This window comes from Tiliqua scincoides, chromosome 6, assembly GCF_035046505.1.
Source record: "Tiliqua scincoides isolate rTilSci1 chromosome 6, rTilSci1.hap2, whole genome shotgun sequence".
NCBI classification, from domain to species: domain Eukaryota; kingdom Metazoa; phylum Chordata; class Lepidosauria; order Squamata; family Scincidae; genus Tiliqua; species Tiliqua scincoides.
The window spans coordinates 63462810-63751167 of NC_089826.1; the positions used below are offsets into that span (position 1 = coordinate 63462810).

General features: G+C 42.3%; 6 protein-coding genes across 10 annotated transcripts; 2 read left to right on the forward strand and 4 right to left on the reverse strand.

Annotated features, from left to right (window-relative positions):
• Positions 1-8233: 8233 nt before the first annotated feature.
• On the reverse strand, positions 8234-70412 carry SLC7A2 (solute carrier family 7 member 2). 3 transcript variants are annotated; one of them, XM_066632989.1, is made up of 12 exons: positions 70309-70412; positions 29070-29460; positions 27073-27228; positions 24513-24678; positions 22670-22806; positions 22068-22290; positions 18772-18908; positions 16107-16209; positions 15054-15256; positions 14744-14910; positions 13920-14028; positions 8234-11214 (listed from the first exon to the last, which is right to left on the reverse strand). In XM_066632989.1, the coding sequence occupies exons 2-12, from the start codon at positions 29443-29445 to the stop codon at positions 11012-11014; spliced, it is 1980 nt and encodes a 659-aa protein (XP_066489086.1). In that variant the 5' UTR covers positions 29446-29460; positions 70309-70412; the 3' UTR covers positions 8234-11011. The 3 variants fall into 3 exon arrangements, with proteins under 3 accessions (XP_066489086.1, XP_066489084.1, XP_066489085.1); XM_066632987.1 differs by lacking the exon at positions 18772-18908 and adding an exon at positions 19215-19354; XM_066632988.1 differs by lacking the exons at positions 18772-18908; positions 70309-70412 and adding exons at positions 19215-19354; positions 39908-39926.
• An 18747-nt stretch (positions 70413-89159) lies between these two features.
• On the forward strand, positions 89160-140723 carry MTMR7 (myotubularin related protein 7). The gene is made up of 14 exons (XM_066632818.1): positions 89160-89209; positions 103592-103714; positions 105153-105315; positions 109962-110119; positions 111131-111259; positions 115016-115150; positions 119777-119909; positions 122192-122301; positions 123727-123852; positions 126009-126058; positions 128988-129188; positions 130650-130781; positions 134562-134688; positions 135866-140723. The coding sequence occupies exons 1-14, from the start codon at positions 89186-89188 to the stop codon at positions 136229-136231; spliced, it is 1977 nt and encodes a 658-aa protein (XP_066488915.1). The 5' UTR covers positions 89160-89185; the 3' UTR covers positions 136232-140723.
• Positions 140724-141389: 666 nt separating this feature from the next.
• Positions 141390-156640, reverse strand: VPS37A (VPS37A subunit of ESCRT-I). Of its 3 annotated transcripts, none has more exons than XM_066632820.1 (12): positions 156474-156640; positions 153872-153941; positions 152966-153080; positions 151616-151716; positions 150055-150268; positions 148390-148460; positions 147388-147515; positions 146599-146657; positions 146442-146510; positions 144943-145086; positions 143538-143618; positions 141390-143002 (listed from the first exon to the last, which is right to left on the reverse strand). In XM_066632820.1, the coding sequence occupies exons 3-11, from the start codon at positions 153008-153010 to the stop codon at positions 143538-143540; spliced, it is 912 nt and encodes a 303-aa protein (XP_066488917.1). In that variant the 5' UTR covers positions 153011-153080; positions 153872-153941; positions 156474-156640; the 3' UTR covers positions 141390-143002. The 3 variants fall into 3 exon arrangements, with proteins under 3 accessions (XP_066488917.1, XP_066488916.1, XP_066488918.1); XM_066632819.1 differs by having other exon boundaries at positions 153872-153946; positions 156445-156640; XM_066632821.1 differs by having other exon boundaries at positions 153872-153946; positions 156474-156568.
• Positions 156641-156856: 216 nt separating this feature from the next.
• On the forward strand, positions 156857-171576 carry CNOT7 (CCR4-NOT transcription complex subunit 7). Its single transcript, XM_066631986.1, has 7 exons — positions 156857-157042; positions 160358-160557; positions 161144-161337; positions 161992-162153; positions 166188-166332; positions 168268-168378; positions 169768-171576. Exons 2-7 carry the CDS (start codon positions 160441-160443, stop codon positions 169894-169896), a joined length of 858 nt encoding a protein of 285 aa, XP_066488083.1. The 5' UTR covers positions 156857-157042; positions 160358-160440; the 3' UTR covers positions 169897-171576.
• A 5451-nt stretch (positions 171577-177027) lies between these two features.
• ZDHHC2 (zinc finger DHHC-type palmitoyltransferase 2) lies at positions 177028-214342 on the reverse strand. Its single transcript, XM_066631758.1, has 13 exons — positions 214074-214342; positions 207709-207735; positions 205305-205399; positions 201637-201757; positions 198953-199022; positions 197666-197698; positions 195722-195842; positions 193286-193418; positions 193059-193185; positions 192735-192827; positions 188536-188648; positions 184477-184550; positions 177028-183045 (listed from the first exon to the last, which is right to left on the reverse strand). The coding sequence occupies exons 1-12, from the start codon at positions 214237-214239 to the stop codon at positions 184510-184512; spliced, it is 1140 nt and encodes a 379-aa protein (XP_066487855.1). The 5' UTR covers positions 214240-214342; the 3' UTR covers positions 177028-183045; positions 184477-184509.
• Positions 214343-232226: 17884 nt separating this feature from the next.
• On the reverse strand, positions 232227-277727 carry MICU3 (mitochondrial calcium uptake family member 3). The gene is made up of 13 exons (XM_066631759.1): positions 277579-277727; positions 274839-274870; positions 273449-273527; positions 268697-268744; positions 266340-266422; positions 260208-260279; positions 259057-259095; positions 247467-247567; positions 246655-246826; positions 241934-242042; positions 237722-237879; positions 234139-234213; positions 232227-232783 (listed from the first exon to the last, which is right to left on the reverse strand). Exons 1-12 carry the CDS (start codon positions 277661-277663, stop codon positions 234145-234147), a joined length of 1047 nt encoding a protein of 348 aa, XP_066487856.1. The 5' UTR covers positions 277664-277727; the 3' UTR covers positions 232227-232783; positions 234139-234144.
• Positions 277728-288358: the final 10631 nt, after the last annotated feature.

The following is a 288358-nucleotide window of genomic DNA, read 5'->3' on the forward strand; positions in this document are numbered from 1 at the left end:
TTTATTCAGAAGGCCTACTAGAAGCAGTGGAAGTTGACTTCTATGGGATTTAGGTTCTGTAGGATTTAAGACAACCCTTCACACCACTTTTTGATTTTTGTATTGACTTGCACCATGTGTGTCATAATACATATATTTGTTGGATATAATGTAAATGTGATACAGTCGCTTTGTTCGCAGTTTCACTCTGCTGCACACCAGGGAGTGGTCAGTGTTGCAGGCAGCACCATGATAACTGCGTGTGATCTTGATGCTGGGAAGACTGTATCACACGAAAAAGGAAGGAAGACCTCGCATTGATACCAGCAAGACCCGGGATCAGAGAAAAGTGTAGGAATTTGCACAAGCGCTTGAGGAATCTCTTCCAGGCCCGGCCGACGCAAATGCATCCAACAGATGGGAACATTTCAAGAATACCATTTACAACACCGCCTTGTCCATATTCGGCAAGAAGACCAACAAGGCGGCAGACTGGTTTGAAGCCCACTCTGAGGAGTTGACACCAGTCATTGAGGAAAAGAGGAGAGCTCAAGTAGCATACAAGGCCTGTCCCAGTGAGCGCAACCTGCAGGTCCTCCGAACTGCTCGCAGCAAAGTCCAACAGACTGCCAGGAGATGTGCTAACGACTACTGGCTCCAGCTCTGTTCCGAGATACAGATAGCAGCTGACACGGGCAACATCAAGGGGATGTATGACGGTATCAAGCTGGCCCTAGGTCCAACACAGAGGAAAATTGCCCCTCTGAAGTCTGCCGCAGGCGAGGTCATCCAGGATCGGGCGCAGCAGATGGAACGCTGGGTGCAGCACTACTCTGAGCTATATTCCAGAGAAAATGTAGTCACCGAAGAAGCACTGAACAACATTGAGTGCCTGCCTGTGCTGGAAGAGCTTGACAGTGAACCAACCCTAGAAGAACTTCACGTGGCCCTGGACTCCCTTGCCTTTGGCAAGGCACCTCGAAAAGACAGCATCCCTGCTGAAGTCCTAAAATGCTGCAAAGAGATCATCGTCACTGAGCTGCATGAGATCCTCTGTCTCTGCTGGAGAGAAGGTGAAGTACCTCAAGACATGAGGGATGCAAACATCATCACGCTGTACAAGAACAAAGGTGACAGGGGTGACTGCAACAACTACCGCGGCATCTCTTTCCTTAGCGTTGTAGGAAAGCTGTTTGCCCGAGTTGCACTAAAGAGGCTCCAGGTACTTGCAGAGAGCGTCTATCCAGAATCACAGTGTGGATTCCGAGCCAACAGGTCCACCACTGATATGGTATTCTCCCTTAGACAACTGCAGGAGAAATGCAGGGAACAACGACAGCCACTCTTTATAGCCTTCATAGATCTCACAAAGGCTTTCGACCTGGTCAGCAGAGACGGCCTCTTCAAGATTCTCCCCAAGATCGGATGTCCACCCAGGCTCCTCAGCATCATCAGATCTTTCCACAAGGACATGAAGGGCACTGTTGTCTTCGATGGCTCCACATCAGACCCTTTTGGCATCCGAAGCGGAGTGAAGCAGGGCTGTGTTCTTGCGCCAACCTTGTTTGGGATTTTCTTCACTGTCCTGCTGAAGCATGCCTTTGGAACTGCAACAGAAGGCATCTATCTCCGGACCAGATCAGACGGAAAGCTCTTCAACCTCTCCAGAGTGAGAGCAAAATCCAAAGTCCAGCTGAAATGTCTGCGTGACTTCCTCTTTGCCGACAATGCCGCTGTCACTACCTACTCTGCCAAAGATCTCCAGCAGCTCATGGATCGTTTTAGCAAGGCCTGCCAAGATTTTGGACTGACAATCAGCCTGAAGAAAACACAGGTCATGGTTCAGGATGTGGACTCACCTCCCTGCATTACAATCTCTGCGCATGAACTGGAGGTTGTCCATGACTTTGTGTACCTTGGCTCAACGATCTCCGACACTCTTTCTCTCGATACCGAGCTAAACAAGCGCATCGGTAAAGCAGCTACCACGTTTTCCAGACTCACAAAGAGAGTCTGGTCCAACAAGAAGCTGAGGGAACATACCAAGATCCAGGTCTACAGAGCTTGCGTCCTGAGTACACTTCTGTACTGCAGCGAGTCATGGACTCTTCGCTCACAACAGGAGAGGAAACTGAGCGCTTTCCACATGCGCTGCCTCCGACGCATCCTCGGCATCACCTGGCAGGACAAAGTTCCAAACAACACAGTCCTGGAACGTGCTGGAATCCCTAACATGTATTCACTGTTGAAACAGACGCCTGCGTTGGCTCGGTCATGTTGTAGAATGGATGATGGCCGGATCCCAAAGGATCTCCTCTATGGAGAACTCCTGCAAGGAAAGCGCCCTACAGGTAGACCACAGCTGCGATACAAGGACATCTGCAAGAGGGATCTGAAGGCCTTAGGAGTGGACCTCAACAAGTGGGAAACCCTGGCCTCTGAGGGGCCCGCTTGGAGGCAGGCTGTGCAGCATGGCCTTTCCCAGTTTGAAGAGACACTTTCCCAACAGTCTGAGGCAAAGAGGCAAAGAAGGAAGGCCCATAGCCAGGGAGACAGACCAGGGACAGACTGCACTTGCTCCCAGTGTGGAAGGGATTGTCACTCCCGGATTGGCCTTTTCAGCCACACTAGACGCTGTGCCAGAACCACCTTTCAGAGCGCGATACCATAGTCTTTCGAGACTGAAGGTTGCCAATACAAAAAAAATGTAAATGTTAAAAATATATGACAAATGAAGGAGCAGGTCCGCAGCTTGAGGGTCCACCTGGACTCGCAGCTGCTCCTGGATTTCCAGGTGGCAGCTGTGGCTAGGGGGGCCTTCGCTCGGCTTCAGCTTGGATCGTGCAGTACTTGGATCCAAGCCGTACTTGGATCGTGCAGACCTGGCCACGGTGATCCATGCCACGGTGACATCGAAGTTGGATTATTGTAACGCGCTCTGTGGGGCTGCCGTTGAAGACGGTTCGGAAACTGCAACTAGTGCAGAATGCGGCGGCCTGTGTAGTTACTGGAGGTAGGTGGGTTGACTCTGTCAGTCCGCTTCTCCGGCGGCTGCCCATTCGTTTCCAGGCCCAATTCAAAGTGCTGGTTTTGACCTTTAAAGCCCTATACTGCTCTGGGCCAGGGTATCTTAGAGATCGCCTACTCCCGTACAATCCGGCTTGTCCTCTTAGGTCATCAGAGAAGGTCTTTTTACAAGTGCCGCCGCCTAGGGAGGTACATGGGGCGGCGGCAAGAAATATGGCCTTCTCAGTAGTGGCAGCAACACTATGGAATTCCCTTCCCCTTGACTTAAGAATGGCTCCCTCTCTTGAGACTTTACAGCGAGGCCTGAAGACCCCTCTGTTTAGACAAGCCTTCTGAGTTCTTGACCTTTTTAAACATCTTTTCAAAATCTTTTAATATATTTTTAAGTACCTGGTTACAGGTCTGATTCTTTTATGATTTGCTGCCCTATGCTCTTTTTACCTGACTACCTTTTATCTGACTACTGTTTTTATTATATGTTGTAAATATGCTTTTATTTGTTTTTAAGTTGTTTTTAATTTGTTTTAACCTTGTTGTAAGCCACCTTGAGTCCCTTTGGGGAGAAAGGCAGGGTAGAAATAAAGTTAATAATAATAATAATAATAATAATAATACCAAGTTATACTACTGATAGTCAAACAAGCTGATAAGTGTAACTGAGCATAAAAAGATCCAAGTTATTTTAAAGTGCAGATAAGAATGGGCTGTTAATATAGTAAAACAAATCTGACATAACCTATGGGCAATTTACATTGCCGGAATGAGCATTCCAGCAGCATAAATAGCTTTACAGCTATCGCATATGCACCAACACCATTGGTTGCCTTCCGCCCCAGGAGGCCTCAAAATGCTAAAACCCCTTCCCCCATGGGATACAGCAGACACCATATTGGCACCACTGCATTGCTGCACACGGAATTAGGTAGGGCAATTGATCACTATGGCGTCTGTCAATCCTAACTTGTGTTGGAACAGGCAAGCCGAGTGGCCTGCACAGTATCTAGCACAAGGTAGGTGCTGGCTAGAGCGCAACTTGGAGTAAGAAGATATTTTTCACCTTACCCCATGTTATGCCTCAGTCACCTCTATGGGGCTACTCTGATCTGTGCCAGTGAAATTGCTGGTGCAAATCTGAGCAACACTTTGTAGCACTGGGTTGGATGGGAGGGGGGATGAAAAGGGGACAGTCTGTGATGCCATGGCCGGTTCTGCACCCCCCCAGGCCCAATCCACCCAGCATCCCACTCTCACCTGCATAAAAACATCCCCTTTGCACCTCCATTTACCCTACAGGAGGGTCTGGTCTAGAGGGTAGAGCCTCCATTTGCCTGAAGATTAACATCCACAAGGTCGCCAGTTCGAGGCCACCGGCACCGTGCGACCTTGAAGCAGCTGGCAAGCTGCAGTTGAGCTGTTCCATCTGCTCGGAGCGTGGGAGGATGGAGGCCAGAATGTTAAACCAGATCGGAGTGTAACACCTTGAATGTGGTGGTTCTTGAAAGAGAGAACCTTCTTTCAATTTGTAAAAATCCCTGCGTGGATTTAATAAGCCTGCCTGTGTAAACCACCTTGAATAAAGTCTTGAATAAAGACCAAGAAAGGCGGTATATAAATACTGTATATTATTACAGCCACCTCTTTTAGCCCCCTGCACTGGTCCACCTTGGTTGGCACAAACTCACTGGGTCTGGATCTGGTATGGAGAGGGCAGTGCATAACCTTGCGCCAGCTCAGCCGTCTCGTGAGGAGGTGTGAAAATGCTTTACGGCATGTTCGCAACACTCCTGGACCAGCACAGGGGATGTGCACCAGTCAAAGTCCAGGTCAGGATGGTACTGTGTGCATCCATCATGTTAAAATATGCAAAATTAAAACTATGCAGCATGTACAATTGTAAACTTTATTTTAAAAAATATAGAACAATGTATTGATTACTGTCTTAAGCAGCATTTCCTTTTTCAGTGAATAGCAGCCATCTTAATTTCTTCTAAAAGTAGTTACTTAGAACTACCGACATTGTCTTGTACAAGTGAAAAATCCAAAGCACCAGGAAGTATACTTTCACGCATTCTAAACACATTTTAGATCAATAAAAACTGATTTTTGTTTAAAAAATATTAAACATCTTGTACTGAAGCTAAATTATCTATATGTGCACAGCAGCAAGCAACATATACATGGCAATAATGACTACAGTGTACAATATGCACAGTGATACAGCGAAGTTAAACACTCTTTAATAACTTGTTAAACTTTCAACAATACGTGTAGTGAACTTCTGTGGCAGTTCTTCAGTCTGACTCACAGCCCAATTTAGTCAGTGCTGAGCAAAGTAGTCCCATGTCAGGCTGGGGGGGGGGGCTGACGCAGGGTTCTGATGGAGCTGAGTTCTGCCAGTCCTGCCCCCCTCCCTCTCCCACCATGCCTTCTCCATGCCCCGGAAATCTTCCCCCATGCCTCCACTCACCTCTCCACAATCCAGTGCTTATCTAGTACTCTGAGCAGCAGTCGCTCATCCTCGGCCCAGCGCTGGCTCGTGGCGAGCCAGCACCCACACTGGCTAGACAGTGTCACAGATGTGCACATTTGTGACACTGCACACTGGTGCTGAGCCGCCACAAAGCGTTCAGGATTAGGCCCTCGGCCAGTCTCCCACTAAGTTTCCTCAGAATTTTCCTAGAGACAAAACTAAAGGGGGATGGGAGACTAACTCAGTCCTATGCATGATTTTTTAGAAGTCCCACTATGTTTACTTCAGGATATATGCATAAGAACGTATGCATTTATTTCCTCTAACACAGCGAGGAAAAATGAAGCATGTGCTATTATTTCTAAATTTAAAAAAATATACAGGAAGAGAAAGTAGGCTGATAAAGAAAAGCAGTGCTACTAAGGACTTTGAGGGAAATGGGTAGTGTGGATATAGCTGCAAAACAGTACATTCTCTATGTAAGTACATGCTTGGGAGGATAGTTTGCAGAGATAAAACTGGTGTGAACCAACCCATAAATTTGCCATAAAGCTATGTATTCAGTAAACATATTAGAGTTAGAATGGTTGTGCAGTGCAATCCTGTGCACATCTCAAAAGCATATCCTACATAGTTCAACTGTGATTACTCCCAATCTGCATAGAATTGTAACCTAATCTTTGTATTTAACATTTAACAATTTCCATTGGACGTATTCCAACCAAAGTTAAGCATTTAGATCCATAAATTGCTACAGGAGAGATTTAAACATGTTTAATTCTAATATTAAAAAACAACTCTGAAGTGTTCAACTTTGGCTAGATCATCCATACTTTATCTTGTTACAGATATTTAATGTTTCTACTTTGATTGTACCAAAATAGATTATTCTAATGGCTCTTTATCAAATTCCCCATTGCTTGTCACAATTTGTTGGTGCTTTTTGTAAATTGTCCCTGAATTCAGTGGCCATTGGTGTAGGTCCTCACCATAGAAAAACTGGAGGGTAGGGAAGTTCAAATGCTTTGGTTTTCATTCTTTTCCATCTAAACTTCATAAAAGTACTGGGGTGGCTATCCAGTTCATACATGTGTGTGAATGTACGTATGTACTCATATGCATATGCGCAGAGAGAGAGAAAGAGAAAGAAAACAAATGGAAGTGGTGCTTCCACCAAAAAATGGTACTTGAATTTTCCACGCCTGAAAGGCAAAATAAAAGAGCCCCCTTGGTCAGAATGTATACTCAATTTAAAATTGGCTTTCTTTTTGCATTAAGCATTTTGGGCTGTGTTAAAACAATGGTAATAGAAATAAACTGGTCTCGGTAGCTCCAGTGGTGCTTCATCATGATGACTAACTGACTAGAATCCATTCAATGGCTTTTTGAGCTCTAAAAATAATCATTCATGAAGCCAGCTACAACTGTGCAATAATAGCCTATATGGAAGAAATTAGCTAAAACATTTTTGAAAGGGAGACAGTAAATGGGGAAAGGAAGAAACCAATCATATTCAATATTTAAACATTGGTTTGCAATGCTGTGGGTATTTGGAAAATTTACACAGGCATGCACAAAGGGCCATGGGTAGTTTGTCTATAGTCCTTTTACTTATATAGCTATACAAGAAGGCATATAGACAGTACATCATTGAAGTAATTCAATAAAATGTATTAGACTTTGTACTCTGGTGTTTGTTGCTTTGCACTGACTTGCGATACCTGACCTTCTTGCATACTATTAGACCACCCACAAAATTGTCATCTGTTGGCTAGATGCATCTACATGAAGGAATGTTTATGCAGTTTCCTCTTCCATTGGAGGAAGGAGAAAGCCACTGCATAGGCAGAAAACGCCATATATCAGAAACCCTACACCTGTAAGACAATTAAAATATGAATCAAAATCTGTAAGGGGCTTCTAATCAGAGAGACCTGTTTTAAGTCTTTCATTTAAAAAAATTCCTCCTTGCCTAGTAGAACAAACACTATAATTTTTGCAGTATTCAAAGAACATTTTCTGGAATATCTCCTTTTCCACTCAGTTTTTCACTATGGTTTTCAAGAAAGAAAACATATACATATATGGTTCAACTATATTTATATCATCATTGAAAGTTTCTCTGAATTTTTGTTCCGTCTCAAAGGTTTGGATAAGTAACTTAGGGCCAAATCCTATCCAATTTTTCAGCGCTGGTACAGCTGTGCAAACAGGGCATGTGCTGCATCCTGCTGTAGGGGGGCAGTCATGGAAGTATCCCCAAGGTAAGGGAATGTTTGTTCCCATTCCTCGGGGCTGCATTGCAGCTGCACAGGCATTGGAAAGTTGGATAGGATTGATCCCTTAAACCTCTAAAGTACACATTGAAATAAATGCATTGGACCAAAAAATCTGAGATTGTGCAGTAAACTTTAAAGGCAAGTATGAAGATAGAACAGTATTCGTTTTTCCTCTGGAAGAATGCCTTGTTTTTAAACCACATAGTAGTGAAGTTTTTCAAGCTGAAATAAAGAATTACACAGTTGATGGAAAGATGCTTATTTCTGGTGTGTATGTACTCCCTGCTACCCATAAACAAATTTGGATGAGGTTCACAGTGTGCCATGTAAATGTTGGAACTCTGTGTTCACTTTGGATTTTTTCCCATTTTTTAAATTTAATAAATTGGTTTACTTTACCAATATAAATCTTACAAAATTAGCAAGATACTATATTCTTTAGGTTTTTCAGCAATGCAAATAAAAACAATCAGCATAATATATTTTAGAAACTTCTATTTAACTATTTACATTCAATAATGGCAGCAATCAGGGCACCTTCTCTTTTCCTCTATGAAGCATATTAACATTTTACATTTAACACCACATTTTGTATATCTCCATAAATGTTGCTTTTCAGCTATTTACATAAGCCAATGCATAAAAAGCAAACACACACACACACATTTTAAAACCAAAGAATGCTGCTACTATGTTTACTCTTATCATTGAACATACTGATAGGGTGGTTTCAAAGATTATACAGAAGATAGGTGAAATGGGCAAGCAATTCATGCTTTTTTTGCTCCTGATGTAAGCTCCAAACTGGGATTTTCCACATCTCCCCGGTGGCAAGATGCATAAGCATGTACCTGTATTTGGAACTCTCATGTTAAGGACAAAGAATATGATATTGCTCTGGATATTTCCCACAGGAAACACAAAGAAGGAACACAACCCAAACTTACCACCACACCAGGAAAGGAGGGAGAATGAACTAGAAGTTATTAGACAATTTTGCTTCCTTTTTCTTTCCAGCTTGCTCACATACATACATAGGAATTCTGAAAACAGTCTAAATATGTGACCAGATCTAAGGCATCCATATACTATCTCATCACAGATGGTGTTCCAGAAACACAACCTGTCTACCAGTCAGTGTCAAATTATGACAATATACTCAAGTAAAAACACACAACCCACCTGTAATCCTTTGCACTGAAAAAGGCACCCAGAACTACCTCAATTTTTTGTACATTGTCACTTCAAAAGAACATCCCATCACCCCAGAAAATACCACTTTTCTAAGATTTGAAAAACTTTTGCCTGTCCTAAAAACACCTGTCTCTCTTTTAAAAAAGACAGAACACATTTCCTGGAAAAAAAAATAAATAAAACATTTCTGTTCATTATTTATATAATAAATATTAGATCGGTTATGTGGGCAGCAGATTCTACTGAAAGGCACAATATGATTCCATGACATGGCACAGAAAGCTTAGCTTATGTCTGAAAATTTCATGTTCCTCTGATGCAAAACTTTAGGAGGATGTTTGGTTGCCCAGAAACTTTTCACTTAGTAATATGTAAACACACTGGTGGGTACACAGCTTTTCAGTCGAGGAGCTACGACAGCTATTGACCACACATTCTGCAATATCACTAGACATTTCAGTACAGTGGACCTTCTTGTTACAATGGATTCACTTTACATGGACTCTCCACAGTAAAACACGGTTCATTATACCATAAGTTATTCATTTTATGATGGCGACATGCCTGCAGTCAACAGAACCATGTGGTTCTATATCAGCAAGTATTTGGTAGCATCCTAGCCAATAACAGCATTTCTAATATTGTGGCTGTGTGTATTAGAGGAACAATAAAGCCTTGTAATTTGAGTTTTATGATTACAACATTGTGTAACCTGAACTATGACCCCTATAGGCACCTTTTAAATAGCCTTCTAGAGAGGGAAACTGCTTAATTCTATAGCAGAAACTTCAACTGCCAAGATCTTGGAATGAATTACCAACACAACATGTTATTACAGCAATTATCAACCAGTGTGCCATGGCAAACTGGTGCACTAAGAGTGGTCTTCAGATATGCCATGGGAGTTCGAGGAGGGTCATTTATTAAAAAGGCCATTGGCAGCATGGGTATGTCTTATCAATTAGAAAAAAACTGATAGTGTGCCTTGACTATTTTAGCACCTTGTCAGTGTGCCGCAAGATAAAAAAGATTGAAAATCACTGTGTTATTGGGTTCACATTACAATTTTTTTACAATACAGTCGTTTCTCCTGAACTGATCACCACTGTAAAGCAAGGGTCTGCTGTATTTGCAACAGCATCTGAAAACGTTCCAATTCCATAAATATACAATAGACAGGTATGCTGTTGGCGAATGCTTAGACTGCAATCCTATACACACCTGAGAGTAAGCCCCACTGAATACAATGAGACTTCTCAGAAAACATGGATAGGATTGCACTGCCAGTTTCCTTAATAATCACATCTTGGCTTTTTAATTTTTACCAGTAAGGAAGAAGATTTTGGAACATTAACATATAATCAGTACTGGAATAACAATATGTGCTTGATGCAAGATTAATTAGAAATACTGTTCAATAGTATAACATTTCACAAGGATATTTGTGGTTTGCATTACTTGCAGATATAAAGGTAGCAGAGACAAGTTGACATGCATACTATTTTATAGCTACACACTACCCAGCATTGCAAAGATGTGGCAAATTTATGCATGAATCCCCTATCTACCCTCCTCTTTCAAGATATTCATTGTTAATGTAGAAAAGCTGAAAGTGTAGTTGTCTAGTTGTCTAAAAGCACTGTTACCATGTTTTTAACACAGAAACCCCAGTAACACAAACCAACATGTTCAGGTTTCCCACGTTTAAACGGTCATAAGGAATTGGTTACATGGCATCATTAGCAACTACAGTTGTACAATGTTGCTATGAAAGGCCTCCAAAATGTTTAGCATGACAGACAAGTCAGTAAGCCCAGTGGACACTTTTCTTCCCCTCCATTTCCTTGGTTGATAACTGAAGTAAAAAATGTCTACTGGATGAGATATCGTCTAGCCGCCAGTACAGATCAATATTCCCAATTTCTAATGGATGTTTTCAAAGAGCATGAGTAGATTACTGTTAAATCTTTCGGCACCAAATGATTGACAATTTTCTTTCAGAAATCAAATTCTGTTATAGTTCACTGTTTTGAGGCACATACAATATGGTGTTTTACAACTGTTAGCATTCACTTGTCCTTTCATCTGAAATAAACCGAGCACATTCACTTGCATTTTCATTCTCATTTGCATCTCCCACATGGTTCTTAATCTTTACTGGGGTCTCACTTTTTTCTGAGCAACTGTCTTCATCATCATCTTCTTCTTCCTTAGGATGGCCTTCCACACTGTGCCGTATACCATAAGCAAAGTAAATAAGGAATCCTATCAAAGAGAAAAAAGACTATAGTTTTGACAAGCTTGTCACACATTGTACATTTATTTCTAAAACTCTCTCAAAAGATTATCAGAGTATATCTGTCTTTGCACATGCTTAACCCCTTGAATCACTTGTGGCCATTCTTTTTATCAATCTTTATTAAGCTTCCATTTCAGTAGGACACAGAGAAGCTTAGAAGCATATTTAAGCTTGGGGGGCATTGGGCACATCAAGGCCCCCCCCATACCTGCTCCCTGATTGTACGCTGGGCGCTACCACTGCAATAGAGAGGAATCAAGGGTTACCATGGCCCTGATGGATCTTGTCTACACCTGGCCAAAACCTGATGCAGCCCGTCTGCTTCTCACCACACAGAAATGCTTGAAAAAGTGTGTTTGTCCCTTGTAACATGGAAAGCCACTCTGAAGTAAAGATTCAGGATCCACTCTTGTAGCTTCCTTCTTCTGTATTTCCTTTACAGCCCAATCCTAACATGCCTTGGAGCAGGCAGGCCAACTGGTCTGTACTGCATCCAGAGCAGGGCTGGACCCGGGGGACCCGGGAAACTATAGGGGGGACCCGGGAAACTATAGGGGGGACCCGGGAAACTATAGGGGGGACCCGGGAAACTATAGGGGGGACCCGGGAAACTATAGGCCGGTCAGCCTAACATCTATACCGGGTAAGATGGTGGAATGCCTCATCAAAGATAGGATCTCAAAACACATAGACGAACAGGCCTTGCTGAGGGAGAGTCAGCATGGCTTCTGTAAGGGTAAGTCTTGCCTCACGAACCTTATAGAATTCTTTGAAAAGGTCAACAGGCATGTGGATGCGGGAGAACCCGTGGACATTATATATCTGGACTTTCAGAAGGCGTTTGACACGGTCCCTCACCAAAGGCTGCTGAAAAAACTCCACAGTCAGGGAATTAGAGGACAGGTCCTCTCGTGGATTGAGAACTGGTTGGAGGCCAGGAAGCAGAGAGTGGGTGTCAATGGGCAATTTTCACAATGGAGAGAGGTGAAAAGCGGTGTGCCCCAAGGATCTGTCCTGGGACCGGTGCTTTTCAACCTCTTCATAAATGACCTGGAGACAGGGTTGAGCAGTGAAGTGGCTAAGTTTGCAGACGACACCAAACTTTTCCGAGTGGTAAAGACCAGAGGTGATTGTGAGGAGCTCCAGAGGGATCTCTCCAGACTGGCAGAATGGGCAGCAAAATGGCAGATGCGCTTCAATGTCAGTAAGTGTAAAGTCATGCACATTGGGGCAAAAAATCAAAACTTTAGATATAGGCTGATGGGTTCTGAGCTGTCTGTGACAGATCAGGAGAGAGATCTTGGGGTGGTGGTGGACAGGTCGATGAAAGTGTCGACCCAATGTGCGGTGGCAGTGAAGAAGGCCAATTCTATGCTTGGGATAATTAGGAAGGGTATTGAGAACAAAACGGTTAGTATTATAATGCCGTTGTACAAATCGATGGTAAGGCCACACCTGGAGTATTGTGTCCAGTTCTGGTCGCCGCATCTCAAAAAAGACATAGTGGAAATGGAAAAGGTGCAAAAGAGAGCGACTAAGATGATTACGGGGCTGGGGTACCTTCCTTATGAGGAAAGGCTACGGCGTTTGGGCCTCTTCAGCCTAGAAAAGAGACGCTTGAGGGGGGACATGATTGAGACATACAAAATTATGCAGGGGATGGACAGAGTGGATAGGGAGATGCTCTTTACACTCTCACATAATACCAGAACCAGGGGACATCCACTAAAATTGAGTGTTGGGCGGGTTAGGACAGACAAAAGAAAATATTTCTTTACTCAGCGCGTGGTCGGTCTGTGGAACTCCTTGCCACAGGATGTGGTGCTGGCGTCTAGCCTAGACGCCTTTAAAAGGGGATTGGACGAGTTTCTGGAGGAAAAATCCATTATGGGGTACAAGCCATGATGTGTATGCGCAACCTCCTGATTATAGGAATGGGTTAAGTCAGAATGCCAGATGTAGGGGAGGGCACCAGGATGAGGTCTCTTGTTATCTGGTGTGCTCCCTGGGGCATTTGGTGGGCCGCTGTGAGATACAGGAAGCTGGACTAGATGGGCCTATGGCCTGATCCAGTGGGGCTGTTCTTATGTTCTTATGTTCTTATGGACTGGGTTGCAGCACAACTTGTAGTAAATGCATTTCCCTTACCTTGTGCCGTGCTGCAGCTGCCCCATGGGGCAACTCTGATCTGTGCCATCTAAAGAGGTAGTGCAGATCTGAGAGGCCCAATGTAAGGTTGGGTCACCCGGGAAGGGGTTAGAATCTGGCATGTGCTGGATCCTGGCTCCACCCACCTCCCAAGCCCGGTCCTACCACTGGCCCACCCATCCTTCCCCTGCCCCGGAAGCACAGTGCATTTCTTCTTTAACTTCCAGCATTCACATGCATACATGGACAAATTACTAAATGCTAATGTAATAACCTGTGAAACTGCCAACAGCCATCACCAAACAATGGATCAACAGAGAGCACTCATTTTCCATATCAGGCAAATACCCCAAGACAAAGGCGAATCAGAGATGAACAGATACAATTAATCCACTGCAGTGTCTCACAGTGCCAGAAATCACATCTTAAATGTGTTTTTAAGTGGATTTAAAAAGTGAAGTAAGTATCTTTGACTAGTACCCAGAAAGAAGCTCATAATAGGATTCCTGCTAGAAATACTTACCAAGAGCCATCCAGATGCTAAAGCGGATCCAAGTCTCTCCACTTAGCTGTACCATCAAGTAAACATTCACTAAGATACTCAAAGATGGCAAAAATGGCAGGAGTGGAACCTAAGGACAAAATATTTTACAATTCAATATTTTTGTCAAATATCCATTACATTGACTCTGCTTTCTTTGATAAAATAAAATTTAAACATTTATATGCTCACTGGGGGACCAAAAAAAGAATTTCTGTATTATAGAAAAACAACATCTAAAGACTAGCATATTTATTGTAAAGAAATCTGTTGCTCTTTGATGAGCCACAAGACTATTTTGAGTTGTATCCTAACTGTGTTCATGTGGAGGTGTTCCGTAACCACAAGCTTTTTCCAAAAATGGAAAGAGAATTGCACTCATAGAATAACCTTTGTGTAAGCACAACTCTGCTGTCATACAGGAAAGAAGCTTGTAGTTACAGAGCGTCTCCATACAAACAATTAGGATACAATCTTTCATTGTTTTGGCTGCAACATATTAACAGGGCTACTGCTCTGAAGTGCTCACTCTGTAAAGTGGACTGAAAAGGTGGTTTATAAAGATATGTTGGTAATTAGGTGAATTGTCATGTTCATTCATTATCACATATACATTTATTTTCATTCTACCTCCCTTGATGCTTTAGTGGCGAGAACTGTCATGTTCGTTCATTAGTATGTATACATTTATTTAGCCACTAAAGCAACAAGGGAGGTAGAACAGTTTCATGAGACTTCTTCCAGAAGAACGACTAACTGCATACCCCACATTTTTTGAAAGTTTATATTCTGCATCCCACTCTTACCATAAATGCCACTTTCTGTTGACTCTGGGGTTGCCTCCAGATGACAAGAACGACAGCGACAAACAAGATGAAAAGAACTGCAAGAAGGCCGATACTCCAGAACTCCAGATTGGCAAGAAAGTGAATCCCATAGGTGGTCAGAATACTTATGCCACAAACCAGGAAAGCTAAGTAGAAATGATGAATGAAAAGACGCAGAGTATTTCAGTGTTTCAAAATATTCAACGTTTGTGAGATACACAAGAGCTTTAGCAATAGTGAGAGGTGTTTTCAAAAGATAAGGCAAGTATATGGATAACCTCTGACTTACCCAACAGACCCACAAGAAAGTTGACCATGGTAGCAGACTGTTCATTTGGCATACTTGATGGATTAATCAGCGCTTGTAGGCTGAAACTATGACCTGGTAGCATATTCATTTGAGAATCACTTGTACACTCTCCCTCTGATTTTGCAAGATCCTCTTTTTCTGTTGAATATTTTGGTTGCTCATAGTTTAAACTGGGTTGGTACCTGGGTGCAAAACAATACATTTTTGTAAAACCAGGCCAACTCCCCCCCCCCAACAGAAAACCAACATAAAATCAAACTCCAGAACACCCATACTGTAAGAATTCAGAGAGACTCTAACAGCAAATGCAAGGCATTCCTCTTACATAAGAACAGCCCACTGGATCAGGCCATAGGCCCATCTAGTCCAGCTTCCTGTATCTCACAGCGGCCCACCAAATGCTCCAGGGAGCACACCAGATAAGAGACCTGCATCCTGGCGCCCTCCCTTGCATCTGGCATTCTGACATAGCCCATTTCTAAAATCAGGAGGTTGCACATACACATCATGGCTTGTAACAGCCAGCTGGCCGGCTTGTACTAGCCCAGGATAGACTTGGGCTGTGCTCTTCTAAATAAGAGAAAGCGTCCTGGCAAAATATGACAAAACCACAGCAGGGGATAAGGAAACTTTAGTACTTTGTTCCCACCACAGTTTTGACACCAATTGTGTTCCCTCATACTATTATTAGGTAAAACAAAAATCAATTGCTCACACCTAGTTTTACTGACATTCATTGAGTAACTATGCTACATCGCCTCTCAGACACATATCTATGTTTCGTACAAGGTATCACAGATTTAAAACAAATGTTTAGTACCACCCTTCTTCTGTCCATATTGCTATAGTATTGTAATAGCAAACATTTATACAAGTATCAAGTTGCCTGATTTCATAAGGCACAGCAGCTATATTTAAATGGCAATTTTGTCTGTTATACATTTTTTACACTCCCAAAATACATGCGTACAATACATTATGTAATTTTAAATATCATCCTACAAATTATTTAACATAAAAATGGGAATTTACCTGAGAATAAGAACACAAGCTGCTACCAGTGAGTATGCAAGAAGTGTACCAATAGACATCATGTCTACTAAGGCTTTTAGGTCAAAAAGAAAAGCCATTAGGGCTAGAAAAATGAGAAAAACAAAATTTGTATTAAATTGTTGGATGAATTTACTATGATGTGGATATTAGCTGCCACCATGAACATTTAATTTTTGGCCTATGGAGCTTTGATCATGTTTGTATAATCTGAGTAAATCAACATCTTGGAAATTGTGAGAACAGTGGAACATTATGTTCTGTAGCCAATATCAAATGTCTGTATTATAGCATTATTTTATGATAAATAATTAATTCAGTAGAACTTAACACTGAGTTAAATTCCCTCTGAAATTTGGCAACACCAATGTTTATGCAGTTGTTTTCAATGGATGGTTTTAATAAGAGAAAAAGAAAAAAAAAAACACCTTATTTTGCATACTAAATACCATGAGTTTAAATTCATGCATAAAATAAAATCTAATAGGCAAACTGCAGTGGGAACATTTCCTGTGCAGTCAAGCTGTGTTCTGACTGAAATCCCATTTATTTTAATGGTGTTTGCGCAGGAAATGTTCCTGTTGCCTTGTACCCATATGAGATTGCATTCCTTTTTCTGAATAATGCCCATGCAAAGAATTAACATCACTGACTTCTCAAGCCACCATAAAAGACAATCCCTCTTTAAACAGTGTTAGACTGCGCAAAAATGTTTAGGGCGATTGAATGCACGCCTAAGGCTTAAGAGTACTGGGAAAGACTACAAAAATGAAAGGCTTCATTTATCGTATGAAAAAAAGCCTCCCAGCATTTAGGTAAAATGATGTCTAGGAAGAAGATAAGAGATGGAATGGGATTTGATAGAATTGTGTGGTACTATTACATCAACAAATTAACATAATTAAATAATTGGTCTTGTTCCTCAAACATTTTTGCTGGCTGAAATATCTCTCTTTCACCATGGCTGCGTGTCTATGCGCGGCATCTCAAGTATATTTTATATGTATTTTTCTGGACTTGCTCAGCTATTCAGGATTTTGGGTGGGAATTAATATTGTTGCAATGAAGGAAACACATTGTCAGCAGTCCCTAAAGTTATTCTATTGTGTTTTTTTAAAAGATATCATACCAGGTTTAGAATACCTAGCTAGAATCTGAACTGCAGTCAACAGCAAAAAAGTTGCTACAATATGGAGGACTAGTTTATGAAAATGTGGTTCACTGCTATTCTGTTTAAACTATTATAGTAGAAATGATTCTCAGTCACAAATAAAACATAAGTGGAGTTCATTTACATAATTTTGGTATAAAAAGGTTTAGGATATACTACCTTATGGTTTTTTCCTAGTTATAGTTACCTTACTGATTATTAAAATATTGTGTATTTAGACAGTTCCTTCATGCAGCTGAGAGGGTCTCTACGAAGTGATGCCTCAGGAGAGGCAGAGCTGCTAAAAAGGTAGCTCGCCTGATAACTGAGCTCTCCCAGTACCCTGGCAGTACCTCCCTCCACTCTCTCTCACCCCACTTGGTCTGCCCCTTCCCCTATACTGTTCCTCACCTTCTGAGGCCACCTTCCATTTCTCCCTCTGAGCACCTAGGCAGAAGTGGTGCTACAGAAGTGGCAGCCCATGTGATAATTAGGCTCTCCCAGCTCCTTGGCTGTGTCTCCCTCTCCCACCCCTCCCAATACTATTCCTTGCCTTCTGAAGCCTCTTTCAGTCTCTCTCCTCCCCCCCCCCCCCCCAGAATCTCAGCAGAAGCAGCCTGCTAAAAGTGTGGCACTGGGAGAACCCAATCATCACATTGGCCTGATAAAAAGATTCCACAGGCCATATCCAGCCTTATATTTGACACTCCTGATTTAGAGGAACATAACTGCATAACAAATGAAGTCACAGCAAACTGTATGCAAGAGTGAGGAATTTCTGTAGTTTTTTCCAGTTTTCCAGAAAATAGAACATTTTTCTCTAAATCAGCAATCTTGATACAATTTGCCTGTCCCGCTTCCCTTTCTGAAGAGTTTAACCTTTATATTTATTAACAAGTACAAATGACAATTGTCTGCAGTTATATATAACTGCATGTTGCCTCAAATGTTGAATTTTTATTGGGTATCATATTAAAAAGTCAATAGTGAGTCTTCTCAACACTGTTTAAAAATGGAAAAATGATCCATGCAGAGCTCGTATGGCATCACCATATTAAAAAATAAAGCAAAACTTTTATGTCATGTTCCATATGCAATTCTTAGACTGCTGAACTGAATATTCTGCTACAGAGGTTTATTTAGGAAAAACATACATGACATTACACAAGGGAAAAGAGTTCAATGGTAGAATGAAAAGAAGAGAAGTTTTACCAAGGTATATTTACTGATGCTTCCTTCTTGACACATGCATAGAACACCATATCATTGGTTACATGGAAAGAAAGCTCAAGATAAGACCTCCAATGAGCTTGTTTTTCTGCCACCAATACCACCACTCAGTATTTCCATGCCTTCTAATTACTGTAATTAGCATTCCCCCCCCCTCAATTTACATGCATGGGAAGTTAGCAAGCAGGTCCATCCCATCACAGGATTATGCACGTGAAGACAGAGTTCAGGTCCCAGTTAAGCGAAACCTGAGTTTACAGAGCTTACCAGCGATGAGCCCTGCTGTCATTGTGGCAGGAACTGGAGATTGCCTCTTGCTCACTTTGGCAAGAAATCTAAAGAGTAAACCATCCCGTGCCATGGCAAAGAGAATGCGGGGCAAAGGAAACATAGAGCCAAGAAGACTAGAACAAAAAAATTGGATTGTTCAAGTACCACAGTAACAAAATTATGCGCTAATGCTAAACCAAGTCACAGACATGGAGAGAAAAGGAATTTCATCTGTACAATGCATTATTGTGTCCAAAGAATTCCGAAGAATAAAAATAAGGTTTCTTATGAAGTGGCAGGTTTGCTAGTTTGACTTAAAGATGCACATTTTATATTCTGAGTCATAGCAGAGCCATAACTGCCTAACAGTATCTGATTTCTGTTTGGCTGTGACGGAAAGTGTCCATTTTCCTTACAATTATATTTGCTATCAGTCTCACCTGATACAGCCCCCGACGATAAAGTAGCAACAACTGGAGTCTTCGATTTGGGGCTGATTTGAGCTAGATATTTGAAAAGCAACCCATCCTCCGCCATAGCATAGATTATACGCGGCATTGGGAAAATGGATCCAAGGAGACTGAATAAAAAGCAAAGAACATGCAACACGGCCAGCATAACTTCATGCAAAATATTATGGAAAAGAGAAACATTGCTAATTAACAGCATGTGATACCAGAAATGTAACTGAGACATCGGGGAGGGGAGGTAGATATACTATACACCATAGAAACTACAGTCAAGATACAAGTTTTTCTTCAAAAACTGCTAAAAATGTAGCATTTTTAAAGATTGCAAACAACTTTGTATGCTATGGCCCAGTTCTGAAGGTTTCCGGCTCAAAGAAAGTCTTTGTGTGATGAAGGAACAGTTGCACACACACACACCCCCGCATTGCATTCATAACACAGCTCACATTACATTGACACAGCCTCCCTGCGTGCATTTCTTCTTTCTCAAAAAAAAAGAAGCAGAAGCACACAAACTGGGTGTCTCTGCAAACACCTGATCATAAAATCAGGCATCCACATGAACACGTGTATCACATGTGCTAATATGCTACTTCATCATACAAAGGCTATAACTGACCTAGTATGTTTGAACTGGAACTATGTTTATTTCACAAACAGCTCAAAAAGTTTGATCACTTCTAGTTTCATTTTATAGCTGTAGAAATTTAGTCATAGCGAACAAAGAGACTGAACATTATATAGACTTTTAAAATCTGAATGTATATGACAAATATAAAAACCAATTTAAGCCTCATATGATAAAATTCCCCAGTTCGCTTTGTTCAGAGCTACAACAATATTATCCCTTAGTAGCTAAGAAACTTGTATTTCTTCACTGTATTTCTTCAGGGATAGCACAGAACACATCTGGCAATACCAGCAATAGCACCTTGAAAAATTGTCAGGTAGCAAGATTAAAACATGCAATAGCCTTAAAATTAGCAAATGTTTACAAGGAGTGTCCAAAACCAAAGTATTAAATAATCTGACTGAAATTTCATTATTATTTTTACTGCAGTATTTATGCCTAATCTGAACTATAAGGAGCTACTTCATTCCAAGTCAGACCAGTTTTCAAACAAGCCCAATACACATATTCCCCACGTTACAGGACTGATTGATGGCTTCACTGGTGCTTTAGTGCAAATGCAATACATACTTTGCTGGTGCTTCAGCACAGACACGATAGCACCGAGCTAGCACAAGCCAGCTGTTCCAACCTATGTCAATTTCAAGTTAAGAACAGACCTCCAGAACCTCACCTCTTCCTTGGCCCTCATAATGCCTTTTAAAGGCATAAAATCATCACTTCTGGTTTTGCCGAAAAATCAGAGGTGACATTTTTTGGCCTAAATGGCATTTCTGAGGCCCACAGCGTCCACCAGCAGACATGTGCGGCCTCCAGGGCAGCGCATCCACACATAAGTGAAATACGGATATGGGATCTACAGATGAGGGGCCTCCCTATATACACAAATAGGATACGATGCTTGTGCAAACCTATCAGTTGTCAATGCTAGAACAGAGTTCCACAAATCATTTAAGCAAACATTTGGTGCAATTAAGCTATACCAACATAAAGGCATCTTTAAGATAGCACAACCAGCTTAAATTACACAGGTCAACACACATTTTGCTTCGTTAAACGTTATACCAATTCCTGGGTATATTTCGGGTGCCAATTCCAAAAATAAGATCCGTTTTGCCCTATCATGTCTAGTTTTGGAGATATAGTATAGCCTCTTTAGTGAATGGTTCAAGCAGCTTCCTCATTAGGAAGCCTACACCATGGCTTCCTCATGAGGAAGCTGCTTGAACCATTCACTAAAGAGGCTATACTATATCTCCAAACCTAGACGTGATAGGGCAAAACGGATCCCATTTTTGGAATCAGCACCCCAAATTCATATCAAACCACCAAAAAGTTTGGGAAAAACTTTTCTGACCCTCAATTTTGTAGGCCTGTGTTATTTATGGAGCACATTATAAAGATCAAAACTCATGTGCAGCTTCTCTATATTCATGCAAACATTCTCATTATGAATGAAGAATTTTGGATCAGACAAATTCAATATTTATATATCTCCAAAATTCCTCATTCATATATTCATTCTGCATTGTTAGGCTCTTTTCAATTGTGTACCAAAATTCAGTTAAATATGTGCATTCTCAATAAATGTTTTTCTTGAATTAGAAGTGTTCTGGCATGCATTTTTACAGTACTCAAGAGCACTGTGTTTGAATGCTCCCCTCACATAAAATATACAACCCTCACACTTAGAAAATTTGCATAGTAGAAAGAAAGCTAGGCTAACCAAGATGCTTTTACCACCTTAAAGGCTAGCTTTCAATAAACAGACAGTTTCGGGGGGAAAAAAAGTATTCAAATATGCAATCCGTTATCTGCCTCCTAAGGAGTAAAATACCAGAAGAGCTAAACTCCACAATTCTCTTGCTTACCAGAGCACAGGACTGTAGACTATCAGCCCAATCCTATGCATGACTACTCAGAAGTAAATCCCATTAGTGTCAATGAGGCTTACTCCCAGGAAAGTGTGGATAGGATTGGGCTGTATTACAGCCCTTAAAATCCCACTCCCTCAATCTACTGTCGTAACTTCATCACAATGCCCCAGAAAGGTAACAAGACTACTTAGCCTGAAATTATCTTACTTTGTATCCAAGAAATGACATATCTATCAAGCATATCAATACTTCTTTAATATATCAATTTCCTCAAGATAATTTCCTGACAATTAATTAAGTTTTATTTATTTTTACCTTGTTGATAAAGCACACAGAGATCCCACTGCAACAAGGTATTTTGCTGGACCCCATCCAACATATTCAAATGCTACAGGGAGAGGACTTTTCTCATCTATTAAGTAGTATGGCATCATAAGAGTTAAAGCAGCTGAAACCCCAAAATAGGCCATAAAACAGACGAGTAAGGAAGCTACAATTCCAATAGGTATAGCTTTCTGGGGATTCTTGACCTCTTCCCCTACAGAGAGAAAAAAGATTTTATTTTCAGCATAAATAAAAGTATGAGACATGAGATTCAATCTTTCAGATCTACGTACATGGGCAAAAAGGTTCAGTGAAGTATTTAGGAAAAAAACATTTCTTTCCACCTAGCAGTTTTGTTTAATTGACTTATAAATACAATCATAAAGTAAAACTTGTTCTAACTGAATGACTTATGATGTTTTCATCTAAATATAAAAACCAGTTTAAACTATCTTGAGATCCCTGGGATTGAACCAGGGGCCTTCTGCATGTGCTCTACCATTGTGCTATGGGCCTTCCTCTCACATATATAGGATCAGGCTGTAAGAGCTTGGCAGTCAGACACAACATCACACACAAAAAATAAGGCTTACCGGTTGTTGCAATGCAATCAAATCCTATAAAGGCATAAAAGCAGGTTGCAGCGCCAGCCAGAGTTCCTGTAAAGCCATATGGCATAAAACCACCAACTCCAAATGCACTTGTCACATTCTCGGAAGAAGAGAGGTTTCTAAAATACAATTTTAAAAACCCAAACTTTAAAATGATTTTTCTCATAGGAAAAAGTACCCGACCAATACTAAAAGTGGGTTGCTTTAGATTATTCTTTTATCACCCAATCAGCCCCACATGATAATGGTCATACACGTTCATGACGTGTGCACATTCTAGCACTTGCTTCCAAGTGAGTTCAGACAACTTTCCTTAACTGCATCTAAACCACATCTTTACAAGAAAGTAGGTTTATCAGTGCATACCCTCCAATCCAATATCCTCCAATTATCAGAATACCCTCCAATTTTTAAAAAGTGTCCCAAATTCATCTTAAGGGGGGAAGAGCTAGGACATATACACTGTGCGTGCATACTTCCATTACTACATGGGGCAGGTCAAGTGCTAAAAGTAGTCTGAACTGGCTCAATAATTTCCAATGTAATTTTATACAGAAATGGTTTTAAAATCCACATCTCAAGAGGAGTCAATGTAACAACAACAACTGCATGGCAATGCCCCTGCAGAAATACATTCCTTCTGAGTCACATGAACTCAAACTGTTATAAAGTGACAGTAAAGGCAAAATTCTCACATGGTATTTCCCATTTGCTTTTTAGTGACAGCACTACTCCTTGAGCACATTTAGTATCAATGTCATGACTGATCTTGTATGCAGAATAGGCAGATATGAGTCAAGCATACATGCCCAATGCACACTGGTTTGGACTAGAACAGTCTTGGCCTCATATACTATAGAGCAGCGTTTCTCAAACTGTGGGTCAGGACCCACTAGGTGGGTCACGAGCCAATTTCAGGTGGGTCCCCATTCATTTCAATATTTTATTTTTAATATACTAGACTTGATGCTAGCATGGTATCTGACTGCATTTGGGGAAATGTTATAGCTTTGTACTTTTAACAGTGATAGTCAATGGGACTGACTCCTGGGTAAGTGTGGGCAGGATTGCAGCCTAGGTTTGTTAAAAATGTTCCTGCTTAATGTCACTTCCAGTCATGACATCACTTCCGGTGGGTCCCAAGAGATCCTTATTCTAAAAAGTGGGTCCCAATGCTAAATGTGTGAGAACCACTGCTATAGAGACCAGCACATCCAGACCCACTTTGAGCTGGGGATACACATTATTGTTATCAGACAGATACTGGTAGCCCTATGGCAAGTTTTCCCATAGACACGTGACACATTAAGTAAGATTTACGAGTACTACATGTATCCTAGCCATAGCCATAACACAGCAGAAAATGGCTACCATAACACATAGTCCATAAGACTAAGCACAGGGGACAGTATAAAGGACATGGGTGAAGACATCTATATTCTAATCTGTCTGTATGAACCCATTCTGGTGACCCCTCTGGAAAGAAAAGGCGCAGGATTGAGATATTTTAAATAAGTTAAGGTTTATCAAATAAAACTAACAATGCATCATATCTCACCAACATATGGCTGAAAATGAAGGGTCCCCACCTCCTCCACCCCAAAAGAGACAATGTAAAGGCCACATCCTTCTTACCACATACATCTCTTCCTCCCACCCTCAACTGGCTGCAGAACAGTTTTAGTAGCACATCAAATCTTAATTTTACACTTATTTTTGCATTAACAACGAGGACGAATCTCAGCCTAGTTCATGGATTATTTCACACTTTAGTCTGCAAAATTAAAAACCATAGAATAAAAGAAGTAGAAAAAAACAATATTACTTTATATAAACTGTGTAGTTTATAAGGAATTCTTCTGATTTCTTCCAGTTATTAAGATCGCCTTTCACGAAACCAGAAATCATGACAAAGAGGAGGACCAAGATGTTAATAGCAGTGAAGATTTTATTCACCCATGCAGATTCTTTTACTCCAAATGACAAGAGGCCTATAAAACAAGGAGTTTTTAAAATAAGTTCCAATGTAATTAAGTTCTACATGTTAACAATTCTAATGTAATTGTTACTACTGATTTGCAATATTTTGTTAAGGGTGATTAATGCACTCGCTAAGCTTTACCTTCTGCAGACATAACAGAGTTCACGTCCATGGATATATCCACCTACCACCATGATGCAAGTCTGCACTAGGTATAGTATACGCAGGTCCTGCAATCCTGCCAGATGGTTTTTGAGGAGGAGAGGTTGTGCATGTTGCAGTATGCAAGTACCACCTTCTGCAGGTGTTGTGCATACACTTCAGAGGCATGTGCGAAAACTCCTGCCTTATTATGAATATGTGATGCCTGGGTTCTGGATTGAGGAAAGTGTGAACCACCTCAAACTCATTACAGGAAACAGATGGTCTTAGAAAGACATCAGATATTTAAAAACCAGCAATTATCAGGAGCTCTCTTTCTTACAGTAATCCATCTTGATAGCCCAATCCTAACTAACCTTTTAGCACTAATGCAGCCATGCCAATGGGGAGGGGCATGCTTTGGTTGGGGGGAGCAGTCCCAGAGGCCTCCTCAAGGTAAGGGGACATTTGTTCTCTTACCTTGGGACTGCATTAGCACTGGAAAGGATTGAAATGAGTTCAATTTACAGCACAATCCTATGCATGTCTATTTAGAGGCAAGTCCCATTTATTTCTACAAGACTTATTCCAGGTAAGTGTCTGAGGACTAGAGCCTCAAATACTTAAATGTACCCCTGCTAACTGGGCTGAGAGCAACTTTTATGTAGTGGTTCTTTTACACTTAGCAGGAGGACAGCAACTGTCTCTATTCACTCCAATATACAGTCACCTGGTGATGTCTCTTTTTCAAATTGAACACGCTCTGCAAGGAGGAACCATTTTTAAAATTTTGCTTTGTGAAATTTTTTTGTTCAAAATCAATACATAAAAATTTTAGAATATTTTACTGAAAAGAGCATTAAAGGGATATTAAACACAAATTAACTTTCACTGGAGCAGACTAATCTAAGTGCTTGAAAGAATAAAATAACTTTTTTAATCACTTTCCTGGATTTTAACAAAAATATGAATTTCCTTAATCAAATTGTATCTTAACATCTAATAATACTCAGCTTTTTTGCCATGATCTCTGAGCATGCAAAGCATTCAGATGCATTATGTTGAGGTAATCATTGCAAGAAGGTATTATTCCTATATTGCAAGCTAAAGAGTTGAAGTTGGGAGACCTGGTTGCCTAAGGCCACCTGGCAAGTTTGTAGCACAGGTAAGATTCAAATTGGGAAAGTTCTTGTTTGCAGTTCAGAGCACAATCCTGGAGTTAAACCTTCTGGATGTCATGAATATGCCGTAAAGCACATTCACACAACTGCAGGAGTCAGGGAGGCTAGCGCAAGAATGTGCACTGGCCTCCCCACACCAGACCAAACCCCAGCAGAGGTACATTTGTGCCATGGCAGGCCACCAGCATCGGGGTTCGGGGAGGACGGAACTGGGGTGTTCTGGGGTGGGGAGAGGGAGAGCCAGGTCTGGAAGGGGGGTGAGATCAGCCTCCGGCACTTAAGCCAGATCCTAATCCCTCTCCCAAGCAGTCCAGCCTTACGCCAGGCTGCTTGAATCCGCACCAACAATTTAGCTGGCACAGATCCAAGTAGTCCAGTTGAGGTGGCTGGGACATTACTTGGGGTAAGGGAACATAAGATCCACTTCCAACCCTGCACTGGATACAGCACAGACCAGCCAGCCTGCCTGTTCCAGTGCAGGTTAGGTTTAGGCTACCCTTCTCACAAACAATTCCACAATAAAAGACAGAGGAAATTATAATCATAGAATTGTAAGAGTTTTCCTGCAAGTGCTGTGATTATTGGAAATGACTAGGGTATCTTCAATAAAGCCCACTTAAGACAATGCTAAGAAATTTATTATTATTATTATTATTATTTATTATTATTATTTATATATTGCTTTTCAACAAAAAAGTTGAAAGCTTACAGACAAAATCAGGAAATTAAATATTAATAATTAAATGACATTCTGTCCCAAAAGGGATCATAATCTTAAAAAAATGCAGAAAAACACCAGCAAACAGTCACTAGAAAAGATATTGTGCTGGGGTGAAATGGGACAGTTACTCTCCTCCTGCTACTTATAAAAGGAACACTACTTGAAAAGTGCCTCCATGTCAGAGAAACTGTGCACAGCACAAAAATCAAAGCCAGATTTTTGGCATGCAGGTTAGTGCAATTCCCAACTACTGCAGACACACGTTATTTGAGGCAAAGTATAACTCGTTATTATCACAGAGGATTCTTCTTCATAAGATTACCCTGAAGATAATAAACAAGAAAAATTAAATTAATTTTACCTGCCAGGAGCAGTATAAGAAAAACTGCAAAGAAGTCTGGATATTCTGCTAGTCCAGGGTAACTCATTCTGAAGTAGGTTTTGAAAAAATAACCAATTTGTTTTCCTAGGAGTTCATCAAACGTTCCACTCCATGCCCTCGCTACACTTGATGTACCTTAATGAAACAGAACACACATTTTGCAAATTTTGTAGGTTACAAATAGTACAATTAGTAGTCTGTAAATGACCTACTTGTATTTTAAAGTCATTATTATTTAATGACATTGCTTCATAGGTTTATATAATCAAATTTTAAACTTCAGTTATCTAGACCCCTTAATCATATGGTTGCTTCTTTGTTCCAACTATGATTTTATGCTTTGTCTATTGTGTTTTTTCTATTAAAGACAAAATGTAGAGGACACCCTAAGCATCTGGATATGGTAGTGATAGGGGTCTAGTGTGAAATGCTACAGTGACATTGTAGGAACTTATGTTGGAAAGTGTTTATTTATTGGAAATTTACAATAAATGAGTGCAAGTTGAGATGTTTGAAGGTCTTTTCATGCAGAGCATCTCAAGGAATACAGCCATGTAGAAAATTATGTCCTTTGTTATGGCTGTCAATTTGCTGGCATGTGCTTCTGCCCTCATATGAATCAGTGTCCAGAATCTGTAGCTGTAAGTGGGGGAAATACTATCTCTGTGTAACTGTTTCCCAAGATCACATGTACTGCTCTTTATGGAGGAACTTTCAAGAATCTGGATGTGCCATAAGTGCAATCACAATTTTAGAATTTCCCAAGGCACAGTTATGGCTTTCTGGGCAAGACTGACAGCAATTTCCAAAAGGAGTTATTGTTGTTTTTCACAAGCCTGGATCAACCTTTTGTTACTCCATGTCTAATGCAAGATGCAACACTGCATCACTCTTATGTTCTTAAGTTATGTTCTTATGTTCTTACTCACTGTTAGATCACACAACAGTTAAAGACAATAGTTGCAGAATATTCCTCTAGGGCAGTTGTTCCCAGGCTGTGTACCATATTCCTCAGGCAGCCTTAGAAGGCCTTCTAAAGGCATAAAAACGCCACTTCCAGTTTTCCCCCGAAAACTGGAAGCGACGTTCTAAGGTCTCCCAAAGGCCTCAAAACACCCTCAGGATGCAACTGAAGCAGAGTTACGGTCACCTCTGGTGGGTACAGGTCGGTCCTACCCCATGAGTTTGGAACCCACAGATAGTCAAATTTGGAGATACAAATTCATGGATAAAGAGGACTGAACTGTATCATCGTTCAACAAAAACAGACCATGTTCTAAGCATTACCAGGCTTTCAGTCCAGCACTGAACGTATTACATCACTCCAATTACTCTGAGGAATGAGGCAGAATAAAAATGTAACTACCAACCAATACAAACTATTCCTACTTATCTCAATAAGTCCAAGTTAGAGGACATGAAGCAAACTTACTATCACTTTTTGGACAGGACAATAATCTAATTGGAACAAAAGTTTCAAGGGTACATGTCCATTGTACCCTTATAATACCGTACTCTGAACATTGACTATAAATCAAAAGATATTCTGCAATCTGATACTTTCATACATTCATATTCTTTTCCCATTATCAGTCCCTAAAAAGGCAAAATGTCATGTAGAACTTTTAAAAAATATATACAGAATTATTAGTTACACCTATTCAAGATGCTTAACATATTTGATTTCTACAGGATTCAAGAGCCTATGCTTGAGCTTGAAGAAATTTTTACCTAGCCTATCTCTCACCATCTTGCTCCATAGCAGGTCTATCATCCTCTCATATTTCAAGCTTCTGGATATTGTTCCACCTAGTCTACTGCCAATAGCCACTAAAAGGTCAGGCACATGTAGAGCACTCCCAGAAGATGTCACATACACAGGAAAAAGATTCCTCAAAGAAATTTTTCAACAGTAGCCTTGTCACAAAAGCTAGGTAGGCTGTACTTGGCAGTTTCACTTTCTTACTCAAACTCACCTATAACATAAGACAAAATGAGATTCCAGCCTGTGATAAAAGCCCAGAGTTCACCAACAGTTACATAAGTATACAGATAGGCAGAGCCAGTCTTTGGGACACGAGCACCAAATTCAGCATAACAAAGACCTGCCATCACAGAAGCTAATGCAGCTATGAGGAAAGAAACAACAATGCTAGGTCCAGAATCTGCTTTTGCAACTTCTCCAGCAAGGACATAAACACCAGCACCAAGGGTACTTCCTACTCCAAGGGCAATAAGGTCCACAGTGGATAAACAGCGGCATAATTTGGAATCTTCGAGACTATCTGGGGTGACAATTTTCCTCCGTAGCAGGCACCGAAAGAATGACAAGACTGGTCCACAGGTCATCATTTTGGATGATAAAGCCTGAAAAATAAAAGGGATTACTAAGCATATCATAATCTCCAAATTTGCTGTCACATAAGAGACCGTGAATTTAAGGGAAATTACTTAGTTTTGATCACCAGCAAATAAAAGTTGCACACTGTTATACAAATCTGACTTTCATCTAGGCCAGGGGTGCCCAAACCCCAGCCCATGGGCCATTTGCGGCCCTCAGGGACCACCAATCCAGCCCATAGGGTGCTCCTAGGCTCTAATGAGCCTCTGGCCCACTGGGCACTTGCTGGAGCCCATGCTGGCCCAACGCAACTGGTCTCAGTGTGAGGACCGACTGTCTGACCTCTCGCACGAGCTGCAGGCCCAGGGCACTGGTTGCTGTTTCACATCTGTGAAGCAGCAGCAGCAGCAGCGAAGGAAAGGCCGGCCTTGCTTTGCGCAAGACCTTTAGCTATCATGAGATCTTCATTAATTCATATAAGTTCCATCTCTAATATATTCATTTATGTAAATTTATTCAAATTTTAAATGTAAATTAATTATTTTTCCCCAGCCCCCAACAGAGTGTCAGAGAGATTATGTGGCACTCCCGCCAAAAAGTTTAGACACCCCTGATTTAGGTTAAGCACTGAGCCTTGCCTTCTTGATAGATAGCTAATCAGTTTTCAGTTTTATGAAAACAGAAACACTTGGTGAACTTTAATAGAGGAAACATGTAAGGGCATTGTAATTACTATAGCAGCACAGTGGTTAGGGCTATTTCTTACATTACATTTTCCCTAAATCTTCAACTTCTCAGAAGTAAGAAAACAGGGGAACCCTATAACAAGTCCCCTATAATTCAGGGTCAAGAATCAGTTCTAAAAAATAAATACAAAAAAATAAACTTCACTCAGCCCCTCCCTTCACCAATGCAAAGTGATCAACTTCCTGTGCTCAGGGGGAAGGGTGGGGTTGCCTGGAGAGAGAAGGATTGATGGATTGTCAGCCAGCTGCCCTCTTTCTCTCTCTCATTAAGGAGGCTATTGTTAAAGGATTATTCCGTTTTTTAAACTGATTTTAAAGGGATGCATTTTTCCCCTTCTCCAGGGATCAACACATTCCTTCTCATTTGCAGGGGCCGTTCATGTTGAGTCAAATCCGTGTATAAAAAATCCGTGTATAAATAGGCTGGACCTGTATACTTCTCCATCTTTATTTCAAGTACATATTTAAAAATAGCAACATGAAATCCAATTTCTAGCCTCACTACTACAAGGGCACATTCTACAACAAAACAAAACAAAGCTATTAAGGTGTATTTTCAATCAAATTCTCTGTGGACAGATTTTATTGAACCTATTTTTTACTTCACTAAGGGCTCCCAATGCAAACTGCATGAAGCCCTGACATTCTACCACAAGAGAGCTCTCTCTTCTCTTGCAATAAATTAAAACGCAGCCTAACCTATCCTGTCCTTATATTTGCCAATGCATGTTTTAAAGAGAGTTCAATCTTGCTCCAGTCTTTATAATCCTTCTCAAACTCAACCTTTAAATTCTAAAAAGGCAATTTGTATTCCATAATCCACACAGTCTTCCCTACAGTAGTCATCAAGAGTCACCCCCTCTCATAATACTGCTGTGGGATTTTCCTTTGTCCCATTGCAGACTGCGCCTAAACCTAAACCATCACAATAAAAACATAGTACTATATTATTCACTTGCATCTTGGATTCAGACTTCTGTTCTCAGTGTAGTATTCTATTTCAGAGATATCGCTTTTTCTAGCATCTGAACAGGATTGTTTTGGGGAAATTCACTTACAGAAAAGTGCAACTGCACACAGGCAAAACAAGTTTTGTTTTGATGTAGAACAGCAGAGACAATAGCATGTCATGGGTCCTTGTAAGACAATATATGAACCTACACTTGTTAAGTTCCCTTCTGCCCCCCTCCCCATGCCATAATTTCTCGATCTAAAAACATTTAAAACAAAACTAAACATTGTCCACCACCACCCCACCATCAGTTCAGAGTAGATGCCCATTATTGAGCCAGAGGAGAAAGCGAGTAAGTTAGTCCTGGAAATTACTAGCTAGACTCATCAAGCTATCTTCTGTCTTAAAGCAAGACTAGCTGGTTATGTGCTGATTTTCAATTAGATGTCACTAATTGATACCAAGTACAACTGTAAGATTCTACCAAAAACAGTTAAGTCAAAGTTTACAAACTATTGAAAGTACCCCAAGAAACTCATACTTTTCCAGCTTCAGTGTTCTTTGACAACTTACGCTATAATCTAAATTAAATTATTGTCTTCTTCCATGCAAGTATTTTTCTAGTTTTCCAAGAAACATCAGAATATAGACATTCTAAGTTTTATGTTGTGTCCTCTGTGCGGACTAAAATGTTCCTTAGGAACGCAGAACTGTCAAAGTTTCAGTCACTTCATATGAGAAAATGAAATTCACCAAGAAACATAAACATTTACATTCTTCTTCTATGCTAAATGTTTAAACATTGATTTCTATCAACAACCTTACTTCAAACATACATTTTCCAGGTCAGAAAACCATTTGTGGTAAAAGTAACTCCCAGATTTAATATGCACCATTCAAAACTTCTTTAGCAGGGAACAGGTTTCACAAAATTTCTGATAGAATACTACCTTATTTTTTAGCACAACCTCTACTCACCCAAGAATACTACTCAAGTTATGAAGTTCTGTATCTGTAAATGTAAACAGCAAACATTCAGTGCTATTTCACTTAAATATCTGCCTTATGGCTGCTTGATCTGAGGGGTGGAGGAAAAGCAGCCACAGGTGATTGGACGACACTGAGCTTACCCAGCCTTTCGCCAGACAAACAAAAAAAGTTTTGCTATTCATATATCATTCCCACCACACACACACACACACACACACACACACACACACACACAGCAAAATTCTATTTGCTCGCTTTTCTGTTCAAACAATTTGGAAACATGCCGTTTCCAAATTAAATATATGCCTATAGAGCCAGGTTAGTGATTGGACATATTTATAAGTGATGAAAACTTTGGTTTTCCCACAAAATTAAGGTTGCAATTCTATACATACACCTGGGAGTAGGTCCCATTGAAATCGATGAGACTTACCTTTGAGTAGATATGCATAGGACTGAGCTGTAAATCAAGCTCAAACTGCATGTAAAAATGTTATTTGCACATGGCATGTTACTCCAGAGGGTGGATAGAGATGCAGAGTGAAAGTAATGCTATGTGAGTAGAAAACATTCACACCAGATGTGCACTTTGGTTCTTGTTCCAGTCAGCAACATATATATGCAGAAGTCTTCAGCTGTGCGCAGTCTTCCTTATCTAAACTGGGGCATCCATTGATGATGGTGAATTTTAATCAGCAAGGCTAAGTGTTAAGGCTGTGCATTTATTTTTTGAGGCAGCTTTTATTTTTGTGTGGCACTATACTGTAAGCTCCTTCTGGCAGTGTCTTTTAACTCTTTGTAAGTTGCCATGCCCAATGATGGCACTATATAATTAATAATGTGCTGGAACTCTGGGGCAATCCATGATTCCACACATGCACCAGTGGGGCTCTCCAAGAATCTGTTTAGGAGTATAAAGTGCTCCAGAGACCAAAAAGTTTGAGAACTGCTGCATTAGAGTAATATAAAAGCAATATAGAAGCAACATATCACTGGGGGAAGGGTACTAATTAAGAATTTCTTTTTTAATTGTGTAAAAAATAATTCATATAAACTTACAATACATATCTTTCTGTATTCTGCTTCTTGAATCCATTCTGCATCAGTTGTATATCATTCAATGAATAAATTTAAGAAAGGCAGAGTGGGGATGGGGATAGGGAGAATAAATTATTTGACTTTAGACACAGATAGCATCCTTATATGGGAAGCTTTATACATTTTATACAGTTTTATACATCTTTTTCTCCCCAGCAATATTCAGTTTTACTCAAATCTCTTAACTATATATACTTGCTTTTAAGCAGTTCGAAGCAGATAGTAAGAACAGTCCTTAGAACTGCAAGGCTGCAAGTCACAAGGCTATATACTACACATGAACCAGAACAGTACATTTTTGAAAAATTGGTTTATAGAAAAAAGCAGCATGTGTGGTTTTTCCTCCTATATGGCAAGGCTAAGTACCTACATAATTACATAAACAGCTATTTTGCTTTAAACCTTAGTAATATCGTACCAATGGATTCTGGCATCTCCAAACACGCTTTTCAGGAACTTAGCACTACTGACTTCAATGGAACAGATGTGCTTATTGACTGCAATCTCAAGCTGCAATCAAAACATCATTCATTCTTGAGTAGTTCACTGACTTCAGTGGGTTAAAAGTTAGGATGCATGTTCTGCCAATACTAGCTGCTGAAAAGCAGCTGTAGAGTGCACTCCAGGAACATGCTGAGTAGTGTACTGCCTGAGCACCAGCAGGAAGGCTGGAGTTTTCCTGCGCCCGTTACTGGACCGCTGGTGCAAGTAAGCCAGCAGGGGAGGAAGTGGGGAAAGGTGGAAAAGGGGCCAGGAGGCTGCAGGAGGGGTTAGCACATGCCAGCAATATCTGGCAGCAATAGCACATGAAAAATCCTATCCCTTCCAGCAGCAGCCTCCCAACCCCTTTCTCTCCACAGTCTTGTGCCAGTGAAATTGCTGATGGAGGTCCAAGAAGACCCACTGTAGGGTGTGATGCTTACAGAAGGGGTTTAAATCACCTTTCTCCTCTGAAGCCTCCTTATCTGTGCCCTCCCACTGGATATAGCACACACCTTTTTGATGTAGCTTCACCAGTGGGGGGGGGAGGAATAGGATTGGGCTGTTACACAACTATTTGTTCCGCTATGTTATTCTGTGAACTTTTTTGTTTAAAAGAGGTATACAAATATTCCTTATTAAATAATAGTCACAGCAAGATGCCATGCTTCTTTTGAGAACAATAATTATGTGGCATACTAAAAAGACCAATGCTATGGCCAGGAAGTAACTTTATTTCTCATATTTATATTCCACCCTTCTTCCAAAGGAGCTCAGGGTGATTTACAGGAGGGCAACCCTATTTTATCCTCACAGTAAAACTGTGATTTAGGTTCAGCCAAGAAATGCAATCTGCCCAAGGTCACCCGATAGGCTTTCCCTGATCCAAGTCCAATAATTTAACTACTATCCATCAGGGAACCAGGACTAGAGCACTAGGTTACTCTGGTCATCATGATCCCTTTTATGTTGCTGAATGGCACCGTAACTGCAACTGTAAAACTTGCCAAAGTCTCTTGTAAGCTGCCAAATCAGATTTTGGCTTTTGCTTGTTTATCCATGTATGCTTAACAATGAAAGACTGTCTTTAATGAACTGCAACAATGCCTGCAAAACCCCCACTGTATTAAAAGCCCAATCCTAAAACTGGTGGTGACTCTGGGTGCAGCAATGCCAACGCAGCTACTCCTGCATCCTGCAGCCCTGCAGCAGGCACCGGAGGTCTCCTTGGGGGAAGGGGACTTCCATCCCCTTCTCCTGGGGAAAGCCCAAAGCCCCACAATGGAGCTTCTCAAGTCTGCACTGGCTATTTTGCCTTGTGGCCAACAAAGTTCATATCCCACTGGAGCATATCCCACTCCCCTCCCACCCTGGTTCCTCCTCCTGACCCACCCTCCCCAACTCGGAATGCCTTGCACCCAAGGCCCTCACTATCACCCAGAGCTCTCACATAGCTCCAGATGGTGTCCGGCTGGCACTGACTCAGCGCAGGGTGTCACGGGTGTGCCTTATGGCATATTTGCAACAACCAGTGCTGGAGGTACACTCATACCACCAGCATTGAAGAGCTCAGGATTGGGTTATAAAATTGCATGTAATTTAAACATTAGCTAAAGCAGAAAACTCAAACCCAACATTTTAACAATCATCCCCCCATATCCACGGACCCAGTGGCCATGGTTTCAATTATTTGTAGTTCAGAAGTGCCCAACACTGCACAAATCTTATCTGCTACTGTTTGTAGCCTTCCTGGGTCTTGTTGGCTAAAAAATGAAACACAGGCACTCACAGGAAGTGAGGCAGAGGACTGAATAAAATGCAATACTTATTATAGAGTTCAAAGAGCTTAGATCAAAAATGTGCATGATTAGGGTGCAAATGGGGGACATTTGTGAACCTTTTTGTAGGGTTCCCTTTTATCCACTGTTTCCATATCCATGGGGCGGGAAACGTATCCCACCCAGATATGGGCGGAATACCAGTGTAAATATATCTTTTGAAAATTTCACTCTCTGCAACATTGAGTCAAAGGCCTGTGGTACCTTATTTTCTTAGAATGCACATTTTCAAGACTGAAAACAGCAATCATCTAATCCAGTAGTTCCCAAACTGTGGGTTGAGACCCAATGGTGGGTCGCAACCTGGTTTGGTGGGTCACCAAAGGGTGATGCAAACATCAGATAACTAATTGCCTGAAGTCCTGAAGCCATTCAAAAATCAGATACGTAACTGTCCTGCAAGGAGCTAAGCTCCTGCAGTTTGCAAGCATGTGTAAATATAAAGAGATAAATATTTGAGGGTCTTTCTTTCTGGATATTATTACCTATAAATAAATAAATAATTCTTCCTAGATCGCCTTTTTTAAAAAGTCTGGTAAACCTAGGTGGGTGCTGATAGAGTGTTGTTTTAAAAAGTGAGTCCTGGAGCTGAAAGGTTTGGCAACCACTGATCTAATCAGCACACTACTTCAACTTCCCATTTTAAGACATGTCTTTGTTCAAAATGTATTTCAGGGTATTGAATTTAGCTAATCTGCACTTCGACCACTCCGGTATTTATATAGTTTGACTGTGAAGACCTAAATTCAGATTCTGCCAATGTTGACAGTTCTCGTCCCCTAGGGTCAGGTTTCTGGAAAACCTAGAGAATACTAAATTAGCAGATATCAAAACATTGAGCCTATGGGAAAAATGGTGGTAGGCTCCAGGGGACCTGCTTCACCATATACTCTATGAACTTTATGAATCTGAATCATAACTTGAAGTCTGGGGGGTTAGGTATAGCAAGGGCTCATCAACATCTCCAACATATGATGCTTCTTCCTTTGTGCTAGCCATTCCTCAATTCATTGAAGGTTGTAGGCCCAACAAAAAGACCTCAGACTTCAGCAGTGAAGAGGTGGTTGCTTCCCCTGTCCTCCTCCTCCGTCTCTTGGTTCCTACCCTGTGTTCTCCCCTGAGCAGCCCTCCGGTAGCCTTCTACAGAACTCTCACCATTGGTTTCTCATCACTGCCAGGGTTGTGAAAGTTCAGCTCGAATCCCTGACTTGTCCAAGATGGTGGGGCATGTCTGGAAGGGGACACAAATGTCCACTGTTGAGATGATTCTCAACACCAATGCATGTTTGATGCAGAAAATTGACTGAATTCAGATCACTTTCTACAAAAACGAGGAGTATAATTGGCTAGATGCAATTACTGCAACCCTCTCCCCCATCACCCATATATACAGGCATCTCTTCCTCTTCCCCCTCCATGGCACCAAACTACTGCTTCCTGCTCATGAGGAAGCCACTGTCTCTTCTCCTCCTTTCACAACCTCTGCTGCCCCCACCTGCCTAATCAAAGCTGCACTGAGCCCACCTCTGCCCCAAGTGCACCAGCACAGTATTTGCTGATAACAAGAACAAAGTTAGGTAATGAGAAGTAGGTAGCAATTCTGTCCCTCACAGATAAGCGAATATTCACATATAAAGAGAACTGACTCTATCTTATAAAAGTCTCCCTATATATCCTTGAATTGTGCAACCTTTTCATTCTCTCTGTGACAATCTTAAGCTTTTGCCTATGAGCATGTGTACTTTCCTAGACAGCAAACTCATTCACAAAATCCAAAATTATCCAAATTTCTTCTGGTTGAAAAGGAGATTGATGGGCATCCTCAGCTTCTGCTGAAACACAGAGAGAGTTTGACTATATTTGTTCCTTCTTTTCTATATGCCATCAAGAACCTCAGGATATGCTCATTCAATTCCTTCTAAAATTGAATATTTTACTAAAAATAGTAAAAATTTTACTAAAAATTTTATTTTTAGTAAAAATATTATTTTTACTAAATAATATTATTTAATTAGTACTAAATATAATTATTATTACTGGCATTAAATATATAAATAATATTTAATAATTTAAATATTATTAATTTAAATTTAAATTAATTAGTTATTTAAATTATAATTTAAATAACTAAATAATAATAATAATTATTATTATTATTATTATGGCACTAAAATATTATTATTATTACTGCACAGGAGATAGTTATGCACTCACAATCTGAAGATTTCCACTGTGCCATAAGACAAAGAGGGTATAGAGGCATAGTTTGAATTTTGCAAATCAGAACAGTGGTTCCCAAATGTACCACTGCTGCGACGCCCTCAGAACCCAGAAGTAAGCAGCAGTGAAGTGAAATGTGTCATGCAACGAAATCACCACCACTCACTTCCAGGTTCAGAGGCCAAATGGGAGCCTCAAAATAGCAGTTGGGTGGGAAGGCTTTTGCCAGCATGCTGTTTTTGCACACTGCAGCTCTGACCGCCGTGCTGAGCCTCTGGTCAACATTTGGAGGCTCATTCCTCTGTCCCGTTGCCAAGCAGTGGGGGTTCCACAATGCTCCACTGAATGCCTCATGACACCCCTGGGAACTTTGGGAACTGCTATCCTAGAATTTCACAAATGTTTTTAAATACTCTAACTCAAATGTTTCCTTAAATCCAACTGAAGTTTCTGTGGTACTTCAAAAAGTTTTAAATAACCAAGATCATCCAGGAACTTCATTGCATTGTTGCAGTTTTTTGTTTTTTTTAAATAAGCCTTGGGTCACTTGTTAAAATAATCCACAGTGATCAGGGTATTTTCATTGGCAGCCTCTGTCTCAGGCATGGATGGGCCCAAGCATGCAGCCTGCAACATGCTCTTTTGGTGTGCCCACAATATACTGCTGCAGTTCACTGGAAAGAAGAACAGAGGCTGCATAGACAAACTCCACTTGTGAAGCAATTCTTGCTGCTTGGCAAAGTTTATGTAGGCACATTGCCATAAAGATCACACAAAAGTTCCTAAACAGACAAATCCTCTTGATTCTCAGCCACTGACTGCAATACTTAACAGTCCAATTCCATCCGTTGTTCAACCACTTAAACTAGCCAGTCCCCACAGAGTAATTTGCAACTGGGCTTCCAGATCAGCTTTGACCATACATAGTTACTTGTAGACTTCCAACAAAGCCTGGAAAACCACCAAATGCAGCTGATGCAGAACCAGAAGTATTCATGTTAAGCCTTGCCTCTTTAAGCAGACACTCCAGGTACTGCATTAGCTGCATTTTGGAGGATTCCAGGTTGCCTAGCCTTGCTGCTGGGGCACTTTGATTTCTTTCTGAAGTTCTATTACTTGATTAATCTTGGCTCACTCAGCAGCTCAAAGTTTCTCTCCAAGGAAACAATAACCCACTTCTAACAATTTGCAGTGCTTCCCACCTCTCCAAGTGGCAAGAAGTCCATGGGCAACACGGACGGGTTCCTTTGAATGAGACTACACTGGAGATTTGAGTAGCCTTTTGTAATATTTGTTTAGCCTGGACCCTAAATTTAACAGCAGCAAAAGGTTCTTGGCTGTCTCAAGCCAAGCTCAACAAACAACTATTTGCCCCTTTCCCAAAGTTCCCATTCTGAAGGCTGGGGCCACCAAGGAACATGAAGCGTCTTTTCCCAATTCCCTAATGCCTGTCCCCAAATCAGATGACACTTTAAACAAAGTCACAATTATAGACTCATTCACAGTCAATCAACACAATCCAAGCTCATAACATAATACATCCAGGTTCTGGTCATGTTCTGGTCATGCTGAGAACCTACACTGCAAGTTTCAGCAGCATCATTTGCATTCCGTACAATGACCAATATTGTTCACTAAGGCAGTTCTGGCACAGTTATTAGGCCAAACAGTAAAGCATCTTCTGCACAAATTCTCATTACCAAAATGTCTGTGCTAACTTAATATATCAATTTATAACACAGTATCATTTTTTAATTAAAGTTTTTAAGAACTTTTATATTGAACCAAAAAAAAGGGATTCACAAAGCAAAATACAAACTTTTTTCAAAAATGAACAAATGAAAAAGAGTAGCTTCCTAAAATCTGTGGGAGTTTTGCTATCAGCTTCACTAGGAGGTTCATTGTCATCACAAAAGAGCTCTATTTCATATCCTGAAAATAAATACCTGCAAAGAAACAGCATTTGTAACAGTAATTATGGCATGATACCAACAGTAATACCAACTGAGCAATTAGCACAAATCAAACTAAAAATACACTTTTTCTCTTTATAGCCATCCTCATGTGTAATACAACTAATTTATGTTTCAGATTTTAAAATCTGCACTTTGGTACACACTATATGAAATATAACAAAACTATCACTCACCAATTTTCTCAAGAAGTTTTTAAATATTCAGATTTTCTTTGATTTTAGGTTATAAAAGATCTTGTAAGTACAGTACTGCCCAGATCTTTATGACGATTTTTTTCTAAAACAATCACAGCAGCATACTTATCTCTGTCGATGAATGCAAGTACGGCCAGCTTAAAGACAAGCTCACAGAAATATTTAACTGGAGGCAGTTTCAGGTCTACAGAGGAGAAGGATTAATCCTTTTCCGTAGCCAAAATACTAGGAGCTATATAACCACCAAGACTAGTAATTTAATCTGGCTTTCTACATATCCAAAACTGTTAAGAGACCTACTACTATATATCATCCTCCAAATTCCAGATGTTCTTAAGCAAGTTGAAGCAGCTACTTATAATTCTGTAGCTGTGCTGTCTAGCTCCACCTCACAACAGTAATTTTTTTTTAAGCAGTCTGTGGGAGGAACTATCCTTTTAAAGGCACAGGTCTTAAATAAACCCTTGCACAAGTTCAATAAGTCTATTTGAAAAGGGAAAAAATTCAAACACATAGAAAAGTTTCACAAGGAGAGGAATACGCAGGGGAGAACACTGAACTTTAAAGTTAAGTTAGTCTTACTAAAAACTGTAAGCTTTTAGTAAAAAGTTTTGAAAGCTGAAAGTTTTGAGTGATGTGAAGGAATAATAGTACATGGCAAGCAATTTATCCAACACAAAGAGGACAAAACACCACTCAGAGGCCAACAACCAGTAACAATTACCTGCCTTTTTTCTAACTGGTCCAGTGAATCCAACCTTTTGTATACTACTTGGATCAAGCACATTTTAGGATTATTTTGTTAACTACTTTCTCACTTCATGAAACTGGACTCTCAATAGGAAGGTTCATGAAGGCAAATTGCAAAACAGCTGAAACATGGCACAAGAGGACAACATGAATAGCAGAGGGCAAGTGGCTAAACTTACCATTCCTGTACAACACGAAACCGTCCTTGGGAGGACCCCAATGTGAATCCAGTTACAGAAGATGCATTTTTTAAATCACTATGAAATCACTAGTGAGTTTTCAAACTTTTTCAACTGGCGGCTCCCTTGACCTACTGGGCCATTGGCCACAGCTCCCCATTAGGGCTACAATCCTATACATTGCATAGGGTTGTTGGTTTTTATTTTTATTTTTGTGAAGATTCCATAGCTTCCCTGGCTGGTTTCCATGGCTCCCCAGGGAGCCACAGCTCACAATTTGGGAACCACTGTACTAAACTGATTTTCTCTTTTAAGACTTCCAACACTATACACTTCCCTGAAACCTAACCAGAAAGTAATGGCCACGTTTGTTATGCGGTATAGGCAGCCATTTTGCAATTACATTCTGGACATCCTTAAGTTTTACATATTTCACTAAAGCTACATTTACTTCCCATTACCAAAAAGACAGAGCCTGTGACAAGCACCCATATGAGCATCCAGCATTAGATGTCAGAGATTTTGGAATGTTAACATTGTGAGCTTCCTTAAATCAAGAACACTTAAGTTCTCATATGTGAAATGTACTTCCCTTCAACACAGCAGTGACATGAAGTTCCCATTGCAACCCTAGAGGACAGGATTTGGCAGAAAGCATTTCCTCTTGTGGCCCTGCAGACACAAATTGTCCCTGGGACCACACTAAGGCAAGAAATGGGATCAGTCCATTGTGCCTACGTAACTGCCTGTGCTTCAGTAGTGAAAAGAGCAGTTCTGTACTCCATGCCCCAGTTCTAGCAAAAACAGACATATATGAAAATTAATGGTAATGGGTGAGCACAGGCCCACCCACACTTCTGCCCATAGGGAGAACATCCTCACTCGTTTAGGGTTGTGGTCTAGCAACAGCAGATGATAATGCTGCTCCGTAAACAAAATCTCTGTAAGTCTGACGTAACTGGACAGAGAACTACAGCCCAAGCAAAAGTGATTTACATTTTTTCAATTCTGGTAGAAAAGTAACAATGATAATGTATGGTGCTGGCAACTATGAATGGTGCATATGCACTGAAATAGTCAATAGTCCTATGCCTTGCAGTCTATTCAAAAGACTCAGAATTAATTTTTATACCACCCTTCCTCTAAAAATCTCAAGGTGGTGTACAGTTCCTTCCCTCCTTATGTCCTTACAACAACCCTGTGAGGTAGGTGAGATTGAGAGATAATGACTGGCCCAAGGTCACCCAGGAAGCTTCATGGCTAATTTGCACTGGGATCTTCCAAATCTAAGTCCAACTCCCAAACCACTACATCATCCTGGCTCTCTCAGAATTGGCATCCTGATCCTTGCCCAATTGCCATTTATGCATTTATTAAAAGGAAAAGCTGTCATACACATGCTTTCCACAACAACTGGTTTTGCTGCTTAAAGCATTGTGCTTTTTGGACACCATTTAAAAACTAAAGCACAAAATAGCTCCACTAATAATTTTGTCTGAAACTTCTACAGATAAATATTAACCCATTCTGTCAAATGCCACCAGTTCCCACATAATGTTATGGATTTAACTTGTAAAAGGGAAACACAATTTTTCCAGAAATTAATCATACACACCCGTCCACCCACCCTGCTCAAAGTGGTATTGGTTTCACCAATCTTTTTTATATGTGACTATTTCACATATACAATATTTCAACGTTGTTTATAAATTTTGTTGCATGTAGATAAATGTACCTCTACCTTAAGTACGCCAAGATACCTCGTTGTAGTACAATCCAAATATTATGGAAGAGTTGTCTTAGACCAGCCACTGTATGTATTCCTGCACATACATGGGGAGGGTATTAGAACCATGTTATCTACATATATGAGTACCAACAAGGACACTATTTACAGAAAGTATTATTCCTTTGGAAATCCTTTATCATTGTTTCTCAAACTGAGGGTTGGGACCTACTAGGTGGGTCACGAGCCAATTTCAGGTCCCCATTCATTTCATTATTTTATTTTTAATATATTAGACTTGATGCTACCTTGGTATGTTACTGCATTTGAAGAAATGTTACAGATCTGTACTTTTAACAGCTTTGGTTAAAAGTACTTTTAACTGGCTACTATATATATGCTTTTAACAATGTTGAGTAAATGGGTAAGTTTGGGTAGGGTTGCAGCCTAGGATTGTTAAAAATTTTCCTGCTTGATGATGTCACTTCTGGTCATGACATCACTTCCGGTGGGCTCTGACAGATTCTCATTCTAAAAAGTGGGTCCCAGTGCTAAAAGTCTGAGAACCATTACTGTCATATTGCCAAAGTTTAAAAGGAAATAGTAGGCAATTTTTCTGCAGGTCTTCAGTTATGGTGAATGGACTAGTGAGCTGACCATTCAGGCCTAGTATAACTCTTAGGTTGTCCAATGTCTGCACTGGACAAAGAATATCATAATAGGGTCAAAGAAGATGAGAAGGTCATAGTTGGGATAAAGGAGATTTCCCAGGTTTACAAGCAGAGACTAGGCAAGGCAAGACAAAACCATGACCAATGGAGAACCACATCTTTAAAAGCCTGATTGTTCCTCCACTTATCTTGTTTCAGTCCATCTTACAACTAGCTTAGGAGAAAACATACACGTTTCTTAGCTATCACACGTCAGTTAACTAACACAGAGATCATTACCAGACCAGAAAAATTACTATTTAGAGGTGACAATGAGAATACTAGATTCTCTAGTTTTTAGAAAATACATGGTATTGTATATGAATGTAAATAGGCCAGGCTCCCATTAACGCACACTGAAGAGCTCAGAAAGAAACAAACCTGGACTTGTTACTGTTATGTATGCAAGTTTAATGTATAAGTTATGCAGGATTGAAATCCTGCATAACCGATTGGCCCAGTCTTATGGTTGGCCAATCAGAAGGTGGATCGAGATCCTACCCATCCAACTGGCCCTCTAGTTTGAGTCTGATTCAAAAGCACCAGTTGTGGGGAATCTGGGTGGAGCTAAGGTGTATAAAGCAAGGGCTGTTTGCCTTGTATTTTCATTGCTAGGTTCTAAAGATGAAATAAATGTGTTAACCTGTTATCTCTTGGCCTTCATTTATTCTCATGAATCCACTATTTAACTGTTATCAAGGTTGCAATCCTAAGTCTCATTATTTGGAAGTAAGCCCCTTTCAACTAAGTGCTGTGATCTTTGAAAGGATGCACACATGACTCACAACCAAATAGTACTGTGAATCACTGAAGTGATTCAACACTCACTTACATTAAGAAACAAGTTGTACAACTGAAATTTAAGCCCTTCTACTTACTTGCTGTGTCAAACTGCTTTTAATCAGTAACACTGTTTTACCTTTCACCTAGGGGTTACTGAGTTTCCACGTCAGTCTCTTATAAAAGTCACACAAATATGTTCTATTTCTACTTTAGCCTCATTTGCTTCCCCCCCCCCCATTTAAAGAAGTCCCTGACAAGTCAGAAGGCCATGATCTATTCTCCCAAACCACTTACACCACCATTAACTGATCATGAGGCAATCATGCACTTAATCTGCAAGTCTATTTTTATGTTCCTTCTGGTACAAAAGGTGAGGCAACCCCATGTATTCTTTAGCTTTCCACACTACCGTGTTACTTCTAATTTTTCCTTCATATCTTTTGTCACATGAGATAGGTACAGTGTCCTCTCTATCATACTATATAGTAAGAATATACAGGTGAGCGTTGCTTAGCAACATTCCAACCAGCAATGGCCTGCATATGCAACGGTCACCGCTGGTCCCTGTTCACCCCTCCCAGTGTCTGAAGCCAAGGGGAGCTATGCTCCCCTCATCTGCAGAGGCTTTTGTGAGCCCCGAAGAGGCAGTAAGGAGGCTTCGCTTACTGTCAAGGCTTGCTTGGCAACGGGAGTGCGTGATCCACATCCTTGTCACTAAGCGACACACAACTGTACAAAATAAAGCTTTGCTTCAGCAAAAGTCAAAGGAGAGTCATGCAGCATTTTAAAGATTATGATACTGTGCTCTATAATAAGACTTGAGTCCACTTTATCAGACACTATTTCACTATGGAATTGAGCATGTGTACATTACAAGAAGACTTTTATTAGCTATGACAAGTTCAACAGGGAGCCACACCAATCCTAACCTCCATCCTGTAGAGCAGTGTTTCTCAAACTGTGGGTTGGGACCCACTAGGTGGGTCGCGAGCCAATTTCAGTTGGGTCCCCATCCATTTCAATATTTTATTTTTAATATATTAGACTTGATGCTGCCATGATATGTGACAGCATTTGGTGAAATGTTACAGAACTATACTTTTAACAAGCTACTATGTATATTCTTTTAATAATGATAGTAAATGTACTGACTCCTGGGTAAGTGTGGGTAGGATTGCTAAAATTTTCCTGCTTGATGATGTAACTTCCAGTCATGACATCACTTCCGGTGGGTCCTGACAAATTCTCATTCTAAAAAAGTGGGTCCCGGTGCTAAACGTACAAAAACCACTGCTGTAGAGGGATGCAGCCGCGCAAGAATGGCTTCCACTGCATGCTATTTAGGAAAGGAGGCCACCAACAGGCACTTCAAGGTAAGGGAACATTTGTTTCCTTGCCTTGGATAAGCACCAGCACCTGCAATGGGGCTACTCAGGTTTGCACCAGCAAAATAACTGGCACAAATCTAAGTAGCCCCATGTTAGGAAATCAGACCCAGAAAGGAGGATAGGACATAGCGGAGGCCTCTACCACAGTTCCCACTCCCTCCTGGGACTGAGCCACTGCCCTTCCATCCCCTCCCCACCTCCATTCCATCCTCTCTTCACTGGCCCGCAGAGACCTTACCTTCTCTAGTGGGCGCAGGCCTTCATCGGGGCTGGCAGACCAGCACAGGCCTTTGCATCGGTTCAACAGGCCTCCGCACTGCCACAACATGCCTTACAGCATATCTGCAACAGCACGTGTGTCCGTCCCACTGGCAAAGATAGGCATAGGATTGTGCCATCAGGGGGCACAGGACTGCTTAGCCTTAGTATGATTTTAATTTTACTTTTTTAATTAATTGCAATTAAATTTAACCCCAATTGAAACAGACATTAATTGCAATTACAGTTCCTGGATTGTGTTTCTTATGTATGTCTTGACCATAAAATTACAGGCATTCATGTGTCTCCCAGTTGCTGCATACACATCTTTTTTTAAATCAAGATTTTGCAGCCTCTAGTGAATGAAAACCTACTACAGTGTTGAGGATTTATAACACACTGTTTTTAGTATCAGATCACAATTAATTCTGAAACTACCATAGATCCAGTGAAATAACTCTTTAGCAGAATGTTAATCTTTGACATTAAAAAGTTGACAGTCAACCTATCCCTGCACATTTAATGCATAATATCCCCCTTCAAGATAATATAAAATCCTCACTCAGAAGAAACACTTATTTATAACCGAGGCAACTAAAGCCAGAGAGTTCCATTTTCAAGAAGCATACTTTACTTTAAATAGCACTTAATGTATCAGTAACAGGGTATGAAATACTTGCCCCCACCTTCCCTCTTCTTCCCCCAACCCCAAAAAGCATATTTACTGAAAGTCCAAGTTTCTCAACAAGGATGTGAACGTGAAAATAAGAAGTTGATGAAGTTGTCACTCATTTTAACCAGCTTGCACAGTTATTTGTGGCCACAGTTTTAAAGTGTTGCACCTTGTGAAATACATTGGGAACTTGATCAGAGATTTTAAGACTGACCACGTAATGGCTGTGTCGGATGACCTTCTGTTAACCCAAGCATATGTTGCAACTTTCTCCACTGCTTGAAGTATGTACTATGCAGGGTATAGAGTGCCTGTCCAGGGCAGCGAGCACAGGGCCACGCACTTTGCATTCAACACAACAGTCTGTTCCACTACTGAACCAGTCTTACCATCAAGAATTTCTCCAACTGGAATCTCCTCTCTTGAGGTTTGTACCCATTTGATCTAGTTCCACCTCAGAGGCAGTTGAGAAGCAAATTTGTTTCTTCTTCCATATGACAGCCCTTCAGGTATTTGAAGAGCATATCATATCCCTTCTCAGCCTTCTCTTCTCCAGGCTAAACGTATCAAGTTCCCTCAACCTTTCCTCATAGGGTTTGTTCTCTAGCCCACTGATCGTCATCATCACTCTTCTCTTCAGGTGGCCCTTCCAAAAATGTTTTGTTGTTTTAAGGTTTATGCTGAAAGAATGTTTTTGTCTGAAAGAAAAGTGTAATTATACACCCAACAGAAATATATCTCTTAAGAGTGACACTGATTAGATCACGTTCCTTGCTATCTTGGTAATAACTTGGTAGGCTTGTTCTGTACTAAAGGAAGTGACTGTACTATTGAATTAAGCAAAACAGAAAGTGCATGCTCTGCCCCAACAAAACTCCTCAAAATAATAAAAAAATGTAATTGCAACCTACTTCCAGGTCATGATCGCAAAACCAGAAGCGGGTTGCAATTGCATTTTTTTTAATTATTTTGAGGTGCAGGGAGCCTTGCACAAGGCTCTGCAGGACTCCACATACTCCCAGGAGGCTGCTGTGGGCAGGGGTAAGTTTTAAAAAGCCCCTATGAGCCCAGCAGAGACATAATCCTGCAGATTGCTTTGTTGCCTTCCCCCTTCCCGGCCCCTTAAGGTGCCAGAGGCACTCATTCTCATGCTGGTGGGTCACGACCAACCAGTTTGAGGATCACTGCCTTAAACACATTTCCTTACTTCATTTGTACGTATATCAACTCTTGCTGATTCACAAAAATAACCCTCTATATACAGTCATTTAAATGTTGCAAGTGGGGATACGCTAATCAAGAATTCGCATCCCTCTCTATTTTTCTGTTCCAAGAAAACCAGAGGCAGCAACAGAATGTAATTGTTCTGCAATTGTTTCAAAAATTTTAATCCCATTAAATGATCCAAGCTCTAGTCACTTAGAATCTCTTGGCCATGATGATTAGACTTCTGTGAGATGCAGCCTGCTTTCTTCATAGTTTTTTTAATATATAAACAGAAAAGAAGCAACTCTTCCTGTTGCCTCCCCAGAGTTTAATGATGCAGACGTCTGCTGTTTTTTGAATGGCTAGCTAGCAACTGACTTTTTTTCCCTTAAAGGTAGCTATGCATATAGCCTAACCTGCTGGAGGCAAGTGATCCTAATGCCTCCCCAGAAACTGATGACACAAGCGTTGTCTTTTTTCTTACTGAACAAATGGAAGTAACTCTTCCTGGTGCCTTTCCTTGCCAGTGTTTAAGCACATAGGCATTCCCAACTATTTTGTCCCTTGAAAGCCACCATACTGACTGGGATGACCGGCAGCTCTCCTAATCCCTCCATATGTGTGTGTTGCTTTACAGACTGAGCTGAGAAGAGTGAAGCAACTTCAGAAAGGAAAAGGGTACATTTTAAAAACACATTGGGGTCCTTTCTCTTCTTCCTGGGTTAGGTGAGGATCTGCCTCCCTTGCCTACCCTGACTGCACATCACTGTTCTGTGCGGTTCTGAATGTTCCCCTGGCCCTCAAGCAGATTTGGTGGGGGCACAGTGGGCTACAAGGAAAGAATGGATTGGGAAAGCCCTGTTGCCCAAGTGGAATTATATTCATGCTTCTTTTGATCTAGCCTAGCAGTATTTACCTCCATGTAAATGTGCACAGAATTGCAGTCTTGGTCTTTATCCTATTCTATGTATATCCAATCCTAATTAGCTTCCTTGGCTCCCATCTTTAAAAAAAATCCTTGGAATGAAAAGCTTTGCTTTTACCTAAAAACAGTTACATTTAAAACTGCAAAAGATTGTAAACTTGTATCTCAACTCAACAAACCTTTATTAAGCATAAACTTGTATCCAACACTAGTGTTCTGTCCAGGGCAACCCTTTAACAACAAAGCTGGGGTTTTTTGTAGACTCTCTCTCTCTCTCTCTCTCACACACACACACACACACACACGCACACACACCTCTGATGAAAATAAAACAGTCTATCTAATAAATTGGCATGATTAGTCTTAGCACAAACCTACTACGCAGGAGACCAGGTAGGCAGTTTGTAAAGCCAATACTGTAAGGCAGTAGCCTTCAATCTTTTTTGTGCCACAACCCCAATAAATACATAAATAAAGTATGAGACTAGGGACCCACCATCAATCCCACCCCCTTTCCAGGACCCTATTTGCCCACCCTGTCCCCATTGCCACCTACTCCCCATCCCTGTTACACCCTTCACTGTAACCAAATATTCTTACTAGAGAGAGCAGAAAGAGTTACCATGAAGCCTGACACTAGCAAAATTTATTTTAGCATAATTACTAAGAACCTGAGAAGGACTGGGACACAATTCTGACACCTGGAGGGGTACACCAGATGTTTCCCCCTTTACCTGGTGGTACTCTAGTCCACCTTTTTCATTCCTATAAATTGCTGCAACCCCATAACAAAGGCTTCACAACCCCAGAGTGAAGAAGAAGAAGAAGAATAAATAATAAATAATAATAATAATAATAATTTTATTTTTATCCCGCCTTTCTCCCCAAAGGGACTCAAGGCGGCTTACAACATATAAAAACAGAATTTAAAAACAAATAAAAACATATTAACACTGCTGCAAGGTAGGGGGGTGTGTGTGTGTGTGTGTGTGTGCACACACACACCTATATATATATATATATATATATATATATATATATATATACACACACACACACACACATTCATAATATATATAGGTATATATATTCATAATTAATATAATAATATGCTAATTGGGTAAGAGGCACTTTTTCAAGTGGGTGCTCCTTTTTTTAGCAGGGGGAGAGTAACTGGCCCACCTCACCCCAGCACTGTCTGTTCTAGTGGCTGTCTGCTGGCATCTTTTCCTTGGCATCTTTTTAGATTGTGAGCCCTTTTGGGACAGGGAGCCATTTAGTTATTTGATTTTTCTCTGTAAACCGCTTTGTGAACTTTTAGTTGAAAAGCGGTATATAAATACTGTTAATAATAATATATATATATATATATATATATATATATATATATATATATATATATATATATATATATATATATATATAGTGTGTGTGTGTGTGTATATATATATATATATAGTGTGTGTGTGTGTATATATATATTGTATTGGCAACCTTCAGTCTCGAAAGACTATGGTATCGCGCTCTGAAAGGTGGTTCTGGCACAGCGTCTAGTGTGGCTGAAAAGGCCAATCCGGGAGTGACAATCCCTTCCACACCGGGAGCAAGTGCAGTCTGTCCCTGCTCTGTCTCCCTGGCTATGGGCCTTCCTTCTTTGCCTCTTAGCCTCAGACTGTTGGCAAAGTGTCTCTTCAAACTGGGAAAGGCCATGCTGCACAGCCTGCCTCCAAGCGGGCCGCTCAGAGGCCAGGGTTTCCCACTTGTTGAGGTCCATCCCTAAGGCCTTCAGATCCCTCTTGCAGATGTCCTTGTATCGCAGCTGTGGTCTACCTGTAGGGCGCTTTCCTTGCACGAGTTCTCCATAGAGGAGATCCTTTGGGATCCGTCCATCATCCATTCTCACGACATGACCAAGCCAACGCAGGCGTCTCTGTTTCAGCAGTGAATACATGCTAGGGATTCCAGCACGTTCCAGGACTGTGTTGTTTGGAACTTTGTCCTGCCAGGTGATGCCGAGGATGCGTCGGAGGCAGCGCATGTGGAAAGCGCTCAGTTTCCTCTCCTGTTGTGAGCGAAGAGTCCATGACTCGCTGCAGTACAGAAGTGTACTCAGGACGCAAGCTCTGTAGACCTGGATCTTGGTATGTTCCGTCAGCTTCTTGTTGGACCAGACTCTCTTTGTGAGTCTGGAAAACGTGGTAGCTGCTTTACCGATGCGCTTGTGTATACACACAAGTATACACTAGTGTATACACACACACACACTATATATATATATATATATATAGTGTGTGTGTGTGTATACACACACACACACACATAATATATATAGGTATATATATTCAATATATTCATAATTAAAAAAAGAAAACTGAAGGCCCTAGTAATGGGAAAGCAGCATAATTATGAAGGAAAGCACAAGACTTCAGGTGGAACTAGTTGTACAAAAGCTTGAGCCTTTGTAATCAGGTAGAAGATTGTGCATTAAAATACCAGGAAATGGAATGCAAACAGTGACACATACATGGAAGCACCACCCTTACACATACATGCACAGCTGATCCATGACAAGACTGTAAGGCTAAATTTACTTCAACTACCCCACCTACCCCAAGGAAATTCTAGAAAGAGTGCAATTTGATGCTAGGAAGGCTGGAGCGTCTGGTGAGAATCAGGTCGAGCTGGTGCCAGTGCTTTGATCTTGGGTGTCTCCAAGAGACTCTATGTTGGGGCTTCATGTTGAAGAACGTGTTGCTGACACAGAGACTGTGATGACAGCAAAACTCTAGCAGGCGTTGGCCATTTTTGTTCACCTTCCCAGTGCCAAACCGACCTAAGCATGTGGGCCACGAACTGTTATCAGTACCAACTCTAGCACTGAAATCGCCGAGGATGAACAATGGCTCTTTTACGAGGATCTTCTTGATAGTGGTGGCCAGGTCATCGTAGAATTTGTCTTTGGCTTCCGCTGGAGACGACAGAGTCAGTGCATAAGCACTGATGAGAGTGACAGGTCCTGCTGATGACAGGAGCTGCAGGGACAAAATTCTTTCACTTCCCACAGTAGGTGGGATGATGGATTCCAGCAGAGTATTTCTGACTGCAAAGCCAACGCCATGTTCCCTGGTTTCGTTTGGTGGTTTTCCCTGCCAGAAAAATGAGAAATTTCTCTCCTTGACAGATACGGAATCTGGCAGCCTCTTCTCTTGAAGGGCGACGATGTCCATCTGCAGTCTGCTCAGCTCCATGTCGATGACAGCTGTTTTGCGTGTGTCGTCTATTTCTTGCAGGTCATCAGCGAAGCCAGGTGTAATTGTAATTGCCATTGTCATTCCCTCAAAGTAAGGGAATATTTATTTCCTTACCTCGGAGCTGCATTGCCCTTATGTTGGTGCTGGAAAGTGGGTTTGGATTGCACCCTCAGTTACAGATGTACAGTTGAATATGAGCAAGCTGTTTACAGTTAGGTATAGAGGTTGAGCCTACTTATTCACAAATTAGGATTTGGCTCAAAGCGGGTTCCCTAGACCCTCACTGAACCAGATTAGGCCCAACCTAAATACCCTGAAGGCAGGCAGAGATGCGCTCCAGTCACCTTTGAGGGTGATCTGATGGCTGGGAGGCTGCATGCGGAAGCGATCCAGACAAATTAGTTCAATGAATATGAGTCTTGACAATAATCCAACTAGATAAGATTACCCAAGTCTCTTTTTAAGAGTAATGCTTGCAAGCGTAAAATTATAAGTGGTGCCTATTATCTGCAGGTATTCAGTTCCTGGAACCTCCACGGATTCCAAAAACCACAGATAACAAAATCTGTGGTCCAGGCACTCCTTAAGCCCTCTGAAGCCTTATAAGGCCTTTGGGAGGCAAATTGTCACTTCCGGTTTTGATGCAAAACCTTCCAAAGGCCTTAGAAAGCATTCTGAGTGCCAAGGAGGCCAGCCCACTCAGAACACCCTTTGGAGGGCTTAATGGGTACCTGAACTGCAGATTTCATTATCCATATTTTCCAGCATCCGCAAAGGTTCCGAGAACAGAACCCCCACAGATAACGAGGCCCCATCTGTAATTTTACACTTTCCAGCATTACTCTTAAAGTCAAGTCAAGTCAACCTTTATTAGGCATAAACATTTGGTAGGTGAAGACTCTGTACGGAAACTGTAGAGAGAATATAAACCTAAGTAGTACACAAATATATGTATATGTGCACACCTACGTGTACACACAAACATACAATACATTTTACATACAAACATGTATTATTTAAAAAACAAAACAATCAGTTACTCTGCAGATATTGCCAAAGATGTAATGTACTCAGTGATTACTTGCTACAGAAAGCTTGGCTCGATTCAAATTACTCAAATTTAGGAACTGTGCGACTAAGAGGGTTGTATGCTCTACGTCACCTGCTAGAAGGAATTGAATTATAGCTTTCTCAGAATGCCGTTTTAGCATGGAGCAAGGGAGAGAGAAATTGCTGTCTTAGTGCTTGACATCTGGGACAGTGCAACATAACATGTGTGGATGATTCTACTTCACCTAAATTGCAGCTACATAAACGATCTTCCCAGGAGGCGTTTCTAAATCTGCCATGTAAGTCATTAGAGGGGGTCACGTTACAACGTGCCAAGGTAAAGGCCCTTCTCTCCAGGGGGTGCACTAGGAGGGACAGATATTTTGGTTTTTGACCACTTGTAATTTTAAGATGAAAATTCAGAGGGGAACATTTTTTCTGTGCTGCACTTAGAATCTCTTGCCTTTCTATATCATATAGTCTGGTTTTCACAAGTCTGGTGATAACCTCTGGACATTACTCTTAAAAAAAGAGACTTGGGTAATCTTTATCTAGTTGGATTATTGTCAAGGCTCATATTCATGGAACTAATTTGTCTGGATACAAGTTTTAGAAAGATTTACAGTCTAGACATTTTCATGTGGGAAAAGATGGGGTGTCACTGATGCATATGCCATTGAGTCCTGCAAATCATCCTTTATCTCTTGCTCTGCTAAAATAAAGATAAGTCAAAGTGGTGCAAAAGTTACGGAATTTCAAAGAACCCAAATTTACTATAGAAGAACGGAATGTGTTCAGTTAAAAATGTTTCCAAACAGCTTCTAACCAATGCATGGTTACAAAATTATTAGACAACTGAAATTTATACTGTACGTTTGGTATAAAAGTTTTTGGTACAAAATTTATCCCAGAGAATGGAGAAAGAAAATTATACCAAATGCCTACAGAACAATTTCTGCTGGTGAAAGATTGAAACCCCTAATGTTCAAAGTTCACAATGTTTTTCAACAACAGAAGGTGGCCCTGGGAAAATGTAATGTTACATCACAGATTGATCTGCAATTTAGGTAAGGAATATTTTCAGACTTTTAACCTGAATTTACAACAAGGGTTCCAGTTTTAATTTTTTTAACCACATGTACAGGGTAGTTTTTCCATCTCCCTAAGTCTCAGAGCACATATATATTACAGAAATACTAGTTCATAAGTAATTTCTTCTCCTAAGGGAGCCCTAGGAATCATAGTTTTGTGAAAATATGTGGTGTAGAGAACTTTAGCAGAGTTCTTAGCAGAGTTCTTAGTAGCAACTCTAGCAGAGTTCTTAATAGCAACACTAAGCTGTAAAAATTCTTTAGACATACACTCAATATCACTTTTAATCACTTGTCAATTTCTCTTTACACACACACAAATACAACAAGCAAATACTGTACTGCAACACCACTGGTGCAATGCAAATCCATAATGAACTAGCTGAAAAACCAATGATGCAGGTGTGCACTGTCCCCATTTTAAAATCAGCTTGTGTGTAAGGGGTTCAATTTGAAAAACACATTTTCTCCCATATACCCACTAGCCAGACTACTTTATTTAATGTTATTTATAATGTTTATATCCTGAACTTCCCCTCCGCTAGGGACGTACTTGGAGCAGCTTACAAATAGAATTAGGAAACAGTAAGAACAATGCTAAAATAATAAAAAAATTAAACCAAATCAATAAATGATTGAAAACCCCAAGTAGCTCCTAGAGGCTTTTGTGGGCCATTCTGAGACCCAAAGAGGCCTCCGGGGCAGTGGTTCTCAAACTTTGAGGGAGCATTAGACCCTCAGTAAGTTCTTGTGAGGGAGGGACTAGGGCAGTGACGCAATCCCCAGGATTGCATTGCCCAGGTGGGTGAGGGGGATGCTTTGCACTTTTTACAGCAGGCTGCAGGAGGTGTGAGGAACCCTGCGCCGCCCTCTGCATCGCTCCCCAACACTTGGAATCTGCAACTGAAGCAAGTTGCAGTTGAACCGGAAGTGCTTTGTGCCCGCTTCTATTGCAGGTTCCAAGTATTGGGGAGTGCTGCGGAGGGCTGCGCAGGTCTCCCTCCACCTTCTGCAGCCTGCTGCAGCCCTACATTGTAAAAATGCAAAGCACCCCCCTCGCCCCACTTAGTGATGCGATCCTGGGGATCGTGTCACTGCCACCCTCTCCTTCCCCCACCCCTTAAAGGGACAGGGGAAGTGTTACACAAACTGGTGGGTCACGACCCACCAGTTTGAGAATCACTGCTCTAGGGTCTCCTGATGAGCACTGCCAGCACCATCAATGCAAAGGAGGTTAGCACTGTTCTGCCACACCAATGACAGAACAACATATATGCAGTCTGTCATTGAGCAGAATGTTGCTAAGTGATGTGTACCAGTAGTTCTTTTGATTCCAGACACTTCATTTTGCAACTGTGACAGGACTTGGGAACAGAAATTTGATTGGAAAGACAATTGATTTTAAATGTGACGATGACAGCAAAAGGAACACATAAGAAGAGCTCTTGTCCTTGCTCACACAGATGCAACCTGCTGCATCTTATTTTCTGTTGTGCTCACAGAAAAGAACAGAGTACAGTGCTGGAGATCATCAAGCAACTCAAAGTGAAATAAGGACATATTTATGCCCTCTCCTCAAGTTGCACAAAATAAAAAGTATTAAAAACACAAATTGAAGAGAATTCAACAAAAGTTCTCAATTTTCATACACATTTTCTTCACCAGTCAACAAAACTCCAAAATATGTTCCACCAGCCATAGCAAACCAGGGCATGCTCACATATGAACTGAGATAAATGTTGGAAATAAATGTAGAAGAATATTAACAGTTCTCTTAGTTTTCGGCAGGTTAGATCTGCACCACTTCTGTGCAGACAAAAAAGGTGCCATATCAACAATAAATTTAATGCAGGTTCTGCTCTTCTTTCATCTGGTTCACTGAACTAAGTGCAAACCCATCTGTCACTGGAGAGGATAAGAAAAATAGCCAAACTGATAGAAATCTCCTTTCAACCTTGCAGAAATTATATACTTTGGCAACTACTAAAGTAAACAACCAACACTGTAGGTAGGTCTAAAGTCAGTTCCAGAGCTGGTGACACCAGTAAGAGAGCCATGTAAGTAACATTTAACCAACTTGCATTTATGTTTAAAATCGCTTTGGGCCAAAGAAAAATGTAGCTATGTACCAAAGTATGTGGTATTTCCATTTCAAAGATTCAGCAATGCAAGATGGCTAAGATCTAAAAAAGAGAGTCTTCAGTGAACTTCAAAGGAATAAAATAACTGATCTGTGTGTTAAATTCCAAGCTTAGATGCCTTATTGAATACTTTTTAAATAATTTGTGGCATTCAGTAAACATCATCCTACACATTTACTCACTGGTATAAGACTCATACTATGTAGCACATGTTTCAGAAGGCATTTTACAAAACAATCTTTACAGCATTTCTTACATCGTGCTCCTAGGAGTCCTGGGGATCTATGAGACCCCTCCAGGGGCTTCATGAGCTCATCATGAGTGGCCGCCATCTGACTAGTACTGAGAGGCTCCCAATTGTTTAGGAGTATAAGGGGCTCCAGAGACTGAAAAGTTTGAGAACTGCTATTTTACAGTAATACAGTAAATAGCCTCCACAAAGTTCAAAATGACTGCCAATTTGGTAATTAATAGTTCTCAATGAAAATATCCAAGCACTCAAAAGATTACTGTTCCAAATCAAGGTTCAAATTTTTCTGTATGTTTTCACTGGCACCCCAGTTCACTACAGCACTACAGAGAAAAATAAGTTCAGTTTAGAGATGGGGAGGAGCCTTTCCAAAGGTATTTCTATGAGTACTTGGCCATGAAGAAGCTGAACCAAGTCTCCTGATCTATACTTTGCTATATACAAATCTGAGGAACTGCATTCTGTTAACTAACTAGAGTTAGAATAAATCAGGGTATAAGCCAGATATTCAACCAGAATCAATGGTGATACACTTTTGAGTGTCAAAGTAGCAACAGCTGAGTATATCAGTGTCATAATTTTTGCATAACCATTATACAAGTTGGCTAATCTGTATTGAAATTCAAGTTCAACTCCATTATAATTTGGTTATAATCCATTATAATATCACATATATATTTTGGTAGATTTTTGCAGTTGTGTCATTATCACTTTATAATAAAAAGTTTACAAAAAAATTAAAAGTTTATTATAACTGATTCACTGTCCTCTGTTTCTAATGCAATTGAGTTGCAATAACTATTCTACTTGAGGCATCCTGTATTAACTTGCATACAGTATGCTCCTTGCCATCCTGAAAGGGGAAATACCTTGAGGAGAGTAACTATAATAAACTTGCAGTGTCTACAGACATGGTACATTCCATACTAGGTATTCATTTCACTGCAAGCTTAAAAGCTAAAAGTGACAGTGTTTCCACAATGTCCAGTGCACCAATTCTACATTGTTGCCCATACCCTGTATATATACAGGCATTACATTGTATATTTACATATTTTTAATAAAAACTAAACTACATTGAATACAGTACATTCTTTTTAATGAAGAGGAATGAATAGTGCTGGGCATTCAGCACCATTTGCTGCCTGCCTTCCACTGAGTTCTGCACACCAGAAGAGCGAAGTGGCAGCAACAGAGCAAGAACTCCTCAAGTTCATCTCACAAAGAGATTGATGACAGCAAGTACTGCTGGACGAAGAGCATTCATATTCCTTTGCCCGGGGTCAGCTTCCCACAAACTCCCACCATCTCCTCTGTTCTTTCTCCCAAAGGTACTCTTTGTATATCTCCCACAGCAGTCTCTTAGCATGCTAGAATGAATCTGTTGCTCTTTCACAGCTTATTTTCTTCCTCTCAGCAGTATTTTATAGTTGTATTTGTTTCATGCAGAACATTATTTTGCCTTGTAAGAAGGATCGGGTGGAGTGGAAACTCTTTTGACTTTAAGAGAAAATCAGCATTGAAAGCCATTTTTCTCCTACACACTTGTGGGGGGAGACTATGCTTATAACCACAGGACCACGCAGTTTTCACTATTCAAGATAAAAATCTCTATGAAGTGGATAAGACCCAAAAACATAATAGTAAAATAGCTTGGAGCAATTACTGTCCTCTCCAAAGCCTGAATAGCTTTCTTTTAAATATAATTATAACTATCTTGCATTCCCTTTAATCCAATGTGATGAAGAGATCTAACAGGGTTAGGTACCCTTCACTGAGGGAGGGACTATTTTCAAGCCTCTGGTTATGGGAGAAATAATGATGTTGAAATTAGCATTCATTGGCTGAGGATTTGAAGCTTTTTGCATGAAGAGGGTGGCCAGAGTCCAGGAACAAATTTGGCTCTTGACAAGATGGAAGAATGTGAGTGACTGAAGAACAGGGTTAAAGAGCTAAATAATAAACCATAGCTGCAACGTCCTGAACAAAAACACATTTAAATAAAAATATGTATACAGGTGTGCCCCTGTATCTGCGGGGAGGGGTCCATTCCAGAATAATGACCACCACCACCCCCGCAGATACCTGAATCTGTGGATATGCGGGAATACCTATCCCCACATTCCAGAGGCAAGGGGAGCTCCTCTCGCCTTCAGAAGATCCTCTGAGCTCACCAAAAAGATCCTGCTCCTGGTGGATATACACCATACTTCGATCTGCAAGGGCACCTTCAAAATAGCCTTAAATGACTCTTAGAGCATATGGGGAGGAAAATATGAAAGAAAGCTATACTACAGGTAACCCAAGTACCAAAGCATGTACAGATTTAAAGTCAAAAACCAGCAACTTGAACTGCATCTGGAAAAACTGGAGTACCATGTTGCCAAGGAGCAATCCCAGTTAGCAATCAGGTTGCAGGATTTTCTACCAATTGTAGTCATGGATGTTTTCAAGAGCAACCACACATTAACAGTGCAATACTATGCATGACTACTCAGAAGTAAGTCACAGTCTCTTCCATGGGGCTTACTCCCAAGAAAGTGTGTATAGGATTGCAGCCTAAGTGCATATTTCAATACAGAAGGGACCAGAGCATGGACAACTAGGTCAAAACTATTTAGGAAAAGTTGCAGTTGGCATACAAGCCAAAGGTGCTCCTGGTCACCACTGACACTTGAGTTTTCCAAAGGTGCCCAGGATCAAGAACACTCTCAAACTGCAAACCTGTTCTTGTAAATGGATCATAACTCCTTCCAAAACCCATTCCTAGACCAGGTGTACACCCAACCAACAACATCTCCAGTTTGTCTGGATTACATTTAAGCTTGTTTTCCTCAATCCAGTCCTGTACTCCTATCAGAAACTAAAACAGTGCTTCCCAAACTTTTTAGCACTACAACCAACTTCATATAAATAAAAATTATATAAAGAAAAAATTTAAATAATACGATGCCAAGTCACTAGATTAGTATTTTTGTTTCACTTACCTGCATATATTCACATGCATTTGCTAGGACTCCAACATTTAGTAAATGTATTGTTAGATTCAATTAAATTACAAAATTTTGATCAATTTAAAAGGTGCAAGCAATTAAGGGCGCAATCCTAACTCCTTATGACAGTGCTTTCCAGCACAGGCAAAGCAGCGCCAATGGGACATGTGCTGCATCCTGCAGTTGGGTGTCACTCACGGAGGCCTCTTCAAAGTAAGGGAATGTTTGTTCCCTTACCTCAGAGCTGCATTGCCCTTATGACAGTGCTGGAAAGCACTGACATAAGGGGTTAGGATTGCGCCCTAAATTGGGCAGAATTATTTTAAGTTAAAAGACTTTTAATACAAGAATGTACAAAAGTCATGGGGAGTGAAGCGAACTTGAATGACCAGTATATTAACTTTGCAGAAATGTACGTAGTTTGGAGATCCAGCAAATGAAAATTGAAAGGCGGTAAAGAATTGCAAACTTCAGTTGTATCCTCAGGAATGACTGAAGCAAAAGAAGGACACAGACTGGATGGCAAGAGTTATTTTTAAGTTAAGCTCTGTTCAAGTTCACTAGAAATCAATAGGACTCCACCCCTTTATCAAAACAAGTGCTTCACAAAGGTTAGGTGTAAATGATTAAGTTATGCAATTTCTATACATGCCATGATCCTTGGCTGCAGAATTCACTTAAATTGTTTATTATGTATTCACCACTCTTTCCCACCCCCAACGTGGGAGCACCCAAAGCAGTGAATGATCAGTTTAAAAAATATATTAAAAAACCAAAACAAAACATCAATTACAAAAAAAACTCCAAAAAGCAGTAAAATAAAAGAATGCTCTTACCAAACACATCACCACTAAGATTAAAACATCTTTTAATCTTAAACACATTCTTAAATCTTAAATCTTAAAAACATTAAAACATTTTTAACCACTGGTAGACCATGGCATGGAGAAGGTCCATTTTACCTCCCATGGTAGGGTGTTCCACATTTTGGGGGAGGGGGTGCCACCACAGAAAAGGTCTTCTTGTGTATCACCACCAATCAGGCTTCTGGAGGCAGCAAAGCATGAAAGAGATCTTCACCAAGTGATTTCAGGGGTCAGGCAAATTCACTTGATCTCAGCCAAAAGGCTAAGAAGCAACCTATGCCTATGAAACCCTAAAGTTCAGTAATCTGAACTGGTACAGGTTAATAACTGTGGTCTCTGTGAATCATTTTACATATTTTACACATTTAATTACCCTTTTTTCATAGCATCCATCTGTAGTTGAGCTGCTTATTCAAACCTTCATCCTTTCATCCTGAACTGACTACTTTGCCAGTTCTTAATGTAGCTGCTGCTTTACATGGTTCCTGCATTATTCATTGTTTTATTATAGCTGTATATGATCACTACTTAACCTTAACAGTTTCAAATCATGAGGATTTATAAGGGTTTCTAAATTCATCTGGAAACTACCCAGGCCTTGCTTAACCTGAGTTTTCTTGGTAGTCAGCCATCTGCAATCAAAATGATTTCAAACTGATGTCCAAATGGAAATAGCTTTCCACTAGCATGAAATTTTGCACAGAGGAACATTCATATATGCACGTCCCCCACCTGCATTCTGAAGTGACACAGTCCCTGTATTTTTTTCTGCATATGTGCATTATCCCATAGCCAGCATGCATTTGGCAAAACAAAGAGAGATAACATACTCTAAGGCTCTCCTTATTCATAAGAATGTGGAGTGTATTCACATCATTAAAGTCCCTAGGAGACAGAATTCATGGGGGAAAAGAAGCCTATGAAAAGATGGGGATGGACATATTGTGAAAAGTAGACTGTAGTATTTGAAGATAAGCATTGCCAATTTTGTTCCTTGCAGAGTTTCTATGCTTTTAACAGGTATGTAACAAGCTGAAACTTAGACAATGGCAGTTTTCCAACATGCAGATGCAATAAGGGGGAACGCTTAACCTTATTAACGCTTAACAAGGGGGAATGGCTGCTTCTTGAATAGCTGTTAAAAGCACCCAAATCCTACCAGAAATAAAGCTAGCAAGTCTCCCTGAAAGAAAGAACCACCAGTTTCAATGGGTTTGCTTCCAAGTATGCATGCTCATTGCTTATGGCCAAAGCAGCAGGGGCCAATCCACAGCTCACTGAATTCACTGGCAAAACTCCCATATACTTTAACCCATCTGGAATACATCCACTGTAAGCATCTTACATAATGTGGTTAAAGACCCTTTCAAGAAAAACAAAATGAAAGAATTTTCACCATAGTTAAACCATAAGCAACATTCTGATCAGACCACTGTTTCTGAAGCACTGTCAAATCTATTGATTCTTTTACATCACTGTAGTAGGGAGACAGGGTAATGAGCCAGATCCGTTATCTGTTTGTTTCAATACACAGAAACACTATTCTTGCAGTTCTAAGAGACATGAAACACCTTCATCTGGCCTGGAAACACAAATCTTCCAGGAAAACATTGTGTTCAAAAGAGGTCCCACTAAGAGTGATGCCTGCCTTTTTCAGCTCACATTTCCACTGAAATGAGCTGTTTAAGGAGGCAGCACCAGCTGCTTGCTTTGTTGACACATAGCCAATTTGCGCAGCTTTGGGATTTTGCTCATATTTCTTGTCAAGTGACCAAAAATGCAAACATGGGAAAGAAGGGCCCCAACAAGAGGGTGCATACTGCTGTATGCCCTGAAGAAATGCACCCTGGGTGGTCATCCACAGCTACATAAAGATGTGATTGTTACATGATGTCCTACTACTTGCTGTAGTGTTACTCAGGAAAACACACACACACACACACACACACACACACACAAAGCATGCACAAGAAGTGGGCTTGAATTATGCATAGGCTGCAGCATACATAGCATACAACTGTGAGGCAGTTTCCTCCAGTTCAAAGCAGTATGTACCATCTGCTACCATGTTACTGTATATTTCCCCTCACCAACCAACCTGAAGAACAGAAGGAAAGTTCAACACAGAAACCCCAAGGATCTTATGCCCTTCTGCTTCTTACAATCTTCCAGTACATTACAGTCATTTCTTTAAAGCTCAATGCCAACATTATCAATTGTTTTCCATAAGGTGATTGGGTTACAAACAGGTCCAGATAATGCAGCACAGCCATGAGCCATATCTTTTCTCTTTGAAGAAATTTCTCCAGCTATTATTCCTCCTCTATCAACAACCTTGCACAGCAGGAATGGCTTCCATCTTCTCCTTCCATCTAAAGCCAAATTCCAATACCTCAAGATCAAGTGACTGTCTGGATAATAAACATGTTTGTGCCAATTGTGTTATACCCTTAGATATTATTAAGTTTGGAACACTAGTTGATTGCTTGTAGTCAAATACTCAAAGAACACCCATTGCAGGCTGTGGCCTGTCTCTTAAATGGCATCACTATTTGAGGTACTATAATAGCAAAGACTGGTGTGAGGGTTCCTTGCTTCCCAGCACATTAGTATGTTCCCAAGTACTCTGTTATAACAGGGTCGGTTTTGATTTTGTACACATAGTAGTTCCTGCTTAAAGTGACCACCCAGTACATATTTGAAATTTTATGTTGCTACTCAACCTTCACTGATATTTGCAATACAAATTACAGTGTTCCCAAACTGTATGCTGCACTCACAAGGGTGCTGTGGGATGTCCCCAGTAGCCTCTTCTTACTGGCTCTCCTCACCTTGGCTGGGAAAAGATCGCACATGATTGCTGCCAAGACAGGGCGCCGTGAAAGAAGAGCACCGTGACCATGATACATAAATACTGTTAATAATAATACATTTGGAAACCACTGCTGTATTTAATTCCCCCTCCTCCTTCCCATAACATGCAATGGAAGAATGCAACACAATGCAAACATCATGCATTACTCCTTACATATACACTCCAAAAGAAATCAATAACGTGGCATAAGAATGGCAATGATGTGATGACAGTGGCATGTTACACATTTCCTTCGTACATTTTGGGGGAGAGAATGAGAGGTAACATTGGGTAAACCCCACTCTTTACTACAAATTTGCCTGGACCAACTGACTCAAGTTTCTTTTTCTGGAACCTGAAAAGATTTCATTCACTTTCAGAAATGTCAAAATCCTTATGGCCCAGCAGGGCTTAGGAGAGGGAAGTAAAGGGGGTAATTTGTACCCGGGCCCAGGGTCAGAAAAGGGGCCCAGGAGTCAAAAAAAAAAGGGGGGGCCCAGAAAGTTCTTGGGATCTTACATTTTCCTATCTCGCCTGAACTTGCTGCCTGTGCATCATGCTGGGGGCACAACCAGGGGCATGGAGTGGCAACTGCTGCTGCAAGCTACACACTGAAAACACTGGAACCAGAAATGCATCCATGACCGTCCTTAACACAAATCTTGTCAAATCTGGGAGGAAACTGGCCTGCTACGGTAGCTCATTGGCTTGTGGATCCAGTAAGGAGTGGATCCATGAAGGAGTGTACAGGAGCTCAGGGACCCAGGTGCGAGGCTACAGCTGCTGCAGAAGTTCATTTTGGTGCACACAGCACACTGTCCATTCTAGTGTGAACCTAAATACAAAGATGCTAATTTTCTGCAATGGATTTTCTATATTTCAAAGGTTTTAGAGAGAGTCAGGAGTGTGTTTGGTTGTCCATATTACTTTATCTAGTTGCCATTGCCGCATGGTCAGGTAGACCTGGGCTTCAAAGATTATTCTGGCTGCCAGTATCCTCCCCCTGCCCTACTTTACCCCCGTGCTGCCATTGCCCCTCCCCTTTCGGGAGTGGGCCCAAAACAAACTTTGTACCCCCTGATAAAATTACTCTCAGAATACCCAGTTATTAGAGACCCTGTGGCCCAGTGCAAAACAAAAATTACATCTGTAGAAGGGTATGTGATTAAACCAAGAGTCTACAAAGTTTTGGCTGACCTTGATATGTAATTCAAGTTTGTGCTTGCCAAAGATCTGCTGACACCATGCTGAGCGTCTCCAAAGGGCCGGTGAGACAAGATCCCACCCTTCCTCTCCAACTCTTAGCTGGGAAAGAGGCTCATCCTTGTTGACTGGCTTCATGCTTGGAAACCAGTCAGCCAACTCCTTGCTTTCTCAGCATCTCCAGAGTCCAGGGAAAGCCTCTTCAGGTTATGGGGAAAAGTGAGGACTCTCATAGGACCAAGAGATGAACCTGCCCATGGCAAGTGCAGGTACGAGTGCTACATGAAGACTTACAATCAGTTTGCATGAATGTGATGAAACAGTTGTAGTTCATTTTGGAGGATTTTCCCTACAATTCTGAGGTGATTCAAATTCCAAGCTCCCTTGCTCAGCAATCAGAGCACTGGAGGGTGGTGCTAAAGGAAAGGTCCCCAGGCCTGAAAAGACTTTCTCTTTCCTGTGTGCTTCTGACTGAGCAAGTTAGGAAGGGTAATAGCCAGTGACCTTTAGGTTATGTTTATGTTGGTCAGTCCTCCCACTCCAGATGTTGGGAGCTCTTGGTTACCTCAGTTCTGGCCAGGCCAAGTGGTGATCCATGTTCTCAGCCTAGAGTCCAGCAGGGCCTGCACATGTGAAGTTTTCCTGCAGAGCCAGCACCATTTAGGTTTATCTGTGAGCAAACAAGTCTGCATACATTGTTTTTTCCCTTCTGTTGATGCAATTATCAATAAAACCTCTTTGTTTAAAGCCTCTGTCATGTTCTGGGATCAGTGGATTTGACAACCTCCCCGCTCTGCAGGTACTGCTGCCAGAATGAGGGCAATAACAACCCTGAATACTATTCTTGGGGAGGGGTTTTGCCTAGGGAACCCCTCTGAGAATCAGATCTCTTGGGTTGGTGGCAGCGGACTAGATCTACAAAGTCTTTTCCCACTAAGCTGCATGCCCATACCTAGTAGAAGAGTGGGGAATGAGAAGGGAGGGAGTGCCTGACAGTAGGTGCTACTGCCCTAGGTCAGCAGGCAGTTGCTGGAATCACCCCTTGTGATCCATGACAATGAACTGTCCAAAAATCAGATTTTGTCTGACCAGGTGTCTCCCAGTATCCGTGGATCTGGTATCCAAAATTCCAGTTCTCCACGGTTCCCATTATCTTCTTCTACCTTCATTACATTAGCACAAAGCTATTAACGTGTCTTGCTTTAACCAAATGATAAAAGCAGAAAGTTTATAGCAAGATAAGCAAGTAGGCAGCCTGCAAGCTAGAAGGGAGACTAAGAACAAACATTAATTTCCTGCTAACAGTCATTCTTAGCCAACCCTCTAACCCAGGGGTGCTCAATAAGTCAATCCCGATCTACCAGTCAATCGCCAGGCAAAATGAGTAGATAGCAGGCTTCTCTCCCATCCACACATTCCTGGGAGTGAGCCCCACCCTGGGAGTGAAGCATCCCTGGGAGTGAGCTCCGCCCTAGGAGTGAGCTCCTGTCCACGAATCCCTGGGAGTGAGCCCCGTTGACTCTCCTGGGGATTACTTACCTTTCCCCTGTTTTTACACTGGTATGTATGGAGATCTGCCCCCCCCAACTTCCATCTGTTGGTTCTGTGTGCAAGGGGTTTTGCACTGGTCTTGCTGTGATGTCTATACAGAGATCTTCCCTCCCCCACACCTTTCCCTTGTTTTTGCACTGGTATGTATGGAGATCTGCTCCCCCTCCCCACTTGTATTGGAATCAAGGAAGATCTGGTGAGGAGGTAGGCTGTGGTGTCAGCAGTGGCCCCTTTAAGGGTAAGGCCTGGGCATCCAGCAGAGCGTGCTGCACAGCTGCAGCCACTTGAAGGCAATAGGGCCCTCAGGGAGAGCACCTGAGGCAGGAAGGGCTCCACTTATTTATGCGAGTCAGCCTTTTCCTACATGAAGATCTTTAAGTCCAAGTACCGTTCCACCATGACTGATGAACATTTAGAAGTGTGCTTGAAGCTGGCTGTCAGCAGCTGCTGTCCGGGCTATGCATCCTTGGCTGATTCACTTCAGTGCAAGTCATCAAAGTAAACTCAAGTAATTACAAAAAATGTTTATAGTTAATTATGTTGTGTTGTGCAATATTGGCTCATGTGGTTATGCAAGGTACACCAACATACATTGTACACATAAATGTTATATGTTATGATGGCGTGAACATTGTAAAAAAACTCTGGTAGATCTTCGGGCCTCTCTGGGTTTCAAAGTAGCTCTCGAGCCAAAAAAGTGTGAGCACCCCTGCTCTAACCTGACTGCTAGTCTTGCTTCATTGGCAACCTTCAGTCTCGAAAGACTATGGTATCATGCTCTGAAAGGTGGTTCTGGAACAGCGTCTAGTGTGGCTGAAAAGGCCAATTCGGGAGTGACAATCCCTTCCACACTGGGAGCAAGTGCAGTCTGTCCTTGGTCTGTCTCCCTGGCTATGGGCCTTCCTTCTTTGCCTCTTAGCCTCAGACTGTTGGTCAAGTGTCTCTTCAAACTGGGAAAGGCCATGCTGCACAGCCTGCCTCCAAGCAGGCCGCTCAGAGGCCAGGGTTTCCCACTTGTTGCGGTCCACTCCTAAGGCCTTCAGATCCCTCTTGCAGATGTCCTTGTATCACAGCTGTGGTCTACCTGTAGGGCGCTTTCCTTGCATGAGTTCTCCATAGAGGAGATCCTTTGGGATCCGGCCATCATCCATTCTCACGACATGACCGAGCCAACGCAGGTGTCTCTGTTTCAGCAGTGCATACATGCTAGGGATTCCAGCACTGTGGAATCCAGTTCCAGTTCCAGGACTGTGTTGTTTAGAACTTTGTCCTGCCAGGTGATGCCAAGAATGCGTCGGAGGAAGCGCATGTGGAAAGCGTTCAGTTTCCTCTCCTGTTGTGAGCGAAGAGTCCATGACTCGCTGCAGTACAGAAGTGTACTCAGGACGCAAGCTCTGTAGACCTGGATCTTGGTATGTTCCGTCAGCTTAGCTTTCTGTTTATAGCATTTTGTTAAAGCGAGACACGACAATGCTTTAAGCGAATGTAATGAAAGTAATGCGCACAGGGAACCATGGAGTTAGGGTTCCTCCTTATCTGCAGTTTCCAGTATCCACATGGGACAGAAATGTATCCCCCATGGATACTGGGGTGTGTGTGTGCCTGTACAGCAGTGTATTCCAACTCTTCTTTAAAAAATTGAAAAAGCTTCTGACACAGATCTCAGCTGCTGCTAGCAGAATGAATTTTGATTATGGTATACACTACGTCTCATTCCCCACACACATTTCTATATTTAAATATGTATAGTGTGGTGAAAGGGTGGGAATAAAGAGAAGAGATACTCCAACAGCAGGAAACCTGCACATTTTGATTGTCCTTTACAATAACCCCATTAAGAAATGGATCTTCTCTTCTTCAATTCACACTTTCAATTAAGCTGAACGTTCCGGTGCAATACCTTGTCCACTTGAGTCGAGGCTGGAAAGCTTTCTTTCTGTGGTGTGTATGCCAACGAATTCCTAACACAGCCGCTGCATGAATGGCACATACTGTCATGGGCATAACTATAAATATACGTTATTACCAGCTTGAACCAGTTCAACCCAGAAAATATGACAGAATTACCTCCAAGCTGTCCTTTGCCACAGTCATAAGACTGATCAGAATCAACAAAGTAAACACCTATAAACAGATTTAAAAAGCAGCTCATTAAACACATTTTTTCAGTTGCATTGAAATTGACATGTCTTCCTTTTGCAATTGGAACTCTTCCTACACAAGAAAGGCCCCAAGCTTGGTTAAAATCCAGAAACCACCTACTCCAGCCTATTACTGTAAGCCTTCTTTGAAAGAAAGAACAAGTTGTATTTATTTGGAGGATTTCTACACCACTTTGAGAATTTTTAAATTGAAATGCAAATTAAAAATAAAACAAAAGCCCACAGTTTAGCAAAGTGTTGAGAAGGATGTGACACAAAAGTTGTCACTTTTCTTCCCAACAAGGCATCTTTACTTGCCACACAAGGCAGACATGTGACCACTGCAGCTTTCCCCCTTGCTTAGAGTAGCACTACAGAAGAAGCTGCACTGGTTGAATGCTTGTCTATAAGGCAGCAATTAACAGCATAAGAATTCTGCAAAAGTGGGGAGGGAAGAATGGCAACCCTATAAGGCAATGATTTTCAACCTTTTTCATTTCACAGCACACTGACAAGGCACTAAAATTTTCAGGGCACACCATCAGTTTTTTGACAGCTGACAAAACACACCATGCTGCTGGTGAGGGGCTCACACCCTCATTGGTCCTACTAATGAATGACTCTCCCCCAGTCTCCCACAGCATACCTGCACACCAATTTGTGGCACACACAAAAACCAATTTGTGGCACACTGTGACACATTGGTTGAAAATCGCTGCTATAAGGCATCCAACAGCAGGACAGAGAAGAGAAAATTCAGTAATTACTAGCATAAAGCTACAGCCAAACCAACCCAAACTACTGAGGGGGGGGGAAACAGGCTTACTTTCTATCCCACCACTTTTATACTGTATACTGCTTTGTGCACACCCAGAAATGTGTTAATGCTAAGCAAAAAAAAAAAAAAGTCCCCCAAAATGTCTCTAGATAGTGGAACCCTAACAGATCAAGTCTATGCAAATCCACTCAGAAGTCCCACCAAGTTCAATGGAACTTACTCCTAAGCAGGGTGACCAGATGTCATAACTGCAAAATGTAGGACATGACAAAATAAAAGCTAAGAACACTTGTACATGGATTTCATGTGGTTAATTTAAACACTATAATACAAACTGTTAAATTTAAAACTGTGTTACATATAATGTATCCATTACAAGAAGGTTATGTGCTGCCTGCTCACAGGGAAAAGGAGGACATTTAAGTGTTTTTTCCAGGAAGGACGCAAAGCTAAAAAGAGGACATGTCCTGGAAAAAGAAGACATCTGGTCACCCTGCGGACTCCTAGGTAAGTGTGTGTGTATAGGGCTGCAGTCTAACAAAGCAGCGTATCCTTAAGCACAGTCTTCCTATCTCCTGTCAGCTCATAAGAACATAAGAGGAGCCCCGCTGGATCAGGCCAAAGGCACATATAGGCCAGCTTCCTGTATTTCACAGTGGTCCACCAGATGCCTCAGGGAGCACACAAGACAACAAGACCATCCTGGTGCTCTTCCTTGCACCTGGCATTCTGAGGCAGCCCTCTTCTACAATCAGGAAGTTTTGTAATCTGTGATGGACTTTTCCTCCATGAATCTGTCTAATCCCTTTTTAAAGGCATCCAGGCCAGATGCCATCACCACACCGTGAGGAAAGGGGTTCCACAGGCTAATGTAAGGCTAATTACATGCCAGGTAAAGAAATATTTTCTTTTGTCTTTCCTAACTCTCCTGACACACAATTTCAGTGGATGCCACCCTGCTGCTGGTGTTGTGTGTGATGGCATCTACACCAGATACCATCTCCACGTCCTACGGCAAGGGGTTCCACAGACTAACCACACGCTAGGGAAAAGAACATTTTCTTTGGTCTGTCCTAAATATCCCAACACTTGGTTTCAGTGGATGCCCCCTTGGTGCAGGCATCTGGCCTAGATGCCATCACCACCCCCCTGTGGCAAGGAGTTCCACAGGCCATTTACATGCAGAGTAAAGAAACATTTTCTTTGGACTGTCCCAACTCTCCCAACACTCAATTTCAGTGGAAGCCCCCCTGGCGCTGGTGTTGAGTGTGTTGGCATCTATGCAAGTGGCAAGGAGTTCCACAGACACAAAGAAACATTTTTCCCCACCACTGTGTCCAATCCCCTTTGAAGGACATTCAGGGCAGAAGCCACCGCCACATCCAGTGGCAAGGAGTTCCACAGACCAACCAGAGGCTGGTGCAAGGACTTCCTTTGGTCTGTCCTGACTCTCCCAGACCGCTCCCTGGTGGCAGCTGGGGGTCTCTCTGGGGCGTGGGAGGAGCCTGCAGCCCCTCCGCCAGTCGCAGGCGGAGCGCCCACTGGGGGGAGCAGTAGGGCAAAGGCGGGAAGGGGAAAAGGGCGGCGGGCGAGGCAAGCAGGCAGACACTCACTGGAGCCGGGCCGAAGGTGGAGGTGGCTTGTGACGAGGAGGCGGGCGGGCGGACGAGCCTGTCGCTGGCTTGGCTGGCGCCTTGGCGCGCTCGGCAGCGAGACCAGAAAGGGCGCCGTGAGGGAATCTCCCGCGGAGGGCCCGCCCCCAGCTTCGTGAAGGCACGGCCCTTCCAGCCAATGGGGGCAGGAGGCGGTGGTCGGCTGGCGCGCCTCGCCGCCTCAGCTGCACTCGGGGCTGGGGGGGAGCCGGTCAGAGCCGGCCGCGGTGGGGGGTGTCAGTCCCGTCCCGTTCCGTCCCGTCCCCTCTCTCTCTCTCTCTCTCTCTCTCACACACACACACACACAGTTTGCCATAGGGGTAAATCAGTTTTGCACACACACACACACCCCCACACACACACAATTTGCCATGGAGTTAAATCAGACACACACAGTTTGCCATATGGGCAACTCAGTCTGAAGGGGACACACACACACACACACACACACACATACACACAATTTGCCATAGAGTTAAATCAGACACATACACACACAGTTTGCCATATGGGCAACTCAGTCTGAAGGGGACACACACACACACACACAATTTGCCATAGAGTTAAATCAGACACATACACACACAGTTTGCCATATGGGCAACTCAGTCTGAAGGGGACACACACACACACACACAATTTGCCATAGAGTTAAATCAGACACACACAGTTTGCCATATGGTCAACTCGATCTGAAGGACACACACACAAACACACACACACACACACACACGGTTTGCCATATGGGTAAATAAGTCACAAAGCACTAGAAATTGGACCATATGCATGCCAAATATTGAGCTGTTCTTTCTCATCTTCTCCTGAGATGCTGGGGATGTTCTTTTCCCTCTCACACAACAGCAGAGGCGGACATCCACTAAAATTTCAATGTTGGGAGGGTTAGCACAGAAAAAAGGAAGTATTTCTTTATCAGATGTGTGATTAGTTGGTGGAACTCCTTGCCACAGGATGTGGTGATGGCATCTGGCCTAGATGCCTTCAAATGGGGATTGGACAGTTTTCTGGAGGAAAAGTCCATCACAGATTACAAACCAGGATGGGTGGTATGTGCAACCTCCAAATTTTAGAAGTAGGCTACCTCCAAATGCCAGGTGCAAGGGAGGGGATCAGGTGTCTTGAGTGCTCCTGGAGGCATGTGGTGGGCCACTGTGAGATTCAGGAAGTTGGACTAGTTGGGCCTTTGGCCTGATCCAGTGGGGCTCTTCTTATGTTCTTATGAGATATGTGGAGCCCAGACGCATTGATTTGGAAGTAAATTCCATTGAATGCCATTGGACTCACTTCTGAACCAAGCTGCATAGAATCTGAGTGCCCTGAGGCACACCTACTTGGGAGTAATGCACTCTTGGACTCAGTTTGGGAGTAAGGAAAGCATAGTATTGCACTCCCATCCTATACTTTGGTAAAACACACACACACACCCCAAAGAAAAGTTTAATGGCACCTTAAAGTCTAGTCAATGCACTGTATTGAGGAAGAAGATGTGGTCTACTAGAGACCCATTCATCAGATACATGAGGTGTTATTTTCAATCAACAAGTATATAAACATGGGTATAGACTAGGAATATCCAATGAAATGCAAGAGGTGCAGTCTGACAATTCTGTATGAGTCATATCTATATATAGATATATAAAAGCACAATTGGATTCCTTGACATGTTAAATGACTGTGCCTTAGAGCAGCTAGCCCACCAGAGGACAGGTGACTCTGGATTTAATATTGTGCGGTACTCAGGACCTGGTTACAGATGTCAATGTTACGGAGCCATTGGGGAACAGTGATCATGCTGTGATCCATTTTGACATGCATGTCGGGGGAAGAATACCAGGCAAATCTCTCACAAAAACCCTTGACTTATATTATATTCTAACAGTGCAATGCTATACATATTTACTAAGAAGTAAGTCCTGCTATATTTGGTAGGACATACTCCCAGATAAATGATTGCAGCCAAAGCAATCTTATCCACAATCTTATAGACCTATCTGGGAGCCCAGGTCATAGGAAGGTGGAGAAACAAACAAATCAGTATACAGGAAGTGTGATTTTTAGCTCTTTTAACGATTAAAATTGTAGACCTAAAAGCAGTCTCTTTCCAAATGTTCCTCTCTACTTTTGTCCAGTCTGTAATGACAATCCTTACATGATTCTACAGTAGTGAGAAAACTAGTTGCATTATTTCATTGCTTGGAAAGCTTTCATTTATTGCCTTTTCCACATTCTGTAGAGCAATATCTGCAGAAGGGATAGCAAAAGACACACTGTCATATCTAATTGGTCTAAAAAGCATTGCTTCGATAGGACTTCAAAGGATCTTTCTAGAGGTACACACCAACTTACAAGGATTAAAGTGCTTACTCTCTCCGTTTAAATTCTTATTGTTAGAAGATCAGACATTAGCAGGTCTTGGGGTTAGGCTACATAGACGTCATACATAATATAGTATAATCCTTCTGAATAAATTTAGTACAATATCCTGAACCTTCAGGATACTTCGGCATACATATTTCAGCATAATTACTTTTACAACATGACCTCCTTCATTCTGTATGGTGAAAACACTTTAAAACAAAAATTCCTTGTAACTCTAATATTTTTACTAATATTTGTAGCTAAGGAAGGTGGTGCAGTAAGTTTTGCAGGAACCATAATGTGCCATGTAAGTGGCCCCTCCCACTCACCAATGGAGCCATTCTGGGCAGTGATGGCAACACTGTAGCTATGTTACTGGGTTGCAGGAACTAGTTGAGAGGTCCATTGGGTTGTTAGCATGCCTGCACAGTTTTTTAGATAAATGGAACTAAATATGTTGTAGGTGGGGTGGCAAAGTTGAGAGCCTATTTTTGAGAGAGATCAGGAGCTAGTGGTTTGCTTAAGGCCATGTAAAGAGTTCCTGGAACTCACCTTTAGCTGTTACACAACACTAGCTAGTTTACAGTTTTTAACCACATCCACGAGTTGTGGTTGTATGCTGAACCAACATGGCATGAGGAATATTTAGACATAACCTCATGTTGCAAGGTAAACTACTCCTTGCAACAACAGAAGGGTGCATCTATTTAGCTGAGCCTCCTCCACCCACTTCTCCGCCCCTGAAGGGAAATGTTATTCAGAATCAATAATGTCTGTGAGAGGAAAATAAATATCAACTAGCACATCTCTTTTGGAAAATTAGGCAATGCCCTTTGGGGCATAATACAAGTTTATTTGGCAGGACTGCAAGAGCGATGTTACATCGCACTGTTTGATACATACCTACCCACTAGATAAATATAAGATTTTATTCTCCAGGACAGTGTGTCCTTTAATTTCTGAATATATGCAGACTGGAGCAAAAAATTAACAAAGGGCAGCAAGGTGAGGAGTGAAACAGGTAAAATTAGCCTGTATATAGCTGCAGTCTTAACTGCATGATGTATGATGATGGGGCAGCCCCACTCTTTCTGCTAATGTTACTTTGAAAGAAATATATTTCAGATTACAGGCTGTGGATGGGAATTCTGACTTACTCCATTTCATGTATGGAGTTGCACCTACTGCAACTTATGCATACTTACTTGAAAGTAAATCCTGTGAACTTGGGGATTTCTTGAGTAAACTGTACATAGAATCAAGCTGTAAATTGAATGAGACATTGAAATTAATCAGAGGACTTCCATATATGTCCATCTGACTGGGCATTTACTATTTAATAATTTTCAGCATGAAAGTATTAGTGTTAGTCTATCTGAAAGCCATGTTGTTTTTCTCCAAGTGATGTTTATTATTATTTTTTTAGCCAAAGTAAAAGGCATACAAATCATTTCGTCTCAGAAAAAAAGGTGGACAGGATTCCAGATATGCATGGTTGTGGATAAACTTGCAATACATGGCAGGCTTTGCAGTTAAATATACCAAAGGGCTGTGTAAAAAGGAGATTTATGAGGAGGAGTAACAGGAAAGGTGTAATCATCTTCTCTCCAGAGACCAAACAAAACAACAGTAACAACCTGTGAAAAGCACACTCAGCAATGAGTTCTTTTAAAAAGTAGGTGGAATGGAAGCCCTTTCCCAGCAAAACTGCACATGTTCATCTAGGACGGTAGAAGATGAACTTCATTATTTATACATTTCAACCAATTACTTATATGTTAAATAAGTACTTATACATTAATCTTTGTTTATCCATCTGCTTGCTGTATGAATAAACTCAGCCTTAAACAGCCAAGTTGACAGTTTGCATAAAGAACAGAAAACTTGGGGTTATAATTATTATATTAAGAATATACAGGCCCAGCCTATTTATACACTGATTTTTTATACAGGGATTTGACTCAACATGAATAGTGCCTGCAAATGAGAAGGAATGTGCTGATCCCTGGAGAAGGGGAAAATGCATCCCTTTAAAATCATTTTAAAAAACTGAACATTCCTTTAACAATAGTCTCCTTAATGAGAGAGAGAGGGCAACTGGCTGAAGATCCATCAATCCTTCTCTCCCCAGTGGAACCCTCCCTTCCCCCTGAGCACTTGAAAGAAAGGTGATCTCTTTGCATTGGTGAAGGGAGGGACTGAGTGTAAGCTCTCAGCAATTTTTAAGCTCTTGGAGGAGGACTGATTGATGGATTGTCTTGTTAATGATTCTTATCTTACATCACAAAGGTCAGCAAGGCTGTTTTTAAATCACTGGAGCAAAGAAACTTTGCTTTTTAAATTGATTTGCTGTAGTGGGTTTTTTTGCCATCCCTGTGCATGCTTGGAATAGAACCCAGGCAAATAATTAGTCTCAACCTGTATACCACTTTTCAACAAAAAGTAGTTGACAAAGCAGTTTACATAGCAAAATAAATCAATAAATGGTTTGCAGTCCCCAAAGGGCTCACTTAAAAAAGAAAAGAAAAAAAAGCAGAAAAGACACCAGCAACAGCCACTGGGAAAGGAACTGTGCTGGGGTAAAGAGCTTATGATGAAGCTTGGGAGGGCAAGTGTATCAATGGCTCCTAGTCCTGACCAGCGATCCCTCTAAGGTGTGCAGCTGAGTGGCTGTGCACTCAGCACCAAGCTCAGTTTGGTAGCCCAGAAGTTCAGCAGTGTTGATGTCATTGCCAAAAATCCAGTTGTGATGATGCACATCTGCCGAGGGGGGGTCATCATACCAGCGCAGACCCCTTACAGGCAGCAGTTCCCAAACTGTGGGTTAGGACCCAATTTTTGGTGGGCCTCAGAGCCTCCAAGGAAAACATGGGTGATAGAAAGAACGGATTGCCTCAAGCTCTGAGGCTATTTAAAGATCAGATTCCTGCTAATTGCCCTGCAAAGAGCTGCGCTCCTGCAGTTTGCAAGCATGTGTAAATATATAGGAAGATAAATGTTTGAGTGTCTTTTCTGGTTATTTTTACTTGTAAATAATTAAATAAAAATACTGTTTCTTTCTAATAGCTTAATTTTTTAAAGTCTCATAAACCTAGGTGGGTCCCAGTAGAGTATCATTTTAAAAAGTGGGTCCTGGTGCTAAAATATTTGGAACCCACTGCTTTACAGGGAATGCTGGTCACAATCTCTACATACTGCCACCAGGTTCAAAGGTGGGATAGTTGGAGGGGACCAAAAGCAGGAATGGGGATATGCCTTCATCTCCTGCTGCCAGCACTGGAACTGGGTCCTAACTAACTTCCATGCTGCAACGTAGTGGTGCCAGAACAGCCTCAGCTGTATCCAGTGCAGGAAAAGAGGCCACTGGAGGTCTCCCTGACCTTGTCTCTTTGTCTCCTTGCCCTGAAGAAATCCCCAGCAACTGCTATGGGGCTACACAGGCCTGTGCCTGCAAAATCACTGACACAAGCATGAGCAACATGTGCCACTGTTCCTGCTCCGGGGCCTGTTCTGCCCCTTCCTGCCCTCCCCTGCCCTGTTACACCCCTCCCTGCCCCCAATCCACCCTCCTCCACCACTCTGCTGTCCAGGCACAGCTTACTTGCTCCAGTGTATGCTGGCCCTCCGTTGGTAGTGGCAGGTTGGTGCAGGCTTTCCTGCCAACACCATCTGTATTGCTGCAACATGCTTTCCTCACTCCACCAGCGCTAGTGTGGATAGGATAGCACAGTTAATCATTATAGGGTTGTGGGTTTCTTTTGCAGAGAATAGTTGATATTTCGTAGATACTACACAGCTCATATTCTTTGCATTTTCCCATTCTTGGAGATTTTAAAGAGTGATTCCCACAGGAAAAGATGGCCAGCTGGGGAAGCCTAAACTGCCTTAGTACCCTTAGAGAAGAGTGTATAAAAATATAAACTGCTGTGCATTTTTCAAATGAAGTTCAGCATCTGGTGAGAAAACTGTGAAGGAAACTGGCCAAGTCCACCCACCCAGCAGTAGGTCAGTGCAAGCAACTCATCTCCTTGCAAATGAGTAACATTCTTCTTCAAAATGCTCCCCAAGGAGAGTAATTTGAATGTTGAAGCCTTCTTAGGGCAATGGGAAAATGGCATCAGCAGTGATAAAGTGTTATATAAAATCCTTCCATTGGTAAATTCAGCAACAGTTCTAATGGCGACTATAAGTGGGAAGAAATGATTTCAACAATGGTAAGAGAAAGATACAGTTAGCTAGGTAGGGCCACAAGATCAAAGACAGTACAGCAAGCTAGCAAACCCCTGGCAGATGAACATGTTCAGAATGAGTGCTTAGGAGGCAGAGGCTCATGTCACCACCCCGAAGCACATTTGGAAGTGTGATATGCATTTATTTTTTAAGTACTTATGAGTTGTGCTTCACCCACCAGCTGGTTATGCCAGTGGGAGAACATGGTTGATTATAAGGCATGTGGTGTTGACATCATTGCCAGGCGCTGACCAGCTGGGCAACAGAAGAGGATGGAAAGATACTGCCAAGGCTCCAGCTTAGGTAAAGGGAGGGATCAGGACTTCTAGCTCAAAAGAAGGCTTGGGCAGGTAGGCAGGGAGGGGAGAGAGAGAGAGAGAGGAGTGTGGTGGTGAAAGAGAAAGGTGGCAGGAGCAGCAGAAAGAGGAGGGAGCAGAGGTAAAGGTGACACGCTACATCTTTAGAATGAGGGTATAGCGGAAAAGGGGGGGAGATGGAGGCGTCCACAAAGGAAGCACCAAGAGGGGAAAAATGCTGAGGACTAGAGGTGCTGACATATGTAGCTGGAGCAAAGACAAGCCCCAGGGGAGTTATGCCCTAAGGGAGATCCAGGGTGAAGTCCCTCCAGAGCCCCTGCCCCCCAACTGGATAGACCCTGTAGAGGCGAACCCAGCTCTTTTAATCCAACCCCAGATAGGCTGGGCTGTCCATCATTCACAAGGACATTTACCAAGAGGAAGATGGCAGGCCTCAGCCTAAACCCTCAAGACGCAAGTTAAATTGCTCTATGTAGGTGTGAAGAAATCTTCCTCAAGGATGACAACAACCTTTTGTTTCTATGTCTACAGGCCCAGGAGGGGAGAACTAAAAGAGTTGGTTCAGGATCAATAACCCCTTTGAGGCAGAGCTATCCCCCAGGGTGTGGGGGAAAGAGACCCCCATGATCACACTATTGAAAACAACAAACTGTTTGGGTACCCTTCAGGGAGAAAGGCGAAATACAAATCTAATAAATAAATAAATAATGGAGCCCATTTAATTCATGTTTACTTTGTTATGAAAGGTCGGATTAAGACCTTTAGAGGACCTAAGCGCTGAAAAGATTATGGTGCCCCCCATATGTAATTCAAAATAAAGACAATACTATAATATAAAATAAAACAAATTGTGGACAATGCACAATTTGCCTTTGAAATGAAAACAGCTAATCTTTAGTAATTTTGATGTGCTGCACACAAAAATGACAGTGAACTATGTCTATTGGTTCTAATTTAGGAGATATGCAGTACATTTACCAGTCTATTACAGAACGGATATCACAGATCTCTCACAAACTGTAGCCAATTTTGCTGTCATAGTCATGTTCAGCACCTCAAAATCTATAAGAAAAGACTACTTTAATGTGGGGGCATGACCTTCGTAAAAATTTGTTGTCCAGTGTTACACAATGTACACCATTTCTATGTTTATATGTAATGTATGTAAGAAAGAAAGAAAAAATGAATCAAGTACATTTAAGTCAAAAGAATATATTAATAATAAAACAAATTTATTGCAACACATGACAGCATCTGATTTCCTCACATTTTTTAAAATCTATGTTAGTAGGATAACCCACTTGTTTAGGTGGAGATGAGTAATAAAAAGAAAATATAAATATGGGGAAGAGTGTGTAGTGGAGTATAAGGAAGTCTAACAAAGTTCTGATTTTTCCCATGATGACTACTTCAGTGCTTTTTTATAAATATTAAAGATCAAATTATTTAAAAAAAAATCTAATTTCTGCTTTGCTGGTGCCCTCAGCAAGTTCTTGTTCTGCCTATTGGTTAATCCAGCCCTGCAATGATCTGAAGAACTTATGTATAGATATAAATGGGTCACCAAATACTCATATAACCCCAGGATACAGCACTGTCTTGGGGCAATGTGACTGGGGAAAAAATGGCAGTTACCACTGGGGCTTTAATGTTGTAGCTTCTGACTGATGAATATGCATGCATGAACATGCTGTTCCTGAGAAGAAAGGACCTGGGAGCAGGACTATCCTGTTCATCACATTTATTGAAGTGATAGGCTCAGGTGGCAGGCTGGAAGGAATGCCCACCAAACTCCTCCCACCTCCACTTGCTTCCTGGACTCAAACAGGAAGATGGGAATGGTGCTTAAGAAGAAGTCTGGAGGACAGGATAGAGTGTCCACTTTCTTTTCCAGTCTAGGGAGTGGAAGAGGATAGTCCAGTGGAGGTAGTGGATAGTTCACTGTGGGGGCTGCATTTGACACTGGGCACTGGGAGGTCTTTGACCAGCCCTGCTAGGGAGTTAAGCAAGGTTTCTGTTAATGGAGAAATCTGAGAAACCTCTCAAAATTCCACAGAGTGGAGATATAGCAAGCAATTATAAAAGATACTTCTTTTTAAATTTAGGATGATCAGCTTTCTTCTTGTGAATTACATGTTATCAATTATTACATTGTTCAGTTCTATGCACTACAAGTTGGGCATCCTTTATTTGGAATTCTGAAATCCAAAGTATTCCAAAAACTGCAACTTTTTTGAGTTGACACCACAAGTGGAAAATTCCACACCTGACCTCAGGTGATGGGTCATACAAAATGCACAAAATTATTAAAAATATTGTACAAAATTACCTACAGGATATGTATATGAAACATAAATAAATTACATGTTTAGATGTAGGCCACATCCCCAAGATCTCTCATTAAATATATACAACTTCTCCAAAATACAAAAAAATCCGACATCCAAAACGCTTCTGTCCCAAGCACTTCAGAAAAGGGATGCCCAACCTGTTCTTCCATTTCAACTGCTGGAATCTGTTCCTTTTTATAATAAAAACAAGAACACACAAGCAAAGATACTTAAAAGATTTTTTTTTTAAATTGGAAAAATGGAATAACATTCCACATAACATTCACACTAATCTTTTCTGTCATGCAAACTGACAGGTCAAACAGCACATTTAAAAAAAAATAACTACCATGTCACTGTGTCACATTGTGAGTACATGGGAAAAGACTTCATACAGAGTGAGGGAATAAAAATAGAAAACTCTTCATGTCACAGTGCAAAAGGACATATAGTACATGTATTTTTAACTTGCAGTTTATTCCTTATTGTTGTTTGCCCTCTTAACCTTAGAATGCTCCTGCTAAAATAAATAATTGGAACATTGTCCATATGCTATGTCTCCACGTGCCTATGGAACTTACAGACAATATATACACTCTTTCCAGCACATCATTTATAAAACCCCTTCTTGGGTCTTCTCTCCTTTCCTGAGACCAGCTGTAGTTGCTGCCACCGCCATCACTGATGCCCCAGCAGTAAAGTCGAAGAACTTGGATTTTGTTCTAAAAAGACCAAGGGGGAAGGAAAGTAGCATGAGTCACACTTTGCCTTGCTAAAAGCTCCAAGAATAGTCAGACTGTGTGATATCAGAGTAACCAGGTCATGCAAAAGAGTGTTGTGCTCTATGACCCTTAACGGCTGTAGGAAAGCAACAATTTGGGCAGGTGCAATTTTGTTCATCCCTGCATAAACACTTGCATATCTCTCTTCTATAAAAATATAAATGCTATATAAGAAAACTGTCTTCTTTGCAGCTGGTAATCTTTGGGAAAGTGGAACCAGGGATTTATCATGGGCCCATTTGGAGCAGTGGTTTAGCCAATCACATAAAGATAGCTATTATGGCTGGCCATATTAAAATTCACTATCTTAAAATGAATTGCTTAAAAGAAATGAATTATTCTTTGATTAATATATAACCCAATGAAAGAAATACACAATACATTTATTATTTTAACATTTTATAAAATTATTTTATAATGAATGAAATAAAAGTAATTGTAGAATTTTAACCGAAGTAATGAATTAGAGCCCAATCTTGGGCTCGGCGTGCAGGCTCATCACTGGTGCGCACTGTCGCAAATGTGCAATAAGGCATGTTTGCGGGCCCTACCACTGGGCGAGTGCCGGTGGTAGCCCAGCACTGGCCGGCACCGAGCTACCGCCGGGTGGGGTGCCTGACCTCCGCCGCTGCATCCTGCAGTTGGGGGGCAGTCACGGAGGCTTCCTCAAGGTAAGCCAATGTTTGTTCCCCTACCTTGGAGTTGCATTGCCCTTACCTTGATGCTGGAAAGTTGGTTAGGATTGTGCCCTAAATGGATGTGTATCAAATCAGAGATATACCTGATGTTCTATATCAGTAGTCTATTCTTTGGTAACACTGTCTATATGCCATATGTCGGGGTGCCCTCCTACCCGCCAGACCCAGATGTACCTTGCAAAGGGGCCAAGGAAATACAAGGGGAATGCAACTTGGCCAGGCAAGACGGAGAGCCGCCCGGTGCAGGCAAGTCTGCCCGACAACTTCCCACATCCCCAGCTCATGGGGAGAGACCTGCTGACAGGACACCTTTCCCTGACTCAAGCACCTGGCGTCGGAGAGAAGATGGGACGCCAGAAGGACCTGTAAGAGGTCAGGGAGGAGGGAGAGACAAGGGAGGTAACATCAGGAAGAGAGGCCCTGGGCGGGGTTCCTTTTATGCCATCTCCAGTAAAGAAGGGGCAGGGCTGGAGGAGGAAGCAGCCTATATGACTGGCAGGAGGCCCATGATGAGGGCAGAAAGCCAGGACTATGTCTCCAACAGCTCCTGCCTAGAAGTCAGTCTAAAGGGCTATGCCAGGGAGGAGGACCAGGGTGACTAACCCCCCTCCCCCTGAGCCATTGAGGCCTCCTGAAAGGCCCCAAACAGGGACCATCCCCAAGCAGAAGCTGCTTTCTCCCCCAGCCTGCCAGACACCCCTACATATATTTTGCAACCTTTATGTGATTCGTCTTCATCACTAAGTTGTGAAGAACCTGGCTCTAAATCCATGCTGCAGCTGAGATTTTAAACTAACTCTTTCTTCACTAATTTCAATGGCTGTCAGTAAATATATACCTATGAGGCTGGATTAACAATAAAGAAAAATTAATTGCACTCCAGCATCCAACAAACAGAGAACATTCAGTTATTTGTGATTTCCTCCCAGCGTTGTCCCAGAGCTTCGCAGCACCTTGAAGTGGTGTGCAAATGCTGCCCCTCCTTATCTGATGATGTGTCAGCTTCTGCTCCTTCCACTCCCTAATTAGAAAAGGAAGAGGAGATGGAGCAAAAAAGAACATATGGAAGAGAGGAAAGTGATGAGCCAGTGTGTCTCCAAGGCTCTACCACTCTCTTCTCCTCCGTACATCCTCTTTGGCTCCCTTTTCCAATCCCCCTTTTCCAATCCAGGGTGTAGAAGGAGCAGTGGAGCAGTTGAGCAGTGGAGGTGAGTAGGCTGAAAGAGATGAGCACCCCCCACCGATCTTCATAGATAGTCTGACCCTGTATCCACCTACTTCTTCCTCTTTGATTGACGAGACAGAACATTTTTGGGTAATAAAAATTTGAATGCACTCACTTGTTCTGACTGAATGCTTTTTGTCTATGATCTTAGATTAATCAGCTGTTTTCGTGGAAATCTGAAGTGCTTCTCTGTATTTAGAAGCTTAACACATTTCCACGAGTACACTTGATAAGACTTGGCTGCCAGAACTTTGAAGAAGTTAACTTAAGTCTCTAACCCCACACTGTGATGCCAAAACAAGCAATCCTAAAAGTCTGGGAGAATCACAAGGTTTCTTTAGTCAGCCAAGACTGATTCTAACCCGCTTATTATGGCAGTCATCACAGTAATTCCAAAATGTGATGTTTGGGCCTTATCCATAAACCAGTAACAAATGGATAACCATTTATAATAATGGTTTATTATAAAAAGATATGTCTGCTAGATTATAACAGCTGAAAAGGAAAATATTTTAATCAATTTTCTGAAATACTTCTGTCACCTTTTCCCCCCACAGTTTTCTAAAATATTCTGTTTACACAGAGCCACCATTCAGAGGCTTCTATAATGTAACAGGCTCTCATCTCATACACTCTTCCCATCGTATGGACAAGAATTTTCCTCGTTTTTAATAATTCCCACATTTATAGGAAATAATGCTGTAACAGAAACTATGGAAAATCTGGACTTTATCAGTTTTCCACTGTTAGTATTAGAAATACAGGCTGGGCATCCCTTATCTGGAATTCCAAAATACAGAATATTCCAAAATACAGACCTTTTTTGAATGCCAATGTGACTTTTTTAATTTTTTTTTGCCTAAAGAAATAAAATTATAAACTGTATTTCATTCACAAACCTTGTTTAATGCACAATATTATTTAAAATGTTATATGAGATTACCTTCATACTATGTGTATAAGGGGTATATGTAACATAAATGAATTTTGTGTTTAGATGCGGGTCCCATACCCAAGATCTCATTATGTATATGCAAGTATTCCAAAACACGGAAAAATCTGATATCCAAAATACTTCTGGTCCCAAGCACTTCAGATAAGGGATGCCTAACCTGTAGATTATTTTAATGCTGAGCAAATAATTCTTATCATTGTCACTCACACTGCCCGTTCAGTCTGGAGGGCCCGTTTTATTGAGAACTACCATACAATTTCCACTGAATTTATCAATATTGTTCAGAAACAACATTATGACATTATTGAAATGTTCATTTTTCCATTTCCGTGACAAATTCATTTCACATCTTCTTTCTTTGATTCATGGTGAAAACATCAATGAATAATTTTTAAAATCCATGTTAAAAGTTAAGCTAAATAACATTGAGCAGAGTTAAACGTTAAGTTAAAACTAGGCCATGTGAAAAGACTCACCTCGGGATCAGCGTCTCACGTGCCATCAGACAGATCCAGCTAGTGGAAAAGTTTCCGTGCTCAACGGTGCAAGCCTAGACATGTCTACTCAGAAGTAAGCCCCACTGCATGTGTAGGATTGCAGCCCAAGTGTTCTACGAGCTGACATGGAAACTTGATCTACAAAGCTTCCTGGAAGGACAAATACTGTAGAAAATGTAATCTTGCAGTATTGGTAGATCTTATTCTCCTTAAATCATCAGTCACTTTTTTCCTTTGGAATCACAACTGTCACATGCATTCTCTGGATTCACAGGTATGTACTGTTGGACCAGTGGCAATACTGGAGCCACTTTCACATCATGAGATAGGGAGCTCCACAGACTGGGTGAGAAGACCCAGTGCATTTGGTGCATTTGGTAGTGTATATGGTAGTGACTTACATGTTACCACCAAATGCACCTCAAATGCAGGACATGCAAGAAAACCTTCTCAACTGACCTCAGAGACTGCCATTTCAGACAGAGGATGGTCCTTCAGGTACTTTGGTTGTAAGCTGTTTCAGGTCAAAAGCAGCACCTTGATTACACTCAGAAACAGGCCAGCAGCCAATGCAGCTGAAAAAGCGGAAGCATGCTCACTACACCAGACAACAGTTGTGCAGCAACATTCTGCCCTAGCTGAAGTTTCTGAATGATCTTCAGGGACAGCCCCATGTAAAGCATGCTACAGTAATGCAAATGTGTGGTTACCAATGTATGGACAACCATAGCCTGGTTTTACTGGGCGGAACCAGAACCAGAACCAATACCAGAACCAGGGGACATCCACTAAAATTGAGTGTTGGGCGGGTTAGGACAGACAAAAGAAAATATTTCTTTACTCAGCGCGTGGTCAGTCTGTGGAACTCCTTGCCACAGGATGTGGTGCTGGCGTCTAGCCTAGATGCCTTTAAAAGGGGATTGGACGAGTTTCTGGAGGAAAAATCCATTATGGGGTACAAGCCATGATGTGTATGCGCAACCTCCTGATTTTAGGAATGGGTTAAGTCAGAATGCCAGATGTAGGGGAGAGCACCAGGACGAGGTCTCTTGTTATCTGGTGTGCTCCCTGGGGCATTTGGTGGGCCGCTGTGAGATACAGGAAGCTGGACTAGATGGGCCTATGGCCTGCTCCAGTGGGGCTGTTCTTATGTTCTTATGTTCTTATGTACTGACCCAAGAAAGGGCAAAGCTGGTGAACAAGTATGAATTATGCAAAGGAACTCTACATCATAATAGTCACCTGAACATATGGGTAATAGGGCCCAGAATCACCCCCAAACTGTGAACTGTGAATAAGAGTGCAACCTTTCTCAGTTCAGGCTGACACTCCATGGCCAGGATCATAGGTCTCCTTACCAAAAGTACTATTGTCTCATTTAGATTCAATTTTAATTTGTTTGCTCTCATCAAGTCCATCACTGACTGCGGTTCAAGACCTCTGCAGCCTCCCCAGTTCTAGATGGAATGGAGAATTAGACCTGAACATCATCAATTCTTTTTCAAGTACCGCTAAAGGTCCTGGCAAATATCCCTGGGGGTACACGGACCCCAGGTTGGGAACCACTGTACTAGAGTAGTAATGAGTGGAAGGAAAAGAAAACATTCTAATGATATGCGAAAGGAAAAAAAAAGGAATTATGAAATGAATACTGTACATCTGTTTTTTAAAATGGTTAAGATCCAGATACATTGTTGGCAACCTTCAGTCTCGAAAGACTATGGTATCAAGCTCTGAATGGTGGTTCTGGAACAGCGTCTAGTGTGGCTGAAAAGGCCGATTCAGGAGTGACAATCCCTTCCACACCGGGAGCAAGTGCAATCTGTCCCTGGTCTGTCTCCCTGGCTATGGGCCTTCCTTCTTTGCCTCTTAGCCTCAGACTGTTGGCCAAGTGTCTCATCAAACTGGGAAAGGCCATGCTGCACAGCCTGCCTCCAAACGGGCCGCTCAGAGGCCAGGGTTTCCCACCTGTTGAGGTCCTAAGGCCTTCAGATCCCTCTTGCAGATGTCCTTGTATCACAGCTGTGGTCTACCTGTAGGGCGCTTTCCTTGCACGAGTTCTCCATAGAGGAGATCCTTTGGGATCTGGCCATCATCCATTCTCACAACATGACCGAGCCAATGCAGGCGTCCAGATAAGATAACTCTAATTCAGATGCATCGTCATTAAGACTCCATTCCTTAGAAGTTGGAGAACTTGGGCCAGAAGCAGATCCAACAGGTTTAACCGCATGGTTAAATCCGTAGTTAAATCTGTCACGTTAAATTCACCTCATGGCCATCACCAAAACAAATGAACAATCTGGGCATAACTTCACTACAAACTTACATGAATTTTAGCTGACTTTAAATGGTCATGGCTCAAGAACATTGAGAATTCTATTAGAAATCATGTGTACATCATTTCATACAGTTATTACACTTTTCTTGTGTGAAAACCCACACAGAATCCTTCCTGAGTGGTCTCCTCAGGTCTGACCCAACCATGGTGGTCATCCCAGGCAGCAGATTGGTGTGCCCATCTCTGTCAGCCTACTTGCACCCACTTCTCTTTGCAGTCCCTGGATTAGAAAAAGAAGAGGAGTGCAGAGAGGAAAAGGAAACAAGTAGGAGAGCAGAGTGCTGATTTAGAACGTTGGGGAGTGGGAGAAGCAGAGACCGGCATTTCATGGGGCAATTTGGCATGCCACCTCAGGCATCAGGAGGTCATTCACACATTGACAAGACCCTGGTCACTGTATCATGCGCTTTCAAACCAGTCCTTAGCACGTGAGACACAAGCTCAGTCATTCATTCCTGCCAAAGTTTTAGTAATGATCACAAGAACCAGTAAACAATCACAGATGGCATGCGTAGAACATGACCAATAAAAACTTACTGTCTTCATAGAACAGACCTCTAGCACAGTGTCACAGCGGTCAAGGTGGATATACGGTCAATGGTAAGAAGATTGTATCATGCTTTTGTCCTCTGGCACACTCTCCTTGTAGCCCCGTTGGCATGTTGCCTTACAGTCCTCTGGCACACTTGGCAGCTTTGGGGGAAACTGCAGAATTCAGCCAGGTCAGTCCTCATGCTGACCTAACAGCTAATTAATCCCTTTTACCTCTGCAAAAGCTTCTAGGGTTCAACATTGTGATCAGATCGCCAAGTGCAATTTTTTTTGTAACAGTTCAGCAGTTTAAAAGGTTTGTAACCCTCCAAGACTGCAACTTGGTAGTTATAATTAACAACTTGATTTAAGAATTGCTTAAAAATCAAAGCAATACCTACTGTACTTTCTAGTAGAATTACAGTGCATGCCTATGTTTGTCTATTCAGAAGTAAGTCAATTGTGTTCAATGGGGCTTACTTCCAGGAAAGTGTGCATAGGATTGCAGCATTACAGCCCAATCCTATGCTGCCTTGGTGCTGGTGCTGTGGCCCCAGCACTGGCACTGGGTGTTGCAAACGTGCCTTAAGGCCAGGGTGAGGGGGCCTGTGCCACCCTGTCAACACTGCAGTTGGAGCCCTGGCTGCTGGCAGAGGCAAGATAAGCACCGAGCTGTGTGTGGGCATGGGAAGAGTGACAGAATATGGTGTTTCTGGGGGAGGGCAGAATGGGAGGTGGGACCTGCCAAATTCTATCCCCTCTCCTGGGCTCAAAAGCCTGACATGGGGCTTTATAAGTCAGTACTGGCTAAATAGCTGGCACAGCTTCAAGAAGCCCCATTTTGCAGGCTGGGGCTTTTCTCGGGGTAAGGGAACAAATGTCAATTACATGAACCTAAAGCTTGGTCACATTTGGGAATGAGGATTAGGGGGGCAAACTATAGGCCATGTGGAATAGGTGAGGTTTGAGGTGGCATCGAACTTAGTAGGATTTGCTTCAAAGAAAACACATATTCTGTTACTGTTTTGCAGTCATACCAAAATATTCATTATAATATTGGAATGTTTATTTTATATGGTTGTAGAAAATCCTTGCATCTTATCCAAAAATTATAAACAATCCAATGTGTATTAGGTCTTGAATTTAGCATGACTGTTATATGATTGTTATATGACCCCCAAGCTGGTAATTTGCTTTAACTGTGCTTCCACTTAAATCAGTTGTTTCTGCTAAAAGTTTTAATTTAATTGATTATAAAGTATGACAAAAAATGTTGGATAGTATTATTGGGGAAATTGAAAGTATCTTTCTAACTGTCAATTGGATATATTTTTGTTCACATTCACAGTGGTTTATACAAGTTATAATGTAAACAATGAAGATTACACAGTGACACAGGGAATATTTTATGCATCAGTGATAATAGGTTTAAACAAAAAGCGTGAGCCATATTTTTGAAAAATATGAGCTAACTGGAACAGGTTTGAACTGCTATGTAGTGAATTTGGGGTCATCCCTCCACATTTTGTCCTCCTCTTGACATCGTGAACATCTTGAACATTTGCAAATATTGAAATTATACCTGTAATTTTCATTCCAGCCACTTCAAGCTTGGGAACTTAATGCATGAAGTAGTGTGATCAGATGAAGAGACACTGCCTGGTCCAAGAACACCTACTGAGTTTGATATCTGAATGGAGATTTGAACCCACTGTCTGACATGCTAACCACCCCACCCCATACATTGTGGGCTACAAAGAATAGAAGTCTTGGCCTCCTTTGTATCTGGTAACCTTAGAATTGGTCAGGTTCTTTTGCTCTGGCTGGGCTTTTGTGCCTCCGTTTTGCACCCACTGCTTGCAATGGCTCCAAAGGGGAGGGGGTGGCTTGCTGCCTGAAAAATGTAGTGCTTTGCACCCCCTCTAGCTACGCCACTGGCATCACCTCCTTGGAGGCACCTCTTTGCTCTCTTCCCCCTAGAGCAGCCATTTTCAACCATTGTGCCATGGCACATTGGTGTGCCGCGCATGGTTCCTGGGTGTGCCATGGGAATTTGGGAGAAGGTCATTTATTAGTAGGGCCATTGGGGGATGTGAGCCCCCCACCAGCAGCACAGTGTGCTTTGTCACTTGTCCAAAAACAGATGGGGATGCCTTGACCATTTTAGTGCCTTGCCGGTGTGCTGTAAGATGGAAAAGGATGAAGATCACTGCCTTGGAGCCCAGGGCAAACCTAAACTCGTCAGTCTTTAGGGCCTCGCTGTTGATGAAGCCGGGCACCCTCGGGCTCTGCCTGCCTGCATCCGAAGCTAGAAGGAGAAGCATGGCAGCCGCTACAGGAGGCGGAGCCAGTCCCTGACCTGAGAGCATCCCAGCAGAGGCGCAGCATCCCCAGCCCTTGCTGAGCCTTCCCATTTGCCTCCCTCCTTCTGCGCATTTCCCCCGCGTGCGTTCTGCTTATGATCTGACAACACCCCTTCTTGTAGCTCTCTGTGTGCATCCATCTCTGTGGACAGTGCCAGGTGTATGAGATCACCCGCTGGGGAATCTGGTCGCCATGGAGTACATCAGGATGCCCAAGGTTAGTGCCCAGGAAACAGAGAGAGAAAGGGGGATGGAAGTTTGCAATGATGGGCAGCAGGCAGGAGAATGCTGTCTTTGGCATTTCTTTGCTGTGTTAATGAGGAGGTTTCAGGATTTTTGGGTGGGTGGGAACTGAAATTAATGCATTTTAAATTTGGATAAGGAAATGCTCATGAATCCATTTATTTCCCTTACTTTGATGCAACATGTTAAGGTATTTGCCTTAAACGGGGGCATTTTTCAGACTGTCAGAAATATAATTATGCTTACTCATCCATTACTGGTAATCGTGCAGCATCATCCATCCCTGACACCTGGAAGAAGGTGTTTCTCTTCACTTTTCATTCCACTGTGCTTTTTCACTGAGCTGAAATTCAGCCAGAAGGACACTCCCCCCCCCCCGTTTCAGTTTGGGGGGGGGGGAAATGTCATCATTATCTCTGACCAGCTGGAAAAAGGCATGCACCATCTCAAAATTCAGGAAATAGCATAATGAAATGTGAATAAAATCAAAATTTGAAAATCGGAAGGTGACAGTAAAATATGTGTGGGTGGCGATGATAATGCTTAAGTTCAGTTAGTTGTTTCTAGCTGAACAGTGTTACATATAAATGAAAGACAAAGTATGCGTTTGATAGAAAAAAATGGTTCTTTCCCCCTTTTTTGCAAATATGATGGTATATAATTAACCTTCAGGAGGACATGTGACTTGTTCTTTGGTCTTTCACTAGGCCTCTGGCTTCTGGCAAGGATATGATATGAGCATATTGTACAGTATAAGAAAACTATTCCAGTTTTAAAACCTTTTTACTTCATCATAATTTCTTAACCTTTTGTTGCAGATTAAGCAATGTTTGATTTTTTAAAAAGCTTATTCTAATTTTTCTGCATAAAACAGAATAAGAGTCATGTGCGTGCCTGTCCCCACCATAAGCAATCTAAAGAACACCAAGCATGTGGAGCAAGAAAACAAAATTGACATACACTATTCTTTTTAGGCAGGGCTGTGTGTGTTCTAGCACCTGCACTTTTATGGGACAAATGCATAAATCTACTACTTTGTGTTGATAGTAGTACTTTCATTTAACAGGACAATTTGCTAGCCTTCATGTTTGCTTACAAATGCTTAGAAAAATTTCCGTGGACTTCCTGTCTCTCATTAATTCCTTATTCTTGCTCAAAATTTCCAAGTTATGTGGCAAAGGGAACTGCACAGGCAAAATAAAAGTATAAGCATATTTGCTTTTCATTATTCTGGTTGCAGAAATTTGGTATCCTGTTTGGATTGCTTTTGATATACTACAAATCAATCAGTGACCCAATGTTCTGGAATTGTTGTAACATCTGTTTTTAAGGTTTATGTAGGCAAACTCAGGTTAAAGAGGCAGGGACAGTAGCATCTGTGCGCGGGGGGGGGGTGTGTGCATAAGGAATTTGAGCAGTAATGACAGGTTTGTGAGCTCAGCATTGAGTGCTTTGCTGATGTGTACCCTGAGTCAGGGCCAGGCTTACTGTTAAGACAACACTAACTGGCTACCTAAGACCACTCTTCTTAAAAGACAGCACTTCTGCTGTAGCAGCAGCAGGAGGAGGAGGCTTTTCATCACCACCATAATTCAAATGCCTCTTCTCATCAAGGGTACAAAGGGCCAAGCAACACAAAACCCCAGAAGCTGTAGAATGAACTGCATTAAGGAAACCAGGATCAAGATTTAAAGTATGGCTCTCTGCAGATGCTTGTTGGGACCAGGAGTCAGAATTCACCACGATGTGTGAAGGCAAGATGACAACCTAAGGATCCTAGAAAGGGGGGGGGGAGCTAGGAAAAGGCATTTATGGATGCTGAGAATACACGTGTGAGCTCATGGGGATGCAGCACAGTTACAATGGCTGTGGATCTGATCCAAAGAAGCTGTGGTTGCAGAACTAGGTGTGGAGCTATGTTTGCCATTTTTGCAAGTTTTCCACTGTCAAAGAGGCAAGCCACTTTTAAGAAGAAGAAGCTGTTGCAGCATTCAGGAGAGCAGTGGAGAAGGAAGCCAACATAAAACTGCAACATGAATTCAGTTTTAACCTCTCTCCCCACTGTGCTCTGGAGCTCTGAGTAGCAACAGAGGAGATGCTTCATGGACAATATGCAGTATTCTAGCAGAGTGAGGGACTGTTGGTCTAGATGTCCTGTTTCTTCTTCTCCTGCTTTTAGGCTCCTCTCACCTGCATTCCTTTCTAACTATAGTTTCTAACCTACCCTTTTTCTCTACTACCCACGAGCACACATGGAAATAGTTAGGAGTGGGTGTTGGGAAATGGGCCAGCCTGCTGGACCAGGGATGTTGATGACACACTATAGCAGGAGGAGGGATTCTGCACACTAAGTATATTTCATCCAGGTAATTGGTCCCTCTCCCTGCTTGGGTGGGTTTGCTTTGTTCATTTTCCTGACCACACTTGAACTGCTTTTTTGCTACTTCATAGTGCTTGGTTGGAGTGCTACCAAGCCCAACCTCAGGACTCTGAGCCATGATCTAGTAGTGGGCCTGTATTTAATGTTCTCTCTAGGGAAACATATAACTGCATAGTCATGTGTTATTTTATCCATGTGTCTGCCTGTTCACATTTAAAGTAGGGAGGAAGGTTGTTGAATTGAAGTGGATTTTCACTGATTATGTGAATCAGTGAAATGCAGCAAGGTATGTAGGTTGGGGAAATTACTTCACTCCCCATATTCTTTTTTTTCATGTAAGGAGTAGACACCCTCCTTAGTCCTGTTTCATATTATTTATATAGGGCCATAAATGTACATGGTGCTTTACAATAGAAGAAAAGAAAGGCCTCTGCCCTGAGGGGCTTACGGTTTAATAAACAAAGACACAAAGGATGCCTCAAAGGAAGTGATGGGGAGTAGTGCCAGGTTAAATGGTGAAGTATATTCAGTTGTTTCATTTATGTGTACTTAGGCTTGGGGCCCAATCCTTTGCATTCACCCCACCCCCACCCCACACATGCAGCAGTGCCCAAACGGCTCACATTGTATCCTGTGGAGGGGAACAGTCTCATCTAGGTAAGGGAACATTTTTACCTGACTTGAGGGTAAGCCTCTGTGGCATGGAGGGGTCTGTACTAGTGAAATAGCTGGTGCAGGTCTTTGTGAACCCAGGCCACGGGATCTGGTCTGGGTTGGGGTCTTGGATTCAGCGGCTGCTGCTGTTGAGCCCTCTCCCTTCCCAGAGTTGACGTGCCTTTTTCTGCCTCCATCGCTGACCTCCCCTCCCCTCATTGTTGCCTTGTTCCACCCCATCCATCCCAGCTCCCCTGCTAACTTACAGTTGTCAGTGGGTCCCAGCTGAGCCACTGTCACATGTATGTGGATGTGACCTTTCTGCTGGTGCTCCAACATACTGCCATAAGGCTGGTGGAACAACCATAGGATTGGTCTGTTAGTTGCAGTAGGGTAACAGGCCTAGGGGATAAAGGTGGAGTTTGAGGGGGAAACTGATGTAAGTTAAGAGAGGAGGTAACTGCAAGTGATCTAAGGCTCTGTTTCAAAACGTTTGTCTCCTGCTATACTACTTTGCATGGTCCACCTACTGGAAGTACCACCAGAACTTCCAAGCATCACCAGTTACTCCTGGATTGGGAGGCTAGGTGCAATGCAACAAACACTGGTAAGAGGCTCAGGGTGGATGAGAAGGCTTTTTTTTTTAGTGCACAAAAAGGTCACACTGGAGCCCACTGAGCCGGTGGAGCTCTGCCCATCCTACCACTGTTTGTTGCATTGCATTGATGGTCTCAGTGCCAGGTGGCAGGGTCTGGGGGTCCCACAAGTTCCACTAGACACCACCTCAAGTACCACTGGTTGAGAGATACTGATTTAAGGCATAAGAGGAAGCTACTGTCCCGTAACATCTGGTTTGGCCCTTAATTTGTGCATTAAGTCCTGAGAAACAAAATGTTTGTAAATGACTATGACTATGACTATGACTACATTGATTTGTGCATTAAGTCCTGAGAAACAAAATGTTTGTAAATGACTGTGATCCATTAATGTGGTATAGAGAGTAAAAGCTTTGGGGAACCTGCCAAAAACAAAACCATAGGCAGAGTCCAATAAATCAACCATTACAGGCTTCAAAATAAACAGCAAGGAGGGGGAGACACTAGGTCAGCCATTTTCAACCACTGTGCCGTGGCACACTGGTGTGCCGCGAGTGGTCCAGAGGTGTACCACTGGAATTTGGGGGAAGGTCATTTATTAGTAAGGCCAATGGGGATGTAAGCCCCCCACTGGCAGCATGGTGTGCTTTGTCAATTGCAAAAAACCTGATGGTGTGCCTTGACAATTTTAGTGCCTTGTCAGTGTGCCGTGAGATGAAAAAGGTTGAAAATCACTGCACTAGATCCCTGTCTGTCTTGAAAATGCATCATGTTAATTTCAAGGACAGGGAACAATTGGGGGTCAAAAGCAGAATAATACCAAAGATGTGAATGGGACATTTCATGGATTACAGTGTGTTAAGCTAAGTGATGTGTGGTTTATCTGCCACTTTTATCAGCATAGCTATCACCCAAGGGCCATGACTCACTCATGCAGAACAGTATAGGCTACACAGTATAAGTTCATAGTTTACAAATGTGGCAGGTTCAAATTAAAGAAACTCAGAAATTAATGACTGGAAAAGGCCACTGCTTAAGAACCTTCTGTCAAAAGAGACAAACCTGTTGCCTGAGAGATGCTGAATCAGCTCCATATCTTCCCATTATAATCCCTTGACCTCCTCCATTTGCATGGTATCTACCTGTTATCTCAGGAATGGAATTCCATGACACAGAAATGCCATGCTGCGTTCAAACTCAAACCCTCAAAATAGAAACCCACTAAGTTAGTAAGTGGAAGGTTTTTGCTAATGCAAGCGTAACGGGATGAGCTGACATCCGTGTGCCACTTGAAATGTTGCTCATGCAACATTTTAAATGTGGGCTTCTCTACAGATTTTGTGTGATATTGGTCCATTTTCATGTTAGTGCAATTTTATTTGATGCTGTGTTTCTTAGGACACAGGTGTATTGGTGCACTTGTGGCTGTTGTCAATGTGTTTGTATTATTTCCTGAGTTTATAAAATGATCCTTCTTTGATTAGTAGCTTTATTGTGGTTCTGCATTAATTTTCAAAGTTGCTTTTTTGGGACTGAGGAATGCTGCCCCTGTATTTTTCGGTCCTTCATTCTGGAGCCAATAGACAATTTTGATCAGCTTCTGAACAACTGCTTTTGCTCTGTAGATGGTTGTGCATTCTCACTGGCTCCTGTAGTTTCAGCCTGTGTTCCACAGACCCACAAGATCAGCTCCACCTGCTGGAATGTTATATTTACACGTTACTGCATAGGGAATTGGTTCCCATTAAACTCTGTGTGTGCATGAGAAAAGAAGGCCTGAAATCAGGGTGTGTATATTTGATTCCACACCATTTCTCTCAGAATCGAATCAGTATAGTAACATCTGCAGCAGTGATACAACTGGCTTTTCAATATGGATATGAGGAGAAAAGTGCTTTCCTCTTGAAGATGACTCATTGTGCGCTTCTTCTTTAGCGCTAATAATATCCTTTTCATATCCCTGTGGATACATGAGCTTTAACATGCTTGGAACTGGAGTGAGCAAACATTAGTGTCTTTGAAACAGCAGTTATAAATCTAAGGTGACAACAAAATTATGAAGATTTTATACATCAAACTGCCCCACAATATTTGCTATAAGTTCTCCTATACTTTCTAGATTTTTATAATTGTAGGCTTTGAGTTACAGGATTTGTGTCCTTTCTGTCCCCATTCTGCCCTCCTTCCCTTCTCACCGATTTACCTGCTCCAGCGGGCAGTGGAAAAACAGATGACATGGAAGGAAGGCGCCAGATTCCCTGCTGTTATCTTGGTAGCATGCTGCCAGAAAGCGCTTTCTGGCACTTTTCAGCAGTGGACAGCAGTGGAATGCACATTCTGCTGCTGGCTGAAGCCCATAGTATTGGGATGTAATAACCTAGGTTTAATTAGTCATGATGGGCAAACCCCATCCTATCCTCCCCAGCAGCACTGGACACAGCAGAACCAAAATGCTACCACTATATCCAGCAGGACCAGGGAGGCCACTGGAGGTCTCCTCAGGGAAAGGGAACTTTCATCCTGCACTGAGCAGGGGATTGGACTAGATAATTTCCAGTGTTCCTTCCAACTCTGACATTCTTTTTTCTTAAATTGGTACTAGAATGTGAAGCTACACAGGATTGTTAAATTTTCCTGGTTGTACTATGCATCATCGTGAGAGCCAAGGACACATTCTAGGATTCCTACTTTCCTTGTAAAGGAGGGAGGTTTTGGAAGAGGATCTAATCCCCTTGCCCAAGACTTGATCTTCTGCACACTATCCTTGCCCACGTCAGAACTAACTGTGTTATAGGCTATATACTATACCACAAGCCTACTGCAAGAGATTAGGAGTATACAAGAGTTTGTGCCTCCAAGTTCTTGTTGTGATTTGCCATGATGAAATCAGACTAGATATGGGTGTATGTATGTGTGTAGTTGTGTGTGCAAATGGCATAATTCCATACCTGCATGCATGCAGAAGGTACCAGGTTCAGATTTCTGTCTGAAACTCTGGAGAACCTGCTGCCAATCAATGTCAACGATACGAATCTAGATGAATTACCTATCTGACTTGGTATAAGGCAACTCCTATGTTCCTCATACTGCCAGTTATTTAACAGAAGTTTTCTATTGAGATGACACTGGAAACTGGAAAGTTAAAAGTTCACTGAAACCGTTTATCTGACAGTTTCAGATGTCTTGTATCAGCCCCAGAACTGTAGAGAAAGATGCCTTACACTTACAGTGCATTCTGATTGACACTGTTTTACAGAGCCCTCTTCGTCCTGTATAAGCAGTTTCAGCTAAAAGACTCTCATAATCTTTCCATTCCATTTCATAACTATTTGCTGTCCAGCAGATGAGTCTAACCATGTGAGTTTGAGGTCATTTGAGGAAAAAGATGGCAGGACTGGATTCCAGCTGCCTCCCAGCTGTGTTCTCATTTCTAATTTCTTGTCACACAGACTGTGTGCAATTACTTTTTTCTGCCTTTTAGAGTTGTAATCTTAACATTTAACAGGGGAATTTCTCCTGGTTTTGCTTGGAGAATATGTGAATTCAAGTAGCCAGTTCTATGCTTATTTTAATTCGGTGCATAAATCCTATTTACCAGATTATAATCTCATTTTCCAAAGTAGGAGGAGCAGCTGTAACTGATGTTGGCTACAAATACAACTAAGGGTGCAATCCTATCCCCTACTCAGGCCAATGCAAGTCCCTTGCACCAGCCCAGGAGTGTCGCAAAAGTGCCATAAAGCACTTTTGTGCCACTCTGAGGGGAGATAGACCAGCTCATGGATGTGCGCTGGCATCCCTGTGCCAACGCAGGCCCCAGAGAAAGGATGAGTCACGTCAGCTGAGTTTGGCTGATGCAGGGGTCTGGGGCTGTGTGGGAAGGGTGTGGAGGAGGCAGGAAGGAGACATTTCGGGGCGGGGGCAGACCGGGTGGGAGTGTGGGCAGGCGGGCGGGGGCAGGAGGCAGGGCCATGATCTGACAGTTATGCCAGTTATAATAATCTTAATGTTCACAATAGTCTAAATCAGGGGTGCCTAAACCCCGGCCCTTGGGGGCTCCCAATCCGGCCCTTGGGGAGCCTCCAGTCTCCTATGAGCCTCTGGCCCGCCGGAGTCTTGCTGGAGCCCATGCTGGCCCGACGCAACTGCTCAGCATGAGGACGACTGTTCTACCTCTACCTGTTCACATGAGATGTGGGACGAGGGCTCCCTCCACTTGCTGTTTCACGTCTGTAATGCAGCAGTGGCAGCGAAGGAAGGCTGGCCTTGCTATGTGCAAGGCCTTTTGTAGGCCTTGAGCTACTGCAAGACCTTCATTCATTCATATAAATTCATTTATGTAAATTTATTCAAATTTTAAATATAAATTAATTCTTTTTTCCCCAGCCCCCGACACAGTGTCAGAGAGATGATGTGGCCCTCCTGCCAAAGTGTTTGGACACCCCTGGTCTAAATCAGTGATTCTCACACATTTAGCACCGGGACCCACTTTTTAGAATGAGAATCTGTCAGGACCCACCAGAAGCGACATCATCAAGTAGGAAATTTTTTAACTATCCTAGGCTGCAATCCTATCCACGCTTACCCAGGAGTAAGTCCCATTTACTATCATTGTTAAAAGAATATACATACCAGCTTGTTAAAAGTACAGGTCTGTAACATTTCCCCAAATGCAGTCACATACCATGGTAGCATTAAGTCTAATATATTAAAAATAAAATATTGAAATGAATGGGGACACACCCGAAAGTGGCTCATGACCTGACCCACAGTTTGAGAAACACTGGCCTAAATAGTCATGAAAATAGTCTGGTTGTAGACCCTAGCAGTGAAATTTAGAACTATGTTGAATTTTTGCAAAGTTTTTTTTTTCTTTTGCCAAAAAGGTTGTATATCAAGAGCACATAAACTTAATCTAATTGAGTAGTCCTCCCCACCAGGGGTGAATGGTTTTTTTGCAGCAAAATAGCAATTGCTTACCCTCTTTCCTGGCAAAGCACTTGCTAAGAAAGGGAGATCAGCTACACTTAGTGCTTTGGATGGCCTGAACATATTTAGCCAGTTCACGCTTCTCCACTTCCCCTGAAAGATTGCCAAAATGGAGGCCCCAACAGTTCACTCAGGGCAAACTCCTTCATGGAAAGGGGGTGTGTATTTTGGCTCAGCCCTCATGTAATCATACAGACGACTAGTACTGAGATATGCTTAGTGGTAGAGCCCATGCTCTGCATGCAGAACATTCCAGATTCAGTTCGTGGCATCTCCAGAACGGCTGGGAAAGATCCCTCTCTGAATCCCGGAAGAGCTGTTGCAGAATATACTAGGTAGACCTTACTCTTTTAAGGGCAGCTTCAGTTGCACATGTGTGAAGAGCTAACATCAGAGAGAGGGAGGAAGGGGTGATATTTTGCATTGTTCCTTTTGTCCAGATTCAAGGAGCCACAAAGTTCTCTTTGCCATAGTATAGCCGGGGGTGTGAGTGAGTGACATGGTAAGTACAGCAGGTGCTGCAGCATGCTGTGTAAGCTGCCTCCCCACTCGCTCTCAGAGCCATTTGGGGCATGCGCAGGCAATGTTGCCGTTACTGCTCCAGATTACTCCAGTGGGGGACTGGGAGGGACCTCTCACACAGTGTGTTGCAGCACCTGCTGTTCTTTCCATGCCGCCCCTCCGGGCTATGCTACTGTTCTTTGCTGTGTTACTGATCTCTGTTAATAAAGGCCTGTTGAGAGTGTTGGATTCTTTTAATCTAGAGCAGGGGTGCTCAATAGGTAGATCGCGATCTACCGGTAGATCGCGAGGCAAAATGAGTAGATCGTGGAGCCCTGTCTCTCCAAACTGTTAATATGTCAGTTTCGTCTAGTGACTAGACGAAACTGACATATTTAGCTGACACTAAACTGACACTGAAACTGACACTTTAGCTGCTCTTCAGGCATGCAGCAACAAAACTGACTAAACTGACTAGACTCTAGTCAGTTTCATCAGTTTTGTGGTGCTGCATGCCAGAAAAGCAGGAGCTACAGTGGGCAGCGGCGGGAGGGGGAGCTGGGCTGCACTGGACTGAGGCGCTTCCTGGGGCTCCGTAGCGGAAGGGGGGAGGGGCAGGAGTTCGAGATGGAGTCACTCTGATGGAGATTGCCGCAGGAGGCCCCGAGTGACCCTCCCCTTCCCTTCCAGTCAGGTCCGGCCCAACCCAGCCCAGCCATGCCCAGCCCAGCCGCTCCCGTAGGAGCCCAGAGGTAAGTGCTGCGGCCGCTGCCACTCTCGGTCGGGGCTGACAGGTGAGACAACCCCCTGGCCCCTCCGCCGCTGCAGGAGGAGGGCCGGTGGGAGCAGTGTCTCCCCCGCCTGCTGCCTGCACACGCAGCCCCTCTCCATGGAAACGGGGAGCCCCCCGCCCCTTCTGAGGAGGACCTGCGACACCTCCCTCTCCCTGCTGGTCTTGGGGCACAGCCACAAAGAGTTTGGGGGGGCGGGGAGTGGGGAGCTCCTCCCCCCCGTAGTGCAGCAAGGCTGGGCATGTGCCTCTTGGGGGGACCTGTGGCTGCCCCCCGTATGTGGGGTGGGGAGAGAGGAGAGGCCTCCTGTGTGCTTCCTGAACACGGGGCACAGGAAGCTGGACACAGCTGTGGGGCACAGCTGTGGGGCACAGGAAGCTGGACTTGGTGGACCTCCTCTGACCTGGTCCAGCAGGGGCTCCATACATCAAAGGGGGTGTCTGTCAGACGCTTCCTTCCCCCCTGGTAGATCTCCGGGCCTTGCTGGGTTTCAAAGTAGCTCTCGAACCAAAAAAGTGTGAGCACCCCTGATCTAGAGCATTTCCCTTTTGTAAATATTTTTCCTTGCAAAAATCAAGGGAATAACCATCAATATTTTAATCAGGAAATCCTTCATTGTGCAAGCTGTAAATGGAGCAAAAGGCTGAGCTACTTGCACGAGTGGCAGTCTGCCATAGCACCAAAAATACAGGATTGGCACTCAATAGGCATTTTTTGGAATAAAACCCACTGTCAGTACTCATTCCTTGCTTAGCTGTGGAGATTGAAAGAAATTTACGGATTAAATGATATTGTAGAACATCAAACACAATCTAATTGTAGCCTGTACTTAACATAGCTCTTTCTGTGCAAAAGTTCCTTGGTTCTGAGGTCAGACTCAGTAAGGATGTGCCCATTCTTTTCCCAGATCTGACATACTTTTCTTGAATGACCTCCCAGCAACCTTTTTCAGAAGGTCAGTGCTAACATCTGTTTGTAATTTGCATTCCCTTTAACTTCTCTCTCACTCTTTGGTATTCTCCCCCCTCCACTCCTTTGCTATGTTGAAAATAGAATTTGGGGGCCACTTTCCTTATACCATGTAAGGGGTTGTAATAGTAGTCACAATAAATCCCTTGACTGTGTTTGCTTAATGCACAGTCCCAATGCTCTTTTTAGCCTGCAGCAACCAAGGTTCTTAGGAAAAAATAACTCCTGGTGGACATACATAGCTTTTAAAATAAATACTTCCTGTCACTTATCATTTTTGTGGACAGGCTATCTCTCCCAGGCCTTGGCACCCATCACTGTGATCTCTTTTATACTTCATAATCTCTCATAGTTTTACATTCCCAGTGTGTATGGAGACTTTTGCAGAAGGGAACTAGGTCACAGGCATATCTGTGGCATTTTCATCTCTCTCAAATGGTCCAAGATACTCATGGCCAATTTTCTGATGGCTTAAAGCACTTGGCTCCTGGTGAATGCGGAGTTGCTCTCCAGAGAGCCACGAGTAATTCCATGGCACTTCTTTTTCACATGCTTGATTTTTATTATCTTAATTCTAGGGTTGATACATTAGCTTGATTATTGGTGCATTCATCTGTGTGTCAAGAATAAGAACTCATATCCATGGATGCTAGCAACAGCTATAAAGGAACCATCGCACATAGCCCTGTTCAGATTGGAACTGGGCTTGACAAACAACAAAATTTGGGAAATAACCTAGTTAATTCCAAACACAATTCAGATTGCTTACTTCCAATGACATCAGGAGTGTAGTGGGATTGAATCTCTCCCCCTAACCCCATGAAACCAAGTGTTCTTCCCCAACTGTTGCCATTTGTAGCAGAATCTTCTGCTTCAGTGGCAAGGAGGGATGTCTCTGTTCCTTGATCCTTCTTCCCCTGCCCATCTCTTGCCTCCCACATTCTGCTGCACATGAAGCTGTGCTGCTATGTCAGCATTTCAGTATTCAAGAATGGTGGGAAATATAAAGTGGTCCAGGATAACTGCACTTCCCATCATCTCTGGCCATAACAATATTTCAAGTCCTTGGGAGTGGAGGAGAAAGACCTTCTTTCTCACAAGTCACAGCCAGGTAAGGGGGAAATATGGAGAATTCTTTCCTGCCTCCGGTTACAATCAAGTCCTGCCCTTGCACCTCTGGGACTAACTTACTGCCTATTGAAATCTTCCCCCCATGAGAATTATTTTTTTGTAAGTTATCTTCTATCTTTTTAAGTATCTCAGGAAGGTACAGTATATTATTGAAATTGTAGTTCCATACAAGTATATTTAACTGATTAGTTCAGTGTTTCTCAACCGGTGGTACGGGTTCCATCAGTGGTACTTGACGTGGTGTCTGGTGGTGCTCACTGCTGGCTGGCAGCAAGACCAGGAATACAATACAACTGATAGCAGTAGGAGGCTTGACTCAGTGGGCAGAGCTCCAGAGTAAGCTTTTTTGAACCTTGAACCTCTTACTGGTGTTTGTAGCTCTGCATCTGGCCTCCCAACCCAGTTATCTGGGTAACCCAGATATCTGATAATTCAGATATCATCACCAGTTACTTCCAGTGGTACTTCAAATAGGTGACCATGCGAAGTGGTATGACAGAGGACAAACGTTAAGGAACCTGGATTAGTTAACTGAAAATTCCAGGCTCCTAGTTAGTATATGTCTTGGATACTGTGGTTTGTCTTTTGAGCTAAGTTGTTATTTTTGAATGTGTTCTCTGGGACGAGACCTGTTCTTGTTAACACTACTGCTGTTGGCCTAGGTAGATGCCTGGCTGTAAGCCTTCTTAAGGGTGACTTTTTAGAGCTGGTATAGCATAGATCATTTCTCCACTGGGAGCAATGTGAGATGCACAAAAATAGCTCCCAGAGACAAGTTTGCTAGAAAATCTGTGTTTTAACAGTGGTGTAGCTTTCTTCTTAAGCAGCCAGCACTTAACATTGGTCATCTAAAAATAACCAAGAAATCAGTGGATCGCAGTAGCTTTTTTTTTTTTAACAGTACCAGGGTCCAAATTTTTACCTATCTTAACTAATTTAACTCTTATTTATAAGTGCGATGATGAATCTGAATGCAGATCTCAGAGTTTGGCTCTAGGCACTCTTAAGTTCAGAGCAACACACCAGATACCTCTTTTGTTAGCATGGCAAAAGGTAATCTTAGCTTTTTCAAATCCCCGCCTAATTTGAAGCTCTGGAAAAGCTTTTTCAAACATGTTAATCTTTTGAGCATCTTTGTAGGAAGGACACAAGGAATTGCTAACTTTGGAGCTAGTTTATCTTCTGTGAGGAGGGGGAAGAGGGAATAGAATTTACAGTTAGTTCTCTTTATACATTAATTCATGATTTGCGAATTTGCTTTTCTGTGAGGGGCAGAATTGCTACCTACCTTATCTGTGACTCTATTCTCATTTTTGCAAATCCAGCCAATTATACTCCTTGCTTTTTAGAAAGCTGCCTGGATTGAGTCAGTTTTCTGCATCAACTGGCATTGGTATTGGTCTGTGGAAAATTGTTGGGCACATTCCAGACTTGCCCCACCATCTTGGGCACCATCTCAGGGACTCCAGCTGAATCTTCATAACCCTGGCAATGAAGACACTGATGACGAGAAGTCTCTGGAAAGCTACTTGAGGGCTGCTCTGGGGCTCTGGCAAGCCCAGGGAAGGAGCCAACAGGCAGGTAGAGGCTAGATAAAGCAACCCCCTCCCCACTGCTGAACTCTGAGGCCTTGTTGTTGGACCAGCAACCTTCAATGAGTCAAGGGATAGCCAGCACAGAGAAATCGCCATTGTCACAGCCTTCAGTGCATTGAGGGATGCAAGCACAGAGGAGGAAGCATCAGATGTTGGAGATCTCATTGAGCCATCACTATAACTGAGCCTCATAGACCAAGTTAAGATTCAGGTCCATAAAATTCATAGAGTGTATGGTGAAGTGGGTTCCCTAGAATCTAACCTCATTTTCCCCATAGGCTCAATGATTTAGTATCCACTAATTTGGTATCCACTAGGTTTTCAAGGAGCCTAACCCTAGTGGATAACGAGAACTGACAGTACTTAATGTCTAATTTTATTTTATTTCTCATCTTCTAGTTAACTGTGCTGGTACATGGTGTATGTATAGGTGTAACTCATAATCTGTTTGCTTACCAAAAGCATTGCTTTTCAAAAAATGGGTATACCTATTATATAGCATCAGGGGGAATAAACATGTGAATTGTCTGTCACCCAATTGACTGCAAGCAGCCTCTACTTTGACAGAAACACAGTTCTGACCAATCAGGTGGTGCCTTTTTTGCTTCTGAATGAAGCAGTGGAAGAAGATTGGCCTGCTCAAATGAATATTGTATCTTTTAATATATAATCTGACATAATTGTTGATTGAAATTGGATTATAAAGAACAACTGAACAACATTGTTCTATCATTTCTCTTTATTTTTTAGGTGGAAAATGTACGCTTAATTGATGGAATATCTGCTAAAAGGGCTGCCTTAGGAACTTTGTATCTAACAGCTACTCATGTTATCTTTGTGGAAAATGAGTCAGATACTCGTAAAGAGACATGGGTATGACAATTTTCATATTACTGCCATGTAAATCTCTCCAAAGATAATCTGCACAGATCTTGATTTATTTTACCATCTATAAAAATGCTCTTCACATTTACTGAACAAATGTATTATTCATTGGGATAGATCAGACACCTGCACACACTTTAAAGAGACCAGATAATTCTGGGCATTCATCTCTTTGCTTGCAAATCTATTTGCTCCTTATGTTTCCTCTATTGATATTAAGGGGAGAAGTTAATTTCTGCGTACGGAATGAGAACCCCAGACCTTCCAAAAATCATTGGATCAGGTAAAATGAGTGATCAGATATGTGAGGGCCTAATCCTATCCAATTTTCCAGTGCTGATGCAGCTTCAACGCAGCCCCAGGTAAGGGAACACATATTCCCTTACCTTCAGGAGGCCTCAGTGGCTGCCCCTCCACCACAGGATACAGTGCAAGTCCCATTGGCATAGCTGCATCAGTGCTGGAAAGTTGCATAGGATTGGGCCCTATCTAGGGCAGGGCCTGAGGGGCACCTGCTCAGGTGCTGTGTCAAGGGGCAGCACATGACTGCCCTCAGATTCTGTCCCAGTTACAGGAGGCAAAGGCAGCTTTGCACCCCCATTCATTTCATGTGGGGGTTCCCCTTGAAGGAGAGCTTCCACAGCAGAAGGAACAGAAGGTGTGGAACTGCTACAATGAGTGCCCCTTCTCTGGGGAGAACCAGTAAGCGACTGCTTTGTGCCACAAGCAGCACAAGGCAGTCACTTCCAGGTTCTCCTCGAATGAGAAGGGCTGGCAGTTTCACACCCTCCCTGTTCCTTCTCCTGTAGAGGCTTCCTTTCAAGGGGAGTCTCCATAGGAGAAGGAAGGTGGGCACAAAGCCACTGCAGCAAACCCCTTTCTCTGGGGAGAAACCAGAAGTGGTGCCACATGACATGATGTCACATGACATCATGACGTTGCCGCCCTGGGTGCTGGGGTACTGCATTACACATCTGTGAGTGATGACTGAGTACTCCATTGTACATTCAGAACTACACTTTTAAGACTGGAAGTTTCCAAAAAGTTTATATTTCCCAGTACAGGTAGTCCCTGACTTAATGTCATCTGACCTATTGATGGCTCGATTTAAGGACAGCCTCGTTGGCACTTTTGCTCAGATGAGGTCTGCCCATCCTTGTGTTTTCATGCAGATGTGATAGCACTATTTCAAATTCTGAACAAACATCCAGAACAGAACCAGAACATAAGTAAGGGACTACCTGGAGATGGATGTTGATGTCCGGAGACTCAAGATCCTTTGTAATAAACCAGCTGCATTGTACTAATGCCTTGCTTTCTACAGGAACATTGCATCCACCAGCACACATGGTACAAACATTCTATTCTTTTATTGTGGCTTATCCTTTGTTGCCGTTCAGCCTGACTTCTTGTGTTCCCTTTTCAGGTCCTTCACAGTCAAATCTCCTCTATTGAAAAACAGGCTACAACTGCTACAGGTTGCCCTTTGCTGATCCGTTGCAAGAACTTCCAGAACATCCAATTTATCTTGCCTCAGGAAAGAGATTGCCATGATGTTTACATATCTTTAATACGCCTGGCACGCCCAGGTACAGATTGGACGTTTGGGAGAAACAGAAATATTAACTGGCAATTTAATTGATTGAATGTCTCACAGACATTGATGTTTGGTGGACTGATGCCCTGCCATTTGTAAAACTGGCTGAAAGAGACTGAGCAGTTGGGGTACTGTTTCACCATATACAGAAACAATGCTTAACAAAAGCATGTCTATTTGCTTATCAAAGTATGGGTATACCTGTGACTGTATATGGAACCACAGAGAATGTGCATTTGAATTGTCTATCATTCAGTTGGCTGCAAGCAGCCTCTACTTGGGCAGAAACACATTTTAATTGGCAGTGTGGAGACAAAACACACTAGTATTTGAATATCACTGCTGACTTTTGTCACTTTCGGGAGTGTAGCTAGTAGAAAGAAAATCACCTGGATGCAGGCCAGGGTTGGTGGCTAAGATTAAACAGGTTGCTTTGCAGGATCATACCAAAGGCTGTCAAATTAATCATTCTGTATCCTTGAGAGACAACCAAATATCTCTAGGCTCTTTTCAAACAGGACCTAGAGGTGATGGTCTACTCCTATTGTTTGTTTGGGTCTTTAGAGTTAGTTTTAGGGCTGAGAAACTTGGAAATAGTGCAGTTTTGCTGCATGAAGGTAGAAAACCCAATTTTCGTGCACTTTTTTTGTATTTATTTAAACCAGGACCCAGGTATTTGCAGATTTCAGTATCTGCGGGGAGTTCTGGAATGGAACCCCCACAGATATCAGGGGCAGACCTGAATACTAAAACTGTAAAGGAAATAGACAGTACAATTCTATGTCTGTCTACTCAGAAGTCAATCTTACAAAGCTCAGTGGGACCTACTCAAAGGTAAATGTGAATATGGTTGCACCCTAAGGGTATCATTGTGTACAACAAACTTTCAGAATATGAAATCATAAATTAAAATAAAAGGTGAGGAGAGTATTAAAACAGTCTCTGGAGTTCAGCCTTCTCTGTTTATTGTCATGACAAAGGTTTATGTACCCTAGTCCACGTTCCATTTGCTTAGGTACAATTGTTATAGTTAATGTGCAAAAAAATTTCTTAAGTAGAAAGATCTGGCTGAAATTCTGACATGTATTTGCTCACCAGTTTCCAAAACATGCATTAAACTTATCCATTACACCTGCCTGCATCACTGGTTGGAATTAAATTAGATCAAATTAGAACAAACATGTCCTGGTTTCAGCTTAAGTTTTATCAACATTTCAGTTGCAAAGTATGAAATACAAAGCTTGTTCAGGTTCACAGAGTGTCAAACATAAGTCCATGGCACAGTTAGCTTGGCTGAAGCATAGCAACTTTCTTTCATAACTATACAGAAGGGGTTGTCAGACTTCCAAATGATAGATGGGCAGCCCAATCCTAACCTGCACTGGAACAGGCAAACCAAATGGCTGTGGCACAACTAGGAATAAGGGAACATTTATCTCCTTATCCCATGTCATGCACCAGCCACCCCTATGAGGCTACTCAGATCTATGCCAGTAATTTCAATGATGCAAATCCGAGTGGCCCATTAAGGCCAATAGGGCCTGGCATGGGATTTAGGATCCGGCCTAAGTTGCCAAGGCCAGCCCCACCGACTGCCTGCCAGGCCTGGTCTGCCACTGTCCTGCTTTCCCCCCGCCCAAAAATGCCCCTGCTTATTTACCAACCAGGGAACTGGATCCAGTGCAAGGCAGCCAGCAAGTATCCTTGTGCTAGCCCAGCTTCCTCCTGAGTAGTCTCGAACATTTTATGTTTTATGGCACATTGGCAACACTCCTTGGCCAGTGCAAGGGACTGCACTCTCACAGCCCTTCGGTATGCTGTTGGCTACTCCAAAATTCCCCCACTCCACTTCAACATCTACATATGGCTCATCCAATCTATATTCCAGTAATACTTGGGAGTAGAATCCCCTACCTGATCATTTAGAAGAAGTGGCCATGGATAAGGTGGCAGTGGGGTGGGCTTGTGCACATGTCCCCCCCCCCCCCCAAAGAAGAAAATGGGGTCAGAAGTTGTGCTGCTTCAAGTGCCAGATTGACTTCGGGTGGACCTGGTACACCAAGCATTTTGTTTGATGTGACAGCTTTCAAGTACACGCTCATTACGGAACCTGATTGTTGCATCAACATCAGCCTTTTAAAGCCTGTTGGAAAAAATGCACAAAGCGTTAGTGTTTGTTGCAAGAGTTTGCTTATTGGGGGCTTAACTGTTGACAGAGCAATATTTGTTTTGGGTTTATAATTCACTTCAATCTTCTTGGCCATGATTTTATGGGACATAAATTCATAAACTATAATGAGGCAAGGGAGCTGAAGGTCATCTAGTACCCTTCTTTGAAGCAACACTCTTTTTCCCCCCTACCCCCAATACAAACATTCTTAACAGTTTAGCCCATAGAATCCAGAGAACAGTTTGCTACTACTGGTGAACAGGAGTGACCAGAATTGAATTCACTTTGTCAGATTGCCTCTAGTCTATGCCTGGATGTGCCTGAACTGTGACGGAATCCACAACTGACCAATGGTAGTTTGGAGTTACCATTTTTCCTGGAAGATTTAGCTGTTATGAAGCCATTTCTATCCAATGTTGCAAATATACAGCAGGGATTAAATGCGTACACCTGTGGACTGGGCAGAAATGGGTTAAGAGCCCAATCCTATGCATGTCTGCTCAGAAGTATGTCCCATTATAATCAATGGGGCATACTGTCTGGTAAGTGTGGATAGAATTGCAGCCTTACTATCTTTTGGGATGCTGGAAAGCAGCATCCCAAGGGTTCTAGAGTAGAACGTAACTGTGCAATACTCCTGGGCCTAAAGTATTGACTGGAGAGTGTCCTTTCTCCCCTTTTGTTCCTGAATGTGGGGTAGGCACTCACTTACTTTGCTTCTTCTTAATTGATAATAGCACTGGGAGCAATCGAGATAGGCACCGCTGTAGGGGCTAAATTCTGACGTTTCCTTACCCTTCCCCCCCACCTTGCAGTTTCACAGCTTTTCACATGCTACTCTATTTTTAAAAAGAAAAGAAAAAAACCAGGCAAACTGATTTGTTCTGCGTAAGAAAGAAAGTGGAGCAACAGTACTCTAATCCTTCACTGAACTGGCTGTACAAGTAGTGCAGAAATAAAGGACTTTCTGCCCAATCCTGTGCATGTCTACTCAGAAGTAAGTCCCATTAGAGTCACTGGGGCTTACTCCCAGGAAAGTGTGGTTAGGATTGGGCTGTTTGAAACCAGAAATTAACATGGAAATAAAGCACTGCTGTTTGGTCAATTTATTAACAATAAAATGTGGGTAATTGATCCTAGTGCCTTCAACAGATTATTTATTTAAAAAATTATATCCCACCTTTCCTTTGCTGCAACAAATGCCCCAGGTAGCTTACAGAGCTTCACCAAAAAGACAATAAAATCACAATATATCAAACAATGAATAAAACAAATTAAAAAACAATTGGGGGTGACTGTTTAACTGTGCAGATGTTAACTGCCCCAATAATCCATTGGGTGATGTCACAAAAATTCTCTTTCTCCAGTGGAAGGCGTTCACAAGGACTCCTTCTGTGGGACGAAGGAAACCTTTAGGATATAACCCGTAAACTTAACTGGCATTAGGAAATCTGCCAGTTGATGGGCAAATATTTTTTTAAACAGAAACGTGACTCAGGTGTTTTTGCAAGTAATAATTAACCTGTTGTGGTTTGACTGTGGTCAAATATTACATGAAGTTGAGAATGCCCTGTGACATCTAATAACAAAAGCAGGAATGATTATTTTTCTGTGACATTTGCCTGGTCCATTGCCAGGAGATTGCTTGTTGACTGGCCAAATATATTATTTATTTAGAATGCTTGAACACTACTTTTCATCAACAACAAAAGTTCACAGTGTGGTTTACAAGATAAAACAGTTTCTTTGCTATGCTGGGGTGAGTCGGGGCCATTGCTGTCCCCTTATCTGTATCTAGTTTACAGGGGAATTCTCCCCAGTTCCATTCTAGATTAGGTCCCAATTCTATTCGACTTCCCAGCGCCAATGCAGCTGCAATGTATCTCTGAGGAACGGAACAAAAGTTTCTTTGCTTTGAGGAGGTCACCGTGATGGCCCCCCCTTGCTACAGGATGCAGCACACACTCCATTGGCTCAACTGCATTGGTGCTAGAAAGTTGTATAGTATTTGGGCCCTTACTTAAGATCAAGCAAATGAGCCAAACTATATGTTACAGGGAAAGACAAAAATGACTAACAAGCAAACTGTATAACAGAAAGGAGCAAGAAGCATTACTCTTAACATTTATGCATGTGACCTGCCTACTCACAAACACAACCCACTCACTTTGTCTCCATAATACATACAGAATGGTCAAAAATAATCTCAATTGGGGAAATGGTTGCCTTTCCTCAGAGTTTGGTCATAAAGTGTCTGGGTAGACAGAATCCTGAACTTGTTTGAAATACCGTCAAGATGGGATTTGCAGTATATGCAGAAGGCAGCCTTTCCAACAAATTACTAGCATCAGTTTTGTAATCTGTGAAAAATGTGACAGCTGGCCTGACGAAGCAAAGAAAAGTTGATGTTTTGTGGTGCAATGATAATAATTCACATGGAGAAATGGCCTCTGTGTCCTTTCCTTCAGTGAAATATGAAGAGTTGTACTGTTTTTCCTTCAACCCCAAATTAAACAAAGAAGAGCGAGAAGAAGGGTGGAAGCTGGTGAACCTGAAGGATGAATACCATCGTATGGGGGTTCCAAATAATTACTGGCAGATCAGTGATGTCAACAGAGATTACCGAGTGAGTCCTTGCTACTTAAGGTGTGCAGTCTGTGACCCAAGCAGCATGTTATGAGGAACATCTAGTACTGTCCCAACATCCGTCTCCCCATGTCACCCTGGTCATGTTTTTATTCAGAATTTCCTGGTCCGTCCGTCCCCCCCATTTCATTGGCTACCTATTCTTGGTGGGCAGGGTGGCTCTGAGGGCAGTGACACCATGCATTTTCTTTAGGGGAACGTTACTGGGGAATGCAAGGAAGAGACGCATGGTTGTTGCATTTGATTGTTCACTGGAACGAGAAAACAGAACCCAGTTCTAAAATATTTTAGAACTGTGTCTGTTCTACATAGTTCTTCTGAATTGTTGATCTCAAAATGTGTGGATTTTGTATTTGTTGACAAGATGGTGAAAACTTTCAGCTAAATTCTATGCATGTCCACTTGAAAGTAAGCCCCACTGTGTAAGCATGCATTAGGGTGGCAATCTCAGATATTATTTGTTCAACCTCTCTTGTGCATGCTGAAGAGAAGTGTGGATACAGTACTTATCTGTGAAGTGTTTTGAAATAATGTACTGGAAAGAGAGCTTCAAAATATAACATAGGCCTACATACATTTTGCTGTCATAAATGTTAGACCTATTCTTAGGTAAATTTGGGGTGCTGAATCAAAAAATATCAGTTTTGCCTGATTTGTTCTAGTTTTGGGAGTACTGAATAGCCACTTTATATGTATTCTTTATATTCAAGCAGCTTCCTCTTGAGGAAGCCATGGCATCAGCTTTCTTATGAGGAAGCTGTTTGAATCTGCATACAAGGTGGCTACGCCGTACTTCCAAAATAGAGGCATTTGGGCAAATCCGATGCCATTTCTGGATTCAGCACCCCAAAAATATCCTAAATTTGTTCAAACATCCTTGGCAACTTAAAAAAGGTGTTATTTGTAGGCCTATGTAATCAAAGTTTTGCTTTAACAAACTAGTCAATAAAATTATGTTCATTTTATTTTTATTTTTTTTACTTCTGGACAGGTTTGTGACTCATATCCCACTGAAGTGTATGTACCCAAATCGGCCACTGCCCATATCATTGTGGGAAGCTCTAAATTCCGAAGCAGGAGACGTTTTCCAGCCCTTTCTTACTACTACAAGCAGAACAATGTGAGTGTTGGACTGGTATTTTGTATTCACTTGATTTGAATTTTATTTTCAAATAATTTTTAAAAATCAAAGGTAAATGATATTGCTCAAAACAACTCCCTGTGTGTAAATATTAATATAGAAATATTGGGTTTTTCTAGCTATATAATAGTAAAACTGTTATAGCATACTTATGTCCTAATTTTATGTAGGGCCTACGTCAGCAGATCTTGTGTGGTAAGTCCTGTTATGATGGTGCAAATGGCACACTGCCACCATTTGGACTGGAGCTGCTGGTGCAAATGGCTGGAGGCTCTGCACACTTACCAGCAGATCCCAGATACCACTCCAGAGCAAGTAAAGGGGGGGCAGTTCATGGTCTGTCAGGGGAGGATCAGAGTGTGGAGTAGGGTGGGCAGGGAGTGGCAGGGGTGGATCTCAGTGACACTAGCACATGCCAAGATTCTAGCCCCGTTTTCGTCTCCTGACATACCCCTTGAATCCTAAATACAAGGAGACCAATTGATGTCCAGGTGGCCTATGGAGAGGTAAGTTTTAAAAATTGGGGTTTTTTTTCTGATATTGTTCTGATTTCCCTGAGTTTACTGGAGAAATTAGAAGTGAATTTAGAGTTAACTGGTTTGTCCTTTTGGGTCTGGCTGGAAGTTGGTTACTGTGCTCAAGCTGAGTGCTGTACTTGTGGCAAAGAAGGGTGTCCCATGGTTTCACCCTGATCAGCCTGACCATCAGCCACCTCAGACCACTTCTAAAGGTTTTATAATAGTTGCCAGTCCCCATGGGTATGGGCTCACCCTCTCAGTTTCTCTTCTCCCCCTTGCCCCACTATCTGAGAAGGATGGTGTTTACAGTTAACTCTGTATTACACATCATTGCCTCTGTCTTCTGCTGTGCAGCCCTGCCTCTGGTCCATTCCATCAGCTTCCACAGCTTCCACAGCTTCCTCCTCAGCACCTCGCTAACTGGTCTCAAATAAAGCGCAGCAAGCTGCATGTGCTTCAGAGAGCTCAGGCTCTTGCAGGCTTTCCCCTCCTGAGGTCAGCCAATCAGCCATCCCTCTTGCTGTAGTAACAGGAGTGTTGCACCCAGCATCCCCACTGGGCTTGGGGTCCATTTATGGGCTCTGTCTCTGCCCTGGCTCTCTTTCCCCAGGCAGCATAGGAGCAGTTGTCACTATTGCACAGTACAAGCCATGTATTGAGAACAAAACGGCTAATATTATAATGCCGTTGTACAAATCTATGGTAAGGCTACACCTGGAGTATTGTGTCCAGTTCTGGTCGCCGCATCTCAAAAAGGATATAGTGGAAATGGAAAAGGTGCAAAAGAGGGCAACTAAGATGATTGCTGGGCTGAGGCACCTTCCTTATGAGGAAAGGCTACAGCATTTGGGCCTCTTCAGCCTACAAAAGAGACGCCTGAGGGGGAACATGATTGAGACATACAAAATTATGCAGGGGATGGACAGAGTGGATAGGGAGATGCTCTTTACACTCTTACAAAACACCAGAACCAGGGAACATCCACTAAAATTGAGTGTTGGGAGTGTTAGAACAGACAAAAGAAAATATTTCTTTACTCAGCGTGTGGTTGGACTGTGGAACTCTTTGCCACAGGATGTGGTGATGGCGACTGGCCTGGACGCCTTTAAAAGGGGATTGGACAAGTTTCTGGAGGAAAAATCCATTACGGGTTACAAGCCATGATGTGTATGTGCAACCTCCTGATTTTAGAAATGGATTATGTCAGAATGCCAGATGCAAGGGAGGGCACCAGGATGCAAGTCTCTTGTTATCTGGTGTGCTCCTTGGGACATTTGGTGGGCCACTGTGAGATACAGGAAGTTGGACTAGATGGGCCTATGGCCTGATCCAGTGGGGCTGTTCTTATGTTCTTAACTCATTTTCATGGCAAATGTATTGGATGACTGTTGGGCACCGACGTGCATCTATCTTGTCACACAAACTGATTTGGACAATTAGCTACATGTCCGCTATCTACCACTGGACCCCCATCTAGCCTTCCAACCACTACAAGTCTGAACACTGAGCTCATTAACTATTTCTTTGACTGACTTCTAGCACACCTGAGTGGCTTGGAAATCAGAAAGGTAAAGATATTTTTTACTTTTACCTGTAAACATGATATGTGAGAAATAATAGTCGTCTGTGATATTGGAATGGATCCAAACAAGAAGTTGAGGCAATTAATTGTGAACGAAGAACAAAGACTATTATCTTGAAACTGCTTAGTACAATGAGGCTGTAATCCGATACACACTTTCCTGGGAGCAAGCCCATTGAACTCAATGGGGAATTTACTTTTGAGAAGACATGCATAGGACTGGATTCCCAGTCTCAGTTTATGTAAGGAATCACCCTTGAAATTTACTTTCTTGCTCTCTGGAGATCTTCAAGCAGAGGCTTTCCAGGCACTTCCTGGAGATGCTATAGGACAGGGATGTCAAACTCGTTTCATGCAGAGGGCCAAAGCTAGCATTCGTGCTGCTGACTGAGGGCTGGAAGTGACATCACTAAGCACGAAGTGATGTCATTAAGCAGATGATGGACAGAAACAAGCACTTTATTCTCCCATAGAAGCTCATTGACTGCAAATGACAGAAGAGAAAATGTGCAAATCTTGAACAAGATTTTCATATTTTCAAGATATTTATTGGATTTATCCGACCTCCATTATAACTGGGCTCTCCCATCATGATAATTGGGCTCTCTCAAGATATGGAGAGCCCAATTATCATACTGGGAAAGCCCAATTATAATGGGGGTTGGATAAATTGCTTCTGGGGCCACATCTGGCCCACGGGCCTTATGTTTGACAGCCCTGCTCTAGAATTTCCTGCTACAGGCAGGGGGTTGGACTAGATGACCTTGTGGGCTCCTCCGACTCCAAGATTCTATGAAATTGTACAATTATTAATATTGTACCCCTTGTTTGATTATGGATCACTTTTGAAATTGTACAGTTATTCATATTGTACTCCTCATTTGCTTATGCCTCCATTTTGCTTTTTCTTTCCCTATCAAATAAATCCATGTTGCTATTGTCTCCTTGTTTTGCCTACCCTATCCTGCATAATCCTTACAGGAAACAAGGAGGAGGTGGGCTGGAGGCACTTCCCTCTCCCTTACCCAGTCTGCTACAGTTCCAAACAGAGCCCAGGTCCCACAGTTTTTTCCTCTACACTTAAAGTCTGAGGGGTTACTTGAATATTGACTTGCACATGGGAGTCAGAAGCTGGAGCACATATGGAGCAACTTCTGACAGTGCCTCTGGTAGCTGCTCTGGTAGTTAAACAGCCATTTGTTTAGGTTCACATGCGAGAATGCAGTGGAGGTGTATAAAAGGTACTTCCTTTGAAGGTGAGGGATATGACCCTGGGGGAGGGCCAGATGCAGTAGCAGAGCCAAAGGTGAGGTGGTGTTGTAAGTACTGCAAGTGCTCCTGTGCCTGCATGTTGCCTTCACTGCCTGGAATGGCTCCGATGGCGAATGGGAGGGGCCGCTTATATGGCGTGTTGTGCTGCCTACAGTACTTATCATGCCACCCCCCCCTTTCTGGCTGCACTACTGGCCGGATGAGAAGCCCCAGAGAGCCGTATTTTCCGAAGTGCTGGTTGCTTGGCCCAAATACAGGGTGTGCATAACCTCTCGAATCATAAACATTTGGCATGTTTAGCACATCCAAACGCTCTTACCCAATTATTCTAAACATTTCTGTCTCTGTTTTGATTTTTCGCAGGCTTCCATATGCAGGAGTAGTCAGCCTCTGTCAGGCTTCAGCGCACGATGTCTCGAGGATGAACAGATGCTGCAGTCTATCAGGAAGGCAAACCCAGGAAGTGATTTCATATATGTTGTTGATACGCGTCCAAAAGTAAGAAAATCTGTATTCTGTTGGGTGACTGTTATTGCTGAATATAGACTGATTTCTCACATGAAATCTCATTAAGAGCTGGTGTAGCGCAGGGGCAAAGAGGCTGAGCTGAAAATTGAGACTTTCCTGGTTCAGATCTGCCATGAACTCACTAAGTAACCTTACATAATATATACCCTCAGCTTTCCACCTTCAATATGGGAATAAGAGCAGCTTAACAAGAGTGCTATAAGCATCACTTCTCAAACTATCTGATGTGGTGGATCTACAATTTTTGTTTCCAGTGTGCCAGGGACCAGTACCATATTTGTGCCATAGTATCACTATTTTTTCTTTCTTTACTGGAAATTCACTACAGACCAGCAGCTGATCTTTGCAGACTGACACCGTTGTGCAGATCACCACTTTGAGTGGTGGTTGGCGGCACTGTCTCTGTTGGTAGTGGCTGTAAGAATTACATCAAGATAATATATGTGCTTTGCAAACTCAAAAAGCACTATACAAACACTAAGCATAACAATTATAATTAATTGCAATGGGCTAACTGCAAGAGGATGTTAAAGTTCATTAGTGTGAATTGGACAGCATTAAATTCCATTGAAGTGCCTTGCTAGGTCAGTACCTAAAATTGCAATAGGTGGAAATACTATTTCACTTAGTCCTTGTAATGTCATTGCCCACTTGGAAAACCTCTCTCCCCAACCTGAAATGAGGTTCCCAAAATCCAGGGGATTCTTACTTGCACAAAAGCCAAAACAAACAGTAGTAAGACTGGAGTGATTTGGTGAAGTATGGCAACCTGTACCCTTACCAGTAAACTGAGGCCAGACAGATAACCAGTAAAAATGAATCCCTAAACAAGGGAAAAATAAAAGAATGGGAAGGGGATGCAGGCGATCAACAAAGAAACCTTCTGTCAAAAATGAAAACCAGATTGACCAAGATGGGTGGCTGGCAAAAAGTTGGCTCAAAGCTTAAAAGACAAACAAAACAAAAACAAACTACCTGCACACACAAATTACTAGATACTTTCCTAACCTTAGCTACTCACACTGTTAAGGAGAAGGGCAATGGTGTAGCTCAGGGGTGCCCAAACCCCGGCCCTGGGGCCACTTGTGGCCCTCAAGGCCTCTCAATGTGGCCCTCAGGGAGCCCCCAGTCTCCAATGAGCCTCTGGCCCTCCGGAGATTTGTTGGAGCCTGCACTGGCCTGATGCAACTGCTCTCAGCGTGAGGGCGACTGTTTGATCTCTTGCGTGAGCTATGGGGTGAGAGCTTCCTCCACTGCTTGCTGTTTCACGTCTGTGATGCAGTAGTGGCAGCAAAGGAAAGGCCAGCTTTGCTTTGTGCAAGGCCTTTTATAGGCCTTGAGCTATTGCAAGACCTTCATTCATTCATATAAGTTCCACCTCTAGTATATTAATTTATGTAAACATATGTAAATTTATTCAAATTTTAAATGTAAATTAATTCTCCCCCCCCCCGCCCTGACACAGTGTCAGAGAGATGATGTGACCCTCCTGCCAAAACCTTTGGACACCCCTGGTGTAGCTAGTTGGCAGCCTTCAGTCTCAGAAGACCATGGTATTGCGCTCTGAATGGTGGTTCTGGAACAGCGTCTAGTGTGGCTGAAAAGGCCAATTCGGGAGTGACAATCCCTTCCACACTGGGAGCAAGTGTAGTCTGTCCCTGGTCTGTCTCCCTGGCTATGAGCCTTCCTTCTTTGCCTCTTTGCCTCTGTCTGTTGGCCAAGTGTCTTTTCAAACTGGGAGAGGCCATACTGCACAGCCTGCCTCCAAGCGGGCTGCTCAGAGGCCAAGGTTTCCCATCTGTTGAGGTCCATTCCTAAGGCCTTCAGATCCCTCTTGCAGGTATCCTTGTACAGTTCAACTGTACTTGTCGTAAGAGGCGACTAAACAGCCACGGGTAGATGGGACTTGTCAGCCTGGGAAGGCAGCTCATCTAAGAGATGGAAACTCTGACCTCAAACCTCCACTGCCTTGTGGCTATATCCAGTTGTGGAAAGGGCTTCAGGAGTCAACCTCGAGGCAAAATCTGGAGCCAGAGTCCCTGAGGCAGTTCGCAGCTGTACACTGTCGCGCTGTGGCAACTCCTGCGACGCTACTGGAACCAACCGTATTGGCTTCTGCCTTTCATTGGACCATTCCAGCAATGTGGAGAGGGGGGATTTGCTGCAACAGCCTATTCTCCAGACCTTCTTTACCCAGGCTTCGTGCACTGGAGAGGACACTCCGCTATACGGCATTGGCACAACACAGGAAGCAGCAGTTTACCAATTATAAGTCTTCACTTGATTGGCGTAGAGTTTGACGCCCAGGGCTGCTTCCAATGGTGGGAGAGATCATTGCATCTTATTGGGCAGTTACTGCCTGCCTTAAGCTGGGCAGTCCCCAGCCAGTAAGGTGCTGCCTCACTACGGCCCATTAACCTCATGGGGTGCATGGGGTTTAGGGTGAAAACCGACAAGCGGATCGACAACACTGCACCAGGCAACAGAAAAAAGAAAACTCCTGCCCTAAAGCTGGGCACCTGGAATGTTAGGACAATGACACCTGATGTAGCTAGAGGGGGTACAAAGCACTAAATTTTGCAGGGAGCTTCACTGCAGCATGCAAGTGGCCCCTCCCCCTCACCTTCAGAGCCTTTCCACATGGTAGGAGCAAAATGGAGGCGTACGCCACTAGTGAAAGCTATTTTAGCCCAATTGCTAAGAACCTGGGCAGGATTGGGACACAGTCTTCTGGTACCTGAAGGGGTACACTAGATGCCTCTCCCTTTACCTGGTGGTTCTCTGGTACAGTGGTCTTCAACCTTTTTCATTCCCGCAGGTTGCCGTGACCCCACAACTGAAGCTTCACAACCTCATTAAAGTTGCAACCCCAGGGTTGAAGTCCAACCCACCGCTCAATGCATCAGCACAATCCATACCTGTGAACAATTTGATAACTGTGAAGTTTGCCTAAACAGGAGCCTTCTTCCCCCCCCCACCCCCGCACCTTCGCAGATGACATACTTGGTTCGCCAGGTCTTGAACATAGTAAGATGTTCTGGGTTCTCCCAAATTAAAGAGAAGTGTACACACCGGTACTTTTAGCAAACCAGCCCAGCAGATAAACAATTCAACAAGGGAGAGCTGATCAGTGATTTATACATGCTGTGGTACTGAAGAGAGAGTGCCATCTTCTGGATATATTGTCCAATTGAAGGCAGTATTCAATCAATAGATTAAAATGCACACGCACAAATGCATCTGCATAAGAACAAATAACTGTTCTTTTTGTATTTATGCCCTGCCATATAGCTTTCAAAGGACCCCCAGCTGTAAGAACCCATTGCCTTGCTTTAGCAGACTAGAATAGGCCACTTTCTGCAGCTCATCTGCTAAACGCCACCTCTGAATTTATGGCACAAGAGCTGTAATTACATTGACCTCTCTAGCATAACCAAAAAACCAAACCCAGGATAGGATTATGTAGATTATATGGATAGGAGCATGATTAGGGTCATCAGTGGCTGGGAGCAGGTTTACACCCAACCCACTGATGTCCCTGAGTGCACCCTTTTACTTTCTCTCATATTTGTAATCATTTATTGAAAGGGCTTCTGTCCTGACCTGCTGCCCCAATATGGGGAACCGTGGTTCATAATATTACTCTTGATAGTCTCAACACAATAATAGAAATAATAAAGAAGTTAAAAAAAAAAACAACACAGTAGAAAACAACAACAACAACATTAGAACTACAGAGCAGGGGGTTAAAAAAAACCATCTGGTGCCAGAGATGACAAACATTCCAGGGTTCCAAGGGTAGAAATTCAAACACCTGGCAGGCCAGAGTCCTGTTGGAATGAGAAGGCTTCATACTGGACCAGAATGCCAACACAGAAGGGGCCAATCAGATCTCCCACAGCAGGACAATGAAGAAGATCCTGTCTCACTTTTCTGGTGCAACTATATCAATGGGGCTTGAACTGCATCCTGCTGTGGGGGGACAGTCACATAGGCTCTTCAAGATATGGGAGCATTTGTTCCCTTACCTCGCGGCTGCATTGCAGCTGCACCTGAGCTGGAAAGTTGGATGGGATTGGGCCCAGGGTCTCTCTTGATGATCTCATGAGATGGGCAGGTTCATGTCAGTAAAAGGTGACCATTTTGCTTCTATGGAGAAAAGTTACACTGCATTTGGGGACACTGTTGTGTTGAGGACCCCCTCTGCCCTGACACCAGGATGGCCTGGTCCTATGATGTGCAAATGTGTGCATGTGCACAAAGATATCTGTATTCATAGGACCCCCAGGAGTCCTTGCATCATACAGTCCCTCTGGTCTCACGGCACCTGTTGTGATGAAGGAGATTTCGTCATGTAAAAAGAAAACACAGCTTGCTTAGTTGTCAAAGTGACTGCCGCATAAATGGCAAAGGAAGAACCAGTGGAGCTCATGCTTCTGCTTGTGTGGGATTAGAGGTTAAAATGACATCCACTGGCATTTAAATGTGCAAAATGTGAAATATTCAACCCTGTTTCACTTGTGAAAGAAACATATTCCACATTATTCCTTTTTCTTTAAGGTGCCCTCTGTTCTGACTCATCTTTTCTTATTGCAGCTGAATGCCATGGCAAACAGAGCAGCTGGAAAGGGTTATGAGAATGAAGATAATTACTCCAACATCAGGTTTCAGTTCATAGGTATAGAGAACATCCACGTCATGAGGAACAGTCTCCAAAAAATGCTGGAAGGTAAACCTTTTACCTGTGTGGATATTGCAGGTAGTTCTGCACCAACTTCATCTGTGCTTTTTGGGGTGGTGAATCAAGGGGGCTCAAAAAGGGGCTACCAAAAGGACATGTGCCCCTACTGACATCAGTGGTCCACACCTAGCAGGGGTGCTTGTCCACTCAATAAATGTGTGCCTTGAATGCAGCTTCTTCCACTATCTGAATGTAAGAGCAGAGCATCTCTACTCATCTCAGTTGCCCTGTGGGAGTGACAAGAATTTAGCTACTCAGGGTTTAAATATTTAAAGTTAGAGAAGGCATGGAACTATGTGTCTGAATGGGTGGCAGGAGAGGGTGGCCCTGTAGAGGAAGAACAGGAAATGAATTTGAAAAGTAACTAAAACTCAAGGCACTTTATTACTGTTGCCTTTAGTATTTACCATTAAGAGAGCTGGATCACTACCGCTGTGCTTTCCATCCTTCCCATCCCATTTTCCCCCTGGAAAAGGAAAATAAGGTCATATTATGGATTGCTGAGCTTGCAGGAGGTTTGAGTTCTCCCAGTGGCAGTTTGTTTCCTCCTGTTCTTCAGGCCAAATCTACCCTACATTCTCCAATCTGCAGATCATTTTTATAGAATAAAACTTAGGAGTGCCAGTGGGACCTGATGGAGCTTTTGCTTACTAATTGCATTCCTCACTAAATGAATTAACTGATGAACTCCAGGTCAGCAAGCAGCATTTGCAGACTATTGTGGCATATGCCTGTAATTTAGGGTGGTATGGACTTTGCTCAGTAAAGTGGAGAGCAAATATTGATTTTGATATGGAAGCAAAGCTCTGTTTGGGTTTTATCCTGAACTTTGTAAACAACAGGCAGCCGCTTCAGATCCGATCCAGCTGCTAATTGCTAATGGTTCCATCTGCACAGATTCATTAATCATTTGACAGGCTACTTGCTGTCAACACCATCCTGATATTTTCGTGAGATGGCATTTTGGGAATGGCCTTTTCTGATAAACAGCAGCAAGAACTGCTACATGACAGTAGATCAGTATGCCCTTGCTTAAGGCTCAGAAGTCAGAGATTCAAACTTGCTGCCTTCTACTTCCTCAGCTTGCCTCCATTGACTTTCAGAGACCTGTTCCGGATCTCTGATGTCAACATCATGGCATGTATACCTGGGCTAATTACAAATGGTTCTGATTCCAGTCCATGGGGGCTTCTGTTGGATCTGTCCAGTCAATACAAGCTAAAATGCCTTGCATGTTGTTGGGATAATTATCAGGATTAGCAGTGGGAAAAATTAGAACTGTTCTCAAAAATCATGTTGTTGATGAGTGTTCTCTAGCATTCAGAGACATTGTGCCTGAGCACAGAAGATGTTTATCAAGGGTCAGGATTTGTTGCAGGCTGTTTGGATCTGAGCCACTGATTAAACACTATGGGTCAAAGAACCTTCCCAGGTTCAAAGACCACCTGGAAAGTCTTGTTTTACAAAGTCTATCTTACATTAGCGCCTTAACCCTAAACCCATTAAGGTGGACATAGAGAGTGTTTTTCTCATAGATATAAATCACATGGTTTTACTGATTATCGGTAACTTGGGAAAAATTCACATATGTATAAAATGATGTCTTGACTTTTTTCCTTTTAAATGAAAGGTAGTCTTGGGAGCCTGTGATTTTTGAGTGAACACAGGCGGGAGGGGTGCTTAACCTATTATTCATTGGCAGTTTTTCTGTTCCAATTCCCTCCAGATTTGCTGTCCCACAGTGAGTGTTCTAGATGCATCTTTATGAGGATAAACATGCATTTGAACATAAGAACAGCCCCACTGGATCAGGCCATAGGCCCATCTAGTCCAGCTTCCTGTATCTCACAGCAGCCCACCATTTGGAATCCTTCAGAGACTGGAACTGCAGAATAGCCAGCAGGGAAAGAGGTTAGCCACCATTTCCCTGCCCCCCTCCTCTTTCCAAGGCTGCTGTTCATTTTGGAAAAAGTTGGGACTCTCTTTAAGCACATTCGCTTGTGACATGTAGTTTGCCCCTAAATGAGTGAAATTTCCATTTAAAAGCATTGCATTTTGCACTGGGGTGAGGGGATGTGAAGATGCACTCTGTGCTGCTGCCCACATATTTTTGCGTCATAATTGGCTCCAGCGAGGAATGAGCACCTGTGCATCAATCCCAAATAAATGGGATTTCCATGTAATGTCTTTATGATTGAGATGTACATGGGAACGGTCAGTTCCAATAAATACATGTCTCTTGTGTACTGAAACGATGGCTTCATTTGCAGTTTGTGAGCTGAGATCTCCTTCAATGAGCAACTTCCTCTGGGGGCTAGAGAATTCAGGCTGGTTAAAGCACATCAAAGCCATCATGGATGCAGGCATCTTTATTGCCAAGGTATGCAGATACGCTGCTAAAATTAAATTGGCAATGTGCTGAGTCAGGAAACCAGAAGCCTTCGTGCTCACTGCTGACTTAAGACATTTTTTCTGTAAGATGTGATTATGTAAGACATGATTATGAACCAAATATGTTCTGTTTCAGTGCTAGAAAAGGACATGATGTGCTTCTTTGGTAATGGGTATCACATCAAGCAGTATTATTAAAATGTATAGAAACATATTGTGGTGCAGACCCATCTGTCTTACTGTGATCTGCCCAGGGGTCATCACCTTTCTTGGGTAACTGCTGCTCAAGTAGCTAATGACACTTCACTCTTGGCAACCAGTATTGCATGTGAGTTATCAGGTGGAAACATTGCAGCAGAGACCCGAGCACTAGCAACCACTGCACTCAACAGAAAGAAGCACTAAGGGAAGGTGTAATATGAAAACACACATGGGTTGGTAGAAGCACTTTGGCAGACCAGGTTTGACCTACAGTAGGGGTGGATAGACTTTAGTCTTATAGAAGGATGTGTGTTCAGGTGTGCACCAGTACCTTGGAAGTTACTAGTGTGAAATGGCAGCTTGGGGAGGCAAAGCCAGTTACAAAATGGTGGCTTGTACAATAATTTACATTTGTTGTTGTCACACACATACACACACGCTCCGCAGTGCACTCTGCTGAATATTTTGTACATGCTGCAAACAAGGCTTGGTTGGAATTTAAACCTGCATCCCTGGTAGCTGGGGAGAACACAAAGGGGGGGGGAGTTCTGCCCTCACCTAGCCTGTAGGATACATTTAACATTTTTTTTCCAAAAGGCTTTCCACCTGTACAGAACCTCTTTTGTCAGGATGTCCGCAGAATGGCTCCTGCAGTGTCCTGGAGCTTCATGGCCCCCTTTGCACTGCTGATGGGGGAAGTTAAAAAAATGTGGCTTGCAATGGCAAACCTGGAAATTCCAGACACAGCAGTCTTGGGCATCTCCATCACTAGGGAGACACAGTAACTGGCTTCCACTGGGATCTTGCAAGACTTGAAAAAGCCCAGGGTGTAACTCTGTGTCATTAAGCAGAGAGAGGAACATGCCAATAATAACAGCCGGTTAGAGGGCTACCTCTAACTTGGCTAATACTGGGGCACAGAGGAGGGTCATTGATCCAGGAGGGCAGAGAAAGAAATCAGGTGCAGTGTAAATCCTACTCCCTTTCTTGGACTGAGGCTAACTGGGAAGGTTCTTGGGTGACTGGGAGACCCAACACCACTAGTTGCAAAGATTTACCAAAGTCTGCTATGTTCCCTGGTAATTTCTTTGTAAAGCAAGTCATTTATTGATTACACCAGTTTGGTGAACTTCACACATAGGTTTTCTTCCTTGAAAATCAAGGGAACATTTCTGTTCTTCCCACTTTAGTATCTTCTATCTCTGTATTTTAGGCTGTAGCTGAAGAAGGAGTGAGTGTCCTTGTTCACTGTTCTGATGGATGGGACCGTACAGCTCAGGTTTGCTCTGTTGCAAGTCTTCTATTGGATCCATATTACAGAACAATGAAAGGATTCATGGTAAGCAAAGTTTGCTCTGTAGAGCTAAGATTTGTAGGAAGTTTTGTGTGCTATGATTAATTGGATTCATACAATTGAATCATTTTTTTCCTTAAAATTTAAAGCATTTTACACTGGTATAATTCACTTGTAACTTACAATCTGGTAACTTGGTCCTAGACATTTCTGTATCAGAGGATCTGCATGTAGCCTCAACGATTGAAGCCCCAGTTTTTATACTGGACTATAGGATCCCAACCCAGCCCTCGCTCCACTTCAGCACCATTCTTATTATTGCACTAGCAGCGACCTCTTGGTTCTGCCACAGCATAAAATTACTGTAGGTGAACGCTTGCTAAACCACTGGTAGAGAGGCAGAGAGATGGCAGTTTTGACAGCCCCAAATGATGTTTGGCTCCAAAGGAAAACCAGAGGTATCGGTGCATCCAGCTTCTGGAGTAGTGGCGGTTGGAAGAGAATTGCATTCTGAGGTACCAGAAATGGCCAACTGTTGCCCCACTTCCCAAGTTTTCACTGAGGTTATGCAAGATACTCTTTGTGCCATCACAGCTAAAGCAGCTACACAGGATCGAAATGTAAGATATTTTCCCTCTTTATCTACTCTCCCCACCTGATCACTAATAGTAATTCTGTACCCAATAATTTGAATACAAGGCATTTTTTTAAAATTTGACATTATGCAAGAGAAAGCTTTACATGGTCTAAAGCAGTGATGTTCAACCTTTGGGTCACACCCAAATGGAGTCACTGAACCTCATATGGGGGGTTGTGGCAGCTTCACACTCACACCGGTAGTGAAACTACTACAACCTCCTCAATTTACACTACACTGCTCTCATTTTACAATGGCCTGAGGAGCCTGTGAAGAATCTAGAATGTCACCCAGAATGGTGCTGGTGCACTTCTGAGAGCTGAGTGGCCTGGGACATTGTTACCACAACCCAGAAGGGGCAGGGCTGGCTGCCGCAGCCATCTTGGACCAGACAGCTGCTGGGAAGGCATAGCCAGAGCAGACTGCTGCCCCATGAGAAGAGCCAGGGATGCTGCTTTTTAAAGGCTGCATCATACAGTGGCATCACTACCATTGGTTTCATCCAGTGAGGAGGGGAGGGGAAAATGGCATGATGGGGAAGGTGGCAACAGGGGAGGGTAGAATGGAGGCTGGGAGTGAAACAGGGCAGGAGGAGGGCTGAAAAAATATCCAGAGCTCAGGTCTGGCCTCCTAGTCTGAGTTGGCCTTCCTTTTCATCCATGGGGCCCAGGTCTACCCATCCAGGTCTACTAGAGCCTCCTGGTCTTTTGTTATGCTTTTTGCTCTCTTCCTCTGGTGTAACCCCCTGATGGTATCATCCAGAGTGGTCTGCACCCCCATAATGATACCACTGGCATCATGAATGCCTTCAAGCCTGACTTAAGTTCCTCTGGGAGCTGAGGCAAAGTTCAAGTGTTGCTTCTAGGTGCTGCAAAGAATACTGCACCATTATTTTTCTACATTACAATCTATCTGTGACCTCCTCTACACCAGCACCTTCAATCTCCACTGTCCCCCATAATCTCCTCACCCCCTTTATCCAAGACAGTTTGCCTCCTCATCTTCCTACTGCTGCTGCTCTCCTCCTCCTGGCTCCCTGTCTATTTTAAAAAGATGGAGAGGACAGGGAAGAGGAAGGAAGTGAGGAGAGGACCAGGGATTGATGGATTAGAGGGGTTCGAGTCCAGCAGTTTCTGCTTCTGTCTTCACTTCCTCACTCCTGCACCCTCTCTGCCTTTTAAAATTGCAGACAGGGATTTGGGAGGAGGATGTCTGTGGCAGCTCCAGCAATGCTGGCACCTTCTTTACCACACCGCTGCTGCTAGGTAAGAGTTGGGCTGGGATGAAGACTGGTGAGGCAGTGAATAGTGGAGTTTGCGTTTAGCTGTCGCCTGAACTTGCAGCCTCACTTGGGCTGGATTCCACTGCATTTCCTTGTTATAGAACACATGAGAATCTGCCTGTAATTAAGCTTGTGGAAACCTGAGACCTGACTGCAGTAGGAAACAAGAACATGCATTTTTCCTTTGAGTGACAGTGAGAATAATTTCCAGCATTCTCCTCTTGCTTAAAAATGCACATGGGCTTCATGGCATGCCACTTATATGCACCTTTCTCATTCTAGATCTTAATAGAGAAAGACTGGGTTTCATTTGGTCATAAATTTAATCACAGGTAAGCATGTTTTGATGCATTTAGATGTTATGAAGCTGTAGACAGTTGAATATGACCTCCTTTGTTTTCATTAGAAATCAAATGGCAGATTGAGTTGTACCAGCAAAAAACCTTTGGGTGCAGCATTGTGACAAATGGAGAGATGTGGGAGACAAGTTAAATAGCCATATCAAACAGAACCCATCCACCCCTTCTGGTTAACCCCCTCTCACAATTCAGAGCTGTTCATAGATTCTGTTGCCCCCAAAAAGAGTTTGTCTGAATTGCCCTGCTTATAATGATGTGTTAGGCTAGGGTTGCCAACCCTCTAAAGTTGGCCTTCAAGGAATCTTTCCTCCAGGAATCTCTCCATGTCCATGAATCAACATCAGTCTCCCGATGACTAACAAAAGCAATCCAGATTTTAAAAGGACCTCACTGGTTTAATGACCTTCCATCATGCTGGGGGAAAAAAATCTCTGGGCCTAGGCTCAGTCAGAACTGACAAACCCTATGTGAGGCTCAAGGGGAGGAGAAGGGTCTCTCCCCCCACCCATGGGCCCAACCCCCCTGAACCTATTTCATACTGGACCCAAACTAAATCTTGGCCAACTCAAAACGAGTTTTGTTGTCCTTACTAGTTGTGAGCCCACTTGCTCTCTGTCTTTCCTAAACCTATGGAGGTGAGTGGAGCAGTGGAGAGAGGTTACAGCAGCCTCTAAGCCACTGTTTTAAGCTTGCAAACGTATGCAGTTGTTGTATGCCCTCTTCCCCTCCTCCAAACCTGGGTAAATTTGGGAAAGAAAAAGACTGAGTGATTGCGGTGGGGAGGGCACTGGGTGTTGATGGCATCAATGAGACATAATTCAAAATTATGACGCCATTTAGTTTAAAATAATTTTAGTTTAGACCAGGACATGAAGGGCACTGTAGTCTTTGATGGTTCCACATCAGACCCCTTTGACATCCAAAGCAGAGTGAAGCAGGGCTGTGTTCTTGCGCCAACCTTGTTTGGGATTTTCTTCGTTGTCCTGCTGAAGCATGCCTTTGGAACTGCAACAGAAGGCATCTATCTCTGGACCAGATCAGACAGAAAGCTCTTCACCCTCTCCAGACTGAGAGCAAAGTCCAAAGTCCAGCTGAAATATCTGCGTGACTTCCTCTTTGCCGACAATGCAGCTGTCACCGCCCACTCTGCCAAAGATCTCCAGTAGCTCATGAATTGTTTTAGCAAGGCCTGCCAAGACTTTGGACTGATAATCAGCCTGAAGAAAACACAGGTCATGGTTCAGGATGTGGACTCACCTCCCTGCATTACAATCTCTGCGCATGAACTGGAGGCTGTCCATGATTTTGTGTACCTTGGCTCAACGATCTCCGACACACATTCTCTCGATACCGAGCTAAACAAACGCATTGGTAAAGCAGCTACCACGTTTTCCAGACACACAAAGAGTCTGGTCCAACAAGAAGCTGACAGAACATACCAAGATCCAGGTCTACAGAGCTTGCGTCCTGAGTACACTTCTGTACTGCAGCAAGTCATGGACTCTTCGCTCACAACAGGAGAGGAAACGGAACGCTTTCCACATGCGCTGCCTCCGACACATCCTCGGCATTACCTAGCAGGACAAAGTTCCAAACAACACAGTCCTGGAACGAGCTGGAATCCCCAGCGTGTATGCATTGCTGAAACAGAGACGCCTGCGTTGGCTCGGTCATGTTGTGAGAATGGATGATGGCCTCTATGGAGAAGTCGTGCAGGGAAAGCGCCCTACAGGTAGACCACAGCTGCGACACAAGGACATCTGCAAGAGGCCTTAGGAGTGGACCTCAACAGGTGGGAAACCCTGGCCTCTGAGTGGCCCGCTTGGAGGCAGGCTGTGCAGCATGGCCTTTCCCAGTTTGAAGAGACACTTGGCCAACAGACTGAGGCAAAGAAGGGCAGCCCATAGCCAAGGAGACAGACCAGGGACAGACTGCACTTGCTCCCAGTATGGAAGGGATTGTCACTCCCGAATTGGCCTTTTCAGCCACACTAGATGCTGTTCCAGAACCACCATTCAGAGTGCGATACCATAGTCTTTCGAGACTGAAGGCTGCCAACTAGCTACACCAGGGGTGTAGGTTGACTGAAGGTTGCCAACTACAGTTTAGACCAGTGTTGCTGCCCATCTCTACTTTTAATGATGTTTTCTTAAAAGGTTAAGCCTCAGTAGGCTCTCTAAAACATAGCGGATTTGGCCTGATTTCATGGGAATCAAATATCTATGTTACATTACTTACAGTGCAATTCTGTCTTGCACTGGAACTCTTCCCCTTATCCCCTGGGTAAGCCACTGCAGTCCCTGTGGGTCTCCTCAGACTTGTGCCACCTCAGGAGTTGGCACAAGTCCGAGGAGAGTGGAGTGGCTTGAAGCCGCTCCGCACTGCTCGAGTATGGGGGTTAGCATCTGGCATAACAGCCGGATCTCAGCCCCGCATTCCGCTCCCTGCTCGCCTGTCCCCAGGACCGCTCTCCACCTACCCTCCCTCTACCCCGGAATGCCTCCCTCCTGCCTCCTCCCTGCCCTCCACACAGCCTTGCATCAGCTGAGCTCAGATGACCCAAGGCTTGCTCCCTCAATCGGCGTGGAGGCTGAATTCAGCCTCCATGGGCCAGTGCACCAGCCCAGCCAACTCTTGAGGAGGCACAAACGTGCCTTATGGCATGTCTGTGACCCTCCTGGGCTGGCGCAAGTAACTTGCGCTGGCCCAAGGGTGAGTCAGGATTGCGCCCTTAATTATTCAGCTTCTAGAAGACTTTCATGCACATGCCAAAGCAACTTTTACATTGCTGGAATATTATGCCAAATCGACATTAAAAAAAAATTAAGCTAAGATTTTGGACTTGCATTCATTGAACAGGTTTGATGGTTATAAACTGACTTTTATTCTGGGATTGTTTTAGGTATGGCAATTTAGATGGAGATCCAAAGGAGATATCTCCAGTTATTGACCAGTTCATCGAGTGTGTCTGGCAACTGATGGAACAGTTTCCTTGTGCCTTTGAATTCAATGAAAGGTTCCTAATCCACACACAGCATCATGTCTATTCATGCCAGTTTGGGAACTTCCTGTGCAACAGTCAGAAGGAGAGACAAGAGCTGAAGTAAGACCTTTTAAATAATTTGCATCTATACTCCTTGCCGCTTCAGACGCCAATTTCGTTTTTGAGAATGGGAGGCTGCCAAGTGCAATTTGAACCTTGAAATGTTTTGTCCTCATCAAAGTTACATACATGGGAAGTTATGAACATTGCAATCTCAGTAAGCCAACTGTGGCTATCTATGCGCCTTTGTGGTACATTGTAAAGTTAAAATCTTTGCCTTGTCTTGGGCTTCTAATGTCTTATCCATACTAAAAATCTAAACCTATTTCACTGCCATGCCTAATCTCTAAAAATATGGGAATTATAGTTAAAACATATAGAATTCAATACCTTTCTGAAAGCTCTCATCAATTAGGAGACTGTGGGCCCATTCCTATTGAATTTTCCAGTACTGGTGCAGCCACAGTGCAGCCCCATAACAATCATTCCCATATATTAAGGAAGCCTCTGTAATTGCCTCCTCACCACAGGATGCAGTGCATGCCCCATTGGCACAACTGTACAGGCACTGGAAAATTGGATAGGATTGAACCCTGTGCGTGTAATCCTAACCAACTTTCCAGCACCAAGGTAAGGGCAATGCAACTCCAAGGTAAGGGAACAAATATGGCCTTACCTTGAGAAGGCCTCTGTGATTGCCCCCCACCTGCAGGATGGAGCACATGCCCCATTGGCACAGCTATGCCAGTGCTGGAAAGTTGGTTAAGATTGTGCTCTGTGTTGCCTTGTGCGGGGTGGGATGACAGTGAATATATATAACATCTGTACTGAGGAATATGATGTCATTTATTATAAATTTATTTGTGTTGCTTTTCACACAAAAGAGTCTAGAGCGCCCTGAGGCCTACTTCCCGTTTGTGGAAGCAACTTTTGGTTTACTTCCAGGTTGCTTCTGCAACTTCTGGTCACTTCTGCAAGGCATTCGGGGGCCTGTGGTGGCATGACCCAAAAGAGACTTCTGGGGGCTCCTCCAGGGGTTCCCAGAAAGGCTTTGCGATGGAGCATTGAGCATGGGGACACGACTCACCATGTATCAGGTTGGAATCCTCCACTGAGTTGTGACCCACAGTTTGGGAAACCCTGCTGTATACTATATCAAGTCTACTTATTAGCCTTCATTTCAAATTGAATTTACATTCCTAGTCTCTCAATTTTCTGAATGCAGAATATTCATTCACCCATTGCCCATGTTATACGCTCATCTGGGAATATGTCCCATTAAACTCAGTGGGGATTGCTTCTGAGTAGACATGCATAGGATTTCACTGTAACTGTTGTTTTTTCCAAGTGGTTTTGAAGCTTATTTTTCTTTATGGTAATGATTGCTCAATCAATTCTACATTAGCATTATGTAGAATTGTCTTCCTAAATATGGATCTAGCCACTTGCTTGCACCTATGGATTTCAGGGTGCCAAGAGAAGCTGAGCAGTTCATAGACTTGTCTTTTAAATCATCTTCAGTATTCAAGAACGGACATATTCACTTTGGGCTCACTTATGGAAGAATCGTGCCGATTATGTGAATCCTCTTTATCGAGAAGACCAGAACAGGACTTTGCATCCCCGGTCGACTCCATGTCATTTTTTCTACAAGTAAGTACATTGTTAGCACTGGATATTCTCTAGTGCAGTGTTTAGCACTGGGACCCACTTTTTAGAATGAGAATCTGTCAGGACCCACCGGAAGTGATGTTATGACCGGAAGTGACATCATGAAGCAGGAAAAATTTTGATTAACTAGGCCAGGGCTGTCCAAACTTTTTTGGCAGGAGGGCCACATCAACTCCCTGACTCTGTTGGGGTTTGAATAAATTTGAATAAATTTACATAAATGAATTCATTAGAGATATATTCATTAGAGAACTTATATGAATGAATGAAGGTCTTGCAGTAGCTCATGGCCTATAAAAGGCAAGGCTGGCTTTTCCTTTGCTGCCACTGCTGCATCACAGACATGAAACAGCAGTGGAGAGAGCTCTCCACCCACAGCTCACGCAACAGGTCAAACAGTTGCCCTCACACTGAGAGCAGTTGCGTCGGGCCAGTGCAGGCTCCAACAAATCTCCGGAGGGCCAGAGGCTTATTGGAAAGGGGGGCTGCCCATGGGCCAGATTGGGAGTCCCCAAGGGCCACAAGTGGCCCCTGGGCCGGGGTTTGGACACCCCTGATCTAGGCTGCAATCCTACCCACACTTACCCAGGAGTAAATCCCATTTACTATCATTGTTGAAAGAATATACACAGTAGTTTGTTAAAAGTACAGGTCTGTAACATTTCCCCAGATGCAGTCACACACACATCAAATCTAACAGATTAAAAAACAAAATATTGAAATGAATGGGGACCCACCTGAAATTGGCTTGCAACCCACCTAGTGGGTCCCAACCCACAGTTTGAGAAACACTGCTCTAGTGGGAAAAAAATTGGACAAAATCTACTGCTCAGTTTCTCTGCTTCCTTCAGATATATGGATAATGTCATAAAACTCATTTTAGGAAACATTTAGAATTAATGCCTGAAACTGACTCAATACTTGTATCATGCCAATGAATTACAGGTGGGGCTTCTTTATCTACGTATTCACTTTCCAAAGATTTGCCCCACCGGGAATGCCAAACCCCTGGATCGCCCCCCCCCCAGTAGACCTCCCAGACACAACTGGAACTTGTACCGGCCACACCTGGGAGGTTTTCAGAGCCTCGGAGAGGCTGCACACTAATGCATTTGGCCTCTTCAAGGCTCCGAATGGCCCCCGGAGTGGTTTTTGGACAACTTCTGGTTGTTCCGGGGGCCATTTTGAGCCTCAGAGAGGTTGTGTGAAGTGCATGTGTCCTTTCCAAGGCTCAGAATGGCTCCAGTCACGTTTGGAACAAAAGTGGGCTCATAAAACTATGGATTTCGTTATCCATGGTTTTCAGTATCCATGGGAGGTTGGGGTTGGAACCTCCGCAGATAAAGAGACGCTGCCTGTATTCCCAAAGACAATCATACTGATGATTATTCTGAAATAACTTATTCTCATCCTATCAGCAGAGTTGGTCTTTCCATGGTAACAGAGTTATCGGCACACGTTTTGTTCTTGTGGCACCTAACTTACAATTTGGTCTCCAATATCTTAGGACAGGAGTGTCAAACTTGTTTCATAGAGTGGACCAAAAGCATTTGGGGCACCTCCTGAGGGCCAAAAGTTAGGACATTAAGCAGGAAGTGACATCATTAAGCATGTGATGACCAGAAATAAACACTTTTTCTCACCTACTCATTAGCTCATTAGCTGCAAAAGAGAAAATGTGCCAGTCTTGATCATATTTTCAAGATATGGGAGAATCCAATTATCTTGCGGGCTGAACTCACAGCTCAGGAGCTGAGAGGTGCTGTGCAAAAGTGATGCCTCAACAGAAGTGGTGTTGCTGAAAGGGCAGCCCGCCTGATATTTGTGCTCTCCCAGGACTGCCTGCCCTTTCAGCAGTGCTTCTGCTCAGCATCACTTCATTGCTCAGCTGCTAAGAGCAGCTAATGGTGGTGCTGGGGGAGCCCAATTATCATGGGGGCCAGATAAAGGGCTTCCATGGGCTGCATCCGACCTGCAGGCTTTATGTTTGACACCCTTGTCTTAGGACACATCATCAATCTCTTGTATTATGTTGGGAAAAAGTTAGCTACAGCAATACCATTATTGACTTTAATTAACCAGGCAGGGAGGAGATTCATTTTCAGATGCTGAAAGTATATTAATGGTCATTAAATAAAAGAACTTTTTGAAATAAATTCTATTATTGCTAAAACTGAAATCCAAAACCCTGTAATGCGCAAGTAGATGCTAATGGTAAAAACCAGATAACAATGTCAGATTTTTTTTCTTATTTTCATTATGATGGAGTGTGTTAGTGTAATTGCTTTTTTTTTTTTTAAACAGATAAGGACATTGCTTTTTGAAATGAACTTTAATCCAACAGTGTCTTCTGAGACAGAAACTGAAGCGCTATAGATTGGTCAAAGAGAAAAAAAGAATCCGTTGAGTGCTATCATTAGCACTGATAGTGTTGCAGTTTCTTAAAATAGCATCTCAAGCCTTTTCCAGACAGTTCCATTCTGACTCCATCGCTAACAGTTACTTAATCCAGCCACTGATCTGCTTAGGTGCATGCAATCGGTCTCTGACCACTTGTAACCAGAGGAATTGCCCAAGAGGGACAAATCAATCTTGCCCAAGCCATCCCCTACATTTCTTACACATTATACATCTTTCTCTGAGCATGAGACTAAATGATACGTTTATTACTTTTCTGAGCTTATTTTTTTGGTTTAGAAATAGCAGCTACAGGCTGCATGTGTGGTTGTGGGATGGGGGGGGGCAGGCCCCAGATCAGGACCCTGCTGCATGAGGAGGGTTTTTTTTTGTTTTGTTTTCAAACCCACTCCCTGCTCTGTTTTCCTACTAAAAAAACTACCCTACCCTACTGAAAAGCTGCTGGGTGCCACTTGTTGAGATGTTTTCCTATATTCCAGGTTAAATGGGGAATAGTTATTTAGCTATGACCTGGCACAATAGAGAACACAAGAGGAAGTATAGAAGTACACAGAATCAACTGCCCCTGTCTTCTCCTGGTATGGTGGTTGGCTAACTCCCAATTAGCCATCACATGATTTCAGCAACTTGTGAAATGTCAGTCATCAGACTTTCAGCCAAATGTTGCTTCATGTGACGGATACTTGGCCTGTTCCAAATACAGAGTACTACCTCTGTGTGCTTTCACTGGAGCTGAAACAAAGTTTTGAATAACTGTTGCATTTGCTCTGGATAACTCTGACAACTTCAGATTTTGAAGACTGGAAGGAGAATTTCATTCCCAATATGTATTACAGCAAAAGATGAAATGTCAGAATGCCTAGCAAGTGACTTTGAAAGGAAAGGGCTCCAAAAATGTTTTAACAAGTATATATTTTGGAAATATCTGCCCTCCCCAAACCAGACTCTGACGCGTGTTCCATTTCCTTATGCTTTGCTTTTGTTTCAGTGAAATGAAAATGAGTCACAAGGGGGATCAGTTATCTCCATTCATATGACTAGGCAGCTTTTACAGATGGGGGTGGGCTTCGTGTGTGCATTGGAGCACCTAGACCAGTGATTTTCAACCTTTTTCATCTCACGGCACACTGACAAGGCACTAAAATTATCAAAGCACACCATCAGGTTTTTGACAATTGACAAGGCACACAATACTGCCAATGTGGGGCTCACATCCCCATTGGCCCTACCAATAAATGATCTTCCCCCAAATTCCTGTGGCACACTCACAGCACACTAGTGTGCTATGGCACAGTGGTTGAAAATGGTTGACCTAGATCCATAACAAATCTTCTCTGTTTCTAGGTTCTGGAGCGGAATGTACAGTCGCTTTGAAAAAGGGGTACATCCTCGGCAGTCAGTGACTGAATACCTGTTGGCTGTGAAAGAAGAAACACAGCAGCTGGAAGAAGAACTAGTCCTTCTGGAAGAGGTAGTGGCATTTAGTTTCAGGACATCAGTCTGTTGGCTCAGGCTTGGGGCAGCTCCTGTAGTTTGTGTTGCAAGCAGCTGGTAGTCTTGAATTTGCATCAGCTGAATGCAGGTGCAGGTCTTGCATCGGGCGTGCCCATTGTCTGAGGAGGGTGGTAGGAAACAGCATATGTCAGTGGTTCTCAAACTTTGAGGTAGCGTTACTCCCTCAGTAAGTTCTTGTGGGGGAGGGACTAGGGCATCGACGTGATCCCCAGGATCGCGTTGCTAAGGGGGGCAAGGGCTGGTGCTTTGCACTTACTTTTTACAATGTAGGGCTGCTGCAGGAGGTGCCGGGAGCCCTGCGCAGCACTCCCTGACGCTTGGAATCTGCAAACAAAGCAGGTGCAAAGCACCTCCTGCAAAACAGAAGTGCTTTGCACCAGCTTCTATTGCAGGTTCCAAGCGTCAGGCAGCGCTGCGGACAGCTGCGCAGGGCTCCCTGCAACAACTGCAGCCTGCTGCAGCCCTACATTGTAAAAAGTAAGTGCAAAGCACCCCCCTCACCCCCTTAGCGATGTGATCCTGGGGATCTGGTAGGTCGCAACCCGCCAGTTTGAGAACCACTGGCATATGTCAACCCCTCCTTATCCCTCCCACGTTTCACCCCTATCTCCTCTCTGTTTTGGCCCCTCCACTGGTAGAGCTACACTGGTGTTTGAGCTATGCCTGAGTTATGATGGCATTCTGTTTTTCTGATGTTGTGGTGAGTCCATTGGTGGGTGGACTGCTATGCCAGCAAGGCTATCATTGTACTAGGGTATGTAGAGATACACTAGTGTATCTCGAAGATAGGACTGGGCCTTAAGAACCTCAAGTGGTGTGGACAGGTAAGTTTAAACCTTTATCTATGATGGGAATGCTTTCTTATACAGCAGTTTTGAAATGTGGTGGCAAATTACTGATCAAAAAATGAGGAAATTGTCCATACCACATTGCTTGTCTCTTAATTCCAGGTTGCTTCAAGCAGCATGATCTGGGCTCAATTGTGTATAGCAGCTAAATTATGCATTAACTCTGCCTCACTTCACCAGTCCCTCTCAATTGAGTTCATGTGATTTTCCCCCCCACAAATGTATACATCAACTATGGTTATGTAACTGCAAGTGGGGAACAAGCTCTTGTTTCTTGTTTTGCAGAGATTAGCAAAGCTTACAGAAGTGCAATTAAATAATGGCAAGGCAATGAAAAGGCAGCAAGACAGAAGCAATGACTTGAGAATTTCAACCTCTACTGACAGCATAGCCAACACTCCACAGGATTACACTAGCAACCTGAAATCATTCCCTTCCCGGAGTCCTTCTCAGGGTGATGAAGAAGACTCAGCCTTGATTCTTACACAAGATAACCTGAAGAGCTCTGATCCAGATCTTTCAGCTAATAGCGATCAGGAATCAGGTGTGGAAGATATGAGCTGTCGATCTCCCAGTGGAGGAGGAGGTTTGCCCAATGAAGACAGTGCCAAAGATCAGGATTCAGATGAAGCTGTTTGCCTCACTGTCTGAAATGACAGCCAACCAGTAGGTGATAAGACTATGAGTAAAAAGTTGTCCAAAGAAAGGGAACTGTGCACTTAAAAAATCCAGATGTGATGAAATTGTAAGTTAAACTGTTAAATGAGAAGTAACCTCTCATGTTTAAAACACTAATGTATTTATTGACTTGTTCCATCTTCCTTTGATGCTTTACCGAGCCCTATAGGATGAACATTTTAAATTTAATTTAGACATTGATTAATATGTTTAGTTTGTAAACATAGTACTGTTCCAAAGAAAGCTCAAGAAATGACATAAATGCCAAAAAGTCCACCAAAAAACATGTGAATCAAACACATGATTGGGATAGTATTTCCTCTTTGTTTTGTATAATTTTGAAGTTGTGGGTCAGAAGAAAATCCCAAACAGATGTAGCAGCTTGCATTTATGGCTTAAAATATTAATAAGGAAAAAATCAATTATTGAAGATCATTGTTCAGATATTAATATTAGCGATTCTTTCATTTATTCTAGGAGCAGATGAGGTAACAATATAGAAAATATATATATCCGTACTTCAAACCTATGTAATTCTCATGGCTTCCCTTAAGGAACCTTAGAAATTGTAGTTTGATGAAGATGTTGAGAACTCACACGTAAGAGAGTTCTGTCATTATTGGGGAACTACATTTTCTCAGAGAGCCATGGTCTGATGGAACTAGAACAGTGGTTCTCAAATATTTAGCACTGGGACCCAATTACCGGAACAAAAATCTTTTGGAACCCACATAGGGGTGGAAGTGATATCAACAGGAAGTGACATCATTGTGACATCAGGGCTAGAAGTGATGTCATGAAGCAGGAAGTTAACATGTTTCTCGCCCAGGAACTCATTAACTAAAATTACCAGAAGAAAATATGCACCATATACAAGTGGAGGCTTTCTGATTCATTCCTATCATGCAAATAAGCATCCTATGGTAGGCTCTGATTTCCTATCCTAGATGTTGATCTCCCAGTGGTTTGCTGGATTTTTGTCTGCCTTTGTAATCGGCCATGCTCCAATACACAGAAGTGGTGTGCTCCCTCCTCGCTGCTGCGGGGTTGGGATCTCCCTGTTGACCAGTGCTGTTTTTCAACAGCGCACCACCTCTATGCACTGGAGCACGGCTTATTAAAAAGGGAAGTCAGCAAGGAGCCCCCCCATCTCTCTCCACCAGTACTACAACTATAACTAGAAATATAAATAGCTGCAGAACCAGACAAAAAATCCAGCAAACCAGTGGGAAATCAACTAACATGAGAGGCCTGTATTAACAAGATGGCAACCAATATCCCTGGTTGCTCAAAGCTGAGAGCAAAGCGATGGACTGCAGTAGTCAAATATCATCAGAACATGATTCAGAGCTTTAATAAAAACAACAAAGAATTGGGTGCCCACTTAAAGATTATCAGCACAATCCTATGCATGTCTACTGAGAAGCAAATCCCATTGTGTTCAGTGGGGCTTACGCCCAGGAAAGTGTGCCTAGTATTGCAGCCTAGATTAGTTTATCTAGACTAGGCCCCAGATGCATGAGAAAAACATGGATGGATTTTAGCTTTGTTGGGTTGCAAAGGACTGCAGCTATTTAGGGAAGGCGGGGACTTGATGACATGAACTCTGCAAATGCTCAGAGACAAAGCACACTTCAGCTCAGCATTGAAAAGAAGACTCAGATGAAATCCCTGGTGGGGGAGATGCCAGGAGAAAGACAATGCCAAAGTAGTAGATACAGAATTGTCTGTGGGGGTATGGAGCGGAGGGGAGAGAAGTCATTTTTACGCAAAAGCAGCACCAAATTAGCAAACTGAGCAGCTGCCATTGAAGGAAAGGCAGCTAATGGCATCAGAGGGAAAGAAAATTGCAAACTTGTCAGTTGCTCTCCCTTTTGCAAGCAGTAAGAAACAGCACCAGGACAAAGAGGCAGCCCCCACCACCTCCACCCTCTTAACTACTCTGGTGCAAGAGATGCAGCAGATGTCTTCACCTCCTACAGCACTCAGACTTCTGTGAAGTTGAAAACTTGCCTCCTTTTGCCAGGTGCTTTGGGGGAAATGTGTGGGTGTGTGTGTGTGGGGAGAGTTTGCAAAAAATGATTTCCAAGGAGGAACATGTGCCACTTCCCAGCCAGTCAATAGTGAGAACCCCCACCACCACTCCCCCAAACCCACAGTAATGAGGAGGGGAGTGCACAGCTTCCATACTCTGGTGCACAGCCAATTAAAAAGGTAAGTATGTAGGGAGCCCGCCCCCCCCTGACCTGCTACTCTTCTTGGCAACAAGGAGGGGATATATGGATAATTTGCAGGCAAGAAGGGAGTAATGTAGCAAATAGAGGGGCCCCATCATCACCACCCCAACAATGAGGGAGTGCACTCCTTCACAGGCTCACCAAATAACTAAGGGACACCATGCTCACCAACTGACCCAAGCAGGTGCTTAAACTTCTGTACCTGCCGCTCTTTTGTTCTGTTTTCATTGAGATCTTGCAGGTAATTGCTAACTACAGAGGACTGCTTAAAATTCCACCATCTTCTCTTCACAAATCAGCATAAGATTATGTAAGTGTATGGTCATGCACATTGGGGCAAAAAATCAAAACTTTAGATATAGGCTGATGGGTTCTGAGCTGTCTGTGACAGATCAGGAGAGAGATCTTGGGGTGGTGGTGGACAGGTCGATGAAAGTGTTGACCCAATGTGCGGCAGCAGTGAAGAAGGCCAATTCTATGCTTGGGATCATTAGGAAAGGTATTGAGAACAAAACAGCTAATATAATGCCGTTGTACAAATCTATGGTAAGGCCACACTTGGAGTATTGTGTCCAGTTCTGGTTGCCGCATAGCAAAAAAGACATAGTGGAAATGGAAAAGGTGCAAAAGAGAGCGACTAAGATGATTACGGGGCTGGGCACCTTCCTTACGAGGAAAGGCTACGGCATTTGGGCCTCTTCAGCCTAGAAAAGAGACGCTCGAGGGGGGACATGATTGAGACATACAAAATTATGCAGGGGATGGACAGAGTGGATAGGGAGATGCTCTTTACACTTTCACATAATACCAGAACCAGGGGACATCCACTAAAATTGAGTGTTGGGGGGGTTAGGACAGACAAAAGAAAATATTTCTTTACTCAGTGTGTGGTCGGTCTGTGGAACACCTTGCCACAGGATGTGGTGATGGCGACTGGCCTAGATGCCTTTAAAAGGGGATTGGACAAGTTTCTGGAGGAAAATCCATTACGGGGTACAAGCCATGATGTGTATGCGCAACCTCCTGATTTTAGAAATGGGCTATGTCAGAAGGCCAGATGCAAGGATGAGATCTCTTATTATCTGGTGTGCTCCCTGGGGCATTTGGTGGGCTGCTGTGAGATACAGGAAGCTGGACTAGATGGGCCTATGGCCTGATCCAGTGGGGCTGTTCTTATGTTCTTAAGATGGACCTGCTTTAGGGCCCGGTCCTATCCAACCTTTCCATGCCAATGCAGCTGCAATGCATTCCCTTACTGTTCCCTTACCTTGAGGAGGCCTCTGTGACTGCTCCCCCACCACAGGATGTAGCACACACCTGTTACACAGCTGCATCAGCATGGGAAAGCTGATGGGATTGGGCCTTTAATGGCTATTAATAGAATGCCAGTATATATACCATATAAAAGCCAGCTTATAGGTTTGGCCATCAGCTGTTGACAAAGCAGGAAAAGATGTGCATATACCAATGAGTTGGTAGGTAGCTAGAGCAGGTTTGATTAGAAAATGGCTTCCATTAAGTTCAATGGAAGAAGGAAAAAGGCTGTAAACATGCAGAATACTGGGATGGGATAGAAGGGAAACCTGATGTACTCCACAGAGACTTGGGACACCAGCATCAGCAAGTGGGTTTAGCCCCCAACACAACAGCTTCTGCATACATCCCTTCCCCTTTCTTTCACAGAAGTATATTGGCTCCTATTCTTCTTTCCTAAAGTAGGAAACATCTTGGAGTCAAACCTGTCCCCACCTGCCACTCCTTGCTCCCTCCTTCACCAAGAGGGAACACACACAGAGAGAGTGCATCTCTGTTCAATAGCACCATTAGAAATCTCATCATAAGATTACTGCTATTTTCATTGTATAACTGTAGGAATCATTTTAATGTTACATATTAAGTTTTTTAATATCCTTTAAACTCTACATATTTTAAAAATACATTTAGTTATTCTAATTACGGATTGTGTTGTATATCATGATAATGTAAATTTTTTTAGATGAATATATGAAAACCACAAGTGCAAGAGCAAAATGTTGAGGAAATGAATGAATGAATGGCTGACTTGTGGCAAAGTCCGACTGTCAAACTTATACAAGACTATATACAGTACTATATTATCCTATGTCTGTACTCTTAGAGATAATTTGAAATCTGGAAAATATTTAGTAAAATTATTGTATCATAATTTAGTCTTCCAGCTTTATTAAACACCTCCTAGCTGAAGTGCCCGACTGACTTTTGTTACAGTTTGTATTGTACCCTGATGATGCATTACACTACCTGGATGAAGATGTCAATAAAATGCACAGCACACAAGATCACACTGTTCACATCAGAATCATAACTTTGGAAAATCCAAGCATATTGTTTGAAAAATTTATTCTAAGTTTTCTTATTCTCCATTGTTCTCTCTTGTCTCCCCCACCCTTTCCCCTTCATCTAGTCGTCCACTAAGCTAAGCATATGACCACTTAAAAAAAATATTAAAATACCTCCACGCAGCATTTTGGTGAGCTGGGGACTCTAGTTCCCCCTTCCCTTCAGTTACACAGTGGAATTTTTTTCCTTTTTGAATCAGCACCCTGCACACAGCACCAGCTCTGGCAGCTCACGCACTCCTACGCCACAAAAAATATGCATTGGTGAAAGACAGAAGGAATGCAATGCTGCTGCTTGGCTTTCTTCTGTTACACAGAAGCTAAATGTCAAATGCACTACCCCAAGCAGCACAGAGTAGCAGAGCTGCATGGTCAGAAGTATGTAAAAATGTAATTCTTTCTCCAAGAAATGAAATTGGTGTATTTTCAGATGCTCTTAGGTGTTAGGAGTGAACGTTCCTGAAAACAACTGCAGGCAACAAAGCTGATAATATTGTCTAAATGACACGTAGTAAACGTATTTCCACCAGACTATTTATTTCAAGTACAAGACTCAACATTGTCAAGAGGAGTCTCCAAAGTATTGTAAAGTTGACCTCTACAGATACTTTTTCACCTGTGGAATCTGGTTTGTAAATGCAACTATCCATACACAAAATGATTTGAAAAGCCTTTACAGCCACCCACAAAAAAGGTTTAACTTAATAATAGAGCTGAGTGAGTGACACAAGGAAAAAGTGTCGCTCCGACTAATTCCAACTGTATACATTTATCTGCTACATGACCATTTACAGGTTTGTCTAATTATGCAGGAAAAAATATGGGGTTTAAAAATGCAATAGCTATGAAGTAGTTTGAGTTCCTTGAAAGAGTAATGACATCATTCAACAGCACCATGAGGTAAGAAGATAATCTAAAATGCTTTTATACGACAACATTCTTTGGTTTTATTTTTAGTGAAGTATTAGACTCTGAATTTCAGTTCAGGAGGTTGAGTCAGAACTCAAGTCAACAGGATTATACCACTGTCATAGAGAACAAATATATGGACAAATTTACTTATTAGGTTTACAGATTCCTGAACCAGGTGGGCCAGAGATGAAGGAAAGCTCCAGGCTACTCAAGGGGCTCCACGTGTTTGTATTATATGCAGGGTAGTATCCCCTCAATCTCTAAGATTTCAAAAAGGCAGTTACATACATACCCAACTGGAGCAATGCACAAGAAGTGATACAGACATAGAAATATTAAGATGCTTGAAAGATCTGCCCACACTCCTACACATGTGCATGCTTTTGCTTCTTACACTTCTCATGTAGCATAAGAAGCTACAAAAGAAGCGTAGTTCGAGATGGGAAGGAAAGAAGCAGAAGCTTCTTCCTATGTTTCAGATCCATCTATGCAATCTTCTGCTCTATTCTTAACAGGAATGAACTGCAGACCACAAGGAGGGGAAAATATAAAATGGTGGAATATCAGATTCCTAAACAGACTAATCCTAGATGTAGGCAAATCAACTATCATCTCCCCAATGGGTGATAAGGCAGTGCTAAACCCTCCCAAACTTGTAAGTCTCCTAGCCACCAATATTCAATTTCAATATTAAATTCAAATGTACTGTCAGTACAAAATAAATATGGTTGAAAACCTGGTTCAAAGAAGTAAATTTTGATTCTATCTTGTGAAGAGGACATAACAGGTGTAATCTTGCCTCACAACACTGTACAACTTACTTGAGTAAGTAACATTTCTACAAACCCAAAACCAGCCACTGTTTAATACAAAAGTTATGAATTATGCTGTATAAAATTTAAAAATCTAGTCAAAATTACATGTGTAGATATTTAATCTATAAAGTAGGTGGAGAAAGCAGCAGGAACTTAAATATGGTAAGATTATCAATAATAAATACACAAAATATTAGTGCAAAAATTGCAGTAGAAGGATTTCTTGGATAAAATGAGAATATAAAGTTGCTCTAATTTGTACAAAATAATCATCCCAGTTCTGTATACAGTCTCGTTTATGAATACAACCATGATGAAACACTTCTTAGCAAAAGAATAGATACAAACATGTATTTTGCTGGATTTGTTCACTTGCCTTGGCAACTCTAGTTGGTTGGAAATCTGTGAATACAAACACAACTACTTAGTCACATTTCTCACTGTATACAAACATAGTTCTTACAGATGCAACATTTCAAATGAATCCAGACTAGGAAGTGGATGCATTTCTTCTGCCTGATGGTTTGCCTTATATTTTCTTTATACAAAATTAAAAGCTAGACTAAAATATTCCAATTATGTATCTTATATCCTGTTTACGTATTGCACCCCTGCCCATAATCTTCTCTCTTCTAGCTATGGAATATTTAGACCTGCCATTTTCAACCACTGTGCCGTGGCATACTGGTGTGCTGTGAGTGGTCCACAGGTGTGCCACAGGAATTTGGGGGAAGGTCATTTATTAATAGTGCCGATGGGAGATGTGAGCCCCCACTGGCAGCATGGTGTGCCTTGTCAATTGTCAAAAACCTGGTGGTGTGCCTTGACCATTTTAGTGCCTTGTCAGTGTGCCGTGAGATGAAAAAGGTTGAAAAATCACTGATTTAGACAATTCTGACTCTGATATACAGGAGAAGAACCCAGTGGACAAACATACCTATAATGGGGCAAGAAATTGACCGTGCATTACTGTTGCCTGTTGAAGCTTTTCTTCTTTGGCTCTTCTACAGTGACAAACCTAGAAGAGAATGACTGCTTAAACATTGCTTCTGTATATTCTACATGCTAACTTTGTTTCTAGGCTGTTGGGCCAGTTATCACATGAATCAGTTCCCATTTCATTTTCAAATACAGTTTGAGAGCAACCCATACTATGTTCGATCACTCTAATTAGTTGTGTTTATTATACTGTTAGTGCCATAATTTTTTTCTTAATTACAACCCACTTTGCGAACAAAAGTTGCAAAGAAGGATAAAAATTCACCGAGCATATAATTGTGAAATTCAACAGGGCAAAAAACTAATTGTACAAGTTGAATTTTGGTTTCAAGTCAAACAGCACTTTGGACACTATTTTAAATTATCCATGTTATCAGAGACCAAAACATTCAGAGGCATTCTTAGCACAGCAGAAGCAAAGAGTCTTGTAGCACCTTAAAGGCTAGCACATTTATTGCAGAAGGCATTATGGAATAAATTCTGCTTCATCTGTCTCCCCCCTCCCCCCAAACATTTGTAGGTAGTGGTGTCTCTCTACCAAATCAAAGTTAAGAAGCACACACACCAAGGCCAAGAATTGATGCATTTGCAAAGAAGAAGGGATCCAGAGTCCCAGCTAATAGGTTCTTCTATTGTTCTCCAACTACAAGATTGATCAATAAAGGCACTTGGTTGGCCAATAAGTATTTCCTGAGTACTTTGTGAAGTACTTTGGTTAATCCCAAAGAAGTGCTTTGGTTAATCCCATCACTTGCGGAGAGAGGAAAATTTACATGGTTTGCAAAAATTAGAAAGGTTAACAGGAAGCAATTAACTTTCACTTCTTGTTAACCTCTATCTATTTTTTTCAGGTGTTCAGGTTGCTTGTGCTTTGCTATAAGCTTTTATGCTTACAGCAACCTGTAAAGCAAGAACATTTTTGGTCCAGTAAGCATTTAAATAATGTTAAGGAGTGAGTGGTGGAGGGGATCCACAGATAACTGAAACCATGGCATTTTCATTTAATCATAAGCAGCCCTGCACATTTTGTTTAAACTTGTATCCTTTTTTGTTAGGTCACCATGAAAAGTGCTTTTTTCCTGTTTACTCATATGACACTGATGCATGGGCTCGGATCCAAAGATGCTGCTGCTCAATTGGAAAACACTTTAGCTCACATAAAGCGGGATCCCCAATTATTACCATTGCCCCCTATCCACTTAAGTTAATCCTGAACATTGAGGGCTCCAGAATAGCACTAGGGGCTGCAGTGAGGAGGAAGAAGTTTATGAAGATAAGGGAACCTCTTTGTAGAAATATTTTTGCTGGAAATTTAACAATTTTATTAAATGTGAAAAACTTACTGTTCTCTTCTCCATGAAACTACTAAGAAAGTCATCTATCTCTGTTTTCCCTTCCAGAAAGTCTTCTGCAATCGTATCAGATTCTTCTTCAGCTTCATGAGCAGCAACTTTCAATCTTGCCTGCAGAGCACTTGCACTACAACTCTGAGAAAATAAGATGCTGTGTAACTGAGAAACATCAGTGGCAATAATATTCTACTTACAAAACACAAAGTAAATCAAGTGTTGGGAGATTCTTCTGCTGTAAGGCCATTCTGAGACCAATGTAGAACTAACAAGTAAGAACAGAATTATTATTTGCAGTCACCTTGATTCCTGAAAATAGAAAAACCTGCTGAGATACAGGGCTGATTCTTTCAAGTCCCAGTTAAAGGGCTCTCTCTCAACCAATTGGAGAGTTCAAACTCCAAAAAGGCTCTACAAATACTGCAAGTTTCCAAGGCATCATGACATCAGTTTTCAAAGGTGAAAACCATGGTAGGGCTCCTTTCAAATCTAAAACAAGACAATCTGCAAAGATGGACAAACAGATCTAGACAAGAGTATGCATATGTCCTCTTTGATTAAAAATTTATTCAGTTCAACTTTTCTAGAAGATTTGATGAGTTTGGTGTTTTTTTTTAAAACTGGTATTGCAGCCTGTTTGCTGTATTTAGAACAATAACAATGTAAAATAAACATCTATTTTATATATAATACTGCAAATAAATTGAGTTTTAATATTTGTGTTCCCATTCATTTCAATACTAATGCACAAGCCTCAGTGAAATATAGTATGTGGACAATGCACCAGAGCAATGCTTGATGAACTGCAGCTAGATCATAAGCATGAATTAAGGTCTGAAATATATTGTGGCCTGGCAAAAAGAATACAAGAACTTCTTTGCTGAAAGTAGACCAAATATTCATCTGCAACAGCAACCAACTGGATGCTTATGGGAAGCTCACAGCAGAGTGTTTTTACCCCAACATCTAGTAATTGGAAGTACAGCTAACAGATACACCAATTTACATAATATAAAAGTTCCAAGCTGCTGCAAAGGCAAATACCTACAAATACAGAATCTATGTTGTTCATTCTTTTTGCAAAAGTCTCTCTAAATTTTGAAGACTTTCTTACCACATCTTCAGCGTTCTTCACTAAATTATCATTTTTTCATTTTAACATTCAAAACATGATCCCACCCACTTACAATCTGAAGTGGTGCATTTCATTCAGACATTACCGCCTCATGAGGCAGCATGTAAGCTCACTGTCACATGATGTCCTTGGGCCAGGCATCTTATAAGGTTGTTGCAAAAGTAAAATGGAATAACACCCATGTATGCTGCCTTGAGCTCCTTGGAGAAAGACCTGGATATAACTCTGACAGATACATAAATGTGCAGATCAGGTCTAAGCTACTAGCTATTTTTGTATCTCTTGGTAATGAAATCCATAAGTTTGATTACTTTACGAAAAAGTTGTTCTTTTTGTTGTGTAATGGGGCAAAGCTTACCTCACTAAGTTCATGCTGTCGTTGCATCTTCTTTTCAAAAGTAGCCTTCAACTGAGTAAGCTGTTCATACTAGTAGAAACACAAAATTTCTGAAAAAGCAAAACTTAAAACACCTTCTCCAAAGCCCCCCAAAATAATTTTTTCTTCATTCACTTACTTTATCCAACACAGCTTGTCTTTTTGTCTCCAAGCTAGGTTCCAACAGTAGATTTTTTTCTGCAAAATAAACCCACTGTTCAATTTTAGGTTACTGTTTACTCCCATAACCATCTGTATTGGAATCGTGGAAGATCTGGCAAGGAGGTAGAATGTGGTGTCTGCAGTGGCCCCTTTAAGAGTTAAGGCCTGGGCTTTCAGCAAAGGGTGTGCTGTGCAGCTGCAGCCACTAGAGGCAATGAGGTACCTAAGGAGCACCTGAGGCAGGAAGGGTTTGTGGGTTGTAGAAGGAGTACAGGTTGGAGAGGAGACTGACTGGGCTTATTGACTCTGGACTTCGGCTTGGCAACTCTGACTGATTTGACTGAATTACCTGGAATCTGATCTTGAACTGTGACTTGGCTTATTGACTCTGGACTTTGGCCTGGATACTCTGACTGACTTTGTGGCTAAAGGACCTACTGGACTGTTGCTCTGCCTTGTGGACTGACCTTCTGGCTAACTGATTATCTGGCCCACTGACTAACGGACTACTCAAACAGGCTGTGGAGAGCTGGGGAGCTGAGGTGTGCTGCTATACCTGGAAGGACTGCTGCCTTAGGAACTGGGTCCCTGCAGTTTAAACAGGCAAACTACCCTGGTGGTGGAGTCTAGCAGTACTGCAGTAGAGAACTGGGGGCATTGTTGGGAAACTAATTAGCTTAGAGTGAGCATAAGTTCCCTAAGTGAGGCTTGGATTGGGAATCTGGCAGAACACCATCTTCCAATTGCAAATATTACAAGGTCTTACTTGCTAGCTTCTCAATACTTTTCACTAAATCATCCTTATCACTAATGACTTGCTTCAGTTGAGGCAGATCCACAAAGTGTTGCAGCAGCAGGTCTTCTTGTTCATTCATGTCTTCCAGTTGCAATATGCTGCAATTCAAAAAAGGCAAAAACAATACATCTCAACAGAGTAATTCTCAGTACAAGATCAGTTACACATTCGTGTATTAAGACTAATTAATTGTTTCAACTTGTGAATATCCTGTTCTTTGGCTAAACCTGATGTACTTACTCTTAGTCCTTGCTCTAAGCAAGAAACCTTGCATACATTTTCATCTTATAATGCAATGTCATTTTAGAAGCTTGCATTCAATCACTGTCACATTTATGAGGAATGCCAACTGTTTTTGAACAAGCAAAGAAGGAATGCTGTATGTTATGGCAAAAACAGATTTTATGGAAATTTATATGAATAAACAAAGCATAAAAACAACAATGAAGGAACACATATATAAACTCCTGTTTACAAAAATAAACAAATGCAGCAAACAGGGTACTAGAATGTTTCACTTTACTACTCAGGTCCAGGATAGCTGGATCCTATTTATTTTCCAAGGGAGTAAGAAAGATTTTTGTGAAACTGGTCGGGTTGACTGCTTGAGCAAATTAAGAAGCATTCTAGTTCAACTGAAATCAAGGTACATGCCAAGTCCATTCCTTCAGAAAAGCAGGAGTATGTTCAATCTACTTGTAGCCCAGCTACTACAAAAACATGTATATTCCTGAAGGAATATTTGTATGCGTAACCTAATGACAATTATTACTAGAACCTTTTCACTCACCAAGGTTTTGCAGATACAGGCAATTAGCCTGAAGTTTTCTAAAAACACAAGAGAACCACTTCCTTTATGAGTTTCTCTGAAAGACATTATTTAAGTGCACATGTAGATGTGTGAAGATCTGGTTTATGGTTTAAAAATTACACCTCTCTGTGACATAAGAATTTTGCTTTTTGTATCTTTACCTAAGCTCTGACAGTTCTGGAAATGCCTCTGGAACATCGGGCATCTTGTAACTGAATCCATTTTGACTCCCCTGAAAAGTTTAACAAGATGGTAAGAGACTGAATGGCATTTTGTCCCTAAGACATATAACTATTAAAAGCAAGAAAACTATTTCCTGCCAAGTTATAAAGCAAACAGATAGTGTTCAATCAGCTAAACAAAATCTGTTTGACAGAAACAGTTAACTATAATTTAAACAGGAAAGAAAGAAATCCTATAGTGTCAAACAGCGTAGTATGGGACATGTTCGTATCCCAAGGTCCTGACTAAGATCCACTGACTTCAAAGGGACAATGGCTGTAATTCTATACAGACTTACCTGGAAGTAAGCCCCACTTAATGAGACTTCTCAGTAGATATGAATAGGATTGCACTAATAGGATACAATCCATTTTCATCAAAAAAGTCTAGAGATATGAGTAGAAAAATATATTTCCGATGAACAGACTGAGATGAGCTGGAAAGAATGTTAACTAAAAAATAAGCAGGGTATTGTTCTGAAGAAGCCATGTTGACACAAAACTGTGTTTCAGATGATGGCTTCATGGTTTGTCGACAGATCTGATGTACATATTAGCTGTCTAAAACAGCAACATCAAAACTGGGAAACACATCAGAAGTGGGAAATGAACTTCTAGTGGAGTCTGACTAATGGACCCTGGGGTTCTCTCTCTCTTTCTCTGGTTGTAAAAAATGATGCAGGTTGCTTCATGACTACTTCTCCATTTGGAGGATGTCTCCCAATGTCTCTATCACGTTGAGAATATAAGATTTTCTTCTTCAAGTCATATAGAGTATTATACTGTGGACACTGTAGAACCCAGTGTGTTCACAGTGCTTTTCTTGCTGTATAACTATGACATAAAAGAACAGTATTTTCCTGGCTGATCAGCATGTGGGCTGTATGATTGGAGTTGGTGGCTGTTGCACACATGGAGCTTAAGGAGATACAGGTTGAGTCTCATTATTCACTTGGATTCCATTTCCAGAATTCACTGGACACTATAGCAAATTAATTTAAAAAACATTAAAAAACAAAGTCCCTTGCTCAGGTGATTTAAAAATAGCCTTGCTGACCTTTGTGATGTTAAGATAGAGTCATTAAGATGACAATCCAACAATCAGTCTCTCTCCAGGAGCCTAGAAAGGATTATCTTTCTTTCAGGTGTTCAGGGGGAAGGGAGGGGGTCTCTTGGAGAGAGAATGACTGATGGATTGTCAGCTGGCTGCCCTCTCTCTAACTACTGTAAAGGACTGTTTTCCTATAATTTAAAGGGCCCTTCTCATCATGTTGAGATAAAAATCTCTACAACACTAAAAAAGCATTTTAAAGGGGTGCATTTTTCCCCTTCTCCAGGGATCAGCACATTCCTTCTCATTTGCAGTGGCCATTCGAGTTGAGTCAAATCTGTGTATAAAAAATCTGTGTATAACAAGGTTGGACCTCTATATGGTAGCCTTTTCTGTCCTAGAATCCTATGAAGTCTACAGAGTATGTCAACCAACTCAAAATATTTACAAGATGCTACAATACTGCCATTACTACTGACTTCTCTAAACACTTACTGGGAGTGGGTCTGGGTGCAAATTGAGTTTGAATTATGAAGCTCAACACATATACGAACCTGTGAAGACGTTTCTGCTGTTGGAACTGGTAATGGCAGGACTGTTATGGCATGGGAAGGAGCAGCAGGTCTGTCTATAGTGTAGCCTGAAGAAAGTGATTCTGCAACTGGCACAGATGGTTTAGACCTATTTGTTTCTTGTGGCAGATATGGAGAAAGAAACGAAAAATTCTGAGGAGCATATGAGGGAACTCCAGCTGGTTTGTTGTAGAGACTAAGAACAGAGGAAAAAATTACAGTCAACAACTAATTCTATAATTACTTCCATCTCCAAAGAAGAAGCGTACTAAAGAAAACAAAAGAACATTGCTGGGCACTGTTTCTCACCAAGGACAGTTGTAACAATCATCTAAATACACCTCATAATGTTTCACTCCAGTAATCTGAACATCTGTGCCAAGGTTTCTACCAACAGCAACAGGGTAATGTCATCCTTGTCTTGAGTGCCCAATGGCACTGCTTTCGGTACATTCTGTCTTAAGCAGTCAGCTGCTAGTACAGTAAGATTGGGCAAAGATTGCAAAGGTTTCTTTAGACATACCCAAGAGCTTTGTGCATGATTCAGAGGGATTTTAAACTCCTTATGTTCTACTTTAAACAGCTGATTTTTGCACCATATAACAAGTTGCTTTTGAAAGTCCCACAGTTTCAAAAGAAATTTGCCATGAAACATGGGGTGGTGGTGGTGTTGAACTGGTCGAGAAACTCAAGAGCCTTTCGGGCATGTGACAAAGGTGGGAGGTTTGACTCTATACAACTGTTAGGCCAATGGGCCCTCCAACCGCTATCCAGGAACATCACAAATTCCTGCTGCCTGTGTCACAAGGTCGCCACTCATGCTCTAAATATGTTTTTTGAGTTTAATTATAAATATTCCTGTGTATTCCAAATGTTAAGACCCAAGAGTTACGCACAACATGTAATGAAGAGTGTAAGAAAACAGTCTCCAAAATGCATGAGTTGGGTCCAACGAAAAGGGGCAACAAACAGTCTAATTCTACACAACTAAATTCCACTGAAATAAGCAAAATGTTTCTGAGTGAATATGTATCAGATTACACTATATCTTGACAAAAAATATGTTACACGCACACTCTTTGATAACTGACCTGATGTTAGAGTATTACAATAGGCCCTGTTTTGACAGCAAAACCAAACCATGGGATTGGGCTGTCGAGGTTGTGCCTCAGGCAGATGTCCTCACTTCCCCTCTCATACTCACTTTTCTTCCATGCCCACTGGTTTGCTATATTAGCCAATTTGGACAATCCATGGTTACTATGATTTCAATTTTGTCTTAGGGGGAAATTATGGTTTGCCACAACCATAATTTCCCAGATCAACACACATACAAACTATAGTTTTTGAAAATGCATGAGAGGAAGGCGAATGTAGAGAAGATGTAGCCCTAACCATGGCCACAGTTTGGCTGTGATATCTAAATGGGCTCTGCAGTGGGTCAATTCAAATTTAAGGTAAGACAAGTTTCACCTTTTGTTTAATAATTTGTTCTCCTTTTCTTTCTGGAATTTTTGTTGCCATTCACTCTATGTTTACTTACTAGGGAAATTGTGTTGAGTTGGGAGCTAAAACAGGAGGATTCTTCCAGAACTCATCAAGTACACTTTGGACAATTTTTCCAAGGTCTGAATGCATTGTGAACTGTTAGAAGATTAAAAAGCTGTATTAGATTCAGTCTCCAAGAGAAATCCATAATCATGCAAAATTAACAGGGGCTGTCCCTAGAGCTGGATGCAGGCACAGCAATAGATACAAAGGCACCAGGGCCAGTTTTGTGCACATAGAAGTTTCTGCAATGTGTCCTCTGTATGCAGAAATAAGGGGCTGGATTGTATATATAATTTAATACAAATGGGGATTCACAGGAAGTGAAATAAGAGTATGCACTCTGTAAAATACATTTAGTAAGTAGAGGGTATACCGATTACTCCACATTTTCTACATGAAACTTCATGTACGTATTTCATCCTTTGCAAACCTAATACTTGAATGTTCAGTGTACTCACGCATACACTCGAAATATAAAACTAATATCAAATGTTTCTGTTTTTGCTGATTTGTCAAAAGAACGCTCAGAGTTTCTCATGTTAAAAACACCTCCTCCTAAATTAAGGATGCAATCCTATACACATCTGGAAGTAAGTTCCATTAAATTTAGTGGAATTTACTTCTTAGTAGACCCGCCTAGGATTGTGCTGTAACTCTCAAAAGCCACTTCAAAATATTTTGGCTTCTAGATTCATTTGTGAAATACACAAAAGTAATGTTCATCTTAATGCATGCTCTAGTACAGGGGTGTCCAAACTTTTTGGCACGAGGGTCACATCTCTCTGACACTGTGTTGGAGGGCAGGAAAAAAATAATCAATTTACACTTAAAATTTGAATAAATTTACACAAGTGAATATATTAGAGATGGAACTTATATGAATGAAGGAAGGTCTCACGATAGCTCTATAAAAGGCCTTGCACAAAGCAAGGTTGGCCTTTCCTTTGCTGCTGCAGCTGTTTCACAGACATGAAATTGCAAGCAGCGGAGGGAGCCCTCGACCCGCAGCTTGCATGAGAGGTCAACCAGTTGGCCCTTGCACTGAGAATAGTCACGTTGGGCCAGTGTGGGCTCCAGCAAGTCTCCGGAGGGCCAGAGGCTCATTGGAGACCGGAGGCTCCCCGTGGGCCAGACTGGGGGTCCCTGGGAGCCGCAAATGGCCTCTAGGCCAGGATTTGGGCACCCCTGCTCTAGTAGATGAGCAAGGGCCATTTCATTCCAAATTTCATTAATTTTCCAATATGGTATAATTGTTGTAACCTATACACCTTGGAAAAATATGTTCTATTTTACTATTAGATTTCCCCTTTATTGTTTCCCCAAATTCTACCATTATACATACATTGCTTATTAAAGGGCATGTCACGTATACTCCTTGCTTGTCCATTAAGTGATGACGTATGGGAGGGAAAACACTGATGACCGGTTTTTCCTGAGGGAACTGAGGAGGAAGCAAGCTGTAAACATCAAGAAACCTGATTATTACTATTGCTCTAAGATGATTATCACCTGTCTTATTAGAACTCTTATGCAACACTTTTCAAAATGTAAGATTTGCCTTCTCAAGAAGTTTGTCAGTAGAGGTGCAATTCCCACCCCCAGAAGCTTCCATTGCACACCCATTCACAAACATGGGTCAGTAATTTAAATCTTATGGCCCACAATACAGTACAGATAGAAACTCAAAGCCAATGGGCAGCTTCAGGTTGTTCAAGGCTTCTTTGTACCCCATGCTCACTTGTGCTAGATAGTCAGCAAACAATTAAATCACTTTTTGAAAGTTATTGATCTGATCATTTCATATTCAAGTCTTAGCCGCAGTACTATGAAATAAAGGTTTGCTCCCATCATGACAATACCTTTAGAAGCATCTAGATCTATAAATGAATACTTTTAAGAGGAATATTAATCAAATGAAAATTCTGACTAAGGCTGATTATCGCTTGCATTTGACTCAAAGAATGAATCCAATAAATATGGACAGTGGCATCAACAACTTTACCAGCAAGATGCAGCCAGTAAACTCTTAATACATTTTTAAATGTTATCCTTTCCTTCTTTTACTAAAATTTACTGAGGTATACCTGAGGCACAGTAACACAATAGTAGATTCCACTCTAGTTCACTTCAAGTACTCAAGTTCAAGGTGCTTAATTCAATCCACTGTTAGTAAAACAATATCTATCCTGATTTATAAAGCTGTGTTCAGTTTTCAAAGTGGAACATAATTACATCACACAGTACTCACATGTTAATGTTAATTGTCAGGTTGTTTATAGTGAACGGCAATCGATATTCCACATCTTTTTGTATTTCAGCTATACTGTTAAGAGAAATATAAGTATTTATCAGACATTGCCAGAATACCAAAATCAACAAACTGAAAGAATACGGGCACTCTTTAGGATGTTAAAGACAAATTTCCATGAGAGAGAAAAGCTTACATTTCCCCCACAATCTATAGGAGCTACTGGATCACACACCCCATGTTCCACTTCTTCCTGCTTTTGCCACACAGACATCTGACACAAACTCATTTGAATTTACAACCCACATGGAAAGAGCTTTGAAGACATTTTGGAGCCTGCAGCTAGTCCAGAATGGAGCAGTTTGCCTGATGACAAGGGACAATGAGCCATCATCCTATTTCCCCAGCCCCATCCCTCTATCCCCACTAAATCAGCCTGCCAGTAAGTTTTCAATAGATGCAACTTCAACACTTTTCCTCTGGACCGCATGAACAGTAATGACTAATCCATTTATATTTAGTGCTGCTACTGGAGAAACTATCATATTTGTCAGCTAACAACAACCACACCTAATTTTGCTTTTACTATTTGTATGGATTTCATATTATCAACATACATACAGAAACCATCTTTCTACTTAAAACGATTAAAATTAAACTTAACATATACTACTTCATTTCTATTCTAACACTAGAATTGCAACTGTGTCTGGATATTGTGATTAAGATAATCGTTATGCTGACTGAACTGTATTTATTCCAATATCTGTCACTTCTGGGAGCTACTCTGAAACAAAATCTTGTTGGAAAATCAGCATACAAACATTAAATCAACTGGAATAATTTGTTGGAATAGAGGAGGTTGAAAGTCATTATATTAATAGTTATGTCTCCCAGTAAGAATTCACAATCACTACGATGTTTACCCTGTTCCAGTAAACATTAATATGGGCATAAACGCTACAGTAGCAGTTCTCAAACTATGGGTTGTGACCCAACGCTTGGTGGGTGGTGAAACTGACAAGCTGATAACTGACAAGGAAAACATATTGATTCCCTATGGAAAGTAAAACTGAGTCGCATGTGCACATTTACTTGTGAGGAGACAACCATTCCTTGGTCCATTTTGAAGGGCAGGCCAAGAGGACTCCAATGCCATCAGAATGGTCACAATTCAGTGAACACAGGCCACCAAAAACTCTTGAGAAGAAAGTGTCTGTCCCCTCCAAGTGGACAAAGAAAATCTATTGAGCTCTATGGAAGGTGAAACTGAACCACAAGTACACATTTACTTGCAAGTAGGCAAACATGCCCCGGCCAGGAGAAGGGGAACACACAGATCATGAGAATGGTCCTGATCCAATGAACATGGAGCTCAAACACAGCAGAAGATGCCCCACAACATATTAAGAAGGATAAAGCAGCTGGTAAAGTGAATTTTTTTAAAGTCTCATAAACCCAGGTGGGCCCTGGTGCTAAACAGAGTGCCACGGGCTCAGCCAACTGACTCAGGTCAAGTCCAAACAGTGCATAGGCTGCTTCCTCCTGCTCCGCCTCTGCTTTAGTGACCTATAAACGCAGGGCAGGGAGACTTCCAGGGCAAATCCACCCCAGGAGCACCACTTCTCCCCTCGCCCTAACCTGACAACTGGCTAGCTAAATAAATGGACATATCACAAATGTTATCTGTGTGTGTGAGAGAGAAGGTATGTGTTTGTGTGTGAATGTGTATCTGTGTGACAGTGAGTATGTGTGTGACTTTGTGAGAGCGAGAGAGGGAGACTGCGCGTAATTTTGTGTGTGAGAGAATGTGCGTGTGTGATTTTGTGTGCGTGAGAATGTCTTTGTGTAAGAGTGTGTGCATACGAGTGTATGCTTTTGCATGCAAGTGTGTGAGCATGTGTGTTTGTGAGAGAGACTGAGACGTGTGCGAGTGTGACTTTGCGTGTGTGTCTGTGTGAGAAAGAGAGTCTGTGTGTGTTTGTGTGAGAGTGCCAATGTGTGGGAGAGTGTATCTGTGTGATGGTGAGAGTCTGTGTGTGATTTTGTGTGTGTGTGTGTTTGTGTGAGAGAGTGTGTGCGTACAAGAGTGTATGCTTTTGAGTGCAAGTGAGTGTGTTTGTGAGAGAGACTGAGACGTGTACAAGTGTTTGTAACTGTGTGTGTGTGTGAATGAGTGAGAAAGAGTCTGTGTGTTTGTGTGTGTGTCTCTGTGCGTGAATGTGAGTGTATCTGTGTGATTTTGTGAGACAGCAGAGACTGTGGGATTTTATGTGTGAGAGAGAAGGTTCGTGTGTGTGTGTGTGAGAGTGTCAATGTGCGACTGAGTCTGTGTGTGTTTGCGAGAGACTGTGAGACGTGTGCGAATGTGCCTGTGTGTGGGAGTGTGTTCGAGTAGTGGTGCGGCCGTGAGACTTGCCAGCAGCTCACCACGGTGGCGTAGCTGGAGGGAGCGGCGCAGCGGGCAAGCGGCCCCTCCCTTCGGAGCCATTCCCGGCGTACCTGCGCCGCACCCTCCAGCTACGCCACCGCCCGCCGTGGCCGAGGTGTGGGGCTGGGGCGGAGCGACTCACGCGGCGTGGGCGCTGCGCAGGGACTCGACCTGGCGCTGCTTCTGCTGCTGGAGGCTGGTGAGGGCGGGGGGCGGCGGGGTCCCGGCAGCGGAGGGAGAGGAGGCGCTGCCGCCCTTGGAGAGCGGGAAGAGCCAGTTCATCCTCCCCTCGGCGAAGCGCGCGTCTCCTCTCCGCCGACAGCGCTACTTCCGCTCGCACCGGAAGCTGCGAAGCCGGCACCTGCCAAGGAAGGGCGCGCGCGCGCGGGGAGGGGCCCCCCTCGCGGCCCGATTGGACGAAGGCGCGTGCGCGCGGCGTAGCCGACGTCATCGCCGGCTGTCTCGTGTCGCCATTGGTGGAAGGCGGCTAGCGGGTCGCCCGATTGGCTGAGGGCGGGGGCGCCAAGCGGAGGGGCGTGGCCGCGGAGGGAGGCGGCGCGCGGCTGCGAGGCGGTCGGCGCGGGCCGGGGGAGTTGAAAGGTGAAGCGAGCGGCTGGCGCGCGGCGATGATGTCATGGCTTTGTGCGCTGGGCGGCCGGGGGCAGCAGTAGCAGCAGCAGCAGGGCTGCCTCCCGCCGGACCCGCCCTCCCCGCGCGGCCGGCCCTCCCTCCCTCTGCCGGTAGGTCTGGCGGCGGGCACCGATCCGCGCTTCGGGCTCTCCCCCTCGCGGGGCTGCGCCGAAGGGCCACGGTCCCTGGGAGCAAGCCCCGGTGGCTGCAGTGGGCTTGCTTCTGAGTAGACCCGCGCGGGGTCGGGCTCTCAGGCGGCCGCCCTGTCCTCACTTACCTGGGAGTAAGCCCCACTGACTGCAATGGGCCTTACTTTTGAGTAGACCTGCATGGGACTGGGCTCTCAGGCGGCCGTCCTGTCCACACTTCCCTGGGAGTAAGCCCCATTGAACATAATGGGGCTTACTTCTGAGTAGTCATACATTGGATTGGGCTGGAGGCACTTCAGGGGCACCTCTATCTCCTCTTCCCTCATCCCTCCCCAGGAGTTCCGTCTTCACAGCCCTCAGTCCCCTCCTTCAGGATACAAAATCCTGCGGGGGATGGATGGAGTGGATAGAGAGAGAGATGCTCTTTTCTCTTTCACATAACACCACAACCAGGGGACAGCCTCTAAAATTGAGTGTCTGTAGAACTCCTGGCCACAGGATATGGTGACAGAGTGGTTAGATAGGTGCTCTTTTCCTTCTCACACAACAGCAGAACCAGGGGACAGTTCTGACTGTCAGGAGAGTAAGACAAACAAAAGCAAGTGCGTGTTTGCCCATACGCAGTTAGCCTGTGGAACCCCCTGCCACATTATGTGCCTAGATGCTCTTCAAAAGGGACTGGACAGATTTCCAGGAGAAAAGTCTGTCAAAGGTTACAAGGTGCACACAAAATGTTGGTTTGCTATATGGGTAAATCAGTCACAAAGCACTAAAATTGGAACATAAATATGCATGCCAAATATTGAGCTGTTCTTTTTCATCTTTTCCTGAGATGCTGGGGATGTTTTTCTCCCTCTCACACACCAGCAGAACCAGGGGGCATCCACTAAAATTTCAGTGTTGGGAGGGTTAGGACAAGCAAAAGGAAATATTTCTTTATCATGCACAAGGTTAACCTGTGGAACTTCTTGCCACAGGAAGTGGTGATGGCATATGGCCTGGATGCCTTTTTAAAGGGGGATTGTACTGATTTTTGGAGGAAAAGTCCCTCACAGGTTATAACCTGTGATGGGTTTCTGCAGCCTCCTGGGTTTTGGAAGTAGGCTACCTCCAATTGCCAGGTGCAAGGAAGTGGCAACATGATGCATATCTCTTGTTGTCTTGTGTACTCCCTGAGGCATCTGGTGGGCCACTGTGAGATTCAGGAAGCTGGACTAGATGGGCCTTTGGCCTGATTGAGCAGGCCTTATGTCTTTATAAATCAGGAAACTAGTTTAGAAGCCCACTGATTGAAAGGATCCAGGATCTGCCTGGGTTGTGCAGATCTCCCTTGTCTTTCCAGTCTCTAATTCTTTCTTGCAGACAAACTGAGAAGAGGGCCAGCTTCCTCACCAGGAAAAAAAGGTGACTGAAGGAGGACAGGATGGAGACCTATGAAATTATTGTGTGGCGTGGAGAGAGAGAGGTGTCTCTTTCTCACACAATACTAGAATCATGGGAGTTCATCCAGTCAAATTGACCAGTGGGAGATATAGGTCAAACAAAAGGAGGTGATACTTCACAGAGCATGTAAATTGTCTGTGGAGTTCATTACTACAAGATGCAGTGATAGCTGCTAGCTTGGATGACTTCAGAAGGTAATTTGACCCATTCATGGAGGACAGGTCTATTAGTGGCTACTAGTTGTGATGGCTATGTGCTACCTCCAGCAATATGCAGCAACAATATGCAGTAGCAGGAGAGAGTATGTCTTTCTTTACTGTTTGTGGATTTCAACAGATGCAGCTTGTGGGCCAATGTGGGTAACAGGATGCTGGACTAGATGAACCTTTGGCCTGATCAAGCAGAGCTTGTGTTGTCTTCTTTCTTTTTCATTTATTTTTTATGAAACCATGGAAAATGGGGACATTTTGGGCTCTGATTGGTTGCTAGCGCAGGGGAGAAGATGCATGGTTATTTTCATGGGTTGCAGTGAAAGAGTATAAGGAGCATGTGGGCGCCTCGCTCAGTAGTACAGCGCTTGCTTTGCATGGAGAGGGAGTCATGTTCAGGAGTGGTGTTGGAATTGACCAGGTCAGGGACTGGCCAAGGGTTTGTGGCTGGGATGAAACCTTCATTTTGGTAGTAGTAGTGACACCCAATGTTTTCTAAAAGGGAAGCACCTACTGTAAAAGTAAGGTTCTGTCACAGAGACTCTGCTGACCTGGTGCCAGTACGATCCAGATTGAGTCTCTGACATGTCCAGGAAGGGCTGCAGCCAGCCTCAAATTGTGCTGCACTACATCTCACAGTTCTCGGTGTTTGGCAGCAAATGTTTCTGATTTCAGGCAGTGGAGTACTTGAAATGTGTCTAGTCATTGTTTTGGGTTTCTGTTTCATCATATAAACTCATATGTGATGTATGAAATTGCTGCGCATTCTTTTCGTTTCTCTTTTCTACTAATTTTCATAGGAAATGTACTTATGCTCTCCTTATAGTACTGTGGATTGCAAACTTTTATGACAGGAAGAGATATAAACAGTATAGGTCTTGTCATTTTCTTTCAGCATATCTAGGAAGTGAGTATACTGTTTTGCCATAGGATTAATTGTTTTAATTGCATATTTCTTATCCTTAATCTATTTATGCAACCTCATTTTCTTTTGCATAAGTGACTGCTGTAGATAATAGCTTTTGTTGTTGCAAACTACGTCAACCAGTTATTTGAACTTGTACTTAACTGGTAGATTTCAAATGAAGTTGAATAAACTAATATGTTTTTACTGAGTTTCAGCAATCCCCCCCCTCTTTGTGTGTGTGTGTAAATTCAATTGTAATTATTTAAGGCTGCTATCTTTACACTTACAGTATTTGAAAGCAAGTCCCACTGAAAGAAATGATTCAACATACTCCATTTGTTTGGGTTGAGACTGGAAGAATAATCAGTTTTGATCTCCAGTTGAAGTAATTTTCTTGATAGGAAAACAGTATTACACTGTTCTAGAACAGGGATTTTCAATCTTTTTCATCTCATGGCACACTGACAAGGTGCTAAAATTATCAAGGCTCACCACTGATAAGGCATACTGCACTGCTGGCAGGAGCTTGCATTCCACAGTGGCTCTGCTAACAAATTATCCTCCCCAAACTCTCATGGCAGACCTGCAGACCATCCGTGGCACATCATTGTGCCGTGGCACAGTGGTTGAAAATGGCTGTTCTACAATTTTGAAAGCCACACTTGTACAAATTGGATCTTAGTTCTCTAGCTCTTCTTTTTGCTTTTGTCTCCCTAGGTATAAAACTAAAACTTCTTTTATGAAACTGACACTTTGTCAAGTACACCTTTTTGATGTCTGGTATCTGAAACCTCCTAACTATGCCAGCAGCTACAGTAGATCATAGCCAAAGAATTTGTGAAGTTTGGGCTTGCAACCTGGATGAAGAGATGAAGAAAATCCGGCAAGTTATACGGAAATTTAACTACGTTGCCATGGTATGATATGGGAGATAGTTGTGATTTCTTTAGTTTGGGCTAGTGCCAGTCTTTAAACGTTGTTTTGATGGGAAAGATATAGTGAAGATAATTTAAACATTCAAGAGTGAGAAAAGGCTACAGCCTCACATGTTTACTTGGAAACAATTTCCGAATAGTGAAAACTCAAGGCAGTGTGTTTCTGCTCCTGTGCATCACAAAAGGACTTGCACAAGTCCAAAAAGAGAGAAAAAGTGACATGCATGAGTAGCCCAATTCTATCTGTATTGACAGGTCTAGCTCTAATCTTGTGCCATTTTGTACAGTGTTGCTACCACAGAACGTGAGGTTTAGTTAAAAATCATAAATGCCCAAACCCATAATCCAAACAGATCACAAAGTGCTAGATGACCTTGCACCAGTTCTTGAGGCATCCATGGAACTCGGTTGTGACTAGTGACTGATGCTCCCACATGTGGCCCTTGATATCAGGCCTGCATTTTTAAAGGTTCCATAAAGAATCTTCCTGAAAATGTATGAGCTCTAATTTTCAGTTCCTTAATAGTATTTCATATTTTGCCTTTTATATTTCTGCTCAATTTTTCAGGACACAGAGTTTCCAGGTGTAGTTGCAAGGCCTATTGGAGAATTCAGAAGCAATGCGGACTATCAGTACCAACTACTCCGCTGTAATGTAGACTTACTAAAAATAATTCAGTTAGGACTAACGTTCATGAATGAACAAGGTGAATACCCTCCAGGAACGTCAACGTGGCAATTTAATTTTAAATTTAATTTAACGTAAGTATCGGAGTCTCACTGCCAGGTGTGTGTCTTCAACTTTTAGTGTAAAAAGTACTTGTTTAAAATCTTGAATTCATGCCAACAGTTCTAGTGTCTTTTTCTTTGCCTTATTTTGCTGAGGAGTGATAAATGTTGTAGTGTAAAAGCTTACACTCCAATTCTGAGTTTACTGTTTGGAAGTAAATCCCATAGCTTTCCTTGAGGTTTGCTACCAAGTAAGTTTGCTTGATAGCCCAGTATGTGCCATGTTTACTTTTAGCTACGTTCTACTGAGTTAATTGTGTGCATAGGATTGCAGTCTCTGTTCTTGGACTGGGACTGAACACTTAAGATGACTGCTCCAGCTATGGCTTGATTATCTCACTTAAGTTGATTACAAAACTTTTCCTGAAGTATTAGAGACAAATGTTGACCAAGAGATACAAAGCAATATTATATAAAGCTCAGTCTAGAATAGCATTATATTGAAATTTGTTTAATAGTCCCAGAACAGTGAGTAGAGCCCCTATGGTTCTAACAACAGTGTTGTAAGAAGGGTTTCTTGATAATCAGTAGTATGGTCTAAAAGGTATGTATTTTAACTGTGATTAACAATTAATGTAACTCTTATTTCTCATTTGGTCATTTTTCCCCCCATATTGTTTCTCTTAGAGAGGACATGTATGCCCAGGACTCGATAGAGCTACTAACAACATCTGGAATTCAGTTCAAAAAACATGAGGAAGAAGGAATTGAAACTCAGTACTTTGCTGAACTTCTTATGACGTCGGGTGTAGTGCTATGTGAAGGAGTCAAGTGGCTTTCGTTTCATAGGTAAATGTGGCACATAGACTATCCCTTGAGCTATTGATTTCTTAATCTTTTCCCTTAAATGGTAGCACAAAACAATTCCCACAGATAATTATGCTGGAATGACAGGGCTGGATAAGTTCTGGATGTAGCAATGTGTCTTTGTTGTAAGGGTTTTGCTGCCTTTAAATCTTTCAAGTTTATGCGTTGGCTCCTGTTGGCAACAGATGATACGTGTCTTAAACTGAGGCACTAAAGTGACGGCCTTGTGGAGAGGGAGCACTGTATTTTTCTATTTTGCTTTGACAGTTTCCCAGGTCAGAGGAAGAAACAGCCACATATCTCTGCCTTTTGTATACGCTAAGCAGGTAAATGGAAACTGGAATTAGTTGATTAACATCGTTGGAAAGTCCAAATTCAGTACAGCTCTGAAGACTCTTTGATAATGCTGGTAGGGAAAATATGAACCTTCTGTCTTAATTGCAATGCCAAACTTTGAAACTTTGAAAATTAAACTTTAATTTTGTTCCTGCATGGAGTAGTTTCTTATTTTGGTTTCAGAGCCCAATCCTGAGCTCGACGCGCCGGCTTACTCCTGGCATGCACTGTCACAAACATGCCCAAAATGGCCTAAAATGTCACTTCTGTTTTTTGCAGGGAAACCAGGAAGTGATGTTTTTAGGCCTTTAGAAGGCATTCTGAGGGGAGGTGCATGGCCTTCCCGGCCCTCAGAACACCCTTCAGATGCAAATGGAGCACAGCTCTGGTCACATTCGGTTGAGTGGGCCACAGTCTTGCAGGGGTCCAGAGACTTGTCGCGGGCCACATATGGCTCCTGGGCCGGGGTTTGGAAACCCCTCCTCTAGAATGACTTGATTTTGTCATGCTGGCTGGGGAATGGTTTTCAGCTGAATGTTGTGCCAGCTACTGAAGCCACACAATTGGACAGGAAATAACTGGGAATGGTTACTTGGTGGGTTATGCGTTAACTGTTTTGAAAGAATGCTTCTCTCTTTTTTTAAATCAAGTTGTTACTAGAAAACCTTCTTACCAATACATGGTTTTGGATACATGCACGTTGGAGGGTTATGTTTTAGGGAGAACCAGACAGACAAAGGTATATGGCTGTATGCTTGTTCACGCTCATTCTGAAGTAAGGCCCATTAAACACAGTGGAAGCATATGTCGAATTGTGCTGTTGTTGGGTGGGGGAGTCTTGAGTTTTGTAGCTAGGATTCTTTCAGTGAGGTCAAATTATGCTTTATGTAGTTAGAAGATTTATCACTGATAAATTATCAGATGTTCTTTATTGGATTTTATAATTGCAAGTATTTAGATCTAATTGCTGGTAGAAAAACGTTAACTAATGTTCAGAAATGTCTATAGTAATCTTGGAAAATTTCAAATCACCTTCCTCAGATAGTTCCAATTTTTATTCCATTAAAAATTTGGACAGTGTGTGGTATTATACAGAATCTTTAAGGTAGGAATCAGATCATTTTAATTTTGTTGCTGTTGTGTGAGAGATTCCATCAGTAGACAGGGATAGTTTTCTGTAAAAACGAGTTTACAGGGAACAAAATCACCAGGTGGACAACAGTTTAAGACTTTGGGAGATCCTCTCAAATCTAGTTGCAAGCAGCCTCTGAGTTTAGTTCGTTTGCATTTATAATCTATTCACCATATGGTCCTGGGGGAGCTCACAACATCATAAAAACAGCAAAACAATAAAAACAACAAAATAAGTATCAAAGAACCTGATATAGTGCATTTGGCAACAGAAAGCAGTAATTAATAATCAGTCAAAAAGCCTGGGGGAACAAGTAGATTCTTAACAGTCTTCTAAATAAGAAGGGAATGGGAGCATCCTCCACCTCTCAAGGTAGCATGTTCCAAGACTGGGGGGCCACTACATAGAAGGACCTTTCCCATAAGCATGCCAGTCATATTTCCCTAGATGGTGGCACTTGGAGCATTGTCTCCTTGGAAGTTCTTAATGGGTTTTATATGGCAGCAGGCAGTCTTAACATACCAAGCTGTGTACATCTTTAAAGGTGAGAACTAGCATCATGAATTGAATCTGGAAACCACTGGGCAGCCAGTATAGTTCCTGCAAGATTGATCTCCCATGCTGCTTCCCCCTACCCTACAAAGTCCCTATTGGCATCCTGGCTGCAGCATTTTGCACCATTTGCAGTTTCTGGATACTGTTCAAGGGCAGCCCTACATAGAACACAATGCTGTAGACAAGACATAAGGCCTGAACTGCTTTTTCTAGTAAGGGTCGTAGCTGGTTCAAAAGATGAAGTTGGATAGAAGTAACTGCCATTATCTGACCCTCCAGGAGCTTACATTCCCTTACCCTGTGCAAGACCCAGGCAGCCCCAATGGGTCTCCTTGGATCTGAGGTACCTCAAAGGCCCCTGGTCAAGGGTCTAGGCAGTTTTGGATGTCTTCCCTCAAGATAAGACTTGGATGAGTACAAACTTATACTAGTACTAGTACTTATACTAGTACTAGTACTAGTAATCCTAGTAATCCTAGTACTCTTTGCTTTGGCTCTGCCTGTGATCCATATTCTGCAGTTTGTAAGCACAATCAGCAGTTTTATTGCTTTCAAGAAGGATAAATCTGATTAGATACTGTGATCTATTTGTTGGAAATGGTTTTTGGACATCCAGCAAAATAAACAATAAGATGCAGAACTCTCTGCTTAGGTTGTCTTACTATACAAATAAGGAAACCTAGTTGCACTTTGCAAAGAAGGTACAAGTACCTTGAAATCTGATCAGTTTGGAATGACTACTTAAGAAGAAAAATGCAAAATTTGCTTTCATTTTTCTTGTATCTTGATGGTGATGGAGGGTAATGGGAACATTATTTTTAGAAAGGTGAAAATATATATAGTCAAGTTGCATCATACATGCATTTTACTAGCACAAATTCAAGTATACTTGCTTGGCAAAAAGAGAGAAACAGTTTGTGAAGGCAATCCTGTCTGTCATTCCACTCACTGAGTATATACCCTGGAGTGGGTGTGAGATGGGGGAATTAATCTGCTATTCTCTTGTGTCTCTTATGGTGTGATTTTACTTTCTAAAGAAAATGTACTTTTTAAAATTTAAAGATAGTTTTGACTATACCTTATTTTTGTCTTTTGAGTTGACTTTGAAACCTAACCCTTGTGTGAGATGTGGCCTGGCTGTACATGCAACAAGTGTATTCAGTATGTTATACACAAGAAAGAATTTAAAAAGTGGATGTTTCTACCCATATCAAATGTTGATACTTGCATATACTACACATAGTTATTTTACAGAACAAACTCTCTGTATGTTTATTGGTTATTGTTGAGACATAAAATTGTTAGCTTCTTTAATCTTAAAGATAATTATTTCTATGGTTTACCTTTAATGAGTTACGTACTTCTACACTTTTCAAATTATACATGATATACACTAATTTCTTTTTAAATTTTCAATAGAATTTAAAAGAAATACCTTTGGGGCTGAATATTAAGTTTAAAATTATTGACAAAAATTCAATTTAAGTAATTTATGTTTACAACAGAAGCACAAAAAAGCATGTGTATATTTGTAAATACAGAGGATAAAAAATACAAAAACTATCAATAATACAAGATTTACTTAAAACCAAATTCCTTAAAGGATGGACATTGCTATATGTGACTTGATTACTGAAACCACCCCCCCTTTCCCCCCCCCTATTTTGGATTGTTGCCTAGGCTCATTCTCTTACTGCCAAAACAGGGTTTGGTCTTACATTTGGACTGAACAGATTTTGTATCTTTAGAAATATATTCAGATCAGAGATCTATGGAATATGTGCAGGCCCCCATTCATCTCAGTGGTGGGGATGATTCCACTCATGTGATGAGATTTTGCAGGGATTACAGTGCATCTGCAATGTTGGATGGTGCTCACCTGTGGGGAAGGCCGTGGTTCCTGCCTTTTCAGATCTGAAAAAGATGATCTTGTGGGATTATTAGGTGGATAATCTTTGGATGTTTTTTTTCCCCATTTATGGTTACTTTGCAGTGGCTACGACTTTGGCTATCTGATCAAGATCTTGACGAATTCCAACTTGCCTGAAGAAGAACTGGACTTCTTTGAGATACTGAGATTGTTTTTCCCTGTCATTTATGATGTGAAGTACCTTATGAAGAGTTGCAAAAATCTCAAGGTAAGTGGCTTAATACTTTCTATAGGAATTAAACAGCAGTTTTGGGAACTGTGTGTGTATATGTTTTCTGGGTGAAGAATGTACAGGTAAATTTTGCACTCTACTTTTATGATACCATCTTATAAACTGTTACAGTTAGACTTCTTTCTTGCAGAGAATTCCTTTACTGAGAAATTAAACTAGATGATAAACTAGATGGGTTCAGGATACTCTAACCTGGGGAATTTTTTTAAACGGAGAGGCATTTAGTCACGTTAGCTCTCATCTGAAGTGGTATAGCCAAACAAAAGTTTCCGCTTTGACTGAAGTCTCAGCATTCTAGTGCATTTGGTATTGGAAAAAGAACTGGTGAAAGTTAAGATAGAAGCAAGGCATTAGCTTTGTGGGCTCTTTCTGTGCCTAAATAGCAGTTTTGTTCTAGAGTCTGTGTAGAGAAAGAGACTTGCAATTGAGGCTGTGCTCCACTGATTCCCTTACCACTTCCTTCCTTAAAAGCACCCCCATCTTTGCACATGGTGGCATTTTTGAAGGCTCTTTTGTGAACTTGGTATGCAATTCATGAAATGGCAAATAGTCACATATGTGGTAAGGCAGCTGAGTGTATCAAAAAGTTGAGGAGGGGTTTTTAAAAAAACTGCTTCTCTACAAGCCGGTTGGGCTATTAATGGAATTGTTCTGTTAGGCATAACATTACATTTAGCAATCTGTGTTGGGCTGGAGTACAAATGCCTGGAAGATGTAGCAGTATGGAAGGAAAAAAATAGTAGAGTGGGTAATTTACTGCTGTTGTGATAACATAATTATGAAAGGAAACCTCTGAAATCCAGTGTGGTGTAAGGGATAACTTTAGTATTATGAAGAAAAGCTACATGGGTTTTGTCAGCAAAGGAGCCAGTCGTGACTGGATGGTGATCAGTCATGTAGCTAAAGCCTTGATAAAGGATAGCTGATGACTCTCGAGAATGTTGCTGAGACAGTGATGAAAATCAGAAACAGTTAGTCTTATCCTAACCTAACACAGGATGTTATCAGAAGCACCTTCAGTTCTCTGGCTGAACGCAGATCCTGTCCGTGTCATGATAATGCAGGACACGTGAAACCTCTACACAGGAACTTTATCTGCATTATATGTAGTAGGCTGTCTTTCATACTGCTTGACTAGCATACTGCTTGACATACTGCTTGGCTGCTTGGACTAGTGGTCTGGTTGTAGGACCCCCCCCCCCCCCGCTCACTGACTGCAATGGAAAAGGATCAAACAATGCTTGAACTGAATCTTTGATTCTCAGACATGGGCTTGCAATGGGTGAAAGATTAGCCTGTCTCAGAACGATGATTTCCTATGGATGCCTTCAGAATCTGGGGTTTACTTGCTAAGGGCCTTTCCTTTTGTTGACAATATTTTTAGAAGAACTGCTGGTTTCTGCCAAGATGGTAACTAGCAGATAAAATGTGGCCTGAAATGACCTTTGAAGTAGTTTTCATACCACCGGCAAAGTAGCCGGGTCCCACAGCCTCCTGGCTGGCTCTTTAAAGAGACCAACCTCAGCTTTGTTGAAATTTTCAGGCTGAAGCCCCTTTAGAACTAGGTGGCTCAAGGAGCCAAAGGAAGACTTCGATCTCTGCCTTCAGAGGCAAGGCCAGTCTGGAGATTCTGGGAGCCCCTCCCCTCAGGAAGACTTGATCAACTGACCTGCCTGAGGAGGAGCTTCCCATCTGCAAGGACTGACCTTGCCATGGCATCACCAAGAAGGGGAGTTCGCAGGTAGGCTCCCAGCCTCCTATTTTCAGCTGTGTGCTTATTGGGTGTTTCATTTTCTTTCAGAAATTGCTGCTAGAAAGAAGTGGGGGGGGGGATTAATTCTTCATCTGCTGTTCTGTTACCTGTTGTCATGCATTGAAGCCTTTTGATTGTGCAGCAGTCCTTTCTTTCAGGGCGGATTGCAAGAAGTCGCTGAGCAGTTAGAGTTGGAAAGGATAGGACCACAGCATCAGGCAGGATCTGATTCTCTATTAACAGGCATGGCCTTCTTCAAAATGAGAGAGGTAGGTGGGAATATGTCTTTATTTCCTTCTGTGAGGCCTTTGGGTGAAAATAATCTGTCATTTTAATAGCCACCTAGGTCAAACCCTTGAATGGTAAGCAAGTGAACGGCCTGATCTACATGCAGTTTGGGTCTTTTTTTCCTCCCATGTAGGTCTGTATTTCAGACTGGGGCTGCAGTATGGCAAGTGACAGCTTTGCTGTGCTTCCATATCTCAAGTGTGAGTGGTAGGGTTGTCAGCATATGCCCTTCTGCATATATCAAAGTGGAGAACTTGCCACACTTGTTTTAAATGACTTCAGTCAAGAGTGCTTTTGAACTCCACCACTTTCTTTTGTCTTCGCTTTCTGTCCACTTAAATATTCACTTATAGCCGTAAGGCATGTTTGCGGGCCCTACCACTGGGTGATAGGACTGTGGATTGGACTACCACAGGATTGGACTGTGAGGGCCCAATCCTATCCAAATTTCCAGCACTGCTGCAACCACAATGCATCCCTGAGGTAAGGGAACAAATGTTCCCATGGCTTGAAAAGACCTCTGTGACTGCCCTGCCATCACAGGATGCAGCGCACGCCCCATTGGCATGGCTACACTGGCACTGGAAAATGGGATAGGATTGGGCCCTCAAACTGCTGGTTGGGCTGATGTAAAATGCTGTTCTTGATGAAGGAATGAAGGGAATCTTGGGTGGTTGTCAGTGCCCTAGTTCGTCTGTGTTAAGTGAAAGAAGAGCATGGAGAAGGGAGAGAATACCCTTAGGAGAGCATCTATAATACAATCCACACCTGCTTTTAAAACTGATCTGTTCTGATGATGTAGTGGTAAGTGTGATTGGCAATAGGGTGACCAGTACTTTTACTCTTGACAGAATCTGATCTTTCAGCATCTTTATGATGGGCAGAAATTTAAACAGCTTTGCAGGGTTGGATCCAAACTCTGCCTTGCATGAGTCCTCTCTCCTACTCAAGTGAGAGGGTGAGTTTTCAACAATTCCTCTCTTCCTTCTCCAGCCCACTGTGCCAAATACCATCTTGTTCCTGAGGATCCCCAAACCTTCAGGAGCAGATATTTGGGAAATACAGGGGGCTGGAGTGGGAAGGGCGAATTGTGAACAGTCATGCCCCTTCCTGACTTACACAAATGGAAGACTACGTTTGTGCAAGGGTTTGGATCCAACCCATTGTTTCCCATTACTGTATTATCTTCGTGCAGCTATTTCCAGCATGGACTTTTTAGAGTGTTGAGAAATATAGCAGTTGTTGAAACCACAGAGACTCTAACATAAGATTTGTTTTTGAGCTGTGAAGTACACTGGCACGTACAGTAGTTTTCTGCTTGCCTTCAGAAAGAGACAGAGCATACTGACATGCGTTTAATTGTTCTTCAGATGTTCTTCGAAGATCACATCGATGATGCTAAGTACTGTGGTCATTTGTATGGTCTTGGTTCCGGTTCATCTTATGTACAGAATGGGACAGGAAATGCATATGAAGAAGAAGCCAACAAGCAATCATGACAGGAAATAGAAAACTCCTTTTTCTGAGCTCCACATGCTTGTACATAGGTTTTATCTCTGGTTGAATCCCTTGGACAATAAGGCATTGTTTTCCTCCATTGATCAGCACATTTTCTTTTCTGCCTTTGTATGTACTAAATCTGACTGTTCCTGTCCCAGTTCTTTGACCTTGATGTGGAGGCATTTCTGGGTTAAAATGTGGCCTTATACCTTGCCCATCTGTACACAAGCACATGGAGGAGCAGTGTGGCAGATAGAAGAGGAAAGTTAAAATAATGAAATTTTTGGTCAACTTTAATTGGTCTTAGTATTGGTTTATTATTTTCCCACACCCCGTTACCCCCCCTCCCCGTGGAACTCGCACTGATTGTAACTGATTTCCCCATTGATGTTTATCCCTTCCGGTGTACAGGAGTTTTAGCTATTCAAGATTGTGGACCATCACATTTGCACTTTAGAAGAGTGACTCTGAGTCAGATCCTCTGTTTTATCTGAAGTTCTGGTTTTTCTACCCCGAGCTAGAAAAAATGTTCATCCACCAACTCGTAGCAACTTGTAGTTGTTCCCCTGCTTTCCCCCCCCCCCAGGTTCCAGATCCTTGGGGTAAAAACCACACTGGCTGCATAATTTCTGTTCAAAACTACTGAATCTTAACAGCTGCTCTGATTATCTAAACTGGTATTCGGTCTTCCAAGTGTGCCCTGCACACACCAGCTTGTAATTGGCTTGCCAGTTGAATGCCGCTCTGTGATGGAGGTAACTGGATAGGCTTTTTGGGGAATCTCTCTTGTGCACACTGTGTTGAATTGAGGAGGCACCATGCAAGAATCCACCTGTGTTCCTACACAGCTTCTGTTCATTTCATTGGGGTGTGTTCCAGAGAAATTCCTTGCGTAGTACCTGCCCATGTTTGAAAACAAGCGCTACAGCCTTCAGGAAAGATTCTGTGTTTTTGTGTGTGTCTTTGAGCTGAATAATGGAAAGGAAGGAAACTGCAGTTCATTAACAGCACCTGCGTATTGTGGATCCATATCCTTACTCCTGTTCCAGCCAGCCCTAACAATACTTTCTATTTTAAAATCTTATTTATTGTGTACTTGAATAAATGAACACAATTACGGATGAGATCCAAAGACCTGGAGCCAACTTGATACTGAGCTAAATAGAAAAGGGAGATAGATTTGTCTTTTTTGTAGCTACTACAAAGGCATTAGTTGTGAAACAACAAATCTATTTGTACCTAATAAAGTTACCTGAGGCTTGTAATGCCAGCTTATTTTTTTTTTGAGTCAACCTTAGCAATACATTTTATAAACGGACCATGAAGTACTTAACCATGCAGAGCTTGCACACCCAGAGCAGCTGTGCAGGAAAACTTTCAATTGGTATTGAATAGCTATAAACCCCTAACCTGAAATGATGGAGTGCCTGTGGCAGCATTTTTTGTGTGTCATCTACACTGCAAATCAATAGGAGTAAATCTCAAGGATGTTCAGCAAGTTGATCTGTTTACTATGTACTTTAATCTGTTTTCCTTTTTTTCTGCCCCCCCCCCTTTCCTTATTAAGTTACAATGATGTAACTGGGTGGTCCTTTTTAAAGAAAAATAACAGACATTTGCAAAAGAGGGTATTTGTTTTTAAAGCTTTTGTAAATAAAGGCTTCGGAAATGTTTTCTTACATATCTTACAGACTTGTGGTTTTGTTAAAACCTTCCCTGGCATGTCTGTGAACCAGCTAATCCTTTGCATATTTCTTACCTTCAGTGTTTTGTTTTGTTCTGCTTTTTCAAGTTGGAAGTGGGGCACATCACCACACTTGCTTTCTGTTTGTCTCACTCCAGTCAAGCTTGTGGAGAGAGGATCATGTTTTTCAGAAATCATTTTAATTGGTGGCTGCACATAGCCATTCAGAGCTACAGTTCGGTTGCATGGATACAGCTCTAATCCTGTTCTTTTATGTTTGACATGCTCACTCAGTCTCGAGAAACACTGAAGGACGGAACATCCTATCTTGTCTAGGTAATGAGTCTCATTGTTATCCAGTGACTTTTACAAGTGAGATCTCTTTGTGGATACCTAACAGGCATTTGCACTATTGAACTCATTCATTCCTTGCATTTTTCTGACCTGGATGGCTTCTGCAACTAACTGTAGTGTGGAAGAAAGTAAATACTATGATTGGTTTAATCCTGCAGCCATTACTTTAACCAGTTAATCCTCTTACTCTGTAGCAACAACTTGTCCTCTGTTGAGAATGAGCTGAGGTATCAGAAAAGTTGACAGGAACAAGTAGGTTTAACCCATTGTTGCCCAGCTCACAGGTGTACACAGTTGGTCCCTGTTGCGTATATGCAACATTGGACAGAAATGGCTTAACCTTCATTCAAGGAAAAAAAGACATTTAACAGTAACTGATTACTCTAACTTAAAAAAATCTTTTGACTGAACCCCTATTGTATGTAATTGTATTTGATAGTAGAAGTCAGCATGCGTCACAGTGGCCACATATTCTATAAACAAACATGTGCGGTTGCCTCTTGTGTACATTTGTACTCCATGAGCTCATTCACAGTGCAGTCCTATGCAAGTCTACTTGAAAATAAATCCTTTTTATTTCAGTGGGACTTACTCCCAGGGGAGTATGTGTAGAATTCAGTAAGCCATTTCTGGGGTTATGTTATGCCCCATATCCTTTTTCACTCATAGGAAGAAAATGGTTAATGGTACTTTGTTTTCTTTGGGGGATATTGTACACCAGGTAAGAAAACTTCCTGAGTTTTCACAAAAAGTAGTGGTCTTGAAAGAAGCAATTACCTCTTTAAAAAAGTGGGAATGATTGTATGCAAGTGATTATTCAGGATCAAAATACTTTCACTGCAAGCACTGGTGAGGTTTTGCTGGACAGGACAGAATCATATACATGATATAATCCACCTCCTTCCCATATTTACTATTTATGATTTGTGGAGGGAGAAGAAACAACTTGACAGTAGGTCTACTTTACAGAGGTGTTTATTTTGTGTCAGGATTCCCTTTAAATAAATCAAGGTTTGTTTGGGGGGGGGTGTGGAATTTAATTTAATTGCAATTAATTTTCAACACTCGGAATAAGTACAGATAGGAGCTTGGCTTGGATGTGGTAGTGATACTTACTAGCAGCTACTGAAGAGAGAGGCCCAGTTGCTGTGTGTGACTTGTGTCACTCGAGTGTCACTTAAAGTGACATTTGATGAATTCAGCACCATTTGAATTTGATGACATGCGCCATTTGAGCCTACTGTTTCAGGGTGAAGAGATCTGCGTGTTTCCTTCATGTTTTGGTTTGCTGCTTAAAGACCTTGGGAATTAATGGAATATGATTACTGAAAGAGTTCTATGCATGAATTGCATGTAAACAGAGGCCTAGTTATTATAAATGGTAGATGATGCAAACCCATTCTTGGATTCTATTATTTCAGATTGCAGGGCGGGTGTCTTATGTGATGGACTACTTTCCGCCCAAGAGTATTCTTGTAGGTGGAAAATTTGTCAAGGAAGCAAGGATAGAATCCTATCATCTAGTTTTCTTTGCAGTTTTTATATGGAAGAGCTTTTAATCCTGGGTCCTCCCACCAGCAGTCTGAAACAGTATACCCTAGACCTGTGGTTCTCAGATAAACCACTGGGACCCACTTTTTTAGAATGAGAATCTGTCAGAACCCACTGGAAGTGTTCTCATGACTGGAAGTCATGACAGGAAAATTTTTAACAATTCTAGGCTGCAATCCTACCCACACCCAGGAATAAGTCCCATTTACTATCATTGTTTAAAGCATATGCATAGAAGCCTTTTAAAAGTACAGAGCTGTAACATTTCCCCAGATTCAGTCTCATACTATAGTAGCATCCAGTCTAATATATTAAAAATAAAATATTGAAATGAATGGGGACACACCTGAAATTAGCTTGCGATCCATGTGGTGGGTCCCAACCCACCATTTGAGAAACACTGCCCGAGGCACAAGTTTCTCATTGTAGCCCTTGTTAGAAAGAACCAGGCCTTAGACTGCTTGAAATGTAATCCAGTGTTTGTTGCAATGTAGCGTCGATGCCATTAGCACTGTTATTCTCCTAATCTGCCTGTTTTTTACTGTTTGTAAACCAGCTTAGTTTAGTGTTTCTCAAAGTTTGTTCCCCATCATACCACTTCACATGATTTGGAGGTACCAACAGATGTAACTGGTGATTTTGTCATCATCTGTTGCTTCCAGATTGGGAGGCCAGACAAAAGACAGTACACACCAGTAAAAGGATCAGGATGGTCAGGAGAGCTTTTTCAAGTGTGCAAAAAGGGCATGCTGGAGCTCTGCCCATGAGCGAGCCTCCTACCACTGTTTGTCTAGTTGCGTTGCTGGTCCCACTGCCAGGTAGTGGGGGTCTAGGAGTCCTGTCAGGCACCACTGGTGGTATGAGTACCACTAGCTGAGAAACACTGGCTTAGTTAATTGTTCTGGCTTTTTCCTAAGGAGTCTATGAACTAGCACAGGGAAGCGATTAAGCCTGAACTATGAATTGGAACTTTCCCAGCTCAACACTCACCTCTGCCACAGAATCACTAGGTGGCTTTGGGCAAGCCACACCTTCACAGCCTTGGATCCCCAGCTGTATATGGGGTTGTTTGAAGGACAACATCAAGATGATGCAGGTGAAGCATTTTACACATCCAGCGTTATACAAATGCTAATTATTGTCAGTTAAATAATTTTAAAGGAAGCTTGTATTGCTAGTGTGACCTATTCCAGCTTTTAATAATTGGGCTCTTTGCCTCCATATTCCCATCTATACCATACATATAGGTTTGTATCTGTGTTAATCTACAACTTTAAAAACTCCAGTTTATTGATGGCAAAACTAACAGCCCAATCCAAACAGGGCCATATGCTGATCGATTGCAAGATCTGTCAGCGTAAGCCTGGGCCCAGTGTTGCCCAAGTTGCTCTGATAGCAGGCAGCTTGCTACTGATGATGCAGGAGCCAGGAAAGCCTGTGCCAGCAGTGGCAGACTGCTCAACCAACACCAGAACAGGTAAGTTGGTGGAGAGGAGTGGTTCAGGGGAGATTGGGGAAGGAGGGAGATCTTGGCAGTGGCAGCAGCATCCTCAAAGTCTTATGACCCCAGCTCGGGCCCAATGCATCTCCTAGGACTTATGGATGGATTTGATGGATTTATGCCATCAAAATAGCTGGCATGGATCCAAGTAGGCCCATTGGGGACCAGTGAGTTGATGGGGTTAGGTAAGTAAAAAATTACTCTGCCATTACTCTGCATAGCCAGCCCACAGTATGTAGCAGATGCTGTTTTTGTGCCACTCTACAGTGCTGCCTGGCCTTGGAAAGGTCATTAATCCTTGAAACCATCCTTGTAGAACAGGGATCTCCAAACTTTTCAATATGAGGGTCACATCTTTTTTTTTTTACACATTTTCACGGGCTGAAAAAAACCATTTATAAATAAATGGATGAAATTTAAACGACTGAATAAGTTCTACTGGGATCATTTTTGTAATTAGCATAATGTGATTCAGCACAAAACAAATGTGAGAATTACAAAGATGGCCATGCTTAAATTGATATATATTGACCAAAAAATGTCAAATGAACAGCCAAAAAAAAAAAAAAAGCAAAAATTATTGTGGGGGAGTGGAAGTGGCCCCTAAGCCCTAGTTTGTAGAATTCCACATTACAGCCATAATGTTTTATTCAAACATTTATACATTCTTTGACAGAGCCAACAATGTTCTAAAGCCTGAAGTGGACAATAGGCATCATTCAGGACACCAGGTCTTCCCTGAAGGCTGGTCACAGAGTTCTTGTATCAAAACATTTTCTTACTGATGAGTGAGTTCATAAAACAAACACCTCCAAAGGCAACTTCTTTGGCCATAATCATTCATAAGCAAAAAAGTCTATGCAACTGTATATGCTGTGAGTGGGTTTCATTATACTACCTGTCGCACTCTTGCTCCTTATGCACTGAAAACAGTGCTGAGTCAACTGTTTCTATCAAACCTTGTGTGATTGGCAGAGGTACATTTGGTGGGGGCACATGAGGGCCTTCTTTGCATTGGCACTCAGGTTGTGGATTTCCTTGCCCTTGGATATGCTATCACTTTCATTTCATTGTTCCAACAATGACTGAAAACACATCTGTTCTGCTTTGCATTTGTGCCCTAAGATTATTTATCTGGTGTTTCCAAGCAGTTGCATGGTCTTTATCCCCCCCCCCCCCCCCGCATGATGTACTGTTATGGATGTGTGCACGCTTCTTGTGTGAATTATTGCTTTTATTATGTTGTGAATCCTTCAGCACCTGTCTTGCAGAAGGAGAAAGGCAGGATGCAAGTAATTTAAATAGTGTACTGATATTGTATACAGTCCTTCAGGCCTCCTGCTTCATAACGTAGTGGCATGGCTCCATGGCTGGGAAAGACCCACCTGGAACTCTGAGGAGCTGCTATCAGCCTGTGTGGACAATACTGACCTAGATGGACCAAAGGTCTGACTTGGTATAAAGTAGCTTCATACATGTAGGATGCTGGTGCTTGAGCCGGTTTCACATGAGGGTGACTGAGAATGTAGGCCAGGGCCCCATTCCCACAATGAACAGTCAGTAACTTCTATTTCTAGTCAGTACACCCTACATGCATTACTTTCGCTGAGCAAACTGGGGAAGAGGGGAGGCAGCTACTACTTCCAAGGAAGCCAGTTTGGGCCTTGGTGGCTCTAGTTCCTCTCTCCTAACTCAGGTCTGATGCAGTGAGAGTCCAACTATCTTGCACCGGGCATGTGTACAGATTGCATACATAAGATACTGCAGGTTGCAGTGACCTATGTGGTCATTAGGACTAGGTATTTTGACTGTTGGGATGCTGATCCTTTAACTGCACTAGGTGCCAGTTTCTTTCTGGGCATGCTTTAAGGTGTTAGAGCCTATGGATTGAGCCTGGGATACTTTAATGACCATTTCTTCCTATATGAGTTGGCCCACCCCAAGACTAGTTGGCAGGACCCCTCTGTGTGCCGCAACTGGTTTACATTGACTCTCCAATTCTGAAATCCAAAGCCCAACTGCTTTAAGTCATTTGTCTTAAAGGTTTTAATTTTTTCCCCCAGCAGCAAGTTTATATGATACAAAAATACATAATACTGCTTTACAGAGTACAAACAAAAGCAAAGCAAGAAGCTCTTCCACTCTGTGCAAGATCCATAGCAATGTACACTGTTGCTTCCTAGCAACACATATACTCAGGCAAGAGCTGGGAATGTTGTCTTCACTACAGGAACAAGTTCAAAGCAGTTGTGAAGCAAAACATTTTGGAGGCCCTTTCCATTCTGTTTCAAAAGTCTTGCCAACATTACTGAACAGCACTGAAGAAGCGAAGCAGGCAGGGAAACAAAAGCACAAGTGGAGTGATTTGTTATTTTGCACTCTCGAGAATGATGTCTTGCAGATGAAGTAGTCCAGTCACAGTACCCTGAGTAGTCCAATAGGCTAATTTTGCAACAGTCATGCTGTACAATAATTGTCCTCACCTGGTCTTTGTTTTACATGTAAACATGCAGTTGGCATTCAACTACCCATGTAACAACCATAGAATAGTTAGTTAAATTACTTGAGTTAATTGATACAGAGCAAAATGCCACCCATTTTTTTGCATTGAATCTGCTATCAACATTACACAAATGCTGCTTCTGGAATGTAAGAGCAACCTAGACTGACAGCACAATCCAAATGTTTTCAGTTGGTGCAGCGGCTGCTATGCCAATGGATGGTGTTGCAAGAGTGCTGTAAAGCCCGTTTGTGGCACCTGGAGAGCAAGCAGTGCGGGTGGGTAAGCTTGTGTTGCCTCACCGATGCTGATTCCTACAGATTGGCTGTCAGATCAAGTCTGGGAGGGGAGAGTTGCGGAGCAGGTCATCACTGTATCCTAACCCCATTCCCAGGCCTGATGGCATTACACAGAGCTACTCAGACTTGTGCCCGCTATTTAGCAGGTACAGATCTAAGTAGCCTCATAGGGCAGGCTGGGGTGTTACTCAGTGTAAAATATCCTGAGAAAAATGGGAAAAATATCCCTTTACCCCAAGGAGACCTCCAGCCTGCTTCCAACTAATGCTGGATACAGCAGAGGCTGTGTGGCCCTGCTGTACCTGTGCAACTTAGGACTGTCTTTATGTACAGCACTAATAAGAGGGTTCAATCCTTCAAATACATTGCCTACCTGATGCAGGCCTAAGGTCTGAATACTGTATATTTTGTATAGTTTCAATTCTGGGATTTGCTCCTTCATATCTTACTGTTGTGGTCTGTTGATTGCAGGGAATTTGCTAATTTTTAAAATAAGGTTACAACTTTTTTGTTGTTGGCATTGGGAGAAAATTCTTCTCAATTAGTTTTCCTGTGTGCAAATTATAAGAGTCCTGATAATGACTGCTTTGGTGCATTAATTCAGCAAGAAGTTCTCTAATTCTCAAAGTGGTAAACTTGGCACTGGTGACAATGCTGAGAAGGAATAAGAATCTATCCCACAGATTCTTCATAACTAGCTCAAAATGCCCATAACTCAAAATTACAGTTCTCCAATTTTTTTTAAAAGCAAGCAATTTTATATTAGGATGGTAACCAAAAATCTATCTTCAAAATCCTTGTGATACTAGTAAAGTGCTGAAGCACTAGATTTTATTTATGCATCCTAAAAAATCTGAAACTTTTCAAATCAATACTTCTTTACTAACTCAAATTAGAATAATTAGCATCATTAAGTTTAGCTTTCAACTTGTACATTTTGTATTGGCTACCATATTGGATGATCTGTTTGGCCCTATTTTGCAACAACTAAAAAAAGTTTAACTTGCTTCTATTTTGAATCTGAACCTTCAGTTCTGCCAAATATTTGATATCAAAGTCTAAAAGGTTTGGCTGGATAAGTATGGCACTGTTCCTTTTCCCCCCAACAACTCTGACAATTTTTAAATATACTTTTCCAAGAAAATAAAGGGAGCTTGTTTGTATTAGAAAACTGTTTGGTGCTCCAGCTTTAAGAGTTTGAGCTGATGAGAACAGCTGGGAATATGCTTCCCAATTAAAGTTGCTTTAAAAAAAGTAAAAAGAATTGCAGAACCTGTGACCCTCATACAATGCATCATACATTGACTACAGCAGGAATGTATCTGCCATTAGGCAAATGCTCATTTGGTATTCACTTCACCAAACCAACAACAGGGGCTTTATACAGTCATTTACTGTTTGTTCTTTCATAGTTGGGTATCACGTAAATCCTGCAAGACTTAAAACAGGGTTTGAGCCCTGATATCCAAGCTATGGTGTAATGCAATATCATCAATCCCTCACCCTTTTTTTTGTTTGGTACAGCACATCTGAGAATGATAAAATTCAGTGGCAGGTCGTAGCACTACACCATCAGCAGAACTATGATTGATGGTAATTTAAAGATTGAGTCAAGGTATTTTTGATTTACATAATACTGGTGTCCCCCGTATCTGGTATCCACAGATCAGGTTCTCTGCACGCCCCCCAGCTCATTACCTTCGTTTATCTTCTTTACATCTGCACAAAGCAAGAATATCTCTTCCTTTTACCAAACACTATAAGCATGCAAGCTTATAGGAAGACAAGCAGGTAGGCAACCTGAATGCTAGAAAAGACGAAGTGAAAGATAACAGGAACATAAAAAGAAGAGACATTCTTGCTTAGTGTGACTGTAAAGCAGATAAACAAAGGTAATGAGTGCAGGAGACATGGAGATAGGGTTCCCCCTTATCCACGGTTTCCTCTATTTACTGGGTTGCAGATGTGCATTTAACAACTGGAGCATAAATGCCACTTCTTTCTTTTCAGCTCATGTCTGTGCTGTGCAAAAGGTTCTGTTAGGAGTTAGTAGAAATGAGTTTAAAATGACCTATAACAATAAAAGGGAGACAGTGCTCTCTAAGTAGTCAATTATGTCAAGATGTGCCAAAACAGGTTTTGAAGAAAAATGAAATGTGTTTATAAACACCTGGAACATGAACTATTAACAGCTCTGCACTTAATTTGTTCTGGTGCATAATGTAATATAATTTTGCTTGTTAAATTTAAGAAAAAAAATCTCAACATGAAAGAAAATGGGGCAAGAGTAATGCAGGATGGCATTATCCTGCAAGGCCTGTTGCTACCCATATCTTTCTGTAAGCAAATGTGCTAGAACCAGGAGTGCACTCTCTATGCTACAGATGCTTCATAAATGTTTTAATTTTGAACAAACATGCAATAAGGATTATGAAAATTCTGAAGCAAATCATTCTATTGCAAGTGGGTTAATAAGTTAGAGAATAGAATGGCTGAGCTAGGATGCTCTTTAAAAGTAACAATTTTAATTGTTACTTTTATAAAGAAAACACTTTGATGCTGTGTGCCTAGGACATGAAAGTTATTTCTAATTTCAGGTGGAATAAGACAACTCTATAAAACAGATCTATTTTCCCTCTTTTCTTCAATATATAAGGCATAGAACTTCTCTGGACCAGTGTCCTGCTCAAAAGAAAGGTCTCAGCAACTTCTCCACTTACTATTAGTTCCATCCCATTGCTGCTTGCCCACTCCTATATACTTTGGTTAGAAGTCCCACTGCTCACAGAAATCTTTACTTATAAAGTAATGAGTTGAAGATGTAAATAAGTAAAAACCATTCCTGCACACGGGCTGCACTCATTACCCTCTATGTCCACCTGGTATCTGAAAATGGTACATCACTACAATGCAGCTTACCCCTCCCAGGGCATTCTCTATATTCTACACGAGTCCCACCATCCTAGAAATGCGTTCAAGTCTCAAATGCCCCTTCCCAGAAAGGAAATGACAGAATACTGGCACCAGACACACCTGCCTTTTCTGGGAAGCAATGCTGAGAGCCAAGTTTAAAGGTCTTCTATCCTGAATGTTACTGAAAAATACTGTATTATAGTATATTTTCTATGCAAACGTATACCTCATGAAAGCCAAATTCCAGATTGTTTTTCACTTCATTTTATACACACATTTCAATGAACTTCAATTAAGTATTATAGACAGCCCTGAATAACTAGAAAATACGTCACAAGAGGTGCATTATAATAAGCAAAGGAAATACTTGTCTCTTTCCATTCTGCTGTTATGATTTTCTCACCGCTTCTAAGATTGAAATAAATAGAGGTACATAGTAAACAGAAATATATCCTATGGAAACCAGCAGGGGCAAAAATGTCTACATAGATTGTGCAAAACGATATGCTACAGCTGACAAGGTTCTCAAATATCCCACTTTTAGGGGTCATATTCTGGCACTTTTGGTGATTGAGCCTGCAGAGACTTCATATGAACTAAAATATTAGAAACGAAGAAGACCCTTCGAATTCCATATTTTACAACTGCAATATTGTGATTGCAGAGACAACACCATTTCACTTTAATTACAGTTTCTTATTCAGGATAATCAATTTGAAGCAAAAATCAAGGTCTACTTACAGCTGAAAAAGAGGAAATATATAAAAAAGTAATGCTTTTTTCCTCATGCTTCGGAGAACAATTAACAGTAATTAACTCAGGAATTATGCTCAAGTTTACTTTATGCTTCTGAAACAACTTTGCACTTGGTGCTATTGCAGTTGTAGAATGTCATGGTGCCAGATCTATATCATACTGTGCCTATATGCAGGAATATCTGACTGCCAGAGTTTGAAAGCTGCAATGTCCGTTTCTCAACTATGTCTGGAAATGAGGTGCATAATTTCCTCACCTGTTTCTCAGAAGTAATAAACATTTATGAGCCATTTTAGAGTTTTATATATAACCACCTATTTTATGTAAACAATCTGTGATACACTAAACATATATAATTTCTTCTGACATATCGTGCAAGCAAAGGCACTGATAAGCATATTTGTGAAACAGCAATTTTTCTTGGCTTCAGTAATTTCTGAAAAATCTTAAAGCTCATTGTTACACTGATTCTACAAAAGTTATCCTGAAAGCCTGTACAACTGCTAGTTTCAATTCAAATCTTTCTCTGCAAGGCCCACTTGGCTTCTTAATGCAGAAAAATCAGAATCATAGTAATAAGTGTGAGTGCTACATGATAATACACATTTCCTCACATGTACACCATCAGGTAATGACAAGGAATGCAGCAATTCAAGAATGGTAAATCAAACTGGAAAAAAGTAGCATAGTTAAAATGTGGCCTCTCAGAGGCACCAAGTTAGGTTAAGCTCTGTAAGTCAAGTATTCTCAAGAAACATTAACATCAAGCGTTTCTAATAAGATTGAGTAACCAAATACTGTAGTAAGCTATAGCTTATTTACAATTTTGCAAATCTTTTCTCTGAGCATGTTTAACTCATGCCCTTAACTCAGACATACACACATTAAGTGGAGTACACAAATTCTCCAGCAGAATTCTCCTGCTTCTCCATCACAAATTAAAAATTATAGCCTACTTATAAAAAAAGAAGTCTGTGTAAAAGGGGACAGTGATTTGTGTTCAGTGTTGAGCAAAATGTTTACAAGCCTATTCAGCTTATGTAATTGAGCTTAGTTGAAAAACAAAATTGTGTCACTAGGCTTAGCTAAAACTAGGAATCAAAACACAGTCCAATCAGTACACCCAACCAATGGATCCAATTTGATAAAATATTCCCAGGGATCAGGTTGTCATATAGCTGAAAAGCACACAAAAAGACATAAAGGTTCAAGAATTGCTGCAGAAGCATGACCATGTTATACATAAGGAGTTTACACTCACCTGAGCTATCAATGCCAATGCAAAACCACTTTTATAATCTGCAAGGAAATGTTCTGCATGTCTTAATGAAAGACTTCCCATTTTCCCAACTTGTAAATTTTCAAGACTTTCCTTTTGAAATTTAACAATAATTTGTGTTAACCAAAACATTCCTTTACACACATAAGAGGTGACAACAGGTCTTGTATTTCAAGCAATGATATGGAGACATCTAAATTAGGTCTTGAAATATCTTCCGAGTAGGTCCGCCCAGCAGTGGACTGGAACAGCTGGTTGATGAATACTGATTCTGTAGAAGAATCATTCGTCCTCTCATCAACAACTCTGAACTACAACAAAACAGAGACAATGTCACTATACATCCTGTTGAACTGGCTCAAAGCTTTGGCTTCATCTTTGAGTCCCCTCTCTCCCTTTTATCCTCTGTATTTAGTCTGCTGCCAAATCATGCCACTTTGTCATGTGCAATATTGCAAGAATATGGTCCTTTCTCCCTGCCCCCTCAGCAAAGCCTTTTGTAGATGCCCTGGTCCTTTCTTCTCTACTGTAACCTTCTCCTTGTTGGTCTTTCATTGGCTCATCCCAGGCCCACCACCTCTATTCAGCACTCTGCTACCAAAACCATTCACTTCTCACCACTCCTCTCCTTAAAATCCTTCAATGCCTTCCAGTTTCCTCCCAAAGCCAGTATAAACTTTTTCCTTACCTTCAAAGCCCAACACAGCCTTGCCCTTTTCTATTTCTCAGCTCTCATATTTAATAACACATGACATTCTGACTCCAGTGGGAAACTCAAGGTGGCTTAAAACAAAATATGCTCAAATAGAAAGTAATCAAACAGAAATAAAAAAACAAAAAAGTAATAATTAAAACAAAATCAAAACAATAATCAAAACTAGAAGAGCCGCATAAGAGGAAAAGGCAGTAACCACCTGAGGGCAATAAGATTATATAGGGCATCAACTCAGGTCATCTGTCTATCTGTACAAAATATTTTGCCATCGAACAAAAGCATTTAACAATGAAGGGGCGAAATGGGCTTCAAGGGGGAGGGAATACCTCACAAAAAGATTCTGTCACGAGTCTCACCCAAACAGAATTCAGAAGAAGGGAGAATACAGAGAAGGGCTGTTGAGCAAAATGAGCAGGCAGACTCACATGGGGAGAAATGGTCCCTCAAATATCCTGATCCCAGCCCATTAAGGGTTTTAAAGGTTATAAACAACACCTTGAAAAAGCCTGCAAACATACTGACAACCAATGGAGATCATACAAAATGGAAGTTGTATGCTCCCAAGCATGGGCCCCAAACAGAGTCCATACAGCCACATTCTGTACCTATGGAAGTTTCCAAACAATCTTCAGTGTATGTTCCACACACAATCCACACAAAGTATGTTACAGTTGTCCAATCTAGCTGTACCTGAGGCACATGCTGCATGGCTAGATCTTACTTCCTCAGAAAAGAACTTAAGTTGGCGGACCAGCTGAACACTTGCAAAGGTGCTCTGACTACAGCTGTCACTGTCACCATCACCATCGTGAGTAAGGTCAGACGCAGGAGCACAACCAAACTACAAACCTTATCTTTCAGGTGGAGTACTACCCCACCCAAAAAATATAAGGACTTCAGTTTGCTACAAACTTGCTGTGGACTGGAACTTTGTTAGAAGTGATTTTAATTGGCAAAATTTCTTGCAAACATGTCAATGGAAGGCTGCTGATGGTTCTTACCAATTAAAAATAAATAAGCAACTTACTTAGAAGATCTAGATTTCTTTCTGCTTGTGTCGCTAGGTTTCATTTTCCATAGTTAGTGCAGGATTACTCATACCTTGGGAAACAGAAGTTCTTTTAAGCAGAAATTTTTGTTTTTACACTAATAGACTAAATAGAATAAACAAAATTCTGTCTCTCTTCAGGACACATCTGTTAGTTGTTAAACTTAATAAATAATAATTAATTATTGACCCCCATTGACCCCATATAGATGGATAACAAAAACAACACCAACATCACTACCACTATTGGTAAAGGTACAACATTGATCAAGCAAATGTTTCAAGAGATCTTATCTACAAATGTTATCTACAAAGGTAGATAAACACCTACAATAGATGTAAGTTGGAAATGGAAAAGGTGCAAAAGAGAGCGACTAAGATGATTACGGGGCTGGGGCACCTTCCTTATGAGGAAAGGCTACGGCGTTTGGGCCTCTTCAGCCTAGAAAAGAGACGCCTGAGGGGGGACATGATTGAGACATACAAAATTATGCAGGGGATGGACAGAGTGGATAGGGAGATGCTCTTTACACTCTCACATAATACCAGAACCAGGGGACATCCACTAAAATTGAGTGTTGGGCGGGTTAGGACAGACAAAAGAAAATATTTCTTTACTCAGCGTGTGGTCGGTCTGTGGAACACCTTGCCACAGGATGTGGTGATGGCGACTGGCCTAGATGCCTTTAAAAGGGGATTGGACAAGTTTCTGGAGGAAAAATCCATTACGGGGTACAAGCCATGATGTGTATGCGCAACCTCCTGATTTTAGAAATGGGTTATGTCAGAATGCCAGATGCAAGGGAGGGCACCAGGATGAGGTCTCTTGTTATCTGGTGTGCTCCCTGGGGCATTTGGTGGGCCGCTGTGAGATACAGGAAGCTGGACTAGATGGGCCTATGGCCTTATCCAGTGGGGCTGTTCTTATGTTCTTAAGTGGTACTAATTTACTGCTAAAGTGTCAATGAGTTCTGCAACTATATATAATTAGGCAGCAACAGTAAAGAGATCAGCTTATTTGAATAAATGATAATCTAATCAACAGTCTGATCAGAAATGTGAGCATGGTTTATAACTACTGCAAAGGAATTTCTGCTAAAAAAAATGTGGTTTTCATGCATTGGGAAAAGAGAGGCATATCTTCTGTGCATGTGTGAAGGTTGGGAATAGTATTGAATGCTGTGTTGGGGGGCTGCAATGGGAAAGCAAAAATTGGGAAACACTCCTTTGCACAAGTGCACATGTACCAAGAGAACCTCTGGATCTGAGACATTGAGCTTAATCCCATTTGTAGTGTCTGCTCAGGAAGCTGCAGGTTTAAATTAACATTTTCTTTAGCAAGGTTTCCCAAAGTGTACATCATGACACCTTAGGGCATAGCGGCCCACTCACAAGGACACCGTAGGATGTTCCCAGTGGTCCATCCTACCTGTTCTCTAGGTTTCTGCCATCTTGGATCTCATGAAATCTCATAAAATTTGGGCACCCCATCTTGGATCTTGCAAGATCTCATGAGATCCAAGAAGGCAGTGCCTGGTTGAGCTGGGAAGAGGAGGCTGCGGGGTCATCATGACCCAGGTAAGTTTGGGAACCACTGTCTATAAGATGTATATTCTCCTCGTGTATTCAATTCTACATGTAGAGGAAACCTCATTTTCACACCTGACTGAATTGCACTTTGCTGTCTGATCCTACAAACCACTCTTTAAGATCACTGGACTATGGTAATGCACTCTGCATCAGGTTGCCTCTGAAGATAGTGGAGAATGCTGCATCCTCCCTCTTTATAAGTATGGGCCGATATTCTTGAGTGTCACATTCTACACATCTGCACTAGCTCCCAAATTGTTTTGGGAGGTTCAAGGTTCTGGTCACCTGAGGGCACATCTCCTGAAATAGAAGATTTTGGGTGTTGAGGCAGTTTCTTTCTCCTACAACTCCCACCTCATTTGAAGTGCAGGCCAACCTTTACTAGGAACAGGACCTTTTCAGCAACAGTCACAGTACTCTGAGAATTCCTCTCCTAGAGGGAATCAGAGGTACCATTCTCTGCTGTCATTCTAAGCAGTGAATACCTTCCTTTTTCCAGATGGCTCTTGAAAATTATGCATATGAAGATATAAACTGAATATCTGCTCTTGCCCACTGTATGCTGCTTTAAAAATTTGCTGTTTTTATTTGCTGGATGTAGTAATGGTTTGTGTTTAGCAGTTTTTGTTATTTATTGGTTTTATATGCTTTATATATTGGTAATATTGGTAAATGCTGCAAAGAGATCATCGTCACTGAGCTGCATGAAATCCTCTGTCTCTGCTGGAGAGAAGGTGGAGTACCTCAAGACATGAGGGATGCAAACATCATCACGCTGTACAAGAACAAAGGTGACAGGGGTGACTGCAACAACTACCGCGGCATCTCTCTCCTTAGCGTTGTAGGAAAGCTGTTTGCCCGAGTTGTACTAAAGAGGCTCCAGGTACTTGCAGAGAGCGTCTATCCAGAATCGCAGTGTGGATTCCGAGCCAACAGGTCCACCACTGATATGGTATTCTCCCTTAGACAACTGCAGGAGAAATGCAGGGAACAACGACAGCCACTCTTTATAGCCTTCATAGATCTCACAAAGGCTTTCGACCTGGTCAGCAGAGACGGCCTCTTCAAGATTCTCCCCAAGATTGGATGTCCACCCAGGCTCCTCAGCATCATCAGATCCTTCCACAAGGACATGAAGGGCACTGTTGTCTTCGATGGCTCCACATCAGACCCTTTTGACATCCGAAGCGGAGTGAAGCAGGGCTGTGTTCTTGCACCAACCTTGTTTGGGATTTTCTTCGCTGTCCTGCTGAAGCAGGCCTTTGGAACTGCAACAGAAGGCATCTATCTCCGGACCAGATCAGACGGAAAGCTCTTCAACCTCTCCAGACTGAGAGCAAAATCCAAAGTCCAGCTGAAATGTCTGCGTGACTTCCTCTTTGCCGACGATGCAGCTGTCACTACCCACTCTGCCAAAGATCTCCAGCAGCTCATGGATCGTTTTAGCAAGGCCTGCCAAGATTTTGGACTGACAATCAGCCTGAAGAAAACACAGGTCATGGTTCAGGATGTGGACTCACCTCCCTGCATTACAATCTCTGAGCATGAACTGGAGGTTGTCCATGACTTTGTGTACCTTGGCTCAACGATCTCCGACACTCATTCTCTCGATGCCGAGCTAAACAGGCGCATCGGTAAAGCAGCTACCACGTTTTCCAGACTCACAAAGAGAGTCTGGTCCAACAAGAAGCTGACGGAACATACCAAGATCCAGGTCTACAGAGCTTGCGTCCTGAGTACACTTCTGTACTGCAGCGAGTCATGGACTCTTCGCCCACAACAGGAGAGGAAACTGAGCGCTTTCCACATGCGCTGCCTCCGACGCATCCTCGGCATCACCTGGCAGGACAAAGTTCCAAACAACACAGTCCTGGAACGTGCTGGAATCCCTAGCATGTATTCACTGCTGAAACAGAGACGCCTGCGTTGGCTTGGTCATGTCGTGAGAATGGATGATGGCCGGATCCCAAAGGATCTCCTCTATGGAGAACTCGTGCAAGGAAAGCGCCCTACAGGTAGACCACAGCTGCGATACAAGGACATCTGCAAGAGGGATCTGAAGGCCTTAGGGATGGACCTCAACAAGTGGGAAACCCTGGCCTCTGAGCGGCCCGCTTGGAGGCAGGCTGTGCAGCATGGCCTTTCCCAGTTTGAAGAGACACTTTGCCAACAGTCTGAGGCTAAGAGGCAAAGAAGGAAGGCCCATAGCCAGGGAGACAGACCAGGGACAGACTGCACTTGCTCCTGGTGTGGAAGGGATTGTCACTCCCGGATTGGCCTTTTCAGCCACACTAGACGCTGTGCCAGAACCACCTTTCAGAGCGCGATACCATAGTCTTTCGAGACTGAAGGTTGCCAATACACATATTGGTAAATATCTGCTATGATATTAATTGCTTTGACATGTATATATAAGTGCATCTCAGCTCAGAAAAATCATACTCTTACCCAGTCTGTTCTTTTCATAACTTGCACTAGTATCTGTCCAAGACTGAGAGTCAGTAAGAAGGTGGCTTTGGGAGTCCCGTAATGGCTTTGAAGGAAAAGCATGTTGATTCTCACTATTAGTCAACAAAAGAAATTTTGAAAAAAAGAAACAAAAATGTTAATGAATTTAACACCACACTATTATAAGACTACTAGGATGTGGAATTCCATTACAAATTTTCATCCCACAAATATTCAATTTCTGTAAGACTTGGTGGCCTTGTGTTTATAGTTTTGTAAGTACATCAGTCATGCATGTGTTTAATTGGGTGGCTAATATGCTTAAAACACTGCATACAAAGGATAGATTGTCTTCCAATGGTGAAATAAGCAAGCAGAGAAAGAGAGGCAAACTTTATCACAGTCTTTTGTCTCTTTTCAGACAATTTATACAATTAAACATCTTAGAGCGCAATCATGAGCACACAGACTGGTGCAAGTTGCTTGCGGTGGCTCAGTACAGTCGCAAACATGCCATAAGACATGTCTGTGATATCTTGTGAGTTGTTTGGGCCAGCAGAAGGATGGTGCTGGACTGCAGAGACCAGATTCGGCCTCCATGCCAATAGAAAACAGAGTTTGCACTGGCCTTCCTAGCTGGTATGGGTGTTAACGAAGGGTGGGGGATGGCGGAACAGTCCTAGGAAGGGGTATTATCAGGATCCGGCAGTTAGGTTAGATCCTAAACCCCCCTCCTGAGCAGCCTGGCCTTACTCCTGGTTGCCTGGATCTGCACCACAGATTTGGTTGGCGCCACAAATGTCGCAGCTGAGGTATGATATGGGGTAAGGGGAATTAATTCCCCTTATTTTGAGTAGTGTGGCAACCAGTTCCAGCTCTGCATTGGATATGGGACAGGCCAGCTGGCCTGCCTGTTCCAGCATGGGTTAGGATTGGGCTGTTAGGAAACTACTGCAGACACCCGCCTATAAGTTGATCTCACAGATAAGTCGAGAGCAGGTTTTGAGCCCCAAATCATGGAATTTTCTATGACCCTCGGACAGTGGCGTCACTAGGATTCACGTCACCTTGCATCACGTGGCTTCACCCCATGCAGTGGGTGGGACAACATCCCAGGTGGTGGGCGTGGTGATGTACCATTGCCCCACCCCCACTGGTTTTTTGGCAGTACCTTTTGATAGAACACAGATATTACAATGTGGTTTGTTTCATTGCTTTCTGCATGAAATTACACATTGATTGATATATAACATGATGGTATTATTCCTCCAAATTCCTATTTTAGTGATTTTGAAAACTTGTGGAGTCTCACACACACCCATGTCAGCTTACTAACACCTTATTGCAGCAGTTCTCATACTTTTAGCACTGGGACCCACTTTTTAGAATGACAATCTGTCCAGGACCCATTGGAAGTGGTCATGGCCAGAAGTGACATCATCAAGCAAATTAAAATAAATAATTATAAATAGTTAAATTAAAATAAAAGAAATAATTAAATGAGGGGGAGACAGTCCTGTTACACCAAGTGAGTTTGCTCTATAGTCTGCCTGCAATAACACCCCCCCCCCCCCGAAAGAATCAGTGAGATCTTCAACCCTCCCCAGTGCCCAGTTTAAAGTCCTTCTATTTCAAACACATCAATACAAAGACCCACCTGGCTTTACAAGTCTGAAAGCCCAATCCTATGCCTGTCTACTCTAAGTCCCATTAGAGTCAATGGGGCTTACTCCCAGGAAAGCATGGGTAGTAATGGGCTGTGAGGAAAACTTTTCCCTTACCAGTTCAAGCCTCTTTGTTGGTCCTTTCTAGTGGGAGGGAAGCTCCCTTCTGGGGCTTTTGTTGCGCTTCAGTTCTATCTGATTGGGACCATTCTGGTGTCCTCACATTCTTTGCCTGGCCTGACCAGCAGCCAAGGCACGTCTGCCTACTTGCGAGTAAATGCTACAGGAGGCTGCTTTGCTTCCCATAGGGCTCCATACACTCGCAGCTGGGGGGAGGGACCTCCTCCTCAGGTGTTTCTGGGGCTGCACTCATTGGATCAGGACCATTCTGATGTTGTTAGAGTCCTCTCAGCCTGCCCTTTCCGGACTAAGGCAAGTGCGCCTACTCATGAGTAAACACAGCCACCTGGTTTTGCTTGCTTTCCATAGTGCTGAATAGGGACCTCCTTTCCGGGTGTTTTTGGGGGGCTGCATTTACTGGATCGGGACCATTCTGGTGTCGTTGGAGACTTCTCAGTCTGCCCTTTCCAATGAACTATGGCAAGTACACCTATTCACGAGTAAATGTGCAATACGGCTCACTTTCACTTTCCATAGGGCTCCATGCATTTTTTCCTTCTGGTTTTTTGGCCATAACTTTTGAAGGAAAGGAGCTATCTCAACGGCGTTTTTTGCATTGTGTTCCGCTGGTCATTCAACATTCAACGGTGTATGGCATGACGCAGTAGCTCGTAAAGGTGCAATTTTAGCGCATCACCCCCTAGCAACGCCAATGCCCTCGGATAAGTCAAGGGTTAAACTTGGGGGGGGGGGGGTCTGACTATAATTTTGTTTGATTTTACCTGAAGCCAGATCTTGAAAAATAACCTTCCAGTAATTGTTGCCTAAAAACGGTAGTTTCTAATTTATTAAAAATACAATAAAAGATCATAAGATGCATTTTTGTTCATTAACTTTTAAAATTCTGGTCTTCACAACATTTGTGTAAACACTGTCAGAGTGTCTGTAAACAACATACCAGTGGAACCATCAATCAAATCCTACTTTAAGGTGCCTGGGGTGTTAAGCCAGAGGCTCCACATATAACATGCAACATAAAACATGTAATTGGGAGCGTGCAGTTCAGTTCACAGCAGGGAGACAAGCAACAAGGACTGAGCTGCGCACAGTTGCAACCCTCTTTACTCAGAAGCAGACCCACTGCTTTCCATGGTGTTACTCTTAAGTAATGGTGCATTGCAGCCTGGGACTTCGTTTCATAGGGAAATGCAGATCACATCCTGGGGTCTTAAAAACCTGGGGGTGGTGTGAAATTCTTTGCAAATGACTTGCCAGGAATGTTCTGAGGCAGCAGCAAAAGAAAAGGAGGCATTTCCCTTCTTCTCCAAACTGGAAAGGAGACAAAGCAGCAGCCCATACAGACTACAATTCCCAGAAGCGCCTTAAATGGCTGCCTCTGAATACCATAATTAGTAGTAAAAATTCTCCTTTCTCCACCTGCTTCCTGCTTCTCAACCTATTTCCACGCCCCTCCCACTTCATGGTGGGAGGGCAGCTGCCAGACAGCTGCTGAGCCTCCATAAGTTTCCCAGAAGCTCCCAGAGGATCCTGCCTCGTCCACTGCACTGACCCGGGTATAAGTTGACCCAGAATCTCAGGCTCCATTTTTAGGCATAAATATTTCAACCTATAGGCGAGTATATATGGTGGTTGAAAAATGACCTTGGAAAAATGGCTAGAAAAAAGCCTTACATTATATTAGACATCATAATTATGCAGTTTTACCTACATCATCAAGGGTCTTCTCAGTTTTGTGTCATGTTTCTGGATGACTAGTGAAAATAATGCTACCAAAAATTATATATTTGACTGCAACTAAGTAGGGGGTAGAAAATCTTGTTCATCTGGTGTTCTCTTAACATCACATGACAGCCCCTGTGACTGTCCCACGGCATCCAACATAGAATACATATAGTATTTGAACTATTGTTTAATCAAATCTTTAGGATCACATTTTGAGGGTTCAGGTTTCCCAGGGTCACTTCAAAACAATCACACAAACAGGGGCTTTCATACAATGTTGCAGTCTTTGATTTTGACCATGGACCATCATGGAGTCTGGACTGCAGTAGCAAATGCACACATACCAAGCAAAAATGCACAAGCAAAATGCTCTTACTAACATCCACAATATGTTCAACAATATGGATGACACAATTTCAAATATCATAATGCTGAGGAATACACTCTATGGTCATGTCTACATGTTTAAGCACTTCTTTTGCAAAACACCATCAATTTTTGGATTCCATGGATTTCAATTTGGATTACAGATAAACATCCTTTATATGCCCTAACTCATTTTTGTTACTTAGAATACTGTCTTCAAATGATGTACATTTTAAAATGAACATTTGATAGTATTAAAAAAAAAAAAAATAAGTAACCAAGTTATTGAGACAAAAATAGATTTACTTTTTGGCTGAGCAGCCGAGTCCAGCAGGAGTAGAAGCTTGTTCAGGATCTTGGTTAACAAGGCAGGTGGGGAAAGAGCATCCATCACCCAAACTGAAAATAAAACAAGATAAAAATGATATTTTACTTAGGATGCAGTCTGATAGCTAGGAGCAAGTCTCAATAAAACCAACAATGCTAACTTCTAAGTAGATATGCATGGGATTGTACAGCCAGGGAAGCAAGACTAAACATTCTTCAAAACTGGACTGTAAATATTTGCTTCAAAACATCTGGTTCACTTCACATGATTTAGCATGGCAATTCTTTCAATATAAAATTTACCTGGTAAACACTGGTAACAACCAATATTTTTTCTCATCTCCAAATATTTGTCTCATATTTTTGCTGAAGCCTAAGCTAAACCCATTCTTATCTGTTCCATGTCGAAAAATAGGTGCTCTGAAAGCCTCTACAAAAAAAAGAGAGATTTACGTTTTTTTACACATTTAAATCAACACTTCCTCGGGGATTTTAATTACACCTATCTTAATAAAACAGTAACTACTTACCTAATGTTGATTTATTCTTGCTGACTAGCCAACAGTGATATCCAAAGAGAGAGGATAAGCTGATAGAAAACATGGCTGCGGCAAAGAATAAAAACATAATATGGAACTTGGCTTGAGTATCAGGAAGGCCATTCTATAAAAAAGGGAAGAAAACTGAGTTGGTAGGATTTGGAACACATCTACTCACTTTTTTGACATATAAAGTATGTCTAGTTTTTGAGAGGTTGAATGAACAATGATTAAGTGGTCTATCATGGCGATTAGTTCATAGTCTCTAACAGTCAGCAGACTGGAGCAGAAAGTTCTATTTTCCACTCAGCCTAGAGGCTTGCTGAGTGACCTCAGGTCAATCACTATCTGACAGGGTTGGTGGAGGATAAAATGGGGGTTGGGGGAAAGGGAAGGATCCAGATAAACTGTTCTTAGCCTAGGAGGAATTGTGGAGTATAAATGTGATACCCCACTGGCACCAAAGTGTTAGGACCACAACATCTACAGGGACTAATCTGTTGCACTGGATCTAGGCTTATGCTTGCACAACGGCATGAGTATAATGAATCTTTCACATCCTCTTCTTCCCATTGCAGCCCCCTGAAAAGTCACTCCTGAGGCCAAGAGACTCATTGGAATGGCTTAATGGTTGCAGAGGGTGAAAGGAATCCCCAGAAACCAGATGCAAGCACTTTCCATAAACAGTTCTCCATTTGTGAAAGTTTTCCCCCACTCCCTCACACCACATGCTATGCCATTTCCAGAAGGCTACTGACTCTTATGAGCAGTTTTTCAGGGAGTTTGGGGGAGGGGATGCAGGTAGACAAGATCCCTTGCCCTTGTGTGAGCATAGATCTGGATCCAATGCACTGTCTTTTTTTCTGTAGTATAAATTCAAATAGCCAATATTAAATACAACCCTTCAATAGTAATGATCAATAATCATGCATTCTTGATACAGATATCCTAAACTTACCTGTGCAATTTTTCAGTTATGGACAGATTGAGCTATTTCAACATACATCAGAAGTATTTCAAGGGCACCTATAAACCTGCCACCACTCCAGTTCTAAACTGCAGCATAGGTTGCAAAGAGGAACTTTTAAAATGATGGTTCTTATATATTTAGTACTGAGAGAACAACAGCCCCTATTCTATCCAGCACAGTGGCTTTTCCAGCCGTTATTTGCTGGAATTGCCTTGTGTCTCTTTAAAATTGTACAAGGGTACATTTGCTTTGTAGTAGGCTCCAGCAGTTGCTAGAGGTCAACTTGGACCTGTACCAGCTTAATCACTGGCGCAAGTCCATGTTGACCTGAGAAGATGCATCAGGCCTGAGAAGGGGTCAGGATTTGGTGTGCCCTGCCACTGCCAATCCTACTCTCCTCCTGGACATAATCTGCCCTTCTCCCTGCCACTACCACTGCCCCGTTCCATGTACCCCAGCACAGGCTTATCTGGTCTGGTGTGTCTCCTCAGATCCACCAACATGCATGGGAAAGTTCTAGCCTTCTCACTGGTGTTCCAGCAGAGTGTGCTGCCAGAGTGCACTTTACAGCTGCTCTGTAGCAGCCAGTGCCAGTAGAACACACATTCCATCAACAGGGCAGTCTTCAAACAGTTATCCACGTAGTAGTTATGGGGCACTTCAACTGATGTGTGTTTGTTTCCTTGGAACATCTGTAAGTTGTTTCAGAAATGTATCATCTACAACCTCCCCTTGTCCTGGTGGCCGCAATCTCCAGCAGCAATGTTGTTTTTATTTCTTTTCCAATAATGTTGACTCAGATGATCTTCCCAGGGCAACAATGTCTATTCTGTTAGATTTCTATGTAGGTATACACATTTTTGACATATGCTACCCTCCCCCTCCAAGCACATTTGTTCTTTTTGAACAGGTGATATTCCTTCATTCTTACATTCCAATAATGCAAGTCATACCATACCTAGGTATACCATAGGTTTTGGTCATACCTATCAAATCAAACTTACTTTAAAGTATTAAAAGTTCAAACTCATCCTATATTTCCCATACCCTGGTCATTAGTATATATGCAACATAAGCCCTAGGTCCACAAAAAAAAAAAAAAAACATTCATGCAACAAGGACATACATATGTTAATTAGAAGTCTTATTAATAGGACTTCTCAGCCAAAAGATCAGCCATGTATAAGCCACTGCTTGAACCTCAGGACCACATGGACTGACTTTAAAAGCTAGAAGTAAGGCATATTCAGGAATAACCAAATAGTTTTTAAATGTACATACAATGCAAGGCAGTGCAGCCTTACAAAACATTAGAAAAATGTTATTCAAGTTTTTCCTTTCATAAATATAGTCAAGGATAATCAAGTTAATTTACAAATATTACTTACATGCAGCATTCAACAAATTTACATTTACAGATCTAAACATTTTAAACTAGGCAATGCTTTAAGTCTTACCGTCCAGAATTTAATGAAATAGTGTAAATCGGTTGCAGCGATGAAAAGGCAGTATAACAGAGAATATGCCAAGAAAAGAAGAAAAAACTTATAATTGGAGAATCCAACACAGTTGTTTACCCTAGAGAAGAAAAGCATAAATCACTAAACATAATGCATTTGCTCTCATTTGAAATATTCCTTCTTCAGTAGTCATCAACGAATGAATGTGTTTACCTATTTCAGCTTTCTCTGAACAATTATAACTAATAAAAATTATCTAATTAATGCATTAATGGTTGGTTGCAAAATAATATTATTAACACAGTTATGAAATCCTCCATGCTCACTGCTAGACTTTTAAACAGTGATTCTACATTGAACATCTTGAGACTTTTTCTATGTTTTAGTACAGGGGTGTCCAAACTTTTTGGCAGGAGGGCCACACAATCTCTCTGACGCTGTGTCAGGGACCAGCAAAAAAGAATTTACATTTAAAATTTGAATAAATTTACATAAATGAATATATTAGAGATGGAACTTATATGAATGAATAAAGGTCCCACGATAGCTTACTGCCTATAATAGACCTTGCGCAAAGAAAGGCTGCCCTTTCCTTCGCTGCTGCTTCTGCTTCACAGATGTGAAACAGCAAGCAGTGGAGGGAGCCGAGCCCTCTGCTGCAGCTTGAGTGAGATGTTGAACAGTCAGTCCTCATGCGGAGAGTAGTCACATCTGGCCAGTGTGGGCTCCAGTAAGTGTCTGGTGGGCCAGAGGCTCACTGGAGACTGGGGGCTCCCTGTGGGCTGTGTTAGGGGTCCTCCAGAAGGCTGCAAATGGCCCCTGAGCTGCAGTTTGAGCACCCCTGGTTTAGTACAAAGAATACAGTATTAGATAATATGAATACAAATATTTTTCTAGGTTAGCACATTCAAGTAAACCAACATTCGACTGTGGTTACAAATACTAGGTTAATCATGGTTGTTAAAACTGCAGCTCAGAGTTTGGACATTTAGCTGCAGCTTAACAAACCTCAGTGTTGAAGATGCAGCTCAGAGGCACAAGGAGGAGGGAGTGAGCAGGTTACGACACATTCACAATAAGCAATGGTCTATTCAGTCATTTGAACTCATCCTATATGCTCCTCCTCTCAAGTACAAGAATGCACATCTAAAGAAGGAAAACAAAAGGGGGAGCAAAAGTCACCCCCAATTCTTGCAACAAGATTACCTCGTTCCTCGAATATTTTGCAGCCGGCATTAGTTCCAGGTTAACACACCACCTTCTCAATTAAGAGTAAAATCGGTTTTTTTCCCCCTCCTTATCTGTGGTGGATCATAGTTTCCCAACATACCATTATCTAGTCCAGAGGTTTCAAACACAAGGCCTGCAAGCTGGATATGGCCCACAGAAGCTCTTTATCTTGTCCACATATCTGGCCCCCTTGATAACTGGGGTCTCCCTGTGCCACCATTTCAGTAGCACTGTTCTTGCTGAGGCTCTAGAAGTGAGAGACAGAAGGAGCCTCAGAAGGCAAGAACACTACGGGGGATGCACACGAAGAGGGATGAGAGGGGGAGATGCTGCCAAGGTACTGGGAGAGTCCAATTATCATGCGGGCTGTCCTTTCAGCAGTTCTGCTGAGGCATCACTTCACAGAGCACCTCTCAGCTACTGAGCTGTGAACAGATGCCTTGGCAGAAGCAGCAGTTGAATGCGCAGCCTGCATGACAACTGGTCTCTCTCATATCTTGACAATATTATCAAGATTTGCCCATTTTCTCTTGTCACTTGCAGCTAATGAGTTCCTATAAGAGAACGAAGTGCTCATTTCTGACCATCATCTGCTTAATGACCTCACTTCCAACCCTCACCAGGCACCATAAATGCTATTTGACCTGCAGTAAGAAACAAGTTTGACACCCCTGGTCTAGTCAGACCTGATGAAACATGGTGTTTACTTACCAAGGGCAATGATGATCCATTTTCAAAATACATCTGTAAAAGATGAAAAACAGTTAAAACAATATAACTTATTTTACAAAAATGATAATGAAGGATAAGGCTGATGTTCTTCAATACAAAAAGGAAAGTATTTTTGTATTGGTCTGGTCAGGAGGGTAGAGCCTCCATTTTTGTATAGGTCTGGTCTAGAGGGTAGAGCCTCCATTTGCCTGAAGATTAACATCCACAAGGTCGCCAGTTCGAGGCCACCGGCACCGTGCGACCATGAAGCAGCTGGCAAGCTGCAGCTGAGCTGTTCCATCTGCTCGGAGCGTGGGAGGATGGAGGCCAGAATATTAAACCAGATCGGAGTGTAACAGCTTGAATGTGGTGGTTCTTGAAAGAGAGAACCTTCTTTCAATTTGTAAAAATCCCTGCGTGGATTTAGTAAGCCTGCCTGTGTAAACCGCCTTGAATAAAGTCTTGAATAAAGACCAAGAAAGGCGGTATATAAATACTGTATATTATTATATTATACTATTATTTTCACTATATAAATAAAGTACACCAATAATGACTTAATGGAAACAGCTTCCCGGAACATCACTCTCTAAGATGGCAACTTAACTTGTTTGGGTTAATTTGGATGCAATTCACACCTTATTTCTGCTACGTCATCTGTAGTATGTGAGAACCACTGACTTAGTGTATACACTGATTTTCTAAAATCAGTGATGCAATCTAAGATTCATAGTGATCTATTGTACTTCTTTAATATAATTATAAGAACTGTGAATTCACTTGCATTTTCTAAAATCAGTGATGCAATCTAAGATTCATAAAGTTACCAACCGCCTATGCAATAATCCAAACTCGTTCATTTTGCAAACAGTTAATCAGGTATAAATCCTAATGAGCAGTAGCTAGAAGGGGTGCGAAGCACTAAGCTTCACACAGAGGAGTACAAACTGTCCCTCCCCTCTCCTTTGGAGCCATTATGGGCTGTAGTGGCTTGGAATGGCTCTGAAGGGGAGGGGGAAGGGCCACTTGCATGCTGTGGTGAGGCACTGCGCAAAACTTAGTGCTCTGTACCCCTGCCAGCTACACTACTGCTAAGGAGGTCAATCAGGAAAACAACAACAGCAGGATTATACTCCAGAAGAGTAATCAGACACAATTTCAGACTGATGAAATGACTGTGAATATAGTAAATACATTGTTTCTTTAGTACTTCATGAAGATATTTTTGAAATTTATTTTCTTCAAGGTCAAATAATACTACTTAGCTTTACAATATTTTCTCCTTACTTATCACAGACGGAACAGTGATGGCAACGGTCTGGTTTTACAAGTTGGCATCTATCACAGTATCTGATTGCTGTAAAGATAGAAAAAGACTTCTGTTTAACATTAGTGGTCACTTGTACACATCTTGTTTTAAATGCTATTTGTTTGCTGGTTCCAGCGATGGGAACAGCAGTTAGGGAGATACAAAACATGTTGTGCTGCCAAAGACATTCCAATTTTATGTGAATATTCTCAGACAAGATGCCTGTAAAATAAAAAGGATATGACACTTACCACCTGGCAGCCAGATGCGATGGTGGTAAGAGTCTTACAGCCCAATCCTATCCACACTTTCCTGGGAGCAAGCCCCATTGACTCTAATGGGACTTACTTCTGAGTAGACATGCATATGATTGGGCTGTTAGTTTGGCAGACAGAGGTTCAAAGTGTGGTTTTCGCTTGCTCAAAAAAGCCCTCTCATCCACACTAAGCATCTTACTGGTGTTTGTCATGTCACATCTAGCCTCCCAACCCAGAAGCAACTGGGTTATCATCACCAGTTACTTCTGGTAGTATTTCCAATAGGTGGACCATCCAAAGTGGTATGGAAGGAGGGAACAAACATTGAGAAACACCATTCACACATTCTAATATTCTAATGTTCCAGGCAATGTGTGAATATTCTATGGAATGACTTTTGGTTCATGGCACAATGCTATAGAAAACAAGGAAATCCATCATTTTAAGAAATTCTCCAACAGCATTTTAAATGTGAGTTATTCTAAAACCAATTCATGAATAATAAATTGCAGTCTTGTTTCTATAAAACAGATAGTTGAACCAGAAATTAAGTGGGTAGCATGGGGAATAAAAATCACAGTCGCCCATATTATGTTACAACCTGTGGCAGTGTCCAACCATTGGGAGCCATCTCAAGATGTAGTGACTGCGCAACAAGGTAAATGGTGCTCATATCCTGAGAGTGGCCACTACCATCAGGTGCATGGAGTTATCCATATTAGCCGAATTTCCCATGACTTATATCATATAATAATCTCATATAAGTTATATGGGATCATAACCTATTATGTTGTGTTAAGTATTGAAAGATGGCCTTGCACCATGTTCCCTACACAGGGCAATCCTACACCTACACAAGTGAAAGCATCTCCATGTACTACTACAGCATATGCATTTTTAAGATGAGAGTGCTCAATTTAGAATTAGGAGGTTCTTCAGTTTCATTGTATCAAAAGTTGCTCCTTGACTTCAGGCACAATCCTAATCCATTTTCCAGCACCAATAAAAGGACAATGCAGCTCTGAGGTAAGGGAACAAACATTCCCTTGTTACCAAAAAGGGCTGTTTTGTATAGGGGAATAATTACACTGCCCTTATTGGAAACTTCAGGACCATAGGCTGGATAACAAGACGGCGTAATGTAGAGAAATTCCCTTTTAGCTTAAGGAGGAGACTGAAAGATAGATAACTTTTAATAAAAGATTATATTTTTATTACAAAAACACACAAGTAAACATAATGCACATGAAAAATGATGAGTCTTGGTCCTAGTACATGCATCTAGTGTACCTAGCTTTATGGTGGTTGCATGTGAAAAGTATTTGGTGCATCCGAGGAAATTAGAAAGGGAACGGTTGTAGGGAAGGATTTTAGGGGTCCCTGGTCTGTCAAACCCAGTTGCTAACTAAAGATGGGGAGAGAAGGGGAGAAAAAAGGGGGGAAGAAAGGAAAAGTTCCAGACGCCAGATAGTTACGTGTCTTGTAGAGCAGTTAGATGCGGGGGGGGGGGGGAAGAGTCCTGTGGAGGACCCTCTAACACGGAGGGAGAGCCAGAGAGAGAGAGAGAGAGAGCATGTCGCAGCCTTCTCTTAAAAAGGGTTTTTGCTGACCTGGATGACCTGGATGTGACCTAGAGCTGACCTGGATGTGCTTGCTTACTACACACAGCAGGGTACTTGGAATATGTAGAAAGGATTATCAGCAAAATTCAACAGGGTCAAATGACCGTCTTCCTAGCTGGGGGAACTTACACAATACAGTAACCCAGGCAAGCAGTTCAAATCTGCATAGAGTACTTAAGCAGTGATTGAGTTAAAACAATACAATGAATAGGAGACACTCAAACAATGATTTACAATGCCAGCCTAGAGAGGTGGATGTTCTTCCTCCTAGAGAGGTGGATGTTGTAACCATGAGCTTGTGGCTTGACCTGATTGTGATCTGTGTGTTGAGGTTTAATGTGTTTGCATAAACAGTGATTGGATTAGGAGACACTTTTGCATAAACAGTGATTGGGTTAAAACAATACAATGAATACAGTGACCACATGGAAGTGGAGGTTGTGTAATCCATGTAGCTTGACCAGAGTTTTTGGAAGTTTGGCCTGTGAGAAGTTTGGCCTGCAACCAGATATAAAATCACAACTAAGGAAAAAGGGGATTTTCACGTAACACCCTTACTTTGAGGAGGCCTCCGTGAGTGCCACCCAACTGCAGGATGCAGCACATATTCCACTGGCACAGTTATGCCAGTACTGGAAAATTGTTTAGGATTTGGGCCTTCGATGTCAACTTAAGAGTAACACAGCAATCCTGGTGTAACTCTGGATTGTATCTAAGTGTTTGGCGACTCTCTTCTGCCAAACTGGAAGATATAACCAGACATCATTCTTGATAAATGTTTACCTCCAGACATTGTTCTTGTATAGATGGGGAGGTCCTTGGCTGCTCTCCTCAACACTTCCTGATGCGTTTCACTTCTAGGTTCTCTCTCCAACAATTCCTTGTCTGCGTAACTTAAGTGGAACTGAGAAATAATACAGTTGTTAATTAAAGGCATGATAACAAGTTAGTTTCTTACTCATCCTACAGACATGGTTATTATGTGCCAGATAATTTGTATGCGCCCAAAACTGGGAATAATCTGCGAATGATCCGGAGTGACACCTTCTATTTATTTCTAGTTTGATCCTATAATATTCATCTTGCTAATTATTTGTGAAAAATTTGAGAAAAGAAGTATCAATCTTTTCCATCACCTACCCATAGTAGGCAGCGCTGCTCATGGAGCGCACAATCTATTCGATGGGGACCAGATGGCCCAAGAGACACAAAAAACGTTTTCCTTACCTCCCTGCAGGCCACTTGGCCTCCAATGGGGTTCCTAAGACCAGATATTTTGCCGGCATAAATTCAACAAGAGTCAGGGGATAGTTTGGAGTGAGGAAATGGACATAGGATCTGAGCATGTGTTGCTGCCACAGAGACTGTCTTCCTCCCACCCCTTGTTCGGCCCCCCTCTTAATTCAATACTATAATCCATATGATTTAATGTTATGTTCCATACTGGACTTACTACCTAGAAAGATGAAGAGTATAGTGAATGTGACATAAGTAACTAATGCATTTTGATCATATTCCTAAAACACTAAACTGCAATTTGATTTATTTTGTTAAGCAGGCTGAATGATACTACTTGATCATTGATCAAGTTGCTACCTGAAAAATCTTCTACCTTATTTTCGCCTTGATTAATAACCCATTTTTGCCCAGCCCACAGATGTACACATTTGGTTCCTGTTGCATATATGCAACGTTGGGCAGAAATGATTTTAATCTCAAAACACTTCAGGGGAACTGCTCTTGTCAGGAAAGAAACAGTGAAAAAGTCATTTAGTAAAGAAAAAAACCAGCTATTAAAGAAGTCATTCAGGAGCACAACTCTGGCAGAATTTTAATCTTGTCTATACAATGGGACCGTGGGGTCTGATAATGCGGTCTGATTTTAAATGCCTTGTAATAGGAAAAAAGGCACCAAAATTGTGATGCACTCTGGGGTAAGGCTGGGAGGAGCAAGGAATCTCCGACTGACTCGGAATTGGGTCTTTTGGAGCTAAAAATAGACTCAAGGTTTGGAAATGGAATGATTTGGCCACAAAATGGTAGGAAACATGATTTTGGTACTTTTTTTAAAGCTAGGGTTCCCAACCCATGGTCTGTGAACCGCTGGTGGTCCACAGTGTGCCCCTAGGTGGTCTGCGACATCTCTGGTGAAGAAAGAAAAAAATGCTCTTCCAGGCAGGAAAAAAGCCTCTGCAGCACCAGCAGCCAGAGCAGCTCAGAGCCAATCAGAGCATAGCCTTTCTCTGTCTCCGGCCTCCCCCCTCCACCTCCCTTCCCTCCTTGTCTGTGAGTGCCCAGACAAGCAAAAAAGTGAAGTGCAGGCACCTTGTAAGGTGTGCGCGTGTTTGTGCAGCCTCGTGGCTCAGCTGCATGCAGAGGAGAGGTGCCCTGCTGCCCACTGCCTCCAGCCTACTGCCTCCTTTCCTTGACCCTGTGTCTTCAGGTGAACCCTGGCAGCCTGGTTTCTCAGGAGTCAGATCAGGACTCCAGCCAGCCTGGGAAGTCCCTTTTGCAGGTGGGTGGGTGGGGCCTGAGGAGGAGGGGGGCCAGAGGAGGAGGACGGGGGAAGAGGAAAGGGCCAGAGGGGGGGAGGAGAGGGGCCTGAGAAGGGGGAGGAATGGGAGTAATGAGGAGGAGGAGGAGAAGGAGCAGGCTCCCAAAAGCATCACTGGCTGGCTGGCTGGGTTTCCTTGGGCGTGGGTTTCTCTGGATGTGATTTCCCTGGGAGTGCAGACTCCAGCTGGACAGGGAACACAGAGGAAGGGAGTTGGAGGCAGTGTGGCAGCAGGAGAGGGGAGAAACAATATGCTCAACCCCCAGCCATGGTACCCCCTCCCCAGTTGGCAGGATTGGGCCCCCTAGATGTGCTCTTCTAATGCCCAGGGGTGGAACAAGGGATCCAGGCAACCAGGTTTTTGTACCCCTTTTGGAGAGGGAAACAGGCCTTACTGTAAACTGCCCACCTGGGGAGAAGCAATTCCAGAAGTTGCAGAACAGGCACCACTGTAGCCAAGTACAGCAGGTGTAACCCCTGACTTTTCCTCCTCAAAGAGCAGCAGCAGCTTTGTCCATGGGGAGCCCTCCCCCACCCCACACTTGGCCAGTTCCCCTATCTCCCCAGATTGCAATCCTATGCATGCTTACCTTGGAGTAAGCCCCACTGACTATAATGGGACTTACTTCTGAGTAGAAATGCCTAGAATGGAGCTGTTAGTCACACTGTGGTTGTGATGCACTTCTCCAGAAATTTCTCCAATCCCCTTTTAAAGGCATCTAGTCTAGACACCATCATCACATCTTGGGGCAAGAGTTCCACAGACTAATGGCAGAGTAGGCAGCTGTTGTTTTGTGGCTGCAGCCTACCTATAGGCTTGCTCACACTCTCTTAGCTCCAACCAAAGTAGTCCACAGCTACAGCAAGACAGCAATTAGAACAGGAAGAGAGGCTTCCCCCCCCTAAAGACCTTGCAGTGCACACCAAAAGAACTTTTCTTCCTGAGATATGCAGCAGCCATTCTGAGATGTAGCTCTGAGATGGTGCTTCTCCTTTAGGACTGACCTGCCTAAATTGTGTTGAACACTTTCCTAAGGACTCTGGACTCACAAGTGGGGGCAGCAGGGCCAGGGTTGTGTAACGAAAGGAACTGCGGAGGGATGTGTGTGCTTTTTGTTGACTCATTTAACTACCTTGCATGACTTGCCTATAATCCCCTTATGCTTACCCTCTCCCTTTTTGAGGTGTTTTTCCACACTTAAAAGAGGCAAGGGCTGTGTGTAATGTGGTCTGGTGTGGGGGAAAAGAGACTGGATTGAATTGGGTGGGTATGCAAACCTCTGAGTTGGGGGGGAATTATTTTGTGTTCCATGTATTCCATGTAAACCCAAGACTTTCACAGCTAGTGAAGCAAATGCAAGTACAACCATCACATTAATTATTAAATAATCTTCCTATGTATTACAAATTTAATTGTATTTTTTTGTGTGTGAGGGTGGGGGGGGTTGCATGTGGTCCCCGCCGTCTCCAAATTTTGCGTTAGTGGTCCCTGAACTCCTAAAAGTTGGGAACCACTGGTTTAAAGGCATTTCAAATCAGGCCCCGTTATCCACCGGCATCTGTGGTGAGTCAAATTCGCAGGTGCAAGACCCACAGATACCAGTGTCCCACTGTATATTCATGTCTCATTTTGTAGTACCGTAGAGTAAGATGAGAAAAGTATGAATGTGAAACAGTTGTCTTTTATTATGAAAGATTATTGCATCAGCTGTGATTTTATTCACCCAGATGTTAAATATTTGCCACTATCAACAAAGACCATATGTTGCTAACTGGTGGATGAACGGGAAGTACAGCCAGGGATATGAAATTCATACAAGATGTTATTTATTCCTCACACACGGGAATGTTATGCAACAGAAACAATTAACAGAAGTTTTGCCAAATTATAACTTACTTCTTTGGAAGGATTCATTGGTAACGTAAAGATTGTTTTCCAGTAGGACCACACAAACATCATGAAAAATAGATGATAGGCAATCAGGCACACCACTAAAACAAAGACATAAAATTAAGGTATTAACAAATGACAGATATTGTATAATAGTTTCAGAAAACTAAAATGATGCGAAACGTTTTTGAGGGTTTCTCATAGGAAACAATACTATAAAGAACTGTCTTCTCCCAGTTAGCCTCTCGGCAAAAATTTTCCTTTTCTGCTTGGTTTTCCTTTCTTTGATGCTTTTGGGATCTGTGACTGTATTCTGTATTTTGTTTCACTGTTTTTTTTATTGCACCATTCTTTATTACTTTTTATAATTACTGCACTTAATTTTGTTTTTATTTTGGCATCTTACTGGTTCCCCCCATATTGTATGCTACCTTGAGCACTCCACTTATTCAAAAGGGAAAGACGAAATATAAATAATTTAAATTAATAAATAAAACATTAGCTTAGCTAATAAATAAGATATTAGCATAAAATAAAGTAAGAACAATTTAAGCTATCTTGCAGCATGACCAGAAGTATGCAAGAAGTGATTTGGAAATCTTTCTAAGGACTACAGGGTGGCTACAAAGTCACTGTGCATGATATTGTGTGCATTTGGGATTATGGCTGCCCTGTAAAATGCCATAATTTTGTGGTATCTAACCAGAAAATGCCTTTGTGTCATAGGATACACAAAGCCAAAGTTGTCAAAAGGGTGATCATCTTATACGTATGTGGCACCATCAATGTACATGGCAATTTAGAGTAACAACACAAAGACAAATTTCTACTTTGAGGAGCTTACATTTTAAGCTCAAAGACAACAGAGAGAAGGGAAGGTGAAAAGGGGAAAATTATGCATTCTGTTTAGTTACATGTTTAGGTTTAGTTTCAGCAGGGAATAAAGACTCAAGAAAGATATAAACAAAGCACAAGACACAAATATTATAGGGGAATACACAAGGTGGATCCCATCCGCAGATCACATTCACCTTTCAGTTAGGCTATATTACTAATGGTCCTAGCTCAATGAATGGGGAAATGTGAATTCAGTGGGTACCCAATTCAAAAGGGTACACAAGAGACGGGGGATATATAAACATTTTTCTAGTATCCTCCCATGTGGTCCTCTTGGGTTTTGCACCCATTTCCTAAGGTAAGCAGGTAAGGAGGCAACTGCATTATCAAACTAGCAATTGTCAACATTAGCTATCTCTAGATGCAGTGCGAGCCTCACTTCCTCCTGGATTCAAAACACAAAAGATGTATATATCAGCAATCTGAACAGTCTCAGGTGTAAGTCTTGTCCTCTCCTCATGTTTCAGTCTTTTTTTTTTTTACTTTTAAAATAACTGCATGATAATTCACGTGGGCATTCACTTTTTAAAAAGTATTCTCAGAAAAATTATAAAACGCAGAATGGCTCTGAGGATTGGAAGAAGTTTTCTTGGTGACATCTTATGGGGCAAGAGGAGATCATCAGTAAGACAGTCAAATGTTGCTTCAAAATTGCAAAACTACTTTTTTTGCTCTCAGATATTATCCTTGGAAAGGTACATTTTGGCTAAATGCAGTGAGGGCACCTCCAAAGCTGTCTCAGCAATTTAAAAAACAATGTGCCTCTCTTCACTCTGACTATACATAGCTAACACTCTTTCAAAGAAGTGTTGGTTTCTGTCTTTCCATAAGCCAGTGGTTTCCAAACTGAGAGCCATGGCTCCTTGGGAAGCTGTGGAAACAAGCCAGGAGAGCAGTGGAATACTTGCAAAAAATCCACCATCATATATAATGTATAGGACTGTAGCCCTAACTGGAAGCCACAGCCAGTGGCCTAGTATGTCAAGGGAGCCAGCAGGCTAAAATGTTTGGGAACCACTGCCATAAGCCATCAAATGAAAAAGCAGCCACCTAAATTGGATAAACTGATAAACATCATATGTAGACTGTGATTCATATCTGTCTATTCCTAAGATCTGTATTATGTAAGACCTGCATTTTTATTATAACTGGGATCAGCTGATCTTCTTCAGTTTAATTTAGCCTACAATTTAGCCTAATTTAGCTTGATTTTTACTATGCTTCTGTAGAGAGAAAGGTTGCATTCAGATCTGTTAACAATTCCTCTTTCAATCAGTCATGAGTTCAAGATCTTGATGCAAGTTAAATTGAAAGATTTCCATTGATATAGAAATAAAACGCAGAATGGAAATATAGTTACAAAAGCCGTCACAACTTTGCTGAAGATTAAGCAGGTCTGGATCTTCCACTACCTGAAAATAAGACCTTCTTTGAACTCTTTGCAAATCTTCCTGAATAGAGCAAAAGGAGGATGCAAAATGCAAAGGAGGATGCAAAAGGATAAACAACTCACCCTTTTCTCCAACATTTGTCATAGTTACTGTAAGAAAGAGAGAAAAACAACATGAAAAATAGTAGTCACCATTATTTGGGCACATAAAAGTTATTCCCATTTGTTAAATAAACAACCTTTAAGGGTTGCTTTCCTGTAGTTTAACACTCCAATAATTTTTACTTTGAAAGCTGCTATGGTAATTAAAATATCTAATTCAGATAAACCCTGAGAAAACTGTTTCAATGTTTCTAAGCAACTGCCTGCCACAGCAAAAAAAAGATGGGCATGCTTTGCCAGCTGTTCCCTGCACTTCTGGTAAATAAAGCAGAAGCATTTTGCAAAAAAAAAAAAAAAACATTCAGAGGATAACTAAGTTCTTGGGAGGCCAAGCAAACAGCTGCAGCGCACAAAGAAGAAGGGATGGGGATGCTTCTCAGTAAGTTCCAGTCTTGCAGGACACACAGCAGCTCTGACTGAAGATTAATAATGGTTCTGAAGAGAGCTGAAAATGACAAATACTCTTCCAAAGACAGCATCCTGCCCAGAAAGGGTGGGTATGCATCATGCAGAAAATAAGTGGGGGAAAGCAAGGGGAAATCAGAGGAACCTTATATAAGTGGGTCTGCTCATCTGTTATAGATTTTTGACTATCTGTGCAGACACCATTAGTGAAGTTTTGCACAAGTGCATAGCTCCACCCTCATAAGATTCCAGGTGCTTGTTTGTTGAGTATCTCATACCTGATCTCAAGTGGGAGAAACCCCATGCACACTGTATGCCTCAAGGGTGGGAAGAACACCCAATCCCTCAGTTTCTCGGAGGACCACTTTCTGAGTTTAAACTATGGCATTTGAAAACAGGTCCAACAGTTGGAGGCAGACCTGCAGAGGGGACTGGGTCAGGTGGGTCATGAGTGTGCACAGATGACTGCTGGAAAAACTATTGTACATTACATCTAATCTGTTGCTCATTTTCACTGCATGGAATGCAGCTGGTATCTGCACTGGTAAAATCCCACTTTATTCTCATCAGAAATACATTGTCCAGAAGAAGGCAAATCAACCAAAGTCCCCAACTTAATTAAAATTAGCTCAAAAAAATTCTACTGAAATCAGTGGAACAAGCTATTTAGTCATGACTTATCTTGATTAGGGCTTATATCGATTCATGTACCTAGATCTAAAGAAGGCTGATCTCTCCCCAACCACAGTGGTGACTCACATCAATCACCCTAAGCAGGAGACAGAAATGGGAAAAGAGGGGGCAGCACCATGCTAACAAGCAAGCAAACAAAGACTTGCAGAAGTGTAGGAAAACTTTAATACAATGGTCCCAATATGTATCAAGCACTGATTGCTCTTCTTTAGGATAACAAAACTATTTCAAAGGACCCATGCCCTAGAAGGGGGCTGGATATCTTCCTGCAATGACTAGTTGGGCAAGAATGGTAGATAGCAGGCCAAACATGCATTTAGAATTGGGGGTGGGTTTTGAGAAGGGAACTTGCAGGAGAAAAGGAGGTTTAGCAACCTCTTCCAATCACATGCAGGCACATACACACACACCATATCTCTGGCTCCAACTGTCCCTCTAGGAGTGGCATTTAAAAGTGCCATTGGAGTAAACTTACATATTTCTGTGCATATTATCTAGTTTGGCACCAAAATACTCATCCTCCTCCTATTTATAATTAAGCCTTCATCAAGGGAGCTCAGTAGATAGGTACTGTACATATCACAGGATTGTTGTAAGGAGATGTCATATTAAGAAACAGTAATTATCTCATGTTCACCCAGTGAATTTCATGAATCAATACACCATTCTGGCTCCTGCCACTATCTATATGCCTGCTCCATTTCAAATGGAAAAACAGTTAATCAGACTCTGTCCCACAGAAACTATACTTTGCTATCAGTCCAAACTGGCATGTTGGCTATTGAATAGAATGAACTGTTGGATACGTGGAAAGAAGTAATCAGCAGCTGACTTATGTTCAACTTATTAGCGAACGATACCTTCAGAAAATCTGAGTGGATAAAAGCATTAAATCTACTCTTACTCAGGAAGTCATGGTTTCATGACAGTTTCCTAATCAAGTGCATCAAAGCCTTCAAACCTCTCATCTTCAGGAAGGATCTGAAAACAGTGTTTACACTGCACCCCAGGGCATTTACTTGAAAGTGTGTGCATATGGACAGCAAAACTACTGGAACAAGATGGTGACAATTTCAGAAAAGTAGCCATGCTGTTAGTTATACAAAAGAAATGAGGGAAAGAAAAAGAGTTGTGTGACACCTTAAAATAATATATGCTTGCATATATGGAAAGCTTACACCACAATAAATCTGTTAGCTTTTAAGAGGCATTGGATAATAAAGAATGCATAGAATTAAAGTTTAAGAATTGCAAATCTATGAGAGAGAGAGGATTATTTAAGCTGACAGCTTAAGAACAACTCTGAAGGATCAGACTAATGGTCCATCTAATTCAGCAGCCAGATGCCTCTGGGAAGCCTATAAAAATGGCAGGAGCCAATAGAAATATTGTTCACTTGGCCCTCAGCAACTGGCATACACTGCCTTTGGTACACAGTGTAACACAAAAGTTCCACTTAGCCACCATGACTCACAACCATTGCTAGACCAATTAATGTATCTTTTAAAGGTATCTAAGCTCGTGGCGATCATCCCACCTTCAGCTAGCAAATGCCATAAATTATATTTAAAAAATTGTATAAAAAATACACTGGGTCCCTGAGTTATGGACAACAGAGTCAGAGCTTTTGTGCAGGCAGTTTGTCCATTGTGTTGCTTTTGCACAGGTGTGATATTGCTGGTCCAGTAAGAGCCTGCTCTTTTGACTTAGGAACATTCTGACTTCTAGGCAGACTTCTTGAATGGAACCAGTTATGGATGTTGGGGACTTAGTGCACTTCGCATTTGCTTTGTGACATAATTGCCAAAGAGGATGGCTATCACTGGTAGAGGTAAACTTTAACATGACCTGTTAGTCTTTTAGATGTTGCTCAAATAATGTTATGAAAATGTACTATACAGGTAGGCTGTGGGAGGATCCATTCCAGGAAACCCCCCTGTGGATATGGAAACTGTGTATATGGGGGACCCTGTCTTTGTGCCCCTTGTGTGCCCATCAACGTTAGAGCCTCACAGGGTGAAAATATTCTTGCTTTTACAGGTCGCTATAAGCATTCAAGCATTTAGAATGGCAGCCTAAACACTTAAAAAACTTAGATCAATGCTAACAGGAAGCAGTTAACTTCCTGTTAGCATCTGTCCTGCCTGCATGATGATATAAGCTTGAAAACTTATAGCGACCTGTAAAAGTAAGAACATTTTCACCCTGGTAAAGCTCTAAACAATGTCAATGGGAGTGCAGGGGGGCATGAGGTCCCCTGATCTGTGAATAACTGAATCTGCCGATACCGGATCAGCTGATATAGGGACCCACCGGTACCTCCTAAAAATAAGGCATTGCATCAAAGTAAGGCCATTTTATTTCAATACCATTTCTATTACAACAGAATTCTGTACATGTCTACTCAGAAGCAAATTTCACCAAGTTCAATGGGACCTACTCCCAAGTAGGTGTGTATAGGATTGAAGCCTTAGAATATTATTAGAACTATCTGAATGGCAATCAGACTTTAATAAGCCAAAATTATTCTGCAGCTTTCAAACATGCAAGGTCTTTTATGCCTTGTTATACATGTATAATTACAGCCTTGTAGCTACCATTCCCTCTAAAGCAGGGATGTCAAACACAAGGCCCGCTGGCCAGACTAGGCCCTTGGAAGCTCTCTATTCAACCAGCATGACAGTTAGGAGCCCCCAGCACTGCAGTCAGCTGCTCTCAGCTGCCGAACTGCCAAGTAACGAACTGAGAGAGTCCAATTATCATGTGGGTCACACTTTTGGCAGTGCTGAGGCGTTACTGCTGAAAGGGTGGCCTGCATGATAATTAGGCTCTCCCTGTACTGTCCTTTCAGCAGCAGCACTTCTGCCAAGCCGATGGGAGGGAGAGATGGAAAGAGGCCTCAGAAGGCAAGAGATAGTGCAGGGGAAGAAACAGACCAAGAGGGCTGAGAAAGGGAAAAGCTGCAGATGAGCTGGGAGGGACCAATCACCATCCTTGCTGCCTTTGCCAAGGCATTATTTTGCAGAGCATCTCTCCCTGCTGACCTGTGAAGTGATGCCTTGGCAGAAACAGTGCTACTAAAAGGGTGGTCCACATTACAGTAATTGGGCTCTCCCGTATCTTGAAAATATGATCAAGATTTCTGTATTTTCTCTTCTGTCATTTGAAACTAATGAGTTCCTAAATGAAAAAAGTATTTATTTCTGGTCATCACCTGCTTAATGTCACTTCTTGGTTAATGACATCACTTCCAGCCCTCAGCAGGTGCTATGAATGCTATCTGTCCAACTGTAAGAAACAAATTTTTACACCCCTGCTCTTAAGGGTCAGCACTGGGGCATAGACCCTTCAGCTGTCGCAGTGTCATGAATCGTCACTACACTGCTTTCAGACATTTGGTGGCAACGACATCATGTCATCACTGAACTTACAGGATGCAGAGCTCCATAGTGCGTGGAGATCAGGTGGGAGGCGCACAGCTATGCACCTTAGCAGGAACACTAAAACAATTAAGGATAAATACTGTGCAAGAAATAAAAAAATATGAACAGTACCAAACAGTTCTGATCCATTTCCTTCCAGCATTTTAGAGTTAAGACATGGTAAATCACACACTAAATGTGGGATTAATTTACATCTTTTAAAAACACATACTCTCGAGTTCAATCTGAATTCCAAGGAATTCACAGTGTAGTTCTAGATTAACAGTCTCTCACTCTATCCACATATGCGGGTTGTTTACTATCTTGCAGATAAGCATCATCACCACAATATGAAGCACACATAAGGAGATTTTTCAGCGCCATGACTGGGACCCAGATTAACATACACTAACTTAATTAACCCAGGAGATATTATTTACCTGACAAAAAGGCAGAGCAACACTCATGAGTCCTTGCCTTTTATTCTTAGTGAATTAAGGAAAATGCTAAAACTCGACTCAATAATAAAATGCTGAGGGAGGATTTGCTGTTCTCTGTATAGTGACATGTGGACCAGATGTTGTATCTGCTTGTTTCTAATAGGCAACGTGCACTTAAGAGTAAACACACTGATGAAACAGAAACACCTACGATAAAATCATGCATGGAAGAGTCCCAAGAATTGGCACGTAGCCAGTTGACACCTACCAAGAATCAGAACAGATGGCCATCCTTACAGAAATCAAACTCATTGTGCATGTACTATTTTTAAGTCTACCCTTAGAACACAAGATTTTCAGATAAATTACGCTGTTCCATATGCTGGAGAGAGGGAGGGAAGGGTAAGAAAGCGAAATCCTACAGCACAGCCCAGGAAATGCTCATGTAAACAACAACCTGCAGAAGCAGCACAAGCTGTAGCTGCCACCACCACTCCCAAACCAGGGCAAAACAGAAGGGCTGTTTTAATATGGGAACCCCCAAATCCTTGCCCCTGCTTTACCACAAGCTTGTAATTTTGCATTAAGTAATCCAAAATAAGTCAATCTTCAGTTCTATATTCTCTATCGGGAGATCTGAATCATCACTTCCTCCATAAACATACATGGGCAGGTACCAGGAAGCCTGCCTTTCCACTGCAGTTTAAACCACTTTGATTTGAGCAGAAGCTCAAATAGCTCAAGTGTAATTTTAAATGATCAAAGAAGATTGTCCCCCCCCCAAATGCTGGGTGAACCACAGAACTTCCTTTGGAGTCCAAATCTTGTCAACCACACAGTCAAAAGCTTTTGCTGCTTCCTCCTTGGAAGGCAGATTTTCCTGTCTGTTGGGAGGTGAAGGGGCCCCAGTTAGGGGCACTTAGAGTAATGTGGTTGTGAGTAGGGGGGCACTATATTGTGTGTGTGAGTGTGTGTGTGTGTCAAACACAGAGGCACTATAGTGTGTGTGTGTGTGTGTGTGTGTGTGTGTGACAAAGACAGAGGCACTATAGTGTGCGTGTGTGCGTGACAAAGACAGAGGCACTATAGTGTGCGTGTGTGTGTGAGAGAGAGGAAGAGTGAGTGAGAGGCACTATACTGTGTGTGTGAGTGTGCATGAGGGGCACTACACTGTGAGTGGCACTCTACTGTGTGCGATTCTCTGCCTCTTCCTCGCCTGGTGTGCAGTTTCGAGGGCCCGTTGCTGACCCCCTTCCTGCCCGACCGCGCGGAGCCCGGGCCCGGGGGGCTGGAGAGGAGGGAGCCGGGTCACCCCGCGAGGAGGCAGGGGAGCCCCCGCCGCCGTCCCCCCGCGGGTAGGACTCACGCAGGCAGAGCTGGGCGACGTAGGCGTAGTAGGACCAGCAGAGGATGCTGCAGATGAAGAGCACCGGCACCCAGTACACCAGCCGCTGGCAGCGCCGCCGCGCGCGGCCCCGGGACCCCCGCAGGCTGTGGCTGGACGCGGCCCCGCCGACCTCCGGCGCCGCCATCTTCCCCGCTCAGCTCTTCGGTCAGTCAGGGGGCCGCGGCCTTCGCAGCACATCCCCGCACCGACGGGGAGGCGGCGGCGCCTGTGCGGTGGTTCCGGCGCCCTCGCCCGGCGGCGCCCACTCAAACGGCCGCTCCGCCCCTCGGCCGCGCCCCTCGTTCGCTCGCTCCCCTTCCCCTCCCGCCACTCTCAGGCTCACGAGTGGCGCCTCGCAGCCCGCGCCTGGGCGTGTCTACTCAGAAGTAAGCCCCCTGTTAGTCAATGGGCCTTACTCCCAGGGAAGTATGGATAGGGTGGCAGCCTCAGAGCCCAATCCTGTGTCTGTCTACTCAGAAGTAAGCCCGTGTTAGTCAATGGGCCTTACTCCCAGGGAAGTAGGCATAGGATGGCAGCCTCACAGCCCACTCTCATACTCAAGCGTGTGCCTGTCTACTCAGAAGTAAGCCCCCTGTTAGTCAATGGAGCTTACTCCCAGGAAAGTGTGCATAGGATTGCAGCCTCAACTTGCAAGCAATTCCTAGTCCCAGGCATGTAGGGGGTGTTGGTGTTGGTACCGCTGTCCCCTCCCTTTCCCCCATTCCCAGAAAAGCCAGCTATGTCGGTAGACCCCCCTCCCTTATCCAGGAGGACCAGGAAAGAAAAGTTGAGTCATTTCCCTGTGGAATGTAATTACTGTTTTTTAAAAAAACCTGGTTCCACTATCAAAGGAATCATCCCTAGTAAAAGGATTGGGAGAGGGGCACCCTTCATTTGGGCTTTTGCCCAAGTCGAAAGGTAAACTAGTGGTTCCTAGTCTTCAGGAGCCCACAGACCACAGAAGCAAAAATTTGAATAATCTTGGACCACTTTCCTTGGACCATAATCAACCTCCCACTTTCTCAACACCTGCACACAAAAAATGCAATTAGATTTGTAATAATTAGAGGAGATTAAGGTGATATTTCTTATTTATAGAGATTGTGGGTTGCTGCTTTTGTTGCTGGCTCTGGCTGCAGGCAGTCTGTTCTTTGCCCTCTGTGGTGATTCGTGGGGGAATGTTCTCTTGTGGACATGCTGGAAGTGATCAAAGAGGCAATCTTTTTTTTCCCCTGATACCAATGCCTTAAACAGAAGCAGTCTTTATAAGGAAATGCAAGCTGCCTGCCAATGCTGGTTTAGGGCCCAATCCTATCCAATTTTCCAGCACCAGCACCAGTGCAGCCGCAATGCAGCCTCAAGACAAGGGAACAAATGTTCCCATTCTTTTAGGAGGCCTCAGTGATTGCCCCTTCACTGCAGGATGCAGCGCATGCCCCATTGGCACAGCTGCACATGCACTGGAAAATTGGATAGGACTGGGTCCTTAAACCCCCCTTTTTCTCTACCCCTCTTTCTCCTCCTTTGGCTAAAAGATGGCCAAGCAAAGAAGGAACAAAATGGGCTTCTCTCATTTAGAGAGATTTATAAGGACAAGCTGTGTGAGGAAGGCATTCTCCTACTCCACTTAGACACTATGACACAGCCGGGTAGGGCAGTTAATCCACTTGCAATAACAACTCTTGCCTGGGAAAGTCTCTTTCGGCAATCAGAAACCCAGATTACAATCTTTCATGTCACTATAAACACAGGCCTTTCCCTGTTCCTGTTTGTAATTGGGAAAGGCCAGCTATTTATTCCTTTATTTGCTAAAGAGATAAATAACCCCTGTTAAATTATCTTGAGGATCTTGTCTTGGCTTATCAGGAAGTTATGGGATTGGGTTACAGAGTTGAAATAAATATTCTAGGCTGGAGCATGCATGTGGGTGCTAAACACCATGTAAGAAAAAGTAGTGCTTTTGATTCATTCATCAGCATGTTACTCCAGTTTTTTGCTACAAAGTGTTTAAACTTGCTGGAGAGAGATACCTATGGTAAGTATTGGAATGTGACATGCAGCCCAATTCTAAATCCCTGTGCAGCAATGCAGTAGTGCTGGCATGGCTTCCACTTTATCCCCTGGAGGATTTTGGCTGGTAGCCACAACTTGTGCCAATGTACTGATACTGTGCAGGAGGACCACCAGCACAAGTGGAAGGCTCCGCCCTTTCTACCAGCATGCCAGGGGCTTGCACTGTCACAAAGTGCTTTTATAACAGCATGTGCTGGGTGGAAAGCACGTTCTGCTATTGAAGACCCTCAATAGGATTGGGCCAAAAATATAGTGGCTCCTGGTGTTCTAGTAATGATATTTAATTGCCTCATTTCACAATAATTATAATTCACAATAATTTCACAATAATCTTTGGCTGTAAGAAATTGTGCTGGTATTACTGCCTTTTCAGAAGTGATATATAAGATGCCATGTTAAGACAGTATAGCCTTGTATCAACGTGGAGTTATTTTACTTAATATGTAAGAGTGCTAGGCATTTGTTTTTGGTTGAATGATGTTATTGGTACAAACAATGGATTTCTACCCTGTCACCATGGTGACTAGAAACTATACACTCTTCCCTCTTTATCAGTACATTTGCTATGAGGGTTTTCATTTATCCATACTGCATATATTAAGACCATCCCTCTTCATGCACTCCAGATTTTGCGATATAAGGTCTGGGAATGGTGGTGGTGGGGAACTTCATGGAGGCAAGGTCATCCTCCCAATTTACCAAATGAGTAAACATTCTGTCTGCTTCTGGAAACAGAGAAGGGGACAGATGTGCCTCTTTTTTCACAACTTCAAAAGTTGTGGGGTTTAGGGGAAGTGCTCTTTCGGACTCTCAAAGGATAGAGCACAGCTCAGAGGTGCCCTCCTTCATGTGCAGACGCACTGCTTGATGGGTAGCATGTCCCCATGCTTTCAAGGCATGTGCACTGCACACTCCTTTTATAATGTATTTATTTTTGAACTGTGTTTCCACAAATTAATGTGACTATGGGTCCTGAAGAAAAGAAGATGAAAAAATTCATGGGAGAAGTGGAAAAACAGTGAAGCTTAGGAGAGTTTGCAACTGAAATTTGAGGTTCTAAACCTCATTACATGATGCTAGAACTTCTGAAACATTTCCATCCACAACTTTAACAGTTTATTCATGCTTATAATGTTATTGTTGTTTATATCTAGTTTATTGTGTCACATAGCTTTTACCTTATCGTATTAGGCATTTAGGGTAATTTTGGGGGTGAGTTGGAATGAGTTAGAATTTTTTTTATTGAAATTAATGTAATATTTATATCAAAACAGCTATACGGGCTATTTTCTGGAACAAATTAGGTGTGGATAACAAGAATGTATGAGGTTGTGCAGAATGGTGTGAGAACAGAAAGAGGCTTTATTCTGCATAGAAAGCTGCCTTATACTGAATCAGACCATTGGTCCATCTAGCTCAATATTGTGGACATTGACTGGCAGTGGCTCTCCTGGGATCGCTATCCTATCTGAAGATGCCATGCCCGGTTGAGAGCATATGTTCTATAACTGAACTACAGTCCCTCCCATTTAAGACCTATTCATAAGGCCCATTTTAAAATAGGTTACTGTGGTGTGTATCTACAGTTTTCATGGAGTTGAAATTACTTAGTTTTTTCACAAATTGCAATTTAATTCTTAAACTACTGTGTGTGTGTGTGTGTGTGTGTGTGTGAGAGAGAGAGAGAGAGAGAGAGAAGTAATTGCCTGGTTTTAGAGCATCAACACCAGGATGCACGTGTAGGCTGGGAGCCCAATCCTATTCACTTTCCTGCACTGGTGCAACCAAAATGCAGCCCTGAGGTAAGGGAACAAATGTTCCCATACCTTGAGGAGGCCTCTGTGACTGCCTCCTCACCAGAGAATGCAGTGCACGCCCCATTGGCACAGCTATCCTGGAAAATCGGATAGGATTGGACCCTGAGGCTGCAATCCTATCCACACTCCTGAAAGTAAGCTCCATTGACTATAATGGGACTTACATCTGAGGCTCTAAGTCTGCACCTCCTTTGATGCCCCAAATCCTTTGGATGACTTAGGACCCAATTCTATCCAATTTTCCAGTGCTGGTGCAGTTGTGCCAATGGGGTATGCACTGCAACCAGTGGTGGGGAGGCAGTCACAGAGGCCTTCTCAAGATAGGACCATTTGGTCCCTTACCTTAGGGCTGTATTGCGGCTGCACTGGTGCTGGAAAGTCCAACTTTCCAGTGCCATTGCAGCTGTAATGCAGCCCTGAGGTAAGGAAACGAACATTCCCTTACCTTGAGGAGGTCTCTGTAACTGCCCTCACACCTCAAAATGCAGGGCACACCCCACCAGCACAGTTGCATCAGTACTGGAAAGTTGGATATGATTGGCTCCTAAGTCTGGCATGGTAGAGTCAAGTTTTACTCTAGATGTGTTCTCATTGGTGAAATTTAGTCACAGAAAAATAAAATGGACAGTGAACTTAAATCCACCAGATCTTCAAGACAGACAAATTGCATTGCATTTGAAGAATAGAATGGTTGACCATTTCTGGGGACTTGACAATGATTAGTCTTTGAAAGTGCATCTTGTTTGGATCCTTTGTATGCTGACACTGAAAATTGTTGTGTTTGTACTTGCATTATTTCCACTTCCATGTAGGAAGCAAGTGGGAGCAGATATCACAGGGTATCTTATATCTGGAGGGAAAAAGCTTTTTTACAGCTACCCAGTGCATGCAAATCTCAGCACTGTGATCACATGAGCAATCACACCACTTTCTGACATATATTCTGTCATGACTGTGAGCTAGGACATGCAGAAGAGGGTGGATCTCACAAAATAATTTTGCACTGTATAAATTTCCAGTGCAGAAGGATGTACTTTTAAGTCCCACCAGGAGCTGAAAACAATGGATGACAAGAGTTGTTCTGGTAGGGGCAGTCTAAAACTAAGTAATTCAAGAATAACTATAATTTGTATAATTGTTAGTCACTTCTGATTATACATAGTGCATTGCATTAAAATAAAAACCACAGTAGAGAGCAAGTATTTCCTGAGGCAAAATGACTCTTCAAGGTTGACCTGCAATTTAAATCAAAGTCTGTACATATAACATTCTGATGACTACATCGTAATGACAGACATTGCAGAGCCCCATGGAAAGAATTGGAACCTGTAACAGATTCTGTTTCATCACCTTTCCTGTGCAAGACAAAGAATTAAAGGGGATGAAAGGGCTACCCTCAATTTGTGGAGAACAGAGTACAATAACACCTTGTCAGTTATTTGCATCTAGATGTTCCTATTTTGACATAAATTTTGAGCCACGCTTGAACAAGTGGTACTTATTAGTATGGTAATTCTTTGGGAGTATTTCTGATATTCTGTCATGTTCTTAAAAGGGTAGACTCTTAACACAGTGAGAGTTCACTCTGTCTTCTAAATAACAGATCATTAAGTAAAAGTAGGCAGTCTGACAAAGCATTACAGTGTATTCCCTGCCGTGGATATCCATGCTGCTTTCAGGTCTCCAACCAGTCTGGAAAAGGAGCTTTTTACTTGTAGTGCAACTCTGGAGGTCACCAATATGGGGAATAAAGAAGATTGAGTGAAGAAAAACCATGCTAACATACTCCAGAATTGTTCCCAATACTGTATGGCTCAGGTTTGGGGCTGACTGGTGTGTATGTGTTTGAGACAGAGGGGTGACCCTTTTCCTTTTTCTTCCCATGTTGCGTATTAAGGAGATTTTGTTCAACTACATGGCATGTATCAATTCTAATCTCCACTTCCAGGATACAGAGGCTCAAGTAGGCTTACCTGTCTTTCCCTATCATTTTCCTGTCTCCCCCCCCTCCCAATACTTCAGACATTACAGTTCCTTGCTGCTTTGGCTTGTAAACACTTTTCTTTTAATTTACAAGTGAATATGCAATTTTGTACCTGGGTTGTCCTTCAAGAATGCAAAGAATGCAAACACTACCTTCTGTTTGGGTGATCTTGTTTTATATCCAAACTAGGCATAGGACTATGCAAGTTTGGTATTTGAGGGAACAAGTGCCCCCCCCCCCCCGCAAAAATGTTGCAGTTTATCCGTAGCTACGAACGGATATTCTGATTCAAGGGTTCCAGGTAGCTTGGAAAAAGAGCCTTGTAGTTCTCAAGAAAAAGAAAAAATCCTTGCCTTGTGAACAAACAATGTTAAAGTTCAAAAAGTATCATTTGGCAGCTTGCTAGCCAAGGCATGAAAGTATTGTACATATAATCTACCCACAATCTAGACCCCGTGATCTCTATCTCAAAGTTCAAATGAATCTGTTGTGTCTGTACAATATCTGCTCTCCTGTTAACCTAATTGTTACCAGGATCTGGTTCTATTTTCACCTGCAGAGGACTGAAGGATCCATGTTCCTGCAGCAGATACCTCATTTTGGTGGCAGTTACCACCCATCTGGCGGACAAACTGCCATCAACACTATCTACTGCTGTTGGAATGGCTGCCACCACTGCCTCTTACAAATTTGTGAACTTGGAACAGCAGCCGGTTTATGGGTCCATGCATCATCACCCACAAGGTACATAAGAAGGAAAAGGAGTAACATACTGTCTGTTCTCACCCCTGCACTACAATGCCAAAGCAATGTTGAAAGAATGCAGTCATGGAATGAAAGTGTGACTACAAAACCCATGAGCCAATAAAGAACCCTTGAAAATAGCCATTTCTTAAAAAAACTAAAACTCTCTCCAATGGTGCACATAATTGCTGACCTGTTGCAAATTGAGTTGATAGGAGTTCACCTATCATTAAATAGAAAATGTAGTTCTGCTCCAATATACAAGCCTAATTTTTAAAAAAGGTTTCTACTCAATTATATTAAAAGTAATACCACTGAAAACAGTGCTCAGTTTGGATATTGCCGGCCAACCACCACCAAGGAGCCAGAGAGATCTGTTTACTTGCCCACTATCTAGTGAACACAGATTAATCCATTCTCTTCTGGCTGGTAAATAACTTGATGAGGTCAGTCTCAGAGACATCTAATGAGTTGAGCTAAAACTGCATTATTATGTCACTCAGAACTGTTAGTAGCATAGGGCCCAATCCTATTCAACTTTTCAGTGCTGATGCAGCTGTGCCAGGGGGACATGTGCTGCATCCTGCAATGGGCAATAGTTATGGAGACCTCTTCAGGGTAAGGAACATTTGTTCCCTTACCTCAGGGTTGCTTTGTTGCTGTATCAGTGTGGGAACGTTGTATAGGACTGGACCCTAAGGCTGCAATCCTATACACTTAGCTGGGAGGAAGTCCCATTGAACTCAGTGGGGCTTACTTCTGAGTAGACATGTCTCAGATTGCACTGTTAGAAACAGTGCTAAATGTTGCCATGTACTTCTCATCCCCTCCACCCAGAACCATCATTCTTGAAAATCAGTGCTATTCATTTTCTTTGGGCTTTTATTGCACATTGGCTCAGGACCCCACCGGTTTTTTTTTGTTTTTTTTTGGTAGGCAGGCAATTCATAAATACAATCAATAAAATATAGGTTTTAAGTTTAATCAACAATAGTTTGGTATTATACTATTACAGCAATATTCATCAACAGTTTATTGCTGTTTCTTCTGGGACGTTTGACACTGACAGTAAACTACTATCCTACCATATAAATAGTTGGTAGAATGAAATGTTCAAAGATAGCGTTTTCCTTGATCATTTTTACTGTGAAGATGGCTATATATGTTTCATTTTTTTAAGGTAATACATATATAGTATTAGGTGTTGGATGTGGTTTAATCCCAACTTTCATATGCATTTATTACCCAGCAAAAAAATTTTTTTTTCTGATGCAATTGGTCCTAAAACATTGAAGATTTAATCTTTCATGAGTCAGTTAGCAGAAACACAGACAGTAACTGCTTTCCTAGCATATGGGTATGAACCATGATTCAAATAATCTATATTAAAATTAATGGATTTGAACACCCCCCATGTAAAATGGTTTGTAACATAAATAACTGTCTTCCTGGAACAATAATATGCTAGGGAAAAGGCTAAGCTAGAACCTTTCTCCCTAAAATGTAGTTTTAAATGGGCAACGTCCTGAGTACACTTCTATACTGCAGCGAGTCATGGACTCTTCGCTCACAAAAGGAGAGGAAACTGAATGCTTTCCACATGCGCTGACTCCGGCGCATCCTCGGCATTACCTGGCAGGACAAAGTTCCAAACAACACAGTCCTGGAATGAGCTGGAATCCCTAGCATGTATGCACTGCTGAAACAGAGATGCCTGCGTTGGCTCAGTCATGTTGTGAGAATGGATGATGGCCGGATCCCAAAGGATCTCCTCTATGGAGAACTTGTGCAAGGAAAGCACCCTACACGTAGACCACAGCTGCGATACAAGGACATCTGCAAGAGATATCTGAAGGCCTTAGGAGTGGACCTCAGCAGGTGGGAAAACCTTGCCTCTGAGCAGCCCGCTTGGAGGCAGGCTGTGCAGCATGGCCTTTCCCAGTTTGAAGAGACACTTGGCCAACAGACTGAGGCAAAGAAGGAAGGCCCATAGCCAGGTAGACAGACCAGGGACACACTATACTTGCTCCCAGTGTGGAAGGGATTGTCACTCCTAAATTGGCCTTTTCAGCCACACTAGACGCTATTCCAGAACCACCATTCAGAGCACGATACCAGTCTTTCGAGACTGAAGGTTGCCAACAAAATGGGCAACCATTTGTGTGGGTGGATGTATTGAAACATGCAACGTGTCCACCACCCCAATATTTTGAAGTAGTACAGTCCAAGGTTAGATCTAACCTGTGTGTGTTTTGGCTGTTGTGGATGTTGTCTTTGACTTGCCTAAAGGCAGCATGAGGTTTGTTACCCGGAGTGCTACATCCCAATATAACACTTTGAGGTAAGGTATAGCAGAAAACAGCTTGTTTATTGCTGGTACCAAAGCAAGGCAGCAAGGAAGCCAGTTGCCTCAGATCATGCGCAAGTGTAGCTTTATATGGCCACAGTAACCCATGCCCTAGTGACATCTAGATTAGATTATTGCAATGCGCTCTACGTGGGGCTGCCTTTGAAGATGGTCCGGAAATTACAACTAGTACAGAACGCGGCTGCTCGTGTGGTTGCTGGGGCACGTCAGTTTGACTCTGTCGAGCTGTTACTCCGGCGGCTGCACTGGCTGCCGGTTCTGTTCCAGGCCCAATTCAAGGTGCTGGTTTTGACTTTTAAAGCCCTTTACGGCTCGGGTCCAGGGTATTTGAGGGACCGCCTCCTTCCCTACAATCCTGCCCGTGTTCTTAGATCATCTGGGGGGGCCCTTTTGACTGTGCCGCCACTAAGTGATGTGAGAGGGGCGGCAGCCAGGAAGAGGGCCTTCTTGGTGGTGGCCCCCGAACTGTGGAATACCCTCCCCTTAGAACTGAGAACTGCTCCCTCGTTGTTAACGTTTCGGCGTGGACTGAAGACCTTTTTATTTCAAAAAGCTTTTAATTGTTGACAGGCTGGCTGGCGTTCTTGCTTCTTATATGAAAATCCACGGAGTTTGTTTTTAGATTTTTTTAATTATTGTAAATTATTTTTGTTTTTCATGTTGTACTTTTAAATTGTAAGCCGCCTTGTGTGCCCGTTGGGCAAAAAGGCGGGGTATAAATTAATAAAATAATAATAATAATATATACTCATTTCAAACATAGACAAGCATAGACAAAGGGTCCTGTAAAATTCCATCCCTGCCACACTCAAACACCCCCCTTTACCCCTCCTACGTAGTAGTTGTTGCTTTGGCAAGATAACACAGACCAGCTCTGTCGGGTCTTCAAGGACTAGGGCACTAGAAAGCCAGGCACTGGGTCAGGGGTGGCTCACAGTTTCTTGCTAGCAAGCATTTCAGGCTAACAAGCATTCTAGGACCAGAGTCAGAACTGATGTTAAAATGGTGTTACTTTGGCCAGAATCTAGTGAGAGCTCTTGGCTCACAGCATCAGGATGTTTCAGCAGAGCAAATGACGTCTTCGCTCTCCCTGTTCAAGCAATTCTGTTTCTTCACTTTTCTTTCCATAAAAGTCTTGCAGATAAGTGTGTGAAGTGTTTTCTATCCTTATTAGGGCAGCTAGATGCTCTGCCCCTTTTAATATATTGCATCAGAACCCCCTAGCTGTGCACCCTGCTGCTTCTCTTCCTGACCAGAGAATGACAAGTGATGGTGATGCAGTGATAAGTTTGGGCTGAATAAGTAGGCAATGCAGCATCTATCTAAAAGAGCCACCTAAGAATACAGTTTACGGCGGATACCACAGCCGTGTATATAACTAAATAACTATGGAAGTCTTGCTCAAAGAAGGTGTTGTTAGTACCCCACTCTACCCATCCAGGACTCTGCTTATTTTAAGAGTGCCATTGGGTAAATTTCTGGCCTCATGAGATGTTTTGAACAGTTGGTGAAGCGTGTATGCCAGCACCAGTGGTTGTCCACTGTTGCACTAGTGTGGAACTACAAACCAGAACAAATACATGAAGCATTTCAGGCAAAATAAGCTCAAACTAGCTCAAATTGAAAACCAATTTTTAATCTCTTTGCCTTTCAAGAACACAATCAAATAATTTTGATAATTTTATTCTAAAATTATGGAACAATAACAGTACTTTTAGAGTGTTAGGGTCCATTCTGAGGGCTCTGTGTTTCCAGTCCTTAATGGATTAGTGGGTAATCCTCAAGGGTGCTGGTATCAAGAACAAATCTGAAGTAAGAATCCAAATGGACTGACAGTTGAAATTCAAGCTGTAGTGTGCTTCTTCAGCAAGTCAGCTCAGCCATGAAGAAGCAAATTTCCCATCAGTGGATTAACTGCCCAGTCCTAAGGGGCAGCCCAATCCTGAGCTGCCCGGGGAGTCCCCGCTCGGCAGCACCACGAGGGCTGCTGCTGAATCCAGCGCCTCCCGTGCTACCGCGGGAGGCACTTTGGGAGTAGGGGACGTTCGTCTCCTTCCCCCAGGTAAGGGAGGCAGCCCCGCAATGGGGCTACTCCCTTGGGCGCCGCTAAAGTAAAGGTACTCGTGTAAGGCACACAGCCTCCATGAATGCCTAGGATCCTGTGGAGCTCCACGGATCCTCCTCCTGCCCGCCCCCAGGCACACCTCTGGCATGCCTCCCCTCCCCATGTCATGCCAGCCTCCCCGCCCCCTCCCCACGACACACTGGCCTCCCCGCCCCCCGCAACGCCCTCGTCCCCGCCCCATTCCCCATTCTGCAGCTCGGCGATCGCAAGTATCACCGAGCTGCGGAACGCGGGCTCCCACCAGGCGGTGGCTCAACGCCAGCCAGAGCTGAGCCACCTCCAGTGGGAGCCAGGCGGTGAGCCCTGCAAACGTGCCTTATGGCACGTTTTTGACTGTGGTCCGCACCGCGGAGGCACAGCGCAGACCACAGGATTGGGCTCTAAGGCTGTTACAGCAGTTTAAATATTCATCTTCCTCGAGCCTGTGCCTGGACTCAAGTTGCTCTCACTGCCATACACTATTTTAAGGGCCTTTATTCTGTATCATCACAAACATCAAAACTGACAGATGTAGTGACCCAGAGAAGGAGAGTGGATGTTTATTCATCAGGCAAGAGGAACAAGGAACAAGACTTAGGAAAAAAGCAGAGCAAAACAGCTGAGGAAGGGCATGCCAACATTTGCTTGAAGCAGACAAAACAAGATGACCTGTACCTGAGAAGAAAAATTGTTGAGAAACATGTGAGTGCCCACCCAAATGACAGCATTAGTGATAAAAGTGGATTGCATGTCTTTTCTGGAAGTGATAGTGATCCATGTAGGTGACATTTTTTCCCAGTACTTAGTATTTTTGATTATACTCTTGTCAATTCTGGCCTACATTCATACCTGAGCATCAGACCCTGCTCTTATCAATTGTTCTCTTCTTCCTTTTGGAAAATTTGCAAAGCATCAGCATCTGTAATTCCACTTCCCCACATTAATAAATGCACTGAAATTACATGCTTGTAATGTTGCCACCCACTGTTATCCCATCTAATCTGGTAATCACTAATATAAATGTAAATTGGTTGTTATTGGTTCATATCTGGAATTATGCTCCATACATATACAGTAAATATATCTATAGTTGCCAACCCTAATGCCAAAAATTCTAGTCTGTGTATTAGAAAGCGGTTTTCTCTGACAATATGGCCTTGGTTAGCAAAAGCCATAGACTTCTTGTTCCCTTTAGTTTTCTGGTACAGTACTATACCCAATCCACCCAAAAGCCTTTACACCATTTTTACCCCATCTAGACCCTAAGTGCTCTAAACATGTCAGAGTATGCATATGCATCTAGTTATGGTTACCCCTGTGTAACATTTGTTGTCCCCTAGGGAGATTATCCATACAATGCTGCAAGGTGTGAACACCCTAAATTTCCTTGTAAGTTTCATGTAGCTGTTGAAACAACATGGTAGGAACCCTGCAAATGTGGTGAAGTAGATGTCTGAAACCTTCCCAAGTAGGAATGAAACAACTGTAATGTAGTGCTTCCAATCATCATCCCAGATAGGTGAGCCATGGTAGTAATACTGATGGTATTAAAAGCCACCAAGGAATCCAGGAGAATGAACAGGGATGATGTAGGGAGAATATAGGAATCAATAGGGTTCCAATGTAGGTCATCAGTAAGCCTGTTTCTGTCCTGAGCCTGAACTAAAAACTGGATCAAAATGGAAATGGAGATGTTCTGTTAAGAATTATATTTCAGCTTGGGCTACCACATGTCTAAGTATCTTGCCCCCTAAATGGAAGCGGAGGGTGGCTGTTACAGGTGAAAAACAGTGCAATTTTAACCCCAGGGTTAGATTGGCACAAGTAACTTGTGCCAACCCGGGGGTGTCCAAACATGCTGTAAGGCACGTTTGTGCCGACTTTAGAGTTGGGGAGGCCAGTGCAAGGAGTTGCACTGGCCTCCCCAAGCCAGATCCAGACCCAGTGGGGAAAGTTTGAGTCTGCCAAGCTTGGCCAATGCAGGAGTCTGGGGGAAGGGCAGGGAGGAGGTGTTTCAGTGTGGGGAAGGGAGGGTGGCAGGCAGTACTGGGGGTGGGGAGTGGGAGGTGGGACCCCGTTCCCAAGTGGCACGGAGCAGCCTCTGGCTGCTCTAGTCTACTTGGATTTGCACCACTTCTTGAGGTGGCTCAGATTCGAGTAGACCCACTGGGACCCACATGACCAGAGTTAAGGGAAGACTTTCTACTTGTCCCGGTTTGTGCTGATTCTGGCCCCAAATTTGAGCTGGATGCAGTGCAGGCTCACCGACATGCCTGTTCCAGCACAAGTTAGGATTGCGTCCTAAATAATCTACAGTGAAGGTCCTCCTGGATCCAACCAGTTGCTGCATCACCTTCAGCAAAGTGTTATGAGCCACAATAGGCAATAGAATATTAATTATGTAGATAATTATTTTGGAAAGCATGGCCTGTTCTTTAAAAAATATACTTCTTATATACAAAAATTTTGTTTTTTTAAGGAGCCAGTTATTTATTTGAGTCTTTTCCTAGATGTGAGTTTATAGTTCCCTTCTTATGCATTTGTTATTACTCTGTAGAGTTATATCTTCCTCTTGCTAGTGACTAGCACATTGATTTCAATTACTGATGAGTCATACTAGCGACATATACAGAAAATGCTTTATTACTAGAACTTGGCTCTAGATTAAGCTGTTTAAGAATTGGAGTTTTTCCCTTAAGCGAACAATACAATTTAGAAGCAAATCCCACTAACTTCTGTGGAAACAGTGTCCTTGGGATCCAGTGAAGTTATACAAGATGCAGTGATGTGCTGATAGAAGAGTAGCAAGGTGACATCTGTAAAAAAGTAAGTAGACCAGACTTTAGGGCAACCTATGGCTAGCTGAAGTCATCTGGTCCACAAGGAACTTAGCTTGGGAGGTGAACTTTCCCACCCAGGTCACTGCACACTAAATCCCTGTGCAGAGCAGCACAGGGTTTCTGCAAGCCTAGGTGGGCAGCTCCACTATTTCCTATCCAGTGCGTGGCTAACTGGTTAGGAGACCTTGTCTCCCAAACCAAGCTTCATGTGGGCCACTTCTGGGTGTGATGACGTCACCACCAAATGTTTGGCCCATTTAAACATAAAGGTTGCTTTGAGAAAGACCATTGTCTTGGAATGGCCTTCATAAAACAAAAACAGTTAGACAGGAACACATATATTTCAGACAGATTGGAAAACTCACTTCTAAATGTGTCCTTGTTGCCTGATGTACTCTTTTTATTGATGCATGACACAGTTATTTGCATGTATGCATGATCCAGGTCAGTCTTGTGGCATTTGAACTGGACTGATGGTACTGGACCTCAGGTCCCACCAGCCCTCAAGGAAAGCTAAAATGTTGATTTGCCAGAACATGTTTGATTTTTTAGCCTCTTTCTGCTTTTCTCCACTTTTTGCAATTGGAGATCAGGGTGTCTTAGCACCCTTGCCCCACAATCTTTTCCTTCTTTATGCACATGCCTTGTTGAGTCTAGGACTCCTGGTCTATACCATTTTAGGGAGAGGCCTGATTAGCCTCAGGCCTCCTTTTTAAGTGGACACTCTTCACTGTCCCTGTCCCTGTCACCTGAACAGCTGGACTGGGTAGTGTAAAAGAAGTCCCTTTGAGCATCTGCAGGGCTGGTTAAGAGGAATAGATACTAGAATTTTTATCGTTGATAATTTTCTACATATGATAGAGTGGGGGCATCTCCCCCTTTACCACACATATAGTTGTGATGAGAACTTCATTTGTGTAGATTCATACAAAGTCTCAGAAAGGAGCTAGATGTGAAACAGCACAATTCAATCTATTTGAGTACTGGTCTACTCATTGGCTGGGTTTCATGCTATCATGCATAGAGGGGTCAGCTCCTGCTGAGTGTATGAACTGGTCCTCTGAGCACACGTGAAAGTAACTGCTTAATTTAGGTATAACTACATCTATTAAAAGTCAATTTTTATAAGTTGTTCGTTAAAAAGCAGTCACAGCAGCCGTAACCTATTGCTCACAGTTTTCACAAGATTTCCACCTTTTTTTTTTTTTTTACAGAAAATCTTGTTCTTCAGTGACTTGTATTACAAAGTTATGGCACTTACATGTATCTTCATAAGGTTCTATGAATGGCTATAGCTAAATGCTACCACAGACAATGCATTCTATCAGCAAGTTAAAAAAACTGAAAATAAACTAGGAAGTCATTTTAAAATTGTTTAGTTTTACATGCTAGTTACTGAAGTAGACAGTGCAGCTTTTTCAGTAATATTCTACATGCTGTGTCATGTATGACAAGTATTTTGTACATTTTTATTAATCTATCTGAAGAAAGTATAAAAGGAACACCTTGGATCCTACAGTGCCCTACTGCAAGTGGAAGGCACTTCTGCTGATGCAGAGATGATTTCTGCTTATTTCCCTGTGGTTGCAAATCCCAAGCCTTTCAAGTGGTTTTTCTGACCCCCAGGAGCAGCTTTTTGGGAGTGTGGAGGTTCTGGTGGGAAGGAGGTGGCAGGGAAGCCTCATTTCATGAATAGAACTCTGCTGGTGATATTAGAATTGAGTGTATTAGATTTAAGTAGTTATACAGCATGGAATAAATACACAGGCTAGGAAATACTTGCATTTGCTTTCTCAGTACTACCCATAGATGTACAATTTAAAGTCAGCACATTTTGATGAACCTACTGAATACAAGTATAAAACAGTAATGATAAAATCCTCAGATCAATTAATCCAAAGTACTTCATTTGATTTAGGGCGCAATCCTAACCCCTTATGTCAGTGCTTTCCAGCACTGACATAAGGGCAATGCAGCTCTGAGGTAAGGGAACAAACATTGCCTTACTTTGAGGAGGCCTCCGTGAGTGACACCCAAATGCAGGATGCAGCACATCTCCCATTGGCACTGCTATGCCAGTGCTGGAAAGCACTGACATAAGTGGTTAGGATTGCACCCTTAATCTCATAGATTATAATGGGAAACACTTAGGATACTTCCACAGTAGCCCTTTATTCTGTAACTGACAGTATTCACTTTTTTTCTTTCCTTTTTTAAAAAATAGGACATGCAGATGACATCATAAAAAAACCATTGTCCCGTTCTCTCTCTTTCCCCCCCCCCCCCGTTCTTCCATTCCTTCTGGGATCTAATTTATTCTGACTTTTTTTTGGGGGGGGGGGGGAACAGATAAACAGCAGAACTCATTAAGATAGAGATCATCTCAGTACTACTATTTAGTTCTTTTCCCCATTCATTTTATATCCTGTTCCTGCTTCCACTATTTCTTTCTCGTGCTGAAGCTAAATAAATTTTTATTTTAGTTTGCTTTGTTGCACTTTTTAAAAGTTCCAAAATGTACATATGTGCAAGGGTTTCCTGTTGCACTGAATTTTTAGCAGAACTTTCCAAGGTCGCCTGTGATTTCTGAGGAGCTTGGAAAACAGCCAGCTCCATGGCTCCACCTGAATCAGACTAGGATGGGGGGGGGGGGAATCCCACTCACTATTTCAAAAAGCTCTCCACACTCATTGCAGATGAGGGGGATTTTCCCCTCCCTTCTCTGACTCACAAGGAATCTTAACACATAGATAACAGTGAGAGGTCCTCAAATGTTCCTGTAAGCCTGGGAAGTACACTTTTTAAACATCTCCGTCACTATGGCAGAATATAGCACTATATCAAATGCTGCCTGGAACCAGTGTTTTAATTCTGCTTATAGTTGGTGGAAAAGCAGCACCTTTAAATGGCCATGCAGAAGCATTCCTAGATTAAATGAATATACTCCAGTTTAAATGGTCTGTCAAAGTCTTTTAAAAATTACAGGTCTATCTATACTATAACATTTTGTTGTTTAAACCATTTTCAACTTCCACACTAATCTATATTATTAAGAGTTCCTTTAGTTCTATTGAGATAAGTGCAGTTTTATGGATTTCAGGAACAAAACTGTCTTCTGCTTCAAAATGAACCTCATCTCACATTTGCTGTTTAAGCACATGTTCACATTACAACATCACATGGAAATACTTTTTCTCCATAGATATCACTAAAGACACACTGACCAACGTAAAAACATACTAAGAAAAGGGAATGGCATGTGAAAATGAAATAAATACAACATAGTTTAAATAAAACACATTTCTAAGATACATTCACATTTTTATAGACTTAGAGCCCAATCCTGGGCTCAGTGCCGCGGCTCCTCACCACCAGGCTCCTGCCCATGCTAGCCCAGTGCCGGCTGGTACTGGGCTAACATCAGGTTAGCGTGGGGTGGGCACCCAGCCTCCGCGGCTCGGTGGTCTCACGGACCACTGAGCCGCAGCATGGATTCAATCAAAAATCAAAACCATTGCGGGGCTGCTTACCTTATCCAGGAGAAAGGAACAAAAGTCCCCTTCTCCTGAGGTGCTGCCCTTGGTAGCCCAGAGTGCGCAGGATCCGGCAGCAGCCGTTCTCAGTGCCGCCAAGGCTGGGCATCCTGAGGCAGCTCAGGATTCGGCTGCCCGGTGGCCAAACTTGCTTAACGTAAGAGCTACATACGATACACTTCAAATGTTTGAGAGCTGCAGTATTTAAGAAGCATTTAAATTCGTAAATATATTTACTCACCATGATCATTAAACTTATGTTTTAATCCAGTGGACTCTCAATTTAAACCTGGTAAATTTTAAAGCTTGAAAATTTCTTATTTACCTTTTATATTTACTTTGATGCAAAATAGGAACTCAGCCAACATATTTCTGAGAGTTGCTCATTATATGTGAAAGAACCGTGTGTGCCTTGCAAGCTGTGATTTAGCCACCCCTGTTATAGACACTTGTAATCATTACATTTAAAGGGAAACAGCCTGATCCATTTTAAGGCACCTCATGTGTGTTTATCCCCAGCTGGATGGAGAACCACAGGCACAAACAGGTGCTATGTGCACAGCTGTCCTTGTCAATCCAGTATTTCACAACTGGATAGTGAAATTTTAGCTTTCTTGAAAGAGTTCTACGTTAAGAACTCTTTCAAGAAAGCTAAAATTTCACTATCCAGTTGTCCTAGGGCTGAATTGCCCCTTGCATGCTAAAATGCTGATCAGTAGGATTTTAACCTTTACAAAAGTGCTCTGCACTGAAGTCATGGCTGTTCCAGATTGTGGCAAAAGTATTCTTTAAATATAACCCATACTAAATGATAAGATAGAAAAAGAAAATTTTTGCACAGTTTCACACACTGTCCTTTGAAGAAGAAGAAGAAAAAATAAAGAAGAAATGTCAATAGGATGATGAGTGTGACTCTCAGTTGACACTGGTTCTGATGAAGCAAATGAAGCTTACACTTACAGAACATTTTTAGGGTAATAGTTCAAGATGATAAAATAAAGTGCATTGCTAAAGATATCAGATGTTTGGCTTAATTATTGGTTTCCTGATTTCTGCATATCAAGTTTCTAAGGTAAAAAAAGAATGGTGACCAGACATGGAAGAGTCTTTTTCAGTCATCTCAGCATATCACAACTCCAAAATTGCTTCCAAAGCTCTCTGAAGTGTTGGCTTCTTATAATCGCCATGCAATCATAATAGTCCTTCAACCCATACTTGGGTTTTTCCTGTTAACATATTAATATATAATTAGAAAAATTGTGCATGGAAATACACAACAAAAAAGTTCTAAACAAATGATGAGAATTGGTTAAATGTTGGCTATTACATCACCATGTGAGCTTAAAAGAAAACAAAAATCCAATATAGTTGTGCACTGCTTAGAAGAAGCTAAGAGCTTTCCTTTATATTCTCTGAGAAAATATTTAGGCTAGTAATTAAGATAAAAGTTGTCATCTTGTTCAGTGAACACTATAATTGCCAGGACTGCAACCCCTTAGAACATATATATACCATACGGTAAATTAAAATGATGAAGCATATTATTTGAGGCAAGTTAGGTTATATAATACTACATTTTCTCTCTAAAGGGAAGAACAGAAGTGAACAATGAACTGGTACCTAAACTTTTCCAGTCAAAAGAGTCAAAATCTGCTCGTACACAAGGAATACCAATAGAAAGACAGGAGGAACAGGGAGGGAGGGAGAAGTGAACTAATCAGGAAAATACTAATGGGGGCTAAAACATTTTCAGTACCAAGAACCAAAACATCGAATGTTGTGAAGCTGCACCAATGGAACATGTGGTGCATGCTGTATTGCGGGAGGATAATCCATCAAGAGGTAAATAAAAAACTTTTTTACTTACCTCCTGATAGTCCGCCTTGTACTCATGCCAGCTATTTTCCTGGCTTAAGTCTGAAGAGAGGAAGGGGGCAGCATGGGCTGGAAAATTTGGGGCCGGATCCAGTGTGCACTTTTGCCATCAAGAGCCAACACCTCCAGCCTGCTCCCCACTCCCTGCCTTCCCCACCCTGAACTGCCTCCTCTGCCACCTTACTGGGGCAGCCGAGTTTCTGGGCAAGTCTGGTGTGTGTGCAAAGCTGCTGGCTGTTTCTGTCAGCATTGATGGTAGTAGAACATTGACACAATTGCAAGGCCATTTACAACAGCAGATTGATAGTTCCACTATCATAAATGGTCCATAGGGTGCCGCAAATCCATTACACGTGCTTATATGAAGTCAAACTACCTACAAACACAAGGTTTGTGCTGATGCATTCAAGCATTTTAATACAGGTCAACATAAAAAGGTTATATAAGAATCTTAGGTAATGAGCTTCAAAACTCAAGCCAGAGCACTTCATCAAATCCATAGTTCTGAGAAATCGAACATATTTTTGTGCAAGTTCTCAAAGTAGAATCAATCATGGATTGAAAGTTTAATTTTAAATAATTATGACTGAATTCATTTTTTGATTTGTTCTTTTGAGCCACAATTCTTAAGTGAAAAGTCAACTGGGGACAGTCGTTCACATTGAGCTATTCTTACCAGCAGAAACTTTATGCAGAAAAGACATACCATTGTTTATCTGCTATTGAGTTCCTTCTTCACACAGGATTTGAAAGTGGTGTATTTCTGTATAGTCTTGTAGCCCTGTGAAGCAGAAGACAAAGAAATGCGCACATGCAGGCAACGTGTGAAAGTAGCCAAAGATGACTGTTAGGAGAAGAGTGGCATGCCTATACAAAGGAATGAGATTAAATGGGAACTGCTGTTTGCTAATCATAGTACAAAAACCTTGAACAAAAAAATGAGGTTCCAATACCCATATACTTATAAAGTGGCTGTGCATTACAATTGTATAACTTGTTTTGCTAACTAGGCAAAGAGGCACTTCACTTTTTCAAATGGTGTTTCCTCTTATATTTACAAGCAGGAAAGTAAGTGTCCTTGTTCATCACTGTGTCTCTTCTAGTGGCTGTTTGCTGGTTTCTTCTGCATCTTTTTATACTGTGGGACAGGGAGCCATTTTCTCATTTGACTTTATCACTTTGTGAACTGTTATTTTTAAAGCAGTATTTAATCGTTGAATAACAGTATATATATTACAGGCATTGTATCAGCTCAACTCATTCTATAGAATACTTGGACATTCTACATATACAATCCTAGGTAAACTATTTAAGGTCAAAATGAAATAAGCGCCTTTCATATTTTGCCAGGCATTCTATAGAATGATGATGATAACTCTCCAGGTAATACAGTGGCTGTCCACAAGGTGGCAGATAAACATAAAGACACTTTAAATTCAGCCTACATAACAATTACTAAAGCAAGGAATACAACTGCAAGGGAGAAATCTATATTTAAAATCATGGAACAAGATGTATTTGTTTAGAGCAATAAGCACATTGACTAATACTCATTGTAAAACTTCAGTGGTAATCAAGACATTTAGCAATTCCATGCCACCAAATGTTGGCAACCTTCAGTCTCGGAAGACTATGGTATCGCGCTCTGGATGGTGGTTCTGGCACAGCGTCTAGTGTGGCTGAAAAGGCCGATTCGGGAGTGACAATCCGTTCCACACTGGGAGCAAGTGTAGTGTGTCCCTGGTCTGTCTCCCTGGCTATGGGCCTTCCTTCTTTGCCTCTTTGCATGCGCTGCCTCCGACACATCCTCGGCATCACCTGGCAGGACAAAGTTCCAAACAACACAGTCCTGGAACAAGCTGGAATCCCTAGCATGTATGCACTGCTGAAACAGAGATGCCTGCGTTGGCTTGGTCATGTTGTGAGAATGGATGATGGTCAGATCCCAAAGGATCTCCTCTATGGAGAACTCGTGCAAGGAAAGCGCCCTACAGGTAGACCACAGCTGCGATACAAGGACATCTAGAGGGATCTGAAGGCCTTAGGAGTGGACCTCAACAGGTGGGAAACCCTGGCCTCTGAGCGGCCCGCTTGGAGGCAGGCTGTGCAGCATGGCCTTTCCCAGTTTGAAGAGACACTTGGTCAACAGTCTGAGGCAAAGAGGCAAAGAAGGAAGGCCCATAGCCAGGGAGACATAGCAGGGACACATGGCAGTTTAAAAACAATACTATTTGAGGTAATGATTGTAGTAGAGAAATAAGATTTATTATAAGCATTTAAAGGAAACAAAATATACTATAAGTCAACTCACCAATTCAAAATACTAAAGAAATGTCCATTTACATAGATTCACTCTTCCATCTTTAAATAACTTATTCTAATTAACCTAAAATATCTACTTTAAAATATCTATTTCAGGCTAAAAATAAATATCACTCACCATATTATTGCATTTTTATAGTTTTAGAAGACTGCACTTAATTATACTATAAACTGAATTCAAAAACAGTATAAAATCTACAGAATTACTTAAAACTAATTTGTGATAAAGTTAATTTCCACTGATAATCATTTTATTGACTTCTTGTCTCTTGAGGGCAGCCAGGTCTAACAGATTGAAATCTCTAAAACTTCTTTAAAGGTTACTGGCATAGAAAAGCTTTCACACAGCATACAAAAGCTTTCAAACCAGTAATGAAAATTGTAATGACAAGAATAAACTTGCTAAATAATGGACCAAGAATCTTCTGGATTAATAGCAAATTGGATTAGATTAGGCAGTGGCATAGCTAATAAACATGTAGCCCGGTGCAGAGCTCAAAATGATGCCCCGGAAGTTATGTCACAACCAGAAGTAACATCATGCCCAGGCTTTTTGAAAAGTGCAAATTGGGGAAAAACCTGCTTCCTCTCCCCAGCAGATCATGACCCACTTGATCTGCCACCTCCCCCAAGCCAGTGGCATAACTAAGAGCCCAATCCTGGGCTCGATATGCTAGCTTACCGCTAGTGTGCACTATCGCAAATGTGCCATAAGGCCTGTTTACTAGCCTTACCACCAGGCAAGCACCTGTGCTAGCCCAGCGCTGGCCAGGGCTGGGCTAGCACTGGGTGGGTGTCTAGCCTCCATGGCTTGGCGGCACGGTAAGCGGGGGCTGGGGATAGGTAGGGAGGAGGCATTCTGGGAAGGGGGTGGCAGGCGGAGGGAGGATGTATGACGGGGAGGCAGAAGGTGGGGAACAGGCAGGCAGGAGCGTGCTGGGGGAGGGAGTGGGGAGGAAGGGAGGCAGGTCCGGTGGAGCAGAGCTCCACTGGATCCTGTCCATTCGTGTGGGGCTTGGCGTCCTACACAAACGTCTTTACCTCACTGCCGACCAAAGGCCCATTGCAGGGCTACTTCCCTTATCCGGGAGAAGGGAATGAAAGTCCCCTTCTCCTGAGGTGCCACCTGTGGTAGCCTGTGGTGCGCAGGATCCAGCGGCAGCCGTTTTCAGTGCCACCGAAGCTGCGTGCCATGGGAGCTCAGGATTGGTCTGCCCGGCATCTATCTGCTACCTGGGATCAAAGAAGATTTTGTAGCCCTCCATGACAAAATCAAATTAAGTAAATAAATTAAAAGTGTGCCCCTTATTGGTTGGAGACACTGTGCTTGGGTGAAGAGGAACAGTTATTTTTCCCCTGCTAAATATAAGAGAAGCACCACTTGAAAAAGTGCCTCTTTACCCAGTTAGCAGGGGGGACTGTATTATGATACATGGAAATGAGAGCTGACTCATATTAAAACCTTATTGGTTCCATGCTGTATCATAACAACACCTCATTGGCTCTCAGAACAATCTTAGGTCAGTTTTGAGTTAAGAAAATCCACTTTTTGTTCCTTAGGGCAGTTGTGTTTTCATTTTCTGGTTAATTGACCATAACTTTTGATAGAATACAGATATTCTAATGTGGTCTGTTTCATTGCATTCAGCATTAAATCACCTTTCCAATGATATATAACATGATGGTATTATTCGTACATACCAAGATTTTCACAATTTTGGCCACTAGTGTCAAGTTCAGCTTGTTGCTCCCCTAAAGCTTGTTGCCCAGTATGACTGCTACCCTCTGCACCCCCTTAGCTATGCCACTGAGATTAGGGCTCATAACATGAGTAGTGGAAAAAATTCTAGAAATTAAGTGTTGATGCAACATAAACAGATCATTTTAACTTCAAGAACAATAGTGAATTAATAATGATTGTCATTTACAAACAGGTTTTAATAATAAAACTTGATCCATCTTCTTACCCTGGATCCTCGATGCAATCTGTCTTTCATAATACCAATAAACTCTTTGTGGCTCAGCTGATCATCTTTGTCTACATCAAAGATCTTGAAAACTGTGTTCACTAAATGTGGTGAAAGCTTCAAACCTGTCGCTACATACACTGCACGCTTGAACTCATCTAAAGAAACAAGACAACCACACAGCACGCAGCCATCATGTAAAACGGTGTTGACATGACTTACACAAAAAAGTTCAACTTCTATCATACATAGTCTGTATTTTTAGACTGCCTCTTCTGTATTATTTTATTGGTATTGCACATTTTCTTTTATTGTTTATTTCTTTTGTATTACAAACTGCTCTGTACCCATGTTTACCAGGTAAAAGTGATATAGCAAGAATTGCAGTAAATTATTAAAATTTAAGCAATTATAACACAGTGTTCTGTTTAAAGGCATGCAGGAGACATGCATCTTAACACATATACTTGATGCTGGGTACCTGCCTGGAGAGCAAAGCGTGAGACCAGTAACATGTTAGGACTGCTGGCAAGAGGCCACAGTTCCACCAGTCAGGTAAGGAAGACCACATTTTGGATCTCTCATTTGAACTAACACCCCCCTCCGCCAAATCTAAGGAATTTAATGCTCCAGCTTTGAAGGGCGCCTGTTCACTGCTTAATTGTTACTGCACCTTCCAGCTCTGAATCCCGATATTGCTAGAACAACATGCAGCATTTAATGGTTTTTGACCTTAGCCGCTCCCTTGGACTCCTGAGCTTAAGAAAAACAACTTTGGGCTTGATCCATGGCCCTCTTTTCTATCTTTGAGATGCTTCTTTGTTCAGGGAGATTTGTGCGGTTAACCCCATGCCACTGTGATCCCTGCAATGCTACACTCCCAAGCATTGCATTAAAAGAACTAACCCAGCTCGGCTTTGTCATGGACCCACCATCATTCCTTAACTCTGTCACATGTGAAGTAAAATTAAACAAATGCTTAGTTATGCTCTCTCTGCATGTGCGTATGTGTTCTTAGAGGGTTGGGGACCAGCATTCCCACTAATTCTCAAGGGGGAGTGCGTGAACCCATATGGTGGCTGTGTGGGGTCAGCTCTGGAGTGCTTGGTGATGACATCATCATTATAATCATAACCACCACCACGGTCCACAACACCACAGCGAGGCTGTGTCAGGCTTTAAATCCAGCTACACAGCCATGCCACTTAGAGGGAATGTTGATGCCTGGCATCAGTCAGGAGGATTTGTTTGGAAGAGATCCACAAGTGTGTAAAATGCTTTCATGGCCTGTTCACCCACTGCCTGTAGCCCTAGGTTCAGACTACAGAGAGCCAATTCCAGCTGCAACCTTTAGCCACAGTCTGAACCATCTAGATGCTGCTAATTTATTTCCCACAAAATTCTCCCTTTCCTGCACCCCAAAACTTTCCCTTTTCCCCAGGTTCCTCTGGGAAGCCCAACTAATCTGCCTACATTTCTTCTCCTGTCCACATTTTACTCCATCATTGCACCACCCCCTCTCCTTGTAAGGAGCTCCTCTCTCCTACTCCTTCCCCCTTCTAACAGCTTTCCTTAGAGTTCTATTGTGTGTGCATGTTCCCATGTATAGTTTAAGAACAAGCGTGATAGCATAGGGAGTCAAACCCAGTTCAAACTCCATCTTGGTTCTTGAGCACTTTCCGTAAATGTGGATTCACCTTACCTCTTGCTTCAGTCATCCTTTTACTGCCAGATTGCATAAATGTGCCATTGGCCAATACGCTAGGTCGCCACATACAACTGCTCCCCCCATGTTACACATTACTGGTATTTTTAAAAAGCACTGGCAGTAACATAATTGTTAACACAAATGATGACTATAAAGCACTGATATACAAAAGTATGACTTTCACTACTCCGACCACAAATTATTATGATTAACAGTGTGATAGTCTTTTCTGCTCTAGTGTCCAGATTATGAAAATTCCTATCCCAAGAGATCCATGCTATATCTTTCTTGGTAGTGTTAGACAGCCGACAAAGGTTAAATATTTTTAAAAAATTCAATGACTGATGACCTGGCTGGCATCTGATGTGTTGTCCTTTTGACTCTCTGCATTTCAAAACTGACCACCTGCTTCTCAAATATTTAAACATATTGATTGACTGAGGGAAGGGGACTAAGAGTGAAGTTCAGATTTGGAAAGCTAACCTCTGCACATTTTATGTGATTTCCCCTTCTTTCATTGCTACACCCCGCACCGTTTCTCAGGAGTGGCTTTTTGGGAATTTGCAGAGCTCTCCTTATGGAGGAGGGGAAGGCAAACAGCAAAAGCAGCATTGTACTTGCACTACTTCACACTACTTGGAATACAACCCTGTGAATGTATGAATTTGCACTTTACTTTTAGATGCTAAGAATTATATGCTCTCATGTATATCACATTTCAAATGCTAGAAATGTAATATACAATGCAGAAATGAAATAAGGTGAACTGGCTCAAGCATTAAAATAATCTTTGCAGGCCCTTCTCCAGTTGCTCCTAACATCTGAGGTTAGGTGAATGCTGGTCAAGAAGAGAGAATGGATTTTCAGCATCTTCAGACTGAGCCAAGAGTTAGCACACTCACTCTCTTTCTGCTCTCCTGTTTGAATATGCAGCTGAATGGGGAAAAGCCTTGGTAGAATGTATCTGCTGCCACCAGCCCAGACGATCAGACCAGACAGAGGGTCCCGTTCTGGGCAAAACCCCCTTCTAAGAAACAAACTGAACTTCGGGGGTTCCTGTCAAAATTACTGTCACAGTAGTGCCTGCGGAGCGAGGACACATGACAATCTACTGTACTTCCTGTACCAGGGAACTGGCAGACCCAGGGTTGAATTATAAACAGTTTATTAAAAGTTTATTCAAAAAAGGAAAACAAAATAGGCAAGAAAGGAAAATGAAGAACACATGGCAGAAAACATAAAGGGTTCTAAAAGATGTACTAATAATGAACACCAGGGGATCGAACTGGATCTCATGCATCGCTAGTAAACTGGAATGGTTACAAGTTAAACTTTGCAAGCATGCCGGAAGGCCTGCAAAAGGGCAAAAACATCAACCCTTATGATTACTAGCTAGATTTATTCCCTTTCATAGTTATGTGAAGGATGGACCTGTAAGCCCTTTTCACTCACTTCCCTGCAAGTGGATCTCTTCTCGCTGAGCAGCTGGAATGAAGAAGCTTGGAAGCTTCTTCCAGCTTGGAAATTTTATCAGTTGAATGTACCAACATCATTGGTCTATATCTGATTAGGGGAGGGAGCCCAGCTGAGTATTTGCCTCTCTCCTTCCAGGAGCCAATGATGGGAGCCAATCAGCTGGCTCATTCCTGGCTCAACGTAAGAGAAAGACTTCCTCACATCCACCTCAGTGGCATGGCATTTTGTGAAACAAAGGGACAATTAAGCTGCAAGCCTGCAGCTCCCAGGGCTGAATGCCACAAACATAGCTAGGTGACCAAAACCGTACAAAACACAGGAAAATGTGAAGAAAATACACAGAAAGAAACATGGGGACACATAAAGAAATACAGAGAACTTAGTGGAAACACAGGTAATTATCACAGTGGTGAGCAGGGAAAGTGTCTTCTCACCAGTGGTATCCACTGTCTTCCCAGAAAGGCATGCCAGTCTACTGTCTTTTCTGTGGCAAAGATCTATTAACTTTTTAAATATTTTTCTGAATTTTGTGCTGTTGCTGGTCATCCCTCAATTAGACAGAACAACCTTCCAAATGCCTTTTAAAGGCATAAAAACATCCAGTTTTTTGTGAAAACCAGAAGTCACTTTTTTTTTTTTTTTTGCCTTTAGAAGGCATTTTGAAGCCCCAAAGGCTGTGGGCAGATTTGAGTGGCCTCTGTGGGCTTCAGAAGGCCCTCAGGAGACAACTGGAACACAGCTCTATTCACCTTCGTAGGTTTTAAAGGGGCCTAAATTGTGGCTTTAGGTATCTGCAGTTTTTAGTATCCGTGGGGGGTCAGAGAACAGATCCCTCATGGATACTGAGGCTCCACCTGTGTATTTGGGGAAGGCAGGGCAACATGTGACTACTTCTAAATGTACCAGGCAGCTCTAATTCCATTAACACTAATTGAAGCAACACTTGATGCTCACATCAATGTGGAAGAGTCAATAAACGGATTTCCTTTTTTTAAGCACACAAAAAATACTAAGTTGTACTTATTTACCTTGTCCTATTGAACGGTTTGCAAAATTATACATTTGCATTGCAATTGCAAAATCTTCTAGGTTGTTCAAAAACTGGAAAAATGATCTGAATTCATCAAATGTAATACCCTGTTGAATAAAAGAAAATTGACATTAGTACTGTTAGTACCGTACCGGGCAGGAGGTCTGGTCTAGAGGGCAGAGCCTCCGTTAGCCCAAGGAGAACATCAGAAGGTTGCCAGTTCGAGAACACCGGCAGCTCCCTGAACGGCAAGACCTTTAAGTAGCTGACAAGCTGAGCCGAGTTACTCCATCTGCTCTGAGCGAAGAAGCGTCTTGGCTGCCCTCCATGTGAGAGATGGAGCTGCTATCAGCCTGCGTGGGGGGCACTGGAGGCCAGAAGTGAGATCAGACCCGGAAGATCCATCTGAAATGTTGTGTGGTTCTTGAAAGAGAGAACTGTTTATGATTGTAAAAATCCCCTTGAGGGATTTAGAAATGCCTGCCTATGTAAACCACCTTGAATAAAATCAGAGGAGTAATCCGATGACCAGAAAGGTGGTATATAAATACCGAATTATTATTATAGTTATTATTACTGTTGCATTAGCAGCAGTCACAATCCCTTGCATTGCTTGCCAGGCAGTGGCATTGCACCTAATAGCCAGCAGGGAATGAAGGCAACTCTGTTCCTTTGCAAAGCTGTGACACTGTTGCCTCAAGCCAACTTCTGCTGGGAGAGAATGGATGCCTCCTTCACTCAGCTGAGTCTTTTTCTGTAGCCCATCAAACCTACACAGATTTCATTCATTACATGATATCACATTGCTCTAAATCTGAGAATGGCAACAATTGCTTTAAAACTGTGAATTAAGTAGTAATGTTAAATGAGGAACTGGAACTAATTGAGAGCCCAATCCTGAGGACTGAAGCATGGATCCGTGCCGTGGACCTCAGTTGCAAACGTGCCATAAGGCACATTTGTGGGGCTCACCGCCAGGCTCCTGCTAGAGTTAACCCAGCGCCAGCTGGCGCTGGGCTAGCACCCTGCGGTCGTCCGGGTTCTGCAGCGCCACGGTCTCCCGGACCACCAGGCTGTAGAATAGGAGGTGGGGGTGGGGGGGAGGTCTTCTGGGAAGGGGGGAGGCATGGCCAGGGGTGTGGGCAAGGCGTGTTGGGGGAGGGGGAGAGGCGGATCTGTGGAGCTGAGCTCCGCAGGATCCAAGGCACTCGTGCAGGGCTGCTCACCCTACACGAGTGCCTTTACTTTAGCACTGACCTTTTGGTCACTGCTAAAGTGAGTAGCCCCATTGAGGGGCTGCTTCCCTTACTCGGGGGAAGGGGACGAATGTCCTCTTCTCCCGAGGAGTCTCCCATGGTATATTCAGGATCCGGTGGCAGCCCTCTGTGGAGACACCGGGTCTGGGAGCTCCGGGCAGCTCAGGATTGGGCTGTAAAGTGTTTAAAAATCTTTTTTCCCCACCATATTTCTAGTGAAGTTCATATATTTAAAAAATACTGAAGTCTGTTCTACAGCAAGCTTTTAAAGTTAGAACTTCTGAAGGTAAGGAAGAGCTCACCAGGTACAAAGGAGGTCAGTTATGTTATCCTTTACATTTGCTACTTGAGAAGCAGATTCCAGCTAGACATGAGTAAGGTCTATTATCTCGTTATTCAAGGTGACCCTGCCTAAAGCTTTGCCTTTGTGCCCCTGCCTCACAAAAACAGTCTACCATCAGCAAAAGTTGAAGTTTTAATCACAACAATAAAGCAAAGCTTTATGCAAGCTCCAACTTGGGAACATCCACTACAAAAGTTAGCAGCATCAATGGAAAAAGAGAATAGCAAGGGGACCGAATGGGATGTTGTCCTCCAACAGGAGAGTAGAAAACACTGTCACGAGCCACCCAAATGTTTATTCCAAATTCACATTCTCATCCATTATCTAAATTATTTTAAAATCTCACAACCAGTGATAACAAACTACTTTAATAATGGAGCCAGCAGTGACTGAGGGGAAGACACAGTCAGAATTCTCCTCCTGCCCCCTACACTGCTCAATCCCTTTCTAAGGAAAGGGATTATGGTCCTGTATCTTAAGGGGGACAAGGGCATTCAAACACAGAAAACCCTGGTTCTGGAATGGTGTTAGTACCATCTGGGGATGAGGTTTTGGAATTTAATCTGTTGTCCTCTACTTTCTCACCCTCTCACCATGTACAGATTAATATCTGTTGGACAACAGCAGTTAACTTATCTAGATAATATCTCTTAAGAACAGGCTCAAGATGTTAACTAAACAGTTAATGGAAAAGACTGGGGATGTGGAAAGAGTGATGTGACTGTAACTGTGATGTAACTTCAAGATCCTGACAGATAAATAACTCAGATAAATGAATAAGAAAATAAAGTTAAATTGTGGGCAATCTCCCACTGAGAATGCACTACAAGCCTTATTCATTTCAAAGCTACTCCTTGCTTTTGGGTCAATTAGAAGCTGTGGGGCCCAATGCAAAACATTTCTGCAAGGGGTCATCCCTGTTGGTTCCTCCACTCACCAGGATTAACTGCAGCGGCCACCAACTGCTTTGGGCGGGGAAGGCTGTCCAATGGCAATGCTCCACTTGCCACGCTCTCCTTGCAGCACCTCAACAAGGAAGATTCCATGCCACAGCGTCAGCTACAGAGCAAGGTGCAGGCTGTGGGCACTCTGCTCGCTGCCCCAGTGTAGGGCCCCTTCAGGTACAGGGCCCATTTTGGCCAAATTGCCCTGATGCCAGCCCTACCTCCAAAATTTGAAAAGATACAAACAAAAATCCCACACCAACACATTGCCTGGTTTCTTCTGCTACCTCCTTTCCATTCTGTCTCTTTCTTTAGAGGAGAAGGGGGAAAGCCATTAGTTATGTCCTCTTCAATCCAATAACCACTGTTTATTTATTTCCTTTTCCAATGTTTGTTTGATACATACACATTCATTGTTGAACATCCAATCTGTGTCATGGTATTCAACCACTTTGGGTTATTTTTTTTCAGTGCAGGCATTTTCCACGTTGAGGCTACCTTATAAATGAAGCTTACTGAAGCTTATTGGCCTCTGTCTCTCTCTCTCTCAGTTCCTCAAGCTACAGTACCAAGACTGTTGAAAAGTGTAGCCATCTGAAAAAGCCACACTGTTTACAAATCATTCTAAAATAGTTAAACTTGATCCTTTTGCAAACAAATAGAGCAAATTATACCCAATGCATTCCATGCTTGAAAGGTTGCCTGTAACATCAAGCCTATTGGTTTGCACTGATGCATTCAGCAACCACAAGATCTCTTTATTGCTCAAATTCACTGCTGACAACACACTTGTTTCCTAACAAATAAATCGGCTAGCAAGGTTCTTTACTGATGCAATTGCCCAAGCTCTTTGAAAATCCTTGTTTAGACACTGATAAGAACCACTCACTCAACAATGGCCTTCTACAAATGACCCTCTGTAAAGCCTATTAGAGAATTAGATAAAAGGTGTTAATATTTCTCTTTCAGCCTTTCTGTAGAGGCAGGAATACCAGGAGGAATATTGTGATGTCCTGATGAATAAAACAATGAAACTTTAACCCCTAAAAATGAAGTGACTGTGGTGTTTTATCACATATTTGTTGACTAAATACAGAGTCATTCAGAATAAATTGTGCTAAATGTCTCCTTTCTAAGGTAATCTGAAGACATTTGAAGACATTTGAGATAGGAAGAGTGTTGCTGTAATTAGAAGGTTTGAATTCTGAACCCAAAATTCCAATAACTAGACAGATTGGATGCTTTATGCCAATGACAGTGTGAATAGGAGTGTATGTGAAAGAAAGGAAAATACAATTGCCAGCTTTTTTTCTAATTGGGCTTCCGTGACTTCAACAACTGTGTTACGAGTAAAAATTCAGTAGGTGAAACTATTCCCATCAATGTGTCAGAGAGGCATCTATTCTACACAATTTCTGCTTATGTCATAGTTAAGACATAGGAGCCCTGCCTCAAAGAAAAAGGAACAACCTGACACTATCTGAAATGCTGTATTTTAATTTGATTGTAATGGACCACATTGGGACAGCTGGGATTAATAAAACACCAAGGATTAAATGTCTGCGTTATTGTGACACACCACCACTTCCTATCTACTTCCTCAGGCACTTTTTCAGTTTGCAGAGACACAAACTATCCAGGACATCCTGTACATCCAGCTGAAATCAACTGAATTATTCCGTCAAATGCTTCATTCCCCCTGCTCCTTCACAAAAACTCTTGCTTTGCTTCCCCCCCCCCCCCAGCTGAGATGTTTAGGATTCAATAGCAGCTATCACATTTAGGCCTGTTCCAAAGCACATTTATTTGATATAATTGAAATAACATTTCAGATAACTATGGATAGGACTGAGCTGCTAAGATGATAGCCACATTCAGTCGCGTTGTGAGGAGGGTCAGGGGCCAACTGCCCCGGGCTTCATGCTGAGGGGGGTGCCACACAGACTGCCCCATCCCAAGTTTTAGAGCTCTAGGAACTCTTCTGAGTCCCAGAGCTCTTAAAGAGTTCCTGGCTCTTTCCATTTTTTAAAAACACGGGGTGTGACATCATTTCCAGGTGTGAAGAGGGGGGGCATAATTTGGAGCTTCGCCCTGAGCTCCACAGTGACTGGCTATATCACTGGCCACATTCTATGCAAATTTTTGCAGGCGTTTGGGTCTCTGTTTGAATGTTTACCTGCTCTTCTGGGATACTGCAGCAAACATTTTCCAGATAGCTTGACGTATTTTCCACATTTGTATATCTTAAAAGTATATGAGCGAAGTCTTCCTCGCTGATGGTAGTCATTCCATTAGAATAGGAAAGGAATTCTATTTCAAGAACTTCGGTCTGAAGGTTATCCATAAACCTGAAGTAGTGATAAATTCCCAGAAGTCAATTTGCAGAAAAATAAATAAAACAACTCCTAAACATTCAGACTCTTCCTAATTTTGTCCAATATCACTAGTATTTACAGCTTACAGACACTGATGCAGCATTGGCAGTTCTTATCACTGACAGACCATTTCTGTAGCTAGAACTACATTAACCTCAACTTGCCTGCAAAATGAATATCCAAGCTATAAATACATCATATTGTTGCTGGGGGCCCTCTCTCTGGACCCTGTTACTCTCTGACTGGAAATTAGCAGTGCAGTCTTATGCATGTATATGCAACTGATTTCAGTAGGACTCACTCCCAGGTAAGCATCCAAAGGATTTCAGCCTAAAGGTCTGATCTATCCATCAGTACTGTTATATCCAGTTATGTTCATTTCCTGGAACCTCCCATCTAAAAGTGCATTAAGGTTTTGGCTTTTTAGGTCTTCATAACAAAAATGTGTTATCAGATTTGGAAACCTACAATTTTTATGTTTTATTTAACATTTTTCAGAAAGTTCTTTTTCAGGATAACAGGACAGCTCTATATAACACACACTAATGTTATAGGCATCTATTATATGTATATGAAAGCATTCATACATACAAAGTGTAAAAGCAAGGCTCACCTATAAAAGTCTTCAAAGTTAAGCTCAGCCTTTCCTTTCTTGCCAAAAAAGTGCACCAGCAGTGTAGTATCAGACAGTAAACTGGTGATGTCATCTGCACGCTTAAAAATATATTACCAGTTGACAGTAAAACCTTTGAAGTTGCAATATATTGTTTAAGCAGTAAAAGTCCACACAATATTTTATCAATGCACTTTGTTTGAAAAAGGAGATGCTTTTAGATAAATGTATTCATGCATCAAACTAATACACATTAAAACTATTGTATGTGCAAAATCAGTTAACATTGTTAGTTGGATCATAGCTTTCCATATGTGAACTGTTAATTGTGGTTTAGTTCCATCAACATAAAATTAAGTGACATGACATGGTATGACCAAAGCTGCAAAAACAAAATGATGCTGAAATCAGAGAATGGTGAAAAGAATTCGAAAAGTGAAATAGGTGAAAGTATGTACAAACATTTTTTAAAAGTATTCTTACAACAGAAAGTCAAAACATCATTAAAGAGGCAATGTTCTCCCATAATATATTTAATGTCAAAAATCCTGAAGGAATATTTTGGTGGGTAAAATAAAACAATGGAAGCCTACCTCAGGTGGCATAACTGTGCTGTTATCTCTGCAAAAATCTGTCCATGCAAAAATGTCAAAGATTCCACTGTCTATGAGAAAAAACCTCCAGTGTCAATGGAGGAAGGATGGCATTATAACAAACTACTCTATAGATAAGAATATGAACTACACATCAAGACATAGTTTAAACCATTATAGCCTCTGAAGTAATTTGTATAGAAGTAGGTCTTCAATATGTGACCTGACCAGCTGACGTCCAGTTTCATACCGCACATTCTTTGGGCACTGCGAGCAACGAATGCAATGTCTTCCAAGTACATTTCTTTGTTCCTGGCTTAATTATCAAAATATTGCTTTCCTGAATGTGCAAACTTGACCAAAAGGACACTGCTTAAATCATCAGGCCCAGAAGTCCTTCTACTCGTAGTAAGGTTGCACTTCATTTAGGCAAATAAAACTGACAGATGACTATTTCAGCAATCGTTTTCAAAGCCTTTTATGCGCAATTGGGAACATTCAATTTACAAGGCAGATATAAATTGCATGCCATTATGTGACTAGGTGCATACCCTAGGTGACTTAACAGCCCAAACCTATCCTTCCCCCCTTCATATGCATAAGAACATAAGAACAGCCCACTGGATCAGGCCATAGGCCCATCTAGTCCAGCTTCCTGTATATCACAGCAGCCCACCAAATGCCCCAGGGAGCACACCAGATAACAAGAGACCTGATCCTGGTGCCCTCCCTTGCATCTGGCATTCTGACATAGCCCATTTCTAAAATCAGGAGGTTGCACATACGCATCATGGCTTGTAACCTGTAAAGGATTTTTCCTCCAGAAACTTGTCCAATCCCCTGTGGCAAGGAGTTCCACAGAACAACTACATGCTGAGTAAAGAAATATTTTCTTTTGTCTGTCCTAACTCTCCTAACACTCAATTTTAGTGGATGTCCCCTGGTTCTGGTGTTATGTGAGAGTATAAAGAGCATCTCTCTATCCACTTTATCCTTCCCATGCATAATTTTGTATGTCTCAATCATGACCCCCCTCAGGCACCTCTTTTCTAGGCTGAAGAGGCCCAAACGCCGTAGCCTTTTCTCATAAGGAAGGTGCCCCAGCCCAGTAATCATCTTAGTCGCTCTCTTTTGCACCTTTTCCATTTCTACTATGTCTTTTTTGAGATGTGGCGACCAGAACTGGACACAATACTCCAGGTGTGGCCTTACCATCGATTTGTACAACGGCATTATAATATTAGATGTTTTGTTCTCAATACCTTTTCTAATGATCCCAAGCATAGAATTGGCCTTCTTTACTGCCGCAGCACATTGGGTCGACACTTTCATTGACTTGTCCACCACCACACCAAAATCTCTCTCCCGATCTGTCACAGACAGCTCAGAACCCATCAGCTTATTTGTGAAGTTTTGATTTTTTGCCCCAGTGTGCATGACTTTACACTTACTTACGTTGAAACGCATCTGCCATTTTGTTGCCCATTCTGCCAGTTTGCAATCGTGCCAAAAGGGCTTACACTGCATCCTGCAGTCCCAGAGGTCTCCTCTGGATAAGGCTACATTTGTTGCCTTAGCGGAGCTAAGCCTGAGGCCAGAATGGGTCTACTCAGACCTGCACCAATAAAATCATTGGCACAAGTCTGTATAAACCTAGGTTGGGGGATCAGGTTGGGAAGGCGGTTTGGATTCTGCAGACACCAATGCTTCTGAACCCACACCCTTTCCAGACCTGACCAGCTCTCCTCCCCATCTCTGTTGTTGCCCTGTTCCTCCCACTCCTGCTCCTGTTCCACCTCCTCACTGGCTCACATGGGTTGGCAAGCCTTCTCCAAGCTGCTCATTCCTCCAGCGGATTTGATCTGAAGATTGTGCTGGAAGGCAAATATTTTCAATCTTAAACATTTTGTAAAAAAAAATCAAGATATCTTCCAAACTGGATTCATTTCTCAATAATACTGATAACCACAACAATACTCTAACCTCAGCAAACCGTACTCACCTATCTTAGAAAAGTCATTTAAATAAATATTAGGGGAATTTTCCACCAAGGTGTTTCAGGATAGCAACAGGAACAATAGAAAACATTTTGCAAAAGAAAAAAAATTCTAGTCTTCTTAAAAATGAGTAGGTGTAAAATTATTGTTGTAATTTTATATAGCATCATTACTGTACAATGACTATGGACCTTAGAATAATATAAATACAAGAGAAACTCCTTTATTAGGTCAAGACAATATAGAGTCTTGTAGCACCTTAAAGACTAACCAATTTATTTCAGCATAAGCTTTTGTGGACTGCAAGCTTAGCCTGAAATGAATGCATTAAGGAAAGACTTAGGGCCCAATCCTATCCAATTTTCCAGCACCAGTGCAGTCGCAATGCAGCCCCAATGTAAGGGAACAAATGTTCCTATACCTTAAGGGGGCCTCTGTGACTGCTGTCCCACCACAAGATACAGTATATACCCCACTGGCACAGCTGCACCAGCAGTGGAAAATTGGATAGGATTGGGCCCTTAGATGGGTGGGTAGCCTGAAAAGAACGACATGACTGAAAATACTATTTGAAAAAAGGTAAAAGCTTGAAAAAATATATTATATATTTGGGTTTTTGTTTCAGATTTATGAGATTCTAAATGGCAATTCTGAGAATGTTTATTTGAAGGAAGACCTAATTTAATGCAGCATAAAATAGAGGAGATAATCTTTGAGAATCATAGAACATGAAGTATAGTGTGGCTTTGGACCAAAGTTGTTACAGAAGGAACTGAAATAGTGTTCCTCATGCACAGGAGGCAGCACAGAAATAGTAGCTATATACTGGAGTTGCCACTGGCTTGTCTCAAACTCCCAAGAGGGTATCAAGACACTGCCACACAGCTTCAGGTATATCTTGGCTCTGTAACAAAAGGTTCATGTCCGATGCAACAGAAGAAACTGTAGCCTTGGAGTTAGGGTTGCCAACCCACCAGGAATAGCCTCGAGTCTATAGGAACCAGTGTCATTCTACTTCTGACTGAAAGTAAGCCTGGAGATTTTAACAGGGCCTCCAGGAATCTCTAACCTGGCATCAGGCTGGGGGAAAAAATTTTCAGGAATAGTCAGAGTTGGAAATCCTACCTGGAATACAGCATAAAATAATAAGTGCATGCAGAAACTTGAAACTTGCCTTAACGAGAAATCTCAAGGCCAAATAAGAGAATAATGCTGAAGTAATAGAGATTTGAGGGGCTAACAGAGTCAGGAAGTTCTGTTCTTATCACAGACTGCTTCTTAGGGCACCAAACATCCAATTTAATACAAAATTATGCAAGGGATGGATAGAGTGGAGAGATGCTCTTTTCCCTCTCACATAACACCAGAACCAGGGGACATCCACTAAAATTGAGTGTTGTGAGAGTATTTCTTTACCCAGTCTGTGGAACTCCCTGCCACAGGAGGTAGTGATGGCATCTTGCCTAGATGCCTTTAAGAGAGGACTGGACAATTTTCTGGAGGAAAAGTTCATCATGGTAGATATGTGCAAGCTCCTGGTTTTAGAGGTACACAACCTCAGATTGCCAGATGCAGGGGCGGGCATCAGGATGTAGGCTGTGTCTTGTTGTCTTGTGTGCTCCCTGAAGCATTTGGTGGACCACTGTGAGGAAGCTGAACTAGATGGGCCTTTGACCTGATCCAGCGACAGCCATTCTCGGTGCTGCCAAGGCTGGGCAGCTCAGGATTGGGCTGTTACATGTTTAAAATTAGACTTGCACACTTGAAAGGTCTAAATTGATTCAGTGCTTCACATTTGATGAGAACCTCTTGAAGAAAATTACTTTGATTAAAGGAACATTTCTGAGTGCCAACACACACATCATACTGGAGTTGCTGACATGTAGAATGAAGAAGGTAGAGCTCCTATAACTTTTGAAAGCATTTAGAAGGGGGTATTTGAGCACTCTTTTCGCTGCTTCATAGGAAGTTGCACTTTCCAAAATTCCTGCATCTACACAACTATTGAAGATATATTTTCAACCTATTGCAGCAATCCCATATCTGCCTGCTAATGGGTTGAAGCTCACTCTGTCAGCACAAAACTTCTAAATGTTAATGTTGACTAACAGAATTTTAAGGGATAATGCTTTTGTTTTAGCATAATCTTCTCTCCCTATCCCTTCCTTTTCCAGTGAGCTGCAATTTATATAATGTGCTTGTGGAAAGGTAGAGATATCTGTGGCCTGTATGCATATATGTTGCAAATGGCATTTTAAAAAGTGGTGCAGCTGCAGTGGTTAACAGCCCAATCCTGAGCTTCCCGATGCCTGTTGGAGCAGCGGCGCCAAAGCAGCTACCGCTGTTTCCAGCAGGCGCCCAGAAGCAGGCAAAAGTCTCCTCTGAGCTCTAAGAAGGTTACTATAACTGTGAAATATTTAAAATATACTTAATATGCCAATTACATACGTTATCCCTCCACTTCTAATCAATGAAAAATTTGGCAACTTATTACAAAAACTTATGACAAATGCTGAATAAACCCATGTACCAAAAGCTCCCCAAGAAATGAACAAAACACAGTGTAAAAGAAAGAGAAAAATTAAAAAAGTAAAATATTTACAAAGGAGAAAAATAATGAAATGGACCATGAAAAGGTAAGTGAAAAACAATTATGGACTCTACAGAGGTTTTCTTATACCTCTGCAAGATCTGAAAAGAGTGCCTGGCTTGTGCTACGTCTCAGAGTATCCCAATAACTTCTTGGAACAAGGTCTTCTCCTTCAGTTTTAAGCACCTGTAGAATTTTCAAGAAGCATAGGTGTTGAGGAGGGGGGAGGGAAATCAAGGAACAATAAACAAGAGGAACTTATTCACTTTTACAGCTTTGCAAACTAATCTTCAAAAAGAACACCACAAAAGATTACTCTTTCATTTCTTCCCTACACAAAGAAAAGTATTATATAATACACCACCACCTTTAATGCAGCAGCACTCTCAGTAATTTTTTCCTTTCTTGTCAAAATACAATTGTGTAATAAGTCACGAAGTTGTTTGTAATATTCTTTTCCATGTGGGACCACCACATATAGTTCAGAATTTGACAGGGATGTAAAAATATGCATGAAGTATAGTTGTATGCATTAAAAAAAAAACTAATTTAAAGACAGAAGCTCTTCTTATATCACAGAGCATTAGGATCTTGCATACCTAGGTTTTTGTTCCCCCCAGTGTACTCCAGGAAACAAAATGAGCCCAATCCAGAGAAAGTTGATCATGCTTAAGTTTCCTTGAAATCAATGGGATATTATTTAGTTGTGATTAACCTGTCCCATGGTTGTTAATGCAACAAGTGGAACAAGCTTTCTTTGAATTGGAGTCTGTGTATGGTAATGTTATTCTTATCATAAAGAAGTGTTATGGAGATTGTCCAAAGTAAAGTATTTTTAGTTTAATGGAAAGCACAAGCTTAACTTTTTCTTATTAAAAGATAGAAATTTAGGCTGTCCTATACAAGCAAGCCTGAGAATCAGGGCCCAATGCTATCCAACTTTACAGTGCTCATGCAGCTGCAATGCATTCCTAAGGTAACAAATGTTCCCCTACGTTGCTTGAGGATGCCTCCATGACTGACACCCACTGCAGGTTGCAGCAGCACTGAAACGTTGGATTTGGCCCCCAAGTCTCATTGAACACAGTGGGACTTACTTTTGAGTAAACATATAGGATTGTACTGTTAATGGCATTTAATTCTGGTTGCATCATGCTCAGAGGTTTGATCAGATGCCAATCTATTCTGTGAAAAACAGAGGGGGAGCAGCAAGAGACTATAAATGTTCTTAGCTTACGTACAGAGCTTTCTTGTCTGAAGACAGATATCTTTAATTATATATTAAGAAATTATGTTTTCTTCAGGTTTTATGTAGTGACGTGTTAAATGACACAGGCTAAAGTTAACTACATACAAGTTTTTGTACACTGTGTCATTTTTCTAGATGTAACCGAAATTAAATTAAGACATTCTGATCCTTACATACATTGAGAAACAGGGCTGGCCTTACAATGTTGCAAGTCAAAACTGTTGTGTGCAGCAATTGAGGAAGCAGATGAATACCACGTGGGAGGGGCCAGGGAGGGGTAAACAAGGAGTGCACTGGAAAAACAAGGAGGAAGCAGATGATTTTTAAAAATCCTGTGAGGTAGGTGAGGCTGAGAGAAAGTGACTGGCCCAAGGTCACCTAAGCTTGCTTCCTGAGCTTTGTGACTGAGGGGGGATTTGAACCTGGATCCTCCAGGTCTGAGTCCACCTCCCAAACCACTACACCAGCCTGGCTCTCCCTAATGCCACGTGGGCTGGGGACAGGGAGGGGGAAACAAGGAGGGCTGAAAGAAACACCACATGGGTGGGAACCCCACCTGGGGAGAGCTCCTGGATGGCTACTCTGCCCAGGGAGAGAAACTGGTGAGGAGGAGAAGGCGGGGGGGGGGGCTGCCCAGCCCAGGATAAACAATGAGGCAGAGAAGGCTGAAAGGAGAAGGTGGGAGGGGGGGTGGCTGCCCAGCTGGGATAGAAAATGCAGAGGAGGAAACTGAATAGAACGGCCAAGTGGGTGCCGCCCAGCACTGGTGGGGAATCTGCAGCAAAGCCCCGCAGCAGCTTCCAGAGGAAAACTGCAACCCACCCCTGCTACCAGATTCCCCTCCCCAGCCCCTCTGGCCTGCCAGGCTAGTCCCTCGTCGCCTCAATGCTGTAGCTCCGCGCTGCTCCTTCCACTGCTGCCGAGGAACAAAGAGGCTGGGAAAGCATGTGTGCCAGCCTTTAAACTACATACCCCAGCTTGTCCCCTTCCCCGACCAATAGCTGCTCACCACGTCATGCAGGTGGGGAATTGGACAAGATTCCCTCCACCTGCATTCATAGCTGGAGGGCTTTTCCTGACAAGCAGCTTTGCTATGTAGAAGGAACTCTACATTATGTTCTTATGTTCTAAACTCAACTACTGCTCTGCCTCTACTGCTGGCCTGTCCTGCAGGCAGCTCTGCCTATGTCAGAGCATGGCAGGTGAATGGTAGCAGAACAAGTAGTAGCATGGGAAAAAGGCTGTTGTAGAAGTTTGTGCTTGCTAAGCATGTACCTTGTACATGGCATTCCTCTCTGTTCTCTTGCCCACTATTTCCTGCAGCTGATTCTTCTTCACCTCAGCTAGTAGCACTGACTTGGAGAACAAAAATTCTGTGTCCGTCCATCCTCTCTGGTTTGCTTTCCTTCTCCTGTTCCTTCCTTTACCTCAGAGACAGCCTTTTCCAAATGTTTCTGTTTTGTTTTTGAGAACAACATTCCTGTGAACAGATATGCTCCTGATGCCTGCTTGCCTGCATGCTTCTTTAGTCCTCTCCTTCCTCCCAGTCAAATAGTCAAAATGAGGGGTGGGATAAAAATACTGGTAACTCAGCTTTTTTGTCCACTCTCTGCCTTTTTAAATGAGTGAAGGGAGAATTATTCAACTTCCACAAGAAATCTTAATAATCCTCCCCTTAAATAAAGAGAACACATAAAATTTGAATGAACAATTACTTTCTTAACTTTCTGAAGCCTAACAGGAGCAATTTGTCTGGGGTACTAATACTTATGTGTTTTTATATTTGTTTTGAAGTACAATCCTATTCAGAAGTAAATCTGAATTAATTCAATGGAATTGAATGTTTTGTCTCCCAGTTCAGATGCATAAAGATACATTTTCAAAAGTTGTAGGCTACAGAAACGTACTATGGATATGGCTTGCACAAAGAATTTTAGCCTACTTAAATGCTATCTTGATTTCTTAGCATATCTCACAGCCCAATCCTACCCAACTTTCCAGCTCCAGTGCAACCGCAATGCAGCCCCGGGGTAAGGGAATAAATGTTCCCATACTTTAAGGAGGCCATCCTCAACACAGGAAGCAGTGCATATCCCATAGGCACAGCAGCGCCGGCATTGGAAAATTGGATAGGATTGGGTCCTCAGAGAAGAAAGAAATATGCATTACAAATAATGATGCAGGATAAGTGGAGGGGGAAAGGATGGACAATTTCCATCCTACACTTTGCCCTTGGCTTGTCCTACCCAGACAATAGGAATATGGTGTTCCCTTTGCGCAGGAAGGAGAACCCAATAACAGCTTGAAGCTAACTCAATATTCATCTGTTTGCATTGAACAGTCACCCTTGTTCCTCCCCCCATGTTCCATCATACATTTATAATAATGAATATGCTTGACAGATAGCAGCAGGTATGTGGTTCCCTAGTCTTTGTGCCCTGGGGAAGAATATGTTTTATTGGCTAAAAAGGGAAAGGTGGTTAGCAACTTCTACAAATTTGCACTGGGAAAAGGATATATGAGCAGCTCTCTTATAGCCTTAAGTCTGAGGGACAAGTAAACACAAGCATTAGACTGTCCAGTTATCCAGTGTGTAGGGAAATACATCAGCTTCTCTCATGCTCCACAACCCACATATGGATTGATGTTATAGGATTGACAAAAAAGGAAGTGCTCATATCTCTGCCCAAAGGAGGGGAAAAAAAACAACCACCTGTACTCTTATACAATATCAGGATCACCCCTAAGTCACATACAGTGGACAGAAAGAACAGCCTTCTTGTGCAGATGCTCTTCCAAATCTTTCACGTGCTGCAATAGAGGTGGTAGTTCCAATCCTTTTTTTGCAAGGGGAGATGAACTGAGAGGGGTGCCTCAAAAGATACATCTTCTTATGCGACCAGCATCCACTTGAGGTTGAACAGATGCTGGCAGCTGGGACCAGATTTTAAGTTTTAAAAGACCTAAAATCTGGTTCAATGATTTCAATAATAAGCAAGTATAAAAAGACCCTTGATAAAGGTAGTACTTCCTCATCTTTTGATTTAGCGTGTTAAATGCTATATAACTTCATGGTTTATTCCAGGAGCACTAAAGAGATGCAAAGACTGCAACTGATATATCAATTTAAACAAAACTGATGCCTTATCCTGTAGCTAAGGTTGCAAATCTTGCTTATTCACGCAATCAGTTCTGCAGAAATAACTGAAGAGAATGTTCTCATTAGCTTCAGTGGAATACTGATACACTTCATATTTAAGAATATAACTTTGCAACATTTACATTTTACACCTAGAATTCTACACATGAGAACCTTCATAATAATCAGGTAGTTTGATTATTTTGCCTATAACTAACCTATTCAAATTAGCTTGATGATATTAATAGTTATGCAGTTGTGACCTTCTGTCCTGATCTTTTACATTTCTCTCCCCCCCCAGTAAAATCCCTTAAAGTCAAGGAATTGCTGAAAAATTTAACAATTTAAATGACAACAATCTGTACTACCAGTATGTTGTAGAAACTTTGTTTGCTTTCTACAACATACTGGTAATAGACTGTTGCCATTTAAATTGAGATAATACAATCACATGTTGTGTAGGGTAAAATTTCATACCATCGGAATGATTTGTTTTGCTCTCATCTCTTAGGAACATTTCTAGACACAATTGCTTAATTCTGAGTTTCTCTCTTAAAGACCTTTCACATACTTTTCCAGTCAAACTTTTCCACTCATGACCAGAATCCTCATCACAGTTTTCCCATGCAAATGCACTGTGGGAATGATAGTTATTAATCTTTCAATACTGAAAATGTTAGTTTTTTCAAGTATGCATGCTGCATCTGCATACCTCATAAACATATTATAGCAGTTAGTTGCACAATACATTTTCATATCAGCCAGACCTAAGTTGCAAGCAGTGCATGCTAAGTGCATGTATAGGACAAGTCTCAAAAGGAACAATATGCAGTACAAAAAAAAAAAAGACATATTTTTTCTAATTCTATCTATTATACATGTAGCTAACTCATAAAACTATGATGCGTCCTAAAAGGCATGACATTTGCAAAGATCTATAATCAATTTGCTTGCATGGATTTGGGAAAGGAATTGTTAAAGGCTCATGTCACCAATGACAGAAGTACAAATGTTCTACAGTTGTTATAAATCTACATTCACTAATATGCTAGTGATGAAATTAAGGCCCCAATTCTATTGGAGCTTTGTGTTGCTGGAACTAGTGTTTGGGCAGCACTGGGCCCTTAGTGTAAGCACAAAAGTTGGGCTGCAACCGTGCATTCCCAGGCTGCTGCTGCAAATGGGCAACGATGCAATGCATGCAGCAGCGGCTCCCAAAGCCTCCACCAGTGCCAATAAGTTGACAATGGAAGCATGTTGTGAGCAGTGAGGGGGGCGGCAGGGAATGGTGGGGGGAGAGGGAGGATCATGGCGGCACCAGCGTGTGCCAGATCCTATCCCCTCTTTCTCAGGCCACCCTGCCCCTTTTCTCTCCTTGGACATATGCCAGAAAAATGGCTGGCATATGCCTGAGAAGACCCACAGGTGATCAGGCAGTCTACCAAGAGACAAGTAAAACAAATTTCTTTTAGCTCCTGCCAGTTGTCCTATTTCCCCCTCCGTTGGATGCAGCACAAGCTCCAACAGCAGGGTTGCACTGGCAGTGATAGTGTGGGATAGCTAATCAGTCTTTCTATTGTTTGGTCCATTTCCTGTTGCTCCTGCTTCAATTGTTCTAGGCTACACACTTCATCTAAGGCCTGTCCTAGCTTTCATTCTCATCTGGCCAGTGGCCCAATCCTATCCTGGGGCTGGCCCAGAGCTTGCAGCAGCACTGACACAGCCTCCACTGTATGTTATGGGCTGGCTGGGGACCAGAAAGCAGTGGAGTGATAAGTAATTTTATACTTACTCAGCATCTTTCCCTAGTCCCCAATGGGCCTACTAGGATCTATGCCAGCTCTTTTGTTGGTGTAAATCTAAGTAGGCCCAAGGGGGCATGTTGGGCCCAAGCTCAGGCACTCATCCTGGCGCCACTGGTGTTGCCAAGAGCCACCCCAGTCCAGCCTAATCTTTCTAATACGGAATGCTTATGTAATATAGCTTAATTGCTCATGCAGTAAAAACATTTACAGTACATACAGCATTAGGAGAAGTGTGGTATCCATAAAGTTGAAGACGCTGACATAAAGCAATAAAGGTGAAGAGTTGCATTTCCAAATGAAGTCAAGATAACATAAGAAAGAAGAAAACAAAATAGGTTAAGACATAAATGTCTTCATTTTATATACTGAGAAAGACAGTCCTCATTTATCAATACTTAGTTTTTAAGAAAGTCTTAACATTATTTTAATATTAAATGTTCTTAAATTTCTAAAAGTAAGCAGTTGATCATACTGGGTTGTATCCCAAAGATAGCAAACAGAAGGAAGATCACAAAAATGAATTTCCCCACTCTCTCTTCAGCACAGCAGCTTGCAGAATTCCCACCTCTCCCCATCTGCTCCTGAGAGTCAGGAGACCCTCTGAAACAGAACTGTGTAGGGCAGAAAAGGCTGCAGTGGTGGTGGATTCAGCAAAACTTCACCCCTACCCATGAACAGAAATGCCTTCTATTCATGCAAGAGTCACTTAAAATATAACCTATTATTGTTAGCATATCAATAACATTATGCAAGACTGATGTAGTGTACCACCACCACTGAAATCCACAAAGGAACCATGCTTTTAACAGGCATAGTAACATTTCTAAAGCAGGCTCAGGACCTGCTGCGTTTAGACAGGCTCTGGTTCCAGTCTGGAATTAAATGGAGGTCTCCAGTGTAATTTTGGTCTCCTCTCTTTACCTTGGGGCCATCAAGTATGAGGGCTTAATCCTGGGATATGGAGAGTGCTTTTGGCATGGAATGCCAACCACTTTCACATTCTAGGATTGAAGGCCTCAGATCTAGTGACAGGAAGTCAAGAACACCCTTTTTGCAGAACTGGGTTTTCTTACCTTCTCTTTACTGGAAACAAGTGTAAAAACTAGAGGAATAGAATCCAGGAATTCCAACCATCCATATTGTCTGATCAGGATATTGTTTTTCTCCGAATATTTATTTTTTCAGTTTCTGACTGCTTAGCTTCATCAGAATAAATATGCTGTTCTTGTAATTAATGAGTTTAACAACTCTGTCCCCTATATCCTGTCCCCTATATTTGAAGACTCTGTCCCTTATATCTGAAGACAGAGCTCAAGTAAACCTGATTAGAATACTAGAAAACCCATAACTTGTTTTAGTGATAATTACCAACATGGCCCGTTTCTCTTCATCTCCTTTCCTTTCCTTCTTCTCATTTTTCTTCCTGAATATTTCCTGGAGCTGCAACAATAAAAAAAATTCCAGTTGTAAGAAAACCCACTTGCATGGTCTACAGTAGCTTTGTATTAGGATATGTGCAGATGTAAAGGCCACTGGATACAACTGGCTTAGGGCAATAAAAGGCTTAAAATGGCTGTCACAACAGGTGGCAGTGCTCCAACTCTGCCACCAACTGCTGCCACACTTGGTAAGGGCTTGGTAAGGTGAGGGGTGAGGAGTGAGTGGGGAGGGGGCAAAATGGGATGGGGAAGGTGGAACAGGGGCAGTGAGACAGAGGGTGAGGTGGATCTGGCAGCAATGGTGTGCATTGGATCCTATTCCCTTTTTCTCAAGCCTCCCCACCCCTTTCTCGTCCTCAGACGTCTGCCAGCTAGAGCCGGCACAGGTCCGAGGAGATCCAGTGCAGGCTTACTAAGGGCTAAGGGGAAATAATTTCCCTTTCCCATCTGAAGCGCCTTGAGCTCCCCCCTCCCGCTTGATAAAGCACGCACCTTTTTTATACAGCTGCATTGGTGGGGGAGAAGGGCATGATTGGGCTCTAAGTCACAATCCATTGCTTTCTATGGGGGTTAGTTGCATCAAATTTTTGTTGGATTGTACCCTTAACATTTAGCTTATTGTTAATATATACATTGGAATATTAATCTACATATCCACATTTGAAGTCAACCACCTTTTCTATGTAAAAAGATGTGTGATTTTCTTATGAATGCGTAAACAGACACACAGTGGTGTGTCAAACACCTTTGCTTGAGTACTATGATGTGTAAATGTGTGTATAAGACAGGCAATTCCAAGAGCTCCCCTGCACTCATCACAGGAACCAAACCATGAGGGCCAACTTGGTGCTGGTTCTTGCTTGTTGTACAAACCAGCAGGGACTAGACTAGTGCAACCTGAAGCCCTTCACAACTGGCTAATTCCAGATGATTGCCACCTTGTGACTAGTGCTAGAGTAATCCACATGTGCCCTACCGAGAACTTCAATGAACCACAGTCACAGGGACATAATGCAAATCCAGAAAATTCATGACAGGTTAGACTATGAACAGAAAACGAGTCACAGAGCCAATTCAAATGTTCAGAAAACACATTATACAGTCCTGGAGCTAAGGGCCACCTCCATTTTTTCTCCTCATTATCCATATAGCTATAAGTGTGCCTGCAAAATTTGCACATTCCTCCTCACTTATTCTTGCTTTCACTTCCCTTTCCTTATCTTTCCAGTATCTCATTTAGGTTGTGAGCTGCCTGGAACAGGGAATCATCTCACTTATTTCTACTGTAAAATGCTTTGAGAACTATGTTTAACAAACAAACAGAATGGAGGATGAGGTTGCAGGTTGATTGCTTCTCCATCAAAAGTTTCCCACACGTGGAAAGCCATCACCTCAGGGAAAAGGATTCTGACATACTAGCTTTCCAAACTGCAGGAATTCTGACATGGGGAGCCTTTAAACATGAAATCCTCCCACTTGCATTCTGAAACACACAAACCAACGAGACTGTGGACCCAATCCTATCTAACTTTCCAGCACAGATGTAGCCGCAATGTAACCCCAAGGCAAGGGAAAAAATGCTCCTTTACTTTAAGGATGTCTCTGTGACTGCCTCCCCACCACAGGATGCAGTGCACACCCCACTGGCACAGCTGCACTGGCACTGGAAAATTGTATAGGATTGGCCCCTGTACCACTTATTCTTTCTGAGCATTTGAAATACAGGTTGAGCCTCATTATTCACGTGGGTTCCGTTCCAAGCACTCATGTGGATGGCAAAAAAGTACTATAGCAAATCAATTTAAAAAACAAAGTTTCTTTGCTCAGGTGATTTAAAAACAGCCTTGATGACCTTTGTGATGTAAGATAAGAGTCATTAAGAAGACAATCCATCAATCAGTCGTCCTCCAAGGCTTCACTCAGTCCCTCTCTTCACCAATGCAAATGTGCTCAGGGGGAAGGGAGGGGTCCGCTGGAGAGAGAAGGATTGATGGATTGTCAGCCAGCTGCCCTCGCTCCCTCTCATTAAGGAGGCTATTGTTAAAGGACTGTTCAGTTTTTAAAACTGATTTTAAAGGGATGCATTTTTCCCCTTCTCCAGGGATCAGCACAGTCCTTCTCATTTGCAGAGGCCATTCGGTTGAGTCAAATCCGTGTATAAAAATCCATGTATAAATAGGCTGGACCTGTAGTTCAAATTGGAAAAAATAAAAGACATAAGGTCAGGCTGAGAAATGGTAATGGTGATAATTTCAGTTCAATCCAGAACATTTATTGGCATATAATATCAAACATACATATGGAAAACATAATACAGTGCCAATGCCCTCATAGGTAATAGATCTAAAGACTCATACTGATAAGGAACAGAGGCTTAAGAAATCTTGAGTGGAACTCTTGTCTACTAGTACAGTATAACAATATGTGAGGTAAGGAGTCAATATCACCCAATAAGCAGTTACAACCATGCACATCCTTAGGTATACCTGTATATCTGCCCTTAAGAACTTTAGAGGGAAGGACATTACAACATGCTAGCATAAATGCCTGTCCTTCTCATGAACAATGCTGGACTGCTGATATAATTTAATGCAAGATGGTAATGCAGTAGGGAACTAATTCTATTGGCTGCTGCCATGGAGTTCTGTCTATCAATGTATGGTTGTCAGTAGTCTACTTGCAGTGGCTAGCGAATCAGACCCCACTAAAACAACTGAAAGGCCCACTTGCTGGATTTTTTTAAAGAAAAAGTGTTAAACCAGGTGTAACAAATGAATCTGTAAAAAGTCCTTTTAGCAAAGGGTCCTGATCAGTCCTAAAGCCAGTCCACAGCCAAAATTTGAAAAATTTAGACCAGGCCTGCACTTGAATAGATTTCTTAACCAGTTTCCAAACACAAAGTTGGGTACAAAATATGGCCAGAAACACCACAGATATAAAAAAGAGAACTGAACCCGCTCCATCGTTCTGTTGAAAGCTGTTATCTAAAAATGAATACCATAAAGAAGTTGAGATGTCCCTTTAGCATTAAAGGCCTGTAAGGCAGCAGGGATATAAGAATTCCTCCTCCCCCGGTAAAGAAAAAACGGGTTATGGCCTGCACAGATGGTTGAACTGATTGTAATCCTGCAAAATGCTGATAAATCCATGAATGTATAAAATGAAAACACAGGCCTAGGTACTTAAATTCTTTGACCTGTTGCAGCAACTGGCCCTTGAACAACCTGGGGTGACGCTTTCAAGACTTACAAAAAACAACAATTTTTGATTTTTCATAGTTGCAGATTATTATCTGCCAGATAGTCAATACACCTTAAAATCAGTCTAAGTAGGCCTAATCTGGTGTGTGATAACAATACCATATTGTCAGTGTAAATTAGAAGTGGGACACCCAAAGTACCTAATTTTGGGTAATGCGCAACCAGAGATCAGGGCCAAGTCATTAATGAACAAATTGAATAGTGTAGGGGTGAGCAACAGCCTTGTTTGACACCTAAATTCGTAGGCACTGTATCTGAAGGGTGACCCTGTGAAGAAATTTTTATAGAAAGGGTTATAGAAAGAGGGAAGATTTCGAATTAGATAAAGGAGCCTCTTATTAAGCCCCGAGTTATCAAGCTTCTTCCACAATAAATTCCTATCTACCAAGTCAAGAGTGGCTCTTAGATCCAAAAATGCTACATAAAGATGGGATTTATGGCGATGAATATGTCTGGTGATCAAATGCGATAGAATTAGACAATGATCCATGACCAATTTGCCTGGCCTAAATCTGGCTTGTTCTGGGTCTAAGATTTTATTCTCCAACATCCATAAAGAGAGTCTATGCCACAGATGATATGTGTAAAGCTTACCCACTACCGCCAAAAGAGAAATCGGTCTGTATTTTTGGGGGATTGTTTTATCACCTTTCTTATATACAGGAATCGCTATGGCTTGGGTTCATGACTTTGGCACTGCTTTGAGTAAATCTGGGGGGACTGCATCTGGACCTGCTGCCTTTCCCAATTTTAGTTGGTTAATGAGTCGATTTATTTCTGATACTACTCAGGTAGTTCATCAAATAAGGCTGAATTAATAGAAGAAGAAGAATATAACATGATCTAGAAGAGCTTTAAAATGTATCTCTCATGTTAATGTTGGAATAGGAGTGATTGAAACTGGATTCTTATTTTTAAAAAACCCAGTATCAATCTCCAAAACTGTTCAGTTTTTCTGTCCTTAACAGTTTGAATCAGGTACTCCCATCTTATTACAGCTGTACAATGATGGATCCACTTGATAGCTTCCTTAAGTTGGGAAAGGAGAACAAAATATCTAGGCGGGATTACTGTGCTTTAGGATTTCTTATATTCTTTATAGATTTTACGCAGAGAGTTTCAAGACTCAACTGATTGGATCCAACCCCTTAAACTCTTCCTGATGACAGAAGGGAGCTTGCTGTTGCAAGGGCTAACCTAATTTTTTCACAAGGAAGATCATAATGTACTCATAGGTATCTACATCGAGTGGTGGTAATTGAAAAAGCAAAGATCTTTTTTAAAAAAAAAACAAAAACCACCACCCAATTCATGCTTTGATTTTCATTATACCAGATACGGGGAGAAGGATCTTATTGCACTCATCCATAAAGCTCATTTGAACTTGTGGAAATGAACCTTTTGTCCAGGAGAAGTGCTACAGGACACCAATGAGTACAGCAGTGAACATGAATTAATCTGGGAGCACTTTTCATACGAACATTGTCTGAAACAAATAATGGGATTGACTGTTGAAAGCAGAAACAGCAAAACAACATCTCCTGTATCAAAGGAACAAAATCCCTCTGTTCTCTGACCTCAAACTTGTGACATAAGCAAACTGGGTAAAAAAGGGGTATAAAACATTCAATGGCTTAGCCTGGATAATTTTTGGTGTGGTGCTTTATATAGGAAAGACTGGTTTGTTATAAGTGCTTCCTTATCACACTTCATGTTCTTTATGCAATGGGATGTAATAAGAATTATGTAAAGGGTAGTACATAATGTACTAGATTATACTTGTTTTATATAGTATAAAGATTATACTTGTTTTATTTACAAGGCTCACTTGGAGCCCTTTTAAGCCTTCAATAATCCTATTAAAATTACAGATCAAAGTTAAGATTGCAGATTTTTGACATTTTAAAAAAAAGTTTTTCGTTAAAAAGAGTCCAAAATTACTGACAGTTCATATTAAAAAAGCATTTATATTAGTATTTTCAAGACAGATATTGCTGTGAGCTTTGTCCTATAAGTGTGGTTGTAAACCCATATGTTTAATAAACAATTTCCTACCTGTTTTAAATAAAAAAGCATGGAAGTTTTTAAAAAAGTATTTCACTAAGGGTCATCTTCATATTGCCTAGTCACATGAACAGTAGCATGAAGAAGAGTAGCACAATCTAATTTCACCATTACTTATTTTAAAAGCTACCTAGCTCACCCACTACATCAACAAAAAAATCCCTGCTTTGATAGTGCAAATTGTTTTTGTCCAGATGGTTACCACTGTTGCCATCTTGAAGCTAGTGTCATGCCATCACAGAAAAAGGAGAGAATCATGTGGGGGGAAGGGGTGCCAGGCATGAACCTCTACTGTGTCCTGCTGCAATGCAGAAGAGACTATGGGTTGGTAACCAATGTGCTGGTAGCAAAGTCAAACACAAAACCCCTTCATCCCATCCCCACTACCCAACCTGTGAACCATGGGAAAAATAATTCAACTCTCTTGTGACTAGTCTTACTTTTCCATCTGTTCTCTTCTCAATCTTTTCCATCTGTTCTCTCTCTTTCCAACCACTTTTGTGTTTCTTTCTCCCCACCACCTCTTCCTTGATGCATGTGTTGATTGCTTCACAACCACAACTATAACTGCAGTTATTTGGTAATCAGCTCATACAGTTCTTTATTCAAACTTGCCTTCATAGAATAGAGTCACTTTTGAAACAGTCAGTGTAGCCAGCAGGAACCACAGCAAGCTACTTACTTTTCCTTAGGCACAAAGAATAAACTAGTAAAAGGGTAATGTATAATATACCTACCACTAAGAATTCCTTTTTGTCCACCATCTCATTCCCATCTGTATCGAACATGTTGAAAGCTATTCTAAAACCAGCATGTGGTTCTGCCAAAAAAATGAAAGAAAAAAGTATAAGCGAGAGGAATTCAATTTTAAAGGTTAGATATTGATCCTGAGGGACAAATTAGATGCAACCACAGAAGTCTTCTGTATTTAAATATGAAACTGCTTAAGGCTTCAATCCTATACTCCTATACATAGGGGTACATCCCGTTAAATTAAATGCATCTTACTTCTGAGTAGACACGCCCAGGGTTGCTCTACAAGTCAGGAAAGGAGGGCAGCAGACCTGGTTTAATTTTATTTATTTATTAAAAGATGCATACACCATACTTTCTCCTACCATTAGAGAAGGACTCAAGAGGGCTTACATATAAGAATAAGAAACAAGAAAAGTAATGCTAAAATCAACTAACAAACACTAATTCTGGCAGCACAAGACCCCATTAGGATTGGGCAATAATTATGTCACATAATATATAATATATTTTACATTGTACACTATAATACAATTACTGATCTAAACAGCAAAAGGAATGTGCAGGTGAGGGTGTTCACTCAGCCCTCACCGGCACATGTGTCATTCATGGGTGACAGAACTGATTAATCTGAATTTAGTCCTACCTGGAATAACGTACTAGAGCAGGTTAGATTCAGATAAAGGAACATAGGGGAATAGAATCAGCCTGAACTACATAGGACTGGAATCCAGATTTCCCACACACAATGTGCAGCAGTGGTGAAGAAGGCTAATTCCATGCTTGGGATTATTAGAAAAGGTATTGAGAATAAGATATAATAATGTCATTGTACAAATCGATAGCAAGGCCATACCAGGAGTACTGTGTCCAGTTCTGGTCACCTCATCTCAAAAAGAATATAGTGGAAATGGAAAAAGCGCAGAAGAAAGCAACCAAAATGATTACTGGGCTGGGGCAGCTCCCTTATGAGGAAAGGCTATGGTGTTTGGGACTCTTCAGTCTAGAAAAGAGGTGCCTGAGGGGAGACATGATTGAGACGTACAAAATGATGCAGGGAATGGACAGAGTGGATACAGTGAAGCTCTTTTCCTTGTCACATAACACCAGAACCAGGGGACATCCACTAAAACTGAATGCTGGGAGAGTTAAAACAGACAAAAGAAAATATTTATTTACTCAGTATGTGGTTAGTCTGTGGAACTCCTTGCCACAGGATGTGGTGATGGCTTCTCGCCTAGATACATTTAAGAGGGGATTGGACAAATTTTCGGAGAAAAAGTTCATCATGTGTAACCTCCTAATTTTAGAGATGGACTTCCTCAGAATGCCAGATGCAGGGGAGAGAATCAGGACACAGGTTGTATCTTGCTGTCTTGTGCACTTCCTGAAGCATTTGGTGGGCCACTGTGAGATAACAGGACTGGACTAGATGGGCCTATGGCCTGATCCAGTAGGGCTCTTCTTATGTTCCTAAAGCCAACACTCTTTAGCCTGCTCAGTGGGTTCTCACAAGTTAGTCTGACACTGCTTCATGAGAAACCCTGGACTGGGGATGCAGCGACAGTGAAATCTTGAGTCTCTGTGACAGAATACACAGAACAGGTCATTTCAGAGAGTACTCCCATGGTGAATCTTTGTCCACAGACAGCTTGAATTCCTCTGCCTATTCAAACCTTCATCCAGAAATTACTCTAATGGGATAGACTCTTTGAAGCCAGAACTTCTCTGCATTCCAATCCTGGCTGGTAACTGAGAAAGAAAATTTTCTTTGTTTTCTGAGGAGCAAGACAGGGGGTCTAATCCTGGAGCTGGGTAGGTATATTTCATTAGTTTTCCATATGCAGAGTGATTGGGTGGGGGAGTGTTATTTTTTAACAAGCAATCCCATACATGCATTCTGATATGGTATGGTCACATGTAGAACTGTACCAGATGTGAGTCTGAACCAGCTCTTAATATAGAGCCAAGAGGGAGAGGCTGGAACCCCATTTCATATTATTTCCTGTTACATAATCCATGGCCAAGCATGTTTCACTCCCACCCACTGCTGCAACTTAGCCACCTTGCAGCAGACTATCTCTTTCTCAACCTACTAAATCTGATAAATACATTTGAAGTACAGAATGTTTTCAGCATTGCTGCTAGGATATTGATCCAACATGACTGACAAAATTGCACTTCTGTATTTAACTAGCCCAGGAAGGTTTCAATAAAGGCAGACTAGAAACAAACTACAAATAATGAGGTTCTCTCATCCAAAAAATAAGAATGCAAGTTTAGTAACATCAAATTGTATACTATATAAAAATCTGAAATACATTTTATTCTGAATACTTACTTGTTAAGATACATAGCAAAAACAGGTATTCTGTGTAAGAAATCACACCTGGAAAACAGCAAGTCAGACGATCAGTTGATTTGTCCACAAATCATCTAACTTTAGCCATCATTAATTTTAAAAATTAATATTATAGACTGTTTACAGCTAATAAAAAGGGGCAAAAGTTCAGAGTCAGGTCACAAATCAATGGCCATATAGTATTAATGAGGGTGCCCATATAACTGTTTTCTAACATGTGAACAGGAGCTATGGTCTCTGCATATACTGAAATCCTCATGTGGGCAAGGTGCCTATCCATAAAAATTATTAATTTGTAGGTATATAACTATTTCATAAACTGCATTTTCAATTGCTGCAGCTGTGATTCTTTAAAAGTTATTGGAGAAATTTCAATAATTATAACTTCATAATTCCAGTTAGCTTCCTTGGAATTTTTCTTGCTAAGTATCTTAAAGATTGTAGCCTGAGGGCCTAATCCTATCCAATTTTCCAGTGCCTGCACTGCATCCTTTGGTGGAGGGACAGTTACAGAGGGCTCCTCAAGGTAAGAGAACATTTGTTCCCTCACCTCAGGGCTACATTACGGCAGCACCAGTGCTGGACAGGATTGGGCCCTAAGTGCCCTGTGTTAAGATTAAGATTTAAGATTAAGATTTGCTAGCCTGGAAAATATGAATTCAAAATGAATTACATCGATTTCTGCCTAAGCATAAAATGTTACTTTATTAGTAATAAATCTAACTAAAATGTATATTTTGTCATAAAGATCCTCACAATGCCTTATGACGCACGTTTTAAAAGAAATTCCTGCATGGCAACCAGTATGTACAAACTAGTCAAACATTAAAACCCAGATTCAACTGCAGTTCAAATTTTTATATTCAATACTAGTAAGCTTCCATTTAGAACAGCAAAAACGTAGTTGAGATTACATCACATTCTACCAGCCATTCTCAACCTTTTTTGGTGTCTCTTAGGAGCTTTCTCAGGTTCCAGGGCCCCCCTGTCAAACAAGGATACAACAGAAACAGATAAACATAAATAATGTAATTTTAGGTTTTCAGTATGTGGCTCCTTCAAATGTGCCAGGGCACCCTGGGGAGGGGGGAATATGGTCCCGCTGAGAACAGCTGCTTCTAGACAGAAGTGAGTTGCAGAAATCTATAGCACAAGACGATGTTAAAAGAGCTTTCCTTCTATTTCTCATCTATTTTACAACTACCACAAGAAGAAAGAAAAGAAATAAAACTTGCACAACTAATCTTTTGCTCACTCAACCAAAGAATCCCAGTTTGAGATTTTAACTTTTTCTCTGAACATCTTGATCACATAATCGGAATTAACCATCATTCTCAACTATGCTTATTCATCACATTTGTTTGTAGCAAAAGGAAAAATACCATTAATCTGCCTTCAAGTCATTTGTCTCTTAATTGTCCCTCACTAAAGATACCAAGAACAATGCAAAAATCTTTATGCAAACAATAAACTAAACATATATACTTTTACTTAAAAGTTTATTCTCATTTACTGTAAAATAAAGGAAGTAAAACCAGCTCACATGAAGTATGTCAGCAGACAAGAAAACAGCTATTTAGGAAACCTTGAACCCATTTCTGCCCTTTGTTTGTATTGTGTGCTGCACCCTATGGATGGATACTTCTGGATTATTGTTCTCAGTGAACTGAGAAGGAGATTCTCAAATGTCTGTAGCACAGAAAGTCCAACACTAACATCTACATGCAATTAATACCTGAATTGGTTGATAGCAACAGAGTTATCTGTTTAAGTACAAGTTCCTGTGGTGACAGTTTATATCTATTATTGATGGAACATCTTGAAATCGTGATCTAGCCATTAAACACTATGCCAGGTTCTCCAAAATCATAAGGTAAGAATTGGGATCTATTTTTCTTTTAGTTTTTGAGAGTGAGAATACACATCATCAATGCAGGACTGATGCTGACTGTGTGTTTAAAGAACCATTTGGCAGGATGGGGCAGTCTTGGGTTTCATGTTAAGAGATGCCTAGTGTTGGTGTAATGTACCAGATTTAATTGTGATTGAAACTGGGAACAAACCACAGGCTTATGGGCTCTAACTGCACCCACCCCCAGTTCAGGCCATTTTCTTTCCACTGCAAATTCTGACATGTGGCATTATGAGTGCACTAATGCTAACCATGGGGTGTTCAAACTCAAGTTTTCTAATAATGGTTCTGAATACTGATTTGAATCTAACCATGGTTAGTATGGACATAATGCTTTGGAATGGTTAGCTCCACGAAGAGAGGGGGAAAATCCCTCCACAAGGAAGAAACATAGCATAAGCATACAGTGCATTTCTAGTCTTTGAATTGCAGAGACTGGAAATTTGTCTGTACTAGGCCAAAAATAGTTAGAATGACGATATAATTACAGAAGTAACAATGAAGCAAATAATAGTGCATATTATCTGTGATTCTAGGAGAGCGACGAGGGTGATCAGGGGGCTGGAGGACAAGTCCTATGAGGAAAAGTTGAGGGAACTTAAGTCCTACGAGGAAAAGTTGAGGGAGCCATTAGATATGTGATTTTCTCTGTAAACCGCTTTGTGAACTTTTTGTTGAAAAGCGGTATATAAATACTGTTGTTGTTGTTGTTGTTGAACTTAGCATGTTCAGCCTGGAGAAGAGAAGGCTGAGAGGGGATATGATAGCTCTCTTCAAATACCTAAAGGGCTCTCATATGGAAGAAGGGAATAATTTATTCTCAACTGTGTCTGAAAGCAGAACTAGAACCAATGGGTACAAACGGCAAGAGAGGAGATTTTGATTAGACATCAGGAAAAAATTCCTGAAGGGCGGTTTGGCAGTAGAACAGATTGCCGACAGAGGTGGTGGACTCTCCCTCACTAGAGATATTCAAACAGAGGCTCAACAAGCACCTGTCGGAGATGCTCTAAGAGGATTTCCTGCCTAAGGCAGGAGGTTGGACTAGATGACCTATTAGGCCCCTTCCAACTATATGATTCTAATCACTACTCCAGCTTTGAGGATACTCCAGTATGCAAGGGCTAGGTTGTTGGCCTGTTGTAAGTAAAAGGGAGAGGTAATCATTTAATACATACATACATAGAGTTTTTCCCCCCAACAGTTCATCCAAGTTTTAATGAATACAGATCATAAGATTTTGGAGGAAATTTTCACAGATAACATTGATACAAAATTGGTATTTAAGATGTGGTATTCGACAGAATCATAACACCAACTACAACACTTGTTATCTTATAGCATTTCCGAATGGAAGTTTTACCTAGTCCTGATAAGCATTTTTCCAATTTCAAAACAAGAGTAAAACTGGAGATGCAGACTGCAAAGCTAGTAGAGTTATTGGGTGTTACTGGGTAGTGACAGTTGTGGTAATGGAACAATTCTGTGGTGATAGCTACCAGTAAAGTGTGGGGAATCAGCATAGTACTGATGCATCTGCACTTTTCCCATATCCCTATGAAGACAGACTCTTCAAGAAAAACAAGGCTACCAGGTTGGACTGACCTGAAATCACCAAATGTTAAGTCTGCAGTTTACAAAGTATCACTGTCTCTTTTGCAAGTAATTCTCATTTAGAAAGACTGAACAGTACAAATAATAACTGAAGTCATTTTAAGACTAATTTCACTTTAAAAATATGACTAGGATCACATTCATGATCAAATTATGTAGCTATTAAAGGAAACTTGGATGTTCTGGACCAAGTTTTCTTTCAGAATACATATAGGCTGCAATCCTAACCAACTTTCCAGCACTGACATAAGGGTAATGCAACTCCGAGGTGTAATGGAAGATCAGAAGATCATCAGGTGGATGATGTGCTGACAGTGATCCCATGTTTTGACAGCTGTTTGATAGCTCTGGGAAGGGCAGGGCTGGCTCCACAGCTGTAATCAATCAAGGTCAATGGAGACCTGGTTGGACACCTGAGCTTCATTTGACCTTGATGGGGCTTTGAATGAGCTAAGGAGGTAGCTCACAGCTGAGCTGCATTTGCACTTAATGGGACACAAAGGATAAAAGGCAGCTTCAGAAGGACCAAAGGAGCCGTACGCTAACCTAGCCGTATGCTGACCCAGAGGGAGACGCTGCCTGACCCGGAGGGAACCAGACCAAGAGGGCTACCTGACCCAGACCTACAGGAGAAGGGGACTGCCAGGACTCTGCTGGAGGACACAGAAGACTGGGAAGACTGGAGACCGAATTGGACTTGAATTGGAGGCTTCAGACCTTTACCCACTGAGTTAAGTGGAGTTTTGGAGGGAAAGCCTCTGGACAAGAGGACTTGCAGGGAGTGTCTGTGTTCATAGCAATAAATTTGGGTAGTTGATATAGATAAGGAATTCTGTTCATTCCTTTGCACACCACAGCGGTTGTTCTAGAGATAAAGAGGGTGTTAATTAGCCAAAAAGCGGGCATTAGAAAGGAGTTGAGATATTTGGACGGAACAAATTGGCGTAGTCGGCAGGAGTCGAAAATTAGGATAAGACACGAAGTAAGGGAACAAACATTGCACTACCTTGAGGAGGCCTCCATGACTGCCCCCCAACTGCAGGATGCAGCACATGCCCCACTGCCATAGCTATGCCAGTGCTGGAAAGTTGGTTAGGATTGCACCCTTAGATAATTGAGAAGTTAAATGATAGCAATACTTCTTGAAATACAGAGGCAAAAACATTGTAGCAAACACATTCCACCAAACAAACCCTTCTCACTACCTTTCTCCTGTAGATTCCGAAAGAGTTTTGATGATCCTTTCCAAACTGGTGGAGTTTCTAAAAGTATCTGATTCAACTCCTGTATAACAGTAATTTTAAAAAAATGACATAAAGACTGAGGTTGCAAACAGTCATCCTTAACCAAGAATAACCTGATCCTATTCTGCTGGTGCTGGCTACTGCAAAGCAGTCGCGAACTGCGCTCTGGCAGCACTACCTGCTGGAATGCTGGTGGGAAGACCAGGGCCTTCCTGCCTGCATCAGTGGATTCACGAAGACCTGCGAAAACAGGAAAGACCATGGAGGGGTAGAACTGGGTGGGGGTAGGGCAGGGCGGAACAGGGCAGGGACAGGTGAATCAGGAGGAAGGAGAGCAGGTTTAGCAGTGGTGGAGGCATGTGCCGAATCTTGACTCCCTTCCTGGGCCTGATCCACCTTCATGGATCAACTCATATTTGCGCCAAAGATCGAACTGATGTAAGGCTGAGTTGACTCATAGCAGCTACTGGGGCTTACCCTGGGGTAAGGGGATAAATGTCTTTTAGCCTGAGGAGACCTCCTGCAGCCTAAACTCCGCCATGGGATACCACACAATTGCCACTGAAACACGACACAGTTAGTTAGGATTGGGTCATAAGTCATTTTGAACTCAGTTGGACTTACTTCTGAGTAAAATGCTTATGACTGGACTGCCAACAAAATTAAGGAGGAAAATATCAGGGCACTTCTGATAAGAGCTGGATGAACTCCCATGCTACAAAATGTTGGAAAGTCTAGATCGTAAAAACATGCAAACATTTCATGAAATAAACTGAAATTCACAGCACATAACATATAACACAAAATACTCTGAGAACACAACCTTTAACATTCATAGCAAACATATAACACAGGTCAATATTATGATCATTATTAGTTGAAGCTGAAAGAGATAGGGCAGCTTGCCGAAGGCAAACAATGAAATTATGGCTGAGCTTGGATTTGATGAAGGACCAGCAGCTTATGAATCGGGATGACATCTGGGATTGATTGAAGGCCTATATACCTATCCAAGGGCCTACCTGGCCAATCCGGGAAATCTCAGTATCCAGTTACCATGAGGGGAGGTGACTCAGGGCCAGGACCCACATCAATCTGGCACTAGCACAGTTATGAATCATAACTCTTAAACATTACACCACCCCAATTCACACAACATCAAATATCCTAAAGTTGAGCTCTTTAATCACCTTAACTAATTATGTTGAAACGAGTGGGTATTTGAGTCACTTATACAAAATAAAATTCAAACAATCTCAAATATAAAGGATGTGCAAGTTCAAAGTCTATAAATACAAATCTCATAAAATAGATGCAAATTATAATTGCATAAGAGGAAAGTGAAGCTCACCTGCTTTGTAAGGGACCTCCTCTGTTTTGCCCCTAAAATGAAGGGAAAAGCAATTACAAAACTAGCATGCTCCTTAGGCTGGTACCATAATTAATATGTTTTATCCTTTATTATCTCAGTCCACAAAATAGCTGAAGTACTTGGATTTAAATAATTTAGGCTACAATCCCATACACATTTTCCAGGACGTAAGCACCATTTATTTCAACGGGAAAAACTTTCCAGTAGACATGTATAGAAGTGCACAGTTAGTCTGCAATCCTGTGCTCACTTGGTTCTCTGCAGAACTTGCTTCCAAATTAACATAAATAAGATAGATGTTGCTTGGACTAGCAGCCCTAATAGCCTACTACAGTGGTTCTCAAATCTTTAGCACCAGGACCCACTTTTTGGAATGAGGCTCTGTTGGGACCCACCAGAAGCTATGTCATGACCAGAAGTGATGTCATCAAGAAGGAAAATTGTTAACAATCCTAGGCTGCAATCCTACCCACACTTACCTAGGAGTAAGTCCCATTTACTATCATTGTTAAAAGCATATATATAGTAGCCTGTTAAAAGTACAGATCTGTAACATTTCCCCAAATGCAGTCACATACTATAGTAACATAGTCTGATATATTAAAAATAAAATATTGAAATGAATGGGGACCCACCTGAAATTGGCTGACGATCCACCTAGTGCGGGGCAGGGGTGCCAAACATAAGGCCTGGGGGCTGGATGCAGCCCACAGAAGCTTTTTATCCAGCCCTCAGGCTCTCAGCTGCTGAGCAGTACTGAGGTGTTTCTGCTGAAAGGGCAGCCCACATGAAAATTGTGCTCTCCCATATCTTGAAATATGATCAAGATTTGCATGTTTTCTTTTCTGTCATGAGCAGCTAATGACTTCCTAAGTGAGAAAAAGTGCTTATTTTTGACTATGACCTGTTTAATGACACCACTTCATGCCTAATGACATCACTTCCAGCCCTCAGCAGGGATAATGAATGCTATTCGGCCCTCTGTATGAAACAAGTTTGACACCCTGAACTAGTGGGTCCTGACCCACAGTTTCAGAAACACTAGTCTACTAACGTTATAAACATACTTATGTAAAGTTCTGTAAGCAGTTATCAGCCTAAGTTAAATTGAAAGGCTGAGAGGCTGGAATTCTCAAGATGGGGTGGCACAGTTGTCCTTAGTTATGTGCAAAAGAATTTTACCCAAGTATCTCTGATGGTTGAGGTACCTTCACTGAGATTTTTTTTAGTGAGCAAGGAAAGTTAATGCCCATCTCTGGGCTATTGGGGTCATTTTTACACAACTAAGAAATATCAGGGGAAAGTTGAAGGCCAACAGGGAAGCTTTTAACTGAGACATATAAAATTATGCATGAGATGGATTAGGTACGTTCTTTTCCCGATCACACAACAAGAGCCGGGGACATGCACTACAATTGACTGGAGGGGGAGTTAGGACAGACAAAAGGAAATATTTCTTTATCAAAACATACTTAATCTGTGGAACTCCTTGCCACAGGACATTGTGCTGGTACCTGACCTAGATGCTTTAGGGCGCAATCCTAACCAACTTTCCAGCACTGAAATCGCTGTGCCAGTCGGGCATGTGCTGCATCCTGCAGTTGGGGGGCAGTCACGGAGGCCTCCTCAAGGTATGGCAATGTTTGCTCCCTTACCTCGAAGTTGCATTGCCCTTACGTCAGTGCGGGAAAATGGGTTAGGATTGTGCCTTTAAAAAGATATTGGGCAGATTTATGGAGGAAACATCCATCACAGGTCTCAAATCAAAATGGCTGTATGCTACATCTGGGCTTTAGAGGAAGCCTATCTATGAATGCCAGATGCAAGGGAGGGGAAACAGGATACAGGTATTATGTTGCCTTGTGAGTTCCCAGAGGCATCTGGTGGGCCATTGTGAGATACAGGAAGCTAGACTAGATGAGCCTTTGACATGATTCATGTAAGCCTTTGACTTACATGGGAGTGTGCAAGTGAGCTGTAGCTTTACAATGTAAAATCTGCATTCAAAATTCATGTTTTTCACATATCTTTTGAAACCTCAGTTGAACATAGATGAACTTTTTTATAATAATTTGAGTTAGTTTGGGCCCTTTAGTCCCCTGAACCATGATCTCTTTATGAGTCCCTTGGACACAATACCATTAACATGTTCAAAAAATGCTGCAAGTTATTCTGACCCCATGGGATAAGCAGGATATAAATTAAATAAATAAACAAAACTTCCATATATCAGCTTTTTCATCTCTATACAGAACTCTGCTGCCAAAATTATTTACCTCTGAAGTCATTCAGATTATGGAGCTAAACCATGGTCTTGGAGAAGATTGGGAGTGGGAAGCCACGGATGCCAATAAAACTCATGGCAATGGTGTCATCACCTAGTGCATGCCAGTTGGACAAAACAGCTGGTTGTGCAATAGCTGAGGAAACCCCAGCTGCAGCAGATTTGTTCAGGGAAGAACCAGGCTACTGGTGCTATGCTTTTAAAAGGGACTGATCCAGAAGAGAGGGAGGGGGGACACAGAGCAGAAGTTGGAGCAAAGAAAGGAGAGGACCAGTGATGAGACAGGAGAAGAAAGAATGAAGCAAAACAAGTGAGAGGAGAGAACAGTGGCAGAGACATGAAGATGGATGGGGAGGGTTCCAGTTTAAATTTTGAAGAAGACTTTTCAACATTCCTCATAGCCACATTGGTGGTAGTGGAGAGAACTATACTTACATCTTGGTTCATCAGTTGTAACAGACTGAATGAAATCATACGGTGTCATGAATAGCTGCCCTTCGAATTCTAAAGTGGCAAACATACGAAACCGCTGTTCCCGGGAAGTGGCATAAAGATTCAAATCTTCATAATCTGGTCTACCTTCTGTGACCTTTTAAAAAGACAAACCAGTATAAATAGTTTCTGTTAACTGTGATCCTTTTAGCCTTTTTCCTGCAATCTTCTCCTGTCTTGCTCTCTATACCAGTTCACCATCTCTTTATCTCCAGTTCCACAACCTGCTTCCTCCATCACAGAATTATTTTCTTTTCCTTTTGTTATATATTCAATTTTCACAGTATTTAGCTGTATAAAAATGTAACTGTCAACTGTACAGTTTTTCCTGTAAACTAACACTGTAAAAATATTACACAGAATATACTGAATGTTATTATCATTTCATGTGTTTGTTTACGAGGCAGTCAGGAAACGTCCTGCCAAAGCATGCTCTCTTGTTAGGGATCTGCTTAAGGAGTTTCCTTTCCACAGAATATTTGTAAAACAGGGCAGAGAAAGAACTTGCCTCCTACCATGTATCAGAATTAGAGCTGCTAGGAATAAGTGAAACAAAGAAGGTAGAAGTGTGCCCAAAGTCATACAGATACCAAAATTTATGTGAAGCGGAATGGAAATCACACCCAACAGACCATGCAATGAGATCCAGGAAAGCACAAAAGCACTGGTGAGGTAATGGGCAAGAGTCAATAAGGGTCCTATTTCTATTCTTACTTTTGGAGACTATCTGATCCAAATCTCTTAGTAATTAGCGGCAAACCTCAAAAACTTTCATGAAAGCATATCCCTATCAAAAGATTTTAAGACTTTTGTTTACTAATCTTCTTGGCAATCTTACAATGATGTTGTATCATGTTATAGCTCAGCACCTTTACAAAACTGGACACAACCATTTCTCCCAAGCAAAGTGTCACGAATCTCTGATTAAAGCAGTCATCTTACAGTTGTGAACAGTCAATTTTTGTAAGTCTCCAGATCTTGTTGAACAGGGTTTTTCAAAAATCACTGCAACACAGAGTCCCACATTCATACAGACCTATAACTTTATTAACATAAGAAGAGCCCCGCTGAATCAAGCCAAACACCCATCTCTTTCAGCTTCCTGTTTCTCACAGTGGCCTACCAGATGCCTCAGGGAACACACAAGATGACAAAATACCTGCATCCTGTTGCTACTCCCTTGCACCTGGCATTCTGAGGTAACCTATTTCCTAAAACCAGGAGTTTTCACATATTCATCACAGCTTGCAACTTGTGATGGACTTTTCTTCTAGTAATCTGACCAATTCCCTTTCAAAGGCACCTAAGACAGATGCTATCACCACATCCTGTGGCAAGGAGTTTCAGGCAGAGCTCTGAAGCATGCTTTTCTGAACTCAAAAAAAGCCCTGCCATCCACTCTGAACCTCTTACTGATGTTGATCGTGTCACATCTGGCCTCCCAAACCAAAAGTAACTGGCGATGATGTCATTACCAGTTATTTCCGGTGGTACTTCAAATAGGTAGACCATGTGAAGTGGTACGGCAAACACTGAGAAACACTGCTGTAGTCTCCAGAATGTGTGGAAAAACTGACATCAGAACTCGGTATTTGGCACTTGCGTAGAAATAATATATGTACATGCCATACTGCCATGTCTGGCTATAAATGAAATCAGGCAGCTACAAATGCAAGCAGCATAAACCAAGGGACATAAGAATTTAAAGGGCAAAAATCAATCATTCAATTCTTCAAACTGGTTAAGGTCTTTTGGAGAGGGCTGTGTGACAACTTTATACCAGGCCCAAATAAATGGGCACTGTCAGAGTTCTATCTTTTCAATGTTATGATAGTCAGAAAACAGTTAATGTATTTTGACCGCACATCAAAGCCTTTTCTATAGCTCAATCCCACAGAAATCTGCGAAACTCTTCTTAACTGCAATTTTAGGGAGTACCTATAAACCAGGGGTCGGCAACCTGCAGCTCTAGAGCCACATGTGGCTCTTTCAGCTGTCTGCTGCGGCTCCTCCAGGTGCAAGTGGCAAGGGGGTTAACAGGAGGCACCTGTGTTGGGAGGGCAAGCTGCTTCCCTATGCCCCCTGAGCTCACTGCCCTCCTCTCCCTTCACCCCCACCTGCTCCGCATTGGTTTCCCTTTTCAATTTTGCCTGCTCTGCAGGCTTAAGCTCCCTGTTTTTCCCTTCCCCAACTCTCTAGCAGGCTCAGCCAATCAGCATCCAGTAGGCTCCTGGCTTTTTCTTTTGGAATGGCTCAGGGCCCTTCACTGGCTGATCACCAGCCAATCCTGAGCTGCCCTCCTCCTCAGCCATTGCAAGCCCTTGCAGCCCGCCTTTCCTTGAGCAGGTCCCCACTCAGTGCAAGGAGAGGCTTTTCCTCCACAGCAGAGGAGACATCCTGTGTGTCTACTCAGTAGTAAGCCCCATTACAGCAGTTGAAGCTTACTCCCAGGAAAGGGTGCCTGGGATGGCAGCCTTGAAGCCTGCTCAAGGCCAAGCGCAAGGATGGGTGCGTGGGAGCCTGCTCAGGCCTGTTCAAGAGTAAGCCCCGATGTAGTCCCTGGGCTACTCCCAGGAAGGTGTGCAGGGCTGTAGCCTCAGCCTCCTCCTGTGCAGGTCTACTCACAAGTAAGCTCTGCTGTAGTCAGTGAAGCTTCCTCCCAGGAAGGTGTGGAGGGCTGCAGCCTCAGCCTCATCCTGTGCAGGTCTACTCACAAGTAGTCAGTGAGGCTTTCTCCTAGGAAGGTGTGGAGAGGACTGCAACCTGAGAGCTCCAACCAACTTGTCTGCTCAGAAGTCCCGTTGTAGCCAATGGGGCTTACTCCCAGGACAGTGTGGAGAGGGTTGCAACCTGAGTGAGGGAGGGCAGGCAGGGCAGAAGCTGGCCTGTGGTTGCCCCCCCTTCTTCTCTTCCCCACCTCTGGAGTCTGTGTCCTTTTTTCCTTCCAGCAGGGTGCCTCTGGAAGGTGGGGGGAGTTCTTTAGTATCCATGTAAGATAAGCAGATGTCATAACCACCATATGTATTGGAATCCTGGAAGATCTGGTGAGGAGGTAGATGTGGTGTCAGCAGTGGCCCCTTTAAGGGTAAGGCCTGGGCATCCAGCAGAGTGTGCTGCACAGCTGCAGCCACTTGAAGGCAATAGGGCCCTCAGAGATATAAGGAGCACCTGAGGAAGGGGTGTGGGTTGTAAAAGGAGTGCAGGTTGCAGAGGAGAGGAGAGGAGACTGAGTGGGCTTATTGACTTTGACTTGGATACTCTGACTGATTTGACTGACTGACTTTGGAATCTGGACTGTGACTTGGCTTATTGACTTTGGACTCTGCCCTGGATACTCTGACTTTGTGACTAATGGACTGTTGGAGACACTGGAGATTGGTGTGTGGCTGCTGTGCCCTAGACCTGCTGAGGACTAAGGGGCTGCTGTAGTGGTGGGAGGCTGCTGGCAGGAGAGAGGACCTCTGCAGGTTGAACAGGCAAGCTACCCTGGAGTTGGGGTCCAGCAGGACTACAGGGCAGAACCAGGGTCATTTGTTGGGGGAAAGAAGGGAAGCTAATTTGCTTAAAGTGGGCATAATTCTTCAGGCAGAGAATGGCCTTGGAATCAGGCAAAACACCATAGAGGACCAGGCGTCTGAAAACACAGGACAAGAATGTATGACAAAACTAACTAAAAGCTACAAGAGGGGGCTACATTATAAAAATGGGACCTATAAGAGCATAAAGGTAAAAAAAAAAAAACTACATATGCAGTATTATCTTCATTTTAGATGTCAAAAGGGATTTGTGGCTCCTGAGGTTTTTTCCCCTCTGGAAAACAGGTCCAAATGGCTCTTTGAGTGTTTAATGTTGCCGACCCCTGCTATAAACTAACCTCAGTAATGAAATGTTCTAGTATAGCTACTTCCTATTACTATACTAACTTCCTACAACTAAGAAAGAATTGCTACTTTATCAATTTCCTACTCGAGGTTATTTAGAGCTCTATTGCAATACGCATTCATATTTACCATTCTTTAACCAAAAGAGGGGAAAAGGGGGGGGGAAAGCAGGGTAACCAATGATGTGGATTTTCTGGGGGGAAAAAATCCAAAGCTAAATTAGGGCCAAATCCAGTGCCAGTGCAGCTGTGCCAATAGGGCAACTTGTGGTGGGCACTTTATCTTGCGGTAGGAAGGCAGTCACAGAGGCCTCCTCAAGGTAAGGGAACATTTGTTCCCTTACCTCGGGGCTACATTGCAACTGCATTGGTACTGGAAAGTTGTATAGGATTGGTTCCCTAGATTCCAATCTATTAGTGCAAGATCGGTAAACAAAATTTTAATAGTATGCCATGTTAATAAAATATGACACATACATTTTTCAAAAGTTTTTTCCAACAAAATATTTGAAATGAAATATTTGATTAGAAAAAGTAAATGTAGTTTAAATGTTACAGAAAACAAATTCTATTTGGAAATCACATTCTGTGAAATATTTCGAAGATGTGACAATACAATAGCATACACTGGCTTGCACTATATAAATTTTAAGGAGAAAATTAATGCATTGAAAACAGTTAAAAGTAATTTTAGCATATCCAAAGGCTATTCATTTATATTTACCAAAACCTTAAAAATAGGAAAATAACCAAGCAGAAAAAATGCACTTTAATACTTTTTGACTCTTCTGTAATTGCATTCCAGCTGGTAACTACTAGCATCAACTCCCTGATAGGCTCTCTCACTCAATCTGCTCTGCTTGACAGACTTACCTCTTAAGGTGAAATCAATGCCTCATGCGGGATTTGGAATAAGTTAACATATTCCTCCTTGTGGGGCGCCTGCACTGGTCTGACTGTGCTGCTGTTTTCTTATTGCAAAATGTTAGCAAATAATGGCAAAAAAGTGCTGTTTTTAGTGCTAATATATATTATTTAAAGCCTAGAGCAGTGGTGGCAAACCTATTGCATTCGTGCCAGAGGGGGCACGCAGCACCGTCTCTGTGGGCACACAGCACTGAGCCAGGCAGCCTGGAGAGGGGCGCTGAAGCTGCGTGTCACTTTAAAGAAAATGGAGGCTTTTTCCGAGCCCCCCCCATGTGTTGGGAGGGCGGGCTTCTTCCCTCTGCCCCCTGAGCTCACTGCCCCCCTCTCCCTTCACCCCCACCTGCCCTGCATTTGTTTCCCTTTTCAATTTTGCCTGCTCTGCAGGTTTAAGGTCACTGTTTTTCCCTTCCCCAACTCTCCAGCAGGCTCAGCCAATCAGCATCCAGCAGGCTCCTGGCTTTTTCTGTTGGAATGGCTCAGGGCCCTTCACGGGCCAACCACCGGCCAATCCAGAGCCGCCCTCCTCCTCAGCCATTTTGAGCCCTTGCAGCCTGCCTTTCCGTGAGCAGCTCCCCACTCAGTGCCAGGAGAGGCTTTTCCTCCACAGCAGAGGAGACATCCTGCATGTCTACTCAGAAGTAAGCTCCATTACAGTGGATGAGGCTTACTCCCAGGAAAGGGTGCCTGGGATGGCAGCCTTGGAGTCTGCTCCTGTGCGTGTCTACTCAGTAGTAAGCCCCATTACAGTGGATGAGGCTTATTCCCAGGAAAGGGTGCCTGGGATTGCAGCCTGCTCCTGTGCATGTCTACTCAAAAGTAAGCCCCATTAGAGTCAATGAGGCTTATTCCTAGGAAAGAGTTGCTGGGATTGCAGCCTTAGAGCCCACTTCTGTGGTTGGGGCTTTTAAAAAATTTTTTTCTTGTTTGAGAAAATGAGCAGTGGCAAGGTCTTGCATCCACCCCCTCCCTGCCAATATTTCTTTACCCAGCATGTAATTAGTCTGTGGAACTCTTTGCCACAGGAAGCAGTGATGACAACTTGCCTAGATGCCTTTAAGAAGGGATTGGACAAATTTCTAGAGAAAAAGTTCATTAAGGGTTACAAGTAATAGTAGGTAAAAGATGTTAATGTATGAGTTGTTTTTTCTAAACTAAAACCTCAGTATTCAGGTTAAATTGCTGTGTTGGCACTTTGCGATAAATAAGTGGGTTTTGGGTTGCAGTTTGGGCACTCGGTCTCTAAAAGGTTCGCCATCACTGGCCTAGAGGAAAGCATTGATACAGGTCGTTGTCAGTTCGCAAGCTAGTCCCATTTGGAAAACACATTTGTGGTCTCAGTAACAGGGCTATAATTGTTAATATCTGATAACACATAATTCAAAATGGCAAAAATAGGCTAAAACTTAATCAATTGGTTAGATTAAGAACCTTTTGATAAATTAAAACAGTGCTCCCAATTAATCTGGCAGCCAATTTTGTTACCAATTAATATTGTTAATTATTTTTAATGCAAGTCTACACATAAACTGTGCATGCAAGCTTCATTTTCAGAGAAGCATTCTCCCTTCTCTCACTCTTATTCTTAAGAGAGAATGGCCCCTCTAAGTTGATGCCTGCTATGAAACATACATATACACATGTAAATATATATGGAAGTATTCTTTTCAGAACTATGCAAGTTTACTGCAAATTGATTAAAACTAACCTATGAAGACATATTTAAGTCAATTGGACAACACTATTAACCTTATTTTTATTAAATGTTAATAATTAAGAATATATAATTTTGCTTTGTACCTTCATTTGTACCTTCATTCTTCTTTTGTACAGCCCAATCCTATACTGAAACTGTGTCAGTCTTTGCAGCCAATCACAGCACACCAATCCTTGCATTTAAGCACATGCAAAGGAGATCACAAGTCAGGGAGCACCAAGGACAATGCACCCAGCCTTACAAAGGTAAGCAAAGGAGGGGTGGGAATCCCATGCTAAAATGTACTGATGCTGCATATCCATCTCGCGTCTCTCCCTGTGCTGATACTGATCCTTCAGTATTATCAAATGTGCCTTTGCTATGAACTATGTTTCTTTAGCTATGTTGCTTAGCTATGTCCTTTTGCAGCAGCTAATAGCAGGGAGTGTCCCCTAGTGAATGCAAGGTACTCCAACCGTTGCCGCTGCTGGTTAATCACTTGTCCGAGTCCTTTCGTTTTTCAGGAGTGCAACATTGCCACATGGGACAGAACAGCCATTTCTCATATTCCTCTGCAGCCCCCTTCCCCACAGAAGAGGGAAAGGTAATGCACCCAATAGGACACCACTGGAATGTAATGTACACTCTGGTGGCACCACTTTCCTCCACAAACACCAAGTATGCATCTCAACACATGTTCTCTGAACACATGTTATTGATGCTGCTGCTGCTACTTATTCCTTGTTACTCTTTTGGTGTTTCTCCTTGCCCATCACAGGCAAAGATACTGTACAGAGCCCAAGTGAAGAATACAGCCAGCCTGCCTGCAGTGACCAGTGTCAACCCAGCTGCTGCCTGGTGAGGTTGCTGACCTACTTGTTCCAGTTAAGCTCCTCTAGTTTTGTAAACTGCATGAACCAACTGGTACAACCACACCTCACTAGCACCTGAAGGATCCCCATGTGACTTGTTCTGGTCTCTTTCCTGGCAAAAGGGTTCTTTCCAGATGGAGGATTGAGGGTTCAATCCTATCCAACTTTCCAGTGCTGGTGCAGCCGCAATGCAGCCCCGAGGAAAGGGAACGAACATTCCCTTACTTGGAGGAGGCCTCTGTGGCTGTCCCCCTACCACAGGATGCAGCGCATGCCTTCTTGGCATGGCTGCACCAACACTGGAAAGTTGGATAGGATTGGGCCCTAAAACTCTCATTTTATTTATGTATTACAGTACTTATACAGGTCCAGCCTATTTATACATGGATTTTTTATACACGGATTTGACTCCATATGAATGGCCACTGCAAATGAGAATGATTGTGCTGATCACTGGAGAAGGGGAAAAATGCACCCCTTTAAAATCAGTTTAAAAAACTGAACAGTCCTTTAACAAAAGCCTCCTTAATGAGAGGGAGAGGGAGAGGGGGGGCAGCTGGCTGACAATCCATCAGGAGACCCCTCCCTTCCCCCTGAGCATGTGAAAGAAAGATACTTTGCATTGGTGAAGGGAGGTGTCAGAGTGAAGCATTACTAAGCACCTTGAGAAAGGCTGATGTTGTTTTAATGACCCTATCTTAACACAAAGGTCAGCAAGGCTGTTTTTAAATCACTGGAGCAAAGAAACTTTGCTTTTTAAATTGATTTGCTATAGTAAGAACATAAGAACAGCCCCACTGGATCAGGCCATAGGCCCATCTAGTCCAGCTTCCTGTATCTCACAGCGGCCCACCAAATGCCCCAGGGAGCACACCAGATAACAAGAGACCTCATCCTGGTGCCCTCCCTTGCATCTGGCCTTCTGACATAGCCCATTTCTAAAATCAGGAGGTTGCACATACACATCATGGCTTGTACCCTGTAATGGATTTTTCCTCCAGAAACTTGTCCAATCCCCTTTTAAAGGCGTCCAGGCCAGATGCCGTCACCACATCCTGTGGCAAGGAGTTCCACAGACCGACCACATGCTGAGTAAAGAAATATTTTCTTTTGTCTGTCCTAACCCGCCCAACACTCAATTTTAGTGGATGTCCCCTGGTTCTAGTATTATGTGAGAGTGTAAAGAGCATCTCCCTATCCACTCTGTCCATCCCCTGCATAATTTTGTATGTCTCAATCATGTCCCCCCTCGAGCGTCTCTTTTCTAGGCTGAAGAGGCCCAAACGCCGTAGCCTTTCCTCATAAGGAAGGTGCCCCAGCCCCGTAATCATCTTAGTTGCTCTCTTTTGCACCTTTTCCATTTCCACTATGTCTTTTTTGAGATGCGGCGACCAGAACTGGACACAATACTCCAGGTGTGGCCTTACCATAGATTTGTACAACGGCATTATAATACTAGCCGTTTTGTTCTCAATACCCTTCCTAATGATCCCAAGCATAGAATTGGCCTTCTTCACTGCCGCCGCACATTGGGTCGACACTTTCATCGACCTGTCCACCACCACCCCAAGATCTCTCTCCTGATCTGTCACAGACAGCTCAGAACCCATCAGCCTATATGTGAAGTTTTGATTTTTTGCCCCAATGTGCATGACTTTACACTTACTGACATTGAAGCGCATCTGCCATTTTGCTGCCCATTCTGCCAGTCTGGAGAGATCCTTCTGGAGCTCCTCACAATCACTTCTGGTCTTTACCACTCGGAAAAGTTTGGTGTCGTCTGCAAATTTTGCAACCTCACTGCTCAACCTTGTCTCCAGGTCATTTATGAAGAGGTTGAAAAGCACTGGTCCCAGGACAGATCCTTGGGGCACACTGCTTTTCGCCTCTCTCCATTGTGAAAATTGCCCATTGACATCCACTCTCTGCTTCCTGGCCTCCAACCAGTTCTCAATCCATGAGAGGACCTGTCCTCTAATTCCCTGACTGTGGAGTTTTTTCAGTAGCCTTTGGTGAGGGACCGTGTCAAACGCCTTCTGAAAGTCCAGATATATAATGTCAACGGGTTCTCCCACATCCACATGCCTGTTGACCTTTTCAAAGAATTCTATAAGGTTCGTGAGGCAAGAGTTACCCTTACAGAAGCCATGCTGATTCTCCCTCAGCAAGGCCTGTTCGTCTATGTGTTTTGAGATCCTATCTTTGATGAGGCATTCCACCATCTTACCCGGTATGGATGTTAGGCTGACCGGCCTATAGTTTCCCGGGTCCCCCCTCTTTCCCTTTTTAAAGATAGGCGTGACATTTGCTATCCTCCAATCTTCTGGCACCATGGCCGTTTTGAGGGACAAGTTGCATACCTTAGTCAAGAGATCTGCAACTTCATTCTTCAATTCCTTAATAACTCTTGGGTGGATGCCATCAGGGCCCGGTGACTTATTGATCTTTAATTTATCAATGAGGTCTGAAACATCTTCTCATTTAACCTCTATCTGACTTAACTCCTCGGTTAGGAGGGGCCGTTCGGGCAGCGGTATCTGCCCGAGGTCTTCTGCAAAGACAGATGCAAAGAACTCATTTAATTTCTCTGCCATCTCTAAGTCTCCTTTTATCTCCTTTCTCCTTTAGTAAGTTTTTTTGCCATCCACACGAGTGCTTGGAAAGGAACCCAGGAGGTTCCTTTCTCAACCTGTACTGTCTCATATAATCAAGGCAGTTTACATAGGCAGGTTGACAGGTGTTATTTTATGATAGGAACTCATGAAACTGTTTCTCAAGATATTTTCCTTCATTGTGCAGTTTTTGTCTTGGCTGCACAGTTCAAGCATTTGAAACTTCCAGACACCCACAAATCAAGCCTCAAGACCAGCTCTCAAGTGCTTATTTCTTGCCAACAAACTCCACTGCACTCCTCCACCAAGCTCTGTCAGCAGCATTCCAGTCACCTTTCCATGATGATACTGAAACCTATCCTGCTTAACTTCTTTGGGAAAGGCAGCAGCTCAACCTCCATACTACACCTCCTGTCCTTTCCATACAGAGACTGCCCTTCTTCAAACACAAAGGAGCTATCGTCCATCCTTTGTGTTGCTGTGGTCAAAAAATGTATTGGACATACGTGTTTGTGGAGGGTCATAAAGGGATTTGAACTCTGAATTTTCAGATTCCTAGGAGTTATCTGCTTTTACTGCTTTGCTGCTTATGTTACAGTCACTCCTATAGGGAAGTGGAGATGCTGTGGCATCCTTATGTCATCTGCTTGTGTGTGCTTTGTCATTGGGGCATCTTCCCATGATCGGTAGTAATGGCTTTTACTGTTCTTCTCATTGCTAGAGGTTACCAGGAAGGGGA

Coding starts and splice junctions, on each gene's coding strand:
- CNOT7 (XM_066631986.1), top strand. CDS start 160,441: ATGCCAGCAGCTACAGTAGATCATAGCCAAAGAATTTGTGAAGTTTGG. Junction 161,338..161,991: donor AATTTTAAATTTAATTTAAC/GTAAGTATCGGA, acceptor TGTTTCTCTTAG/AGAGGACATGTATGCCCAGG. Junction 166,333..168,267: donor AGAGTTGCAAAAATCTCAAG/GTAAGTGGCTTA, acceptor CCTTTCTTTCAG/GGCGGATTGCAAGAAGTCGC.
- VPS37A (XM_066632819.1), bottom strand. CDS start 156,584: ATGAACTGGCTCTTCCCGCTCTCCAAGGGCGGCAGCGCCTCCTCTCCC. Junction 153,947..156,444: donor CTGCGCAGCGCCCACGCCGC/GTGAGTCGCTCC, acceptor TTCTCTTAACAG/TATAGCTGAAATACAAAAAG. Junction 145,087..146,441: donor GACAGCATGAACTTAGTGAG/GTAAGCTTTGCC, acceptor TTATTTTCTCAG/AGTTGTAGTGCAAGTGCTCT.
- MTMR7 (XM_066632818.1), top strand. CDS start 89,186: ATGGAGTACATCAGGATGCCCAAG. Junction 89,210..103,591: donor AGTACATCAGGATGCCCAAG/GTTAGTGCCCAG, acceptor TTTATTTTTTAG/GTGGAAAATGTACGCTTAAT. Junction 134,689..135,865: donor AACTAGTCCTTCTGGAAGAG/GTAGTGGCATTT, acceptor CTTGTTTTGCAG/AGATTAGCAAAGCTTACAGA.
- ZDHHC2 (XM_066631758.1), bottom strand. CDS start 214,239: ATGGCGGCGCCGGAGGTCGGCGGGGCCGCGTCCAGCCACAGCCTGCGG. Junction 193,186..193,285: donor CAAGAATAAATCAACATTAG/GTAAGTAGTTAC, acceptor TTTTTTTTGTAG/AGGCTTTCAGAGCACCTATT. Junction 184,551..188,535: donor TTATGAAAAGAACAGACTGG/GTAAGAGTATGA, acceptor CTGTTTCCCAAG/GTATGAGTAATCCTGCACTA.
- MICU3 (XM_066631759.1), bottom strand. CDS start 277,663: ATGTTTGCCACTTTAGAATTCGAAGGGCAGCTATTCATGACACCGTAT. Junction 273,528..274,838: donor GGAGGTCCCTTACAAAGCAG/GTGAGCTTCACT, acceptor ACTGTTATACAG/GAGTTGAATCAGATACTTTT. Junction 242,043..246,654: donor GCAGTATCCCAGAAGAGCAG/GTAAACATTCAA, acceptor TTTATTCAACAG/GGTATTACATTTGATGAATT.
- SLC7A2 (XM_066632987.1), bottom strand. CDS start 29,445: ATGATGACCTGTGGACCAGTCTTGTCATTCTTTCGGTGCCTGCTACGG. Junction 22,807..24,512: donor AACTACACAGTTTATATAAA/GTAATATTGTTT, acceptor ATTGTATTTTAG/AAACCTCTCTTCTTCCGAGA. Junction 15,257..16,106: donor GCTTGTGTTCTTATTCTCAG/GTAAATTCCCAT, acceptor TTTTGCACCCAG/GTACCAACCCAGTTTAAACT.